The sequence below is a fragment of the Squalius cephalus genome, assembly GCF_949319135.1.
Source record: "Squalius cephalus genome assembly, chromosome: 5".
In the NCBI taxonomy this organism is placed as follows: domain Eukaryota; kingdom Metazoa; phylum Chordata; class Actinopteri; order Cypriniformes; family Leuciscidae; genus Squalius; species Squalius cephalus.
The window spans coordinates 28,016,265-28,262,252 of record NC_137126.1 but is presented as its reverse complement, the minus strand read 5'-3'; the positions used below and the strand labels follow the sequence as shown (position 1 = coordinate 28,262,252).

At 38.9% G+C, this 245,988-nt stretch overlaps 6 protein-coding genes across 22 annotated transcripts; 3 read left to right on the top strand and 3 right to left on the bottom strand.

The window, feature by feature from the left end:
- Positions 1–28,382: 28,382 nt before the first annotated feature.
- Positions 28,383–39,164, bottom strand: il13ra2 (interleukin 13 receptor, alpha 2). 2 transcript variants are annotated; one of them, XR_013821374.1, is made up of 11 exons: positions 39,010–39,164; positions 37,682–37,802; positions 37,058–37,209; positions 36,219–36,372; positions 34,943–35,063; positions 33,129–33,313; positions 32,806–32,957; positions 30,396–30,552; positions 29,944–30,058; positions 29,553–29,846; positions 28,383–28,548 (listed from the first exon to the last, which is right to left on the bottom strand). XR_013821374.1 is itself a non-coding variant. In XM_079872775.1 (10 exons), exons 2-10 carry the CDS (start codon positions 37,785–37,787, stop codon positions 29,747–29,749), a joined length of 1,242 nt encoding a protein of 413 aa, XP_079728901.1. In that variant the 5' UTR covers positions 37,788–37,802; positions 39,010–39,164; the 3' UTR covers positions 28,383–29,746. The 2 variants fall into 2 exon arrangements, 1 of the variants encoding a protein (XP_079728901.1); XM_079872775.1 differs by having other exon boundaries at positions 28,383–29,846.
- A 1,216-nt stretch (positions 39,165–40,380) lies between these two features.
- lrch2 (leucine-rich repeats and calponin homology (CH) domain containing 2) lies at positions 40,381–130,935 on the bottom strand. Of its 7 annotated transcripts, XR_013821373.1 has the most exons (23): positions 130,664–130,935; positions 112,718–112,862; positions 111,196–111,322; positions 111,010–111,115; positions 110,680–110,816; positions 106,314–106,444; positions 104,686–104,773; positions 100,406–100,502; positions 98,329–98,429; positions 98,112–98,176; positions 85,098–85,202; positions 82,824–82,892; positions 81,542–81,601; positions 77,346–77,394; positions 76,821–76,859; positions 75,677–75,829; positions 50,178–50,231; positions 49,308–49,371; positions 47,577–47,689; positions 46,060–46,197; positions 45,766–45,843; positions 42,912–43,719; positions 40,381–42,754 (listed from the first exon to the last, which is right to left on the bottom strand). XR_013821373.1 is itself a non-coding variant. In XM_079872769.1 (22 exons), exons 1-22 carry the CDS (start codon positions 130,917–130,919, stop codon positions 43,600–43,602), a joined length of 2,295 nt encoding a protein of 764 aa, XP_079728895.1. In that variant the 5' UTR covers positions 130,920–130,935; the 3' UTR covers positions 40,385–43,599. The 7 variants fall into 7 exon arrangements, 6 of the variants coding, with proteins under 6 accessions (XP_079728895.1, XP_079728896.1, XP_079728897.1 ...); XM_079872769.1 differs by having other exon boundaries at positions 40,385–43,719; XM_079872770.1 differs by having other exon boundaries at positions 40,385–43,719; positions 75,689–75,829; positions 130,664–130,934.
- A 1,084-nt stretch (positions 130,936–132,019) lies between these two features.
- On the top strand, positions 132,020–139,598 carry LOC307158419 (uncharacterized protein). Its single transcript, XM_079870977.1, has 9 exons — positions 132,020–132,348; positions 133,112–133,258; positions 133,422–133,519; positions 133,644–133,735; positions 136,699–136,759; positions 136,880–136,932; positions 137,049–137,120; positions 137,222–137,345; positions 137,524–139,598. Exons 1-9 carry the CDS (start codon positions 132,261–132,263, stop codon positions 137,947–137,949), a joined length of 1,161 nt encoding a protein of 386 aa, XP_079727103.1. The 5' UTR covers positions 132,020–132,260; the 3' UTR covers positions 137,950–139,598.
- A 7,629-nt stretch (positions 139,599–147,227) lies between these two features.
- Positions 147,228–164,420, top strand: LOC307159544 (U2 snRNP-associated SURP motif-containing protein). 2 transcript variants are annotated; one of them, XM_079872977.1, is made up of 24 exons: positions 147,228–147,302; positions 148,076–148,162; positions 149,290–149,401; positions 150,958–151,067; positions 151,252–151,319; positions 151,720–151,814; positions 151,898–151,962; positions 152,100–152,265; positions 152,377–152,582; positions 154,479–154,522; positions 155,114–155,218; positions 156,152–156,218; positions 156,318–156,484; positions 156,635–156,797; positions 157,907–157,986; positions 158,544–158,631; positions 158,742–158,870; positions 158,961–159,156; positions 159,372–159,446; positions 159,584–159,617; positions 159,920–160,064; positions 160,185–160,295; positions 162,976–163,163; positions 163,934–164,420. In XM_079872977.1, exons 2-24 carry the CDS (start codon positions 148,085–148,087, stop codon positions 164,058–164,060), a joined length of 2,619 nt encoding a protein of 872 aa, XP_079729103.1. In that variant the 5' UTR covers positions 147,228–147,302; positions 148,076–148,084; the 3' UTR covers positions 164,061–164,420. The 2 variants fall into 2 exon arrangements, with proteins under 2 accessions (XP_079729103.1, XP_079729104.1); XM_079872978.1 differs by having other exon boundaries at positions 147,241–147,560.
- A 1,899-nt stretch (positions 164,421–166,319) lies between these two features.
- On the bottom strand, positions 166,320–181,664 carry wdr44 (WD repeat domain 44). 3 transcript variants are annotated; one of them, XM_079872767.1, is made up of 20 exons: positions 181,391–181,657; positions 181,142–181,288; positions 179,864–179,897; positions 177,869–177,946; positions 176,654–177,263; positions 176,334–176,467; positions 176,141–176,233; positions 174,623–174,759; positions 173,852–173,935; positions 172,946–173,204; positions 172,688–172,826; positions 171,543–171,607; positions 171,341–171,457; positions 171,074–171,196; positions 170,150–170,341; positions 169,898–169,999; positions 169,616–169,731; positions 169,393–169,520; positions 166,890–167,024; positions 166,320–166,783 (listed from the first exon to the last, which is right to left on the bottom strand). In XM_079872767.1, exons 2-20 carry the CDS (start codon positions 181,216–181,218, stop codon positions 166,695–166,697), a joined length of 2,712 nt encoding a protein of 903 aa, XP_079728893.1. In that variant the 5' UTR covers positions 181,219–181,288; positions 181,391–181,657; the 3' UTR covers positions 166,320–166,694. The 3 variants fall into 3 exon arrangements, with proteins under 3 accessions (XP_079728893.1, XP_079728892.1, XP_079728894.1); XM_079872766.1 differs by having other exon boundaries at positions 181,142–181,664; XM_079872768.1 differs by having other exon boundaries at positions 176,334–176,458; positions 181,142–181,642.
- Positions 181,665–182,662: 998 nt separating this feature from the next.
- Positions 182,663–238,001, top strand: klhl13 (kelch-like family member 13). Of its 7 annotated transcripts, none has more exons than XM_079872993.1 (9): positions 182,663–182,741; positions 187,546–187,623; positions 215,367–215,438; positions 222,058–222,202; positions 225,280–225,412; positions 227,451–227,647; positions 227,727–228,522; positions 232,624–232,737; positions 236,677–238,001. In XM_079872993.1, the coding sequence occupies exons 2-9, from the start codon at positions 187,571–187,573 to the stop codon at positions 237,168–237,170; spliced, it is 2,004 nt and encodes a 667-aa protein (XP_079729119.1). In that variant the 5' UTR covers positions 182,663–182,741; positions 187,546–187,570; the 3' UTR covers positions 237,171–238,001. The 7 variants fall into 7 exon arrangements, with proteins under 7 accessions (XP_079729119.1, XP_079729118.1, XP_079729122.1 ...); XM_079872992.1 differs by having other exon boundaries at positions 187,546–187,635; XM_079872997.1 differs by lacking the exon at positions 182,663–182,741 and adding an exon at positions 186,676–186,731 and having other exon boundaries at positions 187,546–187,635.
- The last annotated feature ends 7,987 nt before the right edge of the window (positions 238,002–245,988 follow it).

Genomic DNA, 245,988 nt, shown 5'->3' with positions numbered 1-245,988 from the left:
AACTGCACACACAGTAAAATATACATTACAAATAAAGTTACAAAAGTCATTTTCTCTTTGTCTTTTGTTGTTTGATTAATATTGACGGCAGCAGGAATATCATATTGCTGATATTCCTGCTGTCACTATAAGAGCTGCACGGATCCAATATATTGTTATGCGTTTTCTTTGTCAACTATTTATGTTCACACAAGACATAACCAACTGTGTTTACGTGGATATTTTGACATATTTTTGTGCGTATTTATCCGTTCACTACTCAGTATGAGAGGGGGCTTTCTGTGTGCACTTTTTGGATGTGTGCAGAGCACAGAAAACAGCGTGCAAGTCTTCTTGCGCTCGAATGGTTTAAAATCACATTAAAATCCCTTTTTTTTTGCAGCACAGAAAACCGTGTGGGTCTTCTTGCGCTTGAATGGTTTAAAGTCATATTAAAATGCACACAAAGGAATCAATAAGAGGAATCAAAATTTTATTTTATAAAAAGTATCTGATTCCAGAATTGGAAACAATTTCTAATTCCCAATCCTACTTTTAATCCCAACATATTTATCACTTTACCTCTTTATCCAGTCTGTGCTTTCTGCTATTAGTGACAATGTCCATGTTTTAGTTGTGAAATAAAGAAAGCTGAATTGTGAAGAAGAAACTGTCAGGGTTATGTCTATGTCTGTTTAGTTTCATTTTGCTTTGGTTTCGTTTTCCCTGTTTGCCTGTGTTCCTTGGTCATTAATTTCTTATTAATCCTGCGCCTGTTTCTGTTCTGATTAATTAACTCTCCATGTGTATTTAAGCCATTAGTTTCCTCAGTTCTTTGTTGGTCTTGTTTATGTTATGTGTAGTTGCTGTCATTCTCCTGCATATTCTCCTTGTTTATTAAAAGACTCTGATCTCCATTCGATTGCGTGTTTAACTACACATGACAGAAGACCGAACCGAAAGACAAGATTTTTTTTCCCTTTTTTTTTTTGCCCATATCGATTTACCTGCAGTCCAGCTACTGTGCAGAAGGACTGTTCCCTGGAGGACCACACAAGGAATTTTCTCGATCTGGCGTGCCTCACACACTACCCAGTCCAAGACACGCCTCCCTTGGATGACCCCTAAAGGGAAAATTTGGCTGCCTATGTGGAGTGGGTGCCGGCAAATTGTGGATCACCCTTTACCGTCTGCCCAGTGGAAAGTCTCAAAGTCTGTTTATTTTTTTTAGCAAATTCTGTGTTTTCTGTTTTAATTTTTCGGGATTCCATTTTAATGGTTTGATTAAATTTTAATAATCGAGTCTAATTAAGTCTAATTAATTTAATTAATAAAAACAACTAAATTGATTAATTAAAAAAATATTTCTATGAACTGTTTTGTTTTTTCAGAAAATCTGTCTTTTCTGGCATACAAATGATTAATTTATCTTTTAATCGTATTAAATTTAACTTTTTTGTCAAACAAAGTGCTGCACAACAGAGCTTTACTGTCAAAATTAAAACATGGAAGATAAAAAAGTGATTAATTTGTAAAAAAATATAGTGTTAATAATAATTTATTATTAGTGTTAGTATTATTATTACATTGAGACGTAGCTAAATTCTACTGTGCAACAGTAATATAATTTCTTCAAGTTAAACAGAACTTTTATTTTGACAGGCTGCCATAAAGACCTTTGTTTCTGTGTTTATGATATGATAACAGTTTTTTTTTCATATGAAATGCTCATGAAGTGACTCACAGAGTTGCCCAGGAGATGAAGTTCATGCATCCATGTCCTCATTTAATGAGGCGGCAGAGGCTGAAAAAGCCACGAGCATCACGCGTGCTTCAATGTGAGTGGTAAATGAAACCGCGCGTCTGCGCCATTCATTCACAAAGAGACACACAGAACATGCAGGTTTCTTTTTTAAATAGTCTTTTTGCGGTTTAATATTCATAGACACTAGTCTATATCACGATTTGATTTAAGTGTACCGACCTACTTGTTATTTATTCATCAAAAATTTTAACAAATTCTGTGACACCGTGTTATACAGTAAGTTCCGTTTCTATGACTGGATTCCACAATCCGTCCGCGTTTTATAGGGACGGATTGTGGAATTATAGGGCCCTACCAGCTCTAAGTTCCTGTGTCTCCAGTGATCCCACCCAGCCTCCCTCTCCCACTTCCACCAAAGACAGCCAGTCCTTTGGCCTGCCTCCGCCAGTTCCCTTCAGCCCATCGCGCCCCCTCTGTTGACTCCACTTTGCTGCGTGTTTCTGCCTTGGGTCTTCCAGTCTCCAGCCCTGCCTTGGCAAGGGAATCCCCTGGCCCTGCCTCCAGCCTCAGACACCTTCACTCCACCTCAGCCAGTCAGCTCCACCTTGACTCCTCTCCCTCGGCTCCACCTGGGGATGTCGTCCGTATGGCTCCACCGGGCTCCCTTGTCCCTCTGACTTCGCCTTGGTCAGTTGTCGCTCTGTCTACACCAAGGACTTCTAGTCCTTCAGCTGTGCCTCTTCCCTCCACCATTTCGGCTCCGTTGGGATCCTCCTTCCCTCCAGCTCCACCTCGGTCCTCAGTCACACCAGCTCCACCTCAGTCCTTCAGTACCCTGGCTTCACCTCAGCTTCCAGATTCATTGGTGTCGCTCTGTCTTATCTGCTCAACCTGGGTATCCACTTCCAACGGCTCTGTCTCTGTCGGTCGTCTGGTTCTGCAACCCAGGCCTCCACCATGGCTCCTCCCTCCCTCGGTTCCATCGTTACTGTATTCGGATGCGTTCCTAAGTCAACATATTTTGTTTATCCTGGAACAATATTCCTGTACAAAAATTTAACCCTAACCATATCCCTACCCCTACACCTAACCCTACCCATAAGTTATCCCTAAAATCAGTGGGAACCCAGACAGCAACATAGTATCAGCCCAGATCTGGCCCAAATCTGGTTCATGTGGATTTCACATGGTCCAGATGTGGCCGGATCTGGGTCGACACTATGTTGCTGTCTGGGAAATGATAGGTGAATAACACTGATGTAGAGGCCTAACCCTGTTCCTAACCCTGGTTGTAAGCCTAAACTTGACCTAAACTAAACAATAAACTTGATTAGAACTCTGATTGGTTGAATGGAATGTTGTTCCAGGATCAAAGACGTTGATCCAGGGACATGTTGCACTTGATAAAATTAGGTTCTGCAGATTCGGTGGCCACCAGCTCCTCTTGTTTCTGGGACTTCCCCAGCCCCCAGTCCGCCTCAAGAGCCCCCACCCTCCCTCCACAGTTTGACTTTGAGGCGTGAGGAAGCCTCTTCCCATGGATGGGGGGAGGGCGGTGGTAATGTCAGGGTTTTATCTATGTCGGTTTAGTTTCACCGCATTTTGGTTTTCTTTTCCCTATTCCCGTTTTACCTGCGTTTCTTGGTCATTAGTTTCTGGTTAATCCCGCACCCGTTTCTGTTTTGGTTAATTAACTCTCACTGTGTATTTAAGCCATCAGTTCTTTGTTGGTCTTGTTTATGTTATTGTGTAGTTGCTGTTCTCATTATCCTGCCTATTCTCCTTGTTTATAAAAAGACTCTGAACTCCATTTGATTTCATGTGTGTTTTACTACATGTGACAGAAACAGGGAGTGTGAGAGAGGCAGATCTTAGATGTGAAATCTGACCAAGAATGCCACAGCAATTGCAAAATGCTATAAAACATGGGGAAAATTGTAGTGGGAGTTTGGGGGTGGAGTCTATTTTTTTCGCCAAACAATCATTGTTTTTCTCAGTCAGAACAGTAGTACCATGGCAACAATCCATGTGCAAAATAATTAACTGATGGACATTGAGAGATTTTTATCTGACTAACACACACATACAGTACCAGTCAAAAGTTTAGAAACACCTACTCTAAATCAACTCTAATTCGTAATTAATTATTTTCAAGCATATATTTTAGAATAATTCTATGAAACCATAAAACAAATGGATGGCATGGGAATAAAGTAGTGATAAAAAAAATCTACACAAATAAAAACTATCTTTATTTATTATATCTAGATTACAGCTCTGCACACTCTGTTCATTCTCTCAATCAACAAGATTGAGGTGCATCCTGTGATACTAATTAAAAAGTATTGAAGGAATTCACATGTATGCTGGAATCTCTTAGCATCTTTTTTCCTTCACTCTCTCAACTATTTCCAAAAACAAAAATGTCAGTTTCTTTCTAATTAAATGTTTTGTTTAGTAAAGGATTTTATAAGTAGGCACAACAAGTATTTTTCCATGCCTTCACACCAAGGTTTTCAAGATCATTATGAACAAATGTTCTGTCAAGTGTGTTCAAACATTGGATAGGGTATATTTGCACACTCAAATACAGACTTTAACACACACATACTGTAAACACACTGATCATTGGCATACCTCCTAAACAAAGACAAAAACCCACCAAATGCAAGACAGTCTCTAAAGTAAAGTCTGCATGAAATAGAATTTGCCCTATCTATTTTCTAAGTGCATGTTATTGATGTTATTCTTCCAATTCATCCATGCATACGTTTTGGCCTTGTAATTTTTTATCAAAATGTCATTCTTCTGTCGTCTGGTGAAATTACAGACTTCTCATTTGGTTATCTTACAACTGACTGCAAACTCTTATTTAGATTTGCCTCCATCCAATCAACAATCGATGGATTGAACAAGTCTTTTTCGATAATCTTTCTCACCCGGATGTACATCACAGAATGAAAGAAAAGATCTGTTGCTAATTCCATTACATTGTAACTTTTAATGGGTGGTATAATGCCTTGTGTAAGTCTTTGATGTCCCCAGAGTGTGTATGTGAAGCTTTAGCTCAAAATACCCCACAGATATTGTTATATAGCATGTTAAATGTCATTTTTTGAGGGAGAGCAAAAACGCACCCTTAAATGTAAATGAGCTGCTGCTCCCAGCACAGAGGGCGGAGGTTCAAGAGCTCATGTCCTTTTTACCTCACACAGACATGCACTGAAAATTTCAAAAACTTTTAGCCTTTTATGTTCAAATCGAAGTCAGACAAAGATGGAGAGACTCAAGAAGAAGTGACAACAAGACAACATTTCAGAATGGTTAGTTGGTGAATTTATGTAGCTTATGTGTAGTTATCTTCTAGTCATTGATTAGCATATTCTGTCTTGATAATTTATAAATCGCGTTCCTGGGGGCGGGGTTTATGTAAATTTTAGGGTTAGTGATGTCACTAACCAGGAAGGAAGCTTGTGTAGTCCCTACCAGACGTTTGTTGTAGTCCTTAAAAAATAATTTCTTTAAAAGAAAATATCTCCCTTTGCTTTGAACTTTGAGCGTCATAACTTTGCAGATGTTGTTGATGCTCAAACAGCAACATTACACACTAACTAAAATTAGAAAAGTGAAATCATATTCAACCACCCCTTTAAACTGGCATCCATAAAAGAAAGTTTGATATAGAGTAGGCCTGAATGCATCCAGACATCCAGTCACATTTTGACCCTGAGTATTTTGACATGATGGGTTTATGTCTAAATGTTTTTATTTTTTGGGTGGGTGCAGAAAAAGTGGTTGTAGCTAAAAAATAACATTATTCTCAGAAGCACAAAGAATGTCATTGTGATCAATACAAAATAAATACAAAAGAAAAACATGTCTGCAAACTCTATAACTCTTAACGTGTATTACTGACATCCCTTTGTCCTCCCCTTCCTTCCTTCTCTACATCCTGCCTTCATACTTCCTATAGTCTGTCTGTTATATGATTTAACATTCGTCTCTGGTGCCTCAGCAGATAACCAGAATCACATAACAAAAGTTACAATGGCATTCATGTTAAAACAACAACAACAACTGCCAGAAAAACAAGCCAGTCTAAAGAAACATGAATAACGGGAAAATGTAATGGTTGTGTTTTTTTGTGGTTTTGAAGCTTAATCAACCAGGGCAGGGACCAGTTGCATAAACATAGCCATTATAAGACTGTGTCTTAAGAACTAGTTTGACCAACTAGCAGTTAGACAAGAGGTAATCAGTCATACTTTTCCAATTCAAATTAGACCATCTACGTTTTTGTACCTGGCTTTAAAAAGTCAGGACCAGATTTGAAGAAAAAAAAATAGATGACTTACTTTTAAAACTAGTCTAAGCAGTTTATGCAACCGGCCACAGAACAAAAGTATTTTTCATGCAACTAAATGACGACTTGTGACCACTGTGTAAACAACAGATTAACTAAGAATCATGTGGTAAGGGTGTTAACAGACACATTCTCTGTCCTGTGCTGCCCCCTGCTGTTATACTCAAACTGACAGCAACATTTCCATACCACTAATCTAAAGCAGCCTAATGAAAAAATAAGAATGACAGGTGACAGGTCCAATGGGCTTTCAGCATGGTTTGTATAATGCTATTAAATAATGCAATTAACATAAACAACATTGCATTTGTTTGTCTATGTAACTATAAACTTTACAAACTTTGTAAAGCTTTATTTATATAGTACCTTTAAAAAACAGTGTTTACAATGTGCTTTACAGAACAGAAAAGTATTTGTGCATTCACAGAGAAGAAAAAAACCAACATGCTTAGACAAATCATATAAAGAAAATAAAGAAAACAAAATACAACAATAAAATAAATCAAGGAAAGGCCCTAGTGAACAAATGTGTTTTGAGATTGGCTACTTTTTAAAGGTGCATAGTGAGTCGATTTCTCATAGGTTGTCAGGAAGAGGGTTCATTAGCTTGGAACCGCCCATTTTTAGCCGTGTTTTTGGTACAACTAACAAGTTACTATTGGATGTTCGGAGCGATCTTGCTGGAGTATATTTCTGTCATGACAACTCTCTGAGAGATTGGCATGTAAATGGATGTGGCAATGTTAATGTATTTGGTCTTGGAGGAATAGATCTACTGCGCTGCTGCTGTAGAGACTTGCTACTGACAATACATCCACAGACATGCTGCCGTGAGCACGTAAGACATGCTGCTTCTGCTCATATAGCATAGCCTATACATGAAATAACCCCTGTAGCAGATCTATACAGGTGGAGCTGGGGAAGGTAGAGGGTTTCTGAAAGCACGCTGCAGACTGCTAACACAACAGCAAACAATGCCACGTGTTTAATGGCAGCTGATGCCACAGCAACCAATCAGCTGCACTATGTAGATAACAATGTGATCGCTAGTAATGCCGAGTTCACACTGCACGATTTTCAAAGTAGTCGGTCACTGTTCTATTCACACTGCACGACTATCTCAGGTAACATTCAGTTGCTGATGTGTTCACACTGCACGATGGATCGGTGACAGGAGGTTTCACACTGCATGACTTTACAAAAGAAAGAATTGCTTCTGGCTGGTCCGCAAACTACGTTTCACAACCAAACACAGACGAGAAGTGATAAGGAAATAACGCAAGATCACGCGTGCATGAGACCGGAGTTCTCGCACGAGACTGAAATTTTTATTAAAAATGATAGCCTGCAAGAAGATTTGCGATCCTAAATGTCTGTGCGCTGATTTGCAGCGAAAAGGAGAAAAAAAAAACAGATTATGCAGGAGGAAATGGTTGGGGAGACGAGAGGAGCAAGGATTGTGTGTTCTGCAAAGAGAGTTGGGGGTAAATAAATAATTTTGCTATGTGCTGCTGTTGCTGCTGGTCAAGCAAATGTTTGTGCTTTGTTTCTGTTTGATAACTCCTCCCCAAACATTCCCGCTGTCCTGTTTCTTGCTCTCTCATTGGCCGATGGTCATTGCCGATGTAGTTCCCTTTCGAACGGTCACTTCGTATTGCGTAGCTATACGCAGTGGGGAAACTCCTTTTCCTCGATTTACTGAAGCTTTTATTTAAAACGCATTTGCAGCTGCACAGCTAGCACATTGAGCGCGGCTCGCTCATAGGCTGTGCTGCAGCAACTGCTTAAACCAATGGCGCGGGCGCCTCAGACAGGCCACCAATGAACAACATTGTACGTCAGAGCTCCCAAAGGGCCTTAGTCTATATCAGAGCCCCGCATTCGCCATTATAGCAGATTTCACTCCTTCAGCGACAACTGCATGTCTCTGACCGATACTGCAAGCTTCGCCGTAGAACAAGCCCTTCAGCCTGAGCGAGCATTTTCAGCGGACTACGCACTCAAGCCGTTTTCCCCCTGACGCCGTCTCACCTGTGGCTATCCGGCGACGACGACGATCATATCCTTTCTATAATTATGCCTGTTTCATCCTGCGCCACGTGCGGACTCAAGCTGCACGAGGCTGATGGACACGCGAGCTGCATTTCCTGCCTGGGAGCTGCCCACGCGGAAAATGCGCTCTCCGCCGGCGGATGTGAGGCCTGCGAAAGCATGCCGATCTCCGTGCTGCGCACCCGGCTAGCTCTCTTACGAGACGGCGATGCCGCGTCACCCGCCCTTCCCTTCCCGGCACTACTTAAGCCGCGGAAGAAGAAGCGCCGCAGCCAAAGGCCCCCCGAGACCATGGAGATAAGCGAAAGCACGCCGGCCGTGTCCCCGCGTGCCTCGCCTTCTCCAGAGACGACGCCCTCACCGGTTTTCTTCGAGGGAGACCTGCGCCCCCCCCGCCACGTGGCGGGCCTTGTCTCCTTCGGAGGATCGGGCGAACACGACGACAGCCTGTCGATTACTGCGTCTGAGGAGGAATGGCCGGGCTCTCTCGACCCCGCCAAAGCTTCTGAGGCATCAGGCAGTTTTTCAGCGACCAGGACTAACTCCGACGCCGAAATGCTTCGGATCCTGACAAAGGCTGTCACGGACCTCGACCTCGAGTGGGCCTCGCCCGAGGAGCCGCCCCGTAGTCGACTGGATGGCTGGTTTCTCTCGGGGCGCCAACAGGCCCCACGTCACAAACCAGCGCCATTTTTTCCCGAGGTCCACGAGGAGCTGACTAAGGCGTGGCGAGCACCCTACTCAGCACGGGTGGGTTCATCGGTTTCCGCGACACTCTCTTCAGTGGACGGTGCAGCGGAAAAGGGCTATGAGTCTTTGCCGCCCCTCGAGGAGGCTGTGGCAGCTCATTTGTGCCCGAACACGGCGGCTAGCTGGCGAGCTAGAGCTACCCACCCCAACAAGCCGTGTAGAGCTACATCAGCCCTCGCCGGACGCGCGTATTCCGCCTCTGGCCAGGCTGCATCAGCTCTACACACCATGGCCGTGCTTCAAGTTTACCAGGCCAAGCTCCTCCAGTCCATGGACGAGACTGGCCCGGATCCGGAAGCCTTCAGCGATCTGAGGAGCGCTACGGACCTAGCCTTGCGTGCTACGAAGGCTACAGCACAGGCCATAGGTAAGAGTATGGCTAGCTTGGTAGTGCTAGAGCGCCACCTTTGGCTGAATCTGACGGAGATCAGGGAGACGGACAAGACACGTTTCCTCGACGCCCCCGTGTCCAGCTCCGGCCTCTTCGGCCCGGCGGTCAAAGGGTTTTCGGAGAGATTCACCGAGGCACAGAAGGCGTCCCAGGCAATGCGACACTTCCTGCCGAAACGCTCTAGCTCGGCGTCCAAGACCAAGCCAGCCTCTTCGCCGCACCCGGTCAGACCGGCAAAGCAGGTATCTCAGCCCCGCCCTGCGGCTGATACCTTCCGCCAGCCGAGACCGACAAAGCGCTACCCGATGCCCCGGCGCCAAGGCCCGCGGCCCAGCGGTGTGAGTGAACCGGTTCCGCCGAAGTCATCCTAGCAAGGATGAAGCGAGAGGGCTCGTGTCTCGCACTAGCCGGACCACCCTCAAAAAGACCCGCTATACTTCCCACAGCTCCCTGTTTAGCTCAGGCGGCTGGGGATTTTATTATTGTAAACAGGCCCGCAGCAGTGAGCGCGCCTCTACAAACAAACGCCGTTTTCACGGCGACCCAAATAAAGCACAAAAAGAGCATGTTTCACAAACACAACCCATGGTTTCACGGTCCCCCTACACTAGGTGGCCCCCTCCATGTTGTAAGAATGACTTCCCCACAAGCAAAAGTTGGTACAGTCACTCAAACACTCGATATGTGCACAAATCACAATGTAAAGGTAGTGAGTCCCCACAGTGTAGTAGGCGACTCATCCCATTCAGTGGTTCAATCCCTAGCCACACGGGTGCAGGCCTGGCAAGCCATCCCCGGTGTGTCGAGTTGGGTCATAAACATTATAAAGCGAGGTTACTCGCTCCAATTCGCTCGCAGACCCCCAAAATTTCAGGCGGTAGTCGAGTCTTCAGTGAGAAGCAGCGTGGGTCACGTGCTTCGCGCCGAAGTACAGAATTTGTTAGCAAAAGGGGCGATAGAATTAATCCCTCCAGCGCAAACATATTCAGGGTTTTACAGCCGTTATTTTCTAATTCCGAAAAAAGACGGCGGTCTCAGACCCATACTAGATTTGAGGCATTTGAACAAAGCTCTCATGAGACGGCCGTTCAAAATGTTGACTATCAAACACATCCTAGCGCAAATTCGCCCGGGAGACTGGTTTGTAACAATGGATCTGAAAGACGCATACTTTCATATTCAGATAAACCCTCGTCACAGGCCATTTTTGAGATTCGCCTTCGAGGGTCAAGCCTATCAGTACACGGTCCTGCCCTTCGGCCTGTCCCTGGCACCCCGTACATTCACGAAGTGTATGGAGGCAGCGCTCTCTCCCCTGAGACATCAGGGAGTGCGCGTGCTGAATTATCTCGACGACTGGCTGGTGCTAGCACAATCGAGAGCAGAGCTGGTAGCTCACAGAGATTTGATTCTCGGCCATTTGAAATGCCTGGGTCTCACAATCAATGTTGCCAAAAGCAAACTGACACCCAGCCAGACTGTAGTTTTTCTGGGCACAGTTTTAGACTCAGTGGAGATGACAGCGCGGCTCACACGAGAGCGCGCACTCGCAGTGCAGACGCTAGCAGCCTCGTTCAGAGCGCGAGAGCGCGCGCCCCTGAAAAAATTTCAGAAACTTCTCGGCCTCATGGCAGCAGCATCGCCAGTACTCTGTATGGGATTACTGTGCATGCGCCCGCTGCAACACTGGCTGAAACGCCGTGTGCCAACCTATGCATGGCAGTCCGGCAGCCTGCGCATCATGGTGAATCACGGTTGTATAAGAGCCCTGATTCCCTGGCGAGCTCAGGACTGGTACATCAAGGGTGTGACCATGGGAGTAGTTTCCAGAAGGAAAGTAGTGTTTACAGATGCATCCAACCTAGGTTGGGGTGCTCTGCACGAGGGCAAGCCTGTCTCCGGCCTCTGGTCGAGCACGGAGCAGAGCTTACACATCAACTGTCTGGAAATGAAAGCGGTTGGTTTGGCCCTGAAAGCATTACTAACAAACCTAAAAGGCCACCATTGTCCTGGTCCGCACGGACAACATGTCAGTGGTGGCCTATATAAATCGCCAGGGCGGCATCAGGTCAGGCAGCCTGTATGCCCTAGCGAGAGAACTCCTTATATGGGCACAGAGCAATCTGCGCTCTTTGAGAGCAATGCATATCCCGGGCGTTCAGAATCTGGGCGCGGATATGCTCTCACGGGGCAACACTCCCCCAGGCGAGTGGTCCCTAAACCCTCAGACGGTTCGTCTGATATGGAGTGTGTTCGGAGAGGCCGAAATAGACCTTTTTGCCTCGAGATCCAACACTCATTGCAAGATGTTCTTCTCGAAGAGCAGGGATGCGTTGACCCATCGTTGGCCCAATCGCCCCCTATATGCTTTTCCCCCTGTCTCGATGATTCCACAAGTCATAAAGAGGGTCAGGGAGAGCGGGTGCCCAGTCCTGCTGGTGGCCCCTCTCTGGAGATCCAGACCGTGGTTTCCGGAGCTGATTCAGTTATCAGACACAGTCCCTTGGCCTGTTCCGACGAGGAAAGACCTCCTCTCCCAGGCGAAAGGAACGATATGGCATCCGCGTCCCGATTTATGGGCCCTCCATGTGTGGCCCCTAAACGGGTACCCGGGGACCTTCCAAGGAAGGTCCTAAACACTATCTCCGAAGCTAGGGCCCCGTCTACTAGACGCCTATATGCTTTGAAATGGTCAGTGTTTTCCAGCTGGTGCTCGAAAAACTGTCTGGACCCAGAGTCATGTGAGGTAGATACAATATTATCCTTCCTGCAGGAGCTGTTGGATGCGGGCCGCTCCCCGTCCACGCTCAAAGTGTATGTGGCAGCTATTGCAGCGCATCATGCCCCGATAGCTGGCCAGTCGATAGGAAGGGATGATTTGGTGGTGCGGTTTTTGAAGGGTGCTAGGAGGATTAACCCCTCCAGGCCCCCTTCTGTGCCCCTATGGGACCTCTCCAGGGTCTTAAGGGCCTTAAAGGGCCCACCATTTGAACCGCTACAGTCGGTTGATTTGAAGCCTCTCTCGCTAAAGACTGCTCTCCTGCTGGCACTGGCATCTATCAAGCGAGTAGGGGATCTGCAGGCGCTCTCTGTGAGCCCTTCATGTTTGGAGTTTGGCCCAGGTGACTCTAAGGTCGTCCTCAAACCCAGACATGGTTATGTGCCTAAAGTGCTTTCAACTCCGTTTAAAGCACAGGTCATTACGTTGTTAGCCCTTCCCCCCTCTGCCGAGGATGGGGAGGTGAATCTTCTGTGTCCTGTCAGGGCACTGAGAATTTATCTGGAGCGTTCTGCGTCTTTCAGGCAGTCAGAACAGCTATTTGTCTGCTTTGGTGGCCGATCCAAAGGCGATCCAGTCACCAAGCAAAGGCTGTCTAGATGGATTGTGGATGCTATATCTATGGCTTATACTTCAATGGGTCAGGTTTGCCCCATAGGTATTAAAGCCCATTCGACTAGAGGCATGGCTTCATCGTGGGCTTGGTCATCTGGTTTTCCTATTCAGGATATTTGTGATGCGGCCGGCTGGTCCTCGCCTTCCACATTTATGAAATTCTATAATATGGAAGTTCCTTCTCTGCATGCGAAGGTGCTTTCAGTATGATGAAGACCCGGCAGTGCCCGGTTTTCTCTACAGTGTACTGTGCATAATCATTCACATATATATATATAAAACCCGCTTGCTGGTTAATTTCTAATTTACTAAATAGCCCCGACGGTGTCCGGGTTCATTAGTATATTGGGTTGGTATTGATACTGACATATATATTTTATAAGGCCCGACGGTGTCTGGTCTATATATATAAATATATTTTATAATGGTTCGGACTTGTTGAGCTCAGGGGTCCTGAGTTCAGTGGCAACCAGTTACTGTTGGTGCGGCGTTTTGCATGGCGTCCCCACTGCGTATAGCTACGCAATACGAAGTGACCGTTCGAAAGGGAACTACTCGGTTACTATCGTAACCTCAGTTCCCTGAGATAGGGAACGAGTATTGCGTAGCCGGCCGCACTATAGTAACCTGGTGAGTTGTCGCTTCAGTCGTGGAACCTGCTATAATGGCGAATGCGGGGCTCTGATATAGACTAAGGCCACGCCCCCTTTGGGAGCTCTGACGTACAATGTTGTTCATTGGTGGCCTGTCTGAGGCGCCCGCGCCATTGGTTTAAGCAGTTGCTGCAGCACAGCCTATGAGCGAGCCGCGCTCAATGTGCTAGCTGTGCAGCTGCAAATGCGTTTTAAATAAAAGCTTCAGTAAATCGAGGAAAAGGAGTTTCCCCACTGCGTATAGCTACGCAATACTCGTTCCCTATCTCAGGGAACTGAGGTTACGATAGTAACCGAGTAGTTTTCAGTCAGAACACATTCACAAAACAGGATTTTGAATCGCCGACAGGTCCAGATATTTAGCATGCCAAATATCTCACGGGTGTCAGCGACTCTCTCAGATCTGGTCTTTGATAATTCACACTGCGTGACTGTCACTCGTGTGAACAAGCACCAATTTGCCTATGATTTCGGACATTTGTCGGCGATCTCATAAAACCTGTCGGCGAGCGAAAATCGGGCCCAAAATCGTTCAGTGTGAACTCGGCATAACATAATTGAGTTAAGGACCTATCAGCCAGCACCATCTAGAATTTCTTGACAGAACTTTGTATTTATTCAACAAATTAATAAGGTGGGCTATATTGGGGCAGTACAATGGAGACATTTAAAAACTAGTAAGAGGATCTTGAATTCAATTCTGAATTATACAGGCAGCCAGTTTCTCATTTTAGAGCGAGTTAGCATTCGCGAAGCTGCATTCTGAACTCTTTGTAAGTGTTTAATAGAGCTAGCTCTGGTAACCCAACAAAACCCTTTTCAAATTGTAACAACAACTTCAATCAGTCACCAACAGAGGATGCTGTTGGATGCCTTGGCTGAACCTTTATGAAGAATAAACGTTTCATTATAAATAATAGGGGTGTGACGGTTAGTATATAACCGTGAGACCGACGGTTATAGTTGAACACTGTCATTAGATCTCCATAACCGCCAAAACCGTGTTATTAAAATATTTTTTACAAACATTTTTTATCATAGAGAATGTTTAAACACTAATTAAAAACAATTGTTAACAGTCTGTGTCATTAATGGTCTACGTCGTTTCCAACTGTATTTGATTCTTTGTCAAGTACCAACGCAAGTTTTGTTTTGTAAATCGTCAGACATGATTTTTACCACTTCATTAAGTTTTGCTTTGTAGAAAGCCTTTCTTTAAAGCGAATTTCGTTTTGTACAAATTGTATCTTAATTTTAATAAATGTTTCATCAACCAATTGCATGTATTTAATAAATAAAAACCAAATATAGTAGACAATATAATAACCGTGACACTGAGGCACCAGCGGGCCGCGTTCACTTGCATTGCATTGTTAAAAGCCTTTCTTTAAAGCGAATTTCGTTTTTCGTTTCGTTTTGTACCCCAACTGTACTCCAACTTTTTGAGCAATGTTGCTGGGCAATCTTGCCGAGCGATTGTTGCTTGGGCACTTTGCCATTGAAAATGGGCAATACATTTCTATCTGGATACTTTAGATCGGTCGTGGGCCCTGTGTCTCATCTGGTTTCCCGTTGACGGCAACATTGCCCAGCAACATTGCTCAAAGAGTTGCCCTGTGTATCATCAGCTTTAGGCTATTTACATTCAAATGTATGGGCCATGTGCAAATTTTATGGGCAGACTACACATCTAGAACAAGGAGGCTACATCAGGTATGCATCACAGCATCAGTTATTTAAAACAATGGCTAAACAGTTAACTACCCTCTGAAAAGCATTAAATAACTATTTAAATGTTGAATATGCCTATATTATGCACAGTGATAGCTAGATAATGCATCAATTATATCCAAAAGCATGCGAACGCCCCCCTTTGGGGTTTGCTATTCCAGTAATTCCAGTGAAAACGAATCTTGATGACATTCTAGAGAATTTTGCACCATGACATTCTAGAGAATCAAGTACTACAAACATGCAACAGTTGGGAAAGACCCTACTAATCCAGCATGACACACTGTCACACTAGCTCCCTATTGAAATGACTAAACTGTACTGTACAAAGAACAGGATAATTGAAAGTAGCCCTAGTGTGAAAGATAGTTAAAACGAGGTTCAACACAGCACATGCCCCCAACCCCACATATACCATATACACTCTCAGAAAAAAAGGTACAAAAGCTGTCACTGGGACAGTACCCTTCAAAAAGGTTCTAAAATGTACCATTTAGGTACTAATATGTACACTTTTGGAACTAATACACTTTTGGTACCAATATGTACCTTTGAGGGACTAATATGCACTCTTCTTTAGGTACAAAAATGTACCTTTTGAAAAGGTACCGCCACAGTGACAGCTTTTGTACCTTTTTTTCTGAGAGTGTAACAAGCATCCTTTCTCCCACACACACAAACTGCTGGTTTTATGTCAAGAGTCACGTCAACCATCAAATACCCAGTCACAACAGCAACAGGTTTCCAAGATAGACTTAAAAGGGTTAGTTCACCCAAAAATGAAAATTCTGTCAGTACGTATATAGGCTCACTATTGGCCACACTACATCAACAGCTTAGGAGAATGACATGGAAGAGAAGAGATGGTTGAATAAAGTCGTTATTTTTGGGGGGTTTTGCGCACAAAAAGTATTCTTGTCGCTTGATAAACTTAAGGTTGAGCCACTGTAGTCACTTGGACTATATTAACGATCTCTTTACTAACTTTTCTGGGATGGCATATCAATTACCTAGGCAAGGACGAATAGTATGCGAATTGGGACGCAGCACCAGAGAAACACATCATAACAAATGCCAGCTGATCAATCGTCTGTATGAGCTGTAGCATCTCCATGAGATTATGATTAATGAATTTTTTTTTTTTTTAATTAGGCCTACATTAAGTATATATATATATATATATACACACACACACCCATAAAAATGACATGACCCACTTCTTCCAGCGAGATTCTGAAGTGTGCAAACGATGGACAGGGACAGTTTTCCTATCCCATGAGGCCACGGGAGAGGATTTATGAATGGCAGTGAAGTGACGTAACTGCCGCTGGTAGGTCAAATGATAATGATAACATGGCGAATAATACATCTGGATTATATTCATACTACTCAAGAGATTTTGCGATTTTGGATGAAGTCCTGAGTCAACCAGAGTCATGCACACTCTTAACAGCTATTGCCCACAACCCATTGCTGGACAAGAATTTGATTAGAACTACAAGAATTAAAAGTGTTAAAAAACTACAAACATGTGGCGGATATGCGAGTCCGACGGTTACGTAGAGAGGTTTAAGATGTGATTCCAGAGGTGGGAGTAAGTCGCACATGTTCAAGACACAAGTGTAACATCAGAATTTTTACATTACAAATTACGGACATGGCCGATTCGCAAGGGATTAAGATCACAGACAACCGCTGCAATTATTACAAATGACTAGAGGTCACCAGGTAATACTTATCCCGTGCGAATAGGTCTTAAGTCGCAGTACACACAAACCAAGTCAAGTCAAGTCAGTGGTTCACTTCAAGCAAGTCAAGTAGAGTCCTGCTAAGGGTCAAGTCAAGTCAAAGTCAAGTTACAAAAGTAGAGTTTATATTGGCCTCAACCTTATTTATTTTTCCCCTCAGAAATGATTACCTTTCACATACATTTATATAATAATAATAATAATAATAATATTCATATAATTTTTTCTAGCATGTCAAAATTTGGAATTATATTGGTTTTATAATAAATGTCATATGTTTAACTTTGCTTATATATTTTTTTATGGAATATCACCGGCAGACATTAACTTCCCCATTAAGAGCCAATATTTGATACCCTTCAATTGATTTCCAGGGGCATTTTTTTTATAACTATGTTCTAACCATAGAAAATTTTATAACCATGCATTTACACTGCAATTACAACACCATAAATAATGTTATGAGATCAATTATTTAAATATAATAATTAATATAGAAATAATTAATATAGAAAAATGTTGATGCTAAAAAATAATAAATTATTTTTTTAATTATGAAATTAAACCCGCCAGTAGGTGGCGCCAAATCACCGTCTTAATGAACGAGTCATAGAAGCATTCATTCAACTGATTAGTTCAAAATGGCAGATTCATTCTGGAACTAAGCAACTAAGTCACTCAATCACAAAAACCCCGGATTCGTTCAGATATGCATCTTTGTTTACTGAACTGTTATATGAAATCATTATCACATTTGCAATCGCGCCAATATTCTGGAAATATTGTTTAATATCACATGTTATAAATATATAAATAACTCATAGCCTACTAGGGCAATTTTTTTCCACCACATCTTGAATTTTGGGTGCACTATAATTCTACTGGCATGCCCCCCAAATCAGGCCTGATAACGTCTGACCCTGCTTAAAGAGAAACATAAAACATGACTAAACATCATTAACAGTTTTCTATGTTTTTCCGTCATTGGAAAGAGCGACATATTTGGCATTAAATCACTATGATTTGAAAGAAACTATGGCAAATGTCTGTGAATTTATGCAGGTTATACGAAACACATGCCATCAATTATCATTTTAATCTATTGACAGCCTTAAGTTAAGCTACATTTGAAAACATAATTTTGTATTAAGAGGCAGGCTGTTTTGACCACTAGCCTAGTCTTTCTAGATTTAACGTTAGTCAAATTAACTACAACAAACAGTTAAAACAAGCCATAGCTTACTTTAGAGGCGGTCAATGAAGTTCGAGGTTGTGATGGTCATGTCCGATATAGCCCTTGCCAGTTGTTATGCGTTGGCTACAGCAAATCTTCTTTTATGGTCAATATCGAGTGTTTATATCCAAAAGAAACGATGCTGAGATGTTTTTGTATTTAGCGCGCTCACCGTGCTGTAGGCCTATGTTTTTTTCTGGGCTTGTGCAGCGTCACGCAATCGCGCAGAATCTGGCGTCAATGGTTCCGTTGCTTTCATTTTGCTCATCAATTGATGTTGCGATGATTTATCTAAACATTTATATAAAGTCATTATCAAGTCATACAGTTCAAGTCAAGTCAAGTCTCGAGTCATTGGATCTCAAGTCAAAGTCAAGTCATTTTCTTATAGTCAAGCAAGTCTCAAGTCCTTAAATTTGCGACTCGAGTCAGACTCAGTCAAGTCATGTGATCGAGACGAGTCCCTCATCTCTGGTGATTAGGCCTACGAATCAGAATCTATTTTTTTCAATGTTATCCACATTATATTTCATCTGCAACATCATTGTGAACTTCTGTAAAATACATTTGGTCATTAATATTTAAATACATCATTATGCAAATTGCAAACACGTGAGGAGGAGAATTCTCATGAAAGACCCACAACTGGCAAATCAACGTGCTACATTTCTCTCCGAGTCCGAACGGTAGGAAATTAAATAGGGGTTATGCGGAACGCCCAACGTTCGAACCGGAAAACAGAAAGCATTTCCGGTTTGCACTTCCGTACTCATCTGCAGCAGTAGGTGATCTCTGAGGTAACTTATTTTTCGCTTTTTTAGAATACAATTCTTATTTCTGTTTTAATTAAAATGTCACGAATGCTTCAGTATCAGAAAAATAAAATTATAAAAAAAATAAAATGCAGTCTTCATTTGATTGTTTTAATCGTCTGCAAGCAAATATAAAAGGTTAAACTACTGATAGCATACAAGTCTAAACTAACTTACTGATAGTTAGCTAACTCTACATCGGGTGCCATTAGCAAAAGCTGCATATAGAAGTAGCCTATAGCCTACAGTAGCCTACATATTGTATGGCATAGTACTGTATAGGCAAATTGGGACGCAGCATTTGGAAAAGACTGTTACCGAGACCAACGGGTTGTGTCCACTATGAGTTCAGACTCTTTTGTTGAATCATCAAAGTACAACATTGTGGTGGTGAGGGTTAACATCTTTGAGAAGAATTAGCTATTTCAGTTTTCTTGATCAGATTGCAGAGTAATGATGTTTGAAAAGATTAACTTTGATCAGCAGTTCCCTATAGGCTTCTGACTTCTCCTTGGTAGGCTACTTGGGGTCACTGATTGCTTTGAGAGGCGATACATCCAAACATAAAGTTTTGGATGTAGAATTCATGCTTATTACAATTTAGTAGTGATGTGACGTTTGGCAACGAAGCTTCGAAGCTTGTATCAAAAAAACAAAACATCACACGTTGAAGCAGTGTATCGGAGACTCGGAGTGTATCGGAGCTTGATTAGTTCCCTTTCGAGGGAACTCGCGATGCGTCGATAACGCTTTGGGAACGCCCCCGGCGTGAATGCGTCTGAAGCATCTATGTCAACTAGTCCAATGGAATGAATGAAATGCGCGTCACGGGCGGGTGACGTCATGACCAGGAAGCTATAAAAGCGCATCCGGTGAAACCGGCTTTAGCTTCTGTTGCCTCAGCAAGCGATCTGTGTAACTCTGTCTGTCTTATTTACTGTTGTCTGTCTATTGAAATGGAAAAGCAAATGTTCAAGCTCTGTGTTCCTCCTTGCCCGCGTTATTTAACGGGTGGGGATACACACGAGCTTTGTGTCATTTGTTTGGGAGTGGAGCATGCGGTGTCAGCCTTCGAGGGGGCTGACTGCCAGCATTGCGAGCGGCTTCCTCTCCGCACGCTCCGCTCCCGGCTGTCACTTTTTGAGGAAAGTGGTCGGCCTCGCGATCCTCAGGGTGCGGGACCCGCGTCTGCCGAGGCAGCGCGGAGAATGCATTCCTGGGGATCGCAAAAGGATCTCTCAGAAGGGTTGGAGACGGGTCCGAGGACCTTATCTCCTTCCTGTCCTGGGGGATCCAGCGCTCTCTCCCCGGTGTCGGAAGCCCGCGCTGCGGCTTCTTCCGCCCGGGAAGAGAGCCCAATGCTTCAGTGCTCCAGCTCTGAGGAGTTGGATGTGCTGAGCATTGACAGTGAAAAAAGTAAAAGCACAATAAGGGAAGAGGATTCACAGTCCTCTTCTCCAGCGTATGAGGAGTTGGTGGATGTGATTACTCGTGCTGTTGAAAAGTTGAATATTGAATGGCCAGCCGAGAAAAGGGACGCTCGTCCTAAAAGCAAACTAGATGAGCGTTTCCTTCCATCTATTAAATCACTTCCACCACGAGGCCTTCCATTTTTTCCAGATCTGCACAGTGAGCTGTCCAGATCTTGGAATAAACCATATTCCTCTCGTCTCTATAGTCCCCATGTTCACGTTTATTCAGATATTAGGGGGCTGAGAGAATATGGTTATGGGTCGATGCCACAGGCTGAACAGACGCTCGCGAGCTATCTGTCGCCTGGTTCAGCATCGTCCCTGAAGGCCTCAGCTTTGCCCACAAAGCCTCTGAAAACTACATCATCTCTCGTGGGCAAAGCATATACGGCAGCAGGTCAGGCTGGAGCATGTCTACACACTATGGCAGTGCTCCAGGCTTATCAGGCTGATCTGCTGGGGGATTTGGACAGAAACGAGGGGGTGGGGCCCGATGAGGTTCGAGAACTTCGTCGGGCCACTGATTTGTCTCTCAGGGCTACTAAGGAGACCGCCAGAGCAATTGGGCGGTCTATGGCAGCCCTTGTAGCCACTGAGAGGCATCTTTGGTTAAATCTGGCAGAAATAAAAGAAAAAGATCGTGCTTTTCTGTTAGATGCACCTATTGATCCCTCTGGTCTCTTTGGTGAGGCTGTTAATTCGGTTGTGGAAAGATTCCAGGAGGCTAAGAAACAGTCAGAGGCATTTAAAAAATTTCTCCCTCGCCGTGTCCAACCCCCTGGGGCTGCTGGGCGTGAGCAGTCCCAGCCGTCAAGCTCCTCATACAGAGCACAACAGAAAGAGAGTGTTGCGTCTCGTGCTCCGCCACAAAAACACTGGAAACAGACGCAGCACTCTCAGCCGAAGCCTTCAAAGCAGAAGCCGGATCTGAGGACCGTCCTTCAGGCTAAGAAGGCTTCGGCTCAAAAGAAAAGGTCCTGACTCCTATGGAGTCAGACCCATGAGGGCAGCCCCACCCGGGGTGGAGCGGATCACACCTCAGCATACGGTGTCCACTCCACCTCGGTGTCCTCAGGGAGCCATTCTGCCAACCCCGCACCCTTGGTCTCGGGGCGCAGTGGTTCCCAGCGATCGTCTGGTGCAATGTCAACTCGACATTGCGTCAGATATGAACCTTCTGAGGGGGGTTCAAAAACATTCAGTTCGGGTGGTTCCTGCCGATATGTTTCGGGCCCCCGGGCCGAGTGTCTCAATTACACCAGAGGCCAGCCTCGAGAGGCTGGTTCCCTTAGTAGATTTTCTGACAGAGTGGAAGAATCTGCCAAATATTTCTCAATGGGTCCTGCATATAGTAGAGAAAGGATACAGAATCCAGTTCGGTTTGCGTCCTCCTCGCTACAACGGGGTGGTGCCCACGCTGGTACACCCCGAGCAGGCTCTGGTGATGGAACAGGAGGTGAAAGCTCTTCTGGCGAAAGAAGCTATAGAGCAGGTGTTTTCACCCGACAGAGAATCGGGTTTTTACAGCCGCTATTTCATCGTTCCAAAAAAGGATGGGGGGTTGCGTCCCATTTTAGATCTTCGTCTGTTGAATCGTACAGTTCAAAAACTCAAGTTCAAGATGCTGACACTCAAACAGATCGTGACTCAAATCAGATCCGAGGACTGGTTTGTCACAATAGATATGAAAGACGCTTACTTCCATGTCTCCATCCTCCCTCAGCACAGGAAGTTCCTGAGGTTTTCTTTCGGGGGCAAAGAATACCAGTATCGGGTTCTTCCATTCGGTCTAGCTTTATCACCCCGCACATTCACGAAGTGCGTAGATGCAGCTCTGGCCCCGCTCAGGCTGCAGGGCATACGTATTCTGAATTACATAGACGACTGGCTGGTTCTAGCGGAATCAGAACAGTTAGCGGTTCGGCATCGAGATGTCGTCCTCGCACATATGCGGAAATTGGGGTTGAGGCTCAACGCCAAGAAGAGTGTGCTATCTCCATTACAGAGGACCACTTTTCTGGGTGTGGTATGGGATTCAGTCACGATGCGAGCCAATCTATCGCCCGTTCGTGTAGCTGCTATCCTAACAGCCATAAAAGAGCTAAAGCTAGGTCAGTCACGCACTGTGAAGCAGTTCGAGAGACTGTTAGGGCTCATGGCAGCGGCGTCCAACGTGATACCTTTTGGCCTGCTGTACATGAGACCTTTGCAGTGGTGGCTCAGGACCAGAGGGTTTTCCCCGAGGGGAAACCCGCTTCGTATGATCAAGGTCACGCGGCGGTGTCTCCGCGCTTTGGTTATATGGAAGAAACTTTGGTTCCTGTCCCAGGGTCCGGTGTTGGGAGCTCTTTGCCATCGAGTTGCTATCTCGACAGATGCTTCCCTCACCGGCTGGGGAGCGGTAATGGAAGGCCGCTCAGCTCAGGGTCTGTGGAGGAGTCATCATCTCTCTTGGCACATAAATTGCCTGGAGATGTTGGCTGTTTTCAACGCGTTGAGACATTTTCTCCCAGACCTGAGGGATCACCATGTGCTTGTCCGGACAGACAACACATCGGTGGTCTCTTATATAAATCGTCAGGGGGGTCTGCGGTCGCGTCCACTATGCAAGTTGGCACACCAGATCCTCCTATGGTCCCTGGGGAAGATACTCTCTCTGAGGGCAGTGTATATTCCAGGGGGCCAGAATATCGGAGCAGACGTCCTGTCAAGGCAGGAGCTGAGGCCAGGGGACTGGAGACTTCACCCCGAGGTGGTGGAGAAGATTTGGGAGTTTTACGGCAAGGCCGAAGTGGATCTGTTCGCGTCTCAGCATACGACGCACTGTCCACTCTGGTTCTCCCTTACCCACCCAGCCCCCCTGGGGCTGGATGCTATGGTGCAGACGTGGCCGAGGCTACGTCTGTACGCCTTTCCCCCTGTTGCTCTGCTCCCAGGAGTTCTGGAGAGAGTTCGTCAGCACGGAATAAGCCTATTGCTAGTAGCACCACGTTGGCCAAGTCGAATCTGGTTTGCGGACCTGATTCATCTACTAGACGGTCCTCCCTTGGAGTTACCGATCAGGAGAGACCTTCTGTCTCAGGCCGGGGGCACAATATTCCACCCCCGACCAGAGATTTGGAAACTTTGGGTTTGGCCTCTGAGGGGGCCCAACTCATAGAGAGTGGTCTTTCAACCGAGGTTGTTGAGACCATTCTAAGCTACAGAGCTCCCGCTACGAGGAAATTGTACTCTTTGAAATGGAGAGTCTTCACTACTTGGTGTCACCAGCGTCAGTGGGACCCGGTTAACTGTTCAGTAAACACAGTACTGGAGTTTCTGCAGGATCGCTTTGCGTCAGGTTTATGTCCATCCACCTTAAAAGTATACGTGGCAGCCATTGCGGCCTTCCACGTCCCGGTGGGTGGTGTATCGTTGGGTCGAGACCCCCTGATTACTCGTTTCCTTCGTGGCACCCTGAGGCTAAGGCCTGTAACACGCACTAGGATGCCGGCTTGGGACTTGGCGTTGGTACTGGAGGGCCTATCTGGGGCTCCGTTTGAGCCCTTAGAGTCGGTCTCAGAGAAATTTCTGACTTTCAAGACTATTTTTCTTCTAGCCATTTCGTCCCTCAAGAGAGTCGGAGATCTTCAGGCCCTTTCGGTTTCTCCCACCTGCCTTGAATTCGCACCGGGAATGGTCAAGGCATTCTTGTATCCTAAACAGGGTTATGTCCCTAAGGTGCCAACCATTATTCCGAGGCCTATTGTGCTTCAGGCTTTCTGTCCTCCACCTTTTACTTCTCCGGGCCAGGAAAAGCTGAACTTGTTGTGTCCAGTGCGAGCATTGGATACTTATGTTCATCGGTCTTCTCCATGGAGGAAGTCCGATCAATTGTTTGTCTGTTTTGGATCATCCAAGAGAGGTTGTCCGGCTTCTAAGCAGACAGTTAGTAAGTGGATAGTCGAGGCTATTTCTCTTACCTATGAGTCCTCTGGCCAGCCCTGTCCTTTGGCGGTCAGAGCTCATTCCACTAGAAGTATGGCGGCCTCTAAAGCCTTAATATCTGGAGTGTCCCTCCAAGACGTTTGTGATGCGGCGGGTTGGTCTTCTCCGCTCACATTTGTCAGATTCTATAGCCTGGACCTGGATGCTGCCCCAGGGTCTCAGGTGCTCAGTGCTTAGTGTGGGTTTTTTGACAACAGGCTTACACGCAGGCATTTGGAATTCTGGCGGCTTGGGTATTCTCGTTCCCAAAGCGTTATCGACGCATCGCGAGTTCCCTCGAAAGGGAACGTCTCAGGTTACGACTGTAACCATAGTTCCCTGAGAAAGGGAACGAGACGATGCGTCGCCCTGCCATACTTCCTGCATTCCTGTAATCGACTTGCTTCGGCAAATTTCGAAGCTAAAGCCGGTTTCACCGGATGCGCTTTTATAGCTTCCTGGTCATGACGTCACCCGCCCGTGACGCGCATTTCATTCATTCCATTGGACTAGTTGACATAGATGCTTCAGACGCATTCACGCCGGGGGCGTTCCCAAAGCGTTATCGACGCATCGTCTCGTTCCCTTTCTCAGGGAACTATGGTTACAGTCGTAACCTGAGACGTTTTGCCATAACCACGTGATCTGTGACATCCGAAGCTTCGTTTCCATGGTTTTTGGAACGTTTTTTATTTTTTTTACAGTCTATGGTTTCCACCAATTTTTGCAATTTTTGTACATTTTTAGCCCATTTTTGTAAAAATAGGCTAACGATTGCGTCATAACCACGCGACTCTGTGTCGCACAGTATAGAGAAATTACCGTATTGACAGGAGGAGAAGCTCGCAGGCAATCGGGTGGACGTGGAGGCAAAATGACAAAATAATTAATCAGAATACTTAGCAAAAGTTTCTCCTGCTCCTAGCTCATGGACACCTCCTACTCACACTCTCCGTCTCTGCAAGTTTCGGAGGGGAATGATTCAGATTTCTCTTGGCACAGCTACTAGAAGACAGACAGGTTGCTCACGTCACATCTACGTCCCCAAGCTCAGTTTGAGTCTGCGCAGTACGCTCAGCCATCAGGAAGTGAGTGCTTCTAATTGACTTCACTTTTCTCAGTTGAATCCAATGGGGTCGCTGTGTCCATTTCTTTTACTGTCTATGATCGGGACACTGGCGGCTTCACGCACCAATGGAAGAGAGCGAAGGGGCGTCGTCCATATTTTTTTACAGTCTATGGTTTCCACACACAGTCACCTGACTGCTTCGTATTCAGATCATAAATAGCACAAACCCCTTGAGCAGGTTTGTCATGCCCTTCGGTAGTAGAAAATAAAAAAAGAAATAGACTTGGCCCTCACACTGTTGAACAAGTCCTGTTCCTTAATAAAAAAAATAAAAAAAAATAAATTACCCACAAAATAAAATGTCAGCTCCCCAGTTCACAAGCACTTCCACAACAATTTTCTTTTCTTTTGATTATATATGCCTACATGAGCCTTGCCTATGAACTCGTAGGATTAGGACTGAGGCTAAAGTTTATGTGAATAAGGCTGCATTTGTAGATCAAAGCAGATTCATAAGAACTGTTTCTGTACAAGTGAATTAGTCCCATTTATTATAATTTTTTTCCATAAATGAATTCATACAGTTGTTTGTTCATACATTGTATAAGAACTACATCACTAACACATTAATTATGAGGATTAATTGTATTGCTTTGTGGTTTACAGAGCACAAAGTGATTTATTAATTGAAAAAAAAAAACGGTCTTCTGGAACAGAAAGGCAGCTTTTCCACCTTTTGACCTCAAGATGTCGTTAATGTGCAACTTGTTGAAAAGCTTCCAGTAATGAACCATTTTACAATACAGTCGAGGGGGAAAGCCCAAATGCTTCACAAAGCTTCTTTTCACCATCACTACAATTTAGTGTAAGATAGCTGTCTGTACTTCTTGAACACAACTCTCAGAGTTTCATTGTGTGACTCTTGGTAGATGCTGTAGAGTAGACAATGTCATCACTGAGGTTTTTCACTCGCTTTGTGTCATTGCACAAAGTTGTTTGGCATATCGCATTCGAAATACCTCCACCGTGCAGGAGATGCAGGAGATGGTAGGCGTATGCGTCATCTTCATGTGTGGAGATGTTGGTAATGTTGGGGTGAATTCAGGGTGATTGGGACACTTTGCCTTTGAGATGACTTAGAAAAAGTGTCCCAATCACCCTGAATTCACACATCTGCTCTGGTATCTCATTTTGAGAATCATTTTTTAGTGTTGAGCTCATGACTCACATCATCCATGATGAGTGTAATATGACATTCACACTGGATGGCTCACCTTCCACTTAAACTTTCTGATAAATGGCCACCCGTGTGTGTGGCTGACGTGCTTGCTGGAGGCCAAGGTTGATGTGCAGCTTTACTTGGAAATGTTTATTTCCCATATTCCAGTTAGTACTGTAGCTCTATGTGAACCACAACATTGATATGTGAGATTGTTGGAAGAAAGATTTACAGTATTATAATGATCTTTATCAATTCAAGTTCATCATGATGAATATGAACCAATGAACCATATAGTTTGAGTGTAATGCTTCACTGAGAATGTTTACTTTGATATGCTGCCTGCATTAAAAAAATAAAAATAAATGAGTAGCAGATTCATCAGGAAATAAATCTAATTTTGTTTTGTTTTGTTTAACCCTCAGCCTATAAGGGAAAAAAAAACATTCTTAGATCAGAAAATAGTGGTATAAACAAGTCCAAATAAAGATCTGTTCCACACAATTTTGCCAAAACCATAAAGAGTTTAAAGAAAAAGTCATTACCAAGTGGAAGATCGAGATGATGATTGATGTTCCATGAAGGACATTTTATAAGAACTGATTTTAAAAAGATATCTTATAGACATCCCACATACAGTAACATATGGTATTTGGAATAATTAAAGGGATAGTTCAGCCAGAAATAAAAATTGTATCATCTATCCTTTACTTGCCTTCAATCAGAACACAAAATAAGGTATTTTGAACAATATTTTAACAGGTTTTGTCCATACAATGAATGTCAATGGGGTCCAAAACAACATAATTGATATTGATACTTTGCAGTCACGTGATATCTGGCGGGCAACAAACGCGGTTAGTGCATCCAATCGCACAACAACTATCTGGCATGTCGTGTACACCTCAAAACACCAACTTATATTAAAACTGGCAACGTCCTGGCAAGATCCTTGATTAGTTTACTGGTTTTCGTTGCTAGAGAATGACGTTCTTGCCCGCCAGCCAGTACAACTGACGTCACGTGCAAAGTATCAATACCCATTATGATGATCCACAGAAAATACAGGTTTGGATGTAACATGAGGGTGAGTAAATTACAGAATTTTTATTTTTTTGTGAGATCTCTCTCTTTAACGACTTCTTTGTGCAAGAAGTATTAAATAAAGAGGTTTACAATTGAAGGATGGTAGCTGAATAACTGTGGAGCGTTCTCAAAACAACACGTTTTGCCTCGATGAAGCTTTCTTTGAATACAGTGACACTCTGTTTACCGCATGCAGAACATCATTGTACTATATACTGTGTAATGTCATGACCCAAACATCGTCATTCCAGTCACCATACTCAGTGATGACCACCAGGAAGGGCTGTAATGTTCTGATTTGGAAGTGAACAATAATGAAATATGTTTTGTAATTGCACATGTGTGTGCACTGCATTAGCTGTAGTGGGTATTTTACAGACTTCTTGTTGATTGTATGTATTATAACAATTTAAACAAACAGATCATAAATTCAAAAGATTTTTATTTTAATAATATATTTGAAAGTTTATGAATACTCTTACTCATTTTTCATGATGTAATCAGCGGTAAAATAACCTAAAATATAAAAAAAGTCATACATCCAGGTAAAACAGCGAAAAAGCTCATAGAAAAATAAAGACTAGGTAAATCTGGCAAGATCATTGGCATTTGAAAAATCTATGAGTAACTTTAAGTAACATTATATGTTTGTAAACACATCAGGTAGTAACATGGTGGCTTAGTAAACAAAGTGGCACATATACATTCAGGTCAGTGCTGTGGTTCATTCAGGTCCACATGTCTGTTCCACAAGATTATTGGTCCTAATATCTATCTATCACTTTGAATGCACTAGACCAGTGGCCTCATTTATAAAGCTTGCGTACGCACAAAACGGGGCTGAAAACATGCGTACGCCAGTTCCTGCGCAAAAGATGGGATTTATAAAGAAAAACTTGACGGGAAAATTTGCGCACCTGCACGCAAACTCTGACCCATGCGTACGAACGTTTTGGAGATGGAGCACTTTGGCGACACCGATGGTGAGCTGGAGTTAAATGTATTTTTGGTCACTTATACAGAAAATCTAAAGAAAATTAAACATATACAGAAAGATTATACAAATACAATTTCAATCACCAAGCCTGTCACTTGAAGCAAATATCCATTCCTTCTTAAATGTCCGCGGCAGCGAGCGTGTTGAGCCGTTTAGTGAAACTGACGCAAATAACAGTTTAAATAAATAAAATACTTCTGATATAAACATTTATATTAAATATGCCATTCAAATTAATGGAGTTAAACACTTAAACATGAAATCATTACTGAAGTTACAACATTTTTTTTAATTCAGTCATTAGAAATATTTGTTGTGGATGCGATTGTTTTTGAACACTTTTCCTGTGGCGTGCTTTAATGTTTTAACCACAGAGATAATTGCTTATCATGATAATACCAGATTGTCTGAGAAAATAGTTTCGTGCAAATAATGCCCAAGGCCTATCTGTTTCCATTAAAAATATAAATCAATTAAAAATACAATTCGGCAAGTGGAAAAGGTTGAGAAAAACTTTCTCTGAAATGTATTTTACACTATTTGATTTATGTAGGCTATTCAAAAACAAGGCAAGGATAGACAACTACTTGATTTGTATTAATGTAATGTTTCTTGTACCGTTTATATCATTTGCATATGATTATTCATCCACGTGATAACGTTTGTTATCACGTGGATGAATAATCATATGCAAATTATATGTAGATGAGGATCTGCATAGTAAAACTAGGCGTTGTAAGCTCCATATATGGTTATTTCGGGTGGAGACGCATGTACGCACAATCTTCCGCTGACTGGGATTTATAAAGTGAATTCTGCGCAGGTTCTGGCGTACGCACGGTTTTATAAGTCTGAATATTTTTTTGCGTACGCCATTTTTGGCTTTCGGGCGCACGTACACTTTTAGTAAGGTTCCTACGCACAGTTTTATAAATGAGGCCTAGACGGTAAACTCTGAAAGGGCGTTGAAGTCTCACTCCTCGTCTTTATTTATCTGATTAGTGAGCTTTTAGTGCAGTGTAGAACTGCTGAATGGTAATGCAGCATAGCAGGTCATAGAGAGCATCACTTGAAAATAGGGCTGAGGATTGTGGGCATGGTCTCGTTGACCTTCAGCTTGTACAAAGTGTAAAGGGCATCATTCTTGCTGGTCTTTTTTATGCAGCTGTGGGGACAGAAATAGATTCAATCAATGAAGAATAAACCTATGAAAGAATGGTATGCGCATCCATTTATGTATTCACTATTTGCTGCATACTCACATCTTCTTTAATATCCATGATGAAAGACAGAGGATGATGACTCCAGCAATGCCAATGACAACCAGGCCAACCAGACTGAGATTATTCCATGTTGTTCCATGAGTGTCGTCCTCTTCTGATAGTGGCAGTAAGAAAAATCATATGATCAAAACTAACTTAGTAGTGTAAAATGCAACAGACCATTTACAACCTAAGGATAATTTCTACTGCCTTTACATCTTAGGGCCTACATTTGCTTTGTTAATCATACATATTTTCAAAAGCTTAAAAGAGCACATTAAATCGAGACACAATAACTGTCTTTAAATAATCACAAACAAACTTCAATTATGAATATTTAAAAAAAACAAAAAAAAAACACAGAAATGACAGATTTGACATCATTTGTCCCAGATATGCTTGATTACTTCTCAGCATAATATGCATAAAACTCCAAAATCAATTAGTCTAACCTGTACACAGTGTTTGGCTCCAGTCACTCCAGAATCCTCCATCAGCGCAGTACATGTTCACCTTTGACCTGACTTGAAAACAAGTTTTCTTACTCTCTGCTTCTCTCTGGATGTCATAAGATGTGTCCAGAACTACATTTTCCAGAACCTTCCTTTGCTGAAGGGGAAATAAAGATAACATGAGCTTTGCCAGGCTGGATTCCTGTTTTTTTTCTTCTTCTTTTGTTTACTTTGGCACACAACCTAAACAAATCTTGGTTTAATACTACATGACAAGATTCAGAATAAAATGCAATTGAATGGCAGTTGTTAATGTCGACAAGTGTTGTTTACAAATTACTGGATGTTACAAAGCAATAAAACCACTTCGAGAGAATTATCAGCAGTGTTCCCCCTTTCTGTTCCTGAAGGCATTTTAGATGTATCACTTATATCTGATTCTTATCAGCTCAAGACTATTCTTTAAAATCAGTCACCGGTGTAAATGTGAGACACCTAAAATAGCCTATGTACCAACAAGCGCAAAAACTTGAAAATTGTGTTTATGAATAGAATCGAGAATTTTAATCATCAAATGACTAGTAGACTAGTAGAAGTAGTCTGGCTATCACCAGATCAAGCTCAATCTTTTAAAGGTCCCATGACATGCTACTTTTTGTAGGCTTTAATATAGGCCTTAGTGGTCCCTAGTACTGTATCTGAAATCTCTTTTCAAAAATTCAGCCTCGGTGCAGAATTATAGCCACTACAAGCCAGTCCCAGAATGAGCTTCCTTCAGACAGGCCGTTTCGGTGTCTGTAGCTTTAAATGCTAATGAGGAGGAGAAAGGCGGCGCAAGGTGGAGGGTGGGTGTGGCCTTGACCATCTTGCGCAACGGTACCGGTCCGTGCATGTTTACGTTGGATATAACAATGGCACGAAGACACGCAGTCGTTCAAGCATTTCAGTTTGACCCAGAATCTGATCCGGATGGAGAAGCAACAACTCAGCGGTTCCAGCAGGACGTTTCCGAATGGTTAGTTTAAAATATTATGTCTGGATACGGTACTTTATTCGGATGGTTTACAGTTATTATCATGTAGCTAACGCTAACCTACTGTTGCCTTTTCATGAGAGATCTGTAACATCTGTAATTTATCTTATTACAATTACATCATCAAGCTCTGCGATCTTGAAATGCGGATATCGCGCGCGCCGTATAACCAACAGGAAAACGATTATCCAAATAACTAGTGTACAACACTCGCGTTACAGTGTGTGTATTCACACACATAAACTGCATAGCTGCATAGCTAATGTGACAGCCACATTCTACGTGTAACAGTCTAGGCAACCATAAACAGTAAAGCAACACACTTATATATCATTAGTTGACTTACTTGTCCGAGGTGTGTAGCTGAGCCAAAGAGAGTGATCCAGACTTTAGTTTCAGACGTTCAGCAAGCCCAGCTCTGTATTAACCCTTCGGTGTTCATTTGTACATCCAATTATTGAGCAATTGTTATGCTTCGCTCGCTCAAAAGCCATGATATCTCTCGTGGACTAACTAAAATCGCGCGTGCGCGTTCCTACTTCCTAGCTCATTTTCTCATGGGCGGAAAATATTTTTTGGGCGGGCAAAGCAGAGACAGGGGAGGTAACATTCCTCCTTGTAACGTCACAAGGAGGAGATTCAAGATCAGCGCGATTGAGCTTCCATTTTCTCAAAGGCAGAGAAAGATAGCAAAAGCTCGATTTACACCGATTGAAATTTCTAGAAACTTGGGGACCATATACAGGCTAGGGGAACTCATATTAATGTTAAAAAACCTCAGAAAGTGAAAATTTCATGTCATGGGACCTTTAAGATTGAACATTAGTCTGGGGAGTCTGCTCTGTATTTTCAACTGCACAAGAGGCGTGACCAACAGGCATAGTTCAAATGACTCTGTACGCAATTGGATAGTCCTTCAACCAATCAGACCAACGATCCGGGTGACGTACTTTGCAGAGCGACGCGAAAACTCCAGGCAGGAAACGTGTCAACAAACGTGTTGGTTTGTAGCATTGATCAGCGGTTTGCAGAAGCAGCAATGGCATCGAGCGATTTTTGCATGTTGTGCAAAAAAAAAACATGAAAGTGAGTGGTATTTACACCCACTCGAGCGATTTGTTTGCTAAACTAAAGAAGCCATTGAGCATCGTCGAGAGGTTAAAATGAATTGGATTGGCGGTCGTGCGAGAGCCAATAGCGCGCCAGGTGGATAAGCCAGTTTGTGATTGGTCCCTGCAGATTTGTAACGGACGCAGGATAGAAAAATGTACAGGTTTCCAGCCTGAGCTGCAAGGCGTAATCAAATCGCCGGCAGATTGGGCTGGGTTTAACCAGTCTAGCTGAGAAGAAGAAAACAAGATAGAATGATTGGAATACCTGCTGTTCTTTGTCATTTGCCATTAGAGTGCTTCTCTCGATCTCATATTCCAAGCAGTGTTCTGGCACCAGACCACTAGGTGGCGACCAATCTAACTTCAACAGTCCATCAATCTCTGAGATGTGCACAGAGGATACCACAGCTGGTTTTACTGCAGAGAGAAAGAAAGAGAGAAGCAACTGAGGAATATGTTCTTTAATGCACTTTACTGTTGAGTCAGATCAGGTGCTCATTCTGTATGTCTCCCTAGTTAGCTAAATTTGCAATATATTCACTCATAGTGAGATTTTTTTCTGTCGGGTATAAAACAGTGTGTATTTACCATGGTTTTGGACCTCAATAGAGAAGTAGGCTGTTCTCAGACTTCCTGCTGGAGAGGATCCATTTACACACATATTAAACTGGGAGAACTCTAAGAGTGATTCTCGAGGGATCCTGCATCCTTTCCGAACCTCAGATAATTTGATGTATTCTGGACATTCCTGTGTTTTATCCATTTCCCTGTGCCTGGAAAAACAGATACACACATACTCGTCATTGAAAAATGTGGGATATTAATGTAAAATTGATTTGTATGTTTTTTGTGTGCATCATTAGATATCTTAGAAGAGAAATTATGTCATTGAAATTATGACTATGTTCAGGGTAGGTTTACACAACAACAATGTACTAAAAATGGAAATGTTTTACTTTGCATTTTTCGCGTACAGGTGCAACGTTGTCAAAACAATCCCCGTTCACACGGATCTGCGACAATGGCTAAAAATGCTGTATTTGCATGCCAGGCGTGGTTACTTTACTATGCACCTATAGAGTTCAACACCTCCTGCCCACTTTTTCAGTGCTGGTTGCGAAAGTATTTTTTCCATTCATTTTTCCCATAGGGATTTTAAAAAGCCTTTGTTAAAGAGTTATGAGACATGAGCCGAGCCAAGCCAATCAGCTACGAGGTGAATCATAACATTACAAACTTTGTTTTGAAGCAAAAAAGTTTTTGAAAATCAGACAAAATGACAAAGGTAGGCCTACAAGACTGTTTACTTAATGGTTTTAGTGAGGGAAAGAACTAACCCATGAAGCATTGCGAAAAGCATAATCAAAATAAAAATGGGAAAATATAAAACAACTCATTTACAAAATGTTGATCATATATATAAAATAATATATTCTGTTTATTGCAAAATATGCATATATATTATATATATTGAGACATTGAGAGCTTATCGTCTCGATTGCATCATTTGCAGTGCTTCATCGGATGGGTGGAGCTAAAGAGCTATTTTTGCACGTCACTTTTTTCAACACTGAGTTGTCTGTACAGTATCAACTAGGAATTCTGCTGTAAAATATGATTATTTAAAAAATAAGCTGAAATAAAGCAGGCCGACGGCTTCAACAGAAGCAAATGTACCATGGATTAACAACCTTGTAGCTCACAGTAGGTCTGTCTTTAAAAAAAATCTAAAAATCTGTTTCCCTATGCAGAAAATGAATGATGAAAATGCATACCCGTCTGTTTTACTAGATTGAACACGTAATACGCATGTGCATGACGTCACCTTTTTCACAAACTTGCACTTTGAAACCCGTTTTCTGACCTCCAGAATGCCAATGTTGTGTAAATGAATGACCAAAATGTATAAAAAGCTTCCAGTTTTTAAATGAAAACGGTGTCATTTAAATGGCCCCTCAGAGTATGAACATTTATAAATGTTATAAATGGTATTTTGGCATCAAATTGAAGATTCTGTTGTATTGCAACCTGTTACGCAAGTTCACAGAAATAACAAAACAGTCCTGTCTTGACCTGTTGTGCAGTGTAATGTGCTTAGATCCTAAAGGTTAACCCATGACCACAACCAAATTAGTTAATATGTTGAACTTTGCCAAATTCAAATGTGAGTATAGCATGGCACTTCATCTGGTCTTCTATGGAACAGATAAAACAGCAGAAGCTTTTGTATTAGAACACTGAAGGCTATAAGTTATCTCAAATACAAGTAATTCCAAGCAAAATGACTTGTGCTTCAACCTGTCCTCACCTCTCCCTGCGGCACAGTGCAACAACATCTGCATCTGTGAAACTGGAATATCTTAATGGTTTAATGTAAGCAACATTCCCACGGGAGTGCTCACCAGTAATAGAGGTAGTGCTGTGAATTTGGAGGCTGGACAGGTCCTGAATCCCAGGTGCATTCCATGTACTCCTTCCCATAATAGACGCAATGAAAGTCTCTTATTTTTGATCCTGCCACACCTGGGACAAAACCACAGTTGAGAACATGTTTAGGTAAAGGAGAACAATCAAAATAGAAAGCAAGGACACATCTCAGGTGAATTGCTGGTGGCACTGCTGTAAGGTGATGCAGCATGAATATAATATAAAAATAGATTGAGCCATTTCAAATAAGACACAAAGGCAATTTAAATAACATTAGAAATGTACATTTATTTGCAACAACGAATGCTCCATTTAGATTTTGCATTTTAAGGACTCCTACTTATCCTTAGGAATACTCACTTGTGATTGGAATTCACTCATGTCATTTTACTGAATATTATTATATGCTATTATAACATAACTTTTGAATGACAATTCTGCTTAGAAATGAATAATGAACCATGATTTCCTCAAACTCTATCAATTATATTTAAGGTATAACGTAATCTGAAAGACAGGTTTTTTTTTTTACCAATTCCTTGGAAAGACTCAAATCTAGATGGTGCAACAACTGCTTCACTCCTCAAAAGCATTTGTTCTTGTAAACAAGACATAAGTAGTGGATTCCAGATGGGTTAGGAATTTTTTTTTATTTTATTTTTGCTTATGCAATAAAGTTTAGATTAAAAAGAAGTGGAAAATATTCACATGCATTAGTTTTAGATGGTTACAATTTAGTGTAATTATTTATGTTTCAACTATAAATGTATACCAGTACGTCAAAAAGCCTGAAGAATTACGCCAACACAAAGAAGCCAACGTATAAACATGCTTTGTTGATTATTCCTGTGGTGGAGTCTGTCTGACTGACCTTTTCTATTCCTGTGAATAATAATTTTGCTAGCGAAAGAGTCAATGGGATTGCAGAGATAAAATGAATAGTAACTCGACTGGTCATGTGATCTCAAGCACAACGAGGCAACCCGCTACATATCAAATAAAGCTGCTTTTATATACAGGACTCTTAATGAGAGATTTTCACATGATTTTTAACACATTTTTTCAAATTACCATTTTTAGAGGTACAGATATTTAAATAAATTACTGAGTGCATAATTTAAAGAAGCTACAAAGCAATATAAGGATTATGATACGTTTTCAGTTCGATTCTCTGCGAGAACAATAAAGGATGTATAGCTGCTCTTTGCTCTTGTTCGCTTCATTGAGGTAGAATAGTTTTTAAACCTTTACCTGTAAGTTCAGGTGTGAACACCCTCTCTATCTCCTCCCCTTGGACCTCTGTCCCATTGGTGCAGGCACACTTTAACACAGTGAGCATTCTCACCGTGACTGGTTTCTCAAGGTCAAACTGGGCAGAATAAGTCAGCTTGACGGTTCGAACACTCTGTACAGCACAAAAAGAGGGCAGTTTTGAGTCACAAATAAAATATTTAAAGATTTTGTACAAACATATGTCTCTCCTGATTATAAGTATATAGCCCGCAGGGAGAGTGGTTACATTAAATAAAAAAACAGATTTTTGGCATGACATGAAGGAGTTTCAGACTGAATTTTCAGGAGTTCCATGGAACACGGAACTAGTTTACGAAATGGACCTTTAACGTTCACTGAAACGCAATTTATGAAATGAGACTTGGTTTTGAAACCAGCCTTGCCCTTATCATTTTTTAGATTAAAGCTCTAAATGCAATTTACAAATTGAGTTTGCTTTCAAAACAAAGTTTTGTCAGTTGTGGGTATTTGGACAGGCCCAAAGATACAGTGGATAACAAGTATAAAAGGTTCAGAAAGAAACATAGACTTGATTGAAATGGCTGATATTATGTCACAATAATGATGAAATAGAGCAGTTTTCTCCAGTAGGACTGAGCACAGCTTTAGTAAAACAGTCACAAAACTATCAGGTCCACAACATTTTCACGGAAATGCAAAAAAAGATACATTTCAAAACATTTCTAAATGACAAGTGAAGCATGCATGAAGTGTGAAATACAGGTCCGAGAAGTAAATATTTACTTGCTAAAAGGAAAATAAACGAGTGTGTTCTGCTGATTCTCAAGGATTCTTACCCTCCATCGTTCCTCGTAGGTGTCATAGTATCGGAGTTGATATCGTACTGTGCAACCTGTAAGGTTCTGAAGGCTGGCTGGTCGAGTCCAGTGAATGCTGAGGTAACCCAGGAAGCCAGGGTCTGTTATCTCAATATTGGCAGGTGGATCCACTGTGGAAAAATGTATACTGTATGTCTATGAACAATGTTGTTTCCCTTTTATAAGACAAACCAAGCACCTGCAGCAAACATCTACAGTAGTTGTAATTCTGAACTCAAGAGGAGTCAATCGCATGAGTCAAACTGTTTTGTGTGCATGCCATGAGGTCAAACAGTTGTGAAATCCAGTGAATTCATCAGTAATCTAGTCATGCTGAAACAAACTCCTATCTGCCCAATCATAAAGTTAGGCAATCAAGGAATGGATGTCAATGGAAACATATAACATATGTTGAAGATGATATTTGAGAAATATCAAATAAGTCAACTATTTGCTTAGTACTACCTACTAAAGCTTTGATAAATGTTATGTTCATACAAGTACTGACTGTCTTGTATTTGATCTGACTCAAGAGAAGGCGGCGAAGTCTGGAATTGTGCCTATTTGTTTAATTGTTTCAATGGAATCAGCCAGGAAACTTACCCGCCTCTCCACAGGCCATGACCTCTGATGTGGAGACGGGGTCCTGAGTCAGCAAAAGCAGAATAAATGCAGAGAGCCATACAGGAACCTTATTCACCACCACCATGTTCTTTATCTGTGTCTAGAGAGGGATAAAGCATCAAACATGTACAGCAGTTATCTCTCTTCATGCTTGTTTGAACAACTTTTCAAGATGACGGAATGTTTCTGTGAGCTGAATACTGATAAAACAAGTGCATTGTTCTTAAAAAGGGAAGAGTTTAAATCACCCACACAGTCAGCTATCTTTCCCCCCCATGCGGTTTGAAAATGAGTAAAAGTTCACACACGTTAAATGCTCAGGCATAAGGCGTGGTCCGTGTGTTTGTTACAGCCAGATGAGCTAACAGTCTGCTCAATCATATCAGCTATGGCATCTTAACCCTAACACAGCTGTTCTGCATCACAGTGTATTAGTTCTCAGCCTTAAATTGAGTTCACACAAAAATGAAAATGCTGTCATCATTTACTCGCACTCATGTCGTTCCAAACCTGTATGACTTTTTTTTCTTCTGCAAAACATAAAAGAAGATATTTTGAAAATTTTTGGTAACTAAACAGTTTCGCTGTACATTGACTTTCAGTGTATGGACAGAAAAATACATTTTTCAAATATTCTTCTTTAATGTTGCACAAAAGAAGAAAAAAAAAAAGTCATATTTGACTCATAATGATTTGATTTATATATAAATATATTGTATTAATAGAAGGGAAAGCAAATTATAAACCATATTAATTCAGCATATAAATGGAACATACATCAAAAATGTATTATTGTAGTTAGAAACATCTTGATGTTATGTAAACATACTTTTTTTTATATATATTAAAATACGCAAATATTACAATATTATATCAAATATTATATAATCATTTCTTTATATGTTCAAAATGAAAAGATGTTTACAATTTGAAACAATAATGATCAGAGAACTAGAGTAAAAATACAATTGTGTCATAGTGATATGTTCTGTTACTCTGTATTCTTTTTAGGAGATGGTTTTTGAATATATATTATATATACATTAAATATAATACATATTTGCATCAATGTGTTAAAATAAAGGCTGCTATTTTGGTTTGAACTAAAATATTTACTATAAATGTAGATATCTGCACACACAAAAACAATTATATTATAGAGTGAATTCAGATAAATGTCCACTTTATAGTTAAACTAAATGCAGCCTATTTAAATAAAGTAGAAAAGGTGCTGAGAAGTGGAAAGTCAAAACGACGAACAAAAAGCTACTACAGTACAGCATATTAGAAGAAACAAATATACTCACTGTCACTGTCCTGTGATAGAAACTCCTGATGGTATAAGCTCATTTAGTTGCCTTAAGATGGACTGAATGAAATCATCTCATGGTTCTTAAATGTTGTAGGAACAGCGCTCTCTAGTGTGACTCATTGTGCGTCTGCGCGCACGTGTAGATCACACGGTGATTTACAGACTGTCTAGTTGTATATAGCCTAGTTACAGTTTTTTTTTTTTTTTTTTTTTTCTTGAACAGCATACATGCCACAATTTTTACAGCATTGCAATTGATACCGGTAAAAGTGAATTAAATACTTGTGGTTTTGTCATTTGGTAAACTGGTTGAACAGTTCGTAGGCTACTTGGTGAATGATTTGAAACAAAGGGTTATTGTTGCTGCAGCTCCGTTCACACAAAGCATTTGTGTTGTTCGGACTTTCCGCTGGTTTGTTGCCCAGTAAATCACCCTAGTTAATGCTTTTATGCTGAATGAGCGTTGAGCAGTTTTAGCTCTCAGAAGCACAGACATTTATTTTCCTAAGTTAAAATGATAAATGTGTCCTCTGGGCTTTATGCTGATTGAAAACAGCATGTTTGCAAGTAATTGCCATTGATGAGAAATATCAGAAAAATGTGCAAAATAAATAAACTGAGATCACCAGATGCACAATGTAGGCTAGTAAAATATATATAACTACACTATTTAAAATGCTAAGGCTGTAAGTTTATAGTATTAAGATAGACCACAAATTCACAACTTTCCTCATTAATATAAACTAATACATACTAATGCTTTTAGGAGTAGGCTACACATGTATAGTATCCATAATATGGCTTAAATTCAACAGGAAAATTAGCTTGCAGTAACACATATTTGCATTAACAATCTTTCTCAAGATTGTTAAAGCTTCAGTAAATGGGTTCATATCTCATAAATAGGCCTACATATCTCTCATAAAAACAAATTGGACAAGAGTGTTATTTTATTTTCTAATCTGTTCATTGATAAATAAAAAAACTTTTATCTGTAGTGGTTTTGAATGACTCAAATTATTCTGCTGCACTCCGGTTTAACCAAAAAAATGAAAGCTGCAAATAATAATGGAGATAATAGTGTCTGCGAATCTTTGTTCATTCGTGTAACCCGAGAAGACAACACTTCCTTCCTGATCCCATGCCTTCTCTGTGATTGATTCTCTGGAAGAGAGTTATTAGCTTTCCTTGGAAATGGATTCAGAGTTCTTGAATCATGTAGCAGACACAGACAGATGAATGGTCAAATTTGTTGCTTGATATTTTGAAGCATTGCTTATTAGTTGTGTCTGTATTTTCTCCCCTGTTATGTAAAGAACTATTCCTGAAGGAGAAGCACAAAGCAAAGGTCAAGGACGCAATGAAACACTGTAAAATGTCGTTTTATTCCAGTATTTTGACATCTGAAATGTTCCGGGTGTTTTCCTTTTTAAGAAACATCCTAATGTGTTGAAACAGAGATTATGTACAAGAACAATGGTATGATCCAGACATGCAATCCAGTTATGTCATACAAAAACATCTATACATACAGTACGCACTGCATAGGAGGCATCTCCTGTCTATTACTTTTGAATCAATACTTCTTTTTACAAACCGAACATTTTCTCAACATGAATGAGGACCAGAGCTGACAAGTGAGATTATTTAAGCTTTGCTAAAATGGAGTTTGATTGTGAAAGGGGACAAAAAATAACACGAGAATGGCTTTCATCAAAACAGCATACTGTCATACTCCTCACAATCAATAGTGTAAATGTGCATACTCAGTATGAGCTGTCCCACAATGCAATAAGTCTGTCATAAAACCCGTTTCAGCGTTAAATTTTCAATTTAAGGTCTTATGGCAACGATTATCTCTCCTACAGTTCCGTCATTATTGTAGCATACTGAGTACTATAGCATATTAATAAAAAAGTAGTATGCAGTTTATACCTTGTACCAGGCAACCAGTTTCTGGAATCTTGCAAGTGACAGCGTACATGGATGTGAGGATGACAGATGGCTAATTGGAAAGTCTTAGAAACAACCAAATGTGAAACTGTCACTTTAAACTGATCTAACATGGAATTCACAGATCTTATCTAATGGGTGTGAGTGAAAGTATTCACTACTAATGAAAACATATTTTGTAAGAAGAACTGTTGAAAACATTTTAGATTATTGGGTGAGATTGTGTCAAGGAAACTGAGGAATTGCTGTCATCAATCCAACACCAAGCTTTGGATCTGAATCAGAAGCTGCTAAGCTACTGTATATGGACTAGGGTAGGGGAGTGAAACATTACAAATCGTTGCAAATTTAGGTCCCAAAACTTTCCAGAAAAGTTGTCAACAGCTGCTCCTACTGCCAGGTGAGCATACTGAGAGATTTGGAAAGGCATAAATCAATGACTTGTCAGTCTCTTCAAAACATCAACAAGTTAGCTTTCAAAATGTGCCTGAAGTGGTTATTCAGACATGACAGCAATAAGCAAAAAAATACCTGTAGTTTTCTAAAGGAAATATGGCAAATAGTCATGTATGGTAAAAGAATGTAACTATATTTTTTTAAATCCATGTGCACTTCCCCACCCTTGCAGCGACAACTCTTCTCTGATGACGTTTACTGGCGTGAGGGCGGGACAACCTGAGATCAATCACATGATCACAGAGATCACAGCAAAAACAACTACAACCATCCAATCAATTCCTAATGGACAAAATCAAGTCCCGCCCTACATTTTTTCTTGTTCGGTAAAGCGTTACAGCTAATGATGCGGCTAATGGTCAGGTAGTGAGCAGAAAAGGCTAAAAAAAGGCAAATGTTGAATGCCCACCATAAATCCGTTTACTACGAGAAAGCAGGCTAAGACATGAAGGTTGGGGTTTACATGCTCTGTATTAGCGGCCATTTTCTTACTTTCATATAAACGTAATGAGAATGTGGATTATGCAGTCATGTAAACGCATTATTTATTTTTTTGGTGAGTGCACAAAAAAACAGCACAATTCAAGTAACATAAAAATGACTGATGCGTAAGTAAAGTGATGAAACTAGGCATGTAAACGTGAACGTTTCTTTCTCATCTGATCCTAATTAGCTTTCTCACAATAAATGGCTTTCTGGTGTGCATGTAAATGTAGAAATGGAAACTTAAAGTGCTAAAACCTTTCAAGATGGTGACCTCCAAACGTTCCTCAAGACGTTTTGAATTTTATTGCAGATTTTTGGGCAATAGTTAATGTTTCAGAGGTTGATAAAGAAGTAAATAGAACTCAAAGAAATAAATAAAACATACAAAAGTACATAAAGGTTAATAAATAAATTCCTTGATAAAACAAATACAAATTATTTGTACATAGTAAAATTTCTAAACCGCTTCAGTTGACGGACGAACTGCAGCACATCAAATGCTTTACAACTTGATTACATTTTCCAGGCATCAAAGATTATTTAGATTTGTTTATCTATGAGACATTATTTTTAAATCAAGCCTTTAGTTGATTGTAAATTTAAATCCATACAATCAAGTGTGTATCAATAATAAATGGACTGTTTCTACTCTATGTGATTATAATTAGGTGTTGCTATATTTAAAACTGGCCTATTTTTAGTGCTGAAATTATTCATACCTGCACAACAAACAATACAAATTCTAGTGCACAATGCAATTACGCTGGCACGTGCAAAACATTCAGGAATTCTGTTGTGAATTCCTCACGCAGGCTGTTCACGAGAACTGAAGCAATAAATAAAACCTGTGGGAAAACCAGTCATAATTAAGAAATATTTTTGGAAGTATGTAAAAGAACAAACAAGCCTTTGTCTTGTATGTACATGGACAGTGTCTTCACGTTTCAAACAAAACAGTCCAGGCATGCGGAAATAAATTTATACTTTCTATAAATGACTCACCTGACTGCAGTAAATTAACAATTATGACAGCCATGATCGCTTTTTTATGGCAACATCTTTGTTGGTCCTTTCCAGGTGCCCTCATTGTTGGTCTGATTGTGATTACATGCACATCAATACATGTCTCTCCCTTACTTATTTCCTCAGACAATACAGGAAACAACAGACAGAATGTAACTAGATGACTGACAGCTCGTAGTGACTTCATACAGGAGAGGGCTGGAATGGCACTGATATAACACCTTCCCTCTGGTCCAGAATCAGCCAGAAATCTGCATAATTTTCTCCTGTCCTCGCCCATTGTTGGGCTCACCGGTCCAAGAGAAGAGCAAACACGAGAGAGATGAGAAGGAGATACAAAAGAAAGGAGACTGAGGTGTCCAGCATTAAGACGGCATAGCCAGTCGTGGACTAGAAACAGATATTTCCCCTCAGAATGAAATGAGTGGCTTTAAAGTACAATTTCCCTCCAATAGGGCACAATATTGGAGCTTTAAACTGTCTAGTCCCCTCCATAGAGGCTTATAAGAGGTAGGGGGAAGCCGGCCTGTTCACCACAGTTGATTTAGGTGAAGGGTCATGACCTCCACATAATAGGTCAAAGATCAGCACTGAGAGTGAAGAGTGAGGATGAGGTGGTAAGGCAGGGTATAGGGATGCTAAGTGGACATCCCATGATCCAGCGATGCTACATGGTTGAAAGTTGGTTGGGCTTTGATGATGGAAGATCCAGCAATGCCTGTACAGTGACACCAACTTTCACCAGACCTCGCTCCTCCAGGATGTGATGTGGCAAACACAACTTGTCCTGTTCATGAACACACAAGCAAATGTAAGCATAAATATACATAAATAATATCAATAAGATAAATGGCCTACCTTAGGCCTAAAAATGATGACACAGTAAAACAAAAATACAACATATTTTTATATAATACAACATTTTATACCATGGTCTGGGTGAATACTCGATTCTGATTGGCTGCAGGGTGTCCATTAAAAAGTGATAGAGGACACCTAGTAAATAAACCGTCAGGCGTAACCAGGGAAACCAAGTTATTGTTTGTAAAAACTTTAGATTTCGATTGTAAAACTAATTAAAATATAAACTAATGTTTTAAAAATGTGTTATTTGGCAAGTGACCATGGTATAAGTGGGTTAATGCCCTTCGAGGTGTCCATTGTCAGGTATTAATGGACTTCGGCGGAGGCAACCATCCTGACAATGGACACCTCGTCGGGCATTAACCCTTACATAATGTACACTACTGTGCAAAAGTTTGGGGCTGGTAAGAATTTTTTGAAAGGCTGCATTTATTGATCAAAAACACAGTAAATACAGCAATACTGTGAAATATAATAATTGAAATTTTAAAATGAAATTTGTTCCTGTACTGTCAAAGCTACATTTTCAGGAGTCATAACTCCAGTCTTCAGGGTCACATGACCCTTAAATTTGATGATTTGCTGCTCAAGAAACATTTATTATTATTATCCATGTCAAAACCAGTTGTGCTGCCAAATATTATTGTGGAAACCATGATATGTTTTTTTTTTTTTTTTTTTTTAGATTCAGCATTTATTTGAAACCGAAACCTTTACAATATAAATAGCTTTACTCTCACTTTTGGTAAATGTAATGTGTCCTTGCTGAATAAAAGTATTAATTTCTAAAAAATCTTACTGACCTTAAACCTTTGAATATATAGTGTATGACATATGGATAAACATTCAACTTAAAATGTTTTTGCAAGAATGCACAACTTCTTCAACATGTTCACATTAGGGCTGTCAAAATTGCTCAAAAATGACGTTCGAATATTCCCTCTAAAAAACACACGAATATTCGAACTATTCGAACATCTGGTTGCGCATTTTGTCAATGACGCGCATTACGTCAATAACAGGACAAATTAATACAAAGAGACATAACTACTTGTATAGGTAGTAAATTTGAGTTTAAACATATTTGACAATGTATTACCAACACAAAACCAAGTAAATAAACTAATGGCCAAGACCGCAGACCTCACTCTCGCTCACTCGCAGGCACTCTCTATCTCTCTCGCCCTCGCGCTCACGCTCTCTCTGCGCATAACGGTTTAACAACAACAATAAGCACATGTTGAGTGCTGATCAAGAGTTTTGTGCAAGCAATTTAAGGTCGCGACTCTTGTCCCAAATATAGCAGGCTTTATTCAGTGATTGAAACAAATTTATTTACATTAATTGAAGTTTTACAGTATAGAACCGACATTGAACGCTCCGAGCGAGCTGTGCTGTGGTAAACATGGAACTTTTCTGTTTAACGTTAAATAAAATGAGGCACACGATTCCGAGAAATGTGACAACAAAGAAATTTTACCCTGAGGTTCATAAAAAATAAAGTGCTATTAAAAAAGAAAAAGGCTTCTTACATTCTTGGTGCTTGTATTAAAAAAAGGAAAAACTGACTGCAATTTATTCCATTGTCTTTTTAGTGCACAGTCAACTTTCAGCAGTGACGCTGTGCTAGACAGTGCGACTCGTGTGACCTGTCCCTCAGGCAGCGCGCGCGCCCACTCGCAAAGCAGACAGCCGCGCCTCTGCTTCCGCGGGCGTGTTTTTCCATATTCGAAATTCACATTAGAATATTAATTTTCACGTTCGAATTCCTGTTTTTTAAAACTATTCGAATATATATTCGAATTTAGAATATTCGTTGACAGCCCTAGTTCACATCTATCAATATCCATTTAAGTAAAAACAAGATTATGTTGTAATTTTAAAATATGTAGAATCAATTAAATATTTGATATCGGGAAAAAAAAAAATGCAGATATCGGATGAAAACAGATACATCATGCAATCATACCTGTGTCACTCCAAGCTTTTTACAAGCATCCAAGAAATTCTCAACATTCCGCCGACACTTGGCCATACTCAGCTTTGGCTATTAAAGACACACAGACACAGACAATGTCCTTTATAAAAACCTTCAGAGAGTAGAGTATCTAGCACTAAACAGATCCACACAACATTGTTTTGAATGCTAAACAAAGGTGCAGAAAATCTAATTTGAACCCAGAAATACTCTAAGACATTTCATTAATTATTATCAGAAAAGGAGATCCAAGAAAGTCTGAATGAAACATTCAGTGGGACTTACCACCGCAGGGGAGGGCACATGAATACTGGCCACGGAACGAGGACGAATGTGATTGGCCAGATGGCATAAAACAACACCATCCATCAGCGCAGCACCCACATCATCTGGCAACAAAACCTTCAACCTAGACTCGAGGTTCTGCAAAAAAAAACATCCTCATTTGATTCCAAATAAGAGACAGGTGTATCATATGAATGAACCAAGAATCATCCATGTTCTGTTCAGTCATTCCGGCTATCACATTCGCTCTTCACCACCAAGGACAGCACATGGCAGAAGAGGTGGAAATTGGAGATGACCGGAAATCATTAGCAAAGACAAGCAAGCATTTCACTGCGAGTGTGTGTCTGTGTGTATCATAGACTGTAAAAAAAGTGAATATATACACACACACACTACCGTTCAAAAGTTTTTTAATGCTTTTAAAAGAAGTCTCTTCTGCTCACCAAGGGTGCATTTATTTGTTCCAAAATACAGCAGAAATATGGTGAAATATGTTTGCAATTTAAAATAACTGTTTTCAATTTGAATACCTTTTAAAGTGTCATTTATTCATGTGATCAAAACTGTATTTTCAGCATCATTACTCCAGTCTTCAGTGTCATATGATCCTTCAGAAATCATTCTAATGCTGATTTGATGCTCAAGAAACATTTCTTATTATTTAGTGCTGTCAAAATGATTAATCGCCATTAATCACATCTAACATAAAAGTTTTTTCAAATCGATTTGACAGCTCTATTCTTATTATCAATGTTGAAAAGAAACAGTAGTGTAAATTTGTTACAGAATAGAAAAAAAAAAAAAAACCTTTTGTAATATTATACACTACTGTTCAAAAGCTTGGGGTCACTAAGAATATTTTTTTAATTAATACTTTTATTCAGTAAGAATGCATTAAATGGATCAAAAGTGAAAGTAAGTCATATAGAATGTTTTAATGATATTTCCTTTATATATCCTATATAGTATAGTAAACCCTACACAATAAGGGACCGAACTGCTCTAAATAGGCAGTGACTCAAATAGCGCTCCCCATGTGAAGCGCACATCAAAAAATGTTTTTACTCCATATATACAGCGCTTCAACACTTCATCTTCATTCCTTTCCTCAGAATTAAATAGGAAACGTTTGTTCCAGCCTGTCTAATTATGTGGTATGAATTACTGCCTGAAATAGATCGTCCTTTTTTTACATCATGACCTAGCAAGTGCAGTTTACACTATTGAAGAGAACTCCACAGAGACAAGTAGAAACATAAAGCAGATAGAAGACTGTCCAAAGAAAGCAAGAAATCAATTTTATGTCAAGTGGATTTAAAAACACTAATAAGAAATTTAAAGAGAATTTTTACAAAATAAACCTCTAGGCTAAAATGAAAAACAGAACAATGTTTTTGAGTGTTTCACTTGGCTTATCTAGAGATATGAATCAAGCTTGATTTGACATCATGTTTGATTATATTTTTTTTAACTTTGTAAAATATGCCAGAGGAATGTTACGGTGGAATTCTGACCTGCCGCAGGAGTCTGATCTGCTCCATCTCCTCCCTGAGGTGCTCCATCTTTCTCCTCATGGTAAAGCTTGGGTCTGTGGAGCTTAAGTCTTGACGATTTCCACGGGAGAAGGCTGAGTAGTAAACACATAGTCATTATCATCATGCTTCTCTTCATTTAAGCTTTCCTTTAACAACTAACCTGTCAGATCTTTGAGTCTGGTAAATCTTTAAATCTGCACACTGTGTAAACCTGGTCACTCAGTGTCTCCTGTCTGTTCATTAGCATTAGCTTATAACAGGGGAAGTTTAGAGGACTCCCATGGCTGCCCTTCAAAGATCAAGTATGTTCATGCACATCTGACTAATCAGTAATGAAATTTACCGTTGAACAGCTCCATAATTCATATTTTTAGCAATTTGCTGTTGCAGCCCTGGTTTAAACAAATAAATCTTTGACGACAAAAAACAAAACATAAATGATCTCAGATATAGACTTTACTGTTTCAAATGGTTTTCAGCTGTTTGTGGTATTTTTGTTCAAGCCAGAACGTTATTTACTGGATGAAATTACATTACATGGCCATTAAAAGGCCTAAACAACCACACTTCTCGATTTCTCCATATTTTCACAGCACTTGGTAAACCAATTTCTCATTGCTATAGTATGAGGCCTAATTTACACAAACAAAAAATATAGAGAAGCATGTTTTGATTTGTTTTGTTGATGTCTTTATGCTGTATTATGCAGATGATAAACATATCAAAACAGGTGATTTATTGATTGTTCACACAGCAGCGCTACTTCTACAGCAGCTATTTGTGGGTCTCAGAGCACAAGATATTAATATTTCAAACATATTACTGACTCAAATGATAAAAAGGGAAGCATTGAGACTGATAACAAGCGGTTTTGGTATTGTATGCTGGTCAATTGCCATTGTCTTCTGTGAGACAGGAAGCACAAGCCTTCCTTGTGCTTTCCACTGAATTGCAAAGTCATGAAAAAAACACCACCTATTACTACAAACCTTGGTATCACTAAAGTTCAAGACCACAGTTCAAGATGATATCTTTCCAAAGAAGTGCAGTTCCTAACCTCTAAATTCCCATTAAACAAGAATTTTTGAAATGATAGAGATCATAAAATTTGAGTGCAGTCTCTAAATAAGATATCTGTGGGAAAAGCACCGTTAATGTAGTAAAGAGCTTCAAAGACGATTTCAGACATGATGCTTGTTTGACTCAAGTGTAATTGCTAGAAACTTTTTTAAACTGTTTTTTTTTTTGTCTAACACATTAATACAACTTTCATTGCTTACTTGCGCTGAAAAGCAAATGCTTTGCAAAGCTAACAAACATTGGCAATACCATTACCAAGATTAAAAACAAAAAGACAAATTATGAGAAATATGAAATAAAGGGCCTATTTACACCTGGTTACTGCATGCGATCGGATAGCTGTCAGATCTGAAAAGACCATGTATAAATACTCTCTGAAACGCTTTCGAGACAGATCTAAATCTGATCTGGTTTGAGATGCGTCACATCCTGAAAGCTCAACAACAGTGATGATAATTAAACTGCAGTGCATATGTTGCATTCAGTGACGTGAACTCTGATGAACTTGCATATAGTGTGGGAATTGATGATCGGATTTATATTCGTTTTGCAGAGACACATTAATGCGCTGAGCTATCTGATCAGTAAAAACGCATTAAGTGACAAGTGTAAATAGACCCAAAGATTTACCTGATCTTGGTTTCAGGCCAAAGACAGTGAGAGTTGTGGTGAATTCATTAGACCGCATTCCCTCCTGCAACAACACAGACATTGCCATGCTAGAAAAAACTGCCGTATGTAAACACGGCAAACACTCCTGAAACAATCCTGAATTATGAAATGGATTCAGTTTCTTCTGACTGAGATGGTCAGTTTTACATTTTTTACACAGATATTTCCTTCCTTCATAAACTTTGTGAATGTTATATTGTACTTTTACAGAGTCAGACAGGGGTACAAAACCAAGGTTTCCAATGAATTTCCAATGAACTTGACTGACTGCACTGACAAAAAAAGCAGATTTGTAGCTGATGAAATATGAAAAGCTGAGCATAACTAGAGAAATAAATCACTTTATTTAGCGTTCGTGTAAACACTACGTTTGGATTCATCAATCAGAATGAATTCATTCCGATTGAAACAAAAGGTCTCCATGTAAACGTAGCTATTGATGACTATATATATTTCTGTGGTGGATGAAGAATGAAATATTTTCTTCAAAAAACTGGTTATGACAGTGCTTAAGGAATATGGAAATTCTTTAACTTTATATGCCTATGTTGCAATCAGCCATATGGGCAATGAAACAAATGTATACTAAAAACTAGTCTGTCTTATGATTTTGAAGTCTAGACAAGATGCTTACAAGAGAGTTTAACCATTGAATTTGAAGAAAACATGCAACCTTACCATTTTATGCATTTCTTAAAATATAAATATGAGTGAATGAGTGTTTTTTGGCTGTGAATAATGAGTCATGTTTTTCATGACTGTGGAAACCCAATAAAACAGTGACACTCAAGAAGAGACATGCAGACAGTCAAACACACAAAGTCTCACCTCACAATCATTGTCGTTTCCACTTGAGTTTCTTCGAGCACTTTGACACTTGTACTGAAATGTGAAACACAGGGAGCCAGAAGATCAGATCTGTGACACATTTTTTCAGCCTTTAACATCTGAAATGCAGTTAATGGTCTAGTTTGAGATAAGGGATTTACTGCCCCAGATAAAGTGCCCACACTCACGTTGACAGACTTTCTGATGCACGTTGCACAAAAAAAAAATATCACCACTTCCAAACTGAATGGCTGGAATGACACAGTCTGGGCCAAAAGGTGCCAAATGACCAAAAAATACATACTAATGTACATATATATGTGTATAAACTGCTTTATTTGAAATAAAGCATTGATTATATGAAATAAAATGTTACTTTTGTACTGACATAAATTCCGATTGCAAAATTGATACACTTTTTTTCTACCATTTCTGTAGTGTTTTCTGTTCAACCATTTGTGGAGACAGCCACAAATTGAATAATTTGTTTTTAAATGAATTCATCCCTCACCAGTTTTATTATCATGGCATGATCCATTTCACATTAAAAAAGTGATGTTGCTTTATATGCCAATCAGACAGACTCTTACACATTAGCACAATAATAATCTGTTTATGTGACAAGATGGCGCCAGTGTGTTTATCGGCAGGCCGTCGCTTTATGTGTGTGCAGTGTGTTCCGCTGTTTCTGTTCGTAACTGTGTTGTTTATGTGCCTGTCAGCACATAAAGCTACATCTTTAATTACATATGATCGCCAATCTCTTCTTGACATTCATACTCTGGCTGTAGACTATCGACGCGATGGTTATGATGAACGAGAAAGCGGATCTTCTAATCCGCCGTTCTTAGCCTGGCTTCCATCCGACATTTGTCGAGTCCCAGGCTGTTCTTTGCACAGAAGGAAACGGGCGAGAAGACGCGGGAAGCGTGGTGGCACTATGGTGCGATTAAGGAAAGCTCGTCGCAATCGTGTTGTTGAACCATTGGAATCTTTCTCTGCTACTTCTCTCGCCTACGTCTCTAACGATGGATTACTCTATTACTGTAATACATCTGAGTTAAGACCTTCGTGCCTCATACCTCTCTGGCCACAGCACTTGGATTTGGCATTCAGACTGTTACCGGATCAAGCATATTTAAAATCAAGCCCGCAGGCTGGGGTAAACTTCGGCAACCTCAGAACTCTTGATCGCGCTCCTTCACAGATGTTGAGCGGCGGCGCAGAAACATCACTGACTCAATCTACGGAACCAACGACTGTAAAGATGGCTCTGTTGAATGTAAGATCGATTTCAAATAAGACATTTTTAATTAATGACTTTTTTTCATCACATAATATGGATTTTTTGTTTCTAACCGAAACTTGGTTAAATTGTGATGAACTTGGCCCTCTTGCTGAAGCGGCACCTGATGACTGTAATTTTGTCAGTTCTCCTAGGACATCGGGTCGTGGTGGGGGGGGGGGGGGGGGGAGTAGCTACAATTTTTAAGAACACTTTTAAGTGCCGCTTACTACCAGTGGATAATTTCAGCAGTTTTGAAATTCAAGTACTTAAGATAAGTACAGAGAATGATCTTCTCTGTGCTTTGATCTATCGACCTCCCTATTATAATAAGATGTTTCTGCAGGAATTTTCAGATTTTTTATCTTCTATGGTACCCTATTTTGACAAATTATTAATTTTAGGAGATTTTAATATACATGTGTGTTGTCCCTCTCATCCTTTGGTTAAGGAATTTCTTCAAATTATTGACTCGTTTAATCTCATTTTGTCTATCACAGAAGCTACTCATAAAAAAGGCCATACTCTTGATTTGGTGATTTCAGCAGGTCTCTCTGTCAGTAATATAGAAGTTGATGAAATCTGTTTATCTGATCATAAGCCAGTATTGTTTAAAACTGTACTCAATACTTCAAAGGTTAATGTTAAGTCTTCTGATCATCCAATCCGGTTTGTTAATTCTGCCACATCTAAACATTTCGAAGATGCATTTTTTAGTGATGCTTGCCTTACTGTGTCTTCATTCTCAGAAATGTCTATTGATGATCAACTTAATTATTTTAACACTCTGTGTGGTAATGTTTTGGACGTAGTTGCACCATTTAAAATTAAGAAATCTAAGTTAAGGTTGCAACCTTGGCTTAATAATGATACTCGTGCCTCCAGACAGGAATGGAGGAAAGCTGAAAGAAAGTGGAAGAAAGATAAGCTCCAAGTATCCTATGAAATTATGAAACATTGCATGGTGAGCTACCAGCACTCTGTTAAGGCTGCTAGGGAAAAATATTTTTCTAGCCTGATAGCAAAGCATGCACACAGTCCAAAGACCCTGTTTAGTACATTACACAATGTACTAAATCCAAATTCACTCTCATTTCCTGATGCTACATCTACAATCTGTGATTCATTTTTGAATTTTTTTGTGGATAAAATTAATACTATTCGTTCTTGTATCCCCAAGTTTGATTTTAACGCACCTGTTAATGACCCATGTTCGGCCTGCTTAACTAAGTTTGAGCCTATTTCTTCTACTTTTCTTGTTGAGCTTTTCAAGAAAATGAAGCTTTCCTCTTGCTCCTTGGATGTGGTGCCTCCTCGTCTTTTTAGGGAAGTGTTATGTGTAGTTGAACCCTTTGTTTTAACTATTATAAATAGCAGCCTATCTCAAGGCACTGTTCCATCAATCCTGAAACATGCAGTAGTGAATCCACTCCGCAAAAAGCCCAGTTTAGATCCTTATATTTTAGATAACTATCGTCCAATTTCAAAATTACCATTTTTATCAAAAGTAATGGAAAAAGCTGTTTTCCATCAATTGACGGTATTTTTAAGTGAGAATAATTTGTTAGACAAATTTCAGTCTGGTTTCAGACAACATCACAGTACAGAGTCAGCTTTGCTGAAGGTATTGAATGATCTTTTGCTGGCTGTGGATTCGGGTAACTGTGCAATTTTGTTCCTTCTGGACCTCAGTGCTGCATTTGATACCATTGACCATGCTATCTTGCTTGAACGGTTGAGTAACTGCTTAGGAATTCAAGGTACCGCATTGAATTGGTTTAAATCGTATCTCTCTGATAGAACATTTTCTGTGGAAGTTGGGAATTTTTCTTCCTCTTCTGTACCATTAACTTGTGGTGTACCTCAGGGGTCTATTTTGGGCCCAATGTTGTTTTCGCTGTATGTACTCCCTTTAGGTTCGATTTTTCGAAAGCACAATATTCCATATCACTTCTATGCGGATGATACACAGGTGTATCTCCCTTTGAAAAATGAGGATAATTATGACATGAAGTCTTTGTTGAACTGTTTTGAGGAAGTAAGAGGCTGGCTGGCAGCCAATTTTTTAACATTGAATGACTCCAAAACCGAAATTGTAGTTTTTGGATCACCTGCTTCTAATATACAGATTAAAAAACAACTGGGTCCTTTAAGTGGAAATTTTGCTGCTTATACCAGAAATTTGGGAGTGATTTTTGATAACGGCCTTAAATTTGACAAACAAATTAACTCAGTAGTGAAGAGTAGCTTTTATCATTTGAGATCTATTGCGAAATTAAAAGCATTTTTAACAGTAAAAGATCTGGAGATAGTGATTCATGCCTTTATTTCATCTAGGCTGGATTATTGTAACTCGCTGTACCTTGGGGTAGCTAAGTCCTCCTTATCCCGCCTACAAACTGTACAAAATGCTGCCGCCAGGCTTCTTACTGGTACTCGAAAGAGGGAACATATTTCGCCGGTTCTGGCTGCGCTTCACTGGTTGCCGGTCGAGTACCGTGTCAAGTTTAAGGTCTTGTTGTATGTGTTTAAGGGGTTGAATGGCCAAGCTCCTCAATACATTACAGATCTTCTCCACCGGAAATGTTCTAGACCCTTAAGGTCCTCGAACAAGTTGATGCTCAGTGTGCCTCGATCTAGATTGAAATTAAAAGGTGATCGTGCTTTTTCTGTCGCTGCCCCGCGTCTGTGGAATGATTTGCCGGAACACCTAAGATTGTCTTCCACTGTTGATAGTTTTAAATCTTCACTAAAGACTTATTTTTTCTCTTTGGCTTTTGGTCAAATGTAATTTTATGATGGGTTTTTATGATGGGTTTATGATGTGTTTGTGTTTGTTGGTGTATTTATGTATTTTATACTGTTTGAACTGACTGTACAGCACTTTGGTCAGCAGTGCCTGTTTTAAACGTGCTCTATAAATAAAAGTGCCTTGCCTTGCCTTGCCTTGCCTTGCCTTGCCTTGCCTTCATGTTCTTTGTCCAATCGCATCTTAAGAACAGATTTAGGTATACCCGATACCAGAAAAGTTTCAGGTTCTGCTAGTCACACACACAAATCGTTTCTTTTCCTGATTTCCCTTTTATGTGGAAAGCTGGAAACCTGTCTGATGCAAACTGATTCCTTTATTGATTCACTCTCTCTTGACTTGGAAGGCTACTCATTATTCCAGCTCAACCATGACTTTTCTTTTTCTCTGAGTCACAAACATTCCTCACTGTTTTAAATCAATTAATTTCAATTGAAAGTTAAAACCAATGGCTGTGAATGTTTAACCGTTTTATTAAGCAGAAGTTTGATTCAGGAAAGCAATACAACTCTCTTTTTTGGAGAAGAGAGTAAGACATCATATGATAGACAAAACAAAAATAGAATTATCAGCCTGGCATCGCCTACACTTGTCAGAGCAAAGAGGGAGAGCAAATTCTCTAGACGATTCCCATAACAGTCCTGGAATTCATACAGTGATGACATAAAATGAAGATAAACAAGATCTCAAGAGCAGGGAAGATATTCATCTTTCCTCTTGGTCAAATCATGTAGCTGCAGTGAATGAATTGCCTCATTCAAAATAGATCAACTGGCAATTACAGAAATGTTTCTTGCATTGTTTCTTGCAACTTGCATGTACTGCATGTGTTTGGATGATTGGTTGTGAACAGGAGTGTGTCGAGGTGTGTACAGGAATTCTATTGTGTGGTAAACCCTTTCTTTCACCGTTTATGTTAAGTGTCTTTAACTACTATGTACTTACATCAAAAAACAACCACAAATTGTTAGGTATATGCACTTATATTCATGTTGTATAAAGTGTATGCACTGACATAATTTGTCTGTTGGGACACGCTCCCTCAGCCAGATTGAGTGGCAAAATATCCTGCAACATTTTAATAGGCGTAACTGTGAAAACGGGAGTAAAACAAATGATTATCTGCATAAATTAAGGGAAGTGACAATGTTCCTCACAACTTACCAAAGAACCAGTGGTCCATGGACACTGACATGTAGCCAGGAATCGGGTTTCTTGAAAAGTACCTGATTTCGATACCGGGGAAATACATAAAACTAAGCCTGTGAATGCTTTATCTGCTAGGCAACACAAAATAAATTTGACTTGACACTTGGTCTTACTTCAAGACTAGATTTGTTGGCGAATTTTAAGTGACAAGGACATAAAAGGATATTTGGGCTGTTTGTAGAAACTTATAAAGTTATCTGGATACCTATCAGCTGTTACCGTCAGGCAGACGAGTTCAATCTGGATTCCAGTTGTTTCTATGAATTGCAGTGATCCATTTGCTTCTCTTTTCTGTAAAAAGATGGCTCCGATTTCTTGCTGAATCTACTTGTACAGACAATCACACAGCTCTTTCCCATCATGCGCATACCCTCTATTGCAAAACACTTGCTGCTACTGAGGTGGGATTCGAGTAAACCCTCTTTAAAAATTTTTAAAAATTAAAAAAACTAAAAATTAAAAAACTACTATCAGGGTTTACTAAAGACACACAGTGAAAAAAAATAGCGCTGAAAAGGCTTTGACGGGGCTATTTTTGCGGCTGATCTTATTGTATGCATTTGTGGGCGCAATCGTAAATTTGTCCAATTCAAATTCTGACGTCATCACGCAGCCTACACTTCCTCCCACGCAAAGTAAAAAACCCAGGATATAATGATATAATGTAATGTCCCCGCTATACATCACCAGATACCAAATAGGTTTAATCACTGTATCGTATTTTATCTACTCTTTAAACAGCATTAAGGTAAAAATGGCAACAGCTTTTTAACCTGTATGCGACAGCGTTTTGCTTTGGGGGTTGGGAAGAAATGACAGAACGGTAGTTTCTTTCAGTTTTCCCCCTCCATTTGGCCCACAACACTGTTTGTGGTCATCCAGTTTGAAATGTTGAATACAAAAAGAGTTTTTTCAGATTTTCCGTTGCGGCATGCTCTACATATTTATGATTCTTTGCAGCCTTCGCTGGATCCTTAACTGGAAACCGACAATAAATCACTCCCTCTAAATGTTTACTCTTGTAACTCTTGCACCCAGGAACAATACAAGTGAGACAAGGATAGCTGTAGGTCTGAGTAATGGGTGTGCCGAAAGGTGAACTGCTACAACAGAAACTAACCCCTAATCCTACCCCACACCCTTGACAGATAGCTTTTGCAACCAATGATAAAGACCTTTCTCCACGCCGCAACCTTCGTCACGCCCATTTCTCCAACCTGCAGATACCCACACTTGATACAAGTTGACAATTATGATTGTAAGTTTGCTAAGAAGTATTTCCTACTAAAGCAAGGCGCTTTATACTCTGGTCAAGCATATCCATTGCAGACTGGTGGGAGAGGCCTTGGACTGCAGCATGTAAAGTGCATTGAAGTTTTCCTACCTATTTGGCAAAAGGGAAGGCAAAAAAATGTTTTCCTCTTGTTTCTCTAGTAAGGTAGCACAGATTTTTTTTTTTTTTGTCTTGCTACTATATTCACCTTATTTTTCAGGTTTGTAATTATAATGTGCCTGGCTTCGGTGTCATTCGCTTCCAATTATTTTTAGCTGTACAAAACGGCTTGTTATGCTGCTTGATATTGCAAACTGGTATTTCTTGTCATTTTAATGTATTTTCTCAATTATAAACGGGCTGTTTTGTGGCACAAACAGTTTTACAGTTTACTGCACTTTGATATATTCCTCTAATTATTTCCCTATAGCGGCAAATAGTGCTGGGCAGTATATCAGTTCGTACCGAATACTGGTGTTTATTTTTGTTATGATATGAATTTTTAATATACCGGCGTATGTCGCTCTCATACGTGTATACGTTCGGAACGCGGCGCTACACTGTTTGAGAGGGTCCCTTTTCATACGTTGGATTCAAGGTGTGAATAAATTCTAGCCATTTCATTCCTAACCAATGTACAGTTGGAAAACTGAATAAAACTCGAGCAACCAAACACTCATCTCCAACCAGTGGCATAATTTTGTTTTAAAAAGTGGGTGGGACAGTCTGGTGTGTGGGGTGTTGGGGGGAGGTGGTTGCTATACAATGCAGAGACATAAATGTACAATATGTGTACAATATATAATATTTATAAGTATTTTCACGTGAATAAATCCATAGATCTGCGACTGTAACTTCTGTACTTTCATGGTCTAGTGGCAGAACTTTTGCCAAGCGTGTCAGAGGTTCTGGGTTCTAATCCGCACTCGTATAGTTTTTTTTCCTCATCAAAACCGAATATGTTAATCAGTGGTTGCATATCAAGCAGGGACACGTTTGTGTGCATTTTGTTTTGTGATTTCACTGGAACAAATAGTCTCTGCAACGGTGATAGATTGAAGCGCTGAGTGAAGACGGCGATAGATTGAAGCGCCGATTGGAGACACAAGAGAACACTGTTTCGATGCAACTGATCGCAGGCAAGGAGCTCAGCAGCTTGATTTAAAAAACAACACATTTCAGCGCTAGAACGCCTCTTATTTGACCAACGAACGAAATGAATGCCCTGCTAGTTAACTGGAGATGTGTATTAGGTACATCAGTGCCGCGAGTTATTTCAAAAAGTGGTGTGGACAATATCGACCCTGGCAAAAACCCATATTGCTCCGCTACATGTCAACGGTCCTTTTGACCAGGTGGTATTTATAGCATAGGGGGCGGGACGCTTTAGATTCTAGAACACATTTGATAGGACAGAAGATGTGATGAGAAGCTGAAGTCCACAGTGATGTCATAATAATCAGTGATCCATTTTAGCGGAAGTGAGAGAGTGTAAGTTTTGAATGCTTATCTCCTAAATGCGAATTTTGAAGCCCTCCTGTTCTCCACTCATTACCTGTATTAACTGCACTTGTTTGAACTCGTTACCTGTATAAAAGTTCAAGATGACGGTTGATCTCCCTCGGTCTGGGGCACCATGCAAGATCTCACATCAATAATGATGGGGCATCAATGATCATGAAGAAGGTGAGGGATCAGCCCAGAACTACACGGCAGGACCTGGTCAATGACCTGAAGAGAGCTGGGACCACAGTCTCAAAGAAAACCATTAGTAACACACTATGCCGTCATGGATTAAAATCCTGCAGCGCACGCAAGGTCCCCCTGCTCAAGCCAGCGCATGTCCAGGCCCGTCTGAAGTTTGCCAATGACCATCTGGATGATCCAGAGGAGGAATGGGAGAAGGTCATGTGGTCTGATGAGACAAAAATAGAGCTTTTTGGTCTAAACTCCACTCGCCGTGTTTGGAGGAAGAAGAAGGATGAGTACAACCCCAAGAACACCATCCCAACCGTGAAGCATGGAGGTGGAAACATCATTCTTTGGGGACGCTTTTCTGCAAAGGGGACAGGACGACTGCATAAAAAGTACCCCATGTGTACAATTTAATATACCATTGGATCTTTAATGTTGTGGGCCTATTTTTCTGCTGGAGGTCCTGGACTTCTTATTCAGATACAAGGCATCGTGGATTCTATCAAATATCAACAGATAAAAAAATCAAAACCTGACGCCTTCTGCTAAAAAATCTTATAATGGGCCGTGGTTGGATCTTCCATCAGGACAACGATCCAAAACAAACATCAAAATCAACACAAAAATGTGTTAGGGAGCACAAAATGAAGCTTCTGCCATGACCGTCCCAGTTCCCTGACCTGATGAGTGGAGTGAACTGAAGAGAAGAAGCACCAACATGGATCTGGGAATCTGAAGGATCTGGAGAGATTCTGTTAGGAGGAATGGTCTCTGATCTCTTGTCAGGTGTTCTCCAAACTCATCAGGCATTATAGAAGAAGACTCAGAGCAGTTATCTTGGCATAAGGAAATTGCAAAAAGGTATTTAATAAAAGGGTATGAATAATTGTGGCCAACGTGTTTTGGAGAAAAACATTAATTTTATAATGTGATTTCCCCCCCACTTTCAATCCTTTTACTTCAATGAAAGGTTAGGATTTTGCCAATTTTTTTAATGAAAGATCAAAAGGATAAACGATGCAGATTTATTTTTGAGCCATTTTTGATCATATTTACCAGGGGTGCCATTAATTCTGAGCACGACTGTATATATATATATATATATATATATATATATATTTGGATATATATTATATGAATATAATTATTTTATATATCTTTGAAGAAAAGTTTCGATGTTATTTTCATTTAATCTTTATCTTTTCTGATAAAGCAGCGTTTATAAGCACTGCTGCTTTGTGTACAGCCGTTACCGGGGAAACCGCTGTTTCTGCCGCTCCTAAAGCACTTCCTGCTGGCACCTCTTTTTAAACAGCATCATTTTGTGGGGCCTTGCCAACCAACTACTATACTGGTGTGGAATTTTTCTATAATATTCACTCATGACAGTAATGGTGCGTTCAAGTCCTCCTGGGAAGTTCGTACTTACGAGGTGGGAAGTCGTGTTTACGACGGCAGGTGCGTTCAAGTCACTTTTGTCGGAGTAAGATGGCGGTGTACTTTTAAATAATTACACAAAAATACAGCATGGTTCTTAAATTCTAGTTCTAGAAAAATGAAGAACAAAGAAATATGCATCAAGTGCGCTTTGCTTTTTTATGTTTTTAATTTATGAAGCCACTGCAAACTTTATTGTAACATATTACTTTGTTATATTATAATGCCATCATATTCTATGCAGGAAATTAGCTTACTGCGCTGTAAATAAAAAAGCCTAACAATTTCACTGCTAAATACCTTTAAGATTTGTAGTATTCCGCCATGTTTCTCACTGACACGCCCCCAACTGTCATATACCGTGAAACCGATATAATTTTGAAAAATACCATGATAAATTTTTGGTCATAGCGCCCAGCACTAGTGGCAAATCAGTGTTTGAAACTAACAAACACACACAGGCCAATTTGGCAACAACATTTTTAAGTTACCGGGTATTCAGAACTTCTACTAGCCAAAAAAAAAAAAAAAGGAAGATATGAACCAGATTAACTACGTTTATATATATATATATATATATATATATATATATATATATATATATATATATATATATATATATATATATATATATATATATATATATATATGTGTGTGTGTGTGTGTGTGTGTGTGTGTGTGTTTTACTTGGGACAGACCCAAGGACCCTGGCAGAAGGGAGTCACAGGAGGAAATACACAGGGTTCAAAAGGCTCTGACAGCTGCTAAACAACGAGAGCAGTTGGAAAAGACAGCCAGAGAGGACCTTAAAAAGGAACTCTTTCGCAAAGAGTCACAGTTAAAAGCAGCAAATTCTGAACTCTTGGGCAAAGATGCCAGAATCATGGCCTGTGAAGGTCATCTGAATGTGTCCAGAGCTGGAATTGAAGCACTGACTCAGCAGCTGGACAACACAAAGATGAACTTGACATGGTCCAACGAGAACCTAGACACTCTTACCTGCTGCAAAAAGAACCACAGCAGGAGAGACATCTCACTCCCCCATTTGCAATCAGCAGAGCAACCTCCCCCAGCCAAGCACAGAGTTACAAAGGGGGGAGACAAACCCCTCTGCTTAACACGTCATCGGACAGTTTCCTGAAAGTTTCTGCAGCCGCAGAAGGAAAAGGATTGATTCAGACGAATCCTGAAATGACACATGTAGTGACACTCAAAGACCTCAACTGAATGGCCAGACAGATCCCTGCATTTAATCCAGAGTTTGCAGGAGACCCCGTTGTCTAGGCTTACCTGCGAGACAATGATTTTCACCTGCAGCCTTTGAGTGTGAACCATCAAGATAGACTCTATCTGATCTGGATCACATCCAGCCCAGAGTTGCGACGCTTTCTGGCTCGGCAGCCAGAAAACATCCAGTCTAACTACCAGCAGCTGAAACAAGCCATCATAAAGGAATTCTCAGAGCCAAAAAACGGACTGATCGCTGCCCTAGACACCAAACAGGTTTGGCATGAAACTCCCTATGTTTACTACCACAGACTCAGACGAGCTTACTTCAGAGCTCATAACGAACCTGGGATGGAGGAGGACACCAGCTTCAAGAGCCTTTTCCTCAGAAACCTCCATCCTATTATAAGTCACCATTTAGGCATTATGGTCTGCCCCCACACAATGCTTATCCAACAACTGCGTGACCTGACACAGAAGGCCTTTAACAAACACAAGGCCTCCTCAAAAAGGGGTTATAAGACCCCAGTGATTCTGAACTGTTCGGACGCTCTTGCTTACTGCTCCGCGCTTTGCTCTATCGCTTTTACATTTTATCTCCTATATTTTATATTTTATTTCCTTTTATCATCTAATTTTAACTTCAGCAAACAGCACAGTGCTCAGACAACAAAGTTTGGATTACTACAAAAACGCAGAATTCTTTTACCCGACCAGCTTACATTCCGGGAAAGGAAAACACAACTGCCTACATTCATACGGATAAGAGAGAAAATGCCTCTTCAGGTTCAAGAATCTACTTGCTGCACCAACTGCCACAGACTTTTACAAAGGATTGCAGTTCTCGAAACAAAGTTACTTACGGGACCACCAAACCAGACGGAGCACACAACAGAGCTTCGTCATGGACACCCTCAGCATACCGGTGAGTCCCATGAAACTAGTGCTCCTCGACAGGTAGAGAAACAAGCCGATCGACTTACTAATCGATGGCACAAACAGGGAGCTAGACCCAAAGGCACTCGAGACATCAGATTGTCACGAGCATCACATATTGCCGCAGTAGCATCCTCTACCCCAGATACAGCTCTGACAAGGATTGCAAACATTGGTCTTCTACCACCGCCTATACATCTTGAGAACAGATTTGAAGTACTAATGAATGTAAATGAGGAATCCCCAAATGTGATGAATATGATCGAACACAGACTGAATGGGCCAGTAGCTAACACTGATGCTAACTGGCGCTCAAGGTCGAGCAGACAGCGGCACTCAGCTCAGAGCGCAGCCGAGCCCAGGACTCTGATAGTGGGGGACTCGATAATCAGACACATTAGCGGCAGGGATACAACTACATGCTGCCTTCCACAAGCAACAACTTCTGATGTAAACAGGGAACTTCAGAACATTCTGATGAAACATAAGACTGCAAATCGACTCATCATACATGTGGGGAAGAATGATATTCATAAAGAGCAGTCAGAACTCCTTAAGAAGGATTTCCATGAACTTTTTGAAACACTTAAAAGACTGAAAGTTCAAACATTCATCAGTGGACCACTCCCAGCAAGAGGAACAAACAGGTTCTCACGGTTGCTTGGGCTAAATACATGGCTGCAAAAAACCTGCAATATAAAAGGAGTAAACTTCATTGACAATTTCAATCTTTTCTGGAGTCAGAGACAACTTTTTCATCGGGATGGCCATCACCCAAACAAACTTGGTTCAAGAGTGTTAAAGGACAATTTCTACTTCTCCCTCAATCATCCTTCTGCAGTTTGTGCCAATCCATTCAATCTGAACGGCACACACACACATGGACACAGTATGAATGACCACGGGACTTCACTTCAGCAGCAAAATGGACATGCGGTTGACATCACACAAGGACAATGATAACACCACTCCGCCACAACAACCTCTGCTCACGGACACAATCTCAGCTGAGCCCTGCCCACAGAGAGACATATCAGAACTGCTTGAAGATTCAGCACCCAAGGACGACTTCCTGGAAAACAGCCAGGGAAGCCAGGACAGCATATCACAGCCTCCTATAACACCAGAGCAACAGCCCCTTTCACCAGACACTTTCTCCCTCTCTCCAGCATCGCCACTACTGTGTTTCTCACAGAAAATGGAAGAACTGGTGTATGCTGGAACCAGACTATCCCACTCTTTTGCTGCAAGCCCCCAGATACCAACCAAAAAACGACAGGCACCATTACCACCCGCACCAAAGCCTGCGGGCCCAGCTCGCCCTCCCCCTCCTGTGAGAGCTCTTCGGCCTCTGCCACAACGCCAGGGCCCACACCATCCTCCTTCTGCTCGAGGTGAACCAAAAACAACTGATACCAGCTCTCAGTGATGTGTTTTGGGTCCCCGCTCTGATAACAGTAACTTTCTCAAATGTTTACAGAACAAGCGGGAACCCAGTGTGCCTGTATCTTTCTCTATTGCTGCTCTATTACAAGATAGAAAGTCTAAGGCCTTCAATAGCCGTGCAGCAAACCTAACTAATCTGGTGCCTATTACACGTCAAAGTAAGATTGATGTGGGGACAAAAAGTAAGACTGTTAAGTTAGCACTTTTAAACATTCGTTCACTTAAAAATAAATCACTTCTAGTCAACGATTTAATAACCACAAACAACCTGGATTTTATGCTTCTAAATGAAATCTGGCTAGAAGACAGCTGCAGTGCAACAGTCCTCAATGAAACAGCCCCTCCGAACTTTACTTTTATGAGTGTCTGCAGAGCTGTTAAGAGAGGTGGGGGTCTAGCTGCTCTTTTTAAAGATATCTATCAATGTAAGCAAATATCATTTGGGAATTACCCTTCTTTCGAATATCTGGGTATTGTGTTGAAAGGTGCTCCACGCATTTTACTTATCATTATTTACAGGCCTCCAAAATACTCTCCAGCCTTTGCTGAGGACTTTACAGAACTGTTATCAGCAATTACCTCAGAGTTTGACTGTTTTGCCATTGCTGGAGATTTTAACATTCACATAGATAATGCAGAAAACAATATGGCAAAAGAAATCAAAACTGTTTTAAAAACTTTTGATCTGACTCAGCATGTACATGGACCCACACACAATCGTGGACACACTCTAGATTTACTTATCAGTAAGGGTCTAAACATTTCATTAATTGTTATTAAGGATGTAGCACTGTCTGATCATTTCTGTATTTTCTTTGATATATTGATCTCTCCTGCCATTGAAGCTAAATCTGTGTCTGTCAAGAAGAGATGCTTAAATGAGAACACCAGTGTACTATTTATGAAGGCTATATCCTTAACACCAAGTATATTTGCTGACTCTGTTGATTTTCTCCTTGATTCTTTTAACTCAAAAGTTAAAGGTATAATTGATGATATTGCTCCTGTTAAAGTCAGGAAGAAGAGTGGCAGACAAAAAGCACCTTGGAGAAACTCAACAGCAGTGCAAAATATGAAAAGACAATGCAGAAAAGCAGAGCGCATGTGGCGGAAGACTAAACTTGTAGTCCATTATAACATCTACAAAGACAGCCTTCATGCTTTCAATATGGAACTAGGCAAAACTAGACAGACTTTCTTCTCAAATATTATAAACAGTAATTTAAACAACACACGCACTCTTTTTGCTACTGTAGAGAGACTGACAAACCCTCCAAGCCAGATTCCCAGTGAAATGCTCTCAGAGAACAAGTGTAGTGAGTTTGCTTCTTTCTTCTCTGAGAAAATCAGTAATATCAGAAAGGTGATCAGCACATCCTTGAGTTGCACTGAGGTCAGACAGATCAAACCACCTGAGAAAGTAGTTACTATGTCTGATTTCAAAGAAATAAATGGCAAAATTTTGGAAGAAACTGTACAGCACCTTAAAACATCAACATGCGCTCTTGACACACTTCCCACATCATTTTTCAAAAGTGTGTTAAACAGTTTAGAATCAGATCTCCTAGAAGTGGTAAATGTCTCACTTCACTCTGGGAGTTTTCCATACTCCCTGAAAACTGCAGTTGTCAAGCCCCTCCTGAAAAAGAGCAATCTGGATAAGACCATATTAAGCGACTATAGACCGATCTCAAATCTTCCTTTCATAGGCAAGATCATTGAAAAAGTTGTCTTCAATCAGCTGAACAAATTCTTGAGCTTGAATGGATACTTTGACAATTTTCAATCTGGTTTCCGACCGCACCACAGCACAGAGACAGCGCTCATAAAGATAATAAACGATATTCGCTTAAATACTGATTCAGGCAAATTATCAGTGCTGGTACTACTCGACCTCAGTGCTGCATTTGACACTGTTGATCATAACATACTTCTTGACAGGCTGGAAAACTGGGTGGGGCTTTCTGGGATAGTCCTAAAATGGTTCAGGTCATACTTAGATGGGAGAGGTTATTATGTGAGTATAGGTGACCATAAGTCTGAGTGGACATCCATGACATGCGGAGTACCTCAAGGCTCAATTCTTGCACCACTCCTGTTCAACCTGTATATGCTCCCAATGAGCCAAATAATGAGAAAGAACCAAATTGCTTACCACAGCTATGCAGACGACACACAGCTCTACTTAGCCCTATCGCCTAACGATTACAGCCCCATTGACTCCCTGTGCCAATGCATTGACGAAGTCAACAGTTGGATGTGCCAAAACTTTCTTCAGTTAAACAAAGACAAAACTGAAGTCATTGCGTTTGGAAACAAAGATGAAGTTCTCAAGGTGAATGCATACCTTCACTCTAGGGGTCAAACAACTAAAAATCAAGTAAGGAATCTCGGTGTGTCCCTAGAGTCAGACCTTAGTTTCAGTAGTCATGTCAAAGCAATAACTAAATCAGCATACTATCATCTGAAAAATATTGCAAGAATTAGATGCTTTGTTTCCAGACAAGACTTAGAGAAACTTGTGCATGCTTTCATCACCAGCAGGGTGGATTCTTGTAATGGACTCCTCACTGGCCTTCCCAAAAAGACCATAAGACAGTTGCAGCTCATACAGAACGCTGCCGCCAGGATTCTGAGCAGAACCAGAAAACATGAACACATCACACCAGTCCTCAGGTCTTTACACTGGCTCCCAGTTACATTTAGGATTGATTTTAAAGTATTATTACTGGTATATAAATCATTCAATGGCCTAGGACCTCAATATATTGCAGATATGCTCACTGAATATAAACCCAACAGATCACTCAGATCATTAGGATCACATCAGCTAGAAATACCAAGGGTTCACTCTAAGCATGGCGAGTCCGCTTTTAGCTATTATGCCAGCCGCAGCTGGAACCAGCTTCCAGAGGAAATCAGACGTGCTCCTACAGTAGTCACATTCAAATCCAGACTCAAAACACTTCTGTTTAGCTGTGCATTTACTGAATGAGCACTGTGCCGCTGTTCATCCGACTGTTTGTACTGTATTTTATTTAATTTTTCTAAACTGTTTTAATTATTCTTATTTCTTTTATTATTTTAATTTCTTCTATGTAATGCACTTTGAATTGCCATTGTGTATGAAATGTGCTATATAAATAAACTTGCCTTGCCTTGCCTTGCCTTGAACTGCAAAATCCAGAATCCAAAGCTGGCTCCAGAAGGCACCCAGCATTGCCACAATGCAAGAGCCTTCAATAAAACGCTCCTAGCCAGCAGAGGGCAGAACCTTCACCATGGCGATAGACCTAGACACAAGATCAACCGCTGGGAGGAGCCATGGAAAAGAACATCCTCACCCAGCAAACACCACAGGAGGACATCCCACTGAAGCCTACAACAACATCCTCCTCTACACCTTTCACACAGGTTCCAAACAAAGGCTACACAAAGACAGCTGGAAACGCCTGCTTCTGAGTTACAAGAGCTGCTAGCACTAGCAAAAGAGCTCCTTGAACAGAACTCACCTGAGGAGTACTGGGAAGAACGAACCTCTGACTCTTACCAAACACAACTCAGGCAAGCTCAAGTCAGCACTGCCGCCAGACCAGAGTAACACTGCAGACACAACACCCATAACCACTCCCTGCTGTCACAAGCAACCACCTGCCTCAAACGACAGGTGACACACTGTCAAGGCACCTGCTGCAGAGACCTGGACTACTGTCTACATCACCCACCGTGGAACAACCACAACTCCAGGAGACACAAACCGGAAGGGTGTCTGATCGTTCTGCACCTTTGACGTCGCTCGTTGTTGTCTATAGCATTGACAAGAACGTTCGAAAGGGGGGATTTGTAGCATCTGGACCAATCGGACACACAAATTATTCATTATATTTAATGAATAATCCAGCAAACTCACTCTCCCAACAAAGGTCTATGAAACTTCCCTCAAAACTAACATCACAAATGAATCTAACACACTGGCAGAACCCGGTGTCCTGTTACAGGACACATTAAGACTGATAAGAAGTTTTACGACCCCAAAAGGAATTTCCAGAGAGTTGTGACTCTCACTTAATTCTCGCTGAGAAGGAGAAATAAACCCTGTTAATCCTATATTCTATATATAACCACTTGAGAAATGTATAAACATGCATCTAATTTTCCCATCTCATGATTTTCCTTTTATGTGGTTTGGCCTATGTATTCTTGTAAACTCTATTGGGTTAATGTTTCAGACTTTGCATACTATGGTTTACCAAAATCATATGTGTGGCATGTTTGGTCTCTATAAACTCCAATCTTCGTCCCCCATGTGTTAATTTACATTACATTTTGCTAACTTTGTGACGGATTAGTATTATAAGAATCTTGAAGATTCTTTTCTTAAACACAAATAAAATTACATATTCAAATGCCCTGCTAGAACACAATGGGTCGTAAAAATTTCCCTCCAAAGGGAAAACATCTTATTGGCTCACACACCTCCAGAGGGTGTGACATCTTCATGCTTTAAAAATCACTGATCACAAGATCAGCCCTCTTACTCTCTTAGTCCTTTTCTGGAATCCCGATGTGAAGATGATGCTGAACTAGAAGTTTTCTAAGGACCCTCAAGCTTGTGCCAGGCTGCAGCCTTGTCTTTCCATTCACCAAAGATCCTCTGACTCACACTGGTTCTCTCTAATCAAGACAACATCAGCAGAGATCAACTGGAGCCTCAACAAATTGCATCAGGACAGTTTGATTCAAATGGGCGAGACATGCATGTATTGAACTTAGTCTCATTATCTGATACATTAAGTATCCTTACCCCTTTTAAAGAAGGGTGTGTTAGAACTAAACTGATGGTTTTCTCAAGGCTGTTGATCTGCTGAATTTCAAACAATGCTATAACTTCTTACTTTCCCTCGCTTCAGCTTCAGCTCTCTTTCCCTTGGTATACTGTATGCATGTATGTATGTATGTATGTATGTGTATGTTAGAGTAGTTTAAGTGTTTAGTCTAGTTAATAAAACCTTGTTCATGTCACACGTAAAGTTGTCTGTGTCTCAAGCTCATATCTGGAGTCTCTAATCATAGATCTTGACTACTTGCTCTTAGTAGTACTGTAAAGTAAGAAAGACATTCCCCATGCCCCAGAAATGTACATTTCTTAGAATTAATAAATAATTAACACTGAGTGTTCACAGCACAAACAGGTTAATTGATTGTAATATTAATTTACAACATTAAGTTAATTATATTAACTGATCCAAATATTCATAATCAATTATAACCAGTTATTATTGATTATTAATATTTCATAGAGCTAATTTGCTACAAAAATAAGGTGGATATAGGCAGCCAAGTTTTATTGAAAGCCCATTTACCAGCAGTGAAGTACCCCTTTAATACAAAGTGGAACCTAATGTTATTTTTTCTTTTTTTCATACCATTAGTGTCCTATATAGCAGTGGTAAGAAACCACTTTAAAAGTAAAAGAGAGCATTAAACGCTAATGCAAATGTATCCATAATAACTCAAACAAAACAGATCCTTCAAGGACTCTCATTTGTTCTCTCAGTTACAGTTAGGGGAAATATTTTGTTATTGTGAAGTAATCTGGACACAGACTGGGCTTGCCCTCTAATTCTGATCTTTTGATACTTCCAAGGAAGCTGACTGAGTGCAAAACAATGTTTTACCTCATGGCAGTGCATTTTTCTTGACAAACAGTGAAGGGAAATTTCCTCACAGAAGAATAGGTATGGGGATGTGCGTGTCTGTGTGTCCTGCAAAAAAACACTAAAGGCTACCTACAAGTCACCCATTTAAACCCATTTTCTTTCCTTGACATTTACCATTTCAATTTTCACATAAGTAATTAAAAATTAATAAATAATTAACTTGGTTTGAATAAAAGGTAGGCCTACTATGATATTAGACTACATAGCCTATAATAAAAGATAATGAATTTCAAACCTGAACTAAACATATTTTTATTCAAATATCAACAGTCTGTCATTAGTCCTTATATTCTGCCACAAAAAAACAACATTAAAATCATGAACTCAAATGTCATTGTGAAAAACAAAACAAACAATGGCTGTTGTAACAGTGCGTAAATCAGACCTTTCAGGCTATAGCCTAACGCTAATAAGCCTTATGCCAAAATTATTATTACAACTAAATGACTTGGTCATTAAATAAGAAAACTAAATAATTGTGTAGATGATTTGCTTTGTGTAACCCGACATCAGACATTAGGCCGAAGTATTTTTTTTTTACACACAGTGACCAATCACTCCCTCTTTTAAGACTGACTGCCTGCACATTCACTGTGCTCGCGGCTGCTGCAACTTGCGCTCGATTATCCATGCATATAAATTCGCGCCTACGATATCTATGTAGAACTTCACAAAATGTAAAAAAAAAATGCTGCAACCAATGAGCAGCCGGCGGGGGCTGGCTGCAGGACGACTCAACCTCCACGGACAGTTTTTAATGTTTTATCAGACAATAACTACTCAAGATTTTGCTTTAGTATAATTTTCGGGAGAATTAGGGCCGGATTCGGGAGTCAGGACAACAGCTTAGATTTCGGGACTGTCCCGAATTTTTGATTCTGTAATTTTGATTCGGACCAAACTGAAAAGTCAGAAAATCCGGACCAAACAAGGTAGGTGTGAAAGGGCCCTAATTGTGGATCAGATGTGTACAACGATCAGAAGCAGTTTTAAACCACTCCTCTTCACAAAACTCTTTCAGGTTGAGTCTGTCTGCTGTTAATCAATCATTCTCTTGAGTTTGTGCCAAAGCATCTCATTTGACGGAAGATGGGACGAGGCTTTGATGTTGGTGTTGTCACACATGGTGTTGTGTTTTGAACTTTAGTTTTATCTGTCTACAGAATGTTTAAAGCATTATAGACACATCAACAGAGACGTTAACATGCTCCAGAGATTTATGACTTATCATCTGACACTCGAAATTTGTGATTTTATAGTGTAAGGCTTGGGGCAACACTGCACCACGCACCAGTGGCAAGGCCACATAAGAGCCAGGGTGGCACTGCCTCACCCAGATTGATGGTTGGCCCACACAAGAAAGGTGCCAGAATATACTACTAATGGTCTGGAAATAAAACAAAACTGTAAAATAATCATATATGTTGTGTATAATTTGTAAAGTGTATTATTTAAAATACATATAACAATGTTTTTATTTCGCGCCGGCTCGATCAGCTTTCCAGAGTCGCGACAGCAGATATTTCTATATGCAGCGTGTATGTAAGTAAAATAATGACAAATGTTTTTGAAACAAAAAAGCTTGTTGAATTGCACTACTTGAAAAAATATGCATTGCATTAACCCTGCTTTAATGCATTGTATTTTTAGGGCTTGCATTTTTATGGGCTGAAATTCAACATTCTCTCACAGACCTGTTAGTTTTTCTTTAAGAAGCCCTCCTGTTCTCCACTCATTACCTGTATTAACTGCACCTGTTTGAACTCGTTACATGTATAAAAGACACCTGTCCGCACACTCAATCAAACAGACTCCAACCTCTCCACAATGGCCAAGACCAGAGAGCTGTGTTTATCAGGGATAAAATTGTAGACCTGCACAAGGCTGGGATGGGCTACAGGACAATAGGCAAGCAGCTTGGTGAGAAGGCAACAACTGTTGGCGCAAATATTAGAAAATGGAAGAAGTTCAAGATGACGGTCGATCTCCCTCGGTCTGGGGCACCATGCAAGATCGCACCTCGTGGGGCATCAATGATCATGAGGAAGGTGAGGGATCAGCCCAGAACTACACGGCAGGACCTGGTCAATGACCTGAAGAGAGCTGGGACCACAGTCTCAAAGAAAACCATTAGTAACACACTATGCCGTCATGGATTAAAATCCTGCAGCGCACGCAATCCTCCTGCTCAAGCCAGCGCATGTCCAGGCCCGTCTGAAGTTTTCCAATGACCATCTGGATGATCCAGAGGAGGAATGGGAGAAGGTCATGTGGTCTGATGAGACAAAAATAGAGCTTTTTGGTCTAAAATCCACTTGCCGTGTTTGGAGGAAGAAGAAGGATGAGTACAACCCCAAGAACACCATCCCAACCGTGAAGCATGGAGGTGGAAACATCATTCTTTGGGGATGCTTTTCTGCAAAGGGGACAGGACGACTGCACTGTATTGAGGGGAGGATGGATGGGGCCATGTATCGCGAGATCTTGGCCAACAACCTCCTTCCCTCAGTAAGAGCATTGAAGATGGGTCGTGGCTGGGTCTTCCAGCATGACAACGACCTGAAACACACAGCCAGGGCAACTAAGGAGTGGTTCTGTAAGAAGCATCTCAAGGTCCTGGAGTGGCCTAGCCAGTCTCCAGACCTGAACCCAATAGAAAATCTTTGGAGGGAGCTGAAAGTCCGTATTGCCCAGCGACAGCCCCGAAACCTGAAGGATCTGGAGAAGATCTGTATGGAGGAGTGGGCCAAAATCCCTGCTGCAGTGTGTGCAAACCTGGGGCCTCATTTATAAAGCTTGCGTACGCACAAAACGGGGCTAAAAACATGCGTACGCCAGTTCCTGCGCAAAAGGTGGGATTTATAAAGAAAAACTTGACGGGAAAATTTGCGCACCTGCACGCAAACTCTGACCCATGCGTACGAACGTTTTGGAGATGGAGCACTTTGGCGACACCGATGGTGAGCTGGAGTTAAATGTATTTTTGGTCACTTTTATACAGAAAATCTAAAGAAAATTAAACATATACAGAAAGATTATACAAATAAAATTTCGATCACCAAGCCTGTCAATTGAAGCAAATATCCATTCCTTCTTAAATGTCCGCGGCAGCGAGCGTGTTGAGCCGTTTAGTGAAACTGACGCAAATAACAGTTTAAATAAATAAAATACTTCTGATATAAACATTTAGGTTAAATATGCCATTCAAATTAATGGAGTTAAACACCTAAACATGAAATCATTACTGAAGTTACAACATTTTTTTAAATTCAATCATTAGAAATATTTGTTGTGGATGCGATTGTTTTTGAACACTTTCCTGTGGCGTGCTTTAATGTTTTAACCACAGAGATAATTGCTTATCATGATAATACCAGATTGTCTGAGAAAATAGTTTCGTGCAAATAATGCCCAAGGCCTATCTGTTTCCATTAAAAATATAAATCAATTAAAAATACAATTCGGCAAGTGGAAAAGATTGAGAAAAACTTTCTCTGAAATGTATTTTACACTATTTGATTTTCAGGCTATTCAAAAACAAGGCAAGGATAGACAACTACTTGATTTGTATTAATGTAATGTTTCTTGTACCGTTTATATCATTTGCATATGATTATTCATCCACGTGATAACGTTTAAGTTATCACGTGGATGAATAATCATATGCAAATGATATGTAGATGAGGATCTGCATAGTAAAACTAGGCGTTGTAAGCTCCATATATGGTTATTTCGGGTGGAGACGCATGTACGCACAATCTTCCGCTGACTGGGATTTATAAAGTGAATTCTGCGCAGGTTCTGGCGTACGCACGGTTTTATAAGTCTGAATATTTTTTTGCGTACGCCATTTTTGGCTTTCGGGCGCACGTACACTTTTAGTAAGGTTCCTACGCACAGTTTTATAAATGAGGCCCCTGGTCAAGAACTACAGGAAACGTATGATCTCTGTAATTGCAAACAAAGGTTTCTGTACCAAATATTAAGTTCTGCTTTTCTAATGTATCAAATACTTATGTCATGCAATAAAATGCAAATTAATTACTAATTACTAAATCATACAATGTGATTTTCTGGATTTTTGTTTTAGATTCCGTCACTCACAGTTGAAGTGTACCTATGATAAAAATTACAGACTTCTACAGGCTTTGTAAGTGGGAAAACCTGCAAAATTGGAAGTGTATCAAATACTTGTTCTCCACACTGTGTGTGTGTGTGTGTGTGTGTGTGTGTGTGTGTGTGTGTGTGTGTGTGTGTGTGTGTGTGTGTGTGTGTGTGTGTGTGTGTGTGTGTGTGGACATGTTTTTCTACACCGGTGGGGACTTAAACCTGAATGCACACAGACTCATGGGGACTCGTGTCACCGTGGGGACCTAAACTGAGGTCCCCATGGGTACAAAAGCTTATAAATCATACAGAATTAGTTTTTTTGAAAATGTAAAAATGCAGAATGTCTCCTGTGATGGGTAGGTTTAGGGATAGGGGCAGTGTAAGGGGATAGAATATACAGTTTGTACAGTATAAAAACCATTACGTCTATGGAGAGTCCTCACAAAGATAGTGCACCAGACATGTGTGTGTGTGTGTGTGTGTGTGTGTGTGTGTGTATATATATATATATATATATATATATATATATATATATATATATATATATATATATATATATATATATATATATATATATATATATATATATATATATATATATACACACCAGTCATAAGCTCTGTCCTTTGCTTTCCATGTGCTTTAATAGTTGTCTGGTTCATGGTGTCCTGCCAAATGCTATTATGTCTGTAATGTTACTGCCTGTGCTTAAAGACAAGGCTGGTAAGCTCAACAGTATTGACAATTATCGACCTATTGCATTAGCCAGTATCTTGTCTAAAGTACTGGAGAGAATATTGTTAACAAAGCTAGAAATGTATATCCTTACTACTGACAATCAGTTTGAAAGCATGGAACCGGCCTGTGTATCTATGCTCTTAAAGAAATTGTGTTCAGGTACACAAGCCTGAATACATCTATATTCCTATGTTTTATTGATGCGTCAAAGGCATTTGACAGAATTAATCATGAACGATTGTTTGTAAAATTGCTAGATAGAGGTGCCCCTAAATTTTTAGTGAGAATTTTAGTGTTTTGGTATGCCCATCAAACGTTTCTAGTTAAATGGGACAATGCTGTATCTGCTCCATTCCATGTTAGTAATGGAGTGCGACAAGGAGGAATTATGTCTCCTATTTTATTTAATGTTTATATGGATGAATGATCAAATCAGCTAAATAGGTTAAAAACTGGCTGTCTTGTGGGCAACACTATTGTTAATCATCTTATGTATGCAGATGACCTGGTCCTGCTCTGTCCATAAAGTGCTAGGCTGCAGCAAATGCTGAAGGTGTGCTCTCAGTATGGCCTTGATTATGACAAAGTATAACACTAAGAAAAGCCACATAATGATAGTTAGAAGCGATGAGGACAGGAAATCAACTTTTCCGACCTTTTATTTGTCAGATAGCCCTCTTGCTGTGTGTGAGGAAGTTAAATATTTAGGTCATGTCATATCCAATGACTGGACGAATGACAAAGACCTATACCGTCAGCGCTGTAAAATTTATTCTCAAGCTAACATGCTTATAAGGAGGTTTTCTATGTGCTCTGACTCTGTGAAGTGCTCTCGGTTTAGAACCTACATCACACCGCTATATACTGCTCAATTGTGGACTAATTATAAGAAAAAGAGTATGCAGAGGCTCAAGGTAGCATATGCTATTTAAGCGGACTGTGTTTATCTATTATTGTGCCATAGTTTTAAAAATTTAAGATCAATTTATGAAGAAATTCAGGCAAATCTAGCAACTCTGAGACTACGAAGTGAAAGCAGCAAGGTACATTGAAATGAGAATTTTAATACGGAGTGGTCTAGAATTTTGTCCATTTTTAATGTATAACATTTACAGCTAATTATTAGCAAGATCACAAGGCAAGATTTGAACAATATGCGCAGGACGAGGAACTGATGCTAAACTCAGAATGCAGTGGTTCTAAAGCACCTCAAAAGAATAATCTTCTCACAACCTGAATCGTCATGTTTTAGATAAGGACAGAAGTAAAGGAATTTGTCAGGCATTTTAACAACATCTGGGGCAAGATATCAAGATACCAGGGAATGAGACTAGGGGTATTCTAACTAGTGGTTATTCTATCATATCAAAAGTGTCAACATGGCACATAATAAAACAAAAAATTCCAAACTGAACAATTCAAGCAATTTTCCAACAAGTGGCATGAAGTGTTAAAATATGTGTGTGTGTGTGCATTTCTTTGACAGAACGAGAGAGAGAGAGAGAGAGAGAGAGAGAGAGAGAGAGAGAGAGAGAGAGAGAGAGAGATATGGGGATGCGTGAGTATACATGAGAAAAAGAAAACGTGTGAGAAAAATCGAGATCATGTGCATACTTGGGTGTATACCTTCAGGTAGTCTTTTCTCAGGTATTTATTTCTTCTCCGATCCTCATTCTGGTTGAGAACAGGAGGAACCTCTGGCCATTTTGGCTCTGAGTCACTGCTTTCTGATTTCAAACTTCCATCAAACGAGCAAGAGGAAGAAGGCTGAGGGACAAATCACAATATAACAGTGAATGACAGGTCTCAACTATAAAGAGGCCTCAGGCCAGTGTGAGAGTGTTTTAGAGCAGTTGGCAAAACTGTAACCTGCTTTTTTTGGGCCAGTGCTTCACTGGCACTGAAAATCAAACATTCATTGACATTCACAGGTAATGTTATGTGGTTGGCTAACACAGATGAGTTTTGTTGGAATATCAAAAATGACATAAATGATTAAAAGCATGAAGGTATCAGTAAGAATGTGTTGAAAACTACAAACCAATTAGCAATATTTGAGATTCTATGGCATTATTTTCTAGCAAAAGTGTGTTTATGAAATTATGGAGTTACATTTTAACTGCATAATTTTTAGCTTGTAATGTAAGGAATGGGCGAACAAAACGTTATAAAGAAAATGTAATGAAATATACACTCCTGTTCAAATGTTTGGTGTCAGTAACTTTTTTTAAATTATTTTTCTTATGCTCACCAACACTGCATTTATTTGATAAAAAATACAGTAAAAACAGTAATATTGTGAAATATTTTTACAATTTAATAGAACTCTTTCTATGTGAATATGTTTTAAGATGTAATTTATTCCTGTGATGACAAAGCTGAATTTTCAGCATCATTACTCTAGTCTTAAGTGTCACATGATCCTTCAGAAATCATTCTAATATGCTGATTTGCAGCTCAAGAAACATGTATTATTATTATCATTGTTGAAAACAGTTGTGCTGCTTAGAATGGAAACCATGAGACATTTTTTCAAGGTTCTTTTGTGAATTTAAAGTAAAAAAAAAAAACTGTCACTGATCAATTTAATACATCCTTTCTGAATAAAAGCATACACTTATTTAAAAATATCAAACCCAAACTTTTGAACAGTAGTGCAAATCTGAGTAAAATTACTACAAGAACCTCGGACATTAGAACCTTTACTGTAAAAGGTAGAAATGAATGAGAAGGAGGAATGTGATGAAGGAAGAGTGACCTCAGAGAAAGCCGCATCTTCATCAGTGAGATCAGTCTCCTTAAAAAATAAATGCACACACACACACACACAAAACAACAACAACAACAAAAAACACAGAATGAGTAAGAATGGAATTCTCAGACACAATAATGAAATTAGCGGGGGGGGGGGGGGGGGGGGGTGTTGTGGAGTTGGTACTTAAAGTACATGAAAAACAGCGATGCTAATGCTAGCTAAAAAACTTTAGTAGTCAGTATATTACATAAATGAACACACATGGCTGGGGAATAAAAGGGATGATAGAATGGGCGCACTGTCAGTGCTACTATAAAACAAGGGCTTGTATGAAAAAGCCAATCTCACACTGAGAAGCCAAAGAACTGACACTTAATGAATGGTAATCCTTCATAATTCACAGTGACTTTCCAATGAAAAGCCAACCAGTATTTCTTACAGGGTGAGATCAAATGCATGCGGCTACATGCATTATTGCGTACAATGGTGTGCATGACTGCGTGTTCTTGTAAACGTGTATATTGGTACCTGTCCACTTAAGGCAGAGGCTGAGCTGCTTCCTTCATCTAGTGATGCACTGTAAAGAAAAACAGAAACATTGAGTGACATGGCCCCCAAAACACACAAATGGGGGCTTAGGGGCTGTTGCACTACGATACTAATGTGTGCACTTATGTTGGGACAGATACGGGAATGTGTGTGTGCATGCTCAACTGTGTGTGAGGCCTGATGTGTTGACAGGTCATTAATGTACCTGAACTGCCTGTGGACGATGAGGGTAATTCGAGGCTCTATTCTAATTCTTTCACTGTGCACAATGAATGTGGAGAGTGCACATGTGTTAAGACCTACAGTTGACACTTGGCAGGTCATAAATCCAGCAGCTGAATGGTCTACATGAACCTAAATATGTTATACCTTAATAATGCTGTGGGGTAACATTTTCAGGCAGTGAGAGGCAAGTCTGAAGATGTAACACTAAGGCTGGGATTGCTTTCTGTAGACAATGACAGGTCTGTCACAGATATTATGTGCCTTGTAGTATCTGTCAAATGATACCACTTCTTTGATCGCTATTAGGATGTGAGAGAGTTTCAGCCAGTATTTAATTTGATTGGAGGTGAAATTGTTGACAATGAGAATGCACTAAAAAAAGAATTTGTTGTACAGGACGTCCAAAAAGTGTTGGAGAAACAGTATGGTTGTGGCACATTAGTATGAGCAACTGATGCCCTGGTTCACTACTTCAGTCATAGTGTGATTCACTAATGCAGACCTCAGGATTGACTGCAAGACTGCAGTTCTGAATAAAACAAAATCTGTAACTTTAACAGTTATTCCAAGGATCAAATCTGAGAATAAATGTTGTTAAGAGATGACAGAAGAAGACACAAGTGTTCCAATACACAATAATGCCTTGGGTCTAAAAAAAAAAAAAAAAAAAAAAAAAAAAAAAAACTATTTCTAGGTGTATACATTCGTGTCTCTACCTGCTCAACTGTCAAATCTATAGCTTCTCCACCCTGTTATCACCTCTCTCTCAGTTGTTTTTTTTATTTTAAGGGCGTTTCCATAATCAACAAAGAGATCTCAGAGATTAAACTCCTGAGGATTCTCCACCCTACAAACGCTCACAGTTTAAAATAAATGTGCAAATGCAAAGCTTTGATTTTATGAATACCGAATAGTCTGGTACAACTAGTAGCACTTTATAATAGCATTATAAATCATTAGCAGATAGAATAAAAACAAGGTAACGCATAAGAACAACATCTTAAAATAAGGTTCCATTCATTAACATTTGTTTCATGAACAATTTCTTTTTTATATATTTCAGGTGAATGTTAATTTCTATATATACATTTGTAACATTAATGCTATATCAATAAACACGAATTAACTATTAAGTTTATCAATGATATTAAATTTAATAAATGCTGTAAAAAATGTCATTGTTAGTTCATGAAAACTAATGCATAAACGAATGCTATCAAATTATGTTATTGTAAAGTGTTACCCACTTTACAATATGTTGCATGTTAAAGGGATGGTTCGGAGTAAAATCAACCAAGGGTCCTTTGCACCATGACCTCGAGCCAAACACCCCCCGAGAAGCTTTTTTCCCTTGGTTGAACATTATTAAAGTTAAAGCTTATTTATATCAGTCGGGTGGCTTAGTGCAGGCGCTAATGGATCCAAGGTTGTATCTCGTAAATTACCCCACTAATAATGCCCAGAATGGAACCAAACTTATACAGTAGTAAAAATAGGTTCTGTACTCATAAAACGAGGCATTGGAAAGTTTGTAAGTACATCAGGAGTTTATTTAAATAACACTTGCCTGACGGCTCATGCTACTGCTAACCCGGACGTCGACGTCACTTCAGTGATTAGGGAAAAGCACGTAAAAGTCCTGACAGAAAGCGATGCACTAATATTTTGTTGGTAGTACCAGTTTGCAACAATTATTAGTTAACACAATAATTCAAAAATAATAGAATAATAGAAAAAATAATAATTCGTTGTTAGACTACATCCTTATGCATCGCTTTCTGCCAGGACTATTATGTGCTTTTCCCAAATCACGGAAGTGACCTCGACGTCCGGGTTAGCAGTAGCATGAGCCGTCAGGCAAGTGTTATTTAAATAAACTCCTGATGTACTTACAAACTTTCCAATGCCTCGTTTTATGAGTACAGAACCAAATTGTACTACTGTATAAATTTGGAACCATTCTGGGCATTATTAGTGGGGTAATTTACGAGATACATCATAGGATCCATTAGCGCCTACACTAAGCCATCCGGCTGATTTCTCTAAATAAGCTCTAACTTTAATAATGTTCAACCAAGGGAAAAAAAGCTTCTGCGGGGGTGTTTGGCTCGAGGTCATGGTGCATAGGACCCTAGGTTGATTTTACTCAGAACCATCCCTTTAACATTAGTTTAACTGACAATATTTTTTACAGCATTTATTAATCTGGGTAATATTAATTTATACTTCAATTTAACTACCATTACCTAACTTTAATTTGCAGTGAAAAAAATTGCATTTATAAATTAGAATTTAACAAGATCAATAAATTCTGTAAAAATATTGTTCAGTTATTTCATGATACCTTATGCATTAACTAATGTCAATATATGGGAGATTATTGTAAAGTTTTAATGAAAATGTATGAAGTGTCATGACATTTCTAATGTACATTAACCATACATTATCTGCTAATAAATACGCAATGTAATGATTTTTGTAAATTTTATTCAAGTTTTAAGTTTTCGGTGTCTTCCAGTTATTTTAGCTGTCCAAAAAGTCCATCATACTATTTGATATTGCGAACTAGTATTTGTTATAATATTATTTTAATTTAATATTGTAATAACTAGCAGTTATTCAGTAGAACATGGGGGCTGGCCGGAGCTAAGCTACGCTATTGTACTTTTACCAAGCTAATTGCTAGCGCAAGATACGGGCACTCGTGTCCCATACACCGCACGATGTCTCTGCGAGTGGAGCATCGGTAAAGCAAACCAGCAGGAGGCAGTACTAGTGGAGCGGCTAAGTGCTTATGTTTGGCAGAATCGTTCAGTTTATGATACAAGCGTGAAAATTGGCATGAGCAGTCTCCATGGGTCACTTGACAAGAAAATTGTCCGAGCCACTTGAAATTTCAAGATGGCGGCCATTTTTCAAGATGGCCGACACCTTAGTGGAGCAGTTAAGTGATATAGTGGTTTATTTGGTGATACAAGCATGAAAATTGGCATGAGCAGTCTCTGTGGGTCACTTGACAATAAGCCACCTACAGCTACTTGAAATTTCAAGATGGCGGCCATTTTTCAAGACGGCCACCACCTTAGTGGAGCAATTAGGCTTAAGAAATCATTTAGTTGGTGATACAAGCATGAAAATTGCCATGAGCCTAATTGCTCCACTAAGGTGGTGGCCATCTTGAAAAATGGCCGCCATCTTGAAATTTTAAGTAGCTGTGGGTGGCTTATTGTCAAGTGACCCACAGAGACTGCTCATGCCAATTTTCATGCTTGTATCACCAAATAAACCACTATATCACTTAACTGCTCCACTAAGGTGTCAGCCATCTTGAAAAATGAAAAATCTTGAAATTTCAAGTGGCTCGGACAATTTTCTTGTCAAGTGACCCATGGAGACTGCTCATGCCAATTTTCACGCTTGTATCATAAACCGAACGATTATATCACTTAGCCGCTCCACTAAACTGTCTTCTTTCTCTTTAAAAACTATACAGGCAAGGCCCCATCCCAAGTTACACATCTCCCTTACACATCTCTCTTCATGATGGTGAGAGACACATTTTTACATAATAAGGCAGTAAATGAACCAAGAACACCCGAACTAACTTGAACATAAACATACATAACTTTACTAACACAAAACCCCAACCATCTTGCTTTAATAACGCATAAATCAACTCCCAACAAACAATTACCCATAAATGCACCCAGCTGCTACTGCTGACTGCCGGGTCATTACAATATTATAATCATAAATAAACTGGTTTGTAGCACAAATTTTACTGTGCTTTGTTATTCTTCTGGTTACTTACCTAAAGCGGCTAAAGAATCAGACAACCCGCACATTCACAGGAAATAGCTTACTTGAGCATTGGAAAATAAAGGTGAATAAACAGGATATTTTTTAAGCAATCAGAATGTGTGTGGAAGTCTGTTCGTGCATCAGAATACCTTCTGACAGTCTGAGATGGGGATCTCTGTTTGGTGCTGCTCCCTGAGTGGCTGAGAAACCTGCAAGAACAGAACAACCATTCTGTCTTTTGACACTTCAAATAATGCAGAAAAAAATGTCAATGCTGGTGTCACTATATGAGAATGAATGTAGTCTTTGTTTGACCTGCATCTGTTGTGGTGTTTAACAGATGTATCCTTGTACAAAAAAAGAAAAAAAAAGAAAAGAAAAAAAAAGCACACATGCTTGACAGCAAAACTGACGTAAACAATTCCTCCACATGAAAAAGGCAATTGTTATAGACCTGGGTCACAATGGGGCTTTCGCAACGGAGGAACCTTTTCATAGTTCCTAGGCGTGTTCGCACCACTGGAACTAGGTACAATTTTAGTTCTAGAAACTTATTTAGCTTCTACTTCAGAGCAGGGTTTAGTTCTAGGAACTCCTTTTGGAGAAACTAATTTAGCTCCTACTTCAGAGTCTAAACCAGAACTATCCGTGATGTTAGTGTACGCTGATTGGCCAAACGCATGCGAAACACCAGCACCCTCCATTTTTACCCGCCATAACAGTCATGTCTAATACGTTATTAGATAGAATAGAACTGTTATTCATAGAAAGTAGGCCGTAATGAAAAGGTATTAGCGTATGCCGTGTGGTTGATGTCCAGTGTCGATAGCTGAGCAGAAATACATAATTATGTTTTGCTTGGTCCCCTCAAAGTCACGTTGGATTTTCTCCTCAAACCACATTCACAGGTGACAAAAACAGATTTTTGGTAATGCATTAATTTAAACAGCCAGATTGAATTTCAGGTAATTTTTCATTATTTAAGACGTGATGCATATGAAACGTTATACAATTTGTGAAAACAATCAGTGCTAAAGATGGGATTTGAAAAACAAATAAAAATTTTGCGCAATGATTTTCCAGGTTAGACGCACTTCTGAGCTTTCTCAACTCATGATGTCTGTATTTATCAATTATCCGTAAATCACATTGGCTTATGATTCACAGCAATCTTTGAAAATGCATGTAATTTCTTCTTATGTGAAATGAACCGACAAATTCAGAGTTTCCACATCTGCACAACACACTTGAAATTGCAACACTTGACTTTGTGACCTCATTAAGCCAGGACATGCACGTATGTACTTATTAAGACACAGCACGTAGACGCCAGATGTACATGTGTCATACACCCTCATATCAGATACAGTATGACACATATCCACAATTTGAAATAAACACACATATAAACACACACAGCTCTCCTTCTACCTGTGAGCTCTCCCCGCTGCTCTTCTACGGTGAATTAGACTCTCTGCCCTACAAATTAGGGACCGCCTCCTGAGAGTCAAATGTCATGTGTGTACCGATCAGATCCCAGGATTAGGTGGAGATGGAAGGGATGGAGAAGGAGAAGGAAGGAGAAAGAGGAGGAGGAATATGGTTCATTTGTTAGTAAATAGAGTGAATTACTTCAATACATCTGACAGCCGATCTCTCCTTCAGATGCAGCATGCATGGATGAGAGTTTCGAATTGGAACTGTCAAATCTTGCTTTCATCTGTGAATCTCTCATAGACATAACTTACAATGAAAGAGAGCAAAGTCATAGGGGGTATTAGGATGAGGTTCAAAAGAAAGAAAAAGTGAATAAAGAACAGAGGAGTAGCGTATTTTAAAAGATATATCTACATTATATTGGGACGTCAATTTACTGTTTTCAGTAAGTAGAATTAATTTCAATAACACAAATTATAAAAGCATAACTCATGCATCTCCAGCAGACCTCAGTCCTACCCCTGCCAATAATTTTCAAGTAACCATGAACACCTTGATTATCTGCTTCAGGTGTGCAAAATATTTGAATAAATGTAATTAGTTCCTGTACTTAAGTACCTTTTTGGCTACTTTGTAGTTTCCGGAGTATTAAAGATATTAGTGACTTTTACTCTACTACATTTTTTAATGAGTATACTCTTTTCTCCAATACGTATGTGATGAGTAATGCAATTACTTGTTACATTTTGCATGGCACCTAACTTTTTCTACAGCAGTTTATTTCTGCAACAAAATCTTGTGCGTTTTGCCCTGACTCACCCAAACTTGTCAACAAGGCTACTTTACGTGAATGCGAGTGCATTAGCAGGTAGTTGTGAATCGCGGGCGTTTCATATATGAGATGAGGCCATGCCTGCAGCTGCTGATGAGGCCGAAACCAGCATGTCCATTGCAAGTAGGCTTTGACTATTTCATTTAACTTTACATTATTTTATTGAACCGTTATATTGAAGAGACGGTTATATTTTGATTCTAGAAAATAAACATGTGATTGCTTTCCTCACAAATCAACTGTTTCTTGTTTTTCACTGGTATTTTTCTTAAGGGGGTCGCACACCGGACGCGCAGCTCAGCGCCACGTCTTTTAAATTCGAACACATTATTCTCTATGAGAGTACACACACCGGCGGCGTCTGTCCGCGGCGCCCAGCAACGGCTCAGGACCGTGTTCAAAATCCTGCCGCGCCACAGAGCGCAATTTAAATAGTTTTATATTAAATTTACATTTATGTGTCTCAAATCGTAGTTAATGTATATATGGACTTAACCCTGTGCTGCAATATACATTTAGTTTTAGATTTATTTACAGAAATCAGAAAATTGCTGATGTTATCGGATTTTCAGGTGACAGTTGTCCTAGACGTGGCGCGGCGCGGCGCTGAGCTGCGCGTCCGGTGTGCGACCCGCTTTAGGTGTTAAGGACTAGAGCATCTTTGAGCCTACATTCAGCAAGGTAAAATACTTAAGTAGGTCAACTGTTAAATTCAGATAAGGCCCGGTTTCACAGACAGTGCTTAGATTAAGCCAGGATTAGGGCTTAGTTCAAGTAGCTTTTAAATCAGTGCCTTAGAAAAAAAACATTACTGGTGTATCTTCAAACAAAACAATTCCACTGACATTTTAAGATATATCAGTGCAAGTTGCATTCAGTTAAAATATGCATTTTAGTCTGGGACTAGCTTAAGTCGCTTTTACTCGAGTCGTACTGAAATTGGTGACTTGTAACTTGTAATAGAGTAATTTCTGCTATAAGGTATCTGTACTTTTACTCAAATATGCTGATTATAGGAAGCTTAAAAGGACACATTTCTTTATTTTTAACTACTGTGTTTTTAAGAAGTCTTTTGAGGTAAAGACAGTTAGCGGGACTTTTTTTAGTTGTATCTCTGGGGATAGATTTACTTTATTAAAATTATACCTTGGAGATGTAACATGTCAACATTTAATTGTAAAGTATATAATATTCCAATGTTTAATGCTAATGGTGCCAAATACAACTAGTCTGGGCTAAACCCCAAATAACCCTTGAACAGCCCCTTTATATAAACAATTTTTATAATGTGTAGTCAGTGCAAGTCTTTGTTTTGATTTTTTTAATCGATTGACAGCCCTAATATTACAGGGAGTCTGAGGGACTTACTGTATATGTGTCTGATGGGCTCTGAAGGTTGCATGACCATGTGTGATTTAGCATGAAAGAAAGATCACCTGTTCTGTTGCTCTTGTTGTAGCAGCTGTACTGCAATCTTCCTCAGATCCAACACTTCCTTCAAGTCATCCTCCTCCTCTTCAACTAACTGCTCTTTCTCTGAGCTGAAGTAGATGAGAGAGGAAGACAAAAAAGAAAGAGACAAAAGGAGGTTATTGCTGAATTCTTAATCTGTACACAATTTACATCAAACCGTTAAAAACAAATCCTTATACAGAGTTATTTAAAATTAAGATGCTATTATAACATTTCAGTGTCTGTGAAGTTAAATGAATTCATAAAAGAATAGATTGTTTAGAAATATCATATAATGTTTAACAACCAAACAGACAACCAATGTGGCTATAAATTAATGCAATAATGTGTTAAATTCATTTCTGGTGGACCATTTCCAAATTTACTAATGCACAAAATATTGTGTTTTTGGCTTGAAGTCCTGCAGATGTTAGCATGGACAAGGAGTCATGGTACAGGACCTTAATGAAGCCTTTGAGCACATGTTAGGGATGTCACGGTGAGGAAATTGTCACACCGGTATATAATATTTTGTTGATCCTGGAACAACATTCATGTAAAAAAATGTTAGTCCTAACCCTATTCTTACCCTTAAACCTGACCCTACCCATAAGTTAGCCCTAAAATCAGGGGCAAATGATAGTTGAATATCCTAACCCTGGTTGTAAGCCTAAACTTGACAAACTGTAAACTTGTCCCTCAAATCTGATTGGTTGATTGGAATGTTGATCCAGGAACATGTTGTACTTGGTGAAATCACATTCACCATCAATATGCCGGGTACTGAAATCGCTTTTAAATGAATTCGTGATACTCTGTGTATAGGGAGCAGAGGTGTAAAGTCCAGGTTCATAAAGTAAAAGTCCTGCCATATGTTTATTCCACCCATGAACTCAGCCAGCTGATTTCACTAATTAGTTCTATCTCCTGGTTGAATTAGCAAATTCAAGTGATTGGAACAAAATACTGAGGAGGACTTTTACGATCTGAACCTGGACTTTACAACTCTGATAGGGAGCGGCGGTACTGTCTGCACAATTTACAAGATAAGATATTTGTCAATGACACTCAGGATCTGTTGCGCACCAAATCGTCTGCCATCAACATGACGAGAGTAAGGAGAGATGACTGACAAGTGATAAGACTCCTGCTGCACTGTGCTGAGACTCTGCAGCTCGAGCTGTATGATGCAGAGCAGAGGCTTTCATTTTAAAAGTGTATGGTCTGTTGACTGAACTAATGGTTTTTATTTCTATTAAAAAAAAAGCAAAATGACAGTGGGAGCAGTGCCATGATGGCCAAGTAATGTAATCGGTGAACGGCCAAACAGTGTAACACCGGTAACACAGACTACTGCAGTAAGCCTAGCAGATGTGATACTGTATCTTAAAAGAGCTGTAAACACTGGTAGGGGACAAACACATCAGTGAGTTTAGAGAATGATTGGATGCTGCACTACTCTTGAACTGTCTAATCATAGCTCCTTTTTTTCATTCCAAAGGTGTTTTATGGGGTTTACATCTGGCCTTTGTGCGGACCAGGTTATTCTACACCAGACTCTTAAAATTATAATAAAAAATTTGTTTTGCATTTTGATTTTGGAACAGAAAAAGGAGCTTCCCAAAACTGCAGCAACAAAGCTGGAATTACAACAATTCTAATCCTTTCTAGACATTTTTTCACTGCAATTACTGGAATAGCCAAACCTGGCAATTAGAATGCAGGTGTCCACATACTTTTTGCTATTGTGAAGTACATTTTTCTCTGTTGCCTTCATGTGCCATGTTATTATGGCTTTGGCAGCAGTGTGTGTATGGTCATCATCACCGGATTATTTTGACAGTCAGCCATCTTTTAGCTAGTTTTGTCATGTGTCTCATAGCAACGAGACACATATTTCTGTGTGAGTTTGTAACGACTTGAAAGACAGACAAAACAACTACAAACATAACTCCATCCTCCATGACAGCTGATTTGAAGGCATAATTTAAAAAGTGTTGAATGCTCTCTGAAAATTAATATCATTTTTCAGCATTTTAGAGCAATTTTGCATTGGTAATCATTTTCTGTAATGTATGTTTAGCAGTGATATAAATGATTTGAGTTACAAATTTTATTAAAAAAGCATATAGATGTGGTAAATGAATAGATTTATATGGCAAATTAATAGAAACAAAAGCTTTTTGGGGAAGTAAAGTAAATAATTTATTGAATAGGTTCTGCTGAGGCCATCCAAAAAAATATTAAAATAAAATAAAATCCCAAACCACATATTCATAGTTTGGCACCACCCTTTTTTTTTAACCATATAAGAAGTTCCTCTCATCCACCAATGTAAAAGCCTATAAACAGCATTCCCAACAGCACAAACACCTCCTCAGGTGGATACATCGCAGGAACACCACATAACCACAAGCATGGCTAGTAACTCGGAATTCACCCAATGACTCAAGTATTTGTTTCTGTTGGATACTACAGAATCTGGGAATTCTCTGGAAAACATGGAGACTCGGCAACTTAAACCACAAGACGACTACGGCATAAAAACTCCTGCGAATGTTCTATCTAACTCCATTTTCCCCTTCCTTTATCATTTTGCCATTTATATAACTTTTAGCAAAGTGTATCTGAATAGTGCTAATATATAATTAAATTAGTTGATTATTGTTGACTAGTGCAAAAAATAAATAAAATGCAAATACACCTCCATTCTCTGGCAATCTGGAATCTTTCCACAATATTCGGAGTCTGGATGTACAGTAAATAATTCTTCTGGATTACCTAGGCAAAACAAATCAGACACATAAAGTGTGACTTATGACTTAAAAGATTGGCACTGGCACAGTCATGCTACTTCAAGGCTTCAATTAACCGTGCCGAAACAAGTTTTGATGTAGGTGAGTGTGCGTCATTATTACATGCCAATAGATGCAGTTGGCAAAGAGTTGCATATCGTATTTATCTTAGTGTATTGCTGTGAAAAGTATCCAGATCTTTTATGAATTTTTCCCTCCTTTATTATTTCGACACATATTTAAAGCAAAGTGTATAATAATTGCTCATGAATGAATAAATAACTAACTAAACTAAGAAATGGACTTTAATGTGCCGTAGGTGATTCTCTGCAGAAACATTTTTTGTTATGCTGGTTGAAAGTCTCCTCATATCCTGATAGCAATCACTCTGTTAAGCGGTCTAAATGTATTTTTATAAATATATGTCGTCTGTGGAAGGCGTAGGACCATAAAATGGTCGTTCAATCGTTGCGTTCAGTCCGAACGGTCCTATAGCATGTGTTCCCTGTCAGTCAACATGCCTTTGCATACCACTACGCAGGCAGTTCACACAGACATAAGTCATCAGCGCGTTCACGTACGCTGTGCAGACAGAGCGAGAATGGCAGGCAAGCAGCAACAATCTAACTTTCCTTCTGAACCGACAACAAGTGGCACTGTCAAAGGATCTACGATCTATATATCTTCATCGGAGCCAAGCAGACTCTCATTGTGGAAACCCTGTCATGCAAAAAATATTATTACACACTGACAAGTTTTGCTAGCTAAACAAACCGAAAACTTGCTGCATCTATTGGTATTGTAGTGTTACTAACTGTACTATAAAGTTTTCTCACCGGTGAATGACACATGATATTGGTATTGCAGTAAAGTTGTCTCCGGTCTTCTTGACTGTGCGCGTTCATGCTTTCAGGAAGCGTGGCTTTAGATGGCGATTTGCAGGGAGGGTGGGACGTACGCTTTTACTGCTATCAGGCTAAAGTTAGCATTTTCCCAGATGTCCTAATAATAATAATAATAATAATAATATATTTTATTTATAATGCGCTTTTCTGAAACCCAAAGCGCTAATATTTACAGCACCTTTAATGGGACGAATTAGACAGTCATAAAATATTAAATAATTCTCCATCCTCTAGTTCCACCCATAACATCAGTTGTCAGAATCTAAATGAGATAAAATCAAGACTGGATCTAAAGCTACCTCGGCCAGGTATGCCGTAACCCTGGACCAAAAGAGGTTGGTTTTTTTTTGCTTTTTTGTGGTTCTGAACTCAATTTACCAGAACGCAAGGGAATTTTCCTGACATCTAGATAAAATTGCATTACTTCCTCCTTCCTCCTGTTAACTTCTCTGGAATACCAATGTAAGAACTTGTGACAAAGGTGACAAAAATACCCTTGGAAAAAAGCCCACATGAAGCAGAAACAACTGTAAACATAAGAAAATATTGGGAATTCACATTTGCACAATCCTGCTGCACAGTTTGGAGATATTTGCTCCATTTATTATTTTTCCACAATTACTATTGCTCTTTCCTGAGATATAAAAACATTTGTCATCAAATTACGATTAGAAAGAAAAATGTATAAAACTTTAAACAATGACCATTGTCAATATCATACTAATTGCCATTAAATAAATACATGCTCATTTCAGGTGCATAAATGAAAATATGTAGTTCTTTATTAGTTAACTGCTCACACCTACTAAGACACTCCAGGCCTTGACAATAAGGACTGCCCAATGCCCACGGGGTCAGCATAAACGACGCTCGGGACAGTTGATAGATCTGTACACGAAAGTTTATCATTTGCACGTGATTTTAAGTCTTGTCAATTTAAATATTCAAGCGCAAGAAGATGCGAAAGAGAGCTCAAAGCTTCTGAAAGCGGAGCAAACATGAATATTTATGAGTTTTCCAGACAAGCTCATCTGCGCGTGCAGCTGACAATTTTAGTTCACACACATTTAGTGGATTATTTCATTAAAAAAAGTAATGTTTTTATTAGTATGCATGTTTTGTGCAGTCGTCCGTGATTGAATGACAGGCATTCACTTCATGTAACGTTACAGCTGAGCAACCTTCATCTACAAACTATCGTCTATTGATTTCCTTCCTTTGTACCTTGTGATGTAACAATTGAAATAAAACAGTATAAATACATATGTGGACATAATCTTTTTTTATACCTATACTAGTGTGATGATCTATGTGTACCGGTTCTGACTGTTCAACATTTTCCAAGTTCTCAAGACTGGTTTCCAATGGCAGAAGAAAAAAAGACATTTCAATTATATAGTATGTTTTTCTGACTGTTGCCTCACCTTATGAAGATTATATAATAAGATATAATAATAATATAATAATGATAATAATAAGAAGAAATGTTTCTTGAGCAGCAAATCAGCATATTCAAATGATTTCTGAAGAATCATGTGACACTGAAGACTGGAGTAATGATGCTGAAAATTCAACTTTGAATAAATAAATTCATTTTACAATATAACTTTTTTTTTTAAATCAAATAAATGCAGCAGCAGCGTTATTGTATATTAATGAAAACATTAAAAACTGCTATGGATAGGTAAACAATCGTAGTTTGGGCATATGGCAGTGCAACGTTGAAACTACAGTTACCTTTATGAAATAATCCACTAAATGTGCTGAGATGCCGTGAACTAAAATTCTCAGTTGCAAGCAGTTGTCACGCATGTCTGGGAAAATATTCACAAAATTATGTCAAAATGCCCGTCTTGGCGAGAATCCCAGTACATATTGTTGGTTTATGTCTTAAAGGTCCACTATGTAAATATTTTTGACCACAAGAGGGCGCAGTTTCCAACAATAACAAAGGCGAAGCTTGATGACGCTATGAAGGAGGTGACGATGGGAGATGCCGTTTTTAATGCGTTTTCACCCTCTAGCGATGTATCTAAATGGAATTAATGAATCATGATCACGGATGAGGTAATTTATTAGTTTTTGTATTACCTGTATGTCTGATCGTATTATTTTATGTCATCATAATTAATGAACTGCAAGGAACGTGAAATGTTATGCTATATTATTACAGGCATGTGGTGTAGCCTAATTCATATCTATTAAAAGTACACACTTAAATGTTTATAAAGGTATATGGCTCATAAATGTGTGACAAGTATTCGCTGAGTTTTGTTTCAAGAAAAAAAGTTCACCGCGACGGAGAGGCAGAACGCACACCCTGTTTATTTTCTTTATTTTACAAAAGCACAATGTTTTGATATGATTGTAAGTGGACACATACAAAAGTAGAAATATCACAGATTCTTTTTTTATATTTCTTTTTTCTGTATGACCATAAATGACGGAGTAATTTAAGTTTATAGTGCTACAATGTGGAGAAAATCCAGCAAAACGCGCCCGCGCGTTTTTCGACCTCAGAGGGTTAAAATCAACTTAACTGTAACTTACAATAAAAAACAATTGATTTGCTTACCTGTCTATCAATACACTCGCGAGAGCAGAGTCTCTGTCAAGTCCAAGATTGTCGCGCAGCTCTCTCCATCTCAAAAACGCCTGGCCGATATTTATCCGGTTTTATTCCTCCGTTTGTCACACAGTCTGCGTGTATCCGAATATGGACGCTTTCGTTTTGTTGGCACTTCAATACTCGCCAAAGAGTAATCGTGATCCATAACAGCTATAACCATACAGTCTATGGATAACGCTATAACCACCACTTCCGCATTTGACCACGTGATATTCCGGTGTGGCGGAACCATAGGGGCGGAACATCACATCAGAGAATGTAGACGGGCTCTGATCACATGGTCCACACCGGAAAAAAAGGATAGAGCGGACATTGCGTCACTAAGAGGCGACATTTCTTTTCCGGGACGGACAGTTATTTAAAATCGGAATTTCTCTGAAATAAAAAAATCTTTGGAGACTTTTGAGATATTGTAAGTACACAACTGGAGGAAATATATCACACTGTGCAAGTTATTTTCGGAAATGTTATTACAAAATTGTTGCATTTTGGAGCTTTAAGTGCACATAAACAGTTGATAAATAAAACGCATGCATATCATTATGCTGGTTCCGTGCAGCTTTTAAAGTGACAGCAGCCTAATAAACCTGCTGCTGTCTGTTTTTTAATGCTAATCAAACAATAAAGGATAAGGAAGAAAAAAAATCACTCCTGACTGAATATTTTTTGTAACATTAATAAAGATGAATCTATATTTAATTTATACAGTTGAGACAATGCAGTTATTTTACATTTGCTTATTTTACTTTATTCAATTTATGTAACTGAAAACTACTATTAGACCAACCTGAAAAATCTTAAAAGCACTGTTTAATAAATAAATAAACTTGATTTTCAAAAGTCAACAAATTTGCGACAGCTTAATGTAACATTTTTTGACAAGCCAAACATTTCAGCCAGTAACATGCAATTTATTTAAGCAATGAAATAAACTTAATTCCGTAAAATAAGTATAATTAACAACACAAAAAGCATTTAGAATGTCTCAAACACATTTTATAATTACCCAAAAATCCAACATAGTTCACCCCTCACGCATGTTATCACATCCGTCAAAAACTTAGGCTGTCTGTCGGTTGAAATATTACAACTAAAAACATTGACATACTGTACCACTGTCACAGTCACCAGCTAACTGTCACTGTCATCGTCACTGTCATGGTCATCGTCACTGTCATCTGTTAGTCTCCGTCTGCACTACATTTCCCAGCATCCTCCTTGGCCCACACCTGCACCTCCTTCACCATTACCCATACCTGCCAGCTATCATCATCGTCTTCAGCTGTTGTCTCCATTGTTCATCTGTGTATTGAAGTTCCTCCTTGTCCAATGTTCATTGTCGGTTATTAGTTTGTGTTAAGTGCACACTGTTTGTGCGTTACACGCTGTCTTGCATCTTGGTTATTACTTTGAGTTACTTATTAAACTAATCTTGTTACTTTTCAATGTTCATCGTCTTCATTGGATCTAAGTCGTGACAACCACACTCATGGGCATCAATCACTTCACTGAATACTTGCCAAGTTGCCAGCTAAGAAATAAATCATTATTGCCTTACGTTCCATCTGTTTTCAAATCCATACAATTGAATAGTGAATATCACAACAATAATGTCTGTCAAAAAATAACGTGCAGAATACACTGCAGTATTTACGAGAAGCAGAGGTCCAGGGAGTACACGCATTTCCTGGAAAACCCACACTATCAGATGTTTTGAAAAAATCATCGCTTTCCGAAAATGACGGCCTGAGTGGCTTCAACATGCTGTCGGTCAGAGACGACAAAGTACATAATACATAACGCACGCAAGTATAAATTTGTTCTTCATTGAATCGGAATGATCAGGGAACTGAGTGAAATGCTTCATGCAAAAAAACTTTGCAATCTTTCAAAATGTTTTGATTGACATTTTTCATGTACAAACTATGCATTCTGATTCTGACATTCCTGATTTGAATATTTTCAATAATTTTATATTCTTAACTGATCTTTTTTTTTTCATAATTTTGGCAAAAGATGAAATGTTAAAGCAACACTAAGGAACTTTTCCTCTTCGGTCACCCTACAGGTTGGAAGCGGAATTGCCCATTACCGCTGTCGTAAATAATTTAGCCTACTGTCGCACGCACGCTCGCTGTTTATCTAGCACCGGCTTTGGAATGAACGATGTCCACAGACAAGGTAGAGTATGTTGCATGATTTCATGAAAGTATGATGTATTGCGACATCAGAAACGAAGAAAAACTAAATAATAACTATTGTAACGCTTGACGTAAAGCAAGTCAAATTTGTAGTTTTCTTATGTCTCATTCGAACTACAGAAACGCGTCCCGGTTTGGCAAATTTGCATAGTGTGGTTATAGCAGATATAGGGCTGCAAAGCGAATCCAGAAGTGCCTTTCACCCTGTTACGACTTGATGAACCACTGATACGATTTTGGAAACATTATTTTAAGGTAAAAAAATGTTCCTTAGTGTTGCTTTAAAGGGACATTATGCAAGTCTGAGTGTTTTTTCTCTACGAAGCTCCCCCTAGTGTCTGGTAGTATAACGCTTTCAAACACTCTGTCGTAAAAACGAACTGTTGTCCCTCCCCCCTCGCCACGAGCAACCCAGCTGATCAGCTGTCAACCTAGCTGAGCAGAGGAACCGGCTATTTCAAAACCAGTTATGTCTACCGAGGCAAGTAAAGCAATACTTTCTTTCCAACTGATGGCGTTTTTTTTTTTTATTATTGTGTTGTCATGCATACTAGTATTTTTACCGGGAACGAACGATATGAACGAGGCGAACTGCTGCTTTCGTGTTTGTTTGTTTTTGGGAGAATGGGCATGAGCATAAAATATATATATATATATATATATCGGAGGCTAATATTTGTCTAAAGTTATATTAGCAAGGTCTATAAGTTCATCTGGTAGAATGATGGTTTACCTTTGCTTGTCTAAGAAAACATCAGAACGTTTTTTCTAGCTCGATCATGATATGTGCAACATTTTGCGCGTCTGATATTGCCTATTATCAGACGCGTTGACTTAGTGACATAATATAAAAGTGTAAGTTACACAAATAAAACCGACAGAGGAACGGCCAAACAACTACAGAAATCAAAAATGTTTGCTATGACAATGCTAACATCAAAGTTATAGTATCTAACGTTAGCGTACTAGTAAGCCCGTAACAGACAGCGATCATAATAAAAAACCTTTACAGACAATAGCAAACATCCTGAGGTCGCAATTACTTGAAATTTAAATATTAAACATAGTTTATTCCAAAGATACTTACAAGTGCACTGTGCAACAGCAAGAAGGCCAGGTCAGCATCCGTTTTGCAGGCTTCTGTTTTTCTCAGTTCTCACCATTCTGAAAAAGCCGGTCCGATATATTTACTCGAGTCTGACTTCTTGCTCGGTCAGTCTCCCGTTTCCTCTTTCGTTGGTCCTCCGACAAAGATTTCCTAGCTTTCTGCTTCTTTTTTTACAGGCTCAGCCATAACTCAATCTATCGTTGCCCTTTGCTTATACATAGTCGGTGCTTGAATGGGGGCGTGTACGTGTGCAGTGCCGTCAAGCAATTTGTTACATCGCGAGACCTGATATCATGCGATACTTCCTGACGCCGACCCGCCGGCCCAAAGTTGCAAGTGAGTTTTTTCCACTCTCGGGCACCAGGGGGGTGCGAAACCACCACCATTCAACCCGAAATAAGTAATATAACCATTCCACTGACTCCGAAGCTGTTCAGTTAAGGTTAAAAAGTTACCTAGTGTCCCTTTAAATGAGTGATCTTGAGATGAGTCCCTGTAGTCGTCCAAATGGACTAATTGGCTGATGAAATACATATTACAAACTCAGTTGTTATTATCAATTATCAATTATAATAACTGATTATCAATTATACAAATTATCAAAGTTTGATAAAATGTGGTTTAATTTTCCAATAAAAGATGCAATTTTTTTTTTACATGATTTGTTATATTTAATTACCTTGTAACACTAACATTGAGGTCTCATTAGTTAACATTAGCTAATGTATTAACTAACATAAACTAACAATAAGTAATACATTTGTTTGAATTTATTTTTTATTTATATAAATATGTATTAATCTTTGTTCATGTTAGTTAATAAAAATAGTCATTCATTGTTCATGTTAGTACATACAAAGTGCATTAAATAATGTTAACAAATACAACTTTTGATTTTAATAATGTATTAGTAAATGCTGAAAGTAACATTAAATAAATGCTGTAGAAGTATTGTTCATTTTTAGTTAATGTTAACTAAAGTAGTTAACTAATGCTAACTAATGAAACCTTATTGTAAAAATACCCCAGATTTTGACTAATACTTTTACAGGTAAACTTTTACAAACTAGTTGTGTAATGTCGATGTAAAGCACATACATTAGTGCCAATTACATGGGGAAAACTGCTAATTGAGTAGTGACTTTTAAGAATCCCAAGTGTAAAAACAGTCATTACACAAGCCGCCCTGAAGACTCTCTTACCCTTCAACCCTATTTGATCGTCAAGTTTCAGACAAAGAATCAAACCTGTTATTGTACTGAAGAAAAGAAATGTACCTTATCTTGGCACTGACTACTGACATTTTTGACAACACAAAAAAAAACTAATTAAGATATAATGTCATCAGGTCATGTCAGAGTGCAGTGCATTGCGAAACAATCGTGGTTTGTTGACTATGAAAGACATGGTGATGCAAGTCAGGGAAAATGTACCACACCTGTTCTAAGTAATCTAGTGAAAAAATGAAAAAACAAAAAAAAACAACAGAGTAACTTGCTTGTACAAAACATGCATGCTTGTCACTTTTCCTGTCCTTCCTTTTCTGACACACACACACACACAAATACAGTCTACCAGATGTATTTATAGAAATAATCACCTCTAGATACCACATCAAAACCTGCTCCAGTGACAAGCCGCACAGCTGCATGTTTTATGGAACAAAAATTCATGTAAAATACTAAAGCCACAATGCAAAACCTGGATGGCATTTAAGCTTTTGTTTGATTAAGCTTATGTTCACACAGAACACATTTTTGCATTCCACTGCGCTGCTTTTGTTTTCTTTGTAAACACGTGTGCTAGACAGATATGTTTGACTAACCGACCATCTTTTGTCAAGCCTTTCTAAAAACACAGTCCAAACGTGTCTCTAGACCTTGCGTTTTTTTGTTCATTCCACTGCCCTGTTTAAACAAAAATGCACTCTGTGTGAAAGGCCCCTTAACTTAAAACACAACACTACAGTTGGTACTTGTTACACACTTTGTTTGGACAGTCCCAAAAAGAAAAAAAAAAAATCCATCGTTGAGCAGTTTCAAGAGTTTTCATGTCTTGTTAATCATTTCAATGTGGTTAAACTTTTTGCTGCTAAAGAGGCTTTATCCGGTGTGACATACTGTACAGCACATCAGCTCACATTCACACAGGAAGTCTTCTTGAAGCTCTGTTCGTGTGTCACCCCAAACTATTGTCCTTTGTGTCAGCAGCTTGGATCTTTGACCATTAGCGTACAGCCATAGTATGTATGAAACGTCGAACTATAACATGTTAGCATGTTTTTAAAAGAAATTAATACTTTTATTCAGCAATGATTAGGGATGTGCCTGAAGCTGAATATTAGTTTAGAAAGGAAATTACACATTCTACAGAGCCCCTAAAGGGACATGGTAATGGAAAAAAATATGAGATGGATTTTTGCGTTTGCAGGCATTAGGGAGACGCTATCAATATGCAGGAATTGAAATCGCTGTTGAATGCATGCTAGTTTTTTATTTTCATTTTCCATTTTACTCTGTGTAGGCTATAGGAAGCAGTGGTACTGACCACACATTTTACAAGAGAAGATATTTGTCAATAACGCTGCTCAAGGTCTGTTGAGACATCATCCTGTCAGTCATCACTTCTTACTAATGTCACGGTTCTGTTTAGTTTGTTTCATTTTCATGGACTTTTCAGTCAAATGTGTTCCTTAGTTCAGTTTCCCGCCACTCTTTAGTTGTCATAGAGATTCATTTATTATAAGTGTTTGTCATTATTTCCCTCATTTGCTTTGTATTTAAGTTACAGCCTTTTCAGAGTTCATTTGTCCGGTCACAATGATGCTGAAAACTCAGCTTTTCCATCACAGGAATAAATTACTTTTTAAAAATATATTAAAATAGAAAACCGTTATTTTAAATTGTAGTAATATTTCAAAACACTATTGTTTCTTCTTTCAAAACCATTAAACGAATCTTACCAACCCCAAAATGTGGAAAGATTTTTTTTTTTTTAAATGTAAATCTTTTCATGTCTCTAGTAGGGCTGTTAAATATGAATGAATTGCATTAACTGCATGATACAGAGATTAATTAATGAAATGACAAGTTGAAACATTTGTTGACCGTAGCTAGTAAATTAAAACCTTTTTGACAGTAGCTAGATTTCATAACTGGGTAAATGACCTTGAATACACACACTTGAAGTAAGAGATATTTATGAGTGAGACGTTTTATAGTCAGGAAGTGTAGCAAAGGCAACATTTATGATAATGGATGCAATCTGAAACGGACTCAAAACTACAAACCTCAGTAGCACGGATTTTGCGTATAGGAATGTTCCCTATATAATATCTCCCATAAAAACAGTCAGACTTACCCAGACTCTTCTTTCCAGTTCTCTTTGTCTTTGCTTTGGTGTGTTTTCAGAACCCGCTCCAACTCCTGAGGATGAGAGAGGGGAAGCTCTTTTACATTGTCTGGTGCACTAAGTGTGTTTATGTACACATGTGCATGCTTGTGGTGTCTTTGCCTGACGGATTAGGATTTAAAAAAACAAGTACAGAGTATGGATCTGTGTGAATGTTTATGCATACCTTTATACACGACACATAGGGTGCATTGTGCTGTAGATCTCCCTCAGACAGAGTGGCCTCTTCATCTGGATTTGGGTCAATAAAGTCATATGGGTCCTGATCTGCAAATAATTGACATGAGAACACTAAGGTGAGACACTTTCATTCCTGTAAAATTATACTGTAATTGCCAACTACATACCAGCAATATGATATGCTACTTCTCACAAACACCAAGAGGCTTTATTTGTTATTTTTTTATGAGGTTTCTAGGGATCAGTATATCATGACTGTAAAAATACGAAGTGGTGTCAATCAAAAGTCAACACACAGAAAATATGTTTTATCTCTTCAATGCACAATAGAATAAGTTAGTTCTGGTATGCAATGCAACAGCTAGTTCATTATGTTATGTATTCTAGGGAATAGGATTTGCATATTAGTATGTCATGACTGTAATTGGCGACACACTGGCTCTGTGGCGTGAGCGTCTCAGCTGCATGGCGTGTCTGTTTTTAATTTGGCTCCCATGTTAACATGTTAGAGCTTGCACACTGCCTGTGTGAGACGTGCATCTCAGGAAAACGCGTGCATGCTAGAAATAGAACTGAGTCCCGGCGCCTATTTTTCACGCGACACGCAAGCGTGTTGGAAGCGTTTCCAGGCAAAATAGAATAGGAAAAGATGTTTATATGTCATTTTGACACGAATACATATTAATAAATGACATTTTGATGTTTGAAAGTCTCTAGGTTTTGACATAAATGCAGATATAAATGTAATTTAAAAAATATTATCGATTTTCAAATACTGCACCTGTCAATACAGAACGAAATATTCTGTAGCCTATTTTGCTGTCAACACTGCCGACGTTGTCTTTGCTGCTATATATTTATGTTTAACATGAAGTATAGGCTTTCCACAACTCTCTCCCCATATGTCGAATATATCACCAATGAGGCTTATCATATGTCACCTAGCAACAGCAGCGCCGCGTCAGACACGTTTCTGGTGTACAAAGACATAGAAAACGCCACGCAGCTGACATGCAACAGAAACGCCAACCTCACGCCACGCAGCCAGTGTGTCGCCGGCCTAAGTAGTGGTGACAATCATAAATGAACAAACAACATTATTACAGAAATACATGATATGTCAAGCCTTTCTGAATAAAGAAGTGAATTTGCGGCTATAGGTTCTAGTTTCTAATTCAGTTGGTTTATCAGCAAAACAACAACAACATATTTTTTTTTTAAAAACACAAAAACCTTACCTTATAAATATGCATTTTGAAATATGCAATTAAAATTAGATTTTTGAAAATCCCTTCTGGTGTGTGATTTGGTCTGTAGGTTACATCAAACACAAAGTGCTGTAGTATCTACACCGGAGTCTTTTAGGGATACACTGATTTTGAAATTGTGTCTGACATGTACACTACTGTTCAAACATTTGTGGTCAGTAAGATTTTCTATTGTTTTTTAAAGAAGTCTCTTATGCTCACCAATGTTCCTTTCATTTGATCAAACTGAAATAATACTGCAATTTAAAGTAACTAAAGTAACTGTTTGAATATATTTTTAAAAATAATTTATTCCTGTGCTGGCAAAGCTGGATTTCCAGCATCATTACTTCAGTCTTCAGTGTCACATGATCCTTCAGAAATAAGATATGTCGATTTGCTGCTCAAGAAACGTTTCTTATTACTGATAAATTTTAATGCTGAATGAAATTTAAACGAACAGTGTTATTAACCATTTAATATATTTCTAAAAGCTTAACTTTAAGTAAGCATTAAATTATGACAACTCTTGGAATAGTTTAGCACGGTAATGGATATAACAACGTTAATGTATTTGGTCTTAGCGACGATAAGCAGAGGTAGAATACTGTCTCTTATCTTGGCATCATTACTATGGTATCTGATGGTACAAACAAATCCAAGTTTATTTCAAAGTGACAAAGCAGACAGCGGACCTGAGTATCTAATGTCATGACACAATACACATAATGCTGGATTGATAACTATCAAAGAAATAAACAAATACACAATGTGAATAAAAACCTATGGCCAATATTACTAATGCTGAAAGCACACCTTTGTTTGAGTCCAGCTTTGTGAGAAGTATGTGTGGGTCAGTCCGCGCGGTCTCAGACACTTGAGAGTGGAGACTCATTGTATCATCATCAGATGGCTGGGGAATGAGAGACAGAACAGGAGTGAGAGAAAAGACAATAGAAGGGAAATAAAATCTTTTTCTTTTTTTTTGCCTCTGGCAAACTGTACAAGAGATTTACCAAAGTCCCTTTATACGAGTGACGTGTTTTGTGTATTCTATAGTCTTTGTATTTACTCAGTAATTGCTACTTGTTTTAGATTGTCTTTCTTGAACATCCTTTCTTGAACAAGTTCCACAAGTGTGCACAGCCCCCCTAATTATGAGCTTAATTCACCCCACCTCAGGCCCTGTCTGTCCCTGGTATTAAGATGTGTTTTGGACGATCAGATTACAAGTAGACGAGTGAGACACATTCCCGTTTGCACTTGGTATTTAAATCTGTCTCTTTTGTCTACCATCAACCACAATTTTTGGCTCTTGTTAAATTTAAATAATTAAAATAAGCAAAAGTAACACAATTGTTTAATATTTTATCACAACTTAATTTAATTGTGTTCAATCAACCTAATATATTTAAAACTGAAGTTTACTTATTTAATTTGTGTGAAAACATGAATCATTTTTGTTGACAACTAACTGAGCAGTGGATCTGTAGTTCCCAGCATGCTTTGCAAGGGACTGCATTAGGAGGGTAAATTTAGGGATTAAAGTGTTATTTTATGTGTTTTTCTGTAAATGGAAAGATGTTGTTAGTTAATGTTAGTGTTTAATATTCAGTTATGTTAGAAACTTAGAGGACTTTCTGTAATGTTTTTGAATTTTGTGGTTACCATTATGCAGAAGAGTGGTGACTGTGTTTAGTTTAGTCAAGTCAAGTCAAATATATTTATAGCGCTTTTCACAATACAGATTGTATCAAAGCAGCTTCACAGTATTAAATTAAAATAATACAACAAGGTTTGTTTCTAGTGGAATTTATTGATTGATAAAATTAAAATTAAATATCCCCAAAATATCCCCAACTGAGCAAGCCAAAGGCAACAGTGGCAAGGAACCGAAAAACTCAATCAAGTGACCTAATGGTGACCTGAAACTCCATCAGGTGACCTAATGGAGAAAAAAAAACCTTGGGAGAACCCAGGCTCAGTCGGGGGCCAGTTCTCCTCTGGCGTTTTGAACTAGAGACCGGATTTAACTGTAAGATTAAAAATATTATATGAATGCCTGGCTGAAGAGATGCGTCTTTAATCTAGTTTTAAACTGGGAGAGCGAGTCTGAGCAACGAACAGTACCAGGAAGGCTATTCCAGAGTTTTGGAGCTAAATGTGAAAATGCTCTCCCTCCTTTGGTGGATCTGGATATCTTAGGTATGACCAAAAGCCTCGAATTTAGTGATCTTAAAGAGCGCGATGGATTATAGGGCGATAGAAGATCCGTTAAATAGACTGGAGCTAAGCCGTTTAGCCGTTTAATACCTTGTAGTTAATACGGGACTTTATAGGTAACCAATGTAGTGATGTTAAAATCTGTGTTATATGATCATATTTTCTTGATCTAGTAAGAACTCTAGCGGCTGCATTTTGGACTAACTGTAGCTTGTTTATTGAGGATGCAGGACAACCAGCTAATAAAGCATTACAGTAATCTAGTCTCTAGGTCATGAATGCATGAACTAACTTTTCTGCATCAGAAACTGATAGCATATTACGTAGCTTAGCAATGTTTCTAAGGTGGAAAAAGGCTGTTTTTGTAACATATGAAATATGATTTTCAAAAGACAGGTTGCAATCTAATATAACACCCAGGTCTTTTACTGTAGAGGATAAAGTAACAGGGCATCCTGTTAAAATTGTATTGTGAGAGGTTTTGTGGGGGTTTTACGCGTCATCCAATCTTTTATATCTTTAACACACTCTGTCAGTTTGGATAATTTAGCGTTTTCATCTGGCCGTGATGAAATATATATTTGAGTGTCATCAGCATAACAATGGAAACTAATTCCATGTTTCCTTATAATATTTCCAAGTGGCAATATATATATTGAGAATAATAGAGGGCCTAACACAGATCCTTGCGGCACTCCATAGTTTACTGGAGTTATGATAGATTTTTCTCCATTTAAATAGACAAAATGATAGCGGTCAGATAAGTATGATCTGAACCAGCTTAATGCTTGTCCTTGAACACCAGTATAATTTTGTAGTCGATCTAAGAGTATTGTGTGATCTATAGTATCGAACGCAGCACTAAGATCAAGTAAAACTAATATTGAGATACAGCCTTGGTCAGAAGCTAAAAGTAAATCATTTGTGATTTTAACGAGCGCAGTTTCAGTGCTATGGTGCGGCCTAAAACCAGACTGAAACTTTTCATAGATGTCATTTTCTTGCAAGAAAGAGCACAATTGAGCGGACACCACTTTTTCTAATATTTTAGACATAAATGGAAGATTTGAAATGGGTCTATAATTTGCTAGGTTATTATGATCTAATTGTGGTTTCTTAATGAGTGGTTTTATAACTGCCAATTTAAATGTTCTTGGAACATGACCTAAAGATAAAGATGAGTTAATAATATTGAGGAGAGGCTCTTCCACTACAGGTAACACTTCTTTCAGTAGTTTAGTTGGTATAGGATCTAATAAACATGTTGTAGATGAAGTGATAAGTTTATTTAACTCTTTTTGTTCTATAGTTGTAAAGCACTGTAATTGTTCTTGCGGGGTGATAATTGAGGCTGAATTATAAGGCGCGATTGAAGATTGAACATTTACAATTGTGGTTCTGATGCTTTCTATTTTCTCAGTGAAGAAGTTCATGAAATCATTACTACTAAACTGTAACGGGATATTTTGTTCAGGTGACGCTTGTTTATTTGTTAGTCTAGCCACGGTGTTAAATAAAAACCTTGGATTGTTTTGGTTATTTTCTATTAGTTTGCGGAGGTGCTCAGCCCTGGCCGCTTTTAGGGCCTTTTTATAACGTGACATACTGTCTTTCCACGCGATTCTAAAGACCTCTAAGTTAGTTTTTTTCCATTTACGCTCTAAATTACGGGTTTCTCTCTTTAGAACATGCGTAGTATTGTTGTACCACAACAATTTAGGGCTGTGGCCACTCAGTATACACTATACATGCATTAAACCTCTTTCGCAGACCTGCATAAATAATATTCAATATTACTCTGTGAAAGGTGGTTTTACTTAAATTGAACAATGTTAGCGATTTTAGGCAGGGCAAAAATTAAATGAAGTCAACCTGACAAAACTTTATCTAGCAGGAATGACTAAATGAATTTAAGTTCATACAACAAGATCATTTCAAACAAATTAGATTTCGTTGGAAAAATGTAATTCATTTTCGTGGAAAAGTTTTCCTTAATTTAATCAAGTTCGTTCAACAGCTTATTTTTTTTGAGTGGGAGGGGTCTATGGGTGGGTATATGTTTGGGTTTTTCAGATCTTTTGATCTAATGGACAAAATAAGCTTGCACAATTTACATATGAACGTGCCTGGAGACGCCAGGAATGGTGAGAGAACATTGTGCTAGTACGTTATTGCGTCTTTAAACCAAACTTGTGTCTTCAGCCAACAAATTTAAATCCCGTCTGGCTAGCACACTTCCATTAATGTTTACGCATTAGGTAAGTAGGCGGAGAACAGGCGGCCTTTGGTTGCTGTTCGAACACATTCGACCACATGAGCGTTTACACTAATTCAATTCAATTCAATTCAAATTTATTTGTATAGCACTTTTCACAATACACATCGTTTCAAAGCAGCTTTTCAAAAAATGCATGAGTCCACATTACAATTTAGAGTGATCTGTTATCAGAGGTAATTGTCTAAGTTATGTATTTCAGAAATGTACATATACAAAATCACAGTTAGCTAAAAATGTATTAATTTAAACAACGTAATAATTTAAGGCAGAAACAATGAGCTCATTGAAGTAATGAATACACTAAGAAATCAATCCGGTCTAATGCATTTTCGACTACCTCTGGAAGTGATCAGAAATGGACAAGCTCAAAACGTTTTAGACCCCCCTTTACACCTGTATTTAGAGTTGAACACTTGTGATCCGATCGACCAAAACTTATACCAGGTGTAAACAGGGCCTCAGTGTCTACTGTTTGGATTGTCAGGCAGAGTTAATTGAAAACTTTTTTCTATTATATCAAGTGAAAAAACTCAATATTTGAGCCGTTTGCAGCACTAACTATATATGTGTACAACTAATGTTTGTGTGTGTTTACCTCTGTAGTCGACAGTCTTTTGTCACCGTTGTCACTGCCAATACCGGAGTCAGGGCCATGGTTTTTACTGGGATAAAAATCTTCCATACTACACAAACAAACACATATTTGTGTAAAACAAGAGACAAATAGACACACAACATCATTTCCTTTCACTACACAGAGTTGGATGAGGATAAATTCAATGAAATAATAATGAAGCAATATCACACTTGAAAGATACAACACTTTTATACAATAATCAATAGCCAATTGCGTAAATTTTATGTCCCGAAGATCCTCTTCTGTGCAAACTACTTACAGCACGGATTTTTGAGCTACCACTGATAGGTTTAAAAGATATGTACAGGCCTTCATTACTACTTAAAAGTCATCACGTTAGAACTACTGCAGCAATGATGGCTAGCAGCTAATCATTATAAAGAAATTATTGGAGAAAGAAGGAATACTTAAGCTTTGTACAGACAGATAAAAAAAATCTCTTTTTAATCTACTGAAAAGCAAATTAAAAATAAAAAGTAATATTGTTGAATAGATATTGAATTTCAAATTAATATATTAATTTGAGTAACATTTTAAACACAATTTGCCAGTTACTTTGCAATTGCTCCACCAACAAAATAGTCTCAAACTAATTCAAAGCAGAACCATTGCACATCTCCGAGAAACACAGAGGGGTTTCATTCCTGAATGAATCAGCATTTCTGAACAAATCCTTTGAATGAATAATAAAATGACTCACTCACAAAAAAAGTCACTTGTTTCTTAAATGAATCAGTGCTTTTGAACGAATGGTTTGAATTTAAACTCAATGACTCACTCTAATGTTTCTTTCCTTAATGAATCAGTTTTTAACAATTCTGTTGAGTGAACACAAAGACGGACACCTGTCGCTATGTACTGGCATGTAACCCCCAGAAAAGTCACTGTAAAATGCTTTATGTAAATCCTCAGGGCAGCAGGAAATACCTCATTAGTTACAAATATTTCATGATTCATGGGGCTCTGAAAGGGCTGTTATTCATAGAACAAAGTGCCATTAACAGAGGACAAAGCTGTAGTTCAGGGCTCCGAACCATTTCAAGGAATGAAAACTAAAATTTAACAGGAACATAAAAAAAAACTAAATCAAGTTTAACCATTCTGAACAAAAACGCTTATTTTAAATTAACATTAACCAGTTAATAGCGCTATTTTATCGTTCTGTTTAATATTTGAATTTAGCAGTCAAACAATCATAAATTCAAATAAAACAGCTTAAATGCATGGCTTGTTCAAAGAACCAGTTCTTGATTTAATCTTGTCTCCAAAATCTGTGCAGCACTTATGATTAAGGCGGGTGGTGCTACTGTATGAGGTTTTACCGACAGTTTGAGGATCCACTAGGGTTACGAGGTTTAGTCACAAGCTTTAGTATAAAGCTTTTTAGTATAAAGTTCTATTCAAGGTCTGGTATAAAGCATAGGGGGAAAAATTGTTTAAAAAAATTACGTTATTAACCAGTATTTTTTCTAATACAACTGTTTTCTGAACTGTAATGTTACAGAAGGAACGCAAAACAGAAATGTTAAAATACTGATTCTGCTCGGAGTGAACCAATTGATTTTTTTAAGCCCTGCTGTAGTTACCTGTCTGTTAGCTGCTGAGGTAAGCAGCGCTTTCCCAAAGAAGGCAGGTCAAGTGTGTCTGGTTTTTTATCCAGGCGACATGCCTGCAGGTTTAAATACTTAAAGATGTGGATCTTTCCCTTCAGACAGATCTGAAAGCAAATAAGAAAATTAATCTAACATTACGAAACATCACAGAAATTACAGCCTCTGTAAAAGTGGATCAGTTGGATCAATGAAATTAATATTAGTTAATTAAAATAAATAAATGCTCTTTTTGAAATTTCTATTTAAAGAATCCTGGGGGAAAAAAACGTTCATAGTGTCCACAAAAAAATATAAAAAAAATCTGCAGAACAACTGTTTTCAACACTGATAATAATAAATGTTTCTTGAGCAGCAAATCAGCATAATTAGAATGATTTCTGAAGGATCATGTGACACTGAGGACTGGAGTAATGATGCTGAAAATTCAGCTTTGACATTAAAGGAATAAATTACATTTTAAAATATATTCAAATGGAAGTTATTTTAAATTATAACAACATTTAACGTTACTGTTTTATTGTATTTTTTTCTATCAAATAAATGCAGCCTTGGTGAGCATAAGAGACTTCTTTCAAAAACTTTTTTTTTTCAATCGTACCGCATACATAACAGACATACATTATATTTAGTCAATATTCATTCTCATGTAAATATTCACATTAAATCTAATGCAACAATTTATGTAAGATTGGATTTATGGGCATTTCACACGAAAATTATTTCAGCTTGTGTTTCATAAAAACATAATAAGATAAATAACCTTTTTTTTTTTTTTTTTTTTACACTGCAGTGTTTTTGACTGAAGTCTGTTTTCTACAGATCTCTATGAATTCTCTATGAAATGTCATATTTCTGTGTTTTGTCCATGAGAATTTGTTCATTTCTCACAAAGGAAATGCATTGGTAGCAGCAGCAATCAAATACAATCTATCATTATAATTTTTACAGTGGACAGGGTTGAGAATCTGTTTAAGAGGGCAAATATAAAGATGATGGATAAAATATTCTGATGCAGCCCATTATCATATTCATGAAACGCATGGGGCACTGAGTTGAGCACTGAGCACTCTCTCTCTCTCTCTCTCTCTCTCTCTCTCTCTCTCTCTCTCTCTCTCTCTCATTTCCCAGGAAAAAAACTAAACAGACCAAAGAACATTCCAAACAAATCCAAAATTAATTTCAGTCAAGGGAAGAACATGCTGAGCTTCACAACTGCGTGTCTGAGCAAGACAAGCCATAGTCAGGGAAAACATGATCTTTTATTTTTTTATCGACAGAACAAAAAGTTAAGCATTTCTGGTAATTGTTTAAAAAAAAGATTTTACAGATGAAGAGGACAAAGGACCAAACCAACAGCTCACATTTCCTAATGGACAATATGCTGATGAGATAAAATCTGAGCATTCAGAACACAGTTCTTTGATAACGCTGTGACTAGAACAACGTAATCCTACACATCATCACACCACACCCTCTGTGAAATTAAGCAATAAGCCCCGCAAAGCCGTTTTACAGTGGATTTAGAACAGCTAAGGGCCATTGTTGGGCACGACGAGGAGCGGAAAAACCAAACTAGGCCCCGATCACACCTAACGCATTTTCAGGTTCAAAAAACGCGAGGCACACAGCACTGCCCCATCACACAGAACGAGCAGTGCGCTGCGTTTTTTATGTTGCTAGGCAACCACTGAAACAGTTGACCTGTCAGTCAAGTAAATGTCAAATCAGCATTTTATTAACTTTATTTACTTTGTTAACATTGTGGTAGTTACGGTTCGTGAAGTCGTTAAGCTCTTGGTAACCCGCCAGAGCACCACACAGGCGGCTGCATATATGAAAAAAAAACACCTAACCCTAAAAAAATTCTAACAAAAGGTTTCTCAGCTGTTTTTTGTAGTATTAGATGTCCTTAGTAACATACTAAAAGTTTACCAAAGTTTGACCACTAGAAAGGTGTAATTTTCAAGATGGCGTCCAAGATGGGCAGGAAGCCCTTAAAATGTCCTAACTCCTTCATTATTTGACCTAGCCAAGTAATCTTGGTGCCTAACTCCATGTTTTCTGGGTCTATGAATCCATTGGACTTGTCTAAATTGCACTGACATGATTTACATACTTATGGAATACATGATTTTGTGAGATTACTGTAAAGTTTTATCTTTGTTTGGGGTGAACCAGAGATGTAAACGATTTAGCCTTTGTCATGTAACTCCTACTCAGTACGTGTTTTTGGACACAGACTTGACATTAAATGTAAAAGTTATTGCACCCAAAAGTAGCTTAAATTGGAGATGTATAACTTTGTTCATAAACAACTCTGAATTAGCCTGAACAGAGGCCTGTGTGTGAACCCTCTAAAATGGTCACTCATTTCAATTTGAATAAGGTAATACATATGTAATGCATCCTCTATAGATGTTTTTGAGTATAAAGGTGGCATTATGCTAAACCTCAGGTTTTGTAAAATTCAGGTAAACCTTCAGACTTGAACCGCGGTTTCTTCAGCCACTACTTCCTCGTCCCAAAGAAGGATGGGGTCTGCGCCCCATTTTGGACATGCGTCATCTGAATTTTTCCCTTTACAAAGGGAAGTTCAAGATGCTGACGTTGAAAACTATCCTGGCGCAGATTCGAACAGGGGACTGGTTCGTCACCGTGGACCTGAAGGACGCCTATTACCACATCCAGGTCATTCCATGGCACAGGAGTTCCTCCGGTTTGCCTTTGGGGGAAAGACGTATCAGTATCGGGTCCTTCCATTTGGTCTACCTCTGGTTCCGCGGACGTTCTCCAAGTGCATGGATGCAGCTCTGGCCCCCTTGAGGCTCCAGGGCATCCGTGTGCTAAATTATCTAGACGACTGGCTCATTCTGGCTCATTCCAGAGAGTTGGTGTGTCGTCACAGGGACGTCCTTCACCACATCCGGTCTCTTGGGCTCAAGTTGAATGCTCAGAAGAGTGTCTTAACTCCTTCTCAGCAGACCACTTTCCTGGGTGTCTAACTCGATTCTCTCTCGATGCAGGCCCATCTGGCCCCTGCTCGAGTTTCCAATCTCCGTGCGTGCTTGGTCCGTTTCACGCTCTGCCATCATGTAGCGGTGGGCATATGTCGCAGGCTTCTGGGCCTCTCCTGTGCTGCCCTTGGGTCTCCTTCATATGAGACCATTCCTGTGGTGGAAGCTCAGGGGCATCCGCCATTCTTGGTCTGCCTTCCGCCTGCTGAGAGTGTCGCAAGATGGTCAAGATGGGTGTACTTTGCCGTCGCCAGGTTGTCACGACGGACGCCTCTTTGACTGGTTGGGGTGCGGTCTTCGAAGGCAGACCGGCGTGCGGTGTTTGGATGGGCGAGCTTCTCTCGTGGCACATAAATTGCCTCAAGTTGCAAGCCACAAACGGCAGTTGCGCAGTAATACTAATAATGTAATGCGGTCACAGGTGTATGTTTGTTGAGTAATTTACAACGGCTTCGAATGCGGCTCAACCAATCAGAATCAAGGACTGGATCTATCCATTTTATAACAAGAATTTTATCGTTTGATTTACTGCCCACCACAGCTACAGCACCATGTGTCAAGCAAGAACAACACTGGAACTTGGGTTAAGTGCATTGCTTAAGGGCACAGTGTGACGGCTGATGGGTCCCATGGATCCTTGCAGTAATCAAACTGGAAAATGAAAAGTGTGGTTTGGTTAGGGCTGTGACGATGGCAGTTACCACCGCGATGGTAAAAAGGCCAAGCACCACAGCACAGGTTCACTGTGTTTTTGGGGGGAGGGGGGTTGAGTGGTTGAGTAGCCCATTTATTTACTCAAATAATACACAATGCTGAAAATTATGCCTGAAATGTGATTCAAACTTTCGAAGTTCACTAAAATTTAAACGCTACAAAGTCCTTGAACATCTAAGACAATACATTTTGGAACCAAACCAAGTTTAATTATATTTCTCCACAAAGACAAATGTGTCGTCACATGATCCCTCAGAAATCATTCTAATATGCTGATTTGCTGCTCAAGAAACTTTTCTTATTATTATCAATGTTGAAAATAGTTAGGAAAATTGTGGACTCTGTAATAGTTTTTTTTTTCAGGACTTTTTATTTTATTTTTTGAGGGGGCATTCCTATGTGATATCCTAAGTAAGATTAGAAAAAAAATGAATACCATCATTATTCCATCAATATGCTTGATATTTTATGTATTTCGCAATGTCAGCCACTGGATGGCGCCAACAGAAAAGAAATTACCAACAGACAGGAACAACAATCAAGCAAGTCTTCAGCTTCAGCGCCACACATGTGAAGAGATACACAGTAACAGAGGAGTAGTACTGAAATACCTGGGCGGGAGGAGACTGCATGGGGTTGTTGTCAAGAACGATGTGCTGTAACTGCTTAAGTTTGCGGTAAGATATGGGAATCTCAGTGATCTTATTACAAGAGAAATCCAACCTGATCAACGGCAGATGAGACAATTCTGTGAGAAAGAGAGTAAAGGAAAAAGAAAGGGAAAAACTAAAGATATAATGAGAAATTCCTTCCTATCTCAAAGTAAGTAGCATAAACACTAAATGTGTTGAATGTGAATTTATATCCAGCTAAGCTTTTGTAGTTTTATCTGATTGATGCTTCTGTTGATATAGGATCTGTCTTTTTGTATGTGTCTGTACCATCTGGTAACACTTGTAGCCAGTTTCTTCGTATGTTGAGCTCTCGTAGCGCGAGTAGTTTCCCCATATGAGCAGGAAGCACCTGGATCTCATTACAGCTGATGTCCTGAACACAGAAAACACATGAACTGTGTTTATACGAACATATCATATACAATAATTACACGTGTATTTTCACATACTGACCAGTTCCATGAGGTCTTTGGCCTTTCCGATCTCCTCAGGAATAGACAGGAGTTTATTGTTGCTGACCACAAGCACTTTCAGAGGAAGAATGAAGAGAAACTTGGGGAGAACGGACAGCTGATTTCGACTGAAAACATCAAAACACAAGGATTAGGTTTAATAGTCTATCAATAAATACTATTTAATACCATCTCTCACTTTCTTTAATGAGGAAACCCCCACAACAGCTGAAAGAAATTAAAGCTCTTACAGTTGCTGGACATAAATACACTACTGTTCAGTGGTTTGGGGCTGGTAAGATTTTTTTTATGTGTTTGAAAGAAGTCTCTGCAGCCTCACCAAGGCTTTAGATGAAAAGAAATTTACCAAAATTTATTTGATAAAAAATACAGTAGAAACAGTAATATTGTGAAATATTACTACAAATTTAAAGTAATTGTTTTACATTGTAATATATTTTAAAATGTAATTTATCCATGTGATGCCAAAGCTGTATTTTTAGCATCATTACTCCAGTCTTCAGTGTCACATGATCCTTCAGAAATCATTCTGATATGCTGATTTGCTGCTCAAGAAACATTTATTATTATTATCAATGTTGAAAACAATTGTTCTGCAGATTTGGATACCACAATGCTTTTTTTTTTTTTTTTTTTCAAGATTCTTTCGCTGAATAGAAAGTTAGAAAGAACAGCATTTATTTGGAATAAATTATTTTGCAACATTATAAATGCATCTTTGCTGAATAAATTTTTTTTTTTTTTTTTTTTTTTTTTTTTAAACAACTTACTGACCCAAACAAGCTGCGGAAAATGTATTACATTAAATTTTAAAATATATTAAAATAGAAAGATTATTATTAGTTATTTTAAATTGTAATAATATTTCACAATGTTAGTTTTTACTGTATTTTTTATTAAATAAATACAGCTTTGGTGAGCACAAAGTTTACTTGACAACAATTGCATCTGCAGTCGATTCCAATGCATTTCTTTGGGTCTGAATTTGATTTAAAAGTGGTTTCAGTCAAAATACATTATTTTTATAACAGCTTGATCAACAACAGCACAATAGACAGATGTCAAGATAGTCTTAGAAATATATTAATTAAAATGAGATGTTAAAGAGGAGGTTCGGAGTAATTTCAACCTAGGGTGAAAACGGGTTAGCGGTAGCATAAGCCGTCAGGCAAGTGTTATTTAAATAAACTCCTGATGTACTTACAGACTTTCCAATGCCTCGTTTTATGAGTACAGAACCAATTTTTACTACTGTATAAGTTTGGTACCATTCTGGGCATTATTAGTGGGGTAATTTACAAGATACAACCTTGGATCCATTAGCACTTTCACTAAGCCATTCAGCTGATATCTCTAAATAATCTCTAACATTAATAATGTTCGACCAAGGGAAAAAAAGGTTCTGCGGGGGTGTTTGGCTCGAGGTCATGGTGCAAAGGACCCTAGGTTGAAATTACTCCGAACCATCCCTTTAACAGACAAAGACAAAGTGTGGGTGTTACCTGATGTTCAGGTAGGTGAGCATCTGTAGGTTTATAATGGCCTCTGGAATGACCTTTATGCAGTTGTGATAGAGGTTTAAAGACTCCAGCGGCGCAAACATACAAACTTCTGGAGGAAGTTCACAAAAGCGGTTTTTCGACAAGTCTGTAAAGAAAAAGATAAATTAAAGTCAGTTTAACGTGGCGAATAAGTATACTGTGAACATTTTCAACTGAAAGATACACACATTTACAAATTAATAATGCATGCTAGTGAACTGCACATCCAAACAAACAGGAAGTTTGAAGCCCCTGTTACTCAGGAAATGTCTACAGGTAGAATGACTGAATAATTGAATAATTAATTTGTTGATTAGTCTGATCTCTAGGAGTTTCACCTTATCAGACATTGACAAAGCAGCAGTGTAACACACACACACACACACACACACACACAGAGAATGCAAGAGAGAGAGAATAAGACAGGTAATTATTGATTTGTCAAGGCAGTCAATTTAATTCAGATGCAGTGTGAAGAGCTCCGTCACAAGCTCTGCTGATGTGACACCTAACAATAAAACGGCTGAGATTCACAACAGTGAAATGAATGTGACCCACTCACTTTTAATTAAAAGAAACGGTCAAAAGAAATGATCACATTGAAAATGTGTTTAAATGCAATTCCAGTCAGTTAACAGTTAGCAGATGGTCAGTTATACTTTCTTGCCAGTTACATCACTATGCCATTAGGTGGCGACAAGTGACTTATTGAATAATTTATTTTTATTTTTATATTTTTTATTCAACTTTCATAAAAGCTTACAATGACATTTAACATCAAACATAAGCCAAACAGATATTGGGGAAAACGTATAACAGATCTTACATTGTAAAGAGTAAAACATTAAATTCTACAAATTGTTTTTGTTTTTCAATATAGGCCTAAGAGGTCTTATTGAATCATACTCAAATGGTTTGTTCAAACACACTGAATCATGATGAATGTGTTGCTCTGAGACAGTTAATGGATCATCATGCGTTGGCTTCATTTGGGACCATTTTGACTGGTAAAGCACGTAAAAAAAAAAAAAGGATATAAAATGTTAACCCTCATCCTCAGACATCAATCTCTCCCTCTCTCAAAAAAAAAACCCACCCAGAATTATAACAACTTCAACCAATCAGAACTGAGTGGGAGCAGACATGCAAGCAGAAGAAAAGTCATGTCAACTTCCTCTATAATTCACATCCCCTTTGAAAAGAGAAATGTGAGAGAAATATAAAAGACTGGAACTACATCAAAGCAGACTGAAAAAGAAGAAATACAAACATAATGGGAATGATATAATTTCAGAATTCTTTTGGACCTTTTACAGATAACATCCTTTAGGATTTAGAGGCCAAATGCCAGCAAAGAAGAATTCATTCAATATTATGGGTTTGGCACTTGTCAGCCAATGAGATGTAAGCAGGAAAAAAAAAAAAAACCTATTTGATTGTGCAGCGGTCGTTGCCAACCTGAAACTGTGCTGCCTGGCAACTCGTACAGACTGGAGCAGTGTTGCTTGGCAACCGTTACCAACCCAAACTGTGCTGACTCCACCTCAGAAATTCCTCTTGAACAGCCTTCAGTTGGCTGATAAGAGAGCACAGCAGACTCACGTTAGTTTAGCAATCGGGCTTCAACATTGCCAACATTTACACACCACGCAGCATTTCACTCCAAAAGCTCAAACGTTTAAAAAGATCAGTATTATACATACGTTTATTTGTGTGGTATAATTTTCAGATGTGCCGGTGATCATGTGCTAGACAAAGTAAAAATCTTTTTCTGGTCCAGTCGGGCCCGAGGAGTCATGTTTTGGCTGATTAAAGGCACACTATGCAAGATTTATACCTTAATATAACGGCTTCGAAATCATTTCGATGGTAAACGAACTTGTTGTAGGGTGAGCCAGCAATGCAAGTTTGAGAGGTGGTGCCCCGCCAAATTTCGCAACAAATTTTGAGAATCACAACTTGCTTTACAGCACGACGTCACATACATCAACAACATATGAAGCAGCCTCTATGGAAGACACTAGCACGCATTTCAGATGTGAATCATGGCAGAGTCGACGAAGAAAATGAAGAAAGCGCGGTCGGATGAGTGCAGAGTGAGAACCGATAACGAGCGACAAACAAGAACTGCTTTACAGCAATTCGCCATAAACACAATACTGTTCTATGATACTGTGTATGATGTATTACCCACCTCGGTAGACATAGCTCCACACGATAAAGTTGGCCGGCTCCGATTAAAACAAATGCTCATTAGGGCTGTGCCGGTAAACTTGACCACCGTACCACCGCGGTTGTAAAGCCCCACCGCGGTGGCTGAGTAGCACCGGCGGTGGTTCGCCAAAACAATTTTTTTGTATGTGAATGCTGTTTTACATTAATATTTTGACACGAGTGAAGCACAAAGCTTTGATTACAAAATAAATAATAGGTTAGCAATTAAATGTTACATCGCAGCCATGGAAAAGTTTGAATTCATGACGAATGAGAGAGTTGTGCGTGAGCCCATGAATTTAAACTTTGTTGGCTTTGAATTCTGGTTTGCGATCTGGTCACGCGATTATCAGCGAATTTAACGATATTCCATTAGTTATTCCATATAGAAAGCTTGATTGTCTACTTTTAAACAAAACAATTCAAAACAAAAATAAACGGACTAGCATATGCTTATGTTTTCCGTATGAAGTGTGCATTTCTCTTCATAGGCGCGTTCACTGCGAAGATGACTAGTCAGCATCGTCAACTTCATCTTTGCAGCCCGACACTGACACAGAAAACACTTTATTAATAAACAATTCAAATGTCTCCTTGCTATATTTGACACATTCATAATCAATTCTTTTGCCGGTTCTTTGTGACAGCTGTTATGTGCGTTACTGGCAGCGTCACCATCTGGTTACATGAACGCATCAGCAACAGAACATGGAGATTTTATTTTAGAGAATAATCGTACAACCTATTAGATATTCTATAATTAAATCAACTAATCGAATATTCAAAAATCGTGACTCATCCCTGCATGGAATCTTATGTTTCTTTTCCATATCTTCACTCGCGTCTCACCCATTTCCGAAGGGGATTATAAACGTTTCTTCCTTTGTTCGCTTTTAATTAGGCCTTTTATTTTCGTATTCTTTACTGTGGTAAAGTAGAAAAAATGCTGTAGGACAGATAGCCTACATTTTTACTTGTACGTCAAATTCTTTTTAACAGTTTGTGTTTCACACGTGCGGGTGATTTTAGTTTGGCTTTCTCTGGCAGCGCAATATCAAACATTGATTTGCCTTGCCCTTGTGGAAGATAAAATTCACTCTTCATACCTTTTACAACAAGTAGAAAACATGAAGATATCAGAAAAGAGATCGATGGTCTCTTTCCTGCTCGTGTCCCACATCCCTCTCAAAGCGCAGAGCGGTAGGCTACATCACGCGTATTTGTGTGGAAATATTAAACGAAAGTTTTTTTTTTTTTTTTTTTTTAAATAGATTCAACTTTATTATATTATTTAAGTTACCAGTATTTAGTGATATTTATCTCAATGCTTTACAGGCTTTAGTGTGTTGTTTCTTTGTTTTTATTTTTATTTCAAAACCACCCACCACCGCCGGTAGTTGGTCCATTACCACCGCGGTGGTAAAAAACTACCACCGTCACAGCCCTAATGCTCATGAGCAGCGGTATAAAGGGGAGGAGGGTGCCACAAGTGAGTTTTTTTTTACGACAGTGTTGTGAAATATACGCCCCACAGCTGTAGGGGGAGCTTGTTGAGAAAACATGCAACAAAAAAGGTGAAAATCAGTGAAGAAATGGCTAGAGTTGCCAAGTTCCCCTTTAATATGGGCCGGTTAACCACACCTGCACCACCCTGCAAACCTTTAATCATTATATTATAATACACCTTTTACCAGTGACCTGACTGTTTTTGGAGGATTTTTCAAAATACTTTTTAGTGAAGGGATTTGGGCTTTTAAAAATGACAAATTATTTTCAGTCACATTTGCAATAGTGCAATACTTATATGACATGACGACTGTGAACAGAACTTCTAAACTTAAAACATTCTTCAAAATATCTTCTATGTTCTGCTGAAGAAAGAAATTCATACAGTTTTGGAATGACATGAGGGGGAATAAATGACAAAATTTTACATGTTTGGGTGAACTATCCCTTTAAAGGTGGGGTAAGCGATATTTGAAAAAACGCTGTTTGAAAGTTGGTCGGACCGACACAACCAGACACAACAACAACCGTGTAGCCAATCAGCATTATGTATGATGGTGGAGAAGAGAGAACGAGCAAGAGGGAGATATGAAGAAAGACTGTAGAAAGAGAGATGGCTGAGAGACATTACAAAAAAGATAAGCTCATAAGAATATCACTGGGTTAGAAGGGTTGTGTGGTTGATGAAGGGTTATGGTCAGGAAAGAGCTTTAGGACCCACGTCATATTAGAAAAGCTTTCCAGTGCTGGAAAGAGCAGGAAGCCCTGAAAACAGATGCGGAGGTTGCTTTAAATCCACTCCATACGTGAGTAACACTTGTTTTAAAGGAGAACTCCGGTCAATTTTAACATTGAGCTCATTTTTTTGTAAATTTGGAGTGCTGTCAATACAGAGAACAACGACAAAAATCGGTGTTGCCTACACCGTGTTATCCTCTTTTTAAAATTTGCACCCTGTTGACTTCAATGGGGCAAGTTCATACCTGTATTTACATCCTGTTTTCGGTCGAAGTCCACAGTAATCGATTGTCGAGTTCACGCGCATAGGTTTAGTTACCTATGATCACGCGCAAACTCGACAATCGATTACTGTGGACTTCGACCGAAAACAGGATGTAAATACAGGTATGAGCGCTGGCTGAATTAACTTCATTTTTATTCATATCTTTCACATCTACTGCAGTCAGACTCACCCGTGTTCACTCTGAAGGAATCACTCACATGGCTGTGCACTTGTAATGACACATCAAGGATGTTAAGAGGCTAAAAGCAGGTTTAAAACTTGCCCCATTGAAGTCAACAGGGTGCAAATTTTAAAAAGAGGATAACACGGTGTAGGCAACACCGATTTTTGTCGTTGTTCTCTGTATTGACAGCACTCCAAATTTACAAAAAAATGAGCTCAATGTTAAAATTGACCGGAGTTCTCCTTTAAGTGTCACTGTTTATCTGGAGCTGCTATGCTGTTGGCAACTAACAACAAACTCTTGTTTCTATTTACTCTTGCATATGCTTGTTCATTTTTTTGTGCTTCCTTGTTGTTTGTTCATCATCTTCGCTTTTTTTTACGTGAAGCATTATTTTGTTGCGCTTCTGCTACGATAAATAGAAATCCACTCTTGTATTGCGTGTGTAACGGAGGCCGTAACGGAGAATGTGGTGTTTACTGTTTAGCGTCCTTGCCCTCCGACTAATGAGGACATTTTACTGACCCTCACTGGTTAAAAAGGCTTATAAATCGGCAAAACATGTTTTTTTTATTTTATTTAAATCTAGTGTTCCACATGTTTCTGTGATGGGTAGGTTTAGAAGTAAGAGCATGTTTTAGGGCCATAGAAAATATCATTAACCTGATATAAAATTAGTGGAAGTGTAATGTCCTCACTAGGAAACAAATGTGTGTGTGTGTGTGTAAATGACTGTGGATACTGGATGGAGATAGGAGAAGTGAGCAAGGAAGCAATAGATGGATGAATTGATGGGAATTCTTTGAGACAGCGACATTTCTAATATCAGTTCAGCATCTCCAGCAGTAGTTTTGTGTGTGTATGTGTGCACGCGCATCTTTTGCCACAAAACCAGTGAAAGAGAGCTCACTAAAGGGAAATTATTCTCATCTTTATTTGCTCCTCTGTGTATATTTGCAACAAGATCCTGATTTGATATCTATCAGCTGTGATCACTTTATTTGTTATTTTTTCCCATTACTCCTTTCTTTTTGTGATCTGTCTTTTTTACTCAAACAATACTTAGACTGAGGCACAGCTGTTTAGCAGAAGGTGCCAGACCCCCACCGTACACACACACATAAATGAGAAATCAATGTGCTTTTAATGCATGGACTTAAGGCCAATGGAGATGATACGGGCTATCAGTAGGCTTCCTTAATGTCTTCATGAGAGGGATAGGGCTCACGTTTCTGACACACACACAGAGAGAGAGAGAGAGAGAGAGAGAGAGAGAGAGAGAGAGAGAGAGAGAGAGAGAGAGAGAGAGAGAGAGAGAGAGAGAGAGAGAGAGAGAGAGAGAGAGAGAGAGAGAGAGAGAGAGAGAGAGAGAGAGAGAGAACTCAGTGCCCCATGTGTTTCATGAATATGATAATGGGCTGCATCAGAATATTTTATCCGTCTTCTTTATATTTGCTCTCTTAGACAACAGATTCTCAACCCTGTCCACTGTAAAAGTAATAATGATAGATTGCATTTGATTGCTGCTGCTACCAATGAATTTCCTTTGTTAAAAATGAACAAATTCTCATGGACAAAACCCAGAAATATGACATTTCATAGAGAATTCATAGAGATCTGTAGAAAACAGACTTAAGCCTTATTGCTTACCTAAATTTTCAATAGGATGAACAAAAATGCTAAGAATAAGATTATTAAAAATATCTTAATTTGTGTTCTGAAGATAAATTACAGTCTTTTATGGGCTTAGAATGACATGAGGATGAGTAAATGACAGAATATACATTTTTTGGGTAAACTATCCATTTAAAGCTGAAGTGAATTTCTGCACCACTTGCAGCATTAAACAGAAATGCAAAAAAACATCACTCTTTCTGAATACGATCTGACAAGACCGCCATAGACCCTAATGTTGCTGTGTAGGGCTCATCAGCACGCACAAACAGCGCATACACACACAGAAATCATTCTCACACACAACCTTGCTTGAGCAACAGTCCCAGCACGTTTATAGTGAGGTGAGGTGTTCATTTTAATTGACCCACCCTCCTTCAATTACCATGGAAACCAGCAATAGATACTCACAGAGTGACAGGTTAATTAACAGGAGTGGAGAGGTTTGGTGGTTTGTTAACACATCCACACAACTTCAACACCATCCACATACCCACACTAACCTACGGCTAAATACACAATCACAGTGTGACAGTCAAGTCTTTTACATTGTTACAAGATTTCTATTACAAATAAATGCTGTTCTTTTGAACTTTCTATTAGACAAAGACTCCTGGAAAAATGTATCACGGTTTTCACGAAAATATTAAGCAGCACAATTGTTTTTTAACAATAATAATAATAATGTGGCGTCCCAATTTGCCTACTTATACTATAAGTATGTATGTAGCCAACTCTTTTTGTTAATAAAAAGTAGATACGTTTGAGCATGTGAGAGAAGCTTTGAGGCATTACTACCACGTCAAAACATTGTGCTGTGTCGCATAGTCATTTGCATTCTGTCACCGCAAACTGGCCTGTCAATCTTCCAGTCAAAGTTAACAACCTTATATAAACAGTCACGTTTTATTTGCAAATTTGCACTACTCAAACAATTATTTTAACCATACTGAAGAGAATGTTGATCTGACAGTCCTGGGTCTTTCATGCTGAGAACTTTGCTCATGTTTTTTGCATAATGATGCATTTAATAGTTATTGGCCAAATGTATCTGTTTTATTAAAAAATAAATATTCTTCATCAATTTATATATTGACAATTAATAACAGGACATCTCTGTTTAACCCTCAATGGCATGTGCATTCACCATGTTTCTAGTTCTCCAAAGCAAGGAGGAGTGTGCACAGACACACATTTCGGAAATAGTAAACCATCCCTGGACGTGGCATACTCTTTTCAACATGCTATACTTCGGGACACATTTATTCTAATTTCACATACTATTTAGAATGGAAACTTCCTATGCACATTGGGACACAGGGTAAGAAATGTCTCTTGAGCACCAAACGATTTTTGAAGGACAATGATGGAGTACTTTTAATATATTTTAAAATATATTAAAATAGAAAACGGTTTAAATTTTAACATTTTAAATTGTAATAACATTTCACAATATTACTGTTTAACTTCATTTGGATCAAATAAATGCAACTTTGGTAAGGAAAGGAGAGCTCTTTTAAAAACTTTTTAAAAATCTTACAGACTTCAAATTATTGAGTAGCAAATCTGTTAATAGCAGGCTTCACAGCATTATGCGGATAATCACAATGTGGCCAAATATCAGGCATGAATTTCTATGTTAGTCCTGGCTGGCTAATGGTTTTCTGCTTGTCTATCTAGTGAACCAACAATTCAATGCAAAGCTGGTGATGCTAAACATTCAGCACAGCTAGTTGACCAAAGAGAACTTGCTAGTAAGTCTAGTGGGGATACAAGCATATTTATATCCCATACTAAGGACAAGCATCCAAAGCACTGCATATACTGGTGACCAGCAGTGCTGTTTTTCAGCATTCAATACTACTGACATAGTAAGAGATTAAGAAAGAGACTGCAGTAAAATAGGGTATACAACAGATATTCTCTTGTTCTCTGCATGTATTCATCTCATTTTCTTTTTGTGGACTTGGACTTCTTAAAATGTTCTGTCTGTCTCGCTCGCTCTTTGTATCTCATTTTATTTGCACAGAATAAATGTTATATAATAGTCAATCTATCCAATTATGTTCAAACTGAGGACAGTGTGTTCAAACTGACAGAGTGTTTAAGAGAAAGAGAGTGAAAAGAGTCTGAATGAAGGGAGTCAAATGAAACAGCACCTCACTGTATAATGTTTCACTCTTTTACCAGGGACTTTACAGAGAAACATGTCATATGATGCAGTATTTCCCCTTAAACATACAGTACAACTTGGTTAATTATCAGTACATCCAGTATTTCACATCCAACCTTTCTGTTAACTTAAAATTCACCACTAGTTACTCATCATTTAGTATATTCTGACTTATCAATAGAAAAAGAGGGGTATTTGGAGATGCTTGTATTTACCATTTTGTTGTTTCTGGTCATCAAGCAACATTGGCACTCTCTCAGGTTAAAAATGACTGTCTGGACCTGACTGTCACTGTGGATTTGTGATGCAATCTCAGACAGCAGGGAAAAACTATGTTAATGTTAAAATAAGCATATAAGCATTGCTATGATAACAAAATAAATAGGCCTCTAGAGTCTAGACTTTAAAAAGGGAAAAGAACAGGCTTTCCTATAACCTCAGATATTGATGTCCAATCAATCACTACTGTAATTTGGTTCCAATTCATCTGTTCTGGATGGAGCAAGATTTGTTTTACAAACTTTAATGTTACATCTGTCATTTAAGTTAGTGCTGCTCGGATAAACGTATGCGCTGTTATTGACACAGTGAATGATACAGTTACCACATTATACGCTCCACAATAATTTAGAAATATACTCATCAGTTTCTTGATGGACATACACTTGTTAATGCTGATAGAGGCATCTCATAATGTACGATCACTGAGAAATGTCCTGCCTAAGTCGTCCTTGTGATGGAGGTTTGGGTTAAATAACTATTTCTTCCCATGTTTCATCATTGGACTCGCGCTCTAATTGATAATCGACACCATCATTACTGTCCTTACAGTGTGTACAATCGCTAAGGATTTACAAAGACTCCGGAGCTGAAATTCAGTTATGGTAATGGCCATTTAGTTTCTGACACACACTGTATACAACTCTAATGACTACTAGTTGACATGCAGATGCAAAGTAACGTATAGTATAGACTAAAGTGCACTATCGAAATAAAGTCTAACCAATAATTATATTTTGTTCATTTTAAAAGCAAAAAGGCAACCTGAAAGAGAGCTCAGAAACACAGCAAACACTGCTCTAACATGCCAGAACAATCTCTCAAAATAATGTCAACATTTTTCAGTCTAATTAGGACTATTAGACACCCCATTTTGGTGTTTAAGACTTGAAAACCAAACTTTAAATATACAGCTCATAAACACTATATCTCAGCGGGTGATGTGTATCAGAACAACATGAAACTAACTCAAATGATGAAATTGGATCGCTTGTACAAACAGCGCAGTCAACATGCGGTGTATCTGCAACGCTTGCAACAGTAATGACAAAAATGTCACAACGCCAGGAGACATTTTTATACAACGACTGAAAGTAGGTGTCAGTGTGGAAAAAAACTGGGAAATCTTTCCTTTGCTCATATTATGACATCTCACTAAGATGATAAACTTACAAGGAGCGTGTCAGCGTGAAATATATAAGCAACATTTTATGTATGCGACGTGCATATGTATTTGCTTAAAACTGCTGACTCCTTTACTCATTCACTATTCACTACATAGTGAATGTCACACAGAAAAAGGAAAGAGAGAAAATGAGTGTTATCCAAACACAGCTGCAGTTTGTTTGAAGCTACAAATGTCCTGAAAGACGAAAATTGGTTGAAATCCGATCTGACTGTTCACACTGAAACATATTTCAATCCAAAATAAAGATTTCACAGCACAACAGCACATATGGATGTGGTTTGGATCACGTTAGTAAAATGAAATTTATGTCGTTGTATAGTTTTTTTGCTTATCAGAAAGAAAAACCTGACAGATTTAACAAACAGTAAACAGAAAAATCTGATTATCATTTTAAAAAAGCCAAGGCCTAGAGCTCAGAATGAGTGTTTAATAAAGCTACAGTATCAGAGACCTGAGAACTACCTTCAGAAAGTGAGAAGAGCTGACTCATATGTCATCAGTTTCACTTCATTTTAAACCCTGAATTAGCCTAATTTTGATTTAGATGCATTTCTCAATGTCAATTGCACGAGTGCATTCATCCCTCTTGACTGATCTATCTGTTAGTTTATTAACTTTTCAATGCATACTCCCTAAAATTATTTTTTCTTAGTGCTGCAAAGCTTCACCACACTGTGATGTGCTGCCCGAACTACAAAGACCATGATACTGAGCACAAGGGTTTGAAGTTGACACCTTACAGATGGGACCAGCATGTCAGATCATGTGTAATTACCTCAGTCTCTGGAGAGTGCTGTGTGTGTGTGTGTGTGTGTGTGTGTGTGTGTGTGTGTGTGTGTGTGCGTGTGTGTGTGTGTGTGTGTGCGTGTGCGTGTGCGTGTGCGTGTGTGTGTGTGTGTGTGCGTGTGCGTGTGTGCGTGTGTGTGTGCGTGTGTGTGTGTGCGTGTGTGCGTGTGTGTGTGTGTGCGCGCGCTCATCTGTGTGTGTGTGTGCGCTCATCTGTGAAGGGCAGAGAGGTCTCCTGCCTACTGTCACAAGATCCCAAGACCAGAGTGTACATCACAGGAGGACATGCAAGGAAACTCAAGCAACACCAGCAAAATGAAGTTACGTAGTTCATCTTAAAATCTAATAACGCTGAATAGAAGAGCTCAGTGAAATAGACTGTGACGGTGCTGTCACTTGCCCCATGCATTTTTATGACTTGATACAACCTTTGAAATTTTTTTTGGGTAATTCCACTGATTTAAATGTCACCAAGTTGACATTCTCTTTCTCTAGCTGAGTATTGGGTAACATAACAAAAATACTTTGAAAAAGCTTACAGTAAATGTGGGTTTATGCATTAATAGCTGCATAATTTCAAGCTATTATTCAAAAGAAGAAGAAAAAAATGCGGAAACAAATCTGTAATTCTAAGGTGTGTATTGGTAGCCTACTTGATGTGCTTTCTGTTGTCTGTGCCCCTCTCGTCTTCTTTTTTAATTCACCTCTGGAAACCCTGGTTTTGTATTAGTTAATTATTACGTGTTATTTATGATATGCAAAAAAATAAAATCACGAAAAAGTATAAACAAATTATTTGCTGTAAATTAAAATAATATTATAAAAATGAATAGCAATTAATACAACAATATTAATATAAAGACTAATTTAAAATAACACTTTATTTCATGCAGTCAGGTCAGAAAAAAAGTGATGGAAGGTCAAGTGAGTAACCTAGGCCAACAGAAAAATAAAAAATGTAATTTGAGGGCTATTAATGTGTACTCTGAAGGGGATAGGCAGGGCTCAACAATACATAGTAAAATCTATACGGGGTAAGATAGGCAAAAGATACTGTAAATAAATCAAGATGCGTCATGCATGGCATTACATTTTCCTCCAAAACATATGCAATGAATTTCTTTGAACCCAAGACAATTCCACAAAGAGTCATTCATTCATTCAGAGCTATTTAAAAAGAGTGAATTTAGTTCCTGGAAACACCTTTTGCCTGTCTTGCCTCAAAATAAATAAATCCAAGTCACATTGACCTCTGTTTGCAAAACAAAAACCTAGTGTTATGGACACAATCTCAGTTCTCAAGATATTCGCTGAGCAATTCAACTTCATGAGTCATTGTGATATCAAACCAGTTTGTGCCTGACCATTCAAGAGATCGGTCCTTGGAACTAAAACACTCTTTTAGTTCTTTGATTTCAATAGCTACTGATCTACTGAGAACTATAGCATGCTTAGAGGAAGAAGGACTAGACTCAGATTACCCTAAAGAGAGAGACACTAAAAGAGACATTCAACAATCTGCCACCACAGCTACATACAGCCTTGGGACTTCCTGTTACTTTGTGTGCAAATATGGACCATTTTCACACAATTTATGACATTTTCTGAATTTTTTAACAGGATAAATATGGCAAATTAGTTCACACCAGGCATCTCATGACATTTTATTGATATTTCTCAAAAACTTTAAATCATGGAGAATTAATAACTGCAACTTTTAATGTTTATAAAATGTGACATTGCAGACTGAAACAATGGTTTAATATTGTGGACAACAATTGCATTGCATAAAGTATTAGACTCATTCAACTATACAGCCGAAACATACAGTTTAAATACTGCTGATTCTGGTCTAATGAGTGATTATAATCAAGGTATTAATAAATATTTTTCCTTCTAAATATCACATGAGTGAATGAGGCTTCTCTAGGCTTATGAGATTTTACTTTGTTATAGAAGTTACCAGAGTGATTAATGAAATTCAGTGAGTGACAGCAAATCTGACTTCTGTAGATATTTCTCAATATTTGCTCTTTTTGGAAAGTCAGGGAAATGTGATTTTCTTTTCTTTAGCTGTTGTTGGAGCAAAAGTGAACACCCAAAATGAAATCATTTACAACTCGTACTCAAGTTGTTCCAAAACTGTATGACCTTCCTCTGTGAACCATAAAAAATGATTTTTTTTTTGGCAATGGTAACCAAATATGTTCTTCAAAATATCTTATTTTGTGTTCCACATTAGAAATAAATGCATACTGGTTTGGAAAGACATGTGGATGAGTAAATTATAACAGAATTTTCATTTTTGGATTGAGTAGCCTATGCCTTTAAGGCACTTTAAACCTAAAATCACTACATTTGGGCTGAGCAGCAGCATTTTCAGATATAAATTCCAGTACAACCCTTCAGATTTTGACACACATGCGGGAAGTAAGAACTGTTAAAAGCGGTTACGACTAGCATAAGCATACATCTGCATCAGCCCGATCCAAAAAGCAACACTATGTGCACAACGAATAGGCACATACATAATTCATGTACATGCATGACCACAAACTGCCCTAATGTAAGTCATTTCCATGAAAGGCAACTTTGCACATGAATATAGTGCATACTACAGCAAGATAAAAGTCTGATGATATTAAGAGAAAAAAAGAAAAAACAATAGCATTTTATTGTTCTTCATCTTCCATTATCGTTAATAAATACCACTTGTACTTTACTTCTACATGAAGATAATGCATATGAAAAAAACAAACAAAGTTTATTGGTCATTCTCTGACAAACAACTTGATTAGCCAAAAGTAGAAAAAAATCTTTTTTTTTAAATAAACCCAACCATCTCACATCAAGCCAGTCTTTGTCACATAAAGATTCTCGTTCAGTTGCTCAGATATAGGTTTTGAAACAAATATGTGTACGTACATGAACTTTAAACACACTTCTTCAGCTACTATTTCAAACCTCAGCACTGCAATAAGGCTGGGGTTTTTTTTGTTGCTCACATGTTTTCTCATGGCAGTGTGAACAGCAAAAAAAATAAAAAAATCACATGCAATCTGATCTTTTCAATTTCAATTTGTGCCACTTCCATAATGTGGTCCTAAATCCAATACAGGTCAGATATTTTGCAATGCGACCTCAGTCTGAACAGTAACGGAATTCATGCAAATTTTACGTCACTCTCTAGATCAACATTCGTCACAATTCTGCGCTCATGTGACTCACTTCAAATATTTTACATAGGCCTACCTGACGTTATCAAGACAGAGTTGCGAAAGGTAGTGGAAGGACAGTGATGTCTAAGAACTCATTGACAGACATTGACAGCTCTATATACAAGCAAATCATGAGGGCTCCTATCATAAATGTTTAAAAACTCCACTCTTTTTTCGTATCCTCATCTTTGTTTTTTATGTTGCCTGCGCATAAATTCGTTGGCTTCGGCAGCAGATCACACAATAAATAAACGCATAATCGCTTACTTAAGTGTTCTTCGTGTTTACTTCCGTATGACTGCGTGCACTAAATGGTTTTAGTGGTTTTAAACAAAGCACTAAGGCCCGGTTTCACAGACAGGGCTTAGAATAAACTAGGATTAGGCCTTAGTTCAATTAGGGCATTTTAGTAGCTTTTATTAACGTGCCCTAGAAATAAACATAGTGGTGTGAATCTTGAGACAAAACAATGGCACTGACATATTTAGAGATATATCAGTGCAAGTTGCTTTCAGTTAAACAGCTCAAATATGCATTTTAGTCTGGGACTAGCATTTAAACTCTGGAACAGTCTTCCTAACATTGTCCGGGAAGCAGACACACTCTGTCAGTTTAAATCTAGACTAAAAACACATCTCTTTAACCTGGCATACACATAGCCGGAACCGGGAACACTTCCTGTAACACCTGATGTAATCGTTACATCATAAGAAGAATGGCATCTACGCTAATGTTAGTCTTTCTGTTTATTACGAGGTTTACTGTAATCAGCCGGATCCGGGCCGTATCCAGATCAGATGGAGGACCTGCACATTGACACGACCACAACGCATGATGTAGTCAGCCGGATCCGGGCCGTATCTAGATCAGATGGAGGACCTGCGCCTAGACACGACCACAACGCATCCCTGAAGTGTCAGCAGAGATTGTTTCAACTAGACTCTCCCCTGAGAAGGCCTCATCGACACGACAGCCATCGGTACTGATCCTCAACAAACCCGTCTCCATACCGGCGTGATGACTTCAACCTTCAACCAGTTAGAACTGGATAATATTCTAAATGTTCCAATCCAGTCTGACTTGTGACCTATAATGCTGCCTGAATCATAATCATACACTGTTTGTTCATTGGTCAGAGGAGAACTGGCCACCCGAGTGAGCCTGGGTTCTCCCAAGGTTCTTTTCTCCATTCTATCACCTGATGGAGTTTTGGTTCCTTGCCACTGTCGCATTTTTTGCATTTGTCGCCATTGGCTTTTGACTTGCTTAGTTGGGGACATTTAATTTAATATTCAACAATATTATTGATCTGCCTGCATTGACACCATTATATGAGAACTGAACTGACGATGACATCACTGTTTTCTCCAGAGCGGCTATATATATATATATTATACTTTTAAATATACTTTTTTTACAACAAAAATAAAATATCACTGAGCTTACTTAAGCTGGACTGTGATGCTATTTTCTTCTGGAAACAAACTTTGTTGCATTATTTTCCTGTTATCTCTGTAAAGCTGCTTTGAAACAATCTGTATTGTAAAAAGCGCTATATAAATAAACGTGACTTGACTTCGTGTGGCGTTTGGATCAGAGCAATAAATCGGAATTGAGCACTATGACGAAGCCCTTTATCCATGCTGTTAATGGAATTCTCACTATTTCAGAATTTAAAGCATTTGCTTTTAATGCACACTTTGCAAGACAATGGTGGGAGATTACACATTTAGCCACTGTGAACTCCAGTACTGGACAATAGTAAAGCAAACTGCGCAAGAAGGATTGAAACTGATATTGAAGATCAAATTGAATGAGATGCATTGCAATGTATTGAATTGGGACATATGTGGATCATGCATATTCACAGAAATGTGATCCAGTTCAACAATGAAGATACAAATGATGACAAAAAGATCTATGCAGCTATCTTCTTGACTCATGTCATAAACAGCTCCCTTCAAAAGGGAAAACTGGTGGGAAAAATGAAGGCAAGAAAGACAAAGAGAAGGAATTCTTCATCTTTATCACACTTTAACATCAGAGACTTGGGGGTATCTTCATACTCCAGTGTTAAGTTTGTGGCCAAACAGACAATAAGGACTGCCAATTAGGTCACTGAAGCCCACACTAGTACACACATGCTACCATTTGCTCAAGCCTACTCAAACTGTCAAACACACAGAAACTAACAAGCACACAAGCAATCTCATTCTCACAAAAGTGAACACAGATTGCAAGACGAGGATTCTCTTCTCTTTATGCAGTCATACATCTCCAGTTGAGTCAGCGTCAAAGTCACTTCCTCTTATAGGTGACAGTCTGGTGCACATCCAACTATTTCCTCTTTCGAACACATCCATAGAAATCATGCGCACACAAAAAAGTGCACACAAGCAGCCCTATACTATCAACAAACGCAATCTGTATGCTAACGACCCTGACAGTAACAGGGAAACCAGTGAACGTCTAGTGTTATCTACAACATTCTTTCGACCAACAAGCCGTGTGTGTGAAAGAATCAAAACACAAGGCTTGATATAAACAAACGACCCTTCATACTGCTAAAATGGTTTTGAGACAGCCAAATAATCACAAAAGGCCTATCCACTAGTGAAACTCTATACAGTTGAATGGGAGTGTAGACATGATGCTGTGTGTAAAGTGTGCATGAATGAATGGATTAGTGTCCCTCCTCCCACTGTCTGCTTCACATCTGAATGGCTGTTTGCTGCAGCAAGACTACCATTACAGACCACAGACACTTCCGAAAGAGATGCAGCCATTTAATTTCTAGCCTCATCTCTAGAAACAAAAATGTAGCTAATCCACTTTATACTGCAATATTTCTAATAGTGCAGCCATAGTACCAAGACTCTGAATTGCCAGACAAAAAGATTATTTAGATCAACAATAGCTCTTAATACTAATACAAACATCTAAATTATAATACTAAACATTAGTTGAAAATAAAATGCGTGTTTAAATTACATCCATAGCTGCTTGCACGTTGACTTACACTGAGAGGATGAAGAAAGGCGCGATATAGAGACGAAGGGTAGCATCTTTTGTCTGGCACTACAGCATCTATCTGCATTTACCGACGTTTTTTACCATCCTTTAACGCCATATCCATTAAATAAGCTGTTCCCGTAATGATAAATAAAACTGCTTCGTCAAATATAAAGGGAACATTCTAGTTTTGTCGCGTGTTCGCAGTATAGGTAGGGTGCAGTGTGGTTTCTACGGGTTTGCATGTTAAAACTTGCTGGATTACTAGAGTAAAGGTTAATGAAGATGGTCTCCTTTCGTTCCAGCTGAAGTGCTCTCTCTATTTGCATTTATTCGTGGAATATGATCTGGGGTGAAATGAGATGTGAAACCAAAACAAATAGAGACGCCAGTGTCATGGCCAGTATTTCTAATTCCATGTCACCGCACTCAAGCTAACGTTACGATAAACACGAGAGATGAAGCGTGATACTAACGGTTTTCCCTTGTACGAGCACCATGTGCACTGGCTATTGAAGTGAACACACAAACACCCATTGACACACCGCGCAAATGCACCAAAAAGGCACCCACGCTAAAATGTCTTTTTGTTGTCCTCCTAAAACATGAATCTTGAGAATCGGGTCAGTGGAGCACGAAGGGAGATTAGCCCACATCTGCGGGACCCACCTGCTTGTGTAGTATCGGTCAGATCGTAGTTGAGCCCCGGGTATTCACGCAGTTTTCTTCCGCTGATGTTGAGCATCCCGGAGCAGACGGCATCTTCCAGTGCGCGCTCCAGACTGCGGGCGGTGTGCAGCGGGTGTTGCTGCTGCTGCTGCTGCTGCTGAATCACGCCCGGGCTCCAGTGCGCGACGTTCAGATAATGCTGGCTCTGGAGAGCCGCCGCAGGTCCCACAGCTCCCTGACTCGCCGCCATTTTCATAAGTGAAATTATTCTGACAATAATAATAGGGGGCTGCCTGGCGTGCCGCGCATGCGCAGAGGACGCATACGGAGGTGGGGAGGGGAGGGGAGAGGAAGGGCTACTACTGGAAAGGGGCGGAGGATTTGGCACAGCTCTTACGGCAGGATGATCAAGAGAAACCATTCATGTTTTTGTTTTACAAAATTAGAGCAGTATGTATTTTGTCATCGGGAATATTTATGTAATAAGAGAAGAATGGGTTGGTTGGTTACAGCTTTGGTCAAAAGCTTTGTTATAATAAAGGCGTACTTATACTGTCATTTAAAAAAAAAAAAATCTCTCAGATAATTATTGAGTGAAAAGAGGTGAAATAAAGGATTGATGACTCCTTTTAGGGCGTGTCTTACCTCCTTTCATGTGGTACGGTTGCGGTTTTGGGGTACAGAGAACGGGCCACATGCCCTGAGCTCAAAGGCGAACCCTGGCGGCTGAATGGAGAAAATCCTTGCAACATAAGGGAGGTGTTGCTGACCCCATAAACTTAAAGTCCACATGAAATCAAAATTGATGTTTTTGGCTTTTAGTATGAATATGTTAGTCTTACTTTTATAAGTTAGTGCTCCAAAACAATGACAAATTGCTCATTTAGAAGATAAGCATTCAACACGTAGCCTAGGCTACAGTCTGTATTTATTTTCTACAGACTGTATTTATGTAGGCTACTTATGTTTTATATTTGATTATTCAATGCACACACATGAATTTAAATAATAATGATATTATGAAATAATTTATAGGCTACTATTTATTAGCCTTCATTACGGTATAAAGCGAAAAGTCACTTTACAATTTACAACAAATTCTGATATGTTTATAATAATACTAATGTATAATAGTGTTTTAGCTTACTGAGGGGGAACTGTTTTATTTAGAAGGGATTTTTTTTTTAAATTTGGATCAACTTCTTAAAACATATTTTGTCTGTGATAACGTGATAAATATAATAATGGAGGCGGGGAGAATTCCTGCCGCTAGTTGCGTTGCAAGCACCTTGGAAAGACCTGCCTAGCAGGAGTAGACGTTGCGCTATTTTAAGGGCTCTTGTCACATTGCTTGTCACTCCTCCTCCTATTCAACGCGCTGCCGGGCTGGGCTCTGACTCTCACTCACTCGACACAAATAAACACAAGGAAAACGCCTTGAAACCGGGTTGATTTGAAAAGTTTCATAGTCCGTCTGTGTTTCGACATACGTTTGGAAGTTACCGAGCATAAATATTTTGGTGTTTTCGAGCAGTCAGAAACACGGACACGCGACGCTTGTGAAACTTTTGCGTGCGCAACGACACTGGAAGACGAAATGGGGGAGAATGAAGTACAGATGGAGAATACAGAGCAAATGCAGGAGTCTCACGCTTCAAGCTCGGACAAAATCGACTTGTCATTAGGTTAGTAATTGCGAGGCATTGTGATTTGGATGAGTTGGCAGCAGGATCCGTCGGTTTCACTTCTGTGTGGACGTGTTGTAGAGGAACAGTGGTCAGCTGTCACATACATTCAACAGCTGTCAAACCAACGTGCTCGTGCTCAAATCATTTGCCTTGACTTCAGCATTATAATAAATTACTATAATGATACGTGAAGGACTAAAAAGAAGTAACATTTAGGCTGTAAGTAAAATAAAACTTTCATCACAGTAAAGGACTAGCAACGACAGTCCAGTCAGTCAACCATTTTAATACAGACCCTTATTGTTTACTCAACAAACCTGAAGAGCTGATCCTTTTAAATCTTTTGGTTAGGTAAAACCAGCTTCCTTGAGTAGACTATTTTCTATTCAAGGGCTCTAGGTAAAACCAAATTCAGTTCTCAATTTGTAATACACTGATACCGAGGCAAAATATCTGCAAAACACCAAGACACCTTATAGTGTATTATCATGAGTAGAAAGTAGTTGCTGTGCTGTTAGAAGATTTATCCTTCATATCTGCCATAGCGAAATTCACCTACTCATGAGATAAACAAGTAAATAAAAACATAAGGTGCCTATATATTGTATGCTGCATTTACCTAATTCTTTTCCTATATAGCTCAAACAAGAATTATATCCAAATTGTATCTAATTGTATCTAATCATTCATCTTTAAGTTGAATATGTTTGCTTTTTTAGTAAACCAGAGGCGAAACACTTTGTTCCTTTTGTTTTCACAGATGACATTATAAAGCTGAATAAGAAAGAGCAGAAGGCGAACAGAGCTAAAAGTAAACGTGCTTCTAACAGGAACAACGTCTTGAAGAAACTCAACCAGGTTCCACAGCAGCAGCAGGGACTCAGGCGAGGAGAGCAGCAGTACCAAGGCAAGCATTTGATACTTGACTGTCTTACACTTCAATTAGTGACAGCTGACACATTTGGGCAATTGGCATATGACTTCTGCCTGGCCAGATCTGTAAAAAAATGCTTGAAATAAACTGTATAAACGCTTGTTTAACAGGTTTCTAATAGAGGTTTGTCCCACAGGTCCTGGCGGGTTGAGAGGTTTGAGGAGACAAAGGGGAGCCAGGAGGGGAATGGTGTCGAGAGGGGGTTCACTAAACAGAGCCGCTGTCGCTACCACGGTATGAACGGTCTTATTGTTTCTATGGCTAAAATAGAGTTAAGTAATTGAAACCAGTGATTGAATAACCCTTGATAAGATTTATTTCAAAGATTATTACTGTGATTACTCTCTCTGTGCCGTAGACTGATGGACAGTTTGATCAGACCACATTCACATCGAGGGGGACATTCAGAGGACGAGGAAGAGGTAGAGGAAGAGGAGGCAGACTGAGCAGGTTCTACACTCTCTTCTCTGTTTCAACTTTATCATCTTAAAGGCACAATATGTAAGAATTTTGGATTAAAATATCCAAAAACCACTAGAACAGTGTATTTTGTTGACTTGAGTACTTACATTATCCCAAATGTTTCCTACATTGTTTAAATCCAGAGAATTCAGCTATTTTAACTAGTGTAATGGCCTGTGTCATTGTGTAGCCTGTCTATGACGTTATATCCACGTTAACCTCAATTTCCGGTTTTACTTTCATAGAAAACTCAAGAACACCAAAGAAGCTTTAATATATTACTATTAATATATTTATGTTTTTTTATTAGTATGGAGAGCAACTGTTTGGATAGGGTACCTTTATCGACAGAAAACAAACTAGATGTACCGCATGGCGGTACAAAATATGACCGCCGCTCAGGCCTGCACTGGCTTTCCACAAAAATAAATGACGTGGAGCAATTTGGCTGTATTGCGTGTTTATGTATATAAGTTGTATATTTTAAAAGACTGTCTGGAGTATTCCTGTGGATCATGGATAATTTAGAGTTTTGTAATTATTTGCCATTACTATTTAAGTTTTATATCAAAAGTCATTAGTTTAGACACAGGCCCAAAATAAATTTTTCCGTAAAAGTCTAGTGGGGCTACATGCCCACCAAATTTCATGTTCCCCGGGGTGTTTTGGTGTCCCTGGTATCGTTGACGAAAAATTCAGTAGATGACGGGAAAAAAAAAAAAAAAAACTTTGACAATCCCTATATGACCGCTTTCGCTAGCTATGCTAGCGGCGGTCATAATAATTTATTATATAGCTCAACATGGTTAGGCGTATTGTTTGAATCTCTTGTTTTCTTGATTTACCTCAAGTAACATGTTTGTACCCAAAAAGTAAATCAGACAACATTATTTTGTCAAGTGCATGGCTAACATAGCACAATCAGAAATAGCTTTATTTGTAGTTACAGGAATACAGCATTTTATCTACAGTACCACACAATTTTTTTAAATGAATTGCATGCCATTTAGCAACTCAAGTCATCCAGCTTCTATTAATATGATATTCTATTATCGATCTAGCTTACTGCAATGTGCAACAAGTGTCTCATAGCTGCAACACACAGAGTCTCATAGCTGCAACACACAGAGTAACATTATAACATAACTTTCAACTCACTCAAATGTATTTTTAGTATGATTGTTTTGACTAAGTAAAACAGCGCTGTGTTATCTCACAATTTTAATTTGTCATACAAAGTAAACTGTAAAGAATTACTTGAAGAACGTAAAGGGAAGAAGGAGACGAACATTAAACATAACTTTAATTGTAAAATATGCATAAATAACAAAATTAAAGGAGTGGAAGCGGCCAATTACGGCATATAAGTATAATAAAAACAGCAACGTAAAATGTCCCCGGGTTGTTGGTGCCGATGACCTTGTGGGCAGCCTGCCAACATGTAGCGCCGTTGCGCTTCAGGCGACCCGAGTTTGAGTCCTGGCTCGTGGACCTTTCCCAATCCCATCCCCCTCTCTCTCTCCCACTTCCTGTCCACTTTATACTGTAAAAAAAAAAGTCCCGGGGCTTTCGGCCCCGTCCAGCTTCATACTATAGTAACGTTAATAAAACATTAAATACATTAGCCCACCCATGAACACCAATTCTGCCTGATTCTCGTCAGATTGCTTTGTTATTGTTTTGAATTAGCGATCTCTAGCAGTGAAACTTACATACTGTGCCTTTAAAATCTGAATCTGAATTATTTTATTTTTTTTACTTCATTATCAAAAGAAAACATCAATAATAGAGTTTCATACCATAATAATAATACAGTATCATACATATTTATTAATGATGGGGCACTTGATGGGGTAATAGCCAAGCTTATTAATACCAATAAAATGCAAGAATCTCAGTCTGAGTAGTAATAAATCTAAATAATTTATTGCTAAAGTATTATATAGTGATATATAATAAGTATTTATTATCATATTCTCTTAAAATTAAACAGTGAGCAGGACAATATGAAATATATGACATATGCGCCTACTGAAGTTAATTGATGAGATGCTAATTGATGAGAACTAGTCCTCTGGTTTTCATCATGAGAATAGTCTTCCAATCCATAGCCCAATCTCAACTCTTGGTCTCTGTCATTAATTTGAAGCCATAACATCTGCCTAAATATATGCACTGAAAGCCAGAGATGCAGAAGAGAGAAGTAATAGAAAATGTATTCCATGCAGTCTAGGTCAGTTTTGCTTCTCTGTCCTCAAAGAGAAGCTCAGATAATACAGCTGTAGCTTATCATCAACTAAAAAATTCAGACCTTGAAGAGGGTGTTGTAGAGACTTTATATTCATCAAAGAATCCTGAAAAAAATAGCACTCTTCCACAAAAATATTAAGCAGCACAACTGTTTTCAACATTGATAATTATATAAGATGTTTTTGAGCCCCAAATCAGCATGTTAGAATGATTTCTGAATGATCATGTGACACTGAAGATTGGAGTAATGATGCTGAAAATTGAGCTTTGCCATCACAGGAATATAATACAATTTAATATATTCCAATAGAAAACAATTATTTCACAATATTACTGTTTTTACTGTATTTTTGATCAAATAAACACAGCCTTTGTGAGCATAAACATCTTTCAAAAACATTAAAAAATCTTACAGACAATTAACTTTTGATACATATTGTATCAAATATATCAGAACACTTCAGATGTAATACAACAGAACAATACATAGGAAATAAGCATAAAATCTGATGATCTGATAAACTACTGACAATAAACTCCCATTAACCCATTAAGTTATGCGTTGTGACATAAAATATTGGAATCACCTTATAAATAACATTACACTTATAGAAATAGAGCTGTAAACTTAAATAGCACAGATAGTAGTTTAATGTAATTGTTTAACAATTTGTGTCATAGTCATGTTTTTGTTGTTCTAGGGGTACAATGTCAGCAAGAGGACAAAGGGGTGGAAGACCATTTGTATTAGACAATCTAGGGGTAAGAAGGGCAATCTTTATTTAAAAAAAGAAATACATTATACATGACTTACACATGGATTGACCTTCCTGTTACAATGCTTTAGACCTACAGTTCTGTGCTTTGTCTTTGTTTCTTCAGTTTTCTGCCACAAAAATGACTGAGAAATTGCAAAAGTATCAGAAAATAAGAAGGTGAGTTTCTTTACGTGTGAATATGACATATTCTAAAAAGTACTCTCAGGGTGTGTTAATAAAATTGTCTTCCTCTCTGTGTGTCTGTCACATCCACATCCAAACACACACTGAAGTCAAAGAACAGCACCATCTGGCTCAACGCTGACAGTTTCCCTGCCAAATGCTACATCTGCACCTGTCGCTGTGTAAGTGAATGAACTTTCTCGCTGGCTTCTAATTCACTGGTTGTAAGTCCTTCTTTGTTTAGCTATTCTTTGTGCCTCTCTTGCTTTTTTCACTCCATCAGGAAGACACCTATTCAGGCTAGGAGGGGTGGGGTAGTGTTAAGGGGGAGATCTTCTAGAGGAGCCGGTTCTTCTTTACCTAAGGGGATTCCTCTGCAATTTAACTACAAAGCAACCACTAACCAGGTGAGTTTAGCCATCCGGCAAAGCCTGTACACCCGGTAAAGTAGGAGAGTCAGACATTTATTACATTTTATTGGCCTTGTGTGTGTAAAGACAGTAAAGTTGTATTCTTTTTCTATAAGCTTACACAATTAAATTGTTCATCAGTTTTTAGAGCCTCTGTTTTTACTTTGTTTCGCAGACTGCCGTATCCCTCAATGACCGATTCACTGACCTGAGTTTCAGTGGGCGAGGATGGGGAAGGGGCGGTGGAGGCGGTGGAAGAGGAAACACTGTTAGGGGTGGACGAGGCAGAGGAAGAGGAAACATTATAGGTGCTGGAAGAGGCAGGGGAAGAGGAAACATAATAGGTGCTGGAAGAGGCAGAGGAGGAGGAAACATTGTGGGGGGTGAAAGAGGAAGAGGAAGAGGAAACATTATAGGTGCTGGAAGAGGCAGAGGAAGAGGAAACATAATAGGTGCTGGAAGAGGCAGAGGAAGAGGAAACATTGCAGGGGGGGGAAGAGGCAGAGGAAGAGGAGGGGTTGGTGTGACAAGAGGAGGACGAGGCTTGACAAGAGGGAGGGGAGAATCAAGAGGAGCTGGTCGAACAGTAATTCTTCAGTGATTCGAATAACAATCGTTTAATTTAATGAATAATGAATTAGTGGTATTTACTGTTAGTGATGCACTGATATTTCGGCAACCAAAATTATTTTTAAATTATTTAAATTTGAAACAGCCCAAACATAATTTTTTTTTAAATCAGTTTTGACCAAAATAGTTTTGGAGGGCTATGCTATCACAGGACTAAATTAAGGCATGAGAGAATTCTTTCAAAAACAGACCCCAAACTTTTCAACGGTAGTGTATATCATAGAGAAAAATATCAAATATATCTGAATACATCAGGTATAATCATAAACTGAAACAGTGACTTTTAATTGCGTTTCTCCAGTGACGCGTTTGACTCTGGCAGTGTCTATTTCCTACGAACAACAAAAGCTACAGCAGCTACAACATTGCTGCAAAATGGATGCTCTTCATCATGAACAAAAATAATGCTAGCATAACAATATGTAAACATTTTAGACTGATATATCAAGAGTTAGCTCGTTGCTGAAGAAGTTTATGACGACTGGTTTCATTTTATCGCCTAATCATGACACCCTAAGCAGCATAAGGATTTAACCAGTATTTAAAGTATTTAATTACCAAGATTTAATTAACAAAACTTTATTTTCGATTTCAGTTTTGGTTTTCAGCTAAATTAAAACTTTAATTACAGTTTTGGAAATAAACACACAAGTAGCAGAGCAGAGCAAAACTAAACACAATTTAACAAAACCCAATTTTGACAGCATATGGCACACACATGATTCATGCAATCTGATTCTGTTTGAACCACTTACACACTGCTGTGCTAAATTTTAAACACTTGTGACATTTAGATTTTTTCAGAGATATTGTTAAGGTACATGAATATATTGACCTAACACAACACCAATACTGCACTTTGAGGAAAATATTTCTCTTCACATTGTAAAATCAGTCAAAAGTCAATTTTGCACTGAAAATCAGAACATATTCTAAATAGAATATAGTACATAAATAACAGAAACATTTGTGGAGACAAAAAGAAAGCATGAATTAAAAAAGCATGAGTTACCACCACATTGGCCCGGGACATTCAAAATTGCTCTGTGGTCAATGATGTTTCTCTCTTCTTACTTTTGTCAGGTTAAACCCAGCCTAATTTATTAAGATAAATTCATGTGGGATTGGATCAGCATCAATTAACAAAACTCTGAAAAAAAGACAACATTGTGTAGTTCAATATAGGCCTACTGTAAATTTACATGTAAAAAGGTTCTATGTGCAGTGCACAATACTGAGGTGTACATTACTTACCTCCACATATTCATGCCGCAGGTCTTTTACCCTTTCACAATTTCTTTCAAATGGCATTAGGTAGAGTTGTTTCATCTGTATGTGATGTTTTTCACCCCAGTGTTGATAGAGACCTGATGGACATTATTGAAAACTGTGTGGACAATGAGGATGTTTGTTTGATTTTCTCTGAGCCGTATTGCATTATTGGCCAAAACCATGTTCTGGCGTATCTCTTTTTCCTCTGTGAATATGGGGCCCCTTCCTCCTTCACGTTCTCGACCCTCAATTCTGTGTTGACCAAACAAAATGTCAAATGTCACAGGACAGCGCACCAATATGGAATACAGTGAATGGGTAATAAAAAGTACTGATGGAGGTCATAAAGTAGGCTACATTGTACTGATTGTACTGTAGACAGTAGAGAAAAGTTGTTGTTTTTTGAACCTGTGCTTTTGTCGAAATGTCAGATTTATTGTATCTGCTGAGGTTGGACTGAACTCTCTGTCCAACCTCTCTAAATGGTAATCAGTGGTTTACAACATGGTCAACCAAGGTTGCTCGTATTGCATCTGGTAAATGTGATCCTCGTTTTTTTTGTCCACATCCTCCTCCAGGTGACCAGGTCTATCTCTTCCTCTCATCCTCCCTCTTCTTCTTCCTCTTACTGCAACGTTACCTTCCTTTTTTGTTTAAGACAGTTAAACTCACATTTTTATAATGCTTACCTGATGGTTGAGTTTATAATTAAGCACCTAAGTGTCTTCACATTTGATGGCCGTGTTTGAACAATTGGTTCATAAGTGTGGTATTTTGGAAATTTTAAAATTGCAAAGAAGTGACATTATGTTGGATTTCTGTGTCTAATGTAGAGAAGTGTGTGTAGTAATTTGTAAAACGTGTGAGGCTTGTGCAGATTTGGGCTGATGTTTTGCTCCTTGGCTTGAATGTAAGGTTTCACTAACTGTTATTTTTAATTTTAGTGTGTAAGCAATCATACAAAAAAAAAAAATATATATATATATATTTGAAAGATTTCTGACAGTAGGATAAGGAGGTTTTATTGCAGTGTACACACAAAAGATTGTCCTTTTTTAAAAGAAAATGTACATTTTTATATGATGAAGACTTTTACATTTTTAATTTAGAACTAAGAAGAAGGAAAAATACCCTTTTGAAGGCACCTCAGAAGATAATGAAGTGCCCTTGTTATACCATGTAAATACTGTTTTGTGTTCTGACACTAGAAGAGTTCATCTCAGTAATAAAAATGTAAATATGAAAAGAAGTTGTTTAAATTTTATATAATCATAACCCCAAACAATGGATTTTTTATTTTTTTTTTGCAAAGTATTATTTTGTGTTTTCTGTGTGGTCTGTCTTTCAGTTTATTTGGACATGATGCTTAAAGGTAAAGTCCACACAAAAAAAATAAAATGCTGTCATAATTTACTGTTGTTTCATGTTCTTCCAAACCTGCATGACTTTCTTTCTTCTGTGGAACACAAAATAATATTTCCCTTTCGAGAGGTCTCTTGTATTGCGTAAGGCTAGCTTACGCTATGGGAAAACCTCCTTTTCTCAAGAATACTGAAGTTACACTTTTAAAACGCATTGCAGCTGCACTGCGAGCACAACTGAGTGCAAGAGCGGTCATTGGCTGTGCTGCGGCAACTGCACGAACCTATGGCGAGGCAGCTCTGACGCGAGAACCAATCGGGGCGCCCTGGCGCGTCATTGCTCGCCAGTATGGGTGTGGTCAGAGGCTATATATTGGCGAGACTCACCTAGGTACTTCAGATTTTACTCCTAATACGGAAGCATTCGCCGTCGTCGAAACGCCACTCAGCGGGACAGAGCTTCTGAGGACACCGGCTTCTTCGCCACCTTCAGCAAGCCGTGTCACTGCTTCACTGCTTTTCGTGTGTTCGCTGCTGCATCCACAGGCGAAGGCGTTGTTCTAAATGCCTCGTACTACCTGCGCCTCGTGTAGAGGCCCACTCGTCGGTGGAGACCGTCACATTCTGTGCGCTTCCTGCCTGGGCCGTGACCACGCCGAAGCTGCACTCGCGAAGGGCGGCTGCCCGGAATGTGACGATATGGATCTTTCCACTCTGCGAGCGCGGCTCGCCAGCTTCACCGACGAGGACCCGCTCCCCGCCCCTCTGCTCGAGCCGCGCAAAAAGAAGCGCCACTCGCAGAGGGAGCCTGAGCGAGCTGAGACGAGCGAGCTCACGCCGGCCCAGTCCCCGCGTGCCTCGGTCTCTCTCCAGCGTTCTCCCTCACCAGTCCTGTTTACACAGGCCGAACAATGCCTTTCTCTTCGAGCAGCGGACCTCGTGTTGTTCGGGGCTTCGGACGAGGAGGAAGATGATAAGGACAGCCTTTCTCTTGTGGCTTCGGACTGTGATGACTGGGCGGGGTCCGTTTCCGGCCCGCCACCATCCACTCAAGACAGCGTGAGAGCCAGCGTCGACTCTGAACTCATTCGCGTGCTCACTAAGGCCGTGGCAGACCTCGGGCTCGACTGGTCTCCACCCGAGCAACCATCGCGCTGCAGGCTCGACGAGTGGTTCCTGCAGGGGCGCCGGCAGACCCCCCAGCAGAGGCCCGCTCCCTTCTTTCCCGAAGTCCACGAATCATATCAACATATCAAGCCCTTGTATCAAGCCCTCTTTTTCTTCGGCGCTCTCTAATGTAGACGGCGCTAAAGAGAGAGGCTATGAGGCGATCCTCCCCCTCGAAGAGGCGGGGCCGCCCACCTTTGTCCGACTACCGCCGCGGGATGGAAGACCAAAGCTTCACATCCCTCTAAGCCTTGCCGCGCTACTTCCGCCTTCGCTGGTTGCGCTTACGCCGCCGCCGGGCAAGCAGCGTCGGCGCTTCATATGATGGCTGTGCTACAAGTCTTCCAGGCCAAACTTCTCCGTTCCCTGGACGAGTCTGGTCCTGATTCGGACGCTTTTAAGGATTTACGCAGCGCCACTGACCTGGCCCTGCAAGCGACGAAATCCACAGCCCAAGCCATAGGCAGAAGCATGGCCAACCTGACGGTGCTTGAGCGGCACCTTTGGTTGAACTTGATAGACATGAAGGGCTGCTTTCTTGGACTCTCCCGTCTCTACTTCCGGCCTCTTCGGTCTGGCTGTCATGAGCTTTTCTGAGCGCTACACCGAGGCACAGAAGGCATCACAGGCGATGCGCCACTTCCTCCCCAAGCGCTCCAGCTCGCGTCAAGTCACCAGAACAGGAGGAAGCCTCCTCCTCAGCAACCCAAGTCAGCACCGCCGGTCACCCAGCCCCGCCCAGCGGCTGAAGTCCATCGCCGCTCCCGCTCTGCTAGACGCGCTCCGTTCCCGGAGAGGCGGGGACCCCGACCAAAGACCCCGAGCCGCGTAAGCCTTCCTAGCTACAGGGAGAAAAAGAGAGAACTCGAGTCCCGCCGAGGCCGGACCGATCTCTCTAAAAATCCCCAGACATTTCCCAGCTCCCTCACAGGTGGCTGGAAATGTACAGTCAGCAGCAAACGAGTCTGCTGCACAGCACGCTCGCCTGCAGACAAACGCCGTTTTTACGGCGACACAAATAAATCAAGAAAAGAGCTCTTTTCCTCATGTGTCATATGTAGGTCATTTGCCCGCTATAAAGTTCGCACACCTGCACATAAGCACTATCCCCACAGTTACCAATTCGCCACCACAGGCTGCGAATTTAACAAATGTAGAAGGTGCGCCCGTCACAAGGTCCGCACCTCCACACACAAGCACTGTGCATGCAGTCTCAAGCACTGTACAGGCAATCTCAAAACCCCCGCCAGCTCATGCTGTTCATGTAGTTCGGGTGCCCAGTATAACGCGTGCGCCCCTACACACAAGCACTTCCAACATGGTGTCATCTTTTTCCCCTGCCAGGGAAGAAAGGGTAATGAACATAGACTGTGTGCCCACTGCTATCGACGCACCGCTATGTGTGAAAACCCACACTATAAATGCTATAGAGGGCTCACGCTCACTAAAGTGTGCGCCTCTGCATGAGCGCCATTCACACGGGTGGGGAAACACTAGACAATCAGTTGGCCGGGCCCTTATCTCACAGCGACCCGAGCCCTGTACTCATTCAACCCCTAGCTATGAGGGCCAAAGCCTGGGAGGCTATCCCCGACATATCGTCTTGGGTGTTGAACATAATAAAATGAGGTTACTCGCTCCAGTTTGCTCGCAGACCTCCGCGCTTTCATGCCAAGGTCGAGACAACGGTCGGACAGGGCGTGGCCCATGTTCTCCGTATCGAAGTGTCAAAACTGTTGAGAAAAGGGGCTGTCGAAACAGTCCCTATGTCACAGAGCGAGTCGGGCTTTTACAGACGCTACTTCCTCGTCCCCAAAAAGGATGGCGGTCTCAGACCCATCCTAGATCTCAGACTCCTGAAAAAAGCGCTTATGACACGCCCATTCAGGATGCTAACAACCAAACAAATTCTCGCGCATATTCGCCCAGGGGATTGGTTCTTCTCTGTAGATCTGATGGACGCCTATTTTCACATACAAATAGCGCCCCATCACAGACCCTTCCTGAGGTTCGCATTCGAAGGACAGGCTTATCAGTACACAGTACTACCCTTTGGCCTGTCTCTAGCGCCCCGTACCTTCATGAAGTGTATGGACGCAGCGCTCGCTCCCCTGAGACAGCGGGGAGTGCAAGTGTTGAACTACCTCGACAATTGGCTCATCATAGCCCAATCGGAGGAGTTATTAATAACTCGCAGAGCTTGGCTCTTCGAGCACTTAGAAAGTCTGGGCCCCAGGGTCAATTTTTCAAAGAGCATACTATCTCCCAGCCGGAAGATCTCCTTTCTGGGTATAGAAATAGACTCGGTGCGCATGAGAGCACGCCTCACAGAGGCGCACGCGCTTTCGGTCCGATACCTTGCGCCATCGTTCAAGGCGGGCGCTCGCGCTCCCCTCAAGAAATTCCAGATGCTGGGTCTCATGGCTTCGGCCTTACCAGTACTCCAGCTAGGACTGCTGCGAATGCGTCCTCTTCAACGCTAGCTAATACCACGGGTTCCAGCTCACGTGTGGCGATCTGGCCACTTGCAAATCAGGGCGAGTCACGGCTGCATCAAAGCCCTGACCCCCTGGAAAGTGACCGATTGGTATCGGTCTGGTGTGAGACTGGGTGTGATTTCAAGGAGAAAGACAGATGCCTCCAGCTTAGGCTGGGGGGGGCCCTTTACGAGGGCAGGCCCGTTTCTGGTCTGGTCAGACCCAGAGAACCGCCTACATATAAACTGTCTAGAGATGAGGGCGGTAGCCTTGTCTTTGAGAGCCTTTTTCCCATACTTAAAAGACCACCTCGTCCTGGTCCAGACGGACAACAGGTCACAAGTCACACAACCTGCACTACATGGCCGAGAATCTCATTCTTTGGTCCCAGCACAACCTGCGCTCACTAAGGGCGACGCATGTACCAGGCGTTCTGAACCAGGGTGCGGATATGTTATCCAGACGCAACGTTCTCCCAGGAGAATGGTCTCTTCACCCACAATCGGTTCAGCTGTTATGGGATGCCTTTGGCAGGGCGGAGGTCGATCTCTTCGCCTCAGAAGACAACGCTCACTGCCTAATATTTTTTACAAAGAACAGGGACGCGCTCACCCACGATTGGCCGAGCTGCCCTCTGTACGCATTCCCCCCTGTCACGATGCTACCACAGGTCATCAAGAGGATCAGGGAATGCAGGTGTGCAGTGCTGTTAATAGCCCCCCTCTGGAAAACCCAGTGTTGGTACCCAGAGCTCTTACAATGCTGGAAACAGCCCCTTGGCCGATTCCCCTGAGGAGAGACCTCCTCACACAGACGAAGGGAGCGATTTCGCACCCCCGTCCAGCTTTATGGGCCCTCCATGCATGGCCCCTCAACGGGTACCCGGGCATCTCCCGGATAAGGTGCTGAAGACCAACGAGGCGCCTGTATGCTCAGGCGCCTGTATGCCCCGTCCGTGCCTATCTGGGATCTCTCTAAGGTTCTGGAGGCCATGAAGAGTCCACCCTTCGAGCCGCTTCAGTCAGTGGACCTGAAGGCGCTCTTGCTCAAGACTGCTTTTCTGCTGGCACTCGCCTCAGTCAAGCGGGTAGGTGACCTACAAGCGCTATCCATAAGCGCTTCCTGCCTAGAATTCGGGCCAAACGACTCCAAGGTCGTTCTTAAACCGAGTCACGGTTATGTCCCTAAAGTGCTCTCTACTCCATTCAGAGCGCAGGTCATTTCCCTAGCTGCTCTCTCCTCGCCAGACGATGAGAGTGACGCGCATTTACTCTGCCCTGTAAGAGCTCTCAGAATTTATCTGGAGCACTCTGCCCCGTTTAGGCAGTCAGAGCAGCTCTTTATATGCTTTGGCGGTCGCACTAAAGGTTTGGCTGCTACAAAGCAAAGACTGTCGCGCTGGATAGTAGATGCTATCGCGCTAGCTTACAAATCCAAGGGCCTTCCTTGCCCCTTGGGTGTCAGAGCTCACTCCACAAGAGGCATGGCCTCTTCGTGGGCCTGGTCCAGTGGAATACCCATTGAGGACATTTGTGCGGCGGCTGGCTGGGCCTCGCCGTCCACATTTGTAAAGTTTTATAACTTGGAGGTACCCGCCTTACAGGCCAAGGTTATCTCAGTATAAAAAGTGTTAAGCACCCCCACGATATCTTAGGGTTCATACACACCTGGCGTCGCTTTAGCTGGCCACTATGTATCCCTTGTACCATGAACTAAGGTTCCTAGTTATCCAATATTTGAAGCCCGTTCTTCACCTGCTTATATTAGGATTATGCTTCTCTGTGATTCATACATATGCTTGGTCACGGTAAAGCGAAGTCAGCACGCACGGCATTTTGCAAGGGGTTCCCATAGTGTAAGCTAGCCTTACGCAATACGAGAGACCTCTCGAAAGGGAACTACTTGGTTACTAACGTAACCTCAGTTCCCTGAGATGAGGGAACGAGTATTGTGTAGCCTGCCGTGCTACTGTGCTTGGATCAGGGGTCGCTTCAGTCGTTTAAACCTGAAGTACCTAGGCGAGTCTCGCCAATAGCCTCTGACCACGCCCATACTGGCGGGCTATGACGCGCTCCGATTGGTTCTCGCGTCAGAGCCGCCTCGCCATAGGTTCGTGCAGTTGCCGCAGCACAGCCAATGACCGCTCTCACGCTCAGTTGTGCTCGCAGTGCAGCTGCAATGCATTTTAAAAGTGTAACTTAAGTATTCTCGAGGAAAGGAGGTTTTCCCATAGCGTAAGCTAGCTTACGCAATACTCGTTGCCTCATCTCAGGGAACTGAGGTTACATTAGTAACCAAGTACATTTTGAACAATGGAAACATTCATCACATCAGTTGGTTCATCAACTCCTCAGTTCACTAAATATCAGTTGGAGTTTGCGTCTTTCAGGAGGGCCTACTTAATTATTGAGCATTTTTTATGCTATGGTCCAAGTAAAACTAAATTTTAACATATAAACTGACAATTTACTAAGACCGATGGTTCTTATTTTTTTCCTTCTCTACTTAATTTTTTTAACAATATTCCCATGTCTTTTGTAATAACCATTTTAATCCACCCTTGATGGGAAAACAATAGCACATGAGCAAGTGTTAACAATGGATGCATTATATGATGTTCTGTCATTTTAGATGTGTTATCTCACTAGATGTTATCAAAATTAACATGAGGTTGACAGCCTCGAGTCATATACTGTAAGCTAACTCTGTCAACCCTTCACTGAGCAATGACTAACCTCAGGTCATTACTTAAGCCTGTTCATGTTCTTGCCATCTATAAATCACATTTCAATTAATAAGAACGTATTTGTAACGTTACTCTAGTACAGCCTTTTATAGAAATTATTTCTTATATTACACGGGCATATTCGTTTTTTAAACTTTTAGAAGTAACAGGAGATCCACTGCAGTCGCAGAATGAGGCGTTTTGAGCTCTGATTGGTGTTTGCAACGCGACGTCACTTTTCCGCTATTTCCATTTCTAGTAGAATTCAAAATGGCGGATTAACAACAAACGAACGGTTTCGTTTTTGCAACGCAAGAGCTGTGTAAGTCGCTATATAGACTGTTTACAGATGTGTACCTGGTTGCAGCGTCAGCAACATTTTCATTACATCCTCCAGCGGCGTTAAAGCAGTTGACAGCAAAAGGTTGTCTCAGGTTTAAAGGAGGCCCGGAGGACTAGAGGTGTTAGCCATAACGCTAACTTACACAAACAGGCTGTCTTCTCCAACCTGGTGAGCTTCCCACCTAGACGGCTTTTTGGGAGACTGCCGGCGTCTGTGATGCCCACAAATGCTGTCTAGGTAGGCAGCTAGCTAACTTAGGTTAGGAAACAGTCGCAGATTGAGTTATGGAGACACCACCAACAGCAGGTCTATGACTATTGAAAGATAATATTATAACTTATAGAACTAAATAGTGCCATTATGAATCATACACAAACAATGTGTTTTAGTGTGTCTTAGTGTGCAGTGATATTGTCTCATAAAAAGGCAGGGTTTATAATCCAGCATCTTTTAAAGCTGCATTGCATCTTCACCAGTCCTGCATCCTGCTGTCCTCAGTTCAGATCAAGTTGGAGTAAAAAAAAAAAATTCTTATTTTCAGAAATCTTGTCATTAGGTCACATACTTTGTGATATTTGTCAGGTATGCAGGGCCTTCACCCCCAACATTCAGACTAGTATAACCTCTAGAATAGTTTTTTTCTGAAATTGTTATATGTAACTTAGTCCCCCCAATCCTGAATAAATGGTTGCATGATTGAATATACGCCTATACAGTGATCTGAGTTACAGTACATTTCTCTTGTGTTTTAGAGAATTGACATGGCAGACAAAAAAGGGAAATCAGTGGGGGTGAAGAGGACACTAACAAAAAGAGAACAAGAGGAAATGAAGAAAAAGGTAAGTTTTTGTCAGCAAAATGTGTTTGATAGAGTCAATAAACATTCAGCACTTGAGATGATCAGTGCGGACTGTGGAGCCCTGCACATGACATGCAGAAGAAAAAATAGATATCAAATTAGTGGCAAAGTTTTATTAATTAGCTCCCTTGCTTTGGTTTAATTGTGACCGGAATTTACAGTGCAGTAAGCCATTTCTGAGAAACACTGTTGATTTGAAATCAACCCCAACAAACACACTCCTCCCTTCATTGCTCCGCCCCCCAAATGCACAAACACACAATGCAAGAGTGGATGTCTCTTTATCATAGCTGAAGTGAAGCAAAATAATGTTTTGTAAAAAAAATAAAGCGAAGATGATGAACAAGCAGCAAGGAAGAACAAAAAATGAACATACAATACACAAGAGTAGGCTTTACAAGCAAGAGTTCGTTGTTGGTCACCAGCAGCACACCAGCTCCAGGCAAACACTGACACTCAAAACGGTCCTGTTACTATACCTAACATTACAACAACAGCATATCTTAGTTCAGTACTCACCAATGTTACTCACTTATGGAGCAGAAAAAAACACAGCCTCTGTGTCCATTTCAGGCCTTCCTGAACGTCTCTCCAGAGCTGGAAAGCTTTTCTAATATTAACGTGGGTTCTAAAGCTCATATCTGATCATAACCCTTCATTTTCTAGTGATAGTCCTCTGACCTTTTGTAATATCTCTCAGCGATCTCCCTTTTTACTGTCTCTTTCTTCATATATCCGTCTTGCTCTTTCTCTCTACTCCACCATCATAAGTGTATACGCCCTACTGCTGATTAGTATTGTGGTGCTCGGTCCGATCCACGTTCAACAGCGTTTCTCAGAAATCGATAACTATACCTTTAACTAAATTAAAACAAGGAAATGAATTGGTACAACGTCACCATGATTTAGCCAAAACAAGGGAGCAAATATGTGAATGAATTCTTAATTTTTGTCCACAATATCTTGTCCCCCCAACACCGCATGTCATGTGCGGCTCTGTAGGCCAGAGTAGTAGTGCTTAGTTAAAAAAAAAAAAGATTATTGATAGGAAATACAGTATTTTTATTTAAAAATATACCCAGCATCTGTTTGTCTCACTGTTTCCAGGAGGAGGAGAAAGCTGCTGAAGTCTTTGAGGAATTTTTAGCTTCTTTTGACACTAACGACAAAAGTGGAGTGAAGACATTTGTACGAGGAGGCATTGTCAATGCAACTAAAGGTGAGCTGTCGTGCATTTCTGCAAGTCTCTGATCCGTATTCAGTATTATACTAGTATCTATTAATATTTTGTATTAGCCTTTATTATATTCAGTTTTCATTTGTTTAACTTTTAATCATTTTAAGTGCTTTTGCCATATTTTTCTATATTTATTTTTAGCTTTAATTTATTTTTATCTGAGAAATAAGAAAAAAAAATAGTTTTTAGTAATTTTAGTATTTTAACTTCAACTTATTTTGATTCAGTTAGGCAACAAAATATCTCATTTTCATTTAAGTTCTTTTACTCTTCAAGTTTTTTTCTAATACTTATATTAGGTTAATTTCAATTACTGGAAGATATTTTTAATAGTTTTAGTTAACAATAGCAACACTGCTCAGATTTCTGAAATATAAAATATGTTCTCTACTGTTACTGTAAGTCTCTTCATTGGGTGTTTGAGCATGTGTGTCTCTAGATATCAGTAGTTTGAAATGGTAAACCAGTGTAACCATAGTTACTGACTCCTTGAACCTTTAAAGGGTTAGTTCACCCTCAGTAATTACTCACCCTCATGTTGTTTCAACCCCGTAAGACTTTCGTTCATCTTCGAAACACAAATTAAGATATTTTTGATGCAATCTGAGAGCTGGCTCACTCCTTCATAGGCTGCTAGGTAATTGCATCTGCCAGCCCATAAAAGTTAGTAAAGACATTGTTAAAATAGTCCACATGACTACAGTGGCTCAACCTTAAGTTTATCAAGGGACAAGAATACTTTTTGTGCACAAAAAAACCCCAAATAACGACTTTCTGAACTATTCATTTTGTTCCGTGTGGGCCTCTGAGTGAGTTCTCGAGAGCGCCACGACACATGCGCGAGAACTGAGAAGATGACACGCTCACGATCATTTGATGGGAAAGTGTGAAAGGTAAGCCATTCATTTTGCGGCATTGGTAAGGCACTTTTACGTTTTCTCGTTGGTTTCTCACGATTCGGACATCCAGGAAATTCACACTTTAGAACCATTTTAAACACTACATCGAGACCCATCTGCGTCATCTTCTCAGTTCTCGCGCATGCGTTGTGGCGCTCTCGTGAACTCACATCAGAGGCCCACACGGAAGAAAATGAATAGTTGAATAGAGCCGTTATTTTTTTATTTATTTTTGCGCACAAAAAGTATTCTCGTCGCTTGATAAAATTAAGGTTGAGCCACTGTTGTCACTTGGACTATTTTAACAATGTCTTTACTAACTTTTCTGGGTTGGCAGATGATATTACATAGAAACCTATGAAGGAGTGAGAAAGCTCTCAGATTTCATCAAAAATATCTTAATTTGTATTTCGAAGATGAACGAAAGTCTTACGTGGTTGGAACAACATGAGGGTGAGTAATTACTGACAGAATTTTGGGTGAATTAAAGCTGACTTTGTGTTTTAGTATGATGCTTATATGTTGATTGCAAGAAAAAGCTAAGAGTTGTGGGCTACTAAAAATTATAGATCCAAGCTGTTAGTTAAAATGGAAGAAGGAGAGAGTTATGATTGTGTGTGTTTGTTGTTCACCTCTCAGAGGAAGAAGCCGCAGAGGTGAAGAAGAGCAAACTCTACAGACCCGCCTCTAAATTCAATTCTCCACCTCAGAATGCCTCACCTGTTCAACCTACAGAAGTTAAAAAAGCTGTAAGTGAGCTTCTGTCTACTGTAATCAGATGAGCTTAATATCCTCCATATTGAGAGGTAAGATTTAGTCAGAAGAAACAAGATGAGAAGATCATCATAATCAGTATAGATTACAAGATCCATTTTGCTGTAAATTACAAAATACAATATTTAGCATAACATCATTGTTGTTTTTCCATTCTAGGCAGCTAAAAAGAAAACAGAGGAGAAGAAGAAGAGTAATCTGGAGCTTTTTAAAGAGGAATTAAAACAGTCAGTGTTTCTTTCATTGTTTTACTTCCTTTTTTCTGTCTTGGTCATCTCAAACAAAAAGCCAAGGAAATGTATATCTCTCTCCATTAACGAAAATTTCACTTTATCTGTTTCCTAAATGCATGATGTTATTGTGATCGATTCATCAATGTTTCATTCATTACTGGAACATCTGGTGAAAACGACTTCTCTCTGGTGACAGACTTCAATCATTTAGTCTGCTTAAACCCTGCCACTCCACAATCGACCACAAGCTCACATTAATTTATTTAGCTCAATGCCCATATCTCAAAATCCAATCAACAACCGATGCTCGCTACTTCCATTCCATTGTGACTTTAAAGAGTGTTACAAAATTTAAGCTAAAAAGCGTTCTGTCTTTATTCAATCTGCTATTCAGAATACAGGAGGAAAGAGAGGAGCGATACAAAAGAAAGAAAGGGGACTCTGGAGGATTGTACCCAGATCTGGATTTACCTCTGACACGAAGATCAAGTAATTCTGACAAACGTACACCACATGTTTCACTTTACAAACCCAGTGGAAGCCTAAAACCTTTTTATGTATTTTATTTGCAGTATTTGATGATGATCCTGCAGTGCCAAACACAACAAACCTGTACATCGGCTGCATCAACCCCAAGGTGAGAAGAGACCACAGCATTTTGTCTGCTGACTGGTCACATGGTTACTTTAACAGACTGCATAACAGTGACCAGATGGCAGTCTTGTAATTACACAGGTGTGTTATACTTATATACTAAGCTTTTACTCTCATTAGATGACAGAGGAGATGCTCTGTAAGGAGTTTGGAAAATATGGTCCTCTGGCCAGTGTAAAGATCATGTGGCCTCGCACTGATGAGGAGAGAACGAGAGTCACAAACCGTGGTTTTGTTGCTTTCATGACACGGAAAGATGCAGAGCGTGCTCTGGCTGCGCTGGACGGTGAGACATCCTCAATCCTCAAACCAGTGTAAATGGAACATCAGGCTGCCACCTGCAAAAGAGGTACTTGGACAGTTTTGACCTTTGAGCTCTGGTGTCTGTGTATTGCAGGTAAAACAGTAATGGGTTTTGAAATGAAACTGGGTTGGGGGAAGGCAGTACGTATTCCTCCGCAACCTCTTTACACCCCAATCGGGGTGCTGAAGACCACTGCCCCCCCTCCACCCTCTGGACTGCCATTCAACGCCCAACCCAGAGACCGCTTCAGAAATGACTTCACCAAACCACGCAGTCGCTCACAGGAAGACTTTTACAAGGTAACCACACACACACTGTCTCCTGGTGTAGTAGAGTTTGGTATGCTGAAGTCAAGTTCTTTATTAAAGTTTTTTTCTGCTGGAAAAGTATTCTGGGAGCATGAATCGTTACTGTGTAAACAAAAGTTTTATCATTAAATGATAAAAAGTAGCCAAAGAAAATTTTGATTTCTGTCCGGTGGTTTTAGGTTGATACAAAAGATCATGGCTGAGTATTAAGATAGATAGATAGATAGATATATATATAGATAGATAGACTAGTTACATTTTGGAATCTAAATGGAATCAAAAATCATTTTAGATCAAATATTGTGGGTGTTATTTTTCTTAAAACATCAGACTACTGCCGTTCAAAAGTTTGCGGGTGGTACGATTTTTTAAAAAAAAGTCTCTTATGCTCATTAAGGCTGCATTTATTTGGGCAAAAATACAGTTAAAAAAAATTATATTGTAAAATATTATTATACTTTGAAATGACGGTTTTCTATTTTAATATATTTTGAAATATAATTTATATCTGTGATGGCAAAGCTGAGTTTTCAGCATCTTTACTGTCACATGATCCTTCAGAAATCATTCTAATATGCTGATTTGCAGCTCAAACATTTCTTATTATTATCAATGTTGAAAACCTTGTATAATATTATAAACCACTTTACTGTCACTTTAGATCAAAACATTTTTTTGTGGCCCTGCTGAATAAAATAATATTCAAAAGTGACCCCAAACTTTTGAACGACAGTATATATTATATATAGAGAAATGTGATGGAATCATCATATAGCTGCACTGTCAGAGAAACTTTGAAAAACAGAGAAAGTTACAAAATCAACGAATTCACACTGTTGTGGGAACAATTTAGCCTAATTTAAGTTGCTTGATTTGACTCGTATACATTACTGTGCAAAAGTCTTAGGCATGTTAGTATTTTCACCAGAAAAAAAAAAAAATTGGTTTTAGGCCAGTTATCTTTTGCTGTAATGTGTTAGTAGGAAATATCAGTTTACATTTCCAGACATTCCTTTTGCTAAAAGGATTATTAATTGTGGATTATTACAATTAATGGCAAAAGGAATGTCTGGAAATGTGAACTGATATTTCCTACTGACACTACAGCAAAAGATATAAATAACTGGCTTAAAACCCCTTTTTTTGGGTGAAAATACTAATGTGTCTTAGTCTTTTGCACAGTAATGTATGTATATTGTACCAGACAAAGAATCACAAGCAGATTAAACCAGGAATCTGTAGAGAAATAATGTTGGTCAGTTGTAAATTCATTGATGTTCATTAGCCTGGGGGACATCCTGTGTAACAAGAGACCCTTCATTCTTACCAGCCTGTCTAGCTTCTTAGACTTACAGATTCTGTTGAAGCTGATTGGCTGGTCTCTACAGGTCAAATTTCTATTTGTATGTCAGAGATGAGTAATTAATTATGTCAAATCCAAACCTTCCAAGTCTTTTATAGCATCACTGGCAGCAACAAAGCAAAAAAAAACAAAAATCGGTAGGTTCAACATGGGGAACAATATTCAATTCTCTTAAGTTTATTTGGGTTTATATAATATTGCAATTGTATCTTTGTGAGGACTCATTTTTATTAATTTGTCTGTGGGCAGTTTAAATGAATAAGCTTTAAACTGGAATAATAATAAAAAAAAGCCAATAACCTTAGTGAAGCCATACAGGTTGGAGGAAGCAAAGTGTAAAATACACAGAATGTCCCCCAGACAGAGCCAGAAACAGCGGTGAGATGAACTCGTCTGTTTGCGGAGCATGTTTCCAGAGGTTTAGCTGCTGCTGCTGATATTAATCATGAATATTCTGCAGTTTGTTTAAATATAAACTCACTGTATTTTTGTATCTTCATCATTTGGTTTGACGTCATGAACAGACTCTGTCCGAGGCCGTAGTGACAGTGGTAATCCCCCCAGAAAGGTACACATTCTCTGTCCATTTATTAAAACACCATTGCCACTGAAACACACACAAACACACTCACCTGTAGACTGACGCCTACATCACAGTGGTTAGATCATCGGAAAGATACTGTTATACATCGCTGATCTTAGAGCGTAACCAAGGCAATCACTCAGATGCTTCCAGATACATATACATGCTTAGAGCTTACCCATCTTGAGCAACATCAGCAACTTCACCATTCTGTTAATACAGTTGCGGTTTAAACAACATAAATAATTTTATACCCAGTAATTGCTACTGTGAAAATGTGTAGAATGTCACAAAGTGGCCTTTCTGTGAACCTCAGGAGTTAATATTATACCAAAACACACTCCCTAAACGGTCTCATAGGGCCATGGTAACATCAGAAAGCAATCTGATTTGGAGTGGACAGAAAATTCTGAGCAAAATACAAGTTTCAAACTGCCAGACAGTGAAAATGAAAGAAGAAAAAGATAGAACTGACATGGTAAGGCTGTAAGGACTATATGGAGTGATTGAGAAAGGTGGGGGAGAGAAGAGAGTGCCCTTGTTCATTCTCTCATCCATCTATTTTGTGGCTGATAGGAACCTGCTGGGCTTGATACACAGAATGATTGAGTTTGTGGTAAGAGAGGGTCCCATGTTTGAAGCCATCATCATGAACCGGGAAAAGAACAACCCTGAATTCAGGTATGTGTGGAGTGTTCTGCTTGTTATAGAATATTTGATCTTTTATTATACTTGGATAGCTTGCATTGTTTTGTATCTATTCATCATCTTCACCTTTCAGTCAAAATCATTTACTCGCCCTCATGTCTTCTGAACAAGTATGACTTTCTTTTTACCCTAAATCACAAAAGCAGACATTAGGCAGGATGTTCATGCTTCTCTTTTTCATTCAGTGTGAATGGTAACAGGATGACATGAAGCAGTCTATATGACTTGTGCGCTTTATTCAAATATTCCAAAGCCACATGATATTGAAGTTCAGAAGTGTTTACTGTCTCATTAGTGCAATTTAATATGCACATATTTCAATTTTATGAGAACCAATAACATTTGGCATCATTGATGTCACCCAGAGCGGAGCAGCCCTATATGCATACTACGCAAGTTGCTTAGGGGCCTGCAAATTACTATCAATAATTAAATTTGTACTATTTAAAATGTGAATTCTTGATATTAAGAATGTACTTTTTCTAGTAATAATGTCTATTTCTGATATCAGGAATTACATTTTCACTAGTACTAGTAAAGGAGGGAGGATTGTAGTGGGAGCACTGGGGTGTCAGGTGTGACTTTGTGGCAATGGCTAATGGTTTGCATGGCTCACTGGTCAGGTAGGAGGGCCCCTTAACAGAATTTTGCTTAGGGCCCAGGGGAGGTCAGGATCGGGTCTGATGTCACCCACCATTCACTTTTTTGGAAAAGAGCAGCATTGACATTCTGCTAAATATCTCTTTTTTTGCTCCATGGAAGAAAGACTGTTATTCAGGTTTAGAACATGAGGGTGAGTAAATGATGACAGAATTTTTAGAAATTTAATTTATTCAAATTTTTGGTTAAATAATTTTTAAAGTCCTCTGAATGCCATATCCAACCCTGGTCTGGTTAATGTTTCAGGTTTTTGTTTGATAATAAGACTCAGGAGCATGTGTACTACAGATGGAAGCTCTACTCCATTCTACAGGTAAATGAGCTACTGCTTCAAAGATAAATTATGCCATGTTTGCATATCTATATGAAAACGGTTATACACTGTTTCCCTGTGTGTCTGTCCTTCTCTAAGGGAGAAAACCCAAATAAATGGAGAACGTCCCCTTTCAGAATGTTTAGGGGCGGCTCTCTTTGGAAGCCCCCTCTCCTTAACCCATATCTCCATGGCGATGAGGAAATAGAAGAGATCTCCTTCCCTTCTCAAGAGGAAGAGCTAAAGAAAGGGCAACTGAAGGCAGAGTAAGGATGTGTTCCAAAAATAGATGTAGTAGGCCGTCTCTCTTTTCTTTTGCACATTTTTACTTTGAAGTAAAATGCACATAGGCCTGTGGCCACATTCTTTTGGCCCCGTAATGCATGTACATGTTGAATGTGTGTGTTACGTCTCAGGCACAGAGAGCGGTTGGAAGCCCTGCTGAGAGGACTGACTCCTCGCAGAGATGAAATCGGTGATGCAATGCTGTTCTGCCTAGAGAGAGCGGAGGCTGCTGAGGAGGTCGTCTCCTGCATCACTGAATCTCTGTCTATAGTGCACACACCACTGCAGAAGAAGGTACACACACATTTACAGTAGTACACAGTTGGAGTTCACAGATCACAACTGAAGTTTGTGGCATAGCTAGGGTTGGGTATCAAGTTCGATACTTTTTAGGCACTGACCAAATTGCTCCGAGACCATAGAGTATCAAAAAAATCTCTTGATGTTCGGTAACAAAATTTCAGTACCTAAGGGGTTAATCTCGTCAATGCCAGTTAGCCAATAAGCATGCAGCATGATTGGCTGTGGCGAGGCATCAAGGAAAAACACTAGTTTATGCCTGTCCCAACCCCCATAGATGTAAAAGATGTGGAAAAAATCAAAAGTGTGGCAACATTTCACCAAGCTCGATGCTTACAACACGCAATGCAAAATTTGCGACAAAATAATTTCTGCCAAGACCAGCAACACAACAAATCTGATGAAGCGCTTGACAGTGCACATGTCAAAAGTAACCTAATGATTATGAATGTGTCTGGAAAAATTAGCAAGGAGACATTTTAATTGTTTATTAATAAACTAGTGTTTTCTGAGTGTTGGCTGCAAAGATGAAGTTGATGTTGCTGACTCGTCATCTCCGCAGTATAGTGAATGCGCACACGCATTTATATAGAGAGAAATGCACCTTTCATTTGGATTACATAATCAGAGAAAATTTGTTTTCGATTCGAATTGGTTCATTTAAAAGTAAACATTTCAAGCTTTCTATATGCCTATTTCTCATGTCTGTGAGGCAAGTAGCCTATACTCTGAGTTTCGGTTAATTTGTGACATGCTCCAGTTCTTCTTGCAGTCGAAGATGGAGCAACTTTCTGCTCTTAAGTTTATTGCGGCAAGCTTTATGCGTGTGCTTGAGTGCGAATCATATATTCCACCTCACAGTGGCCTAAATGAGTCTTTGAGTCTGTAAAAGTCAAACTGAGAAAAAAATAAACCAACAGTTTTTTTAGGTAATATGTAATTTCATAAAATTGTTATCGTAAAAAGTATCGTTCTGGAACCGGTATCGAAGTCAAGGTATTGGTATTGGTATTGATATCGAAAATTTTTGAACGATACCCAGCCCTAGGCATAGCCCTTTTTCACACTTTTGGACATTTTGTCTGATGTCTTGTGTATTGCAGATTGCCAGACTTTACCTGATATCTGACATCCTCTACAACTCCTGTGCCAAAGTGGCCAATGCATCATATTACCGCAAATTGTGAGTCAGTGGTGCAAAATGTAAATGTTTGATATGTTATGTTTTCTTTCTTTTTCTTTTTTTTTTTTTTTTTTTTTTTTTTTTTTTTTTTTGCATTTTTGAAATTGCTTTGGACCTACAACATTGACATGATTAAGGTTTCTTGTGTCCTAAAGTTGGCATGAAATGGAAAATCAAACTATTTTCTGAATGCATGTAATTGATCTTATTGCGAACCATTCATCCATGCATGATTCTTTTTTTTTACCATGTAATTTTTAATCAAACTGTCATATTTTCCGGTGAAACAACAAACTTCTCTCTGATCACATATACCGGACTTCTCCAATCATTTAGTCAACTTAGGCTGCCCCTTTCTTGTGATTAACAGCAAACTTGCATTCAGATCTCCCTCCATCCAATCAACATCCAGTGGATTGAAGTCCCCACTACACTTTTTTTTCTGTTTCACTTGAATGTACGTCACAATATGGATAAAAGGTCTATCGCTACTTCAGTTACATCGCAACTTGAATGTTGTCTCTAATGAAAAGTGTTTTCTTTTTACTGTGTAATAGTTTTGAGACAAAGCTGCCTCAGATATTTGGAGACATCAGTGAAGCGTATCGGAACATCCAGGCTCGACTCCAGGCAGAGCAGTTTAAGGTGGGAACAGTCTGTTCTTGCTCATTATCTGTCTTGAGCTCTTCCCCTGCAGAGATCTGTGATCCTACTCCCCAACTATAATTCTCTCTTACATCTCTCTCTTTCTCCAGCAAAGGATCATGGGATGTTTTCGTGCGTGGGAGGACTGGGCAGTTTATCCAGACTCCTTCTTGATCCAACTGCAAAATATATTCCTTGGACTCATTAAACCTGGAGAGGAAGTCATTGAAAGAGCAGAGGTGATCTATGGCCAATAAATAAAAAAAATCTATAATTAAACTGAATATGATCTGTATAGTGAACTATGTGTAATATGTTCTGTTCACTAGCCCGAATCTCCTGATCTGGATGGAGCGCCGTTGGATGGTATTCCTCTAGACAAAGTTGAAATTGATGGAACTCCCCTTGATGACCTTGATGGGTCACCTATGACCTGGGATCCATCCTCTATAGATGGTGTACCAGTTGACGACATTGACGGTGTTCCCCTAGGAAACTCAATAGATGATATTGATGGTGTGCCATGTAGGTAGTCAGGCGCTGTGGTCTTTAGATCTTGTTCATTACAATATTGTGGGTGTGTGAATAACTATTTTATTATTATCATTTGTGTTATTGATGGCCTACTTCCTCATCTGAACAAAAATATACAATATTCCTATTGCCTTTGTTGGATCATTGATTTTTATTTAAGATACCTCTATTTCCTTTCTGTGCTTGTTTTTGTGTGTCTGATCCAGTTGATGAGGGCTCAGATAAGACTTTACCCACTGTCGCACTATCCAAATGGGAGAAGGTGGATTCAGAATCCTCAGGTAGACTCCAACACGAAGAGTAATACATGATCATTTTCCACCCTTTTTATTAACTGCTTTTTCCAGACTATCCAGGCTAATATATTGGTTCCTATCAACTGCTGCACACTTTTAAACTGTTCTTATCATTCTTTCAGCCAAGAATGACTCGGATACTGAGATGAATTCAAGGTAAGAGCTTGTCGGATGATATTAATTTTACTTATTCTCTGTGATTAGTGGATGAATCTTTTTTTCACATGATTGGATCATTTCAACAGCCTCATGAAGTCACATGCTTTTTTTTATTACCTTATTTGTGTGAACTATCGATTAAACATTTCCTAAATTGTTTACTTATGGATGTACGTTTGCAAAGTTTAGTAAATCTCTAGGCTATATACATTGATTTATGAAGAGGAAATATTTGAAAATACACCACTCTTTTCAGTTTTGGTGACCTCATTGTTTCCTGCCCTCTCTTTCTCATGCAGTGGCCTAAAGGAGAACAATGGTGATTCTGATATCAGCAGTGATGAAGCTGACAGCCCCAGCAGGTACGAGGGGGCAGAGTTTAAGAGTTCTCTGAAAAACTTTGAGCTGTCTGAAAGCAAAAGAACACGTCTCCGAGAACTGGAGGTTAGTCACTCACTCAGTATTTCATGTCTCGCTCTCTCCCTCCCACACACTCACAGATGGATGTAGCTCTAAAGCTAACTGTGTTCCCAGACACTATAAAAGTGTGTGTGCATATTGCAGGTGAAGGTGATGAATTTCCAGGATGAGTTGGAGTCGGGTAAGCGACAGAGGAAGTCCAGTATGAATCTCCAACAGCAAGTTCAACACTACAGAAACAGACTGCTACAGAAGGTACACACAACTCTCAAACATAATCAATTGCAACAACGGAATATAAGGTTAAAAAAACGGATAATTGTGGTGCTGATGCTGATTTTTCAATACATTGTACTATAATGATATAAAACATATCACATTCAAAGGTTGGAATACACTTGTTTTTTAAAATCGGAACAAATCATCATTCACAAATAAAAACAATGTGTGTTCTAAAATCAACTCAAAATATCAAGCATGTTTGTGTGATATCATCTAACTGGATGTATTCTGAAATCTGAAGCTAAAAAATTGGAGTCTGTACCATCATACACAATAGTTTTTTTTTTCTAAATCTGTTACCTCAAATGTGTAGACTGGCTCTGGCATTCAGAAACTAATGTCAATTCCTCCAGACCTCCAGAATAGGGGCACAAATCTGGGCAAATGTCGTTTAGTGCATTCCAGCCTTGAGACATTTTTTGATGGTACATTTTCTCATCTGACCTTGGCATCAGCCAGGTTTACATGTATTATAGATGCAAAAGCTCAGAATTCTGCTACGTCGTATTTAAAGGGTTAGTTCACCCAAAAATGAAAATTCTGTCAGTAATTACTCACCCTCATGTTGTTCCAACCCCGTAAGACTTTCGTTCATCTTCGGAACACAAATTAAGATATTTTTGATGAAATCTGAGAGCTGGCTCACTCCTTCATAGGCTGCTTAGTGTAACAGCGCAGCGCTTCTGGTTTGTACATCAGAACGTAGGCTCACTGAGCCTACGTTCTGGCGCACAACCCAGAAGCGCTGCGCTGTTACACTGCGTGAACTCACTCAGAGGCCCATAAATAAAGTTGTTATTTATTTATTTATTTATTTATTTTGTGCACAAAAAGTATTCTCGTCGCTTGATAACCCTAGCCCCGTACAGTTAAGTGGAATTCACTATCGTAAATATACCACTGTCAGAATTACAGTGGATAGATGTACATGTGCATTTGTTGACAAGCCAAATGATTTCAAAAGCCAAGAAGAACCATGTTGACTGATAAAGAGAGCAATATTACAACCGTAACAAAAGGAATAACAGAAATGACAGAATTGTTTAGTTTTTCTGAAATACTACTCACATTTTCACATATACATAGTGAGCTAACCGTTTGAATGTGTATGTGGAATTAAATGTTGGTAACACAATAGGCCACATTGCTCATAATATACATTTTGAAATTGACAGTATAGACGCTTACAATCGAACAGAGATAGGTTTGTTGCAAAATTTCAAAGCTTGCATGTTATCCTGAGACAGGACTATTAGATGACTTCACCACAAAACTCTGAGATAAAGACGACACTGATAAAATTATAGCTTAGGTCTTTCAGTAGTGTTCATCTTTGTCAGCTATTTTTTCATTTAGTTTAAGTCTTAGTCCTGTGAAATGTACTTTTTAGTTTTTATCTTATCCTGTCCTGTCCTGTCCTGTTTTAGTTTAAGTTTAAGTCTGGGCATTTTAGTCTAGTTTTAGTCAATGAAAATGTAGTCACATTATGGTTAAATTGAAAGTCATGATTTTACTCAAATAATATAATTATAATTACAACATTGTTGTACTTTTACATATTAGAATTATTGCACTTTCACCTATAAGCACAAATCAAGAGAACGTCAACTCCTGAGTTATTATAGGCTATTTATCATATAAATCACCACACTCTCTGCATATGAAAACTGGTAAAACAAGAAACTTCTCTCAACATGAAAACAGTGAAATTCCTAATAGTAATGTTTTTCACTTAAAACAACAGCAAAGAAGACTGCCACACAGAGGTTGTGTAAGTGCATTTATTCCGCAACCACAATCGCAATCCTAGTTTTGATAGCAGATTAAGACAACACAGACTGACTGAATGACACTTTTAAGCAGAATATCTTAAATGGAGATTGCTAAACTCCAGCTTACATTAAGTAAAACACTGGGCAGAACATTTATCTTATTAAGAGAAAAGCTCTGATTGAAAGCATGAAAGCTTGTAGAGGCTTGTTAAAAACAATCTAACATTTTGTATCCTCTTTTTTTTGGTGTTTTTTTTTTGCTACATTTTTGTATCTTGTTTTTGTTTTTTTGCATGTTGATATAGTCACAGTTATTGTTTAATAACGTCCGTGTTGTCTTGTCATTATCTTGTCTTAGTCATGGAAAAAAAGGTAGTCAACGAACATTTTTCGTCATAGATTTCATATCTTTCATAAATAAAACTGGCGGTGAAATCTACACTGCCATCAGATTTACGTTGTTTTTTCTCCCGTCAGTCATAAGACAGACAATTACAACTTATTTTACTACGTCAGGACTGTATAAACCCTGAATAAGCTCAACATTGAAAATGGTGAATGAGTTTAAGATGTCTGTACTGATAATACTGTTTTGCTGAAGCTATGTTGATGTGGTGTATTGTGTGATGTACTGCTCTAAAGCAATCTGCCCGTTTCGTGGAATTTTGTCCCCGCTGACCAATCTGGCATACTCCCAGAACAGACATTTGGAGAGCGTGGGAAACAAGTCATTTGGCTTATTAGAAGTCAGTGTACCATCAGAATGATTTTGAAACTGATATTTCAAGCCAAGGTAAAAATGTTTAACTCTTTTGCTTTAACTGATAAATCAGTAAATCTGATCAATCTTTCCTTTTTTTTTTTCATCCCTCCTTCTTTAGGAGTTTGACAAGGACGACCAGGAAAAGAAAGACAAATATTCACAGAAACAGAAAGACCGGTCCAAAAAAGACGAGCGGAGAGATAAAGAAGACAGAAGTAAAACACGGGATAAAGAGAAAAGTAGAAAGAGTGAGGACAGAGAAAGGAGTAGAGGAAGGAGTCGAGACAAAGAAGAGAGGAGAGAGAGGTATGCACTCATGACACACACACACACACACACACACGCACACACACACACACACACACACACTTTGTGTCTAATTGTTAATTATGATTATCAAAGTCCCCTTATTTAACCAAAAAAACAAAAAAAAAACATTCCCAGTTGTTAAACCAGGCATGATGTATCAAGTTTCCAACTACAAGTAATTTGTCTGTCCACTCTAAGATCGAAAAACATTTACAGCCAATCAGAACATGCACTACCGTTCAAAAGTTTGGGGTTGGTATGATTTTTTTTAAAATGTTTTTGAAAGCCGTTGTGAAGACTGTTATGCTCACCAAGGCTGCATTTATTTAATCAAAGATACAGTGAAAACAGTAATATTGTTGCGAAATATTATTACATTTTAAAACAACTGTTTACTATTTGAAAATTATTTTAAAAAGTAATTTATCCATGTGATGCCAAAGCTGAATTTTCAGCATCATTACTCTAGTCTTCAGTGTCACATGATCTTTGTAGGATTATTTGATGAAAAATGTAAGTGGCATCCTTTGCTAAATAAAGTATTTATTTCTTTAGAACCCCAAACTTTGAACAGTAGTGTATTTCATTTCTGTGAAGTGGGATTTTGAAGCGGTGCTACACAGAAATTTCCTGATGGTTGTGGTTATGATTTAATTGTTTGTCACTTTGTGTCGTGCTTGTTTACGTCATGGTGTCATGTTCCGTAAGAAGTACATGTGGATTTAACTTGGCCCTTAATTAAGCCTCACTCTTTGTCTTTCATGAAGAACAAAATCTCGATCACCACGGAAGTCAAAACGCTCTCAATCACCATCGCCACAGCACAAATCCTGGAGGTCTTCGTCCCGATCACCACATCGCTCGCACAAAAAGACCAAGAAGAGCAAACACTGAACTCTGACCCTTTGAACCCTGTGACCTCTGCAGTCATCTCTTAACACAGCCTGACGGAGCCTATGAATGGACTGCTCTCGTCACGCACATCAACGTGTTTCTATTCCACAATGCTTTGATTACAGACTGGCTGATTTACAGCTGTTCGTTTGTTTCCAGAACGGTCCTCTGTGTGGCTGCTGCAATCACAACCCTGGGCTTGGCTGAATTTTTCTAAGATGAAGTGTGAACTTGTACAGATCTTATTTTTGTTTTGTAAACCGTTTTATTTGTGTTTTGTTTTAAATCCAGTGTTTAAAAAATGCTGCAAGATGGACCCCTCCGCCTCTAAACTTTACAATAAAAACAATTGTGGAAGGACAGATGTTGGTGTGAACATTATATAAGAAGTTTTCATAAAGCAATTGTTTATAAACATTGTTAAATATATTTAAATGCTTTATTGTAATTCTATAAATGGTGATAGTAGGAAGCTCAGAATAAAACTCTAGCTGCTAGAACAATATTTCCTTCGTAAGATCTAAAAGAGTGTGTATCATTGGCGAAATCAAATATATGAGAGCCTTGGTCAGACCAAAATAGTTTTGAGATCTAAAAGATAAATGTGTAAATGTCCTGCAAAAAGAACACAAGCCGTCAATGTCCTTGTGCTTATAAACAAGAGAATTTAGAATACAACTCGTACTTGTGTTAAGTTGAATGCGCAACAAATTCAAACTTGCGTAGTTGAGAAGGTTTGTGTTCACATGCTTGAGTAGAGCAGGGTTTCTAGATGTTATACCAAAGACCAGCAAATATATTCTTAAAATATAAAGGAAGCTTGAAATGTTTATAAAGATCCATTAATACTGTGTGAGAAAAATAGTAAGAGTGATATTATTAATATATATATGTAATACATGTATATAAATATAATAATATATATACGCACATTTTATATAAACAAAAACTTTAATGTTAGATGTGAGTAATCTCGACTAATCTATTTTACCACTTATGCAATCACAATGTTAGGGTAAAGCATAACAAGTAACGAGTTACGTAATCAGATAACATTTTTTCAAGTAACTAGTAAAGTAACGCATTACTTTTAAATTTAAAATAAAATATGAGTTACTTTTTCAAATAAGTAACGCAAGTTAGTTTGTTTTGCCATTTATTGACTGACAGGTCTCTTGTCGCGATGTTGAGAGAAATCGTGAGTAAGTGCAGAGGCGTTGTGTGCGCTGGGTAAACATGTAGTTCTAGACTAAATGTGCGCATGCATTGACTCATCTCACTGGCACTAAAACAGATTCAATATTCCTCAAAAGGAATAAAATCAGTGAAATGCAAAAATACTACGCAAACCTCCAATAATTAAATGTTAAATAAAACAAATATTTTTATGCATTTAATATCACTTTATTGACCAATGTACTTGCTGCTGCCCTTTGATGAATCAGTTAAACCGTAAACAAATATGACTTTAGATTTTTGTGTTTTTATTGGCCAAGTAAATGTCAAACTTTCCTTTTCTGCATCATAATCTTCTGCAATCCAGAATGACAGCACAGCTCAAAGGTTTGAGCTGCGCCCTCTACTGTACGTGTGAATTTGCATTTCCTTCAGCCTTATTTCAATTTTAATGTGAAAGGGCCTTTACATTTGCCCAAAAGTAGAACTTTTTTGTTAAAAAACAAAACAAAATAATCAAGCCCAGCCCAGGTGAGAAAAAGCAACGCAAAGGTAATGTAACACATTACATTTATTAAAAAGTAACAAAGTAACAGTTACTTTTTAAGGGAGTAACACAATATTGTTATGCATTACTTTGTTTTTACTAAGTATCTTTCCCCAACACCGCACACACACACACACACACAACTGGCGTATATATTGGCTTTGCTCTAAACATACAACAAACCCTAGAATTTTTTTTTTTTTTTTCACATATCTCAGTGAAAAACATTTTTACTGCATACATAGAGATAAAAACAACACAAGGGAATATCTTTAAACATATTTTTGTTTTATTTCTGGAGTCATACATAAAATCAAGTTCAATTATTTTTACAACAAAATAACACTGACCAAGATTTTTAAATTGAAATGAGTTTAGTTAGTGCTTATGATGTTTTCCAGAAACCTTGATTTTGGGGTTAAAGTGTGGAGGAGGAAATTAGTGCGTGTGTGTGTGCGTGTGTGTGTGTTTGAAGGGCTGACCACCCGTGTCTCTCATATCCATTCAGTCTCCATACAGGCTTGCAGTTTCACTCATCCATTAAAATGGCATCACTGATCTGTGCAATTTAAAGCCCTTTTGTGCATGTACAGTAACAATACAACAATATCTCTCCAAACAAAATCAAATTAAAAAGAAAGGAAGGTAAAGAAAGATGCGTTGAGCTGTAACGTCTGTCCCTGCTCCTCAACTGTCCCCACCTTCCAACTTCCTGGGTCCCTGTTCTCTGTGAATAAGGCGGGGCTTATAATCTCCGCCTCTCAGAGCACTCTCCAGCAGCTGATTGGTCAATGAAGGGGGCTCAGTTAGATGTAAAGTGGCACTGATTTTGCTTTAGCTCTGTCCGAAAGCTGACAGGAGCTTTTACATTATTACATATACTTGCTGGGTGTCATATTCAGCACAAGCACTCAGTATTTCTTAACATTGACAAAAACTTTAATGGCTCCGGTGAAATCAGCAGAGAGCAAAACTTCAGTGTGATCTGTTTTCAAGGCCCCTGAGGACAAGAAAAGAAAAAGAGTGGGTTACTTTTGTTCTCTACTACCACATACAGTGCACTGTTGTGATTTCGCAATGCTAGTTGCCATAGTTACTGTCAGTACCTGAGGGGATTGTCTCAGAGTCATCTGTGCTGTCACTCTTACAGTCGGAGTCTGCCTTCTCTGTCCCTGCCTCCTGAGGCACGATGAGATCCGGATGCGGAGCAAAAATGGCCGAAGTCACCACGGCATTATGAGCTACAAATCATAAGGCAGAAGTCATTAAAAAAAATTACAGACAATAATGCTTGTTATGGCAGCACATTTGGGGGGGAAAATCCTGCAAGGTTTGACGTGCCTGTTTGTAGGACTGCACAATTTGGCCAAAATATTTGTGATGATATATCAATACGATAATAATAATAATTATTATTATTATTCTTATTACTACTACTACTACTAAATAAATAAAAATATTAGGAAATATTACTTATTTCACTGTTAAATTTTATTTACAAAAATAATATAATAATAATAATTTATTTTACATTACAAATGTAAAATTATAATACTAACATTTATGGTGGTCTTAATTTCTTCATTTTTAAACGTTGAGTGCGTGCCGACGACTTTACTTCAGTATTGTGAAATGGAATATATATATATATGACGTCATCAGACAAGGACCACCATTCCAGAGGGTCAGCAAATTTTCTGATTTTGACTAAACAGATTTTGCGCTAACACAGAAAATGTTTGTTTGTTTTTTATATTATGGCAGTCAATGGGTCATCAACTGTTTAGTTACATTCTTCAAAATATCTTCTTTCGTGTTCAGCAGAAGAAAGAAATTCATACAGGTTTGGAACAACTTGAGGGTAAGTAAATGATGACAGCATTTTTATTTTTGGGTGAACTATCCCTTTAAAGCTTCTCTTTTGTTGACAACAGCTGGTTTATAGGTGTTTATTTCAAGTTTGGGAAGATGGTTGGTATGCGTTGCATTCTCAAATGCACGTTATAAGAGACCCAACACTGAGCAAATGCAGAGCTGAGTTCAGGTGGAGCAGCATTTACTGCAAACTGAGTCGCAAAGAGACTGAAAACACATAATCATGAGCTGCTCGAGTGTAAAAGACGTGCTTCAAGGCCTGTTCACACCGGGACGAATTTGTGCGCGATATTCACCGACGTTTAACGCCTCGTGACTAAACAAAGGGCGCCAATGTGAGTGTGCACACTAGGGATGTTAACCGATGACCGTTTGACGGATGGTTGACCGTATCAACGTTAACCGATCAAAGTTGTCGGTAGTCGGTAAAAAAAAAAAAAAAAGTGATCTCTAAATTAGGCTATTATAGACAGTGGACTAAACGCTACTACAGTTAGCCATCTCATTCCAAGATCTTTTTGTGTGAAGTGAACAAATCCCTCACACTCAATTTTTCATAACTCGCCTGTTTGTACTTAATAAACCAATAAAAACATTTGGCACGAGGTCACAGCGTTTGGGTTCGCGCGCTCACAAGGTTTGTGAAAAGTAAAGGCTACAGGCTAAAACACTCGAGGTTAGAGCCAGGGCAGACGACAGGAATCATCATCTTTCTTTATTATTGTTAGCACTACCTCAAACTGAAGCGGCGTCTCTTTGGAGCTGTCATTTTCTTAAATGAGCCGCGGCAATGTTTCAAATGAGCTTCTATGCTAGACAAACGCCTTTATTTTCAACGCGATCACCTTGTAACTGTTACCCAAACCTGTTACCCATACTGTTGAAGTTACAGTAAAACACAACTTGGGGGCGCTCAAACACAAAACGGTCTTGCCGAGCACACATACGTAACGGCGAAGAAGATATACGCCAAGTAGCGTCTACACTGCCGGGAAGAAATAAGACGAGGAAGATGCAAGGCAAGATGAATGTAGAGCTGCTGCTCTCGTTGGTGTCGGAAGATAAAGAACTATATGACAAACGCGACAGCGACTACAAAAATCTTGATAAAAGAGAACTGTTATGGAGTGGTATTAAGCGCCATCTAATGTCAGGGAATGAATTTGCATGTTCACTCGGCTCGGCTCAAAATCGCTTGGGTGTGAATATAAAAAACGCGTTGAAAAACGCTGGCGAATAACGCACGCCGATATTCGTCCCGGTGTGTAGGGCCCTTAACGCCTCGTGACTAAACAAAGGGCGCCAATGTGAGTGTGCACACCGGCGCGAAAAACGGCACGCATAAAAGCGTCATTTAAAAAAAAAAACGCCTCGGGTTCGTTTTTTTTGGTTTGACGCGCCGCGTCAAAAACTGTCCGACCAATGAGATTGCCGCTTTTGCTCACGTGTCTGGAGCTTCTAAAGTTACAGTAAAACACAACTTGGGGGCGCTCAAACACAAAACGGTCTTGCCGAGCACTACGGCCCTTCACTCTGAAACTCACTGCGCATATATTTATTGAATTGAATCGCAATCTTTGCGATTTGATAATCACACTAAGCCAGATCACATTTTTTGGTTGTATTTCCATTAATCATGCAGCCCTAGCGATCATTCTCATTAGTTCTGAACGTGGCGGCTGTGTAACCTTCTGTCAGTCAAGCATGATTCATAATATGATTCCATCATATTACCTTTGATCCCTTCCCAGAAGTCATTGCGGTCTCTCCGCACAGAGGTGAACTTGCTCAGGTCGTGGTATGTGCTCCAGATGTACACATACTTGTCCTCTGAGCCGCTCACAATGAAAGAGTAGTCGTGACTACAAGAACAAGAGGACATCCTTGAGATTCACTCAGAACTTTCAGTAGAAGTGTAAGATCAGAGATGGACATCTTTCAGGGTTGCTTCTCTCACCTGAAGCTGGCTTTGATCTGACTGCTGCTGTTCACATAGCCTTTGTACTTCATAGACAGAGACAAATCTCGGAGGTCATACAGGCGAATGCGAGAGTCGTTTGACGTCACCAAGATCTGCAGAGGAAAAGGAGATTGGCATTAACTGAGACTGAATGATGGAACGTCACCTTGGTATGAATGACAAATGTTATACTGAAGTAAAGAAGTAAAGTTTCAGATCTAACTGCAGTCTTTTTCTATTTTGAGTCTTTCCTCTTTCATGAACACATCTGTGTCTTGCCTTGTTCTCTCCTGGCAGCGGCTCAATACCGGTGATTTTGCGGCCCACACGATTCCTGCCCCTCGTGGAGCGAACATGGATTTGGGTGTGATACTTAAGGCGCTGAGCCGAACATGATGAAAGAAGAAATGAGTGATTAATAATCAACTAGATCTAGATAGATTTATAAATCAATGCAGTGTACATGGTGTTCCTCCATTTTAAGTGAAAATCATTGTTCCCATCTTTAAGCTCACAAGAACAAACACTCACCTCTGTGTCATAGAAAATGCAGCGCCCATCGTAGGTGCCGATAACCGCATATTTTCCATTCTGGCAGAAGTTAGCTGCTGTTATCAGACGCGTCTGTCCGTCTACCTCATTCCACAGTGCCACTTTCTTATCTGGAATATTCCATAACCGCAACTTTCCATCCAAAGAACCGCTCAAAAAATACCTGTCATCCTGAGAGAAAAATACAGGCATTAAAACCAGTGTTATTTTAGTATCACATAAAAAAGTTCATTTTTGTCTTTTTTAAAATGTCTATATAGTTTTTATGAAGTTTTAAATTTTAGTTTATTTAGTATTTTACTTAAAGGGCTAGTTCACCCCAAAATAAAATTTCGACATGAGGGTGAGTAATTAATGAATTGTTGACTTGGCAACTATCTGAAAAGTTTTAAAATTAAGTTTTTTTTATTCAGCTAATGTTTATTTTATTTCAAAAAAATAAAAATGCTTTTTTTAAATGGCGTTAGTTTGAGGCCAGTAAGTTTTTTTTATTAATAGTTTTGTTCAAAAAGTTAAACAAAATTAATAGTAAAGACATTGTTACAAAGAAATTCTATTTCAAATAAATGCTCTTCTTTTGAACTATATATTCATGAAAAATGTATCACATTTTACAGAAATATATTAAGCAGCACAACTGTTTTCAACATTGATAATAATTAGACTTATTAGAATGATTTCTGAAGGATCATGTGACACTGAAGACTGGAGTAACGATACTGAAAATGCAGCATTGCATCTCAGGAATAAATTACATTTTAAAATACCTTTTGTAATAATATTTCAATTTTTTCTTTATTTTTGATCTAGTCTGGTGGGCGTAAGAAATTTCTTTCAAAAACATCTTACCAACCCAAAATTTAAAGAGTAGTGTATACCAGAGTACACAAACAGCACACTCACCCTGGGATGAAATGCAATGGCTGTAACGAAGTCTATATGCTGAAAACAGCAGAGACACTCTCTCCTGGAGATGTGCCACAAACGAACCGTCTTATCCATTGATGATGACAGCAGGAAGTAGTTCTATTCGGAAAAGAACACCATTACAGTATGTCAGATTGCGATTCATTAAATTGAGAATTTCAAAATGTTTTCCACGCTCAATTCTTTATTAGTGTTTTCATACAGTTTTCCTTCAGTGGAGCACTGATGACCATAACCTCTCACCTTCGACCAGGACAGATCCAGCAGGTCAGCCGTATGACCCTTGTACTTGCAGAACGGAACCTGCCGGAATGGCAGATTTCTGTCCTCAGTGTCTGCATCTTCCGCTGCAGCACCAAACTGAGCAACAAAGCAAGAGAGACATTTTAGAGCTTTAAATAGTCATTAATCAGTATGAACTCCAAAACCTGGAAAAATGCCTTACCCCTCCTTCAGTATCTGATTTAGAAGAACACAGACTCTCCTGAGAGGGAGACGGCGACACCCGTCCTGAGAGAGAAAGAGAGAAACCAGAAACTCTTTTAAAAAAAGGAAACCAATGTAATTACAGTTATTTGACAATAATTGTGTGTGCCATGTATATTTATGTTTATTAGAGAATTGTGCCATTAGCTTAGCAACATGCCAAAGCCAAATTCTTCTGAAATCTCTTGTGAGTGTCGCCTCCCATGCAGAGTGCCTACGTAGAGCGCACCAAATCAGTCACTTATGAGGTTTCAAGTGGGTTAAGATGCTTTCGAAGGCAGTACACAGCTCACAGAGTTTTAGAACAGTTACAGTTGTTTTGCATAAGCTCTATAAAAGCAGCAACACAATTGCGCTGTGATTTAAAAGCCAGCTGCTTTCATTGATTTTCAGATGAAGTGTTTACTTCCTAGACAACGGTTAAGTTTAACCTTGGGCTTAACTACACAGAGGTGATTCATCTTTTAAATGTAATTGTAGCTCTAGTAATACGTTTCATACTTTTTTTCTCTCTTTAACGCCATTCCAGCTTCTATGTTCATGGTGAGAGTATGGTGGGTTTAGTTATTCAAAAATAAAACTAAATAAGATGTTTAATAATATATATATATATATATTTTTAAACTTAAGTCTAAATTTTGATTTACTGGTTTAAAAACCTTTTCAAAAGTATCAACAGAATAAAACAAGTTTCTCAAAAGGGTAGAAGTATTACAGTCCAGCAAAATATGTTTAATGGACAGTGGATTCTGATAAGATGAACACTTTGGTGAATTTTCTCCTGATAGTAAATAATTACGTGCGAGTCTTGAGTGTCCCATGCGGCATTGTGTGTAAATGACTTGATCCCAGCGATTATTCAAATGGAATATATGTTTTTTCCCAACATCAAGATTCATTTCATGTAGTTTGTTGTTTAAGCACTGATAATACATTTCATTCGAAACAGGTCATTTCAACACATCTGACGACCAGAATGTGTCTAAATACTTTTTGGGGCCACAGTATATAAATAATAGGAAAGGTACAGTATGTTTTGAATACAATAAAAAATCTTTATATAGTAGTCTTCATATACAATATTGTGCACGTATGCATGTTTACCATCTGTGTTGTATTTTATTCTCATGTTGTTGAAATAGTCATAGGCATTTTTTAGGACCCATATCCGAACCACATTATCCTGCCCTGCTGTAGCCAACAGCCGCCCACAATGAGAGAATTTCATTGTCCAGACGGCACCCTGAGAGAGGAAGAGAGGGGAAGAGGGAGTGGTCAAATCACTAAATAATTAACTAACTACATCACAAATCACAAAATAGGTTAAAGTTCACATTAAAGGTCGCACACGCTCTTCCTCACCATGTGTTCTCCACTCAGGTCCTGCACTACTTTGATTTGGTCAAAGTCAAAGGGCCCTTTGAAGCTGTGAGCTGCTTTAAACTTGACCGGTCGGGTGTACGGCATCCCCTCGTCATCACTGGATGATGGGTCGTCCTGGTCCGTGTGGAATACTTCATCTCGAACGCTCTTGACTTTATTCACGGCTTTCTCTCCATATTCCTCCGCCAAGTGCTTCGCTCTCTTCACCGATTTGCCCAGAAACTTCTTCAGCTGTGTACTGAGTGAAGGACAAAGAACAAACAGGTGTCTAATATCATTTTCACTGGACCCTCTAGCTATATATATATATGAATGGTAATTTAATTACAATCAGATAAAAAGTTAGGGGTCAGTAATTTACAAAGAAATGACTGCATTTATTCAGCAAGAATGCATTAAATTGATCAAAATTGACAGTAAAGACAATTATAAAGTTACAAAAGATTCCAATCTCAAATAAAAGCTGTTCTTTTGAACTTTCTATTTATCTAAGAATCCTAAAAAAAAATATGTATCACTGTTTCAACAAAAATGTTAAGTAATCTTTCTTGAGTAGCAAATCAGCATATAATGATTTCTGAAGGATCATGTGACTGAAGACTGGAATAATGATGCTGAAAATACAGCTTTGCCATCACAGGGGTAAATTACATTTTAAAATATATTAAAATAGAAAAACATTATTTTAAATTGTAATAATATTTCACTATATTAATAATATTTTACTGTATTTTAATCAAATAAATACAGCTTTGATGAGCACTTTCAAAGCACTTTCAGCACTTTAAAAAACATCTACCAACCCCAAACTTTTGAGCAGTTGAGCACAATTTATTTTCTCGAATTATGATTTTTTTCACAGTTATAAATAAACATATCTCTTACGTTCTCTGTTTCAGTTTCCCTCCATCTGTGTCTGAAAGGGCAGGCTGGGACTTATCATCATCATCCGACTGTGCTGCATCATTTCTGCCAAGAAAAAAGAACGTGTGAGATCCCACCCTAAAGCGTACAGAGCTACTGGCTTTAAGACAGGAGTTCTCTTTAAACCCCTTTCAAAATTAGGTTGCATTTAATCCTGATGTAAAATGAGAAATGAGAAACACTGATCCAGGACCAGATCCAGCAACCCAACTGTTTCAGATTAACCACACTAGTAGAAACTACAAAACTGTTATCAGCTCAGCATTATGAAGCACTTCCTGCCAAAATGTTCGACTCATGTTTGAGGGGTTTCAAATCAGAAGAGAGCGGGAGAGGAGAAGGGATTACATGCCTTCTTCCTTCAAAAGAGGAAAAACAGTCTGTAGGTTTCATTCTGACTGATAAAACGAGGGCAGATGAAAGTGTGGCGAATCGGATTACTGGTGGGATTCAATCCTGTTGCCTAAGGGCCCCATCACATAAGCACAAGCAGAGTGTCATATAAGGAAAATGATCCTTGATATCACACATGAAATGTAAAATCAGCTCAGAAGAGTTCCACAACTCTGTGATGGATTGTGGATTATATGGTACAGTAGGACATCTCAGGCCTCATGACATCTTGGAAACTCATCACATTTTTAAAAGAGCCCTATCAGATAACTTGTGTTTCTATGTTTTAGGTTGAAGTGAAGTATTGCTGGTGCATAATGGAAAAAGCAGTTCTCTTACGAGATATACTCCTTGGTTCTCCTCATGATGTGCAGTGTGAGTGGGTTGATTCCAGTGGGGAGTTTCTCTTCTGCCTGGATCAAAGGGATCTCCTCACCAGTGTCCAGATTCTTGATCATCACACTTGCAAGAATCTCCTGTACAACAAAAAACACACAGATTACTGCCTTGAGTAATAATCATTATACTCTAAGTGATTCATAGCAGCACAAAGAAAACTGCAGGAGGCCACATAAAACAACCAGTGAAAAGCCTGAATGAATGAACAATCGGTCATCCTCCTAATATTCTTAATCAACTTAACTGCTTTTCAGATAATCAGTAACAACTGCTGGCACTAGAGATGTTTAAAAACAGCCGGTGATCAGTGCTGATTATATGCTGTCAATCAAAAGGGTGCGGTAAAACATGACCGACTGCAACTCACACTGTGTGTGAAGAAAATCTCTCGTGTTGAGTTAGTTAGGGCAAGTTAATGCGACAATAATGCATTAACAGCTAAAAACAGCTAAATAAAAGCAGGCTCAATTTGACCCTATGAATCAACTGTAGTTCAAACCAGGGTTGCCAGATCTGCAGTTTTCCCCTATACTAAACATTATTTGTAGCGAGCCTCTCATCCAATAATCGCAAATAGCTCTGTGCTTTGTTACTTCTAAAAAGAAAGAAAGTGTCATCTTTCAAATTCGGTCCATTTTATTACGAAATTCAAGCAGTAATATCTCGAGTCTATTCTTCCACTTTAATACAAATTATATCTAGAAAAACATGCATAAATATCAGAAGGTAAGTTGAAAGATCCAGTACAACTTACCGAAACCCGTCTCAAATCTCATGTAATCACTAAATCAGCGTTTCAACCGTGAAAAGATGTCAATAAAACAGCTTGTGAACAATATCACTTAATGTTGCATTTCCCTCTGGAAAGTCATCCGTTTGTTAGTTAGATTTACTGTTAATTATATATGTATGTTTGAATAAATTTGCCATGAAGACAAGTGCTTATGAAAACTACCTTATATGTGTAACTGAGTTGTATACAAACATTTCAACTTTTATTTGAGTGTAAATATTATATCTGGAAATAAATAGCAGTTGAATATAATAGCTCTGTTGTTAATTTTAACCTCTAATATTATAGTGTACCAAATGAGAGGATTCTCTTTATAGTTTGCAGCATTATTTGGGAGAGATTTTTTTCCCCCATAAGAAAAACCAAACTATCGGTATCGGGCGATATCATTCGGAATAATTGGCTATCTGTATCGGCTGAGAAATTTCATATTGGTGCATCTCTAGCTGGCACCGTATTAATATTCATAAGCCATGCTAATAAAGTTTAGAATGTGTCCCTCCCACTTTCCAGATCACAGAATGCTACAAGAATAAGTCCTAAAACCAGGAAATGAGTTCCGGTTCCATCATCCCGAAGTCAGTGTTTTTTTTTGACAGGTTTTCTGGTTAAATGCCTGAAAAATGTCTGTGGTTAACACAAGATATTATATATAATGACATTACCTCATCCGTAAGCTCTCTGCCTGAGTTAGATCTTGGTCTTTGAGGTCCAACGGTCTCGCTCCCATTCGAATTTGATGCCTGCTCGTCATTTTCCTATTCATACAAAATTACAGACACAAATGTATGATTTAAAATATTCAGTGTGAAATCTACATATTTATAATATTTGAAATGGCTATATTTAAATTCAAACCTGTGCAGTGACTACTTTATCACCACTAGTGGCGCTAGCGAGGTCCAGGGAGTGCTGGAATTCTTTTGTAATACATCGTACTGTGGCATTTGGACTGACCAATCCACACAGCTCGTCCGCTGGCTCTACAGAGACTGACAAATCATAGAGCACGATATTGCTTGAGTCATTATATAAAATTTCACATTTATTTTATAACAATAAGAAGTGGCAATCAATATAGGACGGCACAAAGATATGGTCATCAAAAAAAGTAACAGAGCAACATTTTTACATGTTAAACCAGAGACATCTTTGAAGAGAAAACTCAAACAACATACCTTCTAGGCCTGTTGGTCGCATCACTTCCTGGGATTTTTTACTAGCTGAAAAGCTGGGCCGTGAGGGGGGAGGCGGCCTAGGAGGTGGAGCCCCGGTGGGTGGAGGTGGCCTTGAGGGCGGTTGCTTCTTGGTGCTAGCTACAATGTCTGGCTCCACTGTAAACTGTCTGGGAGCTTTGGAAGGGCCAAGGACATCTGCATCAGTCATAGGGACTTTCTCTAGAATATCAGCAGTTTCTGCACAAGGCAGGGAGGCGGGTTGCGACGGTTGACCCAAAGCACTTGTAATGTCAGGAGGGGGTGACATAGCCTGGTCCTGACTCGCTTGGGCGGAACCAGCCACATCTGGTGCTCTGTCCTCAATGCCCTGTGACCTCACTTCCTTTGGTCTTACATCAGGCAGCTGCCCAGTGCGACCAGAGTCATGTGGCGTCACATCAGGATCCTCTGGAGGCACCTCGGCTACCTCGGGAACCAGGTTTTCTTCAACACTGTAGCCTTCTGCTTCTGCCTTCTCCCCCTCAGAGGAGGCCGCACAGGTCTCCTCTCCTCTCAACAACTGATCTTCCACTCCACTCTTCTGACTCTCCTCTATAATACTGTCAATGATCTGGAAAGAGAGCCAGTCAGAAAATTGTGCTTTAGCATTCATGTAGAACGCATCTGTACATCAAAACAAAAGCTTTGTTTACACTGGGCATCTAATCTTATAGTGTTTCCCTACAACATCAATAATGATGTATGCTTACAGAGGTCTCAGGGTCCACGTTTATTGATCAAGAAGAGTTTGGCATCCAGCCAACTTGCAATACATACTCAGGAGGAGCAAATTATCAGGAGCTTTCAAACAAATATATGCATTTTACTTTACTGGCACAAAACATTGAGTTTGTTTTGATGTGCAGCCTTTAACGTCATCAACAGAATATAAATTTTCTCTTCACATTTATTTTGCAATGCAGCAAGTTGTGTTTTAATATTTGCATTAAGCATTTATCCTGCTGGGTTGTAACTGACCTATTGGCATTGACCACTTAAGAGAAATGGCCTGCTTTTTGGGCAGACATCCAACAGCAAACACACTAGAGAGCACAGCATGCTTCTGTTATAAATTACCAATGAGTGAAACAGAGAGGCAATGAAAAGAGAGGGAGTAGATTTTAGAATTAAAAGGGGCAAGTAAGATCTGTAAGGCTTTATCATGGCCAAACCCACCTGAAGAGAATCGTCATGGCGGGGTTCTGGCTGAGCCAATCCAACAGTGACTTCCTCTACCACATTCTCTGCAGGACCCTACAGCCAATCAAAAGCAACAGATGAAAAACCACCCAATTCTCAAAATCAAACCCTTCATGTAGCTCATTTACAGGTTTTCAAAGGTTTTGTGGCACAGTAAGAGTTTTTTATTTTGAAAGAGATTTTTTTTTTAATTCAGCAAGGACATTAAATTGATCAAAAGATATTTTGATAAATCTTAATAAAGAATTTAAATAAAACTACAAAAGATTTCTATTTCAAATAAATACCGGTACTGTCCTTTTGACCTGTCTATTCATCAAAAAATCCTGAAAAATATATATATCACTGTTTTCACAAAAATATTAAGCAGTAAAAACTGTTTTCAACATTGATAATAATAGGAAATGTTTCTTGAGCACCAAATCAGCATATTAGTATGATTTCTGAAGGATCATGTGAAGACTGGAGTAATGATGCTGAAAATAAGCTTTGACATCACTAAAATAATTTACATTTTAAAATAGACAATTTTATATTGTAATAATATTTCACAATATTATTGTTTATTCTGTATTTGAGATCAAATAAATGCAGCCTTCCTGAGCATGAAAACTTTTTTCAACCCCAAAGTTGTGAAAAGTAGTGCATCGTATATTATATTTTAAATGCATAATAATAATTTAAAAATATTAAACCATGTATTGTTTATATTTATTCTGTTTTCCTAAAGAAGTCCTTCCCCAAACAAATTTATTTGGTAACATTTTAGAGATTATAATTCATGTCCTCACAAAGCCAAACAGAGTTCCAGAATTTTCAAAAAGGTAATTGAAAATACTATAACAGCAGTTGAACTCTGGTTTGTTGGCCAGGATTAGTCTTATTTAAATGATTAAACAGAGCTAGAGCAGAACCTCAGACCTTTGGTATCAACCTCAGATCATCTTTCCTGCACTCATGTGACTAAAGCACGTCACCAAAAGGTTTATAACCATCACCCTACTAAGACTTATGACTCAAACAAGACCCATGCACTGGCCAAAACAGAATCAGATTCTACGAATCCCCTGCACCTTGCATGTTCATTTATTAGCCAACATATTTTGCTCATGTTTTATTCTTTCAGTTCTTCTTAAGTTCACCCAAAAATGAAATGTCTGTCATTAATTAATGTCGTTCCAAACCCATAAGACCTTCGTTCATCTTCGGAACACAAATTAAATATTTTTGATGAAATCCGAGAGGTTTCTGACCCCCCTTAATGTTATTAAGCGACGAGAATACTTTTTGTGCACAAAAAAACAAAAACAACAGCTTTATACAACAATTTCTTCTCTTCTGTGTCAGTCTCTGACACTCTTCATGTGAGCACCTCGACACATGCATGAGCTGCTGATGCAGGAGCCGGCCGATACTGAGCCGGCTTTCTGACGTAGAACCCGGAAGCGCTGCACTGTGTTTACAATGTGAACAGCATCAGAGACTGACACAGAAGAGAAGAAATTGTTGAATAAAAAGTCAAAAAGGTCAATGGATGTTTGCCCACAATTTTTTTTCCCCCATCTCTTCATAATATTAAGGTTGAACCACTGTAGTCATATGGACTATTTAACAACGTCTTTACTACCTTTCTGGGCCTTGAAAGTGGTAATAACGTCACAGTCTAAGGGGGGTCAGAAAGCTCTCAGATTTCATCAAAAATATCTTAATTTGTGTTCAGAAGATGATCAGAGGTCCTACGGGTTTGGAACGACATGAGGGTGAGTAATTCATGACAGAAATTTCATTTTTGGGTGAACTAACCCTTTAACACAATTTACCAATGCAATCAAATTGGCAGACTCTGTCTGGACCTACCCATGGGCAAATGTTCATTCTCACAAAATTCTCTTTAATAATGTTTCCACTAAAAAAAAGAAAGACAATGTACACAGGTAGATTAAAGTGTAAGTGAAAACAGGAAACTCTTACCCCTGGCTGAGGAAGTTCAAACTTTGCAGGTGACCTACAAGGAATAAAAGAACAAAGAATCAAGAACACTGGTCACCAGGGTCAAGATTCATACTCATACCATACATAACACAGAGCTCCATTTTGACATAGCCTATATGCTCACATACTTCACTTGTGCAAAACATACAGAAATTCAGTCTTCATATGCTTAAGCACTGTATAAAGTCTAGTTTAGACTAATTAATGAACGTCAATAAAGTTGTGTATATAGAAAAAACAGTCAGTGGATGTGGGCTCCTCCCAGCACTGAGCTAGCCTGACGCAGCATTCATGAACAGACAAGCCCCTCAAACACATTCATAACACACCCTTTAACTAGTAACCCTAAACATAAGCACAGTGACCCAACATACATTTTTAAACCAGCCCTCAGCCACCAGGAAGACACCGTCAAAACACTCCTCAGACATTGTCACAGCTCTTCTCACACACACCTCTGACCCAGCCATGCTATGACAACAACAAGAGCAGGCGGATGTTCCTATACTTGATAAAATGGAGACTCCTTCTTCACAAAAGAGCAATTATTTTTGAACCTTTAGTCTTCAAATCTTTGTTCACATTGAGTCACTGGGTTTCTGAGTCATTCAGGCTTTTTTTTTTCTGAAAAGAGCTGTCATGTTTGTGACACAAAAAAAAAAAAAAAAAAACTGCCTGTCAAACTAGCCTGAGTCTAAATACATGTAAGACTGTCACTTGAGAAACGCCTAAATTAGTAGAATTTTTTGTTTAATACAGTGAAAAAAAAATGCAAACTGGACGACATTTCTTGAAGGGATAGTCACAGTTCCCACAAAGTGTAGATTGCCATTATGTGCATATCCTCGTGTTGTTTCAAACCTGTATGACTTTATTTCCGCATAGGAACACCTTAGGAAAAGTTCGGGAGTGTGAACTATTCTTTAAAGCATTTTACCGCATTTAAAACCTTTTGGTTGAAGTGACAACACCAAAAACAACATGACAGCAACATCCTCTGAACGCTACGTGTCACAACGATATCGTGGCCGTGTTTCAAACCCTCTCTGCTGACTCGACCGTTTACTTGTGCAAGTCATATGACTTTATATATCTACATAATAAATGTTACATGGCAGTACCGAAGCAGTAAATCTATAAACAAGCAATGGGGCAACTGTTGACAGTTTTGACAGCTTCATTCTAAATCACGTAACGCACATCATTTAACTAACGTAATAAAACTAATAGTTTCCATAAATTGAATATAAGACTCACGCATGAGGTGAGGGAGTGAAGTTGACATCCTCCGCCGCATCGTAAAACTCCTCCGTGTCGCTGGTGTCCGACGCCATCGAGCCCGGGCTGCATACAGAGGCCGCCGCCACTGTTGCGATTTCAGCGAAAGGGGGGAAACTCCCAGAGCTTGTGAAGCAGGACGCGAGAAAACAGACGTCTGATAAGTTACTGGATTTGAACCAGGCGTGCGTCTATGGCATGAGTGCTGGGAGAGGCCGCTCCGCTCACCTGAATGCACGATAACGCAAGCAGACACACGGCCTAGATTACAAGATCTCAGACGGCGGGGTTGAGTATAAGCAAAATCAGCCGGTTATGTCGATCTAATCAGGGGCAATGCAATGTTAAGGTCCGGCCGAGGCTGTCCATGCGCACTGTCAGTGATCCTGGCATATCAGGAAGATCCCCTACCGGGATTTACGATCGAAAACAAACCGAGAGGAGGAAGAGAAACGGCGACAGGTCTCTTCTCGCGTCCACTGAAATCTCGCAGGAACATCTCGCGGGGTTTGGACTCGGGGGCATGTTTCCGTTGAACAGCTGTCCTGTACTTCAATCTCTGTTGTGAAGCATCACGGACTGAGGTTGCTCCGACAGACAGACAGACAGACAGACAGACAGACAGACAGACAGATAGATAGATAGATAGATAGATAGATAGATAGATAGATAGATAGATAGATAGATAGATAGATAGATAGATAGATAGATAGATAGATAGATAGATAGATAGATAGATAGATAGATAGACAGACAGACAGACAGACAGACAGACAGACAGACAGACAGACAGACAGATAGATAGATAGATAGATAGATAGATAGATAGATAGACAGACAGACAGACAGACAGACAGACAGACAGCTTTTGTGATTACTCTTTTTATCCACTGGAGAGTGCAGTAGGCTTGGGTCAGTAAAATTCTGTCTCACAGATCTGTGTTACTGTTCGTTAGTTGTTTAAAGACACAACATGTTAATATATACAAATATAAAACGAACAGAAAGGTATATTCAACAGATATTGTGGACCTCATTCCTCTTTAATGCTTATGGCGTTGAAAATTCCATTACATTTTCAGTTACCACAATATAGTACAGTAAAGCAATTCATTTTAATAATTAAATTTTGTTTTATATATATATATATATATATATATATATATATATATATATATATATATATATATATACAGTTGACGAATTTGATATAAAGGTGCCATGTTACATTCTCTTATCTTGAATTGCTAATATGATAAACAATACAGTGATGTCATGCTGAACAGTTCTTCATAATATACATTGATATTTATACTGCACCGTCCAATTACATCCCGAATATAGACGAATCGACCAATCGCTACGCGTATCCCTGCGCCATGAACTTCTTTTGGTAACGGAAGTTTTTAGTGTCAAGACTTGATTGACATGGATATAGACCAATCAGCTACGAGTACGGCACGTATTCCCTTGAGGCTTCAGCCAATGAAAAACGGGAGAGGAGGGGCTTTGTGAGGTCCATGAGTAGAGTGGATTTGGGGGTTTAAGAAGAAAACAAGGATAAATTCCAGAGGTTGTGGTAAGTCGAAATGGCTTTTAAAAGTTTATTTGTTTAGTATTCTATTTGGCAAACTGACATATCAGTGGCATATGCGTAAAGATACACAACATTCCGTACGAAAAGTAGCTTGTTGTCAGCTGAAGCTAAATGTAGCAGCAGCAGCAGCAGCAGAGGCAGAGCCTCGAATAGGGAGCCATGCTTCAGGTTTGGTCCTTTCTTCAAAAGAGCTGAGCTATGCTTTCAAGAACGGACAAAACCAGAGGCACGGCTACAGTCACAGCTCCGGTTCTGCCGTTGTACTGGTGTCAGCGCGGGGTTATGGCTTGTTCTGTGTGCGGTTAGTTCCCACATAAACGTGAGCCGACATGTCGCCAAGAGTCTCTTCCACAACCCCAAACTCTGTGTCTGAACTAACAAACAACTACTACAAACACAACGCACAGACTAAACGAAGTGCTCCTAACAAATAGATGTCTAGTTTCTGTTCATTTATTGCCACTATGATGATCTAGTTGCTGCTTTGGCAGGACCCCTGCTGTTCTGTTGGAGACAGACAGAGACTGTGGGCTGTTTTCCTTTTGTTTGTGTTGGGCTTCACTTTCTAACACACATTTCCATTTTCTTTGTGCTGTTGCTTTAAACCGACTCACTAAAAGAAAAAGCCCACTTAGGGAGCTCAGAAATGTCACTTTGTTTTAAAGAAGGTGTATATGATTCAGTATGTTAGCTTACTCAAGATTAAGTATTTTTTTGGTTGTCTACATCAGACTGGAGTCAATATAGCAACCAAACTGAGAAAATAAGGACAATCTAACCAGCAGCTTTTGATAATTTCTTAACTAATTTTAAGAGCTTCAGATACTCAGTCCGGCTGTCAGAGTGTGACAAAAGTTGAGCTCAATTATTAAGAGCGTGATTCAGAGCAGCTGGGGGCTGAAAGGGCCACCATGTGCTCATATGCCATGACAACAGTAACATAATACTAATGGCTAAAAACAAGCCCTTCTACCAGGGGCCTCCGGCTGAAACCTTATTTTAGCATAATATGTCCTGTGTATTGTCCTGGCAGTGTCACTTGTTGCTTTTTTTATGTTGTTGTTGCTGTGAGGAAGCACATTGTTTGACAAGACTAAAGGCATTGTTTTTTTGTTTTTTACTAAAGCTGTTCAATGGTGTGTATTTTTTATATTTGCCTCAGATGCAAACATATAGCCAGTAACAGAACTATGAATACACGCTCATTTATGGGTCCTGTGACTACAGTTCCACTCTGCTTGATGGGGGAGAGGCACGCTTGTTTTTAAGATATAGTTACAACACAAATTCCCTAATGTAATTCCTCATTTTTTATTTTTTACCTCAGTTTCAGCTTTTGAGTCACGCTGTCTTTTGTTTCTGAAATAATACTTGGACAGCTATTTTTTATTGTTCATCTAGAAGATTATTGTAATCAAGCCTGTGGCTTTTATAAAATGTACTTTACATATTTAAACACTTCATCGTGCGTTTGTGGAAATGGGCATAAGAGGGATAATTTCGATTAGAAAGCAGGTGAGGGTTGTGGAAAGACTGTGTGAGATGAAGCGTGCAGTTCAACCTGAAATCTCTCGTCTTTCTTAAGATGAGGCTGATATGTGGTGGGTTGTGGTTGTGGGCTGTGGTTTAGCACATAGTGTAGTACTGTGTCAGAAACACACATTTTAGTGACACACACTCTTATAGTGCTTTACAGGATTCAGAGCATGTTTTAATAGTTGTATGACCTATTTAAGGATGTAAGCTTCATTTATGATGATAGATCAGTCATGGAAAAGGTTCAAATGGCAGCTTGCTATGCACCAGTATTGATTTTTCATATTGAATTTGACAAGGGTTATAAGGGGTCTGATTCCATGTTTAATCCAGCATTGATTTCCAACCTTACATTCAATTCTGAATAATGTAAGAACAACACAATACTTTACAGATTAAGATAGCGTCTAATCAGAGAGAAGGGAAGTTGGTCAGGGTGATAATATGAAATGCACCATTTGTTTTCATTTTCCAAGCTGTCAGTCAACAGAGTCATAAAGAATCTTATGCCTTTTCCTTTTGACAGTCCAGACAGATTGTTTCAGAGATCTGATGACCTGCAGATTTGAACATTTTATAAAAGGGTGATTAATTAAATAGGCTACTACATAGAGTGACTGTGTACTCAATTTACATCAAAGGTTAAAGTGTGTGTGACAGAGTCAAACTGTTAGTTCTTTAAGGGGCAGTTTCCCAGACAGATTAAGCCTAGTCCGACCTAGACTAAAATGACCCTTTAAACCAGATTAAAAGAAATCGGCTTCCTCTCTTTTCTGTCATGGTTTTAAATAGGGCTGCACGGTATTGAAGAAAAATGCAATATGCGATAACTCATTAAATAACGCGATACGATAATGCTTAAAGTGTGTAAAATAAATGTAAATTATCTATAAAATATATTCAAAATGATATAGGCCTAACCTACATACGTGTTTCACATTCTTTTTGTGACAAGAAAACATCCCTTCAACTTCTGAAAGTGAACAGCAGCGTTTTACTGTAGCATAAGAAGTGTTATTTTAACATCAGTGTAAACCACAGGGTTTAGGGTTTCAGGTTATCCTACATTAGGTTTATTTAACAACAGAAACTGAATAATCAAATGTAAAAATAAAACACTGCTTAGTTTTCACTGTATGAATTAAATATATACTGATTCTTATTAAAGCTACAATAGTTAGGCTATTCAGCCAAGAGCAGTGAGTGATTTTTCTCTTTGTCTTTTGTTCATGACCCCAGCTATTGCAAGCCGTTGCGATATAGGTATACATTTGCGATATTTCGATAATTTCGATATATTGTGCAGCCTTAGTTTTAAATGGTCCTAGACTTAGTCTAGTCCAGAGTAAGCTGATTTCCAGGAGGAAGACTAGAGCTACTCCAGGAGCTTTCTCGGTCCGTTCCATGTTTTATAGGCAACCTCTGACATTCTAATTTAGTACAGTTGGTTTTAAATTAATCTTGTTTATTTTAGCTCAGGACGCCATAGTCCAGGTGTTAGTAATCTGTACGTAATCGGTGTTTCAGAAATACTTTTTTTAAAAACCATGATTAACTATTCTAGATTAAAGCCTACTCCTGTTTTACTTTAAACCCTGTCCTGGGGGAACCGTCCCTAAAAGTCTATAAAGAGATGTGCTAAACTCAAACATCTCGTAGTGTAGTAAGGTGCAGGTTGTTTGGCGCAGCTTATCCTTGTTCTTCTTTGACCTGTGCCTGTTGCTAAGACACAGTGGTTGCCACGGCAATGAGCAGAACTGAAGTGCTGAAATTCTTTCCATGGTGCGGTGCCTTCAAAAGTGTTCATCCTTGTGGCCTGGACAGGGTGACTTATTTACTCTAACATGCTTCAGGGAATCTAGAACACCAAATGTGAATTGAACAGATGTCACTAGTGTGTTCAATGATAGAAGGAAGATGGTGTTTTGCTGCTTTTTTCATGTATAAGTGTCTATTTTTCAAGCTCATAATAACTCATTGAGGTTTCTAGAGCAGGTCTGACATGTGGAAAATGTTCAGTTCCTTTGCACACCTATGAGTTGTGTAGTACAGATTACAGTAGGCTACAGGTTGTTGTAGATTTTTCAACTTGAATAGCGTTGCGTGTTAAAAAACAATTTGTGATTTGGTTTGACTCAACTGCTATTGATGGATCTCAGTGACGGACTTGCAGAAACACAGCAAGGAACTCATTTAGCAGGGTTTTATGAGCCCACAAAAGATCTTCTGCTGCTGCTTTTAGTCTGACCACACATGTTTTCTTACAGCAGTTAGCTTTTTGGCCCTTGAGCTTCACCTTCTCGTTGAGTAAAGCTGTTAAACAACACTCCAGCTGGTCACTGACGGTGTTGGAGGATGAGATGCTCACAGCTGTAGTGAGTGTGCCTGTACAGAGGTTGCATTCAGCATCTGCTGCTCAGCTTTGTTTCTTTATCTGTGAGTTGAGAGAGGACTGTGTGAAGTGGCTGATGATGGTGTGTTATGTGATGATTTTCTTTTCTGTCTCCTGATCAGATGGGAGGGGGGGTTGGGGTGCGGGGGGTGGACTGGGAGACAACGCCCCAAAATATGAGCAGCTAAATATTAATAGAAATGCCATATGCGGTTCTCCCACAAATACTCACAGAGACGGAGGCAATAAAGGGAATGGCTAAAATGAAAAAATGGATAGGCCTATTCATTTTAAAATTGGCTAAAGATTGCATTTATTAGGGCTGCCCCTGAGTAAAGATTTTTCTAATACAGTAGTAGTTGTTCATTTAAGCCATTAGTCGACTAGTCGCACATTTAGGCCTATATAAATTGAATTACTTAAATATATACTGAGACTGAGGAGAATACTAAACCATAATGAGCGTTTAATAGCCTATATATAGGTGTAATGCTCAAGCGCACGCATATAAAGCCTGCCGCAAATAATCGGCAAAAGTAATGATTATGAATGTGTCGGAAAAAATAGACATTTTAATTATTTATTAATAAGCTAGTGTTTTCTGAGTCAGTGTCGGCTGCAAAGTTGACGATGTTGATTCGCCGCCACCTCCTCAGTTTAGTGAACACGCCTTTAGAGAGAAATGCAGAGAGTATTTCTTTTCGTTTTGAATTGGTTCATTTAAAATACATTTCAAGCCTATACGCTGAGTTTCGGTTCATTTTTGTCCATTAAAAAATTCTATTAAACTAGATATTGTCCTTGTCTTGATTTTTCCATAACTCATGATGTTCTTGTCATTCTGCTGATGTTTCAAAGGTGTTCTGGGGTTTTGTGCCTGGGCATGGACCACCCTGTGCATAGAGGAGACACCATGTCCATCGGACTACACGACAGGTACTGTGCAATGTATGTCATTTCTTTCTTCTATACACGCATACACACACACTCACACACACTCGTACGTCACGTTCTCTCTCCGTCTCCCCTGTACAGAGACACATAAGTTCTCTCCTGCCTGGAGAGAGAGTAAATCTGTAGATCTGTTTCTGTCATGAACACATTATACACACATGTTCTGAAGTGTCTCAATTCTCTCTCGCTCTCACACACCCCTCCACCAGTCTAATGTGAGCTGTCATCATGGAGGACATTGCTAAAACTATGACATCCGTCCTGCTGTGTGTGTGTTATACAGTCGTCTCAGGGGGTTCAGACTGAACTTTTCTTTTTCTTCTATGATTCTATAATATAGACTTGTTCTGTGTTGTTGATGTCGCGTACTGGTACTAAGCTACCTGATTCCTCACTTTAACTGTGCCCTTCAGTCAGCTTGTGTGTTCACGCACTAGGGGTGCAGTGGTTCAAGTTTGTCTTTGTATCTCTATTCTGTCGTCGGAGTTTCAGTTCACTCTATGAGGGAGGCACCATTTGGAATCAGTTGAAGCCAATACCAATAACTTATATTTTAATATGATCTGTTTGCCGGCATACATTTTCAAAAAGACTTTGCTTTTTTTTCCAGAGTGGCCCAAGTGTTTTTTTCTTTTAAACTATCCAATCAGTGTGGAAGCCCATTTTTGCCTTAGTAAATAAAATGAAAAGGTAATTATGATTTATATATTTGACAATTGCAACTTATTTTCTAATAATTGCAACTATATATCTTGCATTATGACTTTATTCGCAATGTGAATTTATTTCTTAGTATAAAGTTTCAATTTTTTTCTCATTTTTTTTATGTTGAGGCTGCCTAAAAAGGGCTTCCATAAATCATAAATACTCTCTGCCTGTGAATCATTTTGCACGGTCACGTTTGTTGACATCCAATAGAGTGCCGCAGAAATGAGTCCTAAAACCTGGAAATGAGTTTGCATTTTTGCACTTCCACTTCCATTGTCCCGAAGTCAATGAGTTTTTTTGAATGGATGTTTGGTTAAATCCCTGAAATAAGGTCTGTGGATAACACAAGCTCAAGATATTTTTAGTTTTATTCTAGAATATAAAATGAATAATTCACTACTCATGAGTCTTGATTCTTTTACATGTCTTTAAAAAGAAGGTAGCTAAAAAGTGTCTAAATGAGGCTATAGCTGCTGTCGGGGACATTAAAAGTCGTCACACCAAACAGAAAAACTCTCTCACTAGTCGGCTTTTACAGCCTTGTTGTGTTTATATGTGCATTCTTGCATACTTCTCTAACTCAAACTTTCCATATTTTCTACTCTAATCCAAAAGCTATTGGAAAAATCCTATTTTTATCAAAGGAACAAGGGTGATGCTTACTTCCGAGTTGACTTATAAACATACATCACCCCTGCAACACTCTATTTTCTGACGTGCATTTGAAATGTTGATCTTAGCAACTGTAAGAAGAGCTGTCTTTAAGCAATATGCTTCAGCAAAATGTGTTCTCTCTTGTTTTTGGATTTATCTTTAGAGTGTGTGATGCTGAACCTCCAAAACTGCTATTTATTCTGTTATTAATCTTATCGTGAGTGACAAAATATATCAAATGGGTTTGTCACAGACTAGTGCTGTGATGAGTGAGGCTGAGAGAGGGCATATGTGCACAATTGTTTCTATCACACTCTTCTGTTACATTAAGGAGACTATTTAGATCTGTATTTGTATCTTTGTTGTTTAATTCATTGTTACACCCATTTGCAATCTAGTTAGCTATACTAGGGGTTGGTGATATGACCAAAATCTAATATCACAATATGATTAATTTTATTTCAAGATAACGATATATATCAAGACGTGATATAGATATAGATATAATGAAATAGACCTACCTGAAAACTTAAAGCACTAGAAATAAGAAATACTACACTCTTAAAAATAAAGGTGGTTTTTCACAGTCATGCCATAGAAGAACAATTTCTTGGTTCCCCATATAACCTTTCAGTGAACAGTTCTTAAAAGAACCATGTTTTTGTAATGTGAAGAACATTATAATAATCTAAAGAACCCGAACCTTTTGTGCAATGGAATATGGGCAATTTAATACATAAGTATGTGTGTATTTGATCATTCGAGCCCAGCCAAGGCACCCAAAAGAATTCAGTTCAAAGAACTCCATACACTCTTTATGAGCAGCGGCTTTATGTGTTCGTTTAGAAACCATCTCTTATTGCGCACTGCACATATACTGAAATGAGTTTGCTTTCGCTGCTTATTGCTGTTGTTTAAAATCACTGTTTTTTTTTTTTTAAACAGCAAGTCTTAAAAATGCATTCAAATGATAAGCTTCCGTGATGGCGCAGCGCGGCAACATCATGTGAGCGTAACCACAGTAGAGGCAATGGTCTCAATCTATCTATCGTCAACTATCGTGACTACTGGTATATCGCCTACCCATAAGCTATACAGATAAATGCTTTTGAAAATAGACATTTTAAATTTTTATTTTTATTTTTTACTCCAAATATACACAAATTAAATTTGTTACACTCTCACTAACTATGTGGTGTCATACTAACTCACTGACTAGTTCTCACTCGCACATATGATACAAACGTGTGTCATGGCAGGCAGATGACTGAGATTTGTGTTCTCTACAATCATGCCTGATTGTTTGCTGTCTGTGATGGATAAATCACAGCAGAATTACACCATGAGTTCAGATCACTATAAACACTAAACACTCAATTAAACAGCACAGCTCCTGAAGTGAGCGCAGCATGTTGGCTGGATTCTTCTATATTGTTTAACAGGAAAACAAAGGCAACTGTGAATTTCATCGATCTGAGCCGACCTGCCGCCTGCTGAAATGTTACACGCACTGGCCTCGTTTTGTGTCTTCAGATGCCAAGTTGGCACTTAAGGGCCGAGCGTGTGGGCATGTGGATTTGTGATGACTCAGACCCTTGAGATCATCGGACTAAGATTCAGTCAGCTGGTGTGTAGGACAGTATTGACAGGGCTATTTCTGTGTTCTGTTGGAGGGATGATTTATGAGACTTGTAGCCAATAAACAGGTTCTCTTATGGGTCTTTTTAAGACATGTACAGTGCCCCCAAAACTATTCGGTTGCTTAAGCTACATTTAAACACATGTCTTAGCATTGTATAATAAAATATAAAAGTGGCGTTTATTTGAAAGAAATGGACACTACCCTTCTAAAGTCCTGGGGCAGTTTTATTTTATTAATTTTTATTCAGCAAGGACACATTATATTGATCAAAAGTTGATCTCATAAAAAAAAATATATATATATATATAAAATTTGCAAATAAAGGCTGTTAATTTTGACCTTTCTATTCATCAAAATTACATGAAAAAAACTAACAGTTTCAAAAATATTAAGCAGCACAACTGTTTTCAACATTGATGATAATAAATGTTTCTTAAGCACCAAATCAGCATATCAGAATGATTTCTGAAGGATCATGTCACACTGAAGACTGGAGTAATGATGCTGAAAATACAGCTTTGCCAATAAATTACATTTTAAATTAAAATAGAAAAGGTTTATTTGTTTGTAAAAAATATTTCACAATATTACTTTTCCAACTGTATTTTTGATTGAATAAATGCAGCCCTGGTGAACATAAGACTTTTCAAAAACATAATACTGACCCTAAAAATTGTGTGTACGGTAGTGTTGTTCAAAGAAAATTTCACAAAAAGTTTGTTAGGTTTTTAAATGATGAAACAATAAGATGTATATGGGCACTTTGTTATTTGTCAACCGTTACGTTAGTGGATCATGTTTATTTTTAATGTGTAAGTGTGTACACCAGTGTGTACGAGGTGGGTAGAGTATCCAAAAACTATACTCAAGTAAAAGTACAAGTACTTATAGAAATATTTACTCAAAGTAAAAGTAATAATCTTAATAGTTACTTGAGTAAGGGTAAAAAGTATCAAGTATCCAATTAAAAAACTACCGTACTCAAGTAGCTAGTTACTTTGGATCATATATAGGCCTATGTATGTATGTATGTATGTATATATGTATATGATATTATTACAACATATTACAACATGATATTATTTAGATATTTTTATTTTATTTAAATTACTATTATTATCATAATTAGGGTATCTTTGCAACAAAAACAGAAGAGACAAGCATTATTTCTGCCATCTGTAGCCGAAAATCATTGCCTGTCCTTTGATTTGTAATAGTAACTTATACAACTACATTTGGATTATTAGACAATGTCGAAATAAAGTGAATCTGCAGAGTTTTGCATTTAAAGGCAGGGAACCATTGACAGAGAAGAGTTAAAACTCTTCACATGTGCTTGCGCTCATGACCGCTACTGAACATCTGAACACAAACAACAATCAAATGCACATTGACGGATCCTCTTCCGTCTGTTTTCCAAAATGTAATCAAATGTATATTTCTGCAAGCATGTTTAAACTGGTTAACTGTGTCTAAGGTAGGCAAAGGCATTCATTTTCAAGACGAGTTTGCACGCCACTGCGCTATACACACAAACTACCGCGGGATGGCGGGTGTTCGTTTCATAAACTGTGAACAACGGTAGCTTATTTAATCTATAAATTAAGGTATATGTCCACAAAACTGGTAATGGCATACGTTGTAGTAGTGCTGTCGTGGCCTAATAATCTGTTTGGTTGTAAAATGTCTTAAATCTGCCTGTTACGACTCTGTGTGTGAAACCGCTTCAGACATTTCAGTGTGTGAAGGAAACTGAACAAATCATTCAAACTGATTTGCGAACCAATTTAGACACATCTGCCAACTTGTTTGATGAAGTCTTTGAACAGAATCGACTCAAAAGAGTGATTCATTTGTGAATTGAGCATCGCTCATGCCCCAGAAAAAAGATACTGCGCGCATTTAACAACATGTATTGCATTAAATTAAAGTAACGAGAGGAACGTCACCCAACGTAACGAAGTAAAAGTACAGTTTTTTTTATTAGAAATGTACTCGAGTTAAAGTAAAAGTACCCACATTTAAATCTAGGCTACTCTTATAAGTACAATTTTTCCAAAAAAAAAAAACACTCAAGTAAATGTACTTCGTTACTACCCAGCACTAACTTCATGCATCCACTAACAAATCACCTTTGCAAAATTTGCTCAGAAAAGGTAGATCTTAGAAAACGCCTACTATCTTTTGTTCGCGCTTATGTGATTGTCATCGGAAAGGTCTTAGTGCATGATGATGTGCTTGTATGCCTTCTATTCTATATTTCTGTCACTCTCGTAAACTCTCTAGCACACTTAGATCCTGTCTTTAAGCTGTTTAGGACCTTCAACCATCTGTTGCATATTTGTCGAGGTTGCTATAGCAACAGCTTCCTGTAGGAGAGTCTGAACAATGTAATGGCGGTGCTGGGTGGTTGATTGTTGCTTTTATTTATCCATTTTCCCCCTAGCAGTTTAAAAAATATTAAGGGTCTTAAGGTACAGCATGATGATAGGGATTCACAGAAGAATATTATCTGTGAACTTTCTCATTAAACGCTTTCGCACCGGAGGAACCTTTTCATAGTTCCTAGAACTAATGGCGGAAGTACCCGCTTTTTGGCGTGTTCGCACCGCAGGAACTGGGAGCGATTTTAGTTCAAGGAACCCCTTTGGGGGAACTAAATTAACTCCTACTTCAGAGTAGGGTCTAACCCAGCACAATAGAGTGATGCAGGTATGACGTCACTTTGTGACCAATCAGCCGTTAGCATCACACTGGTTCCCTCGACAAAAACCCAATAAGATTTTCCCATAGGCTTTTGGATTATTGCTAAAAACAAGCTACTTGCACGTTTTGTCCATCAAGATAATTTTCACAGATGAACACAACTTTTATGAATTTTGAAGCCTAAATGCAGTCGCCAGAAGTAAAAAGCTAAAGGTAAAGCTTACAACAACTTTTTCAGTTTTTACCCAAAGACATTTTCACAGAAATTTAAGTTAGAATAGTTTGTAAAAGCACAATTATAAGCATAATGAGGCTGTAAAAGCGGACTGAGTTTACCTGATGACGTTTAATATCCTCGATAGCCTCTGTAGTCCCATTTAGCCTCTTGTTAGCAACTGCCTTTCAAGACACGTAACAGCTTAAATCACGAGTTGGGTAATACCGGTATTGATGTATTTTATGTCATAAAATAAAACATGAAAGTGTCTTGAGCTTGTGTTCACCACAAACTTTATTTCTGCTATTTAACCAAAACCCTATTAAAAAAAAAAACGATTGACTTCGGGACGATGAAACCGGAAGTGCTAAAATCACCTGCACCACTCTATAGGAACAACTAGTGATGTAAACGTACAATGATTGGCCGAACGCACGCGAAACACCAGCACTCACCATTTAAAAAAAAAAAGCTGTGCACACACAAATTATAGCCTTTATATTTACTCGACAAACTAACTCTACAGTCATGGAAAACAGTGATAGGTGGACCTCTCAACCTAAGGATAAAATCCAACGTGACTTTGAGGGGACCAAGCCAAACATGATTATGCATTTCTGCTCAGCTAGGGACACTGGACATCAACCACACGGGCAAACGCAAATGTTTTAGCTTTTTTCAGATACTGTCTACTTTCTTTGTTTAACAGTTATAGTTCTAATAACGTATTAAACGGGACTGTTAAACATCATAAACTAATGGCGGTGCGAATGCAACCAGGAAAATCTAGGGGAACATTTAGTTCTCTGGGAACCACCCTGGTGGCTAGTTCATATAAGTTCCTAGAATTACCCGGTGCGAAAGGGGCTATTTTTTTCCTCTCTCTCCCCTCTTTAGCCATTGCTATCGCTCCCTGTGGCACTTTTCATCCAATCACTTATTTCACCCATACTTCATTTCTGCCTAGCTTTTTTTTTATCTATACTTGTCCCTTCCTGCCTTGTCAGCTGTTTTTTCTGCCCTTCCTTAAGTGCTTAATCAAGTGAGCCTCTCTCTCTCTCGCTCTCTCTCTCTCTCTCTCTCTCTCTCTCTCTCTCTCTCTCTCTCTCTCTCTCTCTCTCTCTCTCTATGCTTTGAAAATGACAAATGCGGATTAATTGTGGATTTCTTTAAGCTTTGCCAAAAATACTTTGCTAGATCATACAGCCACCAAACGCTCTTCAGATCAAAACCTTCATGACGTTCTGATCATCTAGTGGCTATTATTCCCTCTTCTCTCCCTTCATCCCTTTTTGTACATAAAGACGAGGCTTGTTTCAGATGTAAGTCTTGTTATATGATGTTTTGCATAATTTATGTATATCATAACTAAATGTCAGAAAGATTCAACAAAATTTTCATTTAAAGGAATCGTTTGATCTCTCATAGCTTGTCAGTCATAAGAGCAAGGGAAAAACTTAGAATATTTAAAGCTCTTTTTTTATTATATAATGAATCTTTTCTAAACCAGTTTGAAACTTTTCAAGAAAAACTTTTTACATAGGACCTTTTTTACAAAGTGCTTTATAAAAGACGTATATGTACATTATTGTGGACGGGGAGACTGTTCTGTGCCTCTTAAAAGAAAGAACACAATTTGTGTGTTATTTTGGCAAGTTGCAGAGTGGTTTTGATGCAATAAAAAATTCTTGTCTTTATTTGTCTTCATTCTGGTTTTGAGGACTGTTGTTTTCAGTGTCTTGCTCATTCATTTATAGTTCCTTCTTGGAGGGGACCAGAATATGATGCAGTTTACACATCTGTGACTGTATTAGCTCTGAACCAAAAATGATTGCATAAACACATCACCATCATAAATGCTATTCTTTTGGATTTTGAATATTGAAAGAAGTCAGATCATGGTTTTAACATAAATATTCAGCATATTAGAATGATTTCTGAAGAATCATGTTATATTTTTAAGTTAATATTTAAATTGTAATATTTCACATTATTACTGTTATGCTGTATTTTTGAAAACTTCAGTAGAGATGTTTCTCTTGTTTTTATTCCGCCTTTTGTTCTCACTGAGCAGCATGTTCTTTGAAATGTTCTCCGCTTGAGCCCACACAGTTATTGAAACTCACTGTTTGAGTGTGTAGCACAGATCCTTTCACAGTGACGAGTGATTTAACATTTAAAAGCATTTTTATGCCAATTATCTCTGCTGTGCCATTTATTATTTCTATTTTTCAGTCAAGGAAACCCTGCTCTTGTTTCTAGGAAATATGTTTGTATGAGATAAGATGCAAATGTGCACTTGGCAAAAGTCAAGAAAAAAAAGAAAAATAAATGAATATATGGAATTTTACATTTCCCAGGAAATATATATTACTTTTTTATTTTTGTTGGTAGTAGTAGTAGTAGTAGTAGTAGTAGTGTCACTGTTTTTATTTCCATCACAGTTGCCCGAATTGGTTGTACCTCTAACTTTCCTACATAGTCGAAAAGATTCCCCTATGATCAGTATCCAAGCCAGAGTCCTGCATGTGGGCATTGGTGAACCACTAATATTTGATGTAATGGGTGGAATAACATTTACGCTGTCATTTGCTGTGCGGGTCGAGAATCAATAGGCACGGGCGGACTTGCGGGTCCAATAGCCAAGACTATTTTGACTCAATTCGGTACCCACTGATAGACAGCTGCTTTCAAATGGTCGGTGCTTATTTGTGTTCACGCTCTATAGTCTGAAGACCGTCAAAGGTTTCTAATTACAACGCGATTTGCAGCGTTGAGCACAGCGTTTGTGCGCTGCAACTGAAGTGATTGACAGCTTCAGTCATTAAAGAAGCTCTCTTTGCTTGCCTTTTGTAATCTATTTGCAAATTGAATAAAAGTAAAAATTTTCATGCTGCTATAGGACCTACTCTGCTGAGATTCAGAAGAGACAACCGCATCTAAATACATTTAAATTGGCTGAAATATCCCTGATATTATTACAGTAAAGGTTCATATTTGGCTATATGTTCTTTTTATTTACCTCTACGCGTCTGTATAGCCTATAGTTTGATTTGAACAAATGTGCATAATTATGAACTAACCATATTTGTTTAAAATAGCCTTTATGGGCAGATTGTTCACATGATGTAGGCGAAAGTTTTGTATTGTTTACACAGTGGGTGCATGTTTTCATTTCATTTTTTCTTTTAATTATTGCCATGTTGGGCTGCGTGTCTATTTTCTTAAATGCATCAACTCAGAACGCATAATGTTGGTTTGATTGCTTGTGTTAAATTATGGGAAAATAAATACATTTAGTCTTTCTGATATAGTAGATTTAATGCGGTTTACGGTTTGGGTTGTGGTCTTTGGGTCAAGCAAGTCGGGTCGGGTACAGAATTAAATTAGCGCTGCTGTTGGATGACGGACCGGGTGTTCTGTTAAGTACTGAGGGTGCGGGTTTACCAAACAGGACCCATGCAGGACACTGATCCAAGCAAACATACAGCCTTTTTCATAGATCATGAACTGATTCTGGGAAAGTAGAGCAAAAGTTGGTTTCACTTTCCTACCAGCCGGCATAAATTGTTTGAATAATTCATCTTTTATTTCCGTGTGACATTACATAGCTGCATGCCACACGTGACATGACATGAGATGTAGCCTATTGTGTGAGGCACTAGCTGAAGTCATTGCAGTGTTTGACTTCAGGCTGTACAGGTGAGCTATGAGAGCTGTGGAACAGGAACTGCTTTAGACAACAGTGAGGGTGTGTTGCATTAGTGCCACGTTTACCACAGTGCAGTGCAGAAGCGACACGATGGCAGACACGGCGAGGTTTATCGTAGCATTGCTCTCTGTCTCTCTTAAATACACACACCCCTCTGTCCTCACCCATTTAATTAAGTGCTAAATGTGTGGCGAGGGTGAGCCGTGGCTATTCATAGAAATGTATTAATAGAGTGATTAAGGGGTAAGGAGGGCAGTGAGCGTGTAGGATGTAATGGGATGAAGAACATTTGCTCTCTCACGTGAGAAAATGATGAGTGAGGCACGAGGAAAAGCAGAAACGCAGGTAGTGTGAGGAGTGTGACTATAACAGTCTCATCTGATTGCTCAGGTCATCGGAGCACCAACTGTGCCCGGTAGAGGTTACTATTGGTGCATGCGTGTCTGAAACTCTCAGTACTTTTTCTTGCTCTCTAGAAGTACACATCTTTTTCTCACACGCTCATACACATGACTGATTAGGCGCACACAAATAGGCTTACAACATGCTCTACTAGTGGAGTGCTGTAAAGTCACACAATTGTCTGGTTTGTCTCTTGTTGTTGTCCCTGTTATAGGATGATATTTGCTTTACTAATGGAATTAGCTGGGATTTGTGCCGGTAATGGACTTTGCTAGTTTTTTTGCCAGCCAATTACTTTGTGTGTGTGTGTGTGTGAGAGAGAGAGAGCGAGAGAAAAAGAGCTGATATGCAGGGGTGGACTGGCCATCTGGCAGAATGGGCACTTTCCCGGTGGGCCGAGGTGCTTTTTGGGCCAATACATCGCATACTTTTTTTTTTTTTTTTTTTCTTTACTTTTTTTTGGTCTTAACGGCCCATAAAACTTGTACATCGGCGGCCCATTCGTTTTGTTTTGTTTTGCTTTGCTTAATTGGCGGCGCTGGGATCTTTGTGCCGGTGTAATGCATTGGTGTAAAGTCAGCGTTAGTTTTTTTTGTTGTTGTTGTTGTTGTTTTTTGACAGACCGGCCAATGAAACGCGTAGATCAGCAGCCCATTGGTTATTTTTTTGATTGACACTGGGCTGAACCAATCACATCTTTAAACACCTCCCCCTTTGGGCTCTGACGAGCGTGCAGTGTCACTGTGTATCTGTCAAAATAGTCAGAGAGATCGATTAGAAACGCAAGGAATGTGCAGAGAAATAGCATGGAAAAAAAAGAAAAAGGCCCTTCAAGCAGACGCTGTAAAATGTATCAAAATAACAGATATGTTTGCAGCAGCAGCAGGACCATAATCAGCTCCCATGGCTGATGATGATAGTGAGGAGGATAAGGAGAGAGATAAAAAAGTATAGAGTCTGTGGTAAGCAGAACTACTTTCAAAACACTTAGGATGTCATCATGAGTGTAGGAACCCATTACCCAGTTACGCATTATTACCACATCTGCGTAGTTGACGACGTCGATTACCGCATTTTACTAGAATTGTAATGAGACGCGTTTGTAAACCATGTTTTCCGCCAAAATAAAAGCTTGATGCAGTTTCCGTCAAAATAAAAGATCATGTGTTTATCCCTTTCAAGTATAGAAATTAGTACAAAACTAATTATGAAAGTTTCCTTTATCTCAGTGCATTTGTTTTACAATATATGGCTATTACTGTCATGGGATTAATATTATAACTATTATTATATAGTAGTGTAATGTAGACAGACACTATAACTAAAAGAGGTTTGAGTTTTTCTTTGTTCATTTTGCACACTGAATATGGGTTGGAGCTTTTAATTTTGAACTCTCAAAGTGCACTAGATTGAGGAATTTAACATTTAAAGGTCCGCTATTATGCAAAATTCACTTTTGCATGCTGTTTGGACATAAATGTGTGTTGGCAGTGTGTGTACACAACCAGCCAATAGTGATAAAAATCCACTCTCTCCTTTTTTATTAATCCCCATAAATCATCAGCAGTGTCTCCCAACGACCTGTTTTCAGAATGCGGTTTTAGTGACGTCACTAAAACAGGCCCCGCCCACGAGTGTTGACAGACACTGCCGTTCTAACATAGACCCGCCCTGATCGCGTTCACAGCTGCTGCACTGACGAGAACGTCTCCCAAGCCTTGAAGGTGTTGTGTGGCTGGATGTATTAATCCACATAGCTCTCTCTATTTACTCCCGAAATCTGAGGCAGCCAAGACGAGGTGGAATTATTTTGTTTTTAAAGAAAATGCTCCCTCAACTCTACCGAAATTCGTTTATGTACATGCGCACTTCTTATAACTTACTGTGTTTACTCAGTTCTTACGGTGATTTTCTGAAGTAAAACTGACGCTTCATCTTTTGTGTTATGTACAATAAACTTTATTAAACTCATCAGTATATGTTTGATCATCATTCGGACCTGGTCCGAAACAGCAGTTTGTAGGCTATTAATAATGGAATGGATACATACAAGCAAATGACAAATACGTTATAACCGTAATTAAACTACTAAACTATACCTGTTCCATCTCTATACAGCACTCTGACTCGAAATGAACACCGCGTTACTGAGAGTTTCTGATATTATCATCATTCCGTGAGATGAAATTGTCCTGAGAGACTGTGCGCGAGCTCATGAAGCTCCGCCCCCTGTGTCGTGCAGCAGAAGCTTATTTGCATTTAAAGGGCACACACTAAAACAGCGCGTTTTTCTGAGCCCCCAAAAATGACAATTTAAACATGCTGTAAAAAATGATCTGTTGGGTATTTTGAGCTGAAACTTCACATACACACTCTGGGGACATCAGAGACTTATTTTACTTCTTGTGAAAAGGGGCATAATACGGGACCTTTAAAATGCAGAAAATGTTCTTCCGGGAATGCCAAAATGCCAGGGCCGAGTTTTTGAAGCCACTGTTATTTTTTACAATTTTTTATTTTTTTTTATTAGTTTTATTAAATTAAAAATGTCTCCTTAAAGGAATAGTTTATACAAAAAAAATCCAGTCTGTTTCTCACACAAAGCTATCATACGGTTTCAGAAGACTTGCAATGGAGCACACAAATTGGAGCTGTCAACTTTTTATGAACTTGTCCTTTTGGAAGCTTGACTTTTGTTGTCGCCATTCATTGTAATTGCATGGAAAAGACCATCTCTGGTCTTCAAAATATCATCTTTTATGTTCCACAGAAGAAAATCATACAGGTTTAGAATGACATGAGGGTGAGTAAATGACAGATTTTTTTTAGGGTTTAGGCTGGGTTAAAAAAGATTTTCTTTTTGATTGGCTCTTGAAGTCCCAAGATCTTTGACTCTGTGTTTCAGCCATCATGGCCTCCATTAATGAATCTATGCTGCAGCCCTATGGCAAAATAAGTCATATTTTGCATACCTGCAAACTCCAGACCAGGGGTCTCCAACACGTCGCTTGCGAGCCTGATTGGAGGAAGCTTACCAAGACATTCTTTTCATTCAATCAGAGTGAGCTAATATAGACAGTATTAGCTAGAAACTCTTGTTTGCATCAGGATGAGTAAAGACTGCATTCAAGCCAAGAAAAGAAAAACATTTTCATGAGGAATGGGAGAGTGAGTTTTTCTTTACAAATGTTGGTGAAAGATGTGTGTGCCTAATTTGCGGCGCTAGCAACAGTAAAAGCTTGTTATAACTGGAGCCTCTTGACTTTTCCCCTTCCTAGTTGCTCTTTTAAAATTCACAGTTTCATATTTTATTTATCATTAAAATCATATTTGATTATCACGATCTGAAAAACACTGTCCAGCATAAAGCAAAGTTAGCAACAGTCTCACGCAGGCACAGCATGCAGCGTAGGTTTGGTTTTGTGTGAAAACATAGAGGAATGCACAGTGCGCTGAGAGAAATTATATAAAAGAATGGATGAATTAATGAATTATGCAAATGTATATCTAAGGGGGAACCGACTTTACAGAGGTCATCTACTATCAGAGAGTGGATTTACATTTTCATTTAGCCTGTCTGCCATTTTTCTTCAGACCAATGCGAAAATTGGACCACATTTTTGTTCCTTTTAACCTGTTGATGGAAAATAAGCTAATGTGCATTCTAAAAATCTCAACACTTCAGATAATAAGGTTGCCTATGTTGAATTATTTGTTTATGAATTATTAATGGAGCAGATAAAATGCCTATAATTTATAATTTTGACTCATCATTTTTCATAAAAATGAATTTAAGGCTAAAATTGTGAGGGTTATCATTTTATAAAACGTCACATTTTAAGGGCAACGACTTTGCAGGTATGAACTTGAGCTCCTTCAGGGACCATCATCTTGTTTTTGGCCCTTTCACCGAAGATGTTCACAGAGTTTGTGTGTCTGTGCATATTTGTCTTCTTGGATGTACCTGAGCTGCTTGCTTGACTGAAATTAAATTTGACAGTGGGTTGGTTCAAGTGCTCCTCTCCATGCTCATGAGGATCTGCGTTTGTAGTGGTCACTGCCAGCCACTTTCACTCTCATCTATAATGCACATTCTGTCCCTGGGTTCAGTAAAGCCCTCTCTGCCCCTCTCAGATACTGTCGTCCCACCTGTCTACTCCAAACACTCTTCTCAACAAGATTAGAAACAGAGAAAATTGCAGTGTCATGGTTTGAAATGCAAATCAAGTTTCTTTCATGTCAGCTTCATTTGAATAAGGGTGGCTTTTGATGGGGTCACAACCCAGATTCCAGGTTTTCTAGATACAGATTTAAATCAGAAGAGCAAAATGAAAGATGGCTTACCCTCCTTGCATCCGCTAATCGGCCGCTATTATCTGTAATACCTTAATGGAGAATCCATAGTAGCTCGAGATGGTGGGGGGTGAGTCAGAAGTAAGCTACAGAAAAGCATTCATTTTTATTTTGTGAGTGGTTAATTTGCTGTTGTGTCTGTTAGTGTTCCTACACTGATTAACTTCTAATGAAGGCTTGTGTTAACAGATTCACTGTCCATTTATCACTTCAGACAGTGACGCATCTGTTCTGAGCCGCAGGCTTACAGCTAGAAGCACCATGTGTCCTTTTAAAATGCTGTTTAAACACTGTTTAACACACTGTGGGGTCAGTTGAACACAGGACAAGATGGTTATTGTCCCTTTTAAACTAAGTCAAAGTAAAATACAGGAAAAACAGAAATATTGTAATGTAATATTGTAATATTTCTATTATTATTATTATTATTGATTTTAAAATAGCTGTTTTCAATTTGCAAAGCTGTAAACTAGTGTTTTTCCTTGAAAAAGCATCGCCACAGCCAATCATGTTGCATGCTTATCGGCTCACTGACGTTGAAGAGATTAACCCCTTAGGTATTGAAATCTGGTACCGTACGACGAGATTTTCTTTTATACTCAATGGTATCAAGGCAATTCAGTCGGTGCCTAAAAAGTATAGAACTCGATACTCCAACCTAATGATGGGGGAGTGAAAGAGAGTGAGCAAGAGGGAGATTTGAAGAAAGACTTAGAAAGAGATGGCTGAGAGACATTAAAAAAAAACCTATACAAAATATATAAATATCAGAGGAATATTACTGAAAATAGAAAGGTTGTGATTAGGCAAGAACTTTAGGACCCACGTTAATATTTGAAAATCTTTCCAGCGCTGCACGTTAGAGAGCGGGAAGGCCTAAAAACGGATGCTGAGGTTGCATTGTTCCTGCTTCATATGCGTGTAACATTGGTTTTGCTATCTTTCACAGAACTAAGATATGCTGCTGTTGTAATGTTAGGTATAGTAACAGGACCATTTTGAGTGTCAGTGTTTGCCTGGAGCTGGTGTGCTGCTGGCGACCAACAACAAACTCTTGCTTGTAAAGCCTACTCCTGTGTACTGTATGTTCATTTTTTGTTCCTCTTTGTGACCTTGTCGTTTGTTTGTCAACTTTGCTTTATTTTTCACGAATAATTATTTTGCTTTGCTTCAGCTTGTTTGGGTTGATTTCAAATATGAAGTGTTTCTAAAAACCCACATACTGCACCTTTAAAATATTAATTTCTTTTTACAAATCTTACTGTCCCCAAATTTTTCAATAGTATTATAATATTTCTTGCTTGTTGATAGTTTATAGTTTATAGGTTAATGGAACACACTTACCTTACAGCTTACACTGTGTAAATGTCATATTCAAATGGAAAATTAATTTAAATTGGACTCAAAAGAAAGCAAAACACAGGTGACGGGCCACCACATGGCACTCAGACAGAGGGAAAGGGAGAGATACATGGTGGACGGCTCAAAAGAACAGAGAGCACTTGGTCACGTTTTCAAATGTTGTAGCACTTCCAGAAAGTGATTCAATAAGTGAAAGTACATCTATTCTGATTTGTTGTCAGCACTTTTAACGAAGATGGACATAATCGCAGAAACGAATGTGGTAGCTCTTTCTTTTCCTCTCTGTCTCCTCTTTGACATGTGCTGTCACAGCAGTGGGTGAAGAGCCCCACGGTGGAGTTTGTGCCCTGCTTGCGCCGCCTAGCTAGCTATGTTTTGAAAAGACCTGTCTCTCATAATGGACATCAGTGAGAAATTCTTCACTATTATACAACAATGAGGAACAGGAGTCATGTTCTTTAATGTTCAAGACAATCGTACTTGGGTTTTAGATTTCTTGTGTCTGCAGTCGTGTTGTATTTGATGCCAGGTCATTAAACTCTTATCTCTCACTAGCTCTCTGCAGTCAGCAATGGCAAGCCATTTTAGCTTTTTTTTTCTGTCCTTAAATCTAACTAGCAAATGTTTTTGTTATAATACTTTTTTATTTATTTATTAGTGCCTAGTGTCATTTTCAATTGCACTATTTAGTATATATTCAATAATAGTTCTTATTCTATAAGTAAGGATTAATTGACGACGGGTCTTTACACCTCAGGCGTGAATTATTTTTCAACAATTCAATGGCCTCGAGTCAAATATTCCACTTAAACTACGGTTTCCGCACCTCAAAACATTGTTCAGATGATGCATTTCAAGACATTTCTCAGGTTTTTGTCCTTATAATGCCCTTGTGTGTAGGACTAATTTCTTAAGCATCTAATATCAAACCTCTGTTGCTAATTCCAAAACAACATCTCGTAACATCTAGGCCTAGTAACGGAGACTTGAGCCACTGATAGCAGTCAATGCCGTTATTATGAGAGCGAGAATTAAGCGTGTGTGAATTACCTGAGTCTCTCAACTGTGTTCGGCAGCAACGTAAGCAAAACTGTAGCTTTTAGTGTAAACTGTAAGTTTTCCGCTCCAGGAACAGCGCTGTTATTACCTCACTAGTGAGAAGTCATGTAGCTTTCAAGTTGTTAAACTATTTTACTGATAAAAATCATTAGAGCAGCGCTGACGACACGTTTCTGTGTGAGTGTGTGTGTCCGTACTGTGTGTGTGCGCGTTTGAGTGGGAGAGAGAGCAGGAGAAAGAGAGTAGCCTATGTGCTTTCCGTTTCCGTACATAATAAATGTAATTTTTTTGGAAAAACAGGGACATACATATTACAGGGCTTATTGGGTTAGCCTACTATAGTTATTTATTTATTTTTAAAGTACTATTAACATACAATCGACAGCAGTTAATTGAATGAATGTTAATATGGCTTGCCATAGTCCGCCTGCATTCAAACAAGGTGGCACTAGCTGAACATCCAGTGCACCGACCGCGCATGCCTGTTCCCTGCGCTGACCGGACGAGACGGTGCCTATTTTTTTCCTCCCTCCATCATCATCATCCCCCCTCTGTCTTTCTCAGGAGATGATGCTCGGCTCAGGCACACCTGCTTTTCACCTCTTGGCTCTGGCTTAAGTGTCATTCCTCTCGGTTTTCCGCCAACCTTCGCTGCGGTATTCAGACAGAGCTGCCAGTGTCGGCGGCTGATCCTCCTCTTTATATTTTGCTCTTCCTCCTCCCTGCTCTCGGTGAGGGCTGCCGGGGATGGAAGCCCGCGCTGGTCGCCTCTTCATGGACTCGCTCTTGACGGCTATTCTCATTCGCGCTGTATCTCAGAGGTGCTGACTGGAAAAACATGCCGTTGAAATGGAAAAGCGGTTCGCCCGTCAGCTGGAAATTTCCCGTGCCCGTCCTTAAAACGTCCAGGTCCTCTCCACTCTCGCCTGCATATATGTAAGTAGCAGAAATATTATCGCGTCGAAGTGCGTGAGTGTGTGTGTGTGTGTGTTTTAAATGATTGTTTATTTTCCGTCTTTAGACATTCATTAAGGATGCTGCTGCCGTGCTTGTTTCGAGGTCGGCGTCGCCTCCCCTCGTTTCTCTGTAACCTAATTGTGAACGTTTAGAGATACCCATTTTATAACGATTAGCGTGTTTCCTCTAGCCGCTTAGTTCTCTACATCCACAGAGGATTTTCATGTGCTTTCTCTCTTTCTCTATTCTCTCCGTATCCTCCCCGCGGCTGTTTTTGAGCTCTAGTACGCACCGGGCCGAGATAACAGCCGGTGAAGAATCTTTTGTCCTGGCGTGTCGTGCGCCCTGGGTTTGATCGCTTGTTTTGTGGTGTTGGTGGGTGGGGGCCCGGGGCCCGGTGGGCTGCTGATGCTGGATGATAGACGGAACATTACCGCTAGCGCTTCCGCTCCTCTTAATCCTTGCTCAGGCATGTTTAATACACCAATGCACGACTAACTTCAAATGTGTACTAGAAAAGCCGCAGTTTGTCTTTAACATGAGAAACAGATCCTCTTTTGTGGACCAGTGCGCACTAGAGTGTTATTCATCAGTACCCAGTTAAAACAAACCCCTTAAAACCCCATCTGTTACAATTGCAAAGACTTTTATAATTGTAAAGGTTTTCTTAACTGGTAGGTATTGTTGCCAACACGGCTTCCAACCAATGCAGCATCAAGCCAATAATTTTAATATTATTTTTGTCAGCAGACATTTTATTGGATTAATTGGATATTTCTGTATACCATGTTCAAGATGTGTGAAATATTCTTATACATTCTATCATGAATTAATGAAATGAAAAAAATGAATATTATTCAGTTCATGTTGATTTGTATAGCGCTTTTCAAAATACACGTTGTTTCAAAGCAGCTTTGCAGAAAATGCATGTTTCAAATGTTACAATCAAGAAGCCAGAGGTGACTGAGTCAAAGGAAAAATCTGGGATGAGGGTCCGACTCATCAGGGCGAGCCCTGTAATGTCCAAATAATATGCAACTCGATGATAATCCAAGTAATGTGGATGGTTGAAGTCATGTATTCAGTTAAACAGGCAAATTAGTGCTGTCCTTCTATGCGTTATTACAGCTTGTGATCATAATGATTGCAATGAAAGTATATTTGAAAGTTTTGAATGTCCATCCAATCTTAAAATCATTATAAATACATTTAATCTGACTCCTATACCATTATCTAATAAGACCATATACTACTTATCTCTTTTTATTCATTTTAGATATTAATTTTCCTCTGGCACAAAGTTGAAACCATGACCATTGACCAGAGAGAGTTTAAGGGCGCTGGTCTCTCTTACTAATTATATCAGTCTTCGTCTGAAAGTGGTTTTGATAGTTCAGTTCTGAGTTACAGGCTAGATCCAAGGTTCGTTGTCTTTTTTTGTTTTGTTAATAGTTTCTGCTGCCTTTCTTTGTGCCTCTCTAGCCACAGATCTGTTGTGCATATACAGTCTTCATAAAACATAGTTTATTGATTCTCCAGGGGAAATTTATATGTCTTCTGTATATTCTCAAATTTAAGGTTTGGGGTTGTGTATTACAGTGTTGGGTTCCCTACCCTGCTGTCGCCCCTCCCAAAACCTTGCAAAAACAAAGTCTATTTTTACTGCTTTGGCTGTGTGTTGTGTGTGATTACAGGGTGAGCTGTGGTCTCTGTATTTCTCAATAAGAGGAGAAATGCCTCTTGGACACATGAATCATTCTCTCTTTTTTGTGTGTTTTGAGACAAAATATTGAATGACAGGATGTTATTGTCAGCTGCTAAAAAATTAGAGAGAACCTGTGAGAGTTTGCATGTTCACACCAAGGATAATAACTATAACGAGCTGATGAATGATAAAACCATTTACAGCCAATCAGAATCCACTCAGTTATTGAGCTTCAGAATTTAAAGTGGCAGAAAACAACTGCAGCACTTTCTTATAATACATATCAGTATCATATTAAAATAGATAACACATTACGCTAATTAGGCTGTACGATTAATTGAAATAAAACTAAAATCATGATATGATTGTGATTTATCAAGTTGAAAGGCTGCGATTTAAAAATGGTTAAGGCTTGAAAATGATGAAATTAAGACATCCATAATTATTAGTATATTTTGCCATTGTAATGTAAAATTAAAATTTTATATTATTTTTCTTAAACACTTAATTTATTTTACAGTGATATATTACAATAGCAAGATTTTTTTTATTTTGGTTTAATAGTAATTTTGATATTTTATAAATATATTTATATATTATATATATATTATTTTATTGTACAACTTTTTTTTTTTTTTTTTTTTTTTTTTTTTAATCACAACTTTGTGCAAAATTGTGCTGCCCTAACGCGTGAATGGGACTTTCATTCAAGATGTGATTCTTCTGGTGCAAAAGTCATGTGTGCATGTCGTTTCAGTGTACTATATTTAAATGAATGTGTATGCGGTGTAAGGAAGGTGCGGATTCATTTAGTTGCATGTACTTCTAAAGTGTTATCTCACCTCTAAATATACCCGCTGCCTGTTGTGAGGATTTCACGCTCGGTAGGGCAAAGGAGGGGTGTCCATACTCGCATAAATGCTTGCAAAATACTCTTTATTTGATTTATTTTATGAGCGGTCAGAGTGAGAGCAAACATGCACCCACCACAAAACAAAGCACACAGTCCCAAGGACACATTCAAGAAAAAATTATCTTTATTTGTGACTTTAAGGATTCCTGGGCTTCAGCTTAAAAAGAGTGATGAAGAGTGACAGCCGGAGAGCTTCTGTCGCAGGGGGGAAGAGAATGACGCACACATGGGTGTGTGTTTGTGTTCCCACAAGACGGTACACACGCAGTCGTGGCAGATCTAAAGTCCTGCTCATCTACTGCTAAAAGGACCTTGGCCTTGACCTTGTTTCACATTTATAATGATAATTACAGTTGTCCAGGAATTTTAGGCTGTGTTTGCTTTGCTGCCAGCACTTTTGATGTACTTTAGTCTCCTGTGAAGACAATGTCAATCCCACAGAAATGTTGGCAAGAACTGACAGCGGTTCGTCCTTTTCACATTCACCTTTCACGTTGGATTTTTCGGTTTCAGCTTTTCTTCTCTACCTTGTGATCTCAGATGAAAGGATGAGATGTGTCAGACTTCTTGCTGCTGCAGATATAAAGAGGCCTGCTTTATTAATGTTTATGTTTTCTGAATTTTGTACACTAACCTTCAGTCAAAGTTCTGTATGGAAAAGACCACAAGCTATTTTATCTAGCATGCTTTGCATCTGGGTTTAGTCCATCATTGCTTTGGTGTCTTTTTTTTTTTCTTTTTTCTTTTTTTTTTTTTTTCTTCATCTTTCCAAGTTTAAAGCTATTTTGAGATATAATTTCTTTAAAAAATGACCAGCTTCTCCACACTGAACTGAGAGTAGGACAATGCCCTGTAATTATAATAATATCACAAACACAAATAATATCATAAACATTTAAACACTTGGGTATAGTTTTATATCTTTTTCCAAAATGTATTTTCCCAAATTTGTTTTACCTTAATGCAAATGTCCGTACCTTTTAAGTAAAAGTTTGATTTCTGAGAAGTGTTGTGGTCTGTTTTGAGTAATAATAAAGTGGTACTAGTTACAGTTCTGGAGTATATTTATTACAAACAGCCTGTAGCTAGCTATTTTGATCATGTGACCTCATCAGCTCCCCCATGTGCCACACAGAATGACATGTGAGCAGGGTCCAAAATTAACTTTTTGCCACACCTGCCAATGGCGAGTGAATTGAGAAAATACTGTTCAAATATTTTTCCTGGATTTTTCTTTTTTTAATCAATATATTTGTTCAGCAAGGAATCATTAAATTAATCAAAAGTGACCATAAAGACATTCATAATGTTACCAAAGATTTCTGTTTCTTATATTTGCTGTATCCTAAAATAATTTCCACAATGTGGAACAAAAACAAACTGTTTTCTTCATTGAAATTAATGAAATGTTTCTTGATTTACTAAATCAGCATATATGATTTCTGAAGGATCATGTGACACTGAAGACTGGAGTAATGATGCTGAAAATTCAGCTTTTAAACTTGTTTTAAATTGTAATATTTCACAATATGACTTTTTACTGTATTTTTTTTCATTTATTTTTATTTGGGATCATAGAGCATTTACTGATCAAATAAATGTTGCTGTGGTGGACATAGGCTGCTTCAAAAACATTTAAAACTTTCGAATGGTAGCATAGCTCGTTGCATGTTTGTGACAAACAGTGCAGGTCACTGTGTCAAACTGCACCAGTCACAATCTGCAGTTTGTCGTCACGTAAGGGAAAAAAAATATTTGTGCATTGTCATAGTAGTAAAAAAATATACAGTATGTATATATATTTCATAGCTGGTAAGAAATATTTATGGTGCACAATATTCCTGCAGATGAGCTAAAGTTCATTTTGGGCCCTGCAGTTCTTAATAAAGCTACCAGCCAACTGGTAAGTAGCTCCCAATCACAAAGCCAATTTTTTTCTTTCATTTTCATTTGGTAAGTGTTAATTTTAGGTGCTGCATGTGAGCGTGTGATTTTATTATGGGATTATATTAAATAAGTTAGTGCTGCAGTAGCTTGTTGTTTGCTGTAAGTCACTTGTGTTCTCGCTAGTCAGAATTGTAAAGTTTATTTCCTTGTGAAATCTGATGTTAGTTATACTCCCACACCTTTATTCAAAACCATATTCATCATCTAATGAGTCAACACTTACTCCAACATTAACCTGGCTGAAGTGAGGAAAGGCAGCTGATTTTTCTCGCTTTCTCTTTTTGAATCTTTTTGTATTTGTCCAACTTTATTTATTCACATCTGTTTAATCTTCTGAGAGGAAATGCAGGAATCCAATTTTCACCTCAAGATTGGGGGAAAGGAGTGACGAAGAAGGTTGGAGAGAGGTGGAGAGATGGGATAGAAAAAGAAAGATGAGGAGAAAACGAAAAGGGAATGAGATCGGAGACGGAAAGAGGAATAGGTGTTTTGAAGGTTGAGGATGTTTGGACAGAAGAAAATGGGATGGTGAAGTGGCGAAATGGAAGAAATGTAGTGCAAGAGGAGGGTAAAATATGAAGAGATGATGAAGAAGAAAAAATGAAAGTGGAAAGGGCTGTTTTGTTAAAGCTTTTAGTTTACTGTGTGATCAACTCGTTTACAGGAGCTTTAAAGTTCAATTAGCATTACATCTTTTGATATTTGTTTTTAAGTGTTTGTGTAAATGCAGTAATTCTGAAATATTTTCTCATACCTTCTCAGTCTATTTCATAAAGCTGTAACATTTTATAAATTCATTGATTTATAACCTTGAGTCACTCACTTCACATAAACACACACACAAACTAAATAGAATAGATGATCATTTCTGATTCTGACTGTAAAACAGATGCAGGACGTCTGCAACAGATGGCTTGTGTTCATCTCCCTGCATGTGTAATAAAAATAAAAGTTTTGAACCCCAGTTTAAGGTCGGAACAATTCATAATTGCAGCAGCTGGACGTCCCTGAGTGGGCATGTGATAGCATATAAAAACAGCACCACATGTGCTCCATTGAGTCGGACATGATCCTCATTTTTACTAAAGCCATGCTGCAAATCTGACTCGTTTTGCAATTAAGCATATTGTTTCATTAAAAAAGTGATTGAAGTGTTAAATTAAGCATATTGTTTCATTAAAAAAGTGATTGAAGTGTTACAGACACAGATTTAGGTCATGTTTAAATGTGAATCTCTTTGATGAAGAAATGGTGTGCAGCCCTGGGTCAAGTACAGAGCGAATACTCTGAATTTGCAATCAAAGATGTGCCACCACAGTTGGGTAACAGACCCTTTGATTTCATGCGAATTGATGGATGTTGCTTGTTTCTCTCAATAACTAATGGAAACGGAACACTTTATTTGACTAAATGAAGGTCTGTACAACATTATGGGAGTAGAAACTCTTCAGCAGTACACAAGCACAAACAAACGCACCGGACACGCTTCAGCACACACTTGTCCTTAAGGGGCCTTTATGCACAATGTAAAATGGCAGCTGTGAGATGCTTTTTTTATAGTTTGGGGAAATTAAGTGAAAAAAGTCAAGCTGTAGGGATCTCAGTTTTTCCCACTTGGATATGTTAGGTGTTTTTTTTTGTTCATTGCATGACATTTATGAAGTATGGTACTATTTAGTGACTGTGACTTTAGTTGTGTTTACACTGATCTGAAATCAGCCTCATCATGTAAACTTAGCTCACTCTCATTTGGTCATCATAGTCATTTTACCATCATTCATAAGTGTCGGGTTTTTTTGTTGTTTTTTTCATAAAGGGGTAATATTTGCCCCCTTGAGCTGTTATTTATTTATTTACCTTTAGTTAAGGCGTGTATTCTAACTATATAATAAGATGTATCTTATATGGGAAACAATATCAGTGTACTTCAGTTTATTTACATATTTCTCCTGGGCTGCCCCTGACTAAAGATTTTCCAAGTCGACAGTTAGTCTTCATTTGATCCATTAGTCGATTAATCGAGTAGAAATAATAAACCTCATGAGCGTATACATTTTAAATTAAGCACGCACAAAGCTTATACAGTATAAATGAATAAATAATTATACAGCAAACTGAAACACTGCAATAATATGGACAATTCTCGCCATCACTATATATATTTTTTTTTCCCTCTGATCTCTGTCGTCTTATATTATGAGAAGGGAACAACATTTTGTCCACGTTGGGGAGAAGTGAGCTCCGTGTCTTGCTAACAATGAAGCCGCAGCACTGGCCTTTGAGAAGGGGTGTGGAAGTTAGCTTACTAATTTAGCTTCCACACTCCACACAAACACGTGCATTTGCGCCCTAATATCGCACGTTTAAGACCATGTAAAAAGGCTAACATTAGGCTACTACTTAAATGTTTTAAATAGGTCATGTTTGAGGTCGCGTGTCACCTTTTTGTGGTCATTCTTTACCCTCTCGAAATATTCCCACACTGGTTTTTCTGCCGCACATATTACCGCATGGACCAGCCGAACCTGTGAACGCAATGGCCAACCAGAGGTTCAACAGCGCTCACAATGCTAGAGGGAAATGCTGGTTCTTCACATTTTTTAAATTGGTATACTGAAGTCGGTACTTTTGACAACACTAGCCTATAATAGAATAGGAAAATAAATCTGATATATTTGTTAAAAAAAACATTGGGCTTTATAATGGGGTTCAGTTATTTGTGTACTTTCAATGGGAGTTTTGTCTTAGGCCTTTGCTCAGTTCTGACCCTGACATTCACTGTTTTGATACTGCCTCAAATTGAGAGCAATTTATGAATGTGACTACAATAATGTAGCAAGCTAATTATTATTGGAAGTATTGTAATTGTTCCCCTATAAAAACACCAAATTAATTAGTCCTTTGAAATGTATGGACTAACAGAAATGTCTGTCATGTCATCTGAGGTGCTTGTAAGATCTTGTTGCTTCATGTTAATCTGTCAGTATCTGCGCTCTTCATCAGAGTCAGCCGTCTCTGTATCATCACCCTTTCAATCAACTCTCCGATCTCATTATATGGGGGATAAATCTGTTTCTGTGCATCACCAAGCAGATCCGAGTCGGCTTGTGAGTCACACACACCATGGCATGAAATCGTGCAGATTTTTCTGGAAATGCATTTAACACAAAAACAAAAACTAACCCCACATTTCTGCCCACAAATTACACACACTTTGACACCAGAAGTGTGGAACCACACACACGCTCAACCTACACCCACATTAGATGATAAAATGAGTGGCGCATTAGTCACATTTCTGCAAGGATGCATTAAATTGATCAAAAGTGACAGTAAATATTTTTTATATTATCACAAAATAAATTCTATTTAAATAAATGCTGTTCTTTTGGACGTTCTATTTGTCAAAGAATCTTGGAAAAATGTATTATGGTTTCCACAAAAAATATTAGGCAGCACAGCTGTTTTCAACATTGATAATAATAAGAAATGTTTCTTGAGCATCAAATCAGCATATTAGAGTGATTTCTAAAGGATCATGTGACTCTGGAGACTGGAGTGATGATGCTGTAAAATTACATTTTAAAATATATTCAAATAGAAAACAATTACTTTAAATTGTAATATTTCAAATTGGATTTTACTTAACATAGAAATATTGTGGATTATTATTATGGTTTTACTGTATTTTTTATTTAAATGAATGCAACCTTGGTGAGTATAAAAAAAAAAGTCTTTCAAAAACATTAAAAAGCTTAATGACCCAAACTTTTGAATGGTAGTCAAAGTGCCTTGACAAAAATCTGAGCTTCACATTTTGGCCTTGAAACCCTCTGAGGCATTTGCCTGCTAGGCCTCCATTGTAAGTGCAGTGCATTACTGCATTTCCTGTTGTTATAAACTGAGAAGAGAGTTGACATGATTTCCTGAGGTAATTGGCAACATGACATGGATACAGTCGAAAGAGCTTAAGCTATTCCTGAAAAATCCCTGTAACCCTTTCGTTTAATCGATAAATCGACACCTTGATCTCACATTGCACTAGTTTGAACATCAAAACTCAATGTCTTGAGTCTGCAGTTCCTCTAACAGCAGGTATATGTTGCCTCCCTCAAGCCTTTTGTCCTAGATTTAAAGTCGTCCTTCACTATAATGTCTTTTAGGAAGAACAGCCTAGAGAGGGCACAACAGAATGCCAGTTATATTTAGTAGCAACACATTTTATAATATCAAACCAGTCATCTCTCTCTCTCTCTCTCTCTCTCTCTCTCTCTCTCTCTCTCTCTCTCTCTCTCTCTCTCTCTCTCTCTCTCTCTCTCTCTCTCTCTCTCTCTCTCTCTCTCTCTCTCTCTCTCTCTCTCTCTCTCTCTCTCTCTCTCTCTCTCTCTCTCTCTCTCTCTCTCTCGCTAATGTTTGTTGTGTCATTATCAGACCTCAGGTTGGTTTCTAATTCTCTCTGAGAAGTGAATGCTCAGGGTAACTGAACTGATTTGAAGAGGTATGATCTGAATCAGGAGAAAATAGAGCAGAAGTGTGTGTGTGTGTGTGTGTGTGTGTGTGTGTGTGTGTGTGTGTGTGTGTGTGTGTGTGTGTGTGTGTGTGTGTGTGTGTGAGATTTTCTCAAATCCTAATTAACAAGCAGGGATCTGGTCCAGGAGAGTTGAAAAGGATGTTGGTTAATCAAAGCAGAATATGTCGAGGTGTGTGTGTGTGTGTGTGTGTGTGTGTGTGTTGTGTGTGAGGGGGAAGGGGGTGGTGGTGATGACCAGCTGTTCTCCTGTCCTGTTCAGCTCTGTTCTTCCTGTTCTCCATAATACAGAATTATTAAAGAATGCTGTTAAGCTAATGCTCTTTTGCTTACCCTTGTTCTCTCTCTCCCTCTCTCTCTCTCTCTCTCCCTCCATCCATCTGTATCTCTTTCATTCTTTCTGCACCATTTTTTTTATCTAAATCTCTCCCCTCATCACTAAATATCTCTCATTGTCCTTCTGCATCATATTTTGTGGATGGTTAGTGCATAGTGTGAGTTTTTACCGATCTTCTGTTATCCTGTCTTCATTTGGTGGATAAAGGTTTGTATGTGCTTTGTCATGTCTCATCTTGAACCTATCAGCACAGTCTGTTGTGTGCGTGTTATGCTTTGCCATTTCATGTCAAATTGTCTTCATCAAACCGAGTTGTGCCACTACAATCATCATCATCTAATTTATCAGTAATTTAGAGGCTCAGATCAATCTAAACTGCATAATTGAATGAATACCCTCGTGATTTCTCGCTCCCTGTCAGATTGATTTTGTGTCTGTGCGTACACTTTGTCGCGAGTGTTTGCATGTTTTCTGGGAATGTGCGTGTGTTTAGTGATGCTATATCTCTCGTTGTTTTTGGCAGCCACCAGCACTCGTTTGTGGTGTGGACCACCCACTCTCTGCTTGCTGCATCTCCAACCTATCACCTGACAGGGTAATGCACCAATCAGCTGCCTGTGCTTTTGTGTCATGTGACTGTGCCTGCGATTTTCGTTTTTTTTTTTTTTTTTAAACCATAGAATCTTCTCATTGTCTGGTAGTTACTCCCTGACCTGCCTGACCCTTCCTCCGGAGCTCAGTTGTACTGGAAATCATCCATTTTCCTTCATGTTGAAACTTGGGTCACGATACAGAACATATTATCCTTTTTTGTTACAGTAGAGTGCATTAGTTCCCACCCACGTTTTCAGCGGCCTTGGTTCTGGACAAATTTTCACTATTAGTTTTTCAAAAAGTCTTTGTTAATGAATTCTAAACCATGAACCAAGCCAACCAGCTACAAGGTTATAAACTTTGATTTGAAGCAAGAAATATTAGAAAATAAAAAATAAAGGCTTTTTATTAATTTCTAAAAGAAGAGTGCCTTGGATTTTCTTCTATTAATATGTTATGTTTATTGCAAAATATGCATATATTGTTATATTTATTTATTTATTTATTTTCGCAATTCTCTGGTGAAGATTTATTTCCAGAATCATGGGTAATGTAGTTTTTCACCAGGAATTCCACTGTTAAACATGATTTAAAAATTATTAGGGCTGCCCTCGACTAAAGATTTTAGTCAACTAGTAGTCGTTCATTTAATCGATTAGTCGACTGATCGTGCGTTTATATTTATAAGCCATGAATCACAATAATGAGCCTTTAGGCTAATTGCCTATATATCATATACATAACCTAATCAGTGCCCAAACGCACACGTCAAGCTTGCCTCAGCGCACTGGCAAACGTAATGATTATGAGTGTGTTGTGAAAAACCAGAAGGAGACTGTCTAGAATAGACATTTGAATAATGCTGACTCGTCCTCTTCACAGTAGTGGTTGTGTCTATATGCACGTTTCATACAGAATAGCCTACATAATCTGATAATATTTATATTCCATTTGAATTGGTTCATTTAAAAGTAGACATTATAGAACATAGATATATTTCTCATGTCTGTGAGGACGCTGAGAATGACAGAAATGACAGAAATCACATCCAGATTGGATGTGCAAATAAACATGTGCATGTGCACATCCACAAATAAAAATATACCCTTCACAGTTTGCATTAGGCTACTCTTATCTGTTTGACCAAAAATGACGGAGTATTTTAAGTTAAATGCAAGTGATGGCGCCTTTTTATGTCATGCAGTAAGTGCGCTCTCCACACAAACACGGTATGCGTATTATAAGTAAAGTTACCATTTGGACTTGTAAAGTTGCTATTACTTACATGTTTCAAGTGATAAGCCATGTTTGAGGTTGATGAATGATGGACGAATGTTTGGATTTCCTGCCGTTAGCGATCTGTCCCTCGCAGCCTGTGATTTCGCCACTTTTTTTTTGCGACAGACAAATACAATACAGACTAATAAAATTTTGGTCAACTGAGTTTCTTCTAACTGACTAATAGTCGACTATTAAGGGGCAGCCAATAAATAAAAAATTTTTTTATATATATATATATATATATATATATATATATATATATATATATATATATATATATATATATATATGTAGTACTGTGCAAAAGTCTTAGGCATGTTAATAATATTTTTGCCATTAATTGTAATAATCCAGTGAGATTTCTGTATGCACAAGGAATCTGACAACAGCCAGGATGATCTGATCTCACCATCATCAAGTCCGTCTGTGATTACATGAAGAAACAGAAAAAACAGAATATTAACATGTCTAAAACTTTTGCACATATATATATATAAAAATTGGCAATGCCTTGAAATGTAAAATAAGTGCTACCAGTGTATTGATTCTGTATCGTGACAAGAGTATCACAATAATGTACTGTTTTTTTTGTTGTTGTTTTGTTCACCCATATCTCCGGCATTTGTGCTACAGAACTGAATGATTGCTCCCAAAACCCCTGACCTTCATCCAAGACAGTTCTTTATTTGGTCCTGGTTGGATATCTTTGTTAAAAAAATGAAGCTTGAAGCTGTGAGCAGAAGGTCTATGAAATAGGCTAGATGCTATTGTGTTGTAGCTTGAGGCCTCATTCATAAAAATTTGAATAGTTTCCATGATAAAGGCTCAAGTACATAGACAAAATTAATAAAACCGTTCATAGTACATATGCCATTGTCCTGCACACAATTCTTTAGCTGTCTGAAAATACACACGCTTTAAGAGCCATCATGGCTTAGCCCCAGAGTAACCATAACTGCTTATTATGAGGCCTTTTTAATTATTCATCATTTTATATGCTCACAAGGTCCAAAATTAGTACTTGCCAAGTGCCAATTGTGAAAACAAATTGGCTTTAGTAAGTAAATAAAACAAAGCCAGTTGGCCGGCAACTTTATTAGGAACTGCAGCACTAAAAGGTTTAAATCAAATCGTAAGATTGATAGTCTTACTGATCACTGATTAAAGTGAGCAATTCACATATTGTCGTCTCTTTTTTCTTTTTTTCTCGCCACTCCAGGACATTGACGTTGGTGTATTTAGGCTGATTCTGATTAGCTTTGGCTTTAGTTTCAGGTCTTTTTTTTTGCTGGAGAATAAATCCTCCATCACAGGCATCTTGCAGACTTGTTTTATTTTTATTTTTTTATTTTTAGGATTACTATGTATTTTGCTGTATTCAATTTACCCGTGCAAGCCTTCTAGGAGTGCAGAGAAGCATTTCCCAAGCATGATGCTGCCACCGCAGTGGAGCCGATGTGTTTCTGAGTCAGTTTTATGGCGTATGCCAAACATGGCATTTAATATGATTGCCAAAAATAATTTTTTGCCGCTTTTCCACTGCATGGTACGACTCGGATCGGCTTGCTTTGCTTTTCCACTGCGTGGTACGATTCGGCGCTCGGCACGGCGCGCTTTGTCTTGGTTTGCTTTTCCACTGCAGTTTATTACCGCTTCAAAGTGGGTGGTATTATAGACTGCTCGTTAAAGTTGCTGAAAAACCTTTTAATTCCTCGTCGCAATATCCAGCTGGATCCACTCCTCGTCCTCGGCTACCAACGAGAGGAACGTCGACTGCACCTCATCTACTGACTAGTATTAACACTGACTTTTTTTTTTTTTTTTTTTTTTTTTTTTTTTTCAAGCAAGTCGTTTTAATAAAAATTGTGCAAACAAATAATACTGTTTGGTGTCTAGTGTTGCAAATCCAATGATGCTGGTATAGTGATGATTCTCTCTGACCAATCAGTGATCTGTATTGTTTTCACGACACATTTTAGTATCGGTACGGTAGCCTACGCTTGGAACCTCAACAGAGATGGTACGAGTCGAGCGAGCCGTAGCGAACCGTACGCGCCATTATTCTCATCAGACCACAGAACCTTCTTCCAGTCATCTTCAGTGCAGTGGCAAGGCCAGATATTTTATTGTGAGCAGGCCGTGGTTACATCAATAAAAAAAAAACATTAATAAATAAAATATCCAATGAAGAGAATAAAAACAATAGACAAAGATAAATAATCATAGACTGGGGGGCATGCGTACAGAGATGGGCAAGGCTTAGCGTGAGACTTGCGTAGAATTCTCACTCAAACCACTGACTACCGCCGCTTCTGATTGCTTTTAGAGGGAAAATCTGCCCAAAACTGCTTGTCTAGGCTCAGTTTTCTCCGTAATAATAGCATATTGGCGATTTGTTAAATGATCCTGTGCATATCCGTGTTTGCGCTCTGGAGAGTGTCAAAGGATTCTTTTTACAACGTGTTTTTACAGCGCTGAGCAGTGTAGCCAATCACAAACATATCTGTTGATTTCTTGAACGCAATGGCCAATCAGAGGTGTGTAAATTAGAATCCACTAACCGCTCAAAAAACTCTGCAGTTTTTGTTCGGTGCTATTTTCTGTATGCTCGAGAATCCTCTCATTAATGCGTAGACACGATGTAAACGAGATTCATTATACAGTGTAGACCACTTCACAACGGAACGTGGTGAGATGAGTGACTGCTTTTTAGTGATTATAAAGTGACTTTCTAGGTGATATATAATCAGTTCAGAATTTAATTAAAACTTGTTTTTTCATGCTTGACATGCTGCAAAGTTTCGGGAAAGACATCCGCTTAATTAATGTATTTGAGTTGTTATTGTCATGTATGCATGATTTTTTTTTCTTCTTCTTTTTTTTCTCTTTTCCCACAAGAAAATATATTTTGTCTCATTTAATTGAGTGGACCAGCCATCAATCTAAGTGTGACCCTGGCCCACTAAATGTGCACTTCAGTTATATCAGAAAGAGAAGGAAGAAAGTAAGACATGAACAGTGTTGGGGAAAGTTACTTTTAAAAGTAATGCATTACAGTATTGAGTTACTCCCCCAAAAAGTAACTAATTGCGTTACTTCGTTACTTTTTATGGAAAGTAAAGCGTTGCATAATTTTTGCGTTACTTTTCAGTTACTTTGGCTATGACTTGATCTCTTTCAGGCCTTGCAGGTGTTTTATTTTAATTTGTACTTTTTTGAAGTTCTTGTACTATTGTTTAACGCAGTAATACAATCAACAATTACAGCCTATATAACCTACACCTTCATTTTCTTTTAAAAACAATTATATATTGAATAATAATATAGAATTATATTATATTCTGAGAACTTCCTGATGCATGCCATATAAAAGATCTATAAACATTACAGATTATTGAAAATAATGTGTTTGTTACTTTTGTACTTGTGGGTAAACTATGGACTGCATAAAGTAAATTCACTGTCCATTGTGATAATAAAGAGTGTAATATAGGCTAGATAATTGCCATTATGGAATGTTTTATTAGAAAAAAGACATATCTTAAACATTTAAAATGTTTAATAACTTATTAGAGAATAATAGGATGATACTAGAGAACAAACAACATCACCAATTAAACAAAATTTGTCAGCTTTAAAATGTGAAAGATTTCACATGGCATACATAAATGTATATAAGTTGATTCCAATAGATCAAAACTCTTGAGTTTTCTATTAAGTGTCCTCAAAACAAAATCCATTTTATGCAAAAAAAAAAAAAGAAAGAAAAAAAAGATCACTTCTGCAATGCAATGGGGGGAAAAAAAAGTATTATCTTAATTTAATGTTAGAGTACTGGAACGTGAACTGAAATCAAGCTTTTGTTGTTTACCTTGAGGCGGGGTGCAGGTATCATTCGTCTCTCTCTCTCTCTCGCTTCCAACTCTGTAGTGCTGTGCTTTGCATGCAGATGTATTTTTAAATTTGAAGTGGTGTTTTTTGCAGTTGACGAGCTTTTCACCTGCACATAATCTACACTTAATGACTATTCCCTTCTCCTTTTCTTCGACAATTTCAAAATAATGAGAATACTTCCATCGCAGTAATGTAATGCTCTGGCCTGCCATCTCTGTTTCTGACTAGCGCGATTCTCCGTGACTACGTTCATTTTAATTCAGAACTTGAATTTTTTTTTAATGCACATTAATTAAACTGAAAAGTAAATCGCATTACTTTTAAAAAAAAAGTAACTCAAATATTAATGTGTAAATTTATAAAGTAATGCGTTACTTTACTCATTACTCCAGAAAAGTAATATTACGTATTGTAACGCACGTTATTTATAACGCGTTACCCCCAACACTGGACATGAATGTCTGCCTGTTCTTCTGTTACCAGTGGTTGATCTTAAAATGTTCTGACCATTTGCTCTTTTACCATTAGGCTTGGAAAAGGTCAAACTAGCTTCCTGACGGCAACATCTGAAATAACTTTGATTTTTAAATAAAAAAAAAATATTTTTACATGTGCTTCGTTCTGGGCAGTATGACCAAAAATTTATATCACAGTATTTTTCAAAATTAGTTAAAGGTGGGGTAGACAATTTTGGAAAATAGCATAGCAAGCTAGCTTTAAAAGCATTAGATCCCACCCTCCCTTCAGAGCACTTTTTCCAAAGCCACACCTCCTTCAAAACACATGAACTCTGCAAAGCCTCATGAAACGCGTTGATGACGTGTGATGTCTGCGCGAGCAGGGTGCGCGGAGGTATGATATACATATGTTGACAGTCAGGTAGGTCGTTTTATCATTCGGACTCAAAAAGTTTTTGGTCCTGAGACTTCCACAGAAGATATACATGTTTTAATATTTAGACCACTTCTATTATTGATTGCTATCAGGATGTGAGAGAGTTTCAGCCAGTATAAAAAAAGTGTTTTTAAAAAAAATTGCCTACCCTACCTTTAACATGGCCACAAAAACAAATCATTTTGCTGGTAAAACAAGATTTCTCATAAATATTACTAGAGTTCATTTCTGAGAGGCCTATCTTTGACCTCATGTCAGTTGTATGTCACATTGTGTTAAACCTCTGTGTGATGGTGGGAAACTAACATTCTACATGTTGTGTATATGTGTGCGACATGTTTGTCATTTGAGGCGGGTTTCTGTGCTGTTCTCGTGTTAAATGAAGAATCAGGAAGCACCACGTCTGTTTCACATATAATGAATTAAACATATTTGCAGTCAAACATATTTGATCTTTTCGCACAGCATTATCTCTGTACCACTCTCACACTTAACGGGTTATTCCTTCGTATTAACCTCCCCCTTCCCACACTTCTCTCTCTGATGGGCAGATCACTGGTGGAGGATGATGATGCTCAGATGATGAAGGTGTCGCTGGGATGCAGTGAAATGGGGCTGTCCTCCCACTTGCAGGCCTCGAAAACAGGAAACACACGCTTCTTTACCAGCAACACACACAGCTCTGTGGTTTTACAGGTGAGTGTGTGTGATTACATACGTCTCTTACTAAACGTCGGGGTGGGTCACCATCTGCCACTCTGGCATCATGTCACACATGACAGTTTGTGTGTTTGCCAGAGTCTGTGAAGGTCATCTCTGCTGTTATTGGCAGTCTAGCTTTATATCAAACATAAAGATGATATTATTATTATTATTATTATCATCATCAATGACGTCATCATCGGTGGTGGGCAGAGTCCTGCCTGAGGTCCATGAGAACATTCATTAGCACCTTTCTGCGGGTCACCTGGCAGGTTTCAGTGAATGTGCTTGTGTGGGAACCAAGGTGAGAATTTAATTTGAATTTGCCAGTTAGTCATTGCAGACAGATCAATAAGTGAAGGACACCTGATTGCCTCGGTTTGTGTGCATATGCTTTTATGTAACAATATGTAAGTTTAGAAGGGAGTCATTGTAGTAATAGCCTTATTTCCAATATTTATTATAATTCTGTATAAATGGAAAAACTATGGCTCTATGGCATAATGGCACTATCAAAACATTGATGTTTGTTTGAGAGCCAGCACTGTTTTACCTGACCAATGGCAGACAGGGAAAAGTTTCTGGGAAACCACACAATTCTCTTCACTTAGAACCAGCTTAGACTGGTTTTTGAAAAGAAAAAGAAAAAGTTTATGTGTGACTAACCCTTCTGACATGCAAATACACTATCTTTCAAATGTTTGAGCAACATATCACTATATCAGCATATTAAAATGATTTCTGAAGGATCACGTGACACTGAAGACTGGAGTAATTGCTTACCGCCACCACAGGAATAAATTTGCATTTTAAAATATATTCAAATTTAAAATGATTATCTTAAATTGTAATAATATTTCACAATATTACTGTTTTTACAGTCTTTTTGATCAAATCAGTGCAGCCTTGGTGATCATAAGAGACTTCTTTCAAAAACATTAAAAAATCAGAAACGCTTTACAATAAGGTTGATTGGTTAACATAAGTTAACTACCTTAGTTAACATGAACTAAGAATGAACAATACTTCAGCATTTAATAATCTTAGTTAATATTCATTTCAACATTTACTAATATGTCATTAAAATCAAAGGTTGTATTTATGAACATTAGTTAATGCACTGTGAACTAACATGAACAAACAATGAACGACTATTTTTATTAATTAACATTAACAAAGAATAATAAACACTGTAACAAATGTATTGATCATTGTTAGTTCATGTTAGGTAATACATTAATGTTATCTAATGAACCTTATTGTAAAGTGTTATCAAAAAATCTTAACTTTTAAATGGTAGTGTAGGTTCACTATGTTTACATGGGATAAGAGTATATACACGCACACACAGACATATTCATGCGTTGCGTGATCTCTTGATTGCATCAGCACTGACATTAATGTGATGGGGTCACTCTATGTCATTGCCAGCTGTCATCGATCACCAACCAGCTACTGCTGTGAGAGGAAGTAGATCGTGTGTATGTGAACTTAAAATGGCAGTTTATTAAGATTTGAATCAGTTTGTCAAATCAAGATAGTATGGATAAACAATATTTTAACTTATCAGTCTTGACACATGCTGGAGATTCATAGCGTTATTCATTCACAACTTTTTTATTTCATATCACACATGGTTAAGGACACCCAAACATTACACACTCTCAGTGGGTGTAAAATATAGCGTAGTCATGAGCACACTTGCCCTGGTGTTGGGGATGAAAGGAAAACTATTACTATGACAGCTGCTTATCATGTCTAGGATGATGACTTTTTTTCAGTTTAAATCTGTCACGAATCACGACACGTGTCCTAAAGCACAGCAGCCTTCATCCCCCTACAATATCACTAACCCCTGGAAAAATGATCAAATGAATTAATCAATTGAAAAATTTGATTCTAGTGATTTGTTGGGAAACAGCACTCAGTTAATTTGATTCGATGTTTATCCGCAGGCGCTGTGTGTCCTCATTCTGAACGCTCACAGAATGAGAGTTTTAGCTGAGGATGCAGGTTTAGTGTTTTTTTTTTTTTTTTGTACTTCATTTCCTAATAAAGAAGCTATGTAAATGTGCTGAAAAACTAGCACAATTAATATTTTAGGTTGGAGTTTCTTTTATATATTTTTATTCTATTTATTTTTTGTTTAAAATTGCAATAATAATAATGCTTATTATTTGTCTTAATTCTTTGTTTGTTTTTTCTTTTTAGTTTAATTTACTAATAATAATTGTTGTTGTTGTTATTATTATTATTATTATTATTATTATTATTATTATTATTTTATTTTTTTTTATTTTTTTTTTAGTAATAACATATAGCCAGCACACACAGTGTTTGTATTTGTAGATGCCTCAACACAAAATGCTTTTACTGTCACATTAGATACAGCAAAAGCTTTTTGTATATTTGGTCATAGCAGGTGCTTTTATGCAAAGTGACTTACGAATGAGGCACATTACAAGCAGAGCTTTTAGTTTTAGATTTTGCGTCAGACGCTGATGTTAAGAGGCCGGTAAAGACAGCCAGTTTATCATGATTTGTGGCATGTTTGTAAAACTCCAGTCCAGAGGGTGTAGTACAGAGTTTGGTGCTTAAAAAGCTTATGTGTAATTTCAGTAAGTGTATCACTGATTGGATTGTGCCTTATTTCATGTCCTAGCACATGCTTGGCATGTGCTTTTGCACATGCTGGTGGATTGAGCCTGACACGGCACTCTGAGTGTGTGTGTGAGTGGACGATTGCTCGGTGCTGTTAATTATGGCTTGTCTCCGCCGTGGGAGTCCATCTCTGCTGCAGTCCCCTCATGCATCTGACCTCCTGTTCATTAATTAACCCCACAATCTTTTATTCAGAAATGACGCTCATGGGACGCATAGTAATGATACAACTCCTTAACATTCACTGTTTTCATGGGTGATAACAGATGCTTTAATGTGTTTGTTGTTTTTTCCTCAAGACCTTTTTGTTCATTCTCTTTGCTCCTCTGTGAATTCATTAAGTGCATTACAGAAAGCTTGTCAGTTCTCTCACTTCCTCTGTGTTTTGTTTTATTCTCTCCATCTCTCAGGGTTTTGACCAGTTGAGGATAGAGGGCCTGCTGTGTGATGTCACATTGGTGGCGGGAGACGGGGATGAAGCGTTTCCTGTTCACCGAGCCATGATGGCCTCTTCCAGCGACTACTTTAAAGCCATGTTTACAGGTGAGCGAGAGAACGAGACATAGGATAACAAAGGATTAGGTGAGGTGAAGCCAAGTTTCCAGGTGAGGAAGGGATAAAGGGAGGAACAAGGAGGTTTTTTTTGGACAGAGGTCAAAGTGTGTCAGAAGAGAAAGCTAATATGAAAAATAGAAAAATGTTTCCTCAATGTTATGTACTATACTGTACTACCAGCTCTGGATTGTTTTTGTTTGTGCTTTGTATTGTCTCTTCAAATTTTCTTTTAAATTTTAGTCTGATATCATAAATATCAGTAGCATGCCAGTCTCGTTTAGTCACACCAGCGACTTTCCTTCAGAGCTCAGAATGTTCTTGATTCTCCCTCCATTCACCCCCTCCCTCCCCCCCCCCCCCCCCCCTCTCTTTCTCTCTCTCTCTCTCTCGCTCTCTCTCTCTCTCTCTCTCTCGCTCTCTCTCTCAGAAGTACACTCTGTATCTTGGGAAGAAAGAACAAAGCAAGAGAGGTAAAAAAGATAAGAAAGCAAGAGATTCGCTCGGGGTTATTTGGGAAAGCTTGTCCAGAGATAATGTGTTCAATGGAAAGAACTTCATTTCAGTATTTGAATTGAGTTGAGCTATTCCCTAAATAATTATGCCATTTAATACTGCATACTACCAAACCCTGAATGAGTTTTTAACACAAAACTATTATGAGAGAGCACTAAAACAATTATGAAGGAGCAGCGTGTCGAGGGAATACTCTCATTTCCTAACTAGAGCTGGGGGAAAATTGATTCATTGATGCAAGACTCTGAATCAAGAGTTCAGTTTTTAAACTATGGTGATATGAACACTAAGTAGGTCGCTTAGCCATTCAGTAGGTTACCGTTAAAAAGTTTGGAGTCAGTAAGATTGCCGGTGATTGGGTCAGTAAGGATGCTGAATAAAAAAGGAGATAAAGGCCTTTATAATGTTACAAAAATGATGTTAAATATATTTCTATTAAATGATAAGAAGTATTTCTTGAGCAGTAAATCAGTAATTCATGATGACTACTGAACTACATAGGTCCAGTAACTGCACCAATTTTGTGTGTAACAGTACATATAATAACCTGAGATACCTTAATTTGTTCCTAACTCTATTCTGATCAAATAAACAGTTTAGCCCTTGTATTGTAGAATAATAACTTCTCTTTCTCTTCCATGTAAATCAGAATTTTTGTCCAAACCAGTCGTGACAGGTGTCAGGACATTTCGTTGATCGCGCAATTTCTATTTCTGCTACATTGCGGCAGGTAGCCACAGCGATTAAATCTAATTGACCCAAAAGCCAGCTTCTTAAGATGTTACAATAAATATTAAAAAATCTTCTGATTGGTTGTGATTGTGTCAGGTCATGTGTTCAGCATTCTAAGAGAACAGACAAAAGTACCGTCAGGTTAAGACATAGCGTTACATTTTGGCTGTGTATGTAGCTGAGAAAAGCGCTGTCTCTGTTCATCTTATAATAGGTTCGTAGTATTCTGAAAACCCATTAAAGTCCTGCTACCACGTGTGCCATGAGCGTTTCAACACTTCAAGACTCCCATAATTGCTGTCTATTATACTTTCTTTCATTCTCCTCTTGTGTTCTACTTATCTTTTTTGCTCTCTCTCTCTCTCTCTCCCCATCTCCATCTCCATCTCCACATAGTTGAGAAATCATATCTGAATTAATGAAAGTGGTTTGATTTATTTCAAACGTGGCTCTTGAATAAGTGGCTCATTATCATGGTAAAGAGAATTGGTGACAGCTTGCAGTAAGACTCACTTTACTTCTCTCTCTTTTTTTTTTTTTCCTTTTTCTCTCATTCTCCTTAATGTTTCTGTCACTCTCCCCTCTCTGCCTTTGATCTGCTCGTTTGCAACGATTTTTTGCTGATCTCTCCTCCATTCTTTTCTTCCTTGTTCTCTTCATCTGCCTTTTCCCCTATTTTATATCCGTTTTGCTTGAATATTTCTTTGCACTGATTATTCTCTCGCTTTCATCTCCTCCCTCTGTCATCTCTTCCCCTATTTCTCTTTCTTTTTTTCCTCAGGTGGAATGAAAGAGCAGGATTTGATGTGTATAAAGCTGCATGGTGTGAATCGAATAGGGCTAAAGAAGATTATAGACTTCATTTACACCGCCAAACTCTCTCTCAACATGGAGAATCTACAGGACACCCTAGAGGCTGCTAGCTTTCTCCAGATCCTGCCTGTCCTTGACTTCTGCAAAGTCTTTCTCATTTCTGGGGTAGGACACAAATGAGAGCACTTTTATTCTGCTGTGTATTTTTTTTTAGTACTAACATGCAGTTCATCCTTCCTCTTAGGTGTCGTTGGACAACTGTGTAGAAGTGGGGCGCATCGCCAACACCTACAACCTCACGGAGGTAGACAAATACGTCAACAACTTCATCCTAAAGAATTTTCCCTCGCTGCTCGGCACTGGCGAGTTTGTCAAACTTCCTTTCGAACGTCTAGCGTTTGTGCTCTCCTCCAACAGTCTAAAACACTGCAGCGAACTGGACCTGTTCAAAGCTGCGTGCCGCTGGTTACGCTATGAAGAAAGCCGCATGGAATATGCTGCCAAACTAATGCGCAATATCAGATTCCCCCTCATGAGCCCAACAGAACTCATAAACCACGTACAAACTGTCGACTTCATGCGTACGGACAATACCTGTGTTAATCTTTTATTAGAAGCCAGCAACTACCAGATGATGCCATACATGCAGCCGGTGATGCAGTCGGAAAGAACTGCGATCCGTTCAGACAATACCCATTTAGTGACGCTAGGGGGTGTGCTACGGCAACAACTGGTTGTAAGTAAAGAGTTGCGACTTTTTGACGAAAAAGCACACGAATGGAAAGCACTGGCACCCATGGACGCCCCGCGCTACCAACACGGTATCGCGGTAATCGGAAACTTTTTGTATGTGGTCGGGGGACAAAGTAACTATGACACGAAAGGTAAAACAGCTGTGGATACTGTGTTTCGATACGACCCGAGGTATAACAAGTGGATTCAGGTGGCGTGTCTGAATGAGAAGAGGACCTTCTTTCATCTGAGCGCTCTCAAAGGACATCTATATGCTGTGGGCGGGAGAAACGCTGCGGGAGAGCTGGGTGAGTCAGAAAGGGATTTTAGTGTCACAGCAGGGGACAGATTTCCAAGAGGGACACTGTGCTTCAGATGTTGACATGTTTTAAGATGAGTGTCTCTGCGGTACTAATTAGGTGTGGACACAAAAAACATGCCCGTCTTGGCGAGTATCCTAGCAAACATAGTAGGTTATGTCTTAAGTGAACGTAAACAGTCGAGAAAGACAACGCATGTACAACAGTATCAGTATACTGGATCCGTGCATTGTTTTAAAGTGACAACAGCCTAATATTCCTACTGTCTGTGTCTTTAATGTCAATCAAACAACAAAAGGCAAGGAAATCACTCACTGCTCTTGACTGACTAACTTTTGTAACTTTAAATAAGGAATAATCTTTATTTCATTTATACAGTGAAGATTATATGCAGTGTTATTTAACATTTGATTATTTTATTCAATTTCTGTACCTGAAAACTACTTAGACCTACCTGAAAAACCTGAAAAGCACTGTTTATTTTATTGTTATTTTTGCTCTATTGTATTTATTTGTGCTATTCCTTGTAGTTTGATTATTTGTTCTAATTTTCTTTAATTTTATTTGACAGTAATCCTTTTTCTTCACATATATTCTTCCACATACCGAAACCGTGACACTAAAACCGTGATACAAACCGAACCGTGAGTCATTTGAACCGTTACACCCCTAACATGCAGACGGGTAACCATGGTTTGTGCTGACCCCGATGTGTTCTGAGCTGTGAATTATTGAGTGCTAAGAGCATGACACCATCAAAATTTATTATAAAGTCGCAATTACGGAAGTAGTGGAAGCTCATTTTTAAGTTTTGTTACATAAAACTAAGTAAAACAAGAAACAAAAATGTAGGGCGGCAACTTGTTTCCTAGGATGTTGATTAGAGGATGGCAGATCTGAATTACCCCTTTTCTACCGGCACGGTTCTGGTGCGGGTTCCCGGCCTGTGTCCAGTCTCGAACCGTTCTGCACATTTCCACTGCAGAAAAGGTGGTTCCAGGTCAGAAAGTTGACTCTCTGTGGTGGTCTCGTTGAGCAATGTGATAACGCTGCACTACATTGCTCTTTATATCTAAATATATAAAACTATGTGCACGAGAGAGAGACCCAGCATGCGAGAGAGTGAATCAACGGTTTCAGTTTCAATATATCTCCAAAAAGGACAGATGAGAGTACCAGAAGTTTTTGCGAGCTGCCAGTACGCTAGAATCACTCTCTTTACTGTGAACAGCAAAACAGAAGTGCTGCGCTGCCTGCACAAACACCAGGACGTGCTCCGTTTGATTTTAGACAACACACAGCAGCGTTATGTCACTCAAGCCCCTTACCTTCCTCAAGTCTGAAAACATTCGGCCGGTTCGCAACAGGCTCCAGTTTGCCTGGCCGAGAACAGGCTCTGTCTCCAGAAAGCAAACCATTCTGGTGGAAAAGGGGTAAATGTGAGTTTGCAGTCAATTATAAGAAAGAGGCAGGGTTAAAACAGACTAAATGATTGGAGAAGTCTGGCATACATCACCAGAGAGATCCTTGACATTTGGATGAAATTTGGATGAGTTGAATTTTAAAAAAATATTAAACGTATGCAAGCATGGACGATTTGTTCAGAATAAGATTTTTTTTAAAAGATGCATTTAGAAAACCGGTTGAATTTATTTCCATATCATGCCAACGTTCAAGGACTTTTACTAATAATTTTTTTCATGTTGAGCCCGCTACTGCATATTGTTGTGCATATCTGGTTAAAGGTAGTATTAATATATTTTATAGTTTGTTTTTTAGTTAGTATGTTTTTAAGGGTGGTGTTTACTTTTGTACTAAAAGCAATTTTGGTACATTTTGGGTCAATACTCTGTCTGATGTAAAATCCTAAAGCAAAACCAGTTGAGAAACTCTGCACTATATGATATGTGATGGTTCCACCCACACATTTTTATCTTGTTCATTTCTAGCATGGTCAAATAAATACTTTTATTTCAGAGTGCAGTTTTGTAGGGTTTTGAGAAGACTCTCAATCTTAAAATGAAAGATGATTTCACAGGAATCTAATTGTGGTGGAGAAAAACATAAAACAAACTTATTTAGTGAAGTAACTGTGGTGCATTGTTTTGTCATTTTACCTTTATTTGTTAATTATACTTAGGGGGTGTTTACACTTCCATATAATCACACGTGATTTCAATATGTGTTCAAGACAGATAGCACCTATCTTTACCTATGGTTTTGAGTTCATCAGATTGTTCGGGCACATATATATAAAGCAAAAAGAGCTTACAACAGAAAATAGTAGTAGTATACAGGATTTATGTAAAATTTGTGGAAACGTGTTTATGCAGCCCTCTGTGGTTTTGAAAAGGTATCTTGCCTTTGGCACAATTTGCTTTGTAGTCATTATTCCAGTGGCTACGGTTGTATAACCGCATCAGGCCAAGATGGAGTTTAACCAGAGGTGAAGGTTCTCACAGCAAAATGCCCCAATGAAATGTAGGTAATTAAAATGCAGGGGCAAATCCACATAGCAAAACAGAACGGCAGGACATAGAGATGCATGTGTCCACATAAACCAAAATAACCTTCCCATCATCCTCAGCAATGCTCCTCTTAACTATACACAGTGCACACAAACACACAACCTGTCTCTTGTACACAGGTCCATGATCAGACATGTAAAGCAGCCCACAACTGACAGGAAAGAGACAAACACGCACAGATACTGGTGTCACACTACAGAGGTTTGATAATGAACTCTGACATGCTCACTTCCACAGCGAGAGTGAGAAAAAGCACAAATGTGTTTTCTATAGTGACCACCGTCATGGCGGTCAAGTGGAATTTATTGCTTTGATTTGAGTTTAATCTTTTTTTTTAACCCCGTACTGTTTGAGGACTCTGACTACTGTCTAATATTACTGTCCCAGTGTGCTGGAACTCGCCATTACTGCAGTATACAGTTAGATACAAATTACAAGTGATTGGTTTTAAAAGCTACAGTACCCAGACAACTGGGCACAGGCTCTCAAGGGGAAAAAATGGTTACATTCAACATCTGATTATTAGGAATTGTTACATAGATGCAAAATGATCAGTAATGCAGTGATTCATTTCCTATTTAACTTGTTTTAGAAATTTTGGCCTGACTTTTGAATGTGTCTGTGTGAGGTCATGAAGATGATATTAATGATCATAGATTGAGGACAGACTTCTCAGTGGCACTGTCTGTCTCATTAATTTACTGATACAAAGGGTTTGGAAGCTCTGTAATGTGTTTACTGTAATGAACATTAATCTAGACCTCGCTGGCTGCTTTTGGGCAATTCCATGGAATAGTCAACTACACCATGGACAGATCAGTTTCAGAAAACTTTTTTTTTTTTTTTTTAAGTATTAACTTACTGTGCACCGTGAAATTATGTCAAGTACAATGAAGAAATTGTCTCCCGTCTTATAAGTCTAACTTAGTACTAATCTAATAAGTACTTATTTCATATTGTCAAAGTTTTTTTGCCCTTGTATCTTGTGATTGGTTTTATATATCTCTAGTTTACATGAGATAAAGAGCACCAGATATTAATAATGTATCTGGCTGGCTGTATCAGATCTTCTCAGAGTGGTCTTATCTGTGTGGACAAATGCTTTTATAAAACTTAAGAAAACATTGCTTTTGATTTAGAGAGATTAGAGAAGAGCAGCCAGCAGTCTTCTGTGAATATTTAACAAGGTGAAGTAGAGGTTTCTGTGAACAGAAGTCGGTGGTCATTTTATCATTTTTTGGTTCATGTTGTATAAATAATGGTTAATATTTCATCATCTCTGTGGCAGAGTGCCAATGGACCGCAATATTAATGGGCATCAGTGTCTAAATGTACATCTGTTCTAATGGAAGAACATTAGTTTGGTTGTGTATAATTGATCACTAAAGCTTCCCTATTCTCTGTTTGTGAGAGCATGACTAATGTAGAAGAACTCTTTTTGTCCCCTTTAGACCTTTTCCTGGATCCACATTATTAACTCAGCTGTTAGTCTAGTAATTTTTCTTAGCATTCAAGACCTTGTTTCCATCTCTAATTCTCACTCTCTCTTGTCTTTCTCCAGCAACTGTGGAGTGTTATAACCCTAGGACAAACGAATGGTCGTATGTGGCCAAAATGAACGAGCCCCATTATGGACACGCAGGCACTGTGTACGGAGGATACATGTATATTTCAGGTACCTGTCACACATCTTTATGTTTGTTATTTATTTGTGTACACAACTGTTTGGGGCGCCAGTGGCTCAGTGGTTCATGTAGGTTGTCTACAAACCGGAAGGTTGGTGGTTCAATCCCCGGTTCCACCTATCCAAGTGTCGAGGTGTCCATGAGCAAGACACCTATCCCCAGCTGCTCCTGACGAGCTGGATGGCGCCTTGCATGGCTGACACCGCCGTTGGTGTATGAGTGAGTGAATGGGTGAATGTGAGGCTATTTAAAGCGCTTTGGTGGCTATAGGTCTGTGAAAGCGCTATATAAATGCAGTCCATTTACCATTTATAACTGTTCAAAAGTTAGGGGTCAGTAAGACTTTTTAAATGATTTGTCGCGTTTCCCAAAAGCATCGTTGGCCAACTATGATCGCAATTTCCATTGAACTCTATTGGTAGCGACGGAACTTGCGACCATAGTTGGCTTTGGGAAACAGACCCCAGATCTTGATTTGAATTAGATCCATTGTAGTATTTTAGTTACAATATAAAAAAAAGAAAAGCACAAAATCACACACTTCAACTGTTATACGTGCACAAGTTCAAGAAGAAGTAAAATGTACTCATTGTCAAACACATTCTCGTCCTCATTCTCAAACACATTTTCACAGATCACGTAGTTGGTAAGGTGTCACTGACAGGAAGAGGAATATCTAGAGGGTGAGAATGAGATGTTCTCACCACACACACAAACTGATCCTCCATAGATGTTCCCTCTATCACACAAAAACATTTTCAGATGGCAAGAAATTAGCTTCTCTAAAAAGAGGAACTCACAGACACTCTCACAGGGTGTTAACCTGCCTTGTGCAGTATTGTTCCCATCACATGCTCACTTTACAGGATTGCAGCTCAAATCCTGCTTTATGGAGATGAGTCCTACTTTCACTGAGAATGATAAACGGGGAGAGAGAGAGAGACAGATGGTTGGTTAGATAGGGTGGTGAGAGGAGGAGATGTAGTGATGTCATGAATCAGAGTGTTTCTGTGTGATAATGAACATTGAGGTATGTAGGAGTGTGATCTCACACACACAGAGCTGTGATAATGCTGCTCAAGGCTTTGTCTTCTGCTCCCACACACATTTACCTCTCCATACATTAGCATTCACCCTTACACAAGCATGAGCCTAATGACTCTCATTCAACCCTCCAGCAACCTCTAAATAACATTCTGAACTCCTCAATGTGGTGTGCGAGCGCCGTATATATGAATTGGTGTGACTTGTAGGCACTAGGCAGGAATATTCTGTGCATGTCTCCGAACACACGCAGGCACCATTAGCCATCAGTGTAACCGAAAAACGGTGTATAAACCATCGATATTTATATTTGATATTTTGATTGATATTTATACTCCTGTACCAAAGCCAGCAGCAAAGCCAACTCTTTTTATTCTAAATGCATGTTATTGATCTTCTGAACTATTCATGCATATGCACGTTTAATTAAAAAAAAAAAAAAAAAATTATCAACTTGTCATATCTTGATCTTCTGGTGAAACAACATCAGACTTCTATCTGGTGATTTATGTTGGATTTCTCCAATCATTTTGTCCTCTTAAACCCCGTCCCTTTCTTACAATCAACATTCAGATCTGCCTCTATCTACATTTTTTTTTCCTCACAATATTCGCAAATGTGTGATTGTATCATTGCACAATATTTATTATTTTAAAGGTTAATACATTTTGTGTGTGTTATATAATTTATAGCCTATAGTTTATATTTTTATATAATATATATATAATTTATAATTTATTTCTCTGCTTCTAAAACAGTTTTCTATTGACACAGAGTCAATGTACCCAAGGCCGTGGAGATAGGGAAAATAGATATTAACTGATAATAATCTTAATCACGATCTTATCGATCTAAGATTATCTTAAAGGAGAACTCCGGTCAATTTTAACATTGAGCTCATTTTTTTGTACATTTGGAGTGCTGTCAATACAGAGAACAACGACAAAAATCGGTGTTGCCTACACCGAGTTATTCTATTTTTAAAATTTGCACCCTGTTGACTTCAATGGGGCAAATACTAAACCTGCTTTTAGCCTCTTAACATCCTTGATGTGTCATTACAAGTGCACAGAAAATGTGAGTGATTCCTTCTGAGTGAACACGAGTGAGTCTGACTGCAGTAGATGTGAAAGAAATGTATAAAAATGATGTTATTTAAGCCAGCGCAAAAACCTTTGTTTACATCCTGTTTTTCGGTTGAAGTCCAAAGTAGTCGATTGCCGAGTTCACGCGCGTGATCATAGGTATTAAACCTATGCGTGTGAACTCTGCAATCGACTACTTTGGACTTCAACCGAAAAACAGGATGTAAACAAAGGTTTTTGCGCTGGCTTAAATAACATCATTTTTATACATTTCTTTCACATCTACTGCAGTCAGACTCACCCGTGTTCACTCAGAAGGAATCACTCACATTTTCTGTGCACTTGTAATGACACATCAAGGATGTTAAGAGGCTAAAAGCAGGTTTAGTACTTGCCCCATTGAAGTCAACAGGGTGCAAATTTTAAAAATAGAATAACTCGGTGTAGGCAACACCGATTTTTGTCGTTGTTCTCTGTATTGACAGCACTCCAAATGTACAAAAAAATGAGCTCAATGTTAAAATTGACCGGAGTTCTCCTTTAATCTTAATCATAATCTAGACTCTTAATCACAATCTTATTCTCCACGCTAAATATTCTTTCTCTCAGAAATGTTACATTTATACAGGTTAAATGCTTTCTGAATGGTTGTCTGAGGTATGATATTAATTTTGGTCAATATGACATTTCTGGAGTTTTTTAATTGCTGTTTAAAACAGCTCTTGTAATTACAGAAAATCTAAAACCCCTCCTCTGTGTCGCTGTCTTAATCTGTTCTGCCTGGAGCAAATTTATTCATGTATGAGAGTCTTTTGCTGGTGATATATGTACACACATTTACATTGATTCTCACACTTCTCTCCTCCTTCCTCTCCTCCACCCATCCTCTTTCTCTGGAGTATTTTTGGAACTGCTGATCCTTTTGTTTTTACTCTGGTGTCTGTGTCCCTACTCCTGCATGCCTGCATATCTCTCTCTCTCTCTCTCTCTCTCTCTCTCTCTCTCTCTCTCTCTCTCTCTCTCTCTCTCTCTCTCTCTCTCTCTCTCTCTCTCTCTCTCTCTCTCTCTCTCTCTCTCTCTCTCTCTCTCTCTCTCTCTCTCTCTCTCTCTCTGTTATATAGGTCATGAAGTATTGGAGTATTAAGCTTTGCACTCAGATGAGTGCTAGTGTGCATGCCTGAAACAGTCTTGTTATGTGCTGCCTCATGCTATGTTCTCTGTCATTATCTCTCCTTTTCCATACACTAATATCTCCTCTTCCTGTCTCCTTTGCCTATTTCCTCACCATTTCACTTGATTCACACAAATGCACTGAAAGTGAAGAATTACAGTCAGAAAGCCTGTGTGTGTTTGTCAGTGAATCATTCTCTTCTCTTAGTAAAGGAAAAGATGGATGGATGGCATAGATGGATGGATGGATAGAGTTAGAGGGCAAAAACAAGAGGTATGTAGAGAGGAAGAAGAGGGAGGGTCTGGTTGGCTGATGCCCAGGTGCCTGATGGGATGGTTCTCTTTATTTTCAGCCCTCCCTGTAGACATGTCCTGTTTCTTTTTCCTCTGCTTCCCTCTCTAGTTCCTTTCAGTGAGCATGCAGACCTGGTTGTGTGTGTTTGTGTTTTCGGAGATGCATTATTCAATCTTAACTCTTTCCTCAGCAGACCTTGAGAGAGTTTCTGTGCACACATTATGCATTATTCATTTCTTGTTGTGTATATCGAATGCTTTCAGAAACGTGCGCACACACGGTGTCCGTTTCAGCAGCGAAAGTGATGTGAACTCTCCTTGTGGTTTGTTTTGCAGGTGGAATAACCCACGACACTTTCCAGAAGGAGCTCATGTGCTTTGACCCGGATGCTGATAAGTGGACTCAGAAGGCTCCCATGACGACGGTCCGCGGCCTTCACTGCATGTGCACAGTGGGCGATCGTCTCTATGTCATCGGCGGAAACCACTTCCGGGGCACTAGCGACTACGACGACGTGCTAAGCTGCGAGTATTACAGTCCCGCCCTGGACCTGTGGACACCGATCGCGGCCATGCTCCGCGGGCAGAGTGACGTGGGTGTGGCCGTGTTCGAGAACAAGATCTACGTTGTGGGCGGCTACTCGTGGAACAACCGCTGCATGGTGGAGATCGTCCAGAAGTACGACCCCGAGAAGGACGAATGGCACAAAGTGTTCGACCTACCCGAGTCCCTGGGCGGCATCAGGGCCTGCACACTGACAGTGTTTCCACCTGAGGACCTCTCGCTCACCGGCTCGCCTAACCGCGAGTCTCCTCTCTCGGCTCCTTGAGAATGGATGGAGGGAGAGTGAGAGAGACAGAGGAATAAAACGGACTGGCTGATTGATTGACAGACATATACAGATGGATGAGTAGAAGCAACTCCATCACCGTATAGACATGCACCCCTGTCTCTCTTGTTCTCCCTCTCTCTCTCGCTCTCTCTCTCTCTCTCTCTCTCTCTCTCTCTCTCTGTCCCCACAGGAAAAAGACAATGTTTGCACTCCCCACTGATATACGTTTCAATGGTGTCTGTGGTGAAACCCCGTCCCTTCCCTCAAACGATTCCACTTCTCTTCCTCATCACTCTGCTCCTCTCCTCCTGAGAGTGAATACTGAAAAGTCCTTCCATCCCCCCTCGATGAGAAAGAAAAATGGAAGCACTCCCAGGGTTGGGCGTAACTACATGTTAACATCGCATTAGGGGGTTTGTTTCGTCTCTTTTGGCAGGAATAACCTTGACTTGAACAACAAATGACTTTGCAATTCAACTTTTCTACCTGAGTCTCCAGAGTTTTGCTATGAAGACTACGTTTCCCTGATCCCTCCTATTCTGAGGTCACCTACCCCCTAACTGCTCTCCTTCTTCCCTTTATGCCTGCTCATTTTTCCCATCTCTGTCCACTCTCAGCCTTTGCCCAGTTTTTTACCCTCATTCTCTTGTCCTCACTCAGGGGGTTAGTTGACCTTCGACCACAGGATAAGGAAACTGTTTTAAACTCAGGGGTTGGCCTGCCCCCATCCCTCCCTGCCTAACTGATATTTCATTTCTCTACTCCTGCTGTTGTTATGAACCATTAACAGAATTGTGTTTTCTAAATTTAATAAACAAGATTTTGAGGAAAAAAAGAATTGTGTTGGTTTGATATTCATTATGTTCTAGGTTTTCTTAAAAGTTTCTGCTCTACCATGGCCGTCAGCATCATATTTTGTGAATACTATTATCATGGCTAAAAGCTGCTGTTAAGCATAATGTGCAGTGAAGTGCCTGCAGCCCCTTTAGCTATGATTGTATTCAAAATACAGAATGGCCTTGAGTGTCATGTTGCTTTGATTCCAAGATTACTACACAATTGTGTATTTGATCACAGCCAACTTGACCAAACAGCATCCAGGACCAGAACAATCCACTTTACAATCAAGAATTCACTACAGCAGTTATTATAAGAGCTTATATGGACTTGACCATCATGGACAGAGATACCAAGACTTTCTGAAGCATTAGATTCAGTCCACAGCACCTATGTCAACAGAAGCAAGTGTGGTGTGTTCACATATATTTATGTGTGCGCCAAGATATTATTTCTGCATCCAAATTCAGAGGCTGCATTCGGAGGCCGATTGCATCACCGCAGCGCGATGAAGGCTGTCCCAATTCGAAAGGCTCCTTCAAATGCGGCCACCAAATGCGTCCTTAGTTTCCAGTGGAATGAAGGATACAACAGATGGATACAACCTTGCCTACCCCAGAATTCATTGTGCGCCAGTGACGACAGGGTTTTTTGAGAGAAATTGGCGAATTACACTTTTAAACGCAAGTGTTGGGTTTCAACTTGCTCAAATATCTAATGATACAAATGTAAAAAACTTTAAAGCGGTTAACATGTTGATATATCTTACTAAGATGCGATTATATATAGTTTATTCTCTTTAATATATACAGAAATGGACCATGGTAAACATATTTAGACAGTTTTTGAACCCTGTTTGTTTGTTTTTTTCAGACAATTTAATATAACTTTCAAAAAGTCCAGTACAAACATTACTGCCACTCATCAACAGCAGCTGTGACAGTTGCTAGGCGACAAGAACAGTCCTCCGTAGACTAAACCGTCTCATTTAATAACGCTCAGTCCGACCTTCGAAGGATGTTGCCTTTGAATTGTGATACAGCCTATGTGAGCAAGATAAGTTAATGTGTAGCCTTAAACTAAAGTGTTTCTATTTTAAAATGTCAAAACATACTTTTATGAACTCCTACAGATTTCCTCCAAATTTTGAGCCAGGCCATATTCAGATCTTGCTGCTAAAAGGCTACAGAGTGCTGCAGTAATGAGCCCTAAAACCAAGAAATGAGTTTGCGTTTTCGCACTTCAGATTCCACCATCCCAAAGTCAATGTCTCATTCAGCTCCCTAATTTCAAAAGTCGTGAATCAGTATATTGTATACATGAATTCAGGCACTGGTAAGGACCCTGGCTCACAATACATTGGGACACTGATGACTCTATTTCCGGCGACATGGCCACGTCCTCCTTGTACAACATCACTACTGGTATTTATGAACAACAGCAGAGCTGAAATCTATCTGACATTATTTTTTATGATAAATACTTTGCTTGTTACATATATATGCAACATTTCAGCCTTAAATGATTTTAAATGTTTGCTGGATTATGTTCATTACCTGATTAAAGAGATGTGTTTATGCTGAAGTATAATGAAATAATGGTTTGTATTTTACAACCCCAATTCCAGAAAAGTTGGGACATTTTGTAAAATGTAATAAAATATGTAAAATGTAATTCTCTTTAACCTTTATTTGACTGACAAAAGTAATAAAAAAATAATAATTCACTGACAAAATGAGTTGTCTTTTGTAAATATAAACCAATTTTGATGGCTGCAACACACGCCAAAAGTTGGGACAGTGTCAAAATGAAAGTGAAAAGACTATAAAATTGTGTTTTGTGTTTGGTATAAAAGATTGTCTTTGCAAGCAAAGATGGGTTATGGCTCACCACTTTGTGAAGCCAAATTTCATGAGAGAATTGCCAAACAATTAAAAAATCACATTTCTAAATGCAAGATTGCAAAGTATTTAGGTCTTTCACCATCTACCATACATAATTTTGTGAAAACGTTCAGGGAATCCAGAGAAATCTCAGTCTGTGTAGGGCCAGGCAGGAAACCTCTGTTTAATGTGCGTCACCTTTGAGCCCTCACTAAAAGTCAATAGGGTCCCATCAACTGTTTGGTTGTCAACATTCTTCAAAACATTAATCAAAAAATCTTTTGTGTTCAGCAGAAGAAAGAAATGAATATATGTTTGAAACAAATTGAGGGTGAGTAAATTTTCATTTTTAGGTGAGCCATGCGTTTAAACGTCATCTACTCGCAAGCCTGTTTTTATAGCATCAGACTATTCTAACTTAAACTTGTCAACTTGTAGATCCACTGATCTGTAGTTTATTTATATCCTAACTTTAGCTTTTTACCTCTGCCAATTTGTATTTAGGCTTCAAAATTCATAAAAGTTTTTCACGTGTAAAAAAAAAAGTATTTTGTTGGTCACATTTCCTACAATAATCCAATCCAATTTTATATTTTTTTAAAAAAAGTTGTCAAGGGTGATAGAAGCTTATTGCTATACTCGGTTTCACTGAATTGCGTAAAATTCACTGGCCATGTTAGGTCCGATGAAATGCACCATTGTTGTGCTTGCTTCTCTTCTCTCTGTCTCGGGCAGATGTTCAGCTCAGCTCTCCATGCTGGTGGTGCCCAGGTGAACTGCCATCTGTGTGAGGGTGCGTGCGGTCTCCCGATGAGACATATGGTCAATAATCTGTTACAACTTAATCAGGCACAGGGCTCGACCCACACTCACTCTATGGCCTTGTGGGGCAGAATCAAATGCATATTTTATATTGGTTCATAACTGTAAAAAGCAACAGACCACTGTGCTCTAGTTAGTCAAATATAATTGGCTCCTTTGAATAGTGAGTTTTGTCAGTGTGTGTCACAGGCATTAGTTTTTAATTTGATTGCCAACTGCAGTGAGTGTATCTCAGCATGGGGACTTTCTGGCCTGGTTGGTGTTTTGGCCCTCGGCTGCACCAGTTGTTCTAAATTGCATTAAAGCATCATGGGAAACCAGTAGTAAGTGCAGGGTCAAGGGTGGTCGCGAAAGCCTCGGGACTGTGTGAGGACAATAATACTGAATAAGAGGAGTTTCTAAAATGCATTTCTCTGATAAATGTAGCTCCACTGTGGCACCTAGGGCAGTGTGAACCCATAATCCCAGCTGCCCTCCATAAGAGTGGGATTAGTATGAAAGTGAGGGATGCGTGACGTCCTATTTAGTTTTTTGTTTCCCAACCCCATTTAACCTCTAAATGGCATACAGTGAAAAGTATGATTTTGCAGTCCAACTTACAATAAGATGTTTTTTTTTTTCCCTTGACACCTCACACACAACTGTCTGGTCTCTGCAATGACGTGTACCACGTTTTTCTTTCATCCGGCGTTCTGCTGTAGAGTCATATTTCTGGATGTCTGTTATCTTGTCCTGCTCAGACTGCAGCATTATAGAATCAGCAGAGTTCAGTCTGCCTGCCTACGTCTGTGTCTGGATTTAAAAACATACGTCACAGTTGTCTGGCACTGCTAGCGAAGCAATGGCAAACAGACAATTTTACTGACAATTTTTACTTCTTTAAAAATCGCTCCCAGATATTGCCCTAAAGGAAAGATGCAGCCAGAAAGCATGCATCACTGTCATGCCACTTAAAACCTGTACGTTTTTCATTTTTACTAGATTTCAAATCATGTTTGAACATGGACACAATAGAATTAAGGCAGAAGGTTTTTAGTGAATAAGGACATAATTGTAACTAACAGGTCTTTAGGATTACTAACTTCCAAGAAGCATCTCAAATAATATTCTACACTATATACTGTGGACTTTAGTGTATAAATTGTACTAAACAGGAGCAATTGCTTTTTTTTTCCATTTGTAGGAAATGTTTCAATAGTGTTTTTTAGGGGTGTCACAATATATCGCAATACAAAAATGCAACAATATGTATCGTGGATAGTTCACCCAAAATAAAAATTACCCTGTGAGAAGAAAATTGAAGTTTTCAGAGTCAGTACTACATTAAACTACAATATATTATGTTGAATATAATGTATACTAATGGGGGAATATTAGTGGGTCCTGATAATGCTTATGTTACCAGTAAAAAGTGGCCTACATTATTTTAAATACATCTAGCCAGTGACAGAGTGCAAGCATATTCGTCTAAAATAATTCTGTATTTTCAGGTTCAGAATCATGAATATATTTATTCTGGTGTCACCATTGTCCAAGCCTATTCATTTACACCCACAATGTTATATCAAATTTAGCATTTAATCAACAGTACATTTTTTCTTAACCTTTTATTATATGTCTTGGAGTATCGCAATAATATCGTATCGTGAGTTCAGTATCGTGATATGTATCGAATCGTGAAATTAGGGTATCGTTACACCCCTAGTGTTTTTATTTCCACGGTAAAATTAATGTTCACTTCAGTATTCAGTCCATTGGTCGTGGACTTGACTGTTACAAACAATGAGCATTCTGATCGACCTATACTGAGCATAAGCCATTGTTTAGTCATTAAAAACGAATGATATGATAAATAATTGATTTACTCATTTAAAAAGAATGGTGTATTTTGCTGATGGTGTCAGACCAAGGACCTGAAATCTTGAGGCATTCGCATTTGTAAAGCACTGTTATGAAGCAGGGATGCTGTAAATCATGATGATATAATATATGAAGCATGAAATGGACTGTAGCTTGACCTTTTATTGCAATCTGAATCAGATATGGGTGCTGTGACCTCAAAACTGTGCCATTCAAATCAGCCAAGGTCACCAGAAGGAATGATAAATGAGAAGTAAGATGTGGCGTCATTCCTCATGAATGATTATTACGGTGATGTGACTCATTAGGATATGCTGGATGGAGCCCATGTGTGTACACTCTCAGAAAAAAAGGTACAAAAGCTTTCACTGAGGTGGTACCTTTTCAAAAGGTAGGGGAGTCCATATTAGTCCCTCAAAGGTACCAAAAGTGTACATATTAATATACCTGTACATATACTGTCCTAGTGACAGCATTTACCTTTTGTTCTGAGAGTAGTTTGTGCTGATGATGTGGTAATGTGGCATCTGAGTGTGTCTCACAGCGGGTAGTATGCTAATATTGGATTGTTTTTCATTTTATTCATTGGAGTGGGGGAGATTGATTGCTACATGTTTATAGTTTGATGTTTTCTTGATTGCTTCTTACTTAAAGCTGTTAAACATTTAGCATTCATATTGCCATAATAAACTGGCAATTAGAATGCATTCAATGCCTTATTAGCAAAATGAACTATGAATATGCAAATATATGTGACTGTTTAATTAAACGCTTCTGAATGTAATAATTATGTGTGAAAGGGCACGGTTACATTTTACAATATGCATAATCGAGTCGAATTTGGCTCAAGTTATGCTTTTCCTCTCATTCTCTGTCATGTCATATGAATGCTAAACTTCTTTTTTATGTATTTATAAATTAATACAAGGATACGTTCAATTGATCAAAAGTGACACTAAAACATTTTCGGTAACACTTTACACTGTAAATTGTTACCAAAAATAGTTTTTTTTTCATTAGTTAACATGAACTATAGAATGAACAATATTTCTACAGCATTTATTAATCTTGGTTGATGTTAATTTTACAGTTTTTCTCGATTGCTTAAACACATTTCTTGAAACTATGCCTCATATTCTCAAAACTTTAAACACAAATCCATAACGTCTCACCCAATTCCCCAAACATCCTATTTTCAGGTCAAAATGAAGCTCTACACTCAAAACCATTCACTCTTGCTGAAAAACCAAACTTTGCCCTCAGACAGGACACACAAGCCCTCAAAATCACACACACTACAACATAGTCTAAGACACTGGTGCAATAAATTCAAAACAACATTTCCAAAACTGGTAAGTTATGTTGCTTGTGGTTCCCCATCACAAACCTTTTCACATGATGAACACAAAAGACACAACCAGTGGATACATTGGCACATTTTTATTCATACACAGAAAACACACACACACAAAAACTTTTTTGTTTTCCTGTTTTACTCTTTTTTTTTTTTTTTTACTCTTTTTTTTTTTTTACTCTCTCCTCTAATTTTTTTTTTATATTTACTTAAAGTAAGATGTGTGTGACCAACATATGACAGTAAAAGAGCACACACAAACCATATTCTAATATGGAATTCGAATTGTATTGGAATGGTAGAGTGTTGGGACGTGACAGGAGGGCCTCCACTCAAGGATGCAATATGATGGACACGTCTAAGAATGTTCCACATATGGTTGAAATACCATAATTTGCCTAGAAAGATAACATTCTGGGAGTCAAGACTATAAAGGAGAAAGGATGCCCTCCCTCCACTGTCACACTCTGCAGCCACACTCTATCATTCAGTGATAGAATTTTGTTTGCCACCACACCTCCCTGAAGGTTCTCGAGGCGACGGTAAAGCGACTCAAATTTGGCCTTACTCGTAGCCCAGCCTCTCTCATAGTCATACCATTGACAAAGACATGGGCAACTAGAGTGGCTTGAATTTCATCTGAGACTGCTTGTCTTCTTGTCCTTGCCCTTCCTCCTCCTCATTCTTATCCCTCTTCCTTCATGTCTTTCTGGATCCATTGTTCCAAAACGCAATAAACTGATTTGGGCCCTTTTATATATCTATTGAAGGTTCTGATTGATGTGTGTTAAATTTTGACTCTTAGTGTTTCCACTTGGGTAATTGTGTGCTAACTGAGCTGAAGCTGTGCTGACTTGAGTGAACAATTTTGAATGCTAGTGCTTTCTAAATGACAACATGGTCTAAGCAATGAGAAATGAAGGGATTTGTGTGTAGAGTTTTGCAGTGACAGTTCAACAAATCTGACTCATGTGTCAAAACAGGGAATAGTGTTTATAGTTTAGTGAAATGGGTGTGCTTTTTCATAAATGGCGTTATGGTTTTGAAATTTTAGTTCAAAAGCCTGGTTATAGTGTTTAAGCAATCGAGAAAAACTGTAACATTTACTAATACATTATTAAAATCAAAAGTTGTATTTGTTAACATGCAGCGTGAACTAACATGAACGACTGTATTTTAATGAACTAACATTAACACAGATTAATAAATACTGTATTGCTCATTGTTAGTTTGTTACTTAATACATTAACTAATGTTAACAAATGAGACCTTATTGTAAAGTGTTACCCATTTTTGAAACTATATTTTTGAGGCATGATGATATCACGCTTGACGTTCATGTTTTCTGTCTGAAAATTCTCAAAGCAACATCTTCAAGCCTTTCAAAAAAAACTCTGTATTTGTCATTGTAACAGCTAATGAATTCTATGAATTAGACTAAAATGAAAGTGCCGTCTTCTGCTTCCAGGATGAACAATGCGACTGTCTCAGGTTTTTCGCTTAAAGAGGAAAATAAGCCAGACAACACATTTGTGTGTTTTTAATGAGTTGCTTTGTGTCCAAAAAAAGCAATCCAGAGAGAGAGAGAGTGAGTTAGAGACTATGAAATTGGGAGTTTCCGGGACATATAGGACTCTGTATGCAGTCTCCTTCTCTCGCTTATTCTTTTTCAATCTGACATTCTTCAAACGTAACCACATCACCTAGTGATTTAGAGCGATTGTCAACAGATTTGATGTCTATTTTCTCCTAGAGGCCTCCAGATCAACCAGAGACCCAGATATATGCACGGATGTACTGCTTTGTTGTGTCTGCAAGGCTATTCATTTACTTGACATCCAAAAAAGTGCACATCCTCCTTTAATCATCGCCCAGATTCTGATTTCACACATTGTGTTGTTGTTGACAGGCTTCATCTGGGTCATTATATTTGTTATGTCTGAAAGTCAAATTGTAGTAATAAGCAGAACTTCAGTGACAGAAACAAGACATTTGCACTGTGCTCATTTATATACTCTTGTTTTTAATCTTTAAACCTTCAGACACCAATGAAAATCTT

Coding starts and splice junctions, on each gene's coding strand:
- il13ra2 (XM_079872775.1), bottom strand. CDS start 37,787: ATGGTGGTGGTGAATAAGGTTCCTGTATGGCTCTCTGCATTTATTCTG. Junction 37,210..37,681: donor CATGGCCTGTGGAGAGGCGG/GTAAGTTTCCTG, acceptor ATTTTTCCACAG/TGGATCCACCTGCCAATATT. Junction 32,958..33,128: donor TATTGAGGTCCAAAACCATG/GTAAATACACAC, acceptor TTCTCTCTGCAG/TAAAACCAGCTGTGGTATCC.
- lrch2 (XM_079872769.1), bottom strand. CDS start 130,919: ATGAAAATGGCGGCGAGTCAGGGAGCTGTGGGACCTGCGGCGGCTCTC. Junction 111,323..112,717: donor CTCACCTACCTGAACATCAG/GTAACACCCACA, acceptor TGATGTTTTCAG/TCGAAATCAGCTGTCCGTTC. Junction 46,198..47,576: donor AGATCAGACTCCTGCGGCAG/GTCAGAATTCCA, acceptor TTTTTTTTGCAG/AACCTCGAGTCTAGGTTGAA.
- LOC307158419 (XM_079870977.1), top strand. CDS start 132,261: ATGGGGGAGAATGAAGTACAGATGGAGAATACAGAGCAAATGCAGGAG. Junction 133,520..133,643: donor GAGCCGCTGTCGCTACCACG/GTATGAACGGTC, acceptor TCTGTGCCGTAG/ACTGATGGACAGTTTGATCA. Junction 133,736..136,698: donor AGAGGAGGCAGACTGAGCAG/GTTCTACACTCT, acceptor TTGTTGTTCTAG/GGGTACAATGTCAGCAAGAG.
- LOC307159544 (XM_079872977.1), top strand. CDS start 148,085: ATGGCAGACAAAAAAGGGAAATCAGTGGGGGTGAAGAGGACACTAACA. Junction 156,485..156,634: donor AAAGGGCAACTGAAGGCAGA/GTAAGGATGTGT, acceptor GTTACGTCTCAG/GCACAGAGAGCGGTTGGAAG. Junction 156,798..157,906: donor ACACACCACTGCAGAAGAAG/GTACACACACAT, acceptor TGTGTATTGCAG/ATTGCCAGACTTTACCTGAT.
- wdr44 (XM_079872766.1), bottom strand. CDS start 181,218: ATGGCGTCGGACACCAGCGACACGGAGGAGTTTTACGATGCGGCGGAG. Junction 171,608..172,687: donor AATAAAATACAACACAGATG/GTAAACATGCAT, acceptor TTTCTCTCTCAG/GACGGGTGTCGCCGTCTCCC. Junction 170,000..170,149: donor GCATTTTCTATGACACAGAG/GTGAGTGTTTGT, acceptor TGTTCGGCTCAG/CGCCTTAAGTATCACACCCA.
- klhl13 (XM_079872991.1), top strand. CDS start 205,295: ATGCCGTTGAAATGGAAAAGCGGTTCGCCCGTCAGCTGGAAATTTCCC. Junction 225,413..227,450: donor CTTTAAAGCCATGTTTACAG/GTGAGCGAGAGA, acceptor TTTTTTCCTCAG/GTGGAATGAAAGAGCAGGAT. Junction 232,738..236,676: donor AGGATACATGTATATTTCAG/GTACCTGTCACA, acceptor TTTGTTTTGCAG/GTGGAATAACCCACGACACT.